Source organism: Aphelocoma coerulescens, chromosome 3, assembly GCF_041296385.1.
Source record: "Aphelocoma coerulescens isolate FSJ_1873_10779 chromosome 3, UR_Acoe_1.0, whole genome shotgun sequence".
Classification (NCBI taxonomy): Eukaryota; Metazoa; Chordata; class Aves; order Passeriformes; family Corvidae; genus Aphelocoma; species Aphelocoma coerulescens.
Window position 1 is genome coordinate 71033777 of NC_091016.1, and position 218399 is coordinate 71252175.

The window sequence follows — 218399 nt, forward strand, 5'->3', positions numbered from 1 at the left end:
GCAAGCTTTTTGAAAATAAATGGTTGATTATCTTACTGTTTTGCCACAATGTCATGCTTTCTACTTTCCCTGACCCTTCAGGGAGCCAGGAGAGCAGTGCAAACAAACATGAAATCACAGTCACTTCTGTTTTCCTCATGATCTGAGTCTGCTGCTTATTTACTATGGCCTTGTTCTTCACAAGAGTCCTACTGAAACAACAGTGCTTGATCAAGCTCAGAATGGCAGAGCTGGGACCAGTGCTGGGGGTTTGTCTTCAGTGCAGTTTGATTTTCACCTGGTACTGGGCAGTAGTCTCTTAAAATTCCTTCCCAGTTGCAGTGTCTCAAAATCAAATTACCACAAATCATTGGGGCATTAAAAATGTTAGCCATTTTGCCTAGCAACATTGTGTTTAAATGTCCATTTACAGGATGAAGTAATTTGTATTCTATTTGTATGTCTTAAATCAAGATGAAATATTTAAGACAGCAAAGTGGTTAATTTCTTTTCTTCAAAGGGTATTTATGGTTTTGAAGCAAAAAACCACCAAACTATTTTGCTGTGTTCCAAGAGGAAAAATAAACCAACAAACCAACAAAACCCTACCCAGACATGGTGGGTTTTTTCCCCACTCTAGGCAGGGCTGATAGTCATTATCTTCTTTTCACAGGGTCAATAACCATCACTGACAAAATGGAGTTTTGTAGCAGATCCCCCTTCCCCCTCTGGAGCTCAGTACCCACAGCAACCTCCCACATCTCCCAGCCTGGCACAGACCCTTGGTGGGTGTGGGTACCGGAGCCAGCCAACGGGGTCACAAGTTGCCTTACTCCACTCCAGCTGCACCCAGGGGAGGAAGCAGCCAAAGAGAGAAGGAAGCAGAAGCACCTCCCTATGCCACTCCTCCCCTCTGCTGCGGCACTCCCAAGCACAGCCTGCACCAGGTTGAGAGTGTTGCTGCCTCCAGAGCTTTTCACTGGTCTTTACATGCCAAACCCACATGCTACAGTGCTTCGGACCATGGCCATTTCCCTGGAGAAGTTCATTCATTCTCTGGACCTCAGAGCCCTTCCCAGGGTCCTCCAAATCCAGTCAGGCATCTATTGTCAAGGTGAGCATCAAGTGCTTTCTGGCAGGGTTTGCAAGCCTGTGTTTGACATCAGGCCCCCCTTTGGACTGGAATGTGGGGGAGGCAGAGGGGAGGATGCTCATGGAGTTGTCTCCTAGCAGTTTCCTCCCAGGTGAAGAATGTTTTATCAATGGCTTTGGAAATGTCTTTGCTGCAGCGTGCATTCGGTCTTCTCACTGGCAGTGAAAATGAAAATGCAGTTAGTACTCATCATATCCTGAAAAGAGTACTGGAATAAGACATGAATTTGCTTTGCACTTACACAGAGCCATCAATCCAGCAACTGCAAATCACTTCACAGAGGTTAATTGATTAAATCCAGCTTGCACTTCTGGGGCTGCCATGGGGAGGTACCTTCTGACTCAGAAATAAAGAGACAGGGAGTCTGGAAAGTGACCATGAGGGTCCATAAGGTTTTCCTGAAATTCTGTCCTGTATTTGGGGACACTTCAGGTGTTCAACAATGCAAAGGAGTCAGTATGAGCTGTACAGGAGCAACACAGGGGTAATATTTTACTGGATTTTCCTGCTGCAGATCTATTTTTATGATGCTTTTAGTGCTCTGCTTGTGCACGAAATACACTCAGAAGGTGTTAAAGAGGCTTGCATTGGAAGGAAAAATCTGCTCTTGGTTTGGGCATGGACTTTGTTCAATGATAGTGAAGATATCATGTCAAGCCCATGTATCAGCCTAGAAAAAGAAAGTTACCTCCATGCCACCGAAAGGGAAAAATTGGGGTCCAACTGATAAAACAGAGAGGGCTTCATGAAATGAGCTGAAGTCTGCTTCAGCTTCAGCCAAGCACCCTCTTCAGGATCCACAACATCTATCTTTACATCAATCTAAATATTTCCATGCTGCTCCATAGTAGAAGGAGAGAGGAGGTACCCATGGAAATTCTGACTGGCAATCAGTAGCTGTGGCCAGAGTGGGTGATTTTTCTTTCCATGTCAACAGTCTCTTTGGGCAGAAAGGAAATGGGAAAGGGCACACTGAATCTGTGATGATAGTGTACTGTCCATATACTCCAGTTTGCCCATCCTAGCTGTTCTGGAAACTACCTATGAATAATACTGGTACATAGAAAAGTGTTCTGGGAAATAAACTTAGCTAAAATTACCAGAAACCTTTGAAAATACTCTTTTTCTGAACTTTGCTATTGGCCTGTTTAAGTTTTGTCTTCTAAACTGGTCCAACAGCTGTGGCTGAAATAGGTTCTTGGTAAGAAAGCTACCACCTAAGTGATGAAGAGTAGAATTAAAACTAAAGAATGGAAGATCTCCTCCTTAAGCTGTAGTAGCCACTGCATATGTCTCTTTTCACACAGCTAGGAAGCAGGAGATATGACAACAAGTTGTATGCATACGTACATGTAGGCATCCATAAGTATACATATGTATATGTATATATGTATGTATATGTGTACACAAAATACTGTGAGGTGTATATATATATATATATATATATACACACACAAAATTCTATGATAAAGTGATGGTAGCCCAGCTGTCTGCAGGTTTCTGAGTACCTACATTCTGCATCCTGTTGCTCATGGATGGTAAAACTTATACCAGTACATTTTTGTAGCCAATTTCAGTTTGTGCTTCCGTTTACTGTCTAAACCCTTCCACATGAGGAGGAAAACAGTGGTGAGTTAGCCCACAGACCATTCTGCAGCAATTCCTCACATGTGAAAGGAAAAGGCTATTAACTGATGACTACCCTTGGGAGGGGACGGTATGTGCTCTAGAGACCTGAGAATAATAGCATTAAAAAGTGACAGCCCTTGTGCTGCTCTCATGCTTTTTTGGTCTTCAGCAGCACCACCTCTTCCTGTCCTCTGCTCCTGGTGGCTTCTCAGCTGTTGTCATCTGTGTTCCACCAGCACAGCAGCTGCAGAACTGACAGCTGTGTATGAGTCTCTGGTTTATACAACAAGCAAGACTGATACATTCTACTTGGCTCCTTGCCCTTCACAGCTAGCATATCCCAAGAATATTTGCAAGTACCTAGAGAAACCAATGTCCTATAGTAGGCTTCTGTGGGTTCCTCTTCTTCCTTGCTTCAGAGGAAGCTTGAGATTCTTGAGACACTCGGTTCCTGATAGGCTTGCAGGGTCTAGGGCTACAAAAGGTCTTCTCAGGCCAGGCCCTACCTTCCTTTCTCTCCCTCCTTCCCTGAGCTCTCTGTCTGTGTCAGATCTCTCCTGAATATTTTGCTCCCTTCTGTACCTAGCAGCTGGGGTGAACACATTTTTCTGTGATTGCATTATGATTTATATTACATTTTCTGTTGCAAGACTAGTGCTTCAAAGAGAGTCTGAAGTAACTCCTGTTATATTGCTAAACAGGAGAATGGGCCACTTTGAGCACTTCAAGTTTCCATTAGGACAACTACTCTTTAGTCCTTCCTCAGGCAGATCCCTCTGCCCATGCAACAACCTTTTTGATCTCTCTTACCCCATGCAGCACACCAGCAATCACAGTGTGGGTAATGGCAAGTGTATCGGCAGGGAACATGGGTTTATTGCTGTGGCTGCGGGGACCAAATCTGAGCATTTGTGCACTGATTGTAATAGCTCCCAAATGGCTACAGCTAAATGATCAGCTAAGTGGTTTTGTGGAATGGGATTTCATAGGAATCTGTAACCATTCTCAGCACAATATGCAGATAGTGAGGGAGAAGATCGATTGGTAAAGTGTTACATGTGATTGTTTGTAACTGATCCATCACCAGGGAGAATGAATTTTCCTCTGTAAGAATTTAAAATAGGAAGAATTTTCATATATGTAAATGCTAATGTATATTCCCCTCTCCACAACCTCCCCCAAAAAGGGCAAAGTTTCTTAATATCAACTTAGCCAGGTACATAGAATGGCTAAAGGAGTAAGTCATGGTCTACTGCACCCATTAGAGCTGCCACATCAAAGCTGTAGCAGCCAACCAAAGATTACAGCAAGCCCCGTGATAAGATGACAGCACAGTGTAATTGATTCACTGCTCTTCTCCGGTGATCTGTGGGGATAAAACTCTCCATTTACTCTATCTAGAAGTAACATTTTTTCACACACTGCACTTAGGTCTAATGATTTTGCAAATATAGGACTTGCAAACTAACCTTACAGTTCTTGACAGATTTTCAGCACCTCTGGAAGCATAAGGAAAGTGTAATGCTTTGTGAGGATGGATGTTTTCCATGTGGTGAGGTATTTTTATTAGAAGCTGCATAGTCAAGCTCCAGGGAGAGAGTGGGAATTTACTTGCCTTTGGCAAGGTAACATCTCTGAAAGAATCCATTCTATATCCATGTTACACCAAATACAATCTAGGTCTCTCTTTGCAGACCCAAGCCTGCCTGCTACTGTTCCCAGTGGAGAGCAAGTAGAAAACATATGCTGTGTGCACTCATTCTACCATTAGTCTCTCTACTGGCCTATAAAAAATTATGTTCCTGCTGATATTAATGGAATATGATATATTTAACTGTAGTTCCCCAAACTGCAAATGGACACAACTTTATAGACCCTGCTTCCATGTGGAATACTTTCAGCTAGAAAAGCTATGGGCAGTTGAATTTTTGCTGTTGGTAGTGAATACTATGATCTAGGAACCTTTCTGAGGAAGTTTATGTCTCTGTTCTTGGCATGAAGAAGAGGAAAGCATATCCTTGAATGATATCAGTGATTTTCATGCTACGCCTGGACTTCAGGGTTGGTTGAAGCCTTACCAGTTTGCCTCTAGGCAGGATACTTAAGGTTAGAGGAGCTTGTTCACACTCCCATGTTCCTATTCCCTTTGTTCCTCCAGCTGTGTGTGGCTTCACTGTCAGAGACCCAACCTGCAGCCATCACCTACCACTGTCTGATGCTTTGCAGAGTCAGAAACGTGGGGTGTTAGTAACAGCCCTGAGTTTTTCTGAAATGCTTCTCATCATCATATTCGAAAGACCATACAGAAGTAGAGAAATTATTGTCATCCCTGGTTTGAAAATAGAAACACGGACGAAAGGAGATGGTAATTCTCCAAATGCCAGGGATACCTCTCAGGGCAGCTGCTTTGGACTCTGCAGACATAATGTCCTTGCTACAGAAGCTAGACTGTACTGTTGAATCTCTGAAGGGAATAGGAAGGATGATTATAAAATGAAAGCAAGTCTGCCAGATACAAATAACTTGGTAATCAGCACTGATTAGAAAGGAACTACAGTGCAGACTGAAGTACACGACAATTTAATAGCTCATTAGAATAAGTTATTAAAAAATTAAATTGCTGAATCTCCATTGGGAACCAATTTGATTGATCAAATATCTTTCTTTGAACATTTTAGTAAATATTGATACTTAGTGAGGTAAGTACTGTCTGACCACTGATTTTTACAGATAGCATGCAAGTGTGGGCTTTCATCTTTATTCTTTATGTTGCAAAAATTATGTCTTTTTTAATACTGATATAATTACTTTATGGGTATTTGAATTTAATATTTTGCAGGCTTAATTTAACCAGTGGCAGAACAGTAAAAAGTGCCAACTTTAATTGTGAAAAATGAAGAACCGCTCAAGGCACCTATTCTGTTGCTGTTTCTTGTCATTGGGCTACCCACAGTCTTCCCATTCTTGCTCCACCTAAACACCTACATCAGTAGTGGTATTCCCCATTTCTTCACGGGTTGGGACTTGCCAGAGTGCACGGAGAGTTTGTAGCTCTGCTGTGCAGTTCAGTTGTTTGCAAACAGCATGTGTGTTGTGTAAATTGCAATTCCAGGACATCCCCTCTTTTACAACAGACCTGTGAAACATATTAGGAAATTCTGCACTCCCCTGAGGAGAAGGGAATGCTAAGCCAGCAGCCTCCACATCTTTGGGCTGGGTGTGCAGTGAAGCAGCATTCTGTAGCTGTGGTACTCCTGTCTCTGGGGTTCAGGAAAAGTGCCAGGTCTGTGCAGGGGGAAAATATTGGGAAGAGGCAACTCTGGGGTCACATGTACGTCCTTGGTTAATGTCCTTCCAGACCTAAGGGATCTAAAGATTCTTAGAATTGACAAGTGGGGATTCCTCCTCTGGGCAATGTTTGGTGCTCTCTGACAGCTGCATGAGAAGCAATGCCAAACAAAACCATTTGGGTGAATAGTTCCATTTCAAAACTCACTTTGGTGAACTAAAACCAACATGACTCATAGTTCCTCTTGCTGGCTGTATACCGTCACTTGCTGTCTCTGCAGTTTTCAGTTTCACTCTCTCTGCTTCTGTGACTGGGAAACGGCATCTTTCCAGCGTGCATTTCTACAAGCATTTCAGGGAAGTGGTGGGCTCTGCTGGCCATCAACAGAGTTCAAAAAGTCTTCTTAACCCTGTTACTGTAGCTAGGCAAACTGAACACAAAAGGAATTCTTATCTACCCAATCTCAGCTGCCCCAAGTCCTAATTTAGACAAGAAATATCTCTCAACACTAAGGGTTAGAAAATGATCACATAGGGTCGATTTTTTTTTACTGTTTCTAAGCCAACCTAGAGAGAACAAATCCTGCTCCCTTATCAAGTGTGATAAGCCAATGAGTTGATGAAGGCTAGGATATGCAGTCTTTAATATGTACAAATAGAACAAGCAAACTGCCTCTTCAGGATTAATAAAGCTACTTTTTCTTACAAAAAGTAACAAGTAATTTAAACAGAGGCCTAGCATAGACAGCTTTGATGAATATAGTTAGGGCTGTATTTCTCAGAGGTGAAATATCATTAAAAATGGTCTCTGCATTTACTGGGTGGACTTTCCATAGAGTGCATGACAAGGGAGAACTGCACACAAAATGGGTGAAACTTGTGGTACAGTTCTTTCACTTACTAATTTGTGTCCTTTTTTTAAAGATAGAGAAGCCAAACCTATCAAAAAATGGAAGGGTGTTTTCCTTTGAATACAGTTGTTTCTGTTCCTCTTGATTGAGCAAGTAGGAGCAAGAGCCTTAAGTACAGCCAGAATAACAGATAGCTTGGATTCTCTTTTGTGATCAGTAGTTGGATCATGTTGGTAAATTTTCTCTATTAATACAAACCACTGAAACTCTCCTGCACTTGTTCAAGATGCTTCAAAAGCCTGTTTTATTCTAAACAAGAAAGAAAGTGTTCTTCAGTGAATGCAACATGAGAAAAAACCCTGACTTTTATGGGTCAAATATTGCTCATTTTATTCATACTGCTGCCCTCAATGGAATGAGTCCTCCAGACACAGTGAGAAAAATCTGACCCTGGGTAGCTGGCACTCAGGATGAAACTGATTTGAGGATCTCCTTTGAGGGGATTTTCTTTCTGTGACATTCAGTTTTGGGCCTCCCTATGGATGGCTCAGGAGGTAGGCAGAATACCCAAATTGCCTGGTTTGTCTCAATGCAGGGGTCAACTGCTTATCTTGGCTTGCTGAAGCTCCTTGATGTGATGGCTTCCTCTAGCAGAGAGCTCCCCTGCTGTCATTGCACTTGGGCTCCAGGGATGTGAGGAGGAGGTCTGCAGCAGGAGAGGCCCTGTTTTCCTTCCCATGAACCTATAAAAAACCTATAAAAGAACCAAGACAATTTTCACAAACTCAGGCTCTGGAAAGATGAAGGGACAACTATGTTAAATTGCATAGGAGAGAAGGTCCTGGGATAAACATCCCAGGACACACAAGTCCATGACCACACACTGGTTTTGAGTTACAGGGCTTTTGTGGAAAAACTTGTTATTCAAGAACCTGGTAATCTGTTCATGAAGGAACGTGACATTTGTCCAGGTCCACTGTTTCTGGTTAGCTCCCTTGGACACACATTAGTGGCACAAGGGGCATCATGCTCTGATCTCAGCAGGAGAAGATGCTTAAACATGTTTCCGGTTCTGGACTGCACCTGTGAAGTGCTCTGCACTCTGACCTGATCCTACAACTCAATTTGAGCAGCCTTCCTAAGCCTAGTCCAACAAAATATAGTTTTTCTGTTGAACATAGATGTGAAAAAACATACTTTAATTCAAAGTAATTAACACTGTAAAGAAAATTAATAAGACTAAATAAATCATGAACAGCTATAACAGTGACTAATGCTGTTCAAAATCAGGTTTGGGCATTGTCTTCACTGCTGTAGTAATTCTGACTCATTTGTGTAAACCCAAATAAAAGGCCAGAGGTGTTTCATTGGGAGCTGTGGTTTCACTTGCTCTTTCCGTTATAGTGGGTGCTGCATGCAGAAAGCTCTGCTGCCACATGCAGTGCGTGAGACTCTGGATAGATGAGAATCAGAAGAATGCATTTATAAAGAAAAAAGGTCCATAAACCTATCAGGAAAGGAATAAATCAGAAACTGCAGAAGTAATTTTTTTTAAAAGTCCATTGTGATTGAAATGGCTTAAAGTGCTTGACATTTAAAGTTTGACTTTATATGGCAAAAGATAAATCTTAATGGCTTTTGTTTTTTGATGGTTTTGTGCTGGCAAAAATCAGATCCTTTGCAGCCTAAGTAGGTATGATCTAGATAAGATGCATCTTTGCATAGAATCTTTTGGAAGACTTGTGTCCCAAACTGATCAAAGTTAAAGATTTTTGTTGCTTGAGACTTGTTGAAGAGAGAAGAGTTTTTAGAAAGCCCAATGAGTTGCTCTGTCACAGGACAAAGGATCTTCCACTCAAATTCACGCTGCCTTCATGACCACTGCTATCCTCAGGCATCTGGAGCACCATCTATGCACCAGGGAGCTGGGCTCTGCCATTCTCAATGGGGGCACCTTCTTCTGTTGGAAGAGAGGAGTGGATAAAAGCCATACAGGTGTTTTATCCTGTTTGCAGCCTGTCTCACAGCCTGGGGTTAGAGAGAGAAGCTGGGGCATGCTTCTTCCTTTGCCTGTCATTGTGCATGATTTCCAGCCTCTTACCTACAAGATGTTAGATTATTTGAGTTTAGTGGGGGAAATCCATCAGGCTGCTGAGCATCTTTGGTTCTCAGGAGGTATGTGACTGGGAAGAAAAGCCACCTAACGTCTCCACATCAGAAATTGTTTGCTTTTCCTTCTGCTTAATCAGAGTATAAAATGATTAAAATGATTAAGCAAAACTCTCCTCCCTAAAACTTTAAAATAGATCTCTCTTCTTGCCAAAGAGCATAAACTCTGAACAATTGGCTAACCCCAAATAATGCCCATAAAGAATGATATCTTTTTTATTGACACTAATTATAGATCCATTATGCCCTTCATATTACTTTGAGAGCCTGCAGAAGCCTTAAAAAACCTGTGATTTCAGCTGAGCTATGTTGCAGGGGAAAATGGGCTATTGTGAGCCTTTATGTGAAAGCAGAACCATTCCACCCGCCCCTGAAACAAGAGTCACCTCTGATAGTGAAGACAGCACCCATATGGGCAACCGATGACAACTTAATAGTGGAGAAAGGAGCACTGGGAAAAGGACATGGGGACAAAGTTCTACTCTTTCAGGAGATGTAGGGAGATCTTTCATCTCCCTGCTAAGCAGCCAGGTTCACGGTTCTTTGGATCTCCTTTCAAAGACTGCTCAGTCTGCCAGCTGCAATGAATTCAGTGAGTGTTACTGAGACATGAAAGGGAGAATATTTTCCTTCAAGGATTCAAACTCATGGGACTAGGGAGTCAATGCCTAGTGTTTGGCCTCCAAAGTAATTTGGTTTTGTTAGGAAAAAAGCTTGGTCTTTGTCAAAAGAAATAAAAAGAGAAAGAAAAAGGAGAAAAAGAATGGGGGATACTTGGAAGTGCTTAGCAGCACCCTGTAGCAGACAGGCTGTGAGACTGGGAGTCAGCCAGCCTGGGCCTGAGCTTCACCCCTGCTGAATAATCCTCTGTGCCACCATAGTCAAGTCTTTCGTCTCGTTGGAATCTCTCTCCCTGGCCCTCCACGCTAAGCTGCCCGGAGGCATTAGGCAAAAGGGAGTTCCACCCCAGTGATGTACTGCTGCTGTTTACTCACGGGCCTGATGGTGAGCCGTGCTTCCTGTCAGCATCAGTGAAGCGTTCACTCTGAGACTAGTCACCCAATGCAGCTCCAAGCTGCTGGGAAGAAAAAGGAATGTATTACTGAGATATTTTATTGTTCCACCTTGTGTTATAAAATATTTATCTCAGTGGTACTGTCACGTGCCCTGACATGAAGAATGACATCCTCCATCTCAGGCATTCACTGTATTTATAGTTCATATTGCTGTTTTTAATACGAAAATGCTCTTATTGTACCTATAATGAGAAATAAATCAAATAAAGGGCTTACGTTAGGGAGGATGGTGGTGTGGCTGTTTAACATTTTAGGAAAGGTGGAGGGAAAAGATATTGAACCAGTTGTGGTGCTTGCTTTGATCTGATCATGGCGGTTACTAACACAGATTGTCAAACTGGAGATGAGCTTATGAAAGGATATAAATGTGCTTTTTATTGAACAAAGTAGCATTCCAGAAAAGGTGGTTTCAAAGACAACAAGCTCTTTAATTACAGCCTTCAGGGGCATTGTTTGATCACTGTAAATAAGCTGCTTTATTCTGGGCTCTGCTAAAATGTTGGTTTGGGGTATTTTTGCATTATATTGCATACATCTTTCTCAAATCAAAAGATTCTGTTCTCAAGGTTACTTGATTTACATTTACAAAGAGTTACATTTTCTTTGTGACTTGAGTGGGAAAAACAAAGTTATTGTTGTGCAACAACAAATAAATGTTTAAAAAGTGCATTTTAATTTTAATTTTAATTTTATTTTTCAATATAGGTGTGAGGGAGTGCACATTACACAGCTGAAGTAAAATCTCTCAGGGTCACATTGTCAAAAAGTGGGAACATTCAAAATGTTTTAAGATTAATTATCATGGCTTTTAAAGGAAAAAGAACTTTTATTTTCCTTTTTGAAAGCTATGCAGTTTCTTCAGCTCCCTTTTATCAGCACAAATATTTGCAGCAAATGCCTCGGTAACATTTTTCTCGTCTGAATGTAATCTTCGTTGTATTATTCCAGGCAAACTGCCAAGCAAGGGCTAAAATCAGGACCAAAGCAATCTAGTTGCAGACAAATATGTAATTAAAATCAATACTTTATGTGCAATTGCACCCCCAAAAACGTGGCTGGCAGATTTTAATTTTTTTTAATATATATATATATTTTTAATACTAGTACCAATAAAAATGAGGTTTCTGCAATCATGGTTTCAGTCTGTGAGCCATCATCCACCCAACTACTCACCCTCATAATCTTTCAACCTCTTGGCCTATTTCAAATACATCTGGTAATATACATTTTACTACTGATAAGCTGTTGAAGTTTGGTCTCTGATGTCTCTACCTGGATGGAAAATGTGGTGGCATACCTCCATAACTTCATGGTTATATGATCTATCTATCCAACTTCTACAAATGAAAAGTACCATCCTATGGTCTTCACTGGTAGTATTACAAAGCATTTTGTTTGCCAGTGGATTATGTACCCATGTTTATTTCTTTGATGGTAAGACAATGAGCTCCCTTGATTTTAATTTTTGTGGGGGCTTTTGTGGTATCACTCTGTTGCAGATATAGATTGAAATAGGGTTAAATATTCTTCAATAACCATTTTTTAAAGAACTTTAGCCCCTTAACTGCTCCATTTAGTGGATGAGGGAAAGGCTGTGGATGTTGTCTACTCAGATTTCATTAAGCCTTTGGCACTGTCTCCCACAGCATTCTCTTGGAAAAGTTGGCAGCCCACAGCTTGGACAGGTGTACTGGTTGCATGGCCGAGCCCTGAGAGAGGCGGTGAAAGAACGACAAGAAAGACATTGAGGTGCTGCAGTGTGCCCAGCGAAGTAAAATGGAGCTGGTGAAGGGGATTGAACATAAATCCTATGAGGAGCAGCTGAGGGAGCTGGGGAAATTTAGCCTGGAAAAGAAGGCTAAGGGAAGACCTCATCACTCTCTAAAACTTATCTGAAAGAAGGTTGTGGTGAGGTGAGGGTTGTTCTCTTCCTCCAGGCAACCAACTGACATAACAAGGGAAAATGGCCTCAAGTTGTGCCAGGGTAGGCTCATCTTGAATATTGGGAACAAAAATTCTTCACTGAAAGAGTGGTTAAGCATTGGAACAGGGAAGTGGTGGAGTCACTATCCCTAGAGGCATTAAAAAAGTGAATGGACATGGCACTTCATGATCTGTACTAGCAGCAGCCAGCCTCCTGATGGGAGCTGTAGCAATATCCAGAGGCAACTGAGTTAGTCTGTGTTGGATTGCTCAGGGACTGAAGAGAGCAAACAACTATGCACTATTACAATAAGAAAACTGGATTGTTCTTTTTTTGTTAAAGGGCAGCAGCTCTCTTGGTCTTCTGCTCAGTACCAGAATTGTCGAAATTGTGCTTAAACAGCATGTTTCTTCACCTGGCACTGGCTGATATATGTGTGGCACTATAATCCAGAATGTCTCTGAATTAGTCATCCTCCTGGTGTGCAGCAGAAAGCCTGCTGTGTGTTTGGAACCTAAGTACAGCAGAGCCCTTAAGGCTGTATATGGCCCTCAGCAAGAGAAACCAGGGGATGTTGCCCCATCCAGCCTGCAAAAAGCATCTTCCAGTTGGTTTTTTACTTTTTTTTTTTTTTTTTAATCAAAATTCCTTCTCCAGAGGGTTAAAACACTGTATCTTCTTCAGGGAAGCTGAGGATTTTCTGGTGTCCATCTCAATTGTTGAAAACATTGCACAGGTTTGTCTGGACATGTATCCACAACAGAGCACACTTAACCAGTTGCTCAGCATTACTCCCAATCATTCTCCTGTTGGTTTTGGTGCTCTTTTGAGGCTTTGGGTAGGTTTAGGCTAAAACAAGAGTAAGTTATGCTCAGACTGAGCTCCCAGTGACTTCAGCTGAGGTCAGGATGATAGTCAAGTGCTTGTCATTTGCAAGTGCTTCAGCAGAGTTAATAAATAGATCCCAGACTCAGTAAGAGATGCTTATCAGCCCAGGCTATGTTCAGGACTGGAATTGTTCTTGAATGATCACTAGGAAGATCAGTCAGCTAATAGTTGGGGTTTTTTGGTGTGACACCTGGGTGGAAAAAAAAAAAGCGCTAAGCATTTTTTTTTCTTTTCTCCGCACCATCCCCACCAACTACAAGAACTGTGGAGTAAAAAGTGTTGCTCCTAGGGAAGGGAGTTCTGCTGGCAATGATGTTATTTCATTACAGGCATCTCAATTATTGATTGCAACTATGTAGCCAAAGGTCAGGTTTTTTTATCTCATTGCCTGATACCATTCTGCTCACCCAGGTTAAAATAAAAAAAAAGACAAGACTTTAAACTGAACAAGATGCAAGTGAGGGCTTAGAGCAATTGTGTGCAGGAAACTCTGTCTTCTCAGAGGAGATAAAGCAAAGGGCAAAATTAACCCTGAGAACCCTTTGGGGAAGGGAAAAATGGAAATGAGAAAAAAAGTATTTTAAGTAGCTGAACAGTATTAGTAGGAGAGCAAATTAATACACTCAGCAATGCATTGGGAGTTGAAATTAGAACGTTTCTCACCACAAGGGAAATGAAACTTTGAGATGAGACTTCAGAAGGGGCTCATCCACATCACTTCAGGACAGATCTTGGTGAGTTCTTGGGAGGAAATGCACAGAAGAATGGAAGCTAGTATTAAAGTTGACATTTCTGATGTTCTGTGTTCAATGCAATTCTATCTACAAATGGAACACCGTCTCTTCACTGCATTGCCTTTATATATAGTTAATTGATCCCATGACCCAAAGCTTCTGCTAATCCCCTGCAGAGACCAAGAGGAATTTTCCTTCTTCTGCAAAGCTTGGGTTTTGAGTTTTTTGGCTTTATTCTTCTCCCTGTGCACCTGCTTCTGAAACAGTAAAGGTTGACCACAACTAGAATGGAGAAGTGGGAGATGATTTTCTCAGGACAAGATACAGGTCCAGGTTTTGTTGAGGAAGTGCTGAAATGCTTGGCTGGATTGCCTTGTTCCTGTTCTCAATGTTCTGAACATCACAGATAAAAAAGGAATTTTCTGCTGCCAGGTCAGAATCAGTATGTTCATTTCAACATGAGACAGGGATTGCTGTTGTTAATTTGCCAGTTTCCCAATTTCTTGTACTTTCTTCAGGTCTTGTGTTACTACGGGAAGCTCAAATGGTGGTTGCACTTTGACGTCTCCTGTCCTCTCCCTGGGCACCTTCCAGGGTCTGTGGGTTTTTGTCTCCTGCTGTAGTCTGTTGTTTCCTGTGGGATATGCTAGGCCCTGTGCTGTGCAGAGGCACCCTTAGTGCCTGAGCTCCACTGCCTGCTGGTTTCAGGAGACACCTTCTGACAACCCAGGTAATCCTATGCTCTACCTTGCTCCATTTTGGTCTAATAATTTGGAAATGTAGGTTCTTCAGACCTTGTCCTCTTTGCATGCATTTAAGAACAGTGTACACAAAGAGCTGATAGAGAGTTCACTGAAGCCACGAGATGGTTTTTCTCATGACCCTGAGAAAGTAAATGAAAATTAGGTTATCACAAGATAAGTATTATTTCACATAGTTTAAGTATTATTTTTTTCACTCAAAGATGTAAGGACACTTGACAAAGTGAGAAAAAGCTAAATAATGCTTTTCTTTCCTTTTGTGGTTTTTTTCAGGCTCTGTCTATGAGATGTTTGGAAATGAATGCTCCCTCTCAACAGGAGAAGTCATTAAAGTTATTGGCTTCAAAATTAATAAGCTCGTAGCAAGTACCTGTGAGAACAATGAAGGCAGCCAGTTTTCAGCCAAAGTGGAATTACCACTAAATTTTCCTGGTATAGTATTTCATGCATACATGTTTTTGAGGAATTATAACCCTGTGTAATCACCTTTGTTCATTTTATTGATTTGCTGTCTTGATTGATATTTGAGGTTACAGCTCAGCTGTCAAGAATACAGTTTTATCAGATGATACAAGACACAGTCAACTAATTTTTAAATTTCAACTCTTACAGTCCTTTCTCAAACCTGGATAGAAATGATTAATATTATAAAATTTTGTAGTAATGCTTTCTACACTTGGGATCCCTTGGTGAAAGAAGTACAAAAAAAGTATTCTTCATTTACTTATGACTGTGCCAAAACCTGTCTGAGCTGAAATCTTCCTTGTTGTGTTATTAAACTATAATTTATTTACCATTACTACATCTGTATTTTATTATTTTGGGCACAAAATATTTTCAATACTTTGTTATATTCTGTTTCTATTTTAATTATTTATTTTATCTATGGTGGCCAGAGTGGCTGCTCCATGCCTGGAAACAGGAGTAGAGGGTAATGGATGTATTTTTCTGCTTAAGAAAACACTTTAACTGTTCTACAGAGAAATCCAAATATATCCATATTTTGGAGGATAGACTTGAAATTTGGCATGTGGTGACTTGTTATTTGAACTATATCTTCCTCTCTTCACATTGTCATGTTAAGGAGAGCTGGCCAAGTACTGAACCCAGCACTAGTTCATCACATGTCATATTTATTAATTTTTGAGTGCTGCTCTCATCTCAGTTCCTGTACTGTTAGCGTCTGGCAGTGTTGAATAGGGAAGTGAATGGAGAACAGAGGGAGAAGTGTGTATCCCACGTGAGTGTCCCACATGTGGGAGTTGGAGGAGGCAAACTATACTAGGAAAAAAGTAGAAAATTTTGGACCTCAGAGCAGGACAGAAGAATGGAGACTTTCCATGCAAAGATCAAAGACTGGAGACAGGTGCAGGTGGTTTCAGCAGCAGAGGAAGACCCCACCCAAAAGTTTTTAAGTAGGGCATTTCCTATGCTCGAGTCTTGCAGGCAGCAGGGGTAATGGGAGCCCCTCGGGGAGAGGAGATGAGCAAGCTGGAAAACTGCATGAGGAGGGCAGTGGGAGTGGGAGGGAGGAGAAGTTATGGGACACCTGCAGATAGAAGCACTGGTACAGAGGACACAGGACACAGCAGAACTGAAGAGTCTGAGATCATGCCCAGGACTCGCTCTGGCCATCAGTTTAGCTAATGCACTGAATGACACTACAGTTTTGTAGGAAAAAATAGCAAATATTTAATTAGTGTTGTATTGTACTGCAAGCACATGGGAAATTAAATTGATGCTTCATGGGAAACGTAATATGAGTGTTTTCGAGTGTTTGAGTGCTTGACTTAATAACCTTATTGATGCTCTTCTGAAGTCTTGCTGAGTATGACAGAATGTGTGCACGTGCATGTATAGGGTTTAGGTTATGCCAGTGTCTAGACTGGGATGTGCTTTTTTTGCAGAGGGCGACAAGACACACTTCTTGAAGCAAATAAATTGTAAACGTCCGTGGGAACACACTGTTTCATCTGAATTCTATGAAAAATATCTTCCACCATGCTTTTATTTGCCATCTCTAAAATACAGATTTCTCTCTGAAATAGTTGTGCATATATAACTCTCCCTTCCCCCACCAGTAGATCCTCAATTTAATTTCACATTTTTTTACCCCGTGAATCAGAAGCATTTGTATGACCACTTATTAAAAGACTTCTTTTGGAATGTCATTTTCAAGCACTAGTAGGGCCCAGATATAGTGATCAAAGACCTTTTAATCATCTGTGGCTATCTAGAGATACTGAAATATGACTCTCCTATGAACTCTCAAGATACTTGGTATTTTTCTTGTAATCCAAGTTTCTCTGATATTATTAAAATTTCTTCTATCTCTAAAATGCACATACCAATAGAAAGTCACATTCTAAATCTTGATTGGCATATGAGGTTGAACATTTGAATCCTAAAATATCCAACACAACAGAGTGATAAAAGTAATCCTAAATTTATTAATATCAAAACTCCTGATTTTTAGAACAGAATGACTTGTAATTTCAAATGCTTGAACCTGGTGAATCGGGATTTATTTGCATTCAAGTGATCAGTTTTACATCTTGACATTTGGATGCTGTTGCCCTACTGAGCACATTTTCAAATTCTATCTAATCACTACAATTTTCATGCATAGTTATGAACTCTCCCAACCAGTGTTCTAGAAAACTGGGTTATTTCACTTGAAAAATAAATTCAGAGTTCATTTTGCTGAAATTTATCATTATTATCCTCCACATGACGGGTATTACTGAACAGCAGCACTGAAGAGGGGCATAATGACACTTTTTATTAGCCCAACAGGGAGCACCTCTTTTCTGTTTTTCTCTGTATATGTACTCTTATGCATTCAAGAGCTATTTGGTAAGATGTAAATTTGTCATTTCTCTAATTTAGTTCTTAGCTGAAGAATGATTCTGCTCTGCAGAGTCAAGATTTCCCAGTCTCTTGCTCTTTCTTGACCTTTTTCCTTTTCACTTTATTACATACACGTGCTAAGCACTAGCTGAAACACTGTACATGAAACATGGCTTGCCCCCATCTCCTGAATGAAGCACAGAACTGAATTGCAGATGTTCTTTTCCACGCTGCCTTTGACTTAATTCAGTAAAAATATCGGCAGGTCTCCAGGAGGCTGACCCTATATTTACATTGTACGTATGGTGCTCTCTTACCAGTGTTGATGCAAAGAAATCTTTTGCTTTGATGCTCTTTTCCATTTCCTTTGCCATGAGTTCTTTTGCGTGCCAGGGTCTCACGTATCCTTTTACTGTCTGCATGCTGGCACAAATGAGCAATGCTCCTATTTAGGTTACTCTGGGGATAGCGGCTCTGAGAGTGAAGAACTGGGCTCATTGGCTTTAAACGAGCCTTACTCTTTGTCTTACTGAGCGTATTTGCAGTCTTCAGAACTCCTTTTTTTCTGCTCTGGCAAATCAGATCCTTGATAAAGGCCTAATCTGCCCTTTGCATTAGAGAAACCGCTGCAACCGCAAGTTCACTATCTGTGTTATTCGTTTTATCCTTATTCTAATTTGTTCTTTTTCATGCCTCAGAGGGCCAGGCTATTCTTTCTGTGCTCATATATTGGGTAAAAAAATAGAAGTCTGCTGTTACTCTAGACACTTCAATGGCTACATCTAACCACATTTTGGACTACAATTTTCACTTCTAGCAAATTAGCAGACAGGTAATTTGCACAACAGCTGAACTGTGTGCTGGCACAAATGACTACATTTCATTCTGTCGTATTCCTTCTGCAAAAACTATTACCGGACTTCCCCCGTTCTCATGAGGTCCCTAGCTGTTGCTGCTGCTCATTCCTACATGGTCTAACAGACACGTAGCTGAGCATGACTGCCCCTTTAAGTGGTCATCTTCTGCAAGTCAAAAGACAGGAGACTTGTCAGTGACCACACAGCACACCCATGGAAGAACAGGCATTAGCCATTAGAAGGCTCATCTCAAGAGGAGGTGAGGGAGAGGTGGCCTTTGGAATAGGATGGGGAGAGGAGGATGCTGAAGCAGAAGAGGAAGAGAGTAGGTGTTGGAGGTGGGGGAAAAGAGGAATAGCAATTAAGTCAGCTCTAGAGAAGTTAGAAACTGTGCTCTTCCCAATCTTTTGCCTTACTTGGGGAACAGAAATTGCTAGTCTGGGAGAGATGATTTTTCTGCTCTTCTTTTTTCTTGGAGGCTGCCTGCTACTCTACTAGGCAAGCCTAACTACTGGTTTTCTCAGCTTTCCATGGGGGAAAGAGAGTAAAAAGGATACTCCTTTCCTTCAGGACTCTAATTAAGACTGAAAATAAGAAGTCTATAAAGCTCCAGGGTGGTACATTTTACACTACAGCCAGTAAAAGAGAGCTGCATATACTGTTCTGCAAAAAGGTAGTAAAAATATCCATCTATCAAAACATGCTTTCCCATAGCACATTCATTCTTGTGATCCTCTGGCTATGTTTTCTCTCTCATACCAGTGAAAATAATTTTCTCAGATTCTCAAACTCACTCTCTATCAACCTGTGCACCAATTAGTAAAATTTCTTGAAAAGATGGGCCAATGATATTTGGGGCATACTAATCATCATATTATGTCTAGGCAGGCACTTTAGCTAGTGAAATGTCACTAGGTACAGAAGCTTCCTGGAGTGGAATGGTTATACTTTCCTGTAGTGTTATTCCTATGTGTAGTTTTCTTGTCTGATTGTTTTATTTTCCCCCAAACCATTGGGCATCAGTGCACTTTGGTTGTAGACCAGATTGCATTTAGAAAGTATATCTATAGGAGCAATAATGCCTGATCTTGATAAACCAGATGGACTTTTTTCCAAATTTGTTATTTCCATCTGTCTTTCCCCCTAACGGTCCACCCAGATCTCTTGGGAAAGTCTAATTGAATTTGATTCAGTCATTTTATGGTTTATGGAAAAGTAAAAAAATATTTTTGCTTGACCTCAAAATGTCCAAATTTTAGCGTCTGAAACTTGCCATATGTCTCCTCCTCCTAGAGATTTCCTTGTTATCTTAGATTTGGAAAAGATTTGTTTTTGCAGTTTGATTCAAAGTGATTTCAATAAGGTTCTGAATGGTTCCAGCTAATATTGTTTCTGGGTTTTTGTGGTTTTGTTTTTTACATATGTGTAGTATCAAGGAGAGCACTTATGAGAGGACACCATGGCAGATCATGGCAGTTAGATAGGAACTACAGTGACTTCCACCCAACATATCAAAAGAGCCTTTTATATATTTACCTATTTTCTATACAGAGAGAAACATACGGAACTTTGCATGTTCATAGCCGCTCAGAAGCGGCTGTTAGCTGCCTTCACTTCAGGATTCTCATCACTACAGAAACTAAGTATTCAAGGCCATGTGGCTCTTCACTTGCCTAAGCAAGCATTCTCTCGCCAAAATTAAGAAAACCAGCAGAACAGAAGGCAAACATTTTTCTGTTCCCATCCTTGACAAAGCCAGTCTGCAAGGGGATAATCAGGTGTCTACTTTTGTATGAAATCTGGTAATTATCCTTCCATATGAAACCCACTTTCCAACCTAGTTTGTTACTGAAATAGTTGCCTTCCAAATAACTTTGTAGTCCCAGCAAAACTATTGTCAAACTCATAAAAGAGCAGAATGTTTCTCATACCTGTATGTTGCTAAATGTTTTCAACTGGAAGTGCTTTTTGGCACAGTTTATGGAGGCTTTTCAATGCAGTTCTGGGGGGTTTGTAGGAGGCATACACTTGCTCCTGTATCACAGATGGGTAAGCATATTTACTGCCTTTGGGACACATTGTAAGTATTTTGAATATACTTTTTAATGAAAACTATTCCTATTTGCTTTCTCCCAGCACTGCCAGGAGATAATACCCATCTTGTGCTTGTAAAGCATGATACTAGAACACTGTTTGTCTTTTCCACAGTTTCAGTTTGTCACTGGTGACCTGACACAGCGATACTTTCTAAATGCTGATGAACCTGTTTGTGTTGATCTGCACTGACAGCTCCAGTAGTGATCAGGACTGTGATAGATAACTTCCTTGTTAATAATTGTGTTAAAAATGGCTTTGAGAAACATTACAAATATCAGTGGGAAAGAAAAGTGTGTTGAAGTTGTACTTTGTACATTCATGCATGTGGTTTCCTTCCAGCCCAGGAAAAAGCCTGCAGGTTTTCCTTCAGTGAGGACATTTATATAGAGGATATATTGACGCAAGAGTACTGATTTCACACAGGAAAAGCTGGCTGTCATACAGAAAACTGTGAAGGCACAGAACTGCAGAAAGAAGTGACATTGGCACAACTGATGACTTTTTCTGCAGCACATCAAATAGGCTATTACTGCTTAGGCTGCTGACAGGCCCTCAGAGATGTTAGTTCCCAGAGTTACTAGTGGCCACACTGGACACCCAGAGCCAAACACGGCCAATCTGGTGATGAATTCAGTTAAAAGGTACTCAACAGACAGAATCTTAATTATGTCTCCTTTAACAAGAGTGGTGCTAAAGTTACAAAGTGAAAGTATGGCATCTTGTTACAGTGAAGCCAGAATCACAGCAATCCTGTAGGCATAAAGAAACCCAAAAAAATTTTTAAAAGTCTGTTGTGATGGAAGTAATTGTTTGATACATCCTTTTAAAGAAATACAGTCTCAGGGACACCCTGCTACCATGAAGGGCCTTCAGTTGAGTTTATTATGGTCAGCAGTGAAAGTCAGTAAGGGAAAAGATGTGGAAGAAAATAAGCACATTGCTTATTTTTAACAGAAGCAATACCCCCTGATCTAATTTGTTAAATTATCCCACAATGAGGGGAGGTCTAGAGAAGGAAATGGGTGTCTTCCCAAGATCCAACTGCAACTGTGTGTTCTGGCATCATCCCACCTTGCTAAAGTCTAGGTATCTGCTGGGATATCCTGCACTTTTCTCACATTCTGGTTCCCACAAGAAGGAAGTCATGATCAGTGTGGATGCAGTTCCCACACTAAATGGCTGGGGACAGCTGGATAGGACATTTAAAACCTTGCAGACATGGCTCAAACTACTCACGGGCCTTGAAGCTGCCATGAAAATGTCCTTAGTGCTACCAACCGGCTCCTTGGTCCCCATCCCATGCTTCCTCCTTAACAGCCAAAATGAGAGTATACCTTTACCACAAAGTGCCCTCTCTGTGGTCCAGAGGAATCAAAAGTGTGGAGGAGCGAGACCATAGGATTTTTGCTGATTGGCTTGGCAGATAAAGGGAGAAAAGGCACAGTATTTGCCAGGGAGCTTGGCTTCTTTGTCACTGTAGCTGTAGCTATTGGTTAATTTGTGGCTAGCAAACTTGGCCTGGAAATAACCTCTATTCTCAGTTATATTCACTTGAAAGCAAGTCTTTGTCAATGCCTGTCTCAGGAAGCTGCACTGCAATTCCATAAGACAGCATTCGCAATGCTGCCACACCTTGTGAAGAAGACAGCTGAATCACACTGTTCAGCTAAGCCCTGCTTTTTAGCCCTCTCAACCCTCCAGTTCGTCTTCCTTTATAAAAACCCCCACACAAATATAGAAATGTACACATTTTTCTTGCAACGCAAACTCCTAATGAGACAGATCCAAAGGGCATGATTAACATGAAGTAATAATGTCCCTAGGGGTTAGGGAAGCTCAGATACAGCTTCTGCCTTGCAGAACTTCAGCATTTTAATTGCCTCGTGATGGCTGGAGTGCTACAACACCCAGACTTTGAATTGATCCAGCTGGTGGACTGGGCTATCAGATACGCTAAAATCTATTTGCTCTTTCTTATCTGTAGGTTCTACTCTTTCATTTGTGATGTATCTTTAAACACACCTGGTCTAGGAATTCCCAGTCTTTGTTTGGAAGGTTACATAGTGTTGATGTTTAGACAGAAACTTATCCTGCATGAACTGATTACATTAATGTTGTGTTTCCTCATACCACATCTGCATTTAGCTCTTAAAGGTTGGTTTGCTGATGTTCCGGTTTGGCCAAATTTAGAAATACATCCTCTGACAGAAGGCAGGCTACAACCATCCCTCCCCCACCAGGTTCGGGAAAAAATAAATTTCTTTTGAAGGAAAGTGAAAGAGATAAAAAATATTTATTAAACAAACAAATAGGAAAAGGATGATAATGCTAAATAATAAAACCTTCTGCTCTGCTTAGAGAAACTTGGGGGAAAAATCAGAGTCCTTTTGTAGATCTCTCTCTCCCTCCTTGGAGCTGGGACGGGGTGGTGGGCCCACCTCCAGGGCCAAGGCCTTGGTGGAAAGTCCTCCCAATGTATTCTGATGTTGGAACAGTCCAGCAGAGAGAAAAGGAAAAAAAAAGGAAGTCCCAGGAAAACAAAAGTTCAAATCTCCAAAGTAAAAGGAGCTGAGAAAATAAAACTGCTGAAAGCCGACTGGAAAGAAAAGCCGGGTGTTCCCTTCCCTCTCGCTCTCCTGCCACAGCTGAAAAAAACCTCTCTGTCTCTGTGTGTCCTTGGAACATGAAAACAAACTGCTCTGAAAAAGTTTTGCTCAGTTTTTCCTTCCCCCTCTCAGGCTCAGTTTAAAGGCATAGAATGGCAAAAAAATTAGTTTCTGGGCATGGGGCAGCGATAGGGGATACACATCATAAAGTCACCCCAAGAGAGCTGAGAAGACAGATAGGAATTTAGGATGATTTTTCTTTTTTCTGTGGCAAAGAAGAATTTCATTGTGGACTAAGAATGCCGGATGTCAGAAATTAGATACACACTAGAAAGGGTTAATTGCAGCTACCCATACACTGTACTATGCAGATGATATTATCTCTGTAGAGTCTTATTTCTAGCAATCAAACTACCATCTATGAATTATTTGATGTGCTTTACTCCCCATTTTTATAACATTCACAGTTTAAAATTTGGCATGACTTGCTTTGTATATTTCCCCTTTCATAATGTAAGTTTTCTGTTCTTAGGTCTTTATAAGGTTGTGGCAGATAAGACTCCATATGTCAGCATTGAAGAAATTGCAAGAAAAGTCTCTATAGGGCCAACAAGGTTTGGCCATCCTTGTTTCTACAGCGCCGAGGATATAAAATTGGCAAACTTCACTATCAAACATGGTGAGCAGATCACCTTCAACTCAGTGGAAGAGGTCAATGGAACGATGGCTGTGAACTGTGTGGTGGTCAGAAATAACCAGACTCATTCCTTTACTTTGCCCCTTTCGCACGAAGGAGAATTCTACGAGTGTGAAGATGACCAGATATACACCCTAAAAGAGATTGCAGAATGGAAAATCCCTAAGTGCAGAAACCGGATTGTTAAACTTTCCAATACTTTACATATGTGGGACTCCTCTAGTCCATTTCCCAAGAATTTTGATGGCCATTTGATTCTCATGCCTGTCTATGAAGTTCAGGCAGTAATGAAATGTAAGTAGGAATTAAAATCAATGTTCTGTTAAACTTGGTGTAGCAAAGTAAAAAAGCACCCTTAAATACACAGCATTTGCTTAAAACAACCATGAAAGAGTCAGTTTGTCAAGAATTCCTTATCCACATTTGCCACAAATGTTAGTTTCAAGAGGAAAACAGATAAAAATAATACTTGCTTAGTATTTCTTTATCATCCTTTAATTCAGATTATTACCTTGCATTTCTTTCTGTTGCCGTTTTGTTGATCACTACAATTAAATCCTCACTGAAAATATATTGCTTAGTGAAAAGGTTGAGCTAAGGAATTCTGTTCAGTTTCCAGATTCTCTTTCTTTGTGTCTTAGACTTTGGCCATGGAGAAGCCACTTGATCAATTGTGGCTGTGGCTAGGAGGTAGAAAAAGAATAAAGACATACATGTTGCAATACACTTATTTATCATTTATTTTTCAGAATGAGTGTGTCACAGAAAGAAAAATCATATTATTTTATTCTATTGCAGAAACAAATATCAACTGAACATAAACACGAAAAACTCATGGATGGTTTCTGAAACCAGTAGGTTGACAAAGCAGAAAAATTAGAAAACCAGTATCTTTAAAAGTTTGTGTCCTGAGTTTTTATTTAAAAACCCCAAAATATTTATGGCACTAGTTGTTCTAGTTGTTCCACCCAAACATTGAAACAGCTGGGTTCTGATTGCAGGATAGTAGCTTAGCTTTTGGGAAGGTTTTGCTGCTTATTGCATTTACTAGAGGCAAACCAATGAGCTCCATAGAAATTTAATCCTAAGAGAAATATGCCATTCATGAGGATATTAAGCGGGAATCTTTTCACAATTGCGCATTTCTCTGTTGAATGATAATGATGTAAAAAAATGGATAAAAGAGACAGAAATAAAAGTGGGCAGAGACTGTTAACACAATATATATATGCTTATCATAAGACATTGCTGTGCTTGCTATGTGATTTAATGTGTGAGTTTGGAAAATACAACTTCACAAGATAACTTCACTCTGTCTGCTATAACTCCATCTAGATTCAGGAATGCAGCTCATGTCCTGAAGCTGGATTGACTCAGGTGTATTGCTATATCCACTTAGATATATGTGCAGAATCAATAGGAATTTGATGTCCCTAAAAACATTCAGAAGATTCAGAAATATTTTGTATTCACTTGTCTTCCAATCAGTTATTCCAGTGAGGATTGAATTTGTTGTTTTTATTTTAAGTTTCATGGTGTTCTCAACATTTAAGGAGCATTACATATGTCCTAAACTATTTAACTATTTAATACAAACTTGAAAAGTAGGCTTCATGGTACTACTTTTTTGTGAACCATGAAAAATAGATTTTCACCATTTTTAGGAGAACTATAAATAGAGACAAGATAAAGTATGAGAAATACTATCCACTATTAAAAAAATATTCCTGATAACTGGGGTAACTGATTACATTTTTACAGGCTGTGAGCAGGAATCCTCTATACTTCTCATTATTAATAATGAACAAGTTATGTGTGTGGTACTCTCCCAAATGCTCATAGAAAGTTTCATTTTCATTAGTAATTTTCCTTTGTTGTCTTTCCCTTGTGGTGCTTAGGATGTTTATCACCTCAAGGTGTCCATGTGACAAAAGCAGAGTTGAAACAAGCAGATCCTGAATCACTGTCATAGAACTGTGTCATATAAAGTAAATCTGATACCAACTTTGCAGTATAAAATATTGGTATGTCCTGCTACAAGGAAGTGTTAATCTGGAATATACTATCCCTTTGTGCAGGTCTATGCAGAATAAGTCTTATTGGAGAGAGTCATGAAATATTATTTGCTTGTTAAATGTTACTGCCTTGGTCAGCGATCTGTGGTGTCACTGACTTGGAGCCAAATTCTTAAGCAAGCCTTAATTACACAGTCAGCTTTGTTCTTGGAAGTTTTGCATTCAAAATTTTGCAAGTTCAGTTGTGGTAAAAGAACTGTTGTTCCCTCTCAGGTTGTTAAATTCAATGGCTCAATTCTGATAGTGAATAAAACCAGGTGATGCAGAAAAAGATGCAACAGTTCCAGAGAGGGACATTATAGTAAAATATCTTAATTCATAAACAATAACCTTAGACTTAGTTATATAAAGGCTTTGCCATTTTGTTAACTGATACTATTTCCTAATAAGTACAGATGTTTTAATTATTATAAATATCAAAATACCTTCTTTCTCCCAGTCTGCCCATAGCAGCAACATGTTGTTAATGGACTCAAATGCTATTTATTTGTTAAAAATGTTTTCCCACTTATTTCTTTAGAGAAGCCTTAAGTCCCTATGAAATCAAAGAATAAAAATAGGGCTCACACCCAAGAGTTTGAGAAGATAAACAACTGATTAAACTTGGAGGTGCTGTGGGGAAAATAGTGAACTACACTTTTCTTAAACTTTTTGTTCACTTGCAGACCTTATTCTCTCTCTTCGTGTGGTCTCATGCATATCTGATAACCATATCTCTCAAATTACAACAGTTCAGCTTTGGCTGGCCCTATTAATGGTGCACATTTGCACATGGATGCGTACGGGGAAGGTACTTTTAGTATCTTGCCAACAAGACGTGTATTTTATTTCAATGTCAGTGAAAACAAAACCCAATATATTTCTTTTTCTTTTCAGTTCGAAAGGACATAGTTCATATCCTCTCAGATCTGGATGTTGAGGTCAAGGATATAACAGACTGTTATGATATTGGCTCTTTCCTTCAGCCACTTTCTTTGGAAGATATATTTGAGAGAACAAGCAAAGAATTTCCTATGGTTGCTGAGATAATGGAAGGGCCTTCAGCAAGCCAAAAACCTTATAACTTATTGTCTACAGGGAAAGAGATTGTCATCTATAAAAAGTACCAGGCAGCAAGAGTCCTAGCCTCTGAGATGAGAAGTGATTCCTCCAAAAGACATTTTTTAATCCCTATGAGCTACAAAGGAAAGTTCAAGAGAAGACCTCGGGAGTTTCCAACTGCCTATGACTTAGAGATAGCAAGAAGTGAAAAAGAACAGCTTCATGTGGTAGCAACCAAAGCTTTTGTTTCCCTTCATAAAGAACTTTTTTCTGTTTCAGTTGGAGATCAGTTTCTAGTTCAGCAATGCCAGACTAGCGAAGTTCTGTATGAGGGAAGAAAGAAACTCATAGATGTTTTAGCTTGTGAGCAAATACTAAGTGATTCATATAAAAAAGTGCTCCTTCCCATGTACATGGAAGGTGGCTTTGTGGAAGTGATTCACGACAAGAAACAGTACCACCTTTCTGAGATTTGCAAAGAATTCCATTTGCCTTTTAATGTCAAAGTGTCCGTGAGGGACCTTTCCATTGAGAAAGATGTCTTGGCTGCTGCACCTGGTCTGCAGTTTGAAGAAGAAATCACAGACTCTTACTTGCTGATCAGTAGTGTCAGCAGTCCGGTGGAGAGCTGGGAGATTCCAGTGTATCGCTTAAACATGTTGGTCCATTTGCTGAGCAAAGATGTCCAGACAGTTGCACCACCTGTGACTAGGACAATGGTGGAAGAGGTCAGCAAAGAGGAATACTATATGTTACGAAGATATGAAAACCTAACCCTACATCCACCACCCAGGCCTCCCAAAAAGCCAACAACAGCAGCACCACCCGCTTCTGCAGTGCCTAAGCAAGGTGTGTCTGATGTACTACAGGCTCCAAAGGTAAGGCATCATGTCTTATCTTTGTCTTGCAATCACAGGTCATGTTCTGTGGGTTTAAAGTCTTCATTTCACTGTTGTATCCTTATGGCGTGTACACAGATGGCTCTCACCTCCCTGTAATAGGCAAATTAGCCATTACAGGCAAGAATGTCTAGAATCTCCAGTGTGTGTTAATTGATCCATGAAAAACAACGGAACCATGCTGACTCACAGCAGAAATCTTGGCTGTATAATTTTGCATGGATGATCCTTTACTGCACCATTCTAAAAGTGAAGGGAGAGACTTGAAGTGCCTCTATTTAAGTCTTTATTAAGGGGAAGCATATGTTTTCATGGAGTAAAGATAATTTTGCTCAGCTGGAAATGGCAGAATTAAGTTCACAGAGAAACAAGTTGTATAGAAATTTTTGAATTTTGAATTGTTTTGCACTTACCCAAGTGGGAAATAGGTTTGCAATGAAATTTTTTAAAAAGGCATTTCTTTTAGAATAGCACTTGATGTTAAGAAAGAAGTGCCCCTTCTAGGCTGATTTTCTTCATATTTAACCTAAGACAGTGCATTTGTTCATTAATGTTTGTGTTGGGTCTGGTTAAAGTGGAGTTGATTTTCTTCACATCAGCCTGTAAGGTATTTTTTTTATTTTTTGCTTAATCAGGGTTCATAACAGACCTGTCTTTTGGCTATTTCACAGCCAGGCACTCACAGTGTCAAGGCCATCTTGATTTCCCAGGCTTCCCCAAGGAAGTTGGCTGGGGTTGGGTAAGAGATTGGGAGGGGGCACAGATGGGGGAGCTGACCCCAGCTGACCAAAGGGATATTCCATGACACAATACCATGCAATAAAAACTGAGGGAGTGATTTTCCTAGGAAGGCAGCCATAACTCAGAGACTGGACGGATATCAGACTGCTTGTGGGAGATGGTGAGCGAGCACCTTTGCATCACTGTTTTGGGTTTTTTTCCCTCTTTCCTTCATTTTTTAAACTGTCTTTATCTGAACCCATGAGGTTTCTGGCTTTTGCTCTTACTATTCTCTTTCTGGCTTTTGCTCTTACTATTCTCTCTCCTGATGAGATCATCATCCTGATGTCAGGATGGAGTGAGCAAGTACCTGGATGGGTGCTCAGCTTCTGGCTGGGGTCAACCCACCACTATTTTCTTGCACATATTGAAAGAATTGAAGGTCCATTGATGGACTTTAATGAGAGAGACAGTTTAGGAGACTTTTAACTTAGGTTGCAGTTGTCCTCACATGCAAATACAAATTCTCTGCAGGTGAAGAGGGAAAATACCAGAAATACTTCCAGATCTCTGTGTTGTGGTTGCTATGCTATGTGCTATGCTTTAAATGCAACGTAACTCATGTAATTGTATCTTGGGGGATTCAGAGGAAGTCCTCTTTTTTGTGCATTGGTATGAGACTAAAGTTGAATTGTAGTCACTCTGAAAGGGCAGCATTTGTGAGTACCTCTCTTTGCCTGCTGGAGCTGTTCCTCCTCTCATTCTCCAATTCTAAGACCACATGCAGGTCCAAAGCTCCATATAGATCCTGGGAGATAGTTACAACAGACTATAGGAGAAGTGAATAGATAAGGTTGTTCACTCAGATAAAGGTACTACAACAAAATATGTGTCATTTTCTCTTGTCCTTACTACAGAAATGTCTTTTCTTCTAATTTTTACGATGAACATTGTTGCAGCTTAAACAAGACATCCTGTTGTGCAAGGCAGGATACATGAGAAACTTGTCCATGGAGCTACCAGGCAAGCAATCACCCTCGTACTGTCCAGGGCTACAGACCTAGGGGAAAATTCGCTAAAGCTGTGTTTCTGGTCAACCTGTACCCTTGACAGGAGGACTCAGACCTCCTGCAGTTACTGATGGCTGTGTATGAAGAAAAGCAGATGGATGCTGATGCCAGATCAGGTTCATGCAGAAGCTAATGTTTTCCTAAAGTGAGGTGAGAGCAGTAAAGGCACAAGTGGGATGAGCTGAGGTTCTTTTGCACATTCATGAGGGAGAGCTACCTTAGACTGCAGCTGTCCAGACAAAAGAGATCATTTAAACACTGTTCCAGAAGATCCTTTTAATTTATTTTTCTTTTTTGCGGGGTGGCGGGGGGGGAAGGTAGGTGCTGGTTATAAATAAGTAATAAACTGCAGTCAGAATGCTTGGAGTTATGCATATTTGTAAATCTCCCCTGGGAAGGTGAAAAAAGTAGAGATCCCTTATTCACTAGATTAAACATCCTGAGGTGTAACATATTGTGTTTAAAGTCACACAGAATGCATTATCTTTTCTATCCTGAGCACCACAAGTCCTCTGAGCAGACGTGGATGGTAGCAGTGCCTTGGCCCCTCTGCAGTGCTAGGGGAGATTGTGTTTCCTTTTACATGTATCAGGAGCATCTGAGGGTTCAGGAAATCGGAAGCTATGCCAAACTGATAAATAGCCATCTTTGCATATTTTCTGACTATGCATAGGCTTATTTGCATAAATAACAGATGAGCATCCTAATGAGCTGAACTTAAGCCTGACAAGGTGGCAGCCTGGGATAAGCTTTAGTGCTGCATGAGTTGCCACGCTCCTCCTGCATGCAGCTCCCTGCCTGGTGCTTAGAGAGCTCTGGCTGCTTGCTGGAGGGTGGTGAATGGCTTCCATGCACAGCAGTTGGGAAACTCCTCCAGGTTTGGAGCCCCAGGATAAAATGCTGCTGCTGCATAAGATCTGTCTGGCTTTTGCCAGTACCTGAGGATTATCTACAAGGGTGGGTCACCTTTAGCTACAACTTGTGCTTTGATCGCCTCAGCTCGCAGCAAGGCTGTGATGGCAGAGAGGCTCCAGCTGTCTCTTCCTGCTGTTCTCTGACCTTGGTAAGGGAGCACTGGGCCCAGGAGCAGGACTGCATGCTTCACTGCGTGCTTTTGGTCATGTGAGTCACTGGATTGTATGAGATTGGCATTCAGCATGAACTGGAACCTCAGATGAGTGTGAGAACTGCCTCTACTTGTGTGCAAGGTGTAATGTTGCAGAGACATGGATGTTTGCACAGTTCAGCAAAGTCCAGAGACAGCAGATGAATTCTCAAACATGGTACAGCTGCATTAACCAAGCACTCTGCCCAGTCTCTTCACGGGGATAATTAAGTTGGCTTGACTTCTGCTGATACAGCTTTCACTTCCAGAACCTGGGGATTGCTCCTTTCCCCTCCACAGTGCAGCCTAGACTTTCCCTTTCCCTCTCATATGAGCATTTTGTTTGGGTAAGAAACATGCAGACCCCATATGTTTGCAATTTTGTATTACTTGCTAATTCAATTTAAAAAGACAAACCCCAAGACAGTAAGTGTGAACTAAACAAATTTTAAAAATAGCTTGTATTGAATAATGAAATTAATCTGATACTTCATACAGCAGGTATCTATCTAATATTAATAGCAGATAGCAGATATTTATTTAATAGCCAATACCTCTACCCACAAGAACCCTAGCTGAGGACAGGAATGACATAACAACTTGTACTGTTTGTCTGATGGTAAAATGTATCATAAAATTCACCAGAAATCTAGATTTTCTTTGCTAGAATAATTGGAATGAATTTCAGAAGGGGTTCTAACTGATATGTAGAATTAAATGGTCACGCAGTTTCTGATTTGTGAGCTTATCTAGAAAGTGAGAATGACCTAATAAAACCCTAGAAGTTAATGCTACTGATTTGAGAATGGAGCATCTCACCCTCTTACTTAGCTGTTCCTGGAGAGAAGTTCCTGTGGGAGTACTCAGTCACAACCTCACCTTCTTGAAATGAAATTTCATTTAAAGGGAACAACCCAGATGTGTCTGTTCTTTCCATGCCTTAGAAACACCACTGCAAATATAACAAACCAAAATTTAACTTAGTAACTCCCTTGAAAATAGTTTCCTAAAATTTCCTTTTTTACCTGCTAGGAAACCTTCTGTTTCCTCCCCTTCAAGAGGATTCAGGAAGCAAAAGTTTTCCAGCTTTCTTTTTGTCTATCAGTTCAAGGAGTAAATATCCTACATATTTAAGAACGTGCTAATCTATGTCCCTCAATTTTCAATTGCATTCAATTGAAACAAACAAAGAGTCCACACCAAATATTGCTAAATGCAATCTTAATCAATGGATGGAAAGCCACCATTTTTTCCTCATACTCCTAACACCGTAAGGGCACTAGAGGCACAGCTTAAGGGACAAAAAAGGCAGTGTTTCACTCCTGATAAGGAGTAAGAGAGGTTAGCTCCATCCAATGCTATTTTCAGTGGTCTGTTTAGTCGTGTATCTAACCTGAACAGTAGAATCAGCAAAATACTCACAAGCTGGATTGATGCTAAATACCATTATGACTGTGGAACTGGAAAGGTAGTCACAGGCTCATCTCACATCTCACATCTGCTCATCTCTGGCAAGAAAGCTGAGAGAATTCCAGCCAGGGAAACTGGAATTTAATAAAGTGGGAGCATCGGGGCATGATAGTTTAACGTCATTTTGTGCTAAGGTCCATTATCCTTTCAAAAGTCATTACAGTGTTAAGATATCAGGAACTTTCTTGCTTTCTTGCTTTTTATTTCAAAATTAAAATGAGAGAAAAATTATCACTTCCATCTGGCTTTGCAGTTCTACAAACTGAGCTATCAAAATCTGCCATTAACATATTTATCGCATCTGTCTTCACAGCAAAATGAAGACTTATCTGGAATTAAGTTGATAAGACATAAGCTGCATTTCTCAGCAAATGAGTTTTCCTGTATTGTCTCCTTTCCTTCTCATAACTATTTCTTTTCTGCTTCCAGAGCATTTTTCACATTTTTGGGTCCATTATAGAGTAGATTTAACACAAATATTTCTGCTGTGTAGCAAGAAACTAACCTTCCTAAACAAAAGCATATTAGAAAATGCACACTAGGCAGCCAGGAAGGAATAGGTAAGAACAGACTTCAGGAATTAACAATCTTTTGGCTCTGGAAATGAGGAAGAAAAAAGAGGTTCATTAGCAGATGCAGAAATGTGCATATGCAAACGTAAGGAGGAGGGTTTCTCTCTGACAGGTGTGGCATTGTGGCTGCTGATGCTGCACCTGTGCTTCCTCTTCCTCTCTTTTTTCTCTGTCCCTGCTGAAGAGGATGTTTCCCACTCCCTGGAATCTCATTTTTCATCATCTATTTCCCCTTCCTTCCCCGCATTTTATCTATTGTTTCTCCCTGTCATTTTCCAGTAGCTCTGTAAGTCCCCAATAAATAACATGTGAAGGCTGAAAGTACAGCTCTACAAACTGAGGACCACCCCACACTGTCATTGTGGCCAATTTCATAAAGTGTCTCAAAATCCCATCCCCACCACAGCCTCACCTGGTGAATCAGGCCCCAATTCCCTCCAAGTCCTTGTGCTGCAGCTTCTTGCTTCTCTGAGCATCTTGTATGCACTGTGCCATGGGTTCCTTTTCCTCCTAAAACCCATCCTGTGACACACATGCCTGATTTCCCCCAGACCCATGTGTTTGGGTCCCCCCAAGCCACATTTTTCTTGTGCCCTTCACCCCCCCAACCTATATGACATTTGTTCCCCAGTCCCCTGTACTGCTTCCAACAAGCTTGCCTTTTCCTATTCCTTGTTTCTTCCCAACATGTCTCCACTGCTTGCTCTTTTCTCACGCAGTGAGCTGAAGCCAAGGTCACAGGCATTAAGGAGTGGGAGCTGCAGGGACATATAAAGCTACACACAGGCTTTTGTTGCCTTTCCCAGCAGCACGTATTCCAAACCTCAGCACAGCATCAGTCTCCAGCTAGGATCTTAGGGGAAGACTGGAGCAGGGTGTAGATGCTGACAAGAGTCAAGGAGTTTAATTTTCTTGTTGTCTGGACAATCCAAGCTGAAGGATTTTGTATTGATGCTCTGTTGCAGAGATCCTTATAGCTGTGTTCAGATCTGGGGGCCTGTGACCATTTTCTGGAAAGCCTATCCTCATCCTGATACCATGCTGGGGTGAAGTCTACACCTGTGCCATCCCACTTCACACCCTGGGTTTCTCCGCAGAAGAAACCAAGCCATGCTGGCTGGGGACCAGGACTGCTCAGTACCCTATGGACTCTGCATGAGCCAATAGGAAGGAGTTAGAGGAAATGGAAACCCTAAAGTCCCAGCTAATAAATGGCTGGAGTTTTCCTGATATTCTCTGTATCCTCTTTTTCTTTTAAACAATACTAAAAGCTTAAAATTTCCACAGAGAATCATCAAGTCAGCAGTAGGCACTTACTGTGGTTTGATGTTAGTCTCAAAACCAAAAGACTGTAGGGAAGATAGCAGTGTGCCTGCCAGAAGGACAGGCAGTACATAATTGCCTGCAGAAACAGCAGGGCAATCTGAGGTCTAAGTCTCATTGCAGAAAGGCATTAGTGCTACAGGAAATGCTGATATAGCACGTGGAATTAAGGAAGGTACAGGTGAACATTTGGATATGCTGACTGATGAAAATGCCAAGTGGTTAAAAGCAAATTGCTTAATTTAGAGCTATAAGTGAATTACTTGGAGAACAAAGGGAAACGAAATATAAAAATAAAGAGGATGCCCAGAAGAAATAAAAAATTGAACCACATGAATATAGAACCCTTGATAAGAAGGAAAATCCTGAACGGAGTGTGTGACCAAAAGCCATTGATGTCAGTGAGGCAAGAATTGGCTGGCACATTTTTTTCCTGTCTCACAAAAAGTACATAACATGATAAAACACGTAGCATAACAAAATCATATAATTATGTATAATTATGAAGCAGGACAAACAAAGTAGAATAAATCTAAAATTCAAGGAACAACTGCAGCAGAATAACTCTCCAAAAATAGAATTTGGGGAGTGGGGGCACAGAAATGTCTTTTTTCCTCAACTGCAGCTCCAAGAAGCCTGACTTCCCACAAAGCTGTTCTGCAGGCTGAATTTTACTATTTGCCCTTCTCCTCACAGCAAGAAAATTGGAAAATTAAGTTTGTGGATAGGTAGCTGTTGAAGCACTACCTGTTACGGACTGTATTTTGATCTGTTTGGAAGTCACTAAAGAGTTTTCCAGTTTAAAATGGCCAGAGATAATCTATACCACAGCGAATTTCCAGCAGGAAGCACAGTCCTCATACTCCTGCAATGCCCGTCTGCAGCAGGGGCAGTGACCTGCCAGGCAGCTCCCAAGGATCCCACAGAACCAGCTGCCCGAGCTCAGGGCAGCTCCCAGGCTCTCTGACTCCACCCCTGCCCAAACACCTTCAGGAGCTTTTCTGGGCTCTGAAGGCCACCTGGCATGGGGTGGCTGGTGTCCCTGCTAGTAACCCTTCCAGTCTCCTTATTTGTGGGAGTGGATCTTGGTGTGCTCTGACCCCCAGATCATGCCAGGGAACTGTGTGGGAAAGAGATAATTGGCACAGGTTGAAATCAAAGTCCAGAGATGTTTTCCAGGCACTGTGTAATCAACTAGTGTTGATATAGTCACTGCTAAAAAAAGATGGGAAAAAAAAGAAAAATAAGGAGCTTTGCCAAAATCACGTAAGTGTTATATGTGGTCAGTGTAAGAGACAGCACTGACATTGCCCATTCACATTATGCATTCTTTCATATAATTCAAGCTTTGGCAGTCCTGTCAGCTGAGCGTTCTGGAAGTGAAAACATCCCAGAAGGTTGGGATTATGCTTTGAAATATATGCCCCACGAAAAGAAATGAGAAAGTTGCTGTCAGTGTGACAGCCAGGTCACATCCTTACAGACCTGTAGCCATGGTTCATGGTTTCCAGAGAGTCCTTGCAGTGAGGAATTGAGTGATTATCAAGAAACAGAGTGCTGTGGAGAGACTCATCAAATCTATTAAAATTTGTGATGACCATCCAAGCCCTGGGCTTTCCCTCTTTACTTTTTGAATATGACAGTCCATAGACATGGCATAAAAAACCATGATGAGGGAGCTTTTAAGAGCTAAAAAACAATGTACTTATTGTCTCTATCACAAAAAATTAATTTTTCTTCTTTATGCATAGAGGTGTATAACTGATGAGTTTTTCAAGGTATTTAAAACATTATGGTCTTGTTTTGCCTCAGAACATGAAAGAATTTTACTAGTAAATGTCATGGCAGTACGTTTTGATGCAGTGGTTCAGATTTTCTTTTCTTTTTTCTCTTTTTAATACAGAATAACAAGGGGATTGAAGAGCCACAGGGTATCCAAGCCTGTTGTTATTCCTGTAGTGCCACTGAAAAAACAGAGCAGTGATCCCAGGCTTGCAATGACTGTAGGCAGTGGCTTGTACCAATGATCCACCTGAACTAGTGTGATGGAGTCTAAGTAGAGGGTCACTTAATAAGAGTCACTAAGAAAAAAAAAGGAAAATAAAGAATGCTCTTGGCTAGTTTGTGGCATGCCGTGGACCACACTGATGGACAACTTTGGTGACAAACTCTGCTTAGACTCTGCTCTAGTTTGGATTCTCAATTACCTAGAATTGAAATCTGGTTAATAAACCAGGATAAAGCTTTTCCCAATGCATCACTTTTAAACTTTAAATTTAAGAGTCTTTGAAAAAGTAAATAATATTTTATGTGTGGAATGAAGAAACTCTATCTGGAAGCTACTTTTAGGGGCCCATCCATCTCTTTTGCATAAGTGGTGAATGCATGTTCTGGAGAATTAATGAGGAAAAAGTGGTTGAGTTTGCTTGTGAATTACCATCATTTGAAGGGAAATGTGCCAAGCGATTGAACAGTAGCTCTACAAGAAAATTCTGGCCATGAGGAGTGGGGTTCACAGGAGCTCAGGAGGTTTGGTTTACACTGCCACTTCTGTCAAATGCTGCTTCAGTGACTACAGGCAAATCACATAAATATCATTGCTTCCAGATACATGAAGAAACTGCAAGGTGTGAAGAGGGAGTGTGGATTTACAGCTCATTAGTTACTTTATATGGATGCTTAAAGCTCAGGTAAATGCAAGATACATTGCCTCACTTTCAATAAGGGTCAGAGCTAGCTCACATTTACTCTGGAGCAATAACCACACAGACAGTTGCCATGGAGTGTTAAATGAGCTGTAAATCCATGCTCATTTACTAGGTGGCAACTTGTTCACGTAGCTGTCTCCTCTGTCTGTGAAATGGGGCACGATGCTTCATTTTCCCATCTTGGATATTTGTACACACAAGCATGATTTTTCTATGTATGCAGCATTTTGTGCATTGGCTACAGTAACAACATAAAAATAGTATCAGCAATGTGATTACTGGCATTAGTACACTTTAGCCTTGTTTAAAAGTTTTTAGATAGAAGTTAATCTACAAAAGAGGTGAAAAAAGCAAGCGACAGTTGTCTAGGATAGATGGATTCTGAAGTGTGTGTATTTGAAAGAGGAAGAAACAAGGAAGAGTAAGTTATTTAAGAACTTATACCATAGCAAGGTGTTAACCCTGAGGCTCACTAACACCTTTGAGAGATCAGTATTTTGTTAACCACTTCACAGTTTATTCTAACAGTAGACATTGGTCTTAGTGCTTGTCTTCTGCATCCGCTGTGGTATATCTGGTGTCTTTACCCTTGTCTTCACCTGTTGGCTTACAGAAGACAGCAGTTAGTTTTAAGACATAAAGCATTATGGATGGAAAGTCAGACATTTCTTATAATGCCTGCATAAATTTCCCCAGCTTGTGGGACTTTGACAGATGATAACATTAAACTAAGAGCTGCATATTAAAGGTTAGTTTGTGCAAGTACAAATGGTGTCAGCAAGGGAAGAAAATTAGGAAAGAGACCACTACAATACAGGTTACATATATCTATATATCTATATCTTATATCGATACATCATACTTGTATAAAAAGTAGTGGGACATAACTGATGATGTACAAATAAATGCTGGACTAAAAAGTAATTTTTTGAAGTCAACCTGACACATCATTTATACTACTTGCAATGATGGAGCAGCACCTCCATTTGGGTGGAAGAGCGGATTAAGGAGCTAAGCTAGGAAGGTGAAATTGAGAGCTAGTGAAACAGAAAACCAGAATATCCAGCTACATTCTATCAGCCTGTGAAATGGGATGGGAAAGCAGAATTTATGTAGGATGGAGGGAACTGCATTTTTGTTACAAAAGGCTTTTTTGAGGGTGAGGACTTTTCTTTCTAAATATGTTCTTTCCCCCTTGTGAATATCTTAATTCGTAACTGTCCTGCCCTTGTTGTCTCTCATATAAAAATGAAAAGCAGTGTAATGGAAAAAATTCTGCTCTGTTTGAGCCAGCCACACGCATACATACATGGAGGCTAACACGAAATATCTGCTCTTTATCTGTTCTTTGCACCTCGCTGAATACACAGACCAGAGAGGTCTTGGCTTGCCTCCTACTTTTGTTCCATATCATCAACATTTTGTGGTGTGAACACCCAGGCTATCAACCTCCTACACTACTCCCTCTCTGTTCTCATGGTTCCAGCAATAGGAATATGGATGCGAAAACATGGGAGCTAGAAGCAAAACAGAAACCAAATCCTCAGACAGCAGGCTTAGATTTTGCATAAGGCTTTTCATTAGTTTGCATCTTCAGAAAAGACAGAGATAAAATCATCTCATGAAATATTGAAACCACTTCTGCCCATATGAATAGCTGAATGTGAAACATCTTGGTCTACCCTCTGAAACGGAAAATAAACCTTCTTATGAATGTTATGAGTTATTGAATAATAATATGGCAGTAGTCTAATGCTGCTATTGTTGAACCTAAATGAAAAACCTTATTAATCATGGATTTGACAGCTCATTCAGTTATAATAATGTTTCCTGTCAATCCAAGCTCTCATTATAATTGGATCTTACTTAGAAAGGAAGATGCTCCATTGACTGCTCAGATGGAGAAAAATACAGATTTGGAAATGAAAATATCAGCCTGAATTCTGTTTCCAGGGAGCCTGCTTATGCATTTACAAGTTGGATAACACTTTAATCCTTGCTGTGTGTCACATTTGGATGTTACTATAATAAGATTCTCTCACTGACTAGACACCAGCTCTACAGTCATGACAGTGAAAGTGAAAGCAGGAAGAGCAAATGAAACTTCTTCTCGGGGATGCTGGTGTATTATCACCACGACCTAGTTGCAAAGAATTAACTGAAATAGATGGCTTTTCTACATAAAGTAGTGTGTTCAGCTGTGAATTTACAGCTAATTTGGTTTCCTGCATGCCCTCTTTTGTGGTTACACAGTTTGCAGAAAGTATTAGATATTTCATGTGGAATTGAGAGGAGATTAAGTTGCTTCAAACCAAGGCAATTTAGTGTGCTGTAGGGGTGTTTACAGAGAGAGTTAGTGGCAAGGAGCTGTAAATTCATTCCCTAACTTACTGCACAATATCTTTACAAACAAGGCCAGAGACAGAACACGCAAAAGTAGATGAGATGGCTATCAAAGCAGATGAATAGTCAGGCTGAGACTGAAAGCACTTGGAAAAGCATTTCAGATAAATGTCAGTTGGAAGACACTCCGTCTTCTAAAAATCTATAAATTGCATATTGGAAGTCCCAATTTTGTGGGTGCAACAGAGAGAGGTGCTGCATTCTGAGCAGGTCACAACTCGTTGAGGACACAGAAGCCACAGGGTAAGTAAAACTTAGACTCAAATTTAAAAAATAAAGGCTTTATAGAAATCCCTTTTCTAGGGCAGCTGAAACATTAACTCCCAGAAGGTGTTCTTGTTCACTGGTAAACTGGTATGGTTACAATAAATGGGGACTTAGAGTAGCTTTCTAATGATGAATATAGTGTTAACCAGCATAGAGACACCAGACTCTTTTCACTGCTTTGGAGGGCAAGGAGTAAAAAATCTGGTAACATCAGGAATTCCTTGCATGAGTGTAAGGGCTTGCTGGTTGTGTGCTTGATCCTACAGCAGACATGCACACTGAAAAACAATTAAGTAATATTTTAGCCCTGCACGGCTCAACCAGATAAGGCACAGATGGGAGAATAGGTTGTAACCCACACCAGAATTTAGTAGCTGTATTGGGACTACATGCTTTCTTCTATTATTTGTCTTTGATCATTTCAACTTAGCACTATCTTTTATTTTGCTTTGTGCCAAGTGGAGACAACTCAAGTCTTCACTGAGATTGCAGTTCCTGAGAGAAATAAGGGCAAGACATGAAAGTGTTACAAATGTGAACAAGAATAAAAATCCAAGGAAAAGTTGAAACTGCTTGTTTTGGTTTTGCTGTTGTGCATTCCTTTTCTATTCACAATAACTGACTGATTTCTCTTCTCTGAATGAATAAATAGAAGTCAAGATTTGTTTCAGGTGAAGAGTTGATGTCAGAGAAGATTTCTTGTATTGTTATAAAGCAAAGATCACCCAGTTACAAACAAGCATATGTCTCTACAACTCATGTAGTGTGAGTTTGTGGAGGTTATGCAAAGGTATGTAAAGTGCCTATTAACATAAAAAGCCCATAAAATTTATCCTGGAACTACATCATTTGAATGGTGGAATAATAATTCAAAGAATACTTTTCAAAATATATAACTTGATCAGCAGCTGTTAAATCCATAAAATAAATATTTATATTCATGGGATAGTTCTGAAAAGGTCAAGTAGGAGACATTTTAATCCATGTTTTCAATTTGTTGCTATATGTTTAGAGTAATAAATCATAGCAGCTTTCAAAAATAACAAAGGCAACAGTAACATATGGCTCTCAAATGTCTGTGGACTGTAGATTAAATTAATTTGTTTTTCCTGAGCACCTAAACACAATTTCTTTATTTGTTGGTTGTGATCTCTTACGTAATTACAAAAAGAGATTTGATACCTAATGGCATAAACCATTGTGCTAACAACTTCAAATTAATGGGACCTTCCAGCTTATTTCAAAAGACACATTGCCAAGTGCTGCCGTCATATTTTTCATAACTTTATCAAATGTAAATACATTTTCAGATGCACGAATGTAATTTGTATTTGCAATTTTCAGATGCAAATGCAACTTCTCACCCTGTTTGCAGGTGTTTGCAGGTACAGCACAATTGTAATAACATGACAGTCTGAGACACTAATTTGTTGGCTTAAATAATACTTTACAAATGTTTTATGTGCTTATACATTGTATGCACCCCTAACCAAAATGTTGTGCCTGGGTTTCTCTCAACGTGTTGTGTCACTCAGATGTAACCACAAAACCTCCTCTCTGGTATGAGGACTCCTGACAGAACATTTGGATTTTCTAGCTGACGTCAGTCATTAGGCAGTGCTAAACAGTTTCCTTTCCAAAACCCATCCTATGAGCACACTTTTGACTGCTCTTCTGTTTGCCCAGGTCCTCCGCTGCGTCTATATTTTGATGCCTGTGTCCTGTCTTAAAATGTCTGGACTGGGATAGATGGACCTCATGGGACATGTGCGGGTGTGGTTTAAGGAAATAGGGCTCCATTTGCTTTGACGGAATTGAAATGTCTTCCAAGAAGTATGAATTTGGAATATTTGTTTGGGAAGAGCAAAACGGCATGCATGTCTCTCTGGAGCTGGGCCAGCATGCTGCAGTGATGGATGGCCACAGCTACCGAGAGAGGTGCCTTTGCTTAGGTAGCCACATGTTAGAAATGTGAGCTACGCCTTTGTGTATAACTTTCCACTCTGGTCTCTACTCTCAGTGGTGCCTAGAGAGCCAAATAGACACTTTGTGGTTAGCTGAACCACTTTAACTGCATTGTGGAGGTTTCCTGACTGTAATCAGAGCAAGAACATGTGGAGCATGTAGATAGGTACACATAGTAATGTACATTTTTGTGCCTTGATCTGGAGCTGAATTCCACCGGTGGCATAGCAATTAACCCAAAATGAATGATAGACATTTTTCACAAAAGGCCTGTGATTAGTTCATTGTGTAAGGAAAGGCTCACTGCATTATGGCTACTCTTACACACAGTGCCCATCAGCAGTTCCAGTGAAACCCTGGGGCCATGGATGTGTTGACTTGGTCTCTGCAAATTGTGCAGGTACAAGGTCTGAGGGATGAGGTGCAGCCCTGGTCCAGAAGGAGTGCTTTGGCAAGGAAGGCTGAGGCTTAGGTGTCATCCAGAAACCTACAGCCTAGAGGAAAACCAATATTCTCAGACAATTGTTTCAGCCCCAGCCTACAAGCTGCTCTAATGTTGGCTTTTTTGGGGTCTCCCAGGTATGCAGCATGTGCCAGTCTCTCAGCCTTGTTCAGGAATCTCATAGGGTCTGGAAGTTTGGCTATATGCATATCAAGGATGAAGTTCATTCCTTCATAGGAACAGGCATAAACATAATTTAATATATGAGTCAATCCCCAAGACAGAGGTCTGGGAATCCATGCTTTTCTGTTGTGCACATTTCATTCCTACTGAAGTAGAAATACGTTCAGGAAAAAATGTGTAAGTAAACAGGTAATGGAATTACTTATTATGGCTGGGAAAATTTTGTTTTTCTCCAATGTGCTTTTCTTCGTAAAACTAAATAGTTATGCAAAATCCTTCTGAACAAAGAGACAAAGTAAGAATTCAAATGCAAGCTAGTCCTCCTGTTTCCACAGGTCTTGCAATGCCAGTAATTGAAGGGTGCACTCGATTCTGGGATCTGTAATAGAGCCCTGTTTTCATCCACCGCTTTGCTTTTGTAGCATTTTTTTGTAACAGAAACTAGAGGCACAGGTGAGAAGATCCATACATGCTTCAAAGACATAAGAAACACTGACCCCCAAAGGCAACAGTCGCAGCTTTTTTTCTCCTAACCCTTATTTAAAACAGGTTGTGGTTGTTTAGTGGTCGATTCTTTGTTTGATGTCTTGAAATTGTGGAAGACTGTCTTTTGTCCTCTGTAAACGCGCATACGCACAATAAGTCACAAAGATGAAAACTGCTTATTTTGACTGTCTAATCCCACAGCATGCCCCATGCCTTTCTTACAAAAAGATGAATAATGGGGATTTCTGAAGACTTCATCTTTACTGTTGATGAAGATGTGAAGTACCAGCTTGAGTTTTAGAAAAATAAAAAATTTCAGTAAGTTTTTAACACCTTTGTTGTGACAAAGAAAAGTTTAATTACATTTGCATATGGAAAATCCATACACATTTTCAGAAAAGTGTATGATTCGTAGTCCTGCCATAAATTTCGATTCCTATATACTGAAACACTGCAAACATTAATGTGTCTGTTCAGCTTCCATTTCAGGTAAAAAACATATGCATGTGTTGTGGTTTTCCTTTCCTTCGTGGTACATAAACCATAAAAATGTGCTAAATTCCTACCCCCCCCCCCCCCCAAAGTTGTTTAATCAAATATGTGCTCTCCCTCTGCCTCTGCCTCTCCCTTTCCCTCCTTACTGTATGTTGCTAATGTAGCATGACAGAACGACATTTTTTAGATTTCCTCCTCTTTTTGAATTTTATGAATCCATTTCACTCACGCTTATTACACAAGCATCTCACTATATTAAACTTCTGTTCTAGACAATTTTCAATGGCAGATAAATGAAATCATCCACATAACAATTTTGTACTGAAATTCTTTTTATTTCATTGGTATTTAATAAATGTGTCCCCACCTACTTATTTCACAGGGTTTATATTTTCATTAATAGGTGCAATAAAGTAAATTTATTTCTCTTTCATGTTACCTTTTGATTTTTTAGTTCGCTAACATTTCTCTTTCATCTGGCAGATATATGTGAATAGATTGAGTTTATAGAGAATTATGTTTTAAAATACACCATACCAATATTGGGAGCCCTTGACTAAAACATAGTAAATGGTTTTTCTATTAATATACCTGATATAGTCATAGCTTAAAGACAGATAATCTTGGACAAGAAATTTTTTTTGAAATCTAAGAAAACTATCAACTGATATACAACCACTAAGAGCATTTTTGTGCAGGTATGTTCATTACATTTAGGAGCTTGTTCAGTTAAGGAAAGAAACCATTTCTATGCTTTCAAAGAAAGAAACCAAAACCATAAAAGGCACAGTTTTTCACATTAGAATTTTATTTACTACACCTAGTCTAATAATAAATGCCTTATTCATCTGTAAATTTTTTTTTGGCTCCTTAGGTTATGTTCTACTCTTTATAATGAAAGGGATGATGTAAAATCCCCATTTAATAAATTGATCATTCTGGATAAACATGACTGTCCTTCTACTTGCAGAACGTAGCTGATGAGTAAAATGTTCCTAGAAAAGCATATCCAGTAGAAGTTCAGATGACAAAGCCCTTGCTAATACCTCTGTTCAGAGCCTAGACTCCTACTATCACAAATCTTTTTCTCTTTAAATAGTGTGTATTTTTAACATCACCTTCTGTAGCGGGTTCAGTTTGTAACCAGGCAGAAACACGTATTAAAGTGTAGTGGTTTGGTCCAAAGTACTCATTACTTACTTATTTACCTTCTGTGAGATAAGAATTAGGAGAAAGCAAAGCAGGCACGAAACTTAAAATATAAAGAAGTTTATTAACAGACCTAAAAGAAGGAAAAAAAAAAAAATCAGACCACACCTTCAGAACTCTTCTCCTCCCCCCACCTTTCTCCCTTCTCCCACTGACAGTGTAAAAAGACAACCTTTGAGATGTCCAGTCTGTTTACCACTTCCATAATAACCTTGTTCAGTTCACTTAGGGAGAGGAGTCTCTCTTGCTCATGCTATGGAGACATCTCCACAAGAAGTTCTCTCATGGTTTCAGTATCACAACGAGACAGCTGCCCGGGTTGGTTCTCTGCTCACATGTGAGAGTCCCTTCCCCCAACTTGCAGCTTTCCCCACAACTGCTTTTGAGGGTCCAATCTTGAGCTATGGGGGTACCATTTTAAGGTTGAGCTGTTCAGAAACAAAGGTTCTCTTCACCCATCTCTGGGAGCATCTTCATCTCTAGAAATAGAGGCCCTCCGCCTTCCCTGGGAGCAAATGGGTCCTCATCATCTTCATCTCTAGGACTATTTCTGGGAGTATCTCTAGGAACTCAATCTCAAATCTCAAATCTCCTTCTGATTTGGAGCAAGAGTCCTCATCACTTCCATCTCTCCCTGTTCAAACTTGTCATCAAATTACAGCTGCTTCAGCATTTGCTTATTTCAGCACAGGTGCTTTTGCTCACAAGTACAGTTTGAACGCTCCACCCCCCATGCTTTCATGAAATTACAACGGGTACTCTGATGTATCATAGTCCATCACCACCATAGCCTTACAACAGAATTTCAGCTTTTAAGCATCTCCTCTTTCTCCTCCCTCAGGGTTTCAGCTATTCTTTCTTTACTTAATGTCTGCAGGCTTCATCTGTTCTGGAGGAAACTTACAGCACTGATAGGATTAATCTCACCCGGCCCTGCAGCTGGAATTCGCTTATCGCTGTTGGTCACATGATCTTTGCCGGACAGTGGGGCAGCTTCGGCTGAATCTTCGGCCGCACTGGAGCAGGGGGCAGAGCCGGGCTGCACCCTCTGCACGTAACAGGGCTGTGGGGGGCCGTGGGTGGGACAGGGCCGCACGGCTCCAGGGTGGATGTGACCCGGCCCGGCCCGGCCCGGAAGAGCGGGGCCTGGCCTGGGCCCACTGGGCCCCGCCTGGGTCTCCCCCCAGTTACCTGTCCTGAGGCCAGAAGCAAGAGAGAGCTTTCCTGGGGTTTGTCCATTCTTAAATGTGGACCACAGAGGCAGTCAAAATTTTAAGTTGCTTAAAAAGTTGCCAGTATTCAAACTAGCCAGTTGATAGGTTCTGTTAGGTCATAGAGGAAGCTGTAAGCACCTCTTTGCAAGAAAATCCCTTCTGGAGCTATGCTAACCTATGACACCTTCTTGTTTGTTTTATTTGCTTTTGGGGGGTCCATTTGGATAAAGTCTTTGAGAAGAGAGAATGCATCAACACTACTTTGAAATAAATGGAATTAGAGGTGCGAAAATAGGAGCACAGTTGTTGGCTTTCCAACATTCCCAAGAACATTTCACAAGAGTGCTGTCTTGATACACATCAGCAGGTAAAAGTACCATTACCTAATGTCTCCTGAGAAGAAAAAGAAAAGAAAAAAATCCCAAACCTACAAACCAGTATTGTATCATTTTTGAAGCACCATCAATGTACCACAGAAAGCTGAATAACCCAGTTGTAATCCCTCTGTTTGAAGGGATCATAGACAATCACAATAAGGTACAAATGCTGTGGCTCCAAGGCAATGCTGAAAGTAGCCATGTGATTGAGACCAGTGATCTTGATGTGTAGCGTCTTGGCATCTCTTCTCTGAGAGTTCAGAGGCATGATTCCTTCTACGTGCAACTTGCACTGTTGTTGGTTTGGGGTTTTTTTTGGATTTAAATCCTATTATAAAAAGAAGTTGAATTTTTGCTACTGTTCTGTGACTGATATGCATTCAGGCAGAAGATTACATCCTGTCTGTAGATACTAACAGCCCATACCAGTGGTGTGAGGAACATGCTACACTGTTTGTCACTTGTCTTTAGAAAGGTTTAAGTTCTCCACCAAGGGAACAGAAAGCTCAGAGAATACACTGGCTCTGACAATAGTAAAGGAATTTTTTTTAATAGTAAAGGAATTTTTTTTCACTAAATGTGAAGGTATCTATTTTTTATGACCCTTTTCCCTTGAAATTGTGGAATTTAAGGCCAAAATTGCAGGAGTTTTGCATAAGCAGCCTAGAAACCTTGGTTATAGAATTCCCTTGTCCTACACGGTTCAGCCCTGTGCTTCATCTTTTTGAGAGTTAAAAGGCTTGTCCTATCAATTCATGAATCTATGTATGCATTCTCCAGATCTACAAGTGTTGTAAAATCTATTCACTAGAGATGCCCAGAGGATTAATAATTTAAATAAAAACAATCAAGACTGAGCTACTGTTTTATAGTCAAAAAATGTCTTTTCCCTATACTATTTCCCCTTCTGGTGCATAAATAATTCCTCTAGCATTAGTGGAGCTATGCTAATTTATACCCACAGAGGACTTGGTCTCAAAAGTCTAATTTAGATGACAACACTGAAGTGCAAGGACTTGCCATTTTTATTTGTATGTAAAGTACCAGCACTCAAGTAGTTGTGTGTCATTAAATTATTTCTAGAAAATAAATTGCCATTTGGAAGGTTTGCTCTTGGGTGAAATTATATCTTTTTGTATGACTTTAGACAGATGCAATGAGTTAATTTGAACAGCTGCTCTTCAGTTCCCTAATCTTGTTCTCTCTTCTATCTCTCATCTCTCCTCTACTGAGCATGCCTTCTTCACTCCATCTGACTGAAATAAATACATCCTTGGACAGTAGGTCTTGTACATCATTGCAATGTTCCCTCTGTTCTGAAGGGCCTTGGTAAAAAATGAGGTGGTAGGGCATAAAACAGGTCGATGCCAGCTATAGCATCTGGGACAGCTAAAGCTTGGATGATAAGAAGGCTGTTTTAAGCCCTCAAAGCTCCCTCTTCCTCAGCTGTAATTTTTTTGTTGTGCAGCACAAAATTTCACCCTGGGGTTTTTGACCGAATAGTGATGGATTTGATAACAGTCTCACCTGCACACTGGACATGTAACCATTAATGGGGCACTTAATTTCAGAGGAACCATGCGATTAAGACAGCTCATATGCTTCTACTTTTCAAGTCTCCTGTTAGTACTTTAATAAAGTCTGTGTTCTGTATTCAGCAGTCAGTTTTCTCTGCATTAATTGCTGGAGTATTTGCCTTAGTGGTATCTGAGGCATGCTTCCATGTAACTCTGCTCCAGCTCTGATGCCACATTAACATTTCCTTGTGACAAAATTAATTTGAAGTCAGCAAGACAGCCATGAACATACATAAATGTTGCTAAACATGAGAGGGCTGCCTTGTTTGCAAACAGTGAAGAAGAGATGAACCTTGCTGAACAAGCTTGCCATCTGGGAAGGAAAAAATAAACCTGCAAAAATAGCCTGTATCAAGGTTAAGGCTGGTGTTATAGTTGATGTAACTGAAACAGAAAGCTTATGTGGCCTGAAAAGACATTATGGGCAGTGAGGCAAGCTATGAACTGATCCTATTGCTTACTAGCATTTGTTTCAGTGCCTGTCATTTAATCTCAATATTCATGGATGCTCTCTGCCTTATGGCCCTGTGGAATACTCTTGACTGCATTCTGCTTCCTATTTCATGCAAGTCCCCTTGGTGCCTCAGATAACGCTGTGAGCAGGTTGGTAATTATTGTCGTGGTGACCAGAATGCAGGGTGAACCTTCACAAAAGGCAGCTCTTTGTTATGAGGAATCAGGTTTTCCATTCTTTCAGTGGGTTTAAGATACTGGGGTTCTGATGAGCACATTTATGTAAGGATAACATTTTTTAAGATAAACAAGTCGGTAGTTGGAGATGATTTTCTTTATTGGCCGACTATATGCAAATCAACTCAACTTCTCACCCTTAATCATAATTTGAGGGAAGTTTTCTGACCTCAGACCTCTGCTTCATTTAGAAGTTCTACATCATTCTATGTTCAAAATACATATTTTATAAATATATCAATATTTGTGATGTGTCCATGTGCCTGTTTTGTCAAGACTAAAGCAAACTTGATTTTTTTCCAAATTTTTCATGTTGCTATCAGCAGTACAAGAGAACTATATAAGGGTAATATGAAAAGAGATGGGAACAAAAGGCTACTGCTAGCTATAAGGATCCTGGGGAGGTATTTAATACTTGCAGCTCTCCACAGCTTCAATTTTTAGGCAGCTGGAGAGCTTCTCGCACCTGGGGACTTGCCTTGGCTGATCGCTGGAAAATAAGAGTAGGATATTTGGATGAGATAAAATTCCACTAGGAAATGGCATGATGGTAAAAATCCATTGCACAGATATTTACAGTCATCATATCACCTACAGGCCCATGTGGAGTGAGGGTCTTGAGGTCTCTGAGCCCTGCAGAAACACGCAGTGAGTGGCAATCCCAGCAGATATCCTTACGTTCTAAATAGATGGAGAACGCATGTCAGAGGGAATAGAGAGCAGATGACTTGCCTGCAGTCACTCAGCAGGTTAGTGGCAAGGTTTCTTGGCAAGCAGGCCTGTTTTTTTGTCCTGAACTAAATCTCTGGGCAGAACTTTTTCTCTGTAGTTTTTGATGAAAAAAATAGACTGAGATCCCAGATACAAAGTTTGTCAAACTGTCAGCCTACAAAACAAGTTCACAGCAACCACAGTATTTTTTAAGGATTTAGCCATCATGAATTTGTAATGTGCCCCTCTACATCTCCACCAAGCCTTAGGAAGAAGTTCTGTGTTAAAATAGCCTTGTGAAATAATATTAGGTATGAATTTTTCAGAATAATTCTGAAGTAATTGGAGATCATCACCAGGCAGCTCTTTCTTGAATCATGTCCACTTTTGTTGTGACAACCAGAATAAATTTGCCACCTTACTCTCCTGGAAGTCCCTCTTCTTCCTCCCTTTATGAGAAATGAAATTTATGCAGGTAAGAAGAAATGCTATGTCAGTTGACTACTGTACTTAGCTCTCCTCTGGAGCAAAATCCTTGGCATTCTTTAGTGCCAATATGTGTTACTGTTTCCCTGGCCCAAAACACTGAATGCTACTGTGGCCATGAGAGAGCTGAAGTCAGGGAACTGCCTGAAGGGAAGAATTTTGGCCAGGTATGAAAGAAATGCTTTTAAACAGGTAATTTTGAAAGGAAAAATTTGAGATGGGCAAAAGAAGATATTTTAACAAAGAGTAAAGCCTACTCTTCTGTACTACTTCTTTGAATGTTTACATTACTTTGCAGCCATTGATAAATTGATTTTCATTGATAAAGCCATGTTCACAGCAGTGACAAAGCGTGTGGCTCCACTCTTGCCTCTACGCATTCGTTAACTGTTAAAATCCGATCAATTGTTGAAGACTGGGATTTGACTGGGCTCTTGATTTTATGCCTCTGTAAAGCTACCATGCTCAGTAGAGAAACACCTGCCTACATTGGAAATCTGCTACAGACCTTCAGTTTAGCTTTGTCTTCCACTTAGGGCTGTGACCTAATAATTACCAAACAAAAGAAAGATACATCTTGATTTTATTAAGTGTCCCTGTGGTGCATTTCTAGCAAATAACAAATAACTAAATAAGCCTTTTGGTCCATAAGGGGAAAAGCAATATTGACCCTGATGTATTCACTTGAACCTGGGCTGACTTCCCTACTTTTATCACAAGCAAGACAAAAGTAGCCATTGGGAGTAAGGGATGTGCAAGACTGTAAGAAAACAGAGTATATTAATGAAAAGTACTCAGCAGAGAGCCTACTTCAGTATCTGTCCTCTCCCCTGTGCCACTGCAGAGCTAAAAGTGATTGATAAAACCTTGTAGTTACTGTACAATTTTCCTACAATTTTATCGTTGCAGTCATGGCATTGATCTACAGTTAAATGTGATAATTCCTGTGTGCTGTCTTGCCAGTCTGCCAGGAGCAATGTACCAATTGTACCTGTACAGTCACAAAAAAAAATGAATACCTGCTTGAATCCAGGGCTTAATATAGAAGTTTTAGATAGCTACATTATGAAATTGCTATAAAGAATATTCTTAAGTTTGTAAGAGAAATGTGATGAGGACTATTTTAACCTGGAAATTTCAGTAATACTGCTTTTATCAGAAGAATATTTAATAGTCTCTGCTTTTCTCCTTTCATTTTTTGAATGTTGCAAAGCCTTTTTTGGGGGAAAAAATGTACTAAACTTTGTAACTGCAATCTTACCTATATTAAGTTCTATGACATCAGAAAATATTTATGCAACAAACGTTAATCTGCAAAAGTTAAACTACTAAAAATAGTGAAATAAGGTGGTTCAAAATACAAGATCTTTTATTTCTGCTTTATTTCTGATGGATCAAAATTCAAGCTCTTAGAAATTTTACTGGAAAATTCCAGTGAAATCCTACTTTGAACTAGAAACCATGCAGTTCAGTGAAAACTTTTTGAAGCTTTCAAAGATATGTGTAAATCTTTCACCCAGTTTCTTTCCAAATGTCTTCTTTCACCCCACCCCCTAAACCTAAAATGAAACTTTTGGGTCACAAAACCACACAGACCACCTCCTGCAAAGGTTTGCTAAAACCAGAACACAGTAAAACTCACTGACTTCAAAAAGATCTGCACTGTAAGTGTAGCTTCCTACTCCTCCCTGGGTCTAACTCTCACTTGCATTAAAGCTTCTTTTCAGTTTCCCAGTGCAAAATGGGGCCTCAAAAGGGAGCCAGTTACTGTCACACGAGGTATGTTTCCCTGTTGCTAACATGCTGGCTGTAGAGGTGGCCAAATGGGCTAGGAGGAGTCAGAATTTGCTGACCCAATAAATTCTGTCTTGAAAGGATGCATCGGGGGTGCCCTCAGGTTGCCTATGACACAGGTTTTTAATTCACAGTCAGGATTGAATAATTTGGGAGTTTATGTCTTAGGAAATGAGTAGTGCTGAAGGGAAGGCTTCTGCTGGCAAGCAGGGTTGTGCCATCCACAGACTGTTGCTACCTCGCAGATGCTCTTTGATAATCCATGTGAAATTAATGAGATATTTCTGTCCAGCTCCAGGTAGATTTGAGAATTTTCTCCCTAGAGCCATTGTCACATGCAGTGTCACCTGCTGTTGATCTTATTAGCTATCTAAGAAGCTGAAGTAAGTGAAGAAGGGTGAGATTAACCTGAGATCTGCATTACTTTTATAAGCTTTCAGATGTCACCAGGCACCCAGAAAACATAGATGAATTGGTTGGTTTGAAGTTTTGTACACCTAAGTAAATAAAAGACTATTAAGCCAGAGACTTAATGACAACAAACTGTACATTCTTTTATTCTTGTCAGTCTTCTTATATATTTGCAAAGAAGCAAATAAATAAATGATGTCAAGTTATTTTCTCTGTTTTTTATTTGAATTTTGGTAGCACCCACAATATGTTAAACACTGTCCTCATCTGTGAGAAAATACAGTTTCTTCCCTGAATATCTTTTGGTCTAAGACATGCAAGATTTATATACATTATTCTGATACATTATTCAGCTTCTTTCGTGCCAGAAAACACACACTGCTGTAGAAAACATTGTTTCCAAGGTCCTGACTTTGCCAGCTGTTAGGCTTGTACAAGACTACGGTGAGATTTTCCTCTTGCCAGAGGGGATTGTTCACCATAATAAACTTAAGTATGTGTGAATGTGTTGGCCTCTGAGGCTCTGCTTCCGTAAACAATGAAAATGTGCATAGCTGTACTCACACAAGGATGCACACTCATTTTAACAGACTAATATCTTCAGCCGGGTAGATATTTTTCTTTAATCTGTTTCACTCTGGGTCAAGAAGAAAACAGCCAAAACCAGCCAAATGATTTCGAGAATTTGTATTGCTTTCACTAAACTCTCAACAAGCCATTTTTTAACCATCTTGAAACAAGCACCAGCCACCTCATCTTTCTGCAACTTGGTCAGGCTGACTTCAGGTTTGCCATTTTATTTCAGTTGGGACAACCTCACTTCTGCCACTTGCCTCTTTACTTGCATGATCCACAGCAGTCCTGATGTGCTCGTGGTAGCTGGCTAAAGGCACAGCCTTGTTTTCCTGAAGCTGGAACACTTTACACCTGCTCTTACTGTGCCACTACACAGCACTGTACTGCCACAAGCTGAGATTTTGGTAAAATCACAGAAAAGAACAGCTCTGGAGAGAGAAATATCTTCTCACATCGGGCTTGGTGAGTCTTTCTTCCCAAAGCTCTTTGTTTCTGGTTGGCAGTGCCAGGCAGTTTCTGGAGGCAACAATGACCAACTCCTGCCACTGCAACCAAGAGCCCAGCTTCTTCCTCTCCTGCCTGCCCCCATTTCACAAACCAGATGAAGGAAATGATAGGAGGTTGGAGGTCAGCAGTCATTTCATCTGAGGAAAAAAGTCCTGCTGTTGCTAACCCTCCCAGTTTGATTTGACACGTTTGCTTTTTTGCTCCTGGAGCCAGAGCACGAGAACCAAGTTGGCAGATCTGGGAGAGCAGCCTGCAACATCGCTTGCAAACTTTTCTGCAATGAGGGGCATAATTATCTGTTGATAATCTGACACGTAACACATGTTGTTGAGGGGAGGCCTTGCCTGCATGTTTGGACTATTTACTTTTAGTTAGAGTGAGAAAATTGTCCTTCTTGTGCAGTTAATAGAACTGCAAATATTACCTCTCAAGAGTGGCATAAGATTGAGGTAACAACAATCTCTTTTAAAACCTTCTTTGAACTCATTTAGAGGCATCTCAATTTCTACCTCCTGAGAAGAAAATATTCACATCAGAAAAGAAGACCCAGCTGACCATCTGAATGTTGAGCACTAAACCTCAGGAGAAGAAAACATTATATTTTTAAAGGCTGGCTGCTGAACTGAAAAGCAAATGAAGAATTAAGCTTGGCTCAAAGACTGACTGAGATGAAATTTTAGGCTGCAGAAATAAAATATTTTCTAAATCCCCAAGGTAATTCAGTGGACTGAGGAAACCAAAGCGGTCTTATTGATTAAACTCATGAGAGATACACAGCTCTTTGCCCTGTGTTAATAGTTTAAAGAGTTGTCCACCAAGCAAGTATTTATTTGCTCAAGGAATCTTCTGTCTGGTGTATATATGTGGCCATTGTGGAAAAGCCCCCTGAAAATTATTTGTGGATGCCCTGACAGGTCAGAATTTAACAGCAGAACTATCCATGTCAATAGCTGTTTAATGTTCCAGTCATCTGCAATGGTGCTTAAAACCCCACCAACCTGGATGTCTTCTTGTGTTCTGTAAATGTGTAAATGTAGTATGGAATTATTTACTTCATTCTTTTGGTTAAGAAATGCAGATACTTACCATTTCGAATGTCTTCTGCACATAGAGTCTTTCAGAAAGGTTTTAAACCTTTAAACCACCTTTAAAGGTGGTGTAAAAGGACTGGTTCAGTACATTAGACTACCTGCCAAGTTCAGACACTATTTCATGAAGCTGGACATGTACTGAACATGAATGAACATGAACTGGGGATGAGCAACATCTACTTTTAAGGTTGTGCAATCCTTAGAGTCATCTACAAAATGGCAGAAATAACAACCAAGATTTTATCAGGGTATCTTTGGTGTGAAGTAAAATGACTGAATATGAACCTTCTTCTGCTATTTGGCATTTCTCAGTGTATGAGTGAAGTACCACCACCAGTGTTTTCCATGCTGCTTATTAGGATGACTTTTCAGTTGGGTTTTTTTTCTGTAAGTCCGGAAATAATGGGTTGAGATTTATACAGATCCTCGTTTCTCAGCTGTCTCTTTTTGAATGGGCTTAAAAGGCCTTATAAACACCTCTGAGGCATATCTGTGAACACTGTTGAAGTGCCAGGCCTGTCCTACAACCCAGCTCTCTGGAGAGAACCTAGAAAGGGAGTGGATGTAACAAAAGCAATGGAAAACAGTTATGAGCAAAGGAGGCTATTTAATTCTCATTCTCACCTCTTGGTATTGGGGTAGATCAGGCTACAGCCTCCCTCTGGGAGAGAATTCCAACCTCCAGTGGAGTCAGTGCCTAGGAGAAAGGGTGGTTCAGGCCAGGGTGGGGGCAGGAGGCAGAAGTGGGCACATGGTATCACAAAGTTTCATTTTGATACCCTGGGAGTAAATGGTCTTGAAACCCTTTCCTTCCCTTCATTTTTTCTCCCTGTAATGAATTGAGGAAATTCAAAATCTAAAGTTCTAACAGCCAGAAACAGACCAAAAAGTTTTCTTTTAATAGTTTCGGTAAGTATGTGTAATCAGAAGTGAAATTTTTTTCTGGTGGGTGGGCACTTCCCAATTTGCCAAAAATATCAGGATGTGAACATCCTTTCTGATAAGGAAAAATTCAGATCCTTTACAGGACATGGTTCAATGTTGCCAACAAACCAAAGGCCCCTGTGACTTGACAGGGTTTGCTAATCACCGGTGTGCAGTTCAGCACAACTGCAAGGGAATTAATTGTCAGAACTTTGAAATCATGTCGGAGAACAAAGAATAGAAAGGGAAGCGAAAAATGGGGCAGAATACTTTCTTTCTGACAAAACAGGCTGGCTTCTAGTGGGCAAGCCGAAATACTTATATATTCATATCTCTGTGTATGTTTATATGTGTATATGTATGTGAGAAGGCAAAATTCTTGAAGGAATTGAAACGTTGCAGAAATACCTTTAGAATAGGAATGCATTTTGTTAATAAAATAACCCATTTTCCTGTCACTCCTGCTGTTACATTCCCTGCTACAGGCTGGAAACCAGATGATTTTGAAAAACAAGAAGCCTGATGCTGAATTCAGCCATGACTGAATAAATCCAGAATAACACTTTCAAATTACAGGGAGTGACTGCAGATTTAGACCCAGTATCAGAGGACTGAATCCTGTCTGAAGTATTTAATTCCTACCAATTCAGTGTCCTGCTGCTTTCCCAAGGCTGCTGTCTGCTGTGCACAGTGTTTTCAGTCATGCAGTAGGAGGAAGTAGAGGGTGAGCTCTGCAGCTGGACTTGCAGACTCATGCTAGGAAGGCCAGCAAAGCAATAAGAGCCTGAAAACAATTTATTTTTAAAATCTCACTCCCCCCTCCCTCCCCTCCCCACTCTCTGCAGGACCACAATTAGAGGAAATAGGGCAGGATACATCCAGACTAAGGGGAGTCAGAACAAGGCTGGAAGCAGATCAGGAGTTCAAGGGGAGACTGGACAAGTATGTGGAAGAGAGACCCTTTGAGGGTTACTAATAGACAAACCACGACAAGCCCAGGAAATTCCCTGAGCTGGAAATAGTAAGAGGCTGAGAGTGTACTTGGATGTAACAGATCCTGACTTGCTCTGTTCTTACTCTCCCTTGGTGTCTGCTTAAGACAAGGGTGAAATAAAAATACTCTGTGAGATGCATTTTGACCTGAACCAGTGTGGATGTTATTTAATTTTTTGTGGGCAGAGAAGATCTGAGGACTGAGGTAGAGACAGATGGGACAATGGCACAGTGAGAGCTGCCTCCTTTGGAGTCCTGTGTCAAGAGTTACAGGAAATTTCATTCTTCTTTTCATTTAGTTTCAATTCAAATTTTCCACACACTAAACTGCACTTGCATTCACATCAGTTCCAGCATTCAGATTTCACTCTGTTGAGTAGATTCCATCTGCAGTTTGGCAAACCTGCAGGTAATTAGCTCTGCCTTGTAATTATATTTCCAGTTAATGTTCCATTAAAGACAAATGAAAAGAATTCTCATCTTCTGCTTAAGTGGTGATAGCACAAAATACAACATTCCATAGCCTTTGAACAAACAAGCAGTTCCATTTGCCAAGGTGAGGTGCATTTGTAATACAGAAGTAGACCTCAATAATTTAGGTCTTCCAGGTGTATCCTTTTTTCCTTCCAAGAACTTCAGTGCTTAGTGGGTGGGGAGCCCAGGAGAAGAGCAAAGCCAGCCTTGGGATTAAGGCATCAGACTCACTATGCAACTGTGGGGTCCTCTTCTTGCTTCCTTTCACGGCTGTTGTGAGTGTCATGGAAACCAGGATTTCCACAGTTCCCTTGCCCAATCTGAAACTTTTACTGAGTTTCTTTGCCCAATCTGAAACAGCCCGGGCCTAATTTCTTTAGCTGAGAGCTCGCAAGTGTGGCTGCAATTGCTGTGCCTGCTGGCAGGGAAGGCAGGCCAGTGAAGAGCCAGGGTGTGTAGAAAGGTGACAGCTGGTGGCACCTCACCTGTTCCTGCTCACTTTTTGAAGCAATGTGGAAAAGAGCACATTTCAATTTGCCAGTGTGTAAAATGCAGGAAACAGTACTTTTCTTTCACTGCATGGTGTGTTGAAGAGAGAAAGTGATGTTTAAGGTTAAGCACTTAGAAAAAAAGCCAAGCTCTAACATAAAGACATCACTGCAAAAATAAACGTAATATTATCATCACACTGCAGCAAAGATGAAAAAAACTGTTCTCTGCTCTGAGGCATGGGGGATCAAGCACTTCCCCCTTTATGTATTTAGCAGGGAAAGAAGAGGGAAGAAATGGAGCTGGGAGGGCATTATGCAGCTCTGTATTTTGCATTTGAACTATTGCTAAAAGATTTTTAAATACCCCTTCTGATTTTTAACACAAAGCTGAAGGTGTAAGCCTGGTGATTTTGTGCTGGCTAATACAGCATCGTTTCATCCCAGGCTGCTCAAGGGTGCCCAACAACATTTTCTGTTCTCTTTTGCTTGTACACACACAGAGCAGGGGAAAGAATATCTGGGAAAAAGAGGCTGACAGCTTCAGTTACCCAGATATAAAAGATCTTTGGTAGCAAAACTTCATTCTAAAGACTCTTGAGACATAATCAGTACTATTCTGGGAACTTTTTTGAGGGAGAAAAAGATTCGTTCAACAAATGATTAAACAAATCTGTGAACAGTGAATGAGTACATGAAAGTCATTGGATTAAGAATTAAAATCTCGGGGCTCTGAATTTCTGAACTAAGCAAAGAGTTTCAGTAGAATGCAATAGCAGTACACTCTTGTGTGTTTTTTTAATTGATGACAACTTATTTTGTTTCCATCAGCTGCAGAAAATTTACCTGAACTGTGGGACCTGTCAGTGAAGAGTGGCAGTATTTCATTACCTCTTTAAAGCCCTCGCAAAATTTCCTAAGAAAGCATGTACTGTTCACAGCCCTTTTTAAAGGTCATCCTATCAGCTGGATCCCTTTTTTCACTCTGTTTGCTACTCACCCTGCAATTATTAAGCCTCAGCCTGTTAAATTACAAGATCTTAACGTTTCACCACATTTCATCTGAAAAATTCATCAAATCTGTTCAAGCGTATTTTCTTTCTCCGTAGTCCCAGACACAACCAGGAAATTTGTTGTGCGCAGTTTCAAACGGGCGGAGAGGGGTAGCCCAGAAGGAAAAGTCTGTGGGAGGAGAGTTGGGATGGCAGGTTTTTGGTTTCACAGCTAAGCAGCGGTCCCGGCAGCCCGTTCCGGGGGGAGAGCTCGGCGGAGCGCCGGGATGCGGGGGGATGAGGCAGGATGCGGTGGGATGAGGCGGGACGAGGGAGGATGAGGCGGGATGCGGCGGGATGAGGCGGGATGCGGGGGGGACGAGGAGGGATGAGGCGGGATGAGGCAGGACGAGGGAGGATGAGGCGGGATGCGGCGGGATGCGGGGGGACGAAGGAGGATGCGGCGGGATGAGGCGGGATGCGGCGGGACGAGGGAGGATGAGGCGGGATGCGGAGGGACGAAGGAGGATGCGGCGGGATGAGGCGGGATGCGGCGGGATGCGGAGCCCCCTAGCGGTGCCCGTCTCCCTCTTCCACGCTTATTCTTTTTGCCTGGATGTCGTTCACTGTCCCAGCTCACAAACTGCGCGTCGGGCAGGGTGAGGTGCCGGTGGTTTCTCCAAGACCATTTGTCTTGGTACATTATTTTATTTTATTTTGGTCGAAATGGATCTGGCTGGAACATGGCTTTCTGCTCTGGTTTGTTTTGGTTTTAAATCCAAATGTTCTTATTCAAACTCTGGAGAGGGCATAACTGATCTTGTCCCTACTATTAGGAAAACGTAAGAGTTTAAGTACAGTGTTAGAACCCTTAGAATGTGCCTACAGTAGCATTAGCCTACAATAGAGAATGATTTTATTTATTATTTCCCCCTTTTTAACCTCTGGGAAAAGAACCAGGAGCAACCTGGTCTCGTGGAAGGTGTCCCTGCCCATGACAGTGGGGGTGGAACTAGATGATCTTTAAGGTCTTTTCCATCCCAAACCATTCTATGATTCTATGATAAAACCCAGACTACTGACAATGAAAATCAAATTAATTGTGATATTTTTTGTATGTACAGAAAGTACCTTGTGAGGAAGAAAATTATTGAGCACTTGAATCTGGATCACAAAATTTAATTTGGTCTTGTGTTTTTTTCTCTTTTAAGCAGAGAATAACTCATAAATGAATACAATTTGTTTCTGTCTTTGAAACCGTATAACCTTGACCTCTTCTTTGTCAAAATAGTTAATCTTCAGTTTATAGTATCTTATGAGTCCTGCAGGCAAATAATAATTCTCCAGAGAACTCTCGTTCTGTATATTAATAAGGCTAAATGAGGATCCTCCTTATTGACCATGGCCTTTCTGAAGTATCTTCTAACAAGCTCTTCTCCTTTTCCACACTCCAGTGGACCGTGGAAAATTAAGACTTGATATCATGTACTGGAATCAGTGCAATGGGGAAGACGGTTAAAATTCTTAGCTACAAGATCATAGACCCTTGTCAGTACCCTTTGCTATGGGTACACTGTGTCCTTGTAAAAATTACCTTGATATGCAAGGTAAGTTGGCTTGCCAATAGATCATGCAAAAAGGCTACCTTGGGACACAAGTGAATAATAATCCAAAGGTAATTGTTTCTTTTCAAGTGGAATAAATCAATCCTAATTGTCTGCCATAATAATACAGATTTTGAGACATGTCAGCAGTTCCCATATGTGTGTTCCCATTATTCAAATTTGTGTTTCCCACCTGTTAGGTAAGAGCATGCATTCAGATTTCTAGTCATACAGTAGGTGAAATATATTCTCATAGAATCACAGAATGCTTTGGAAGTAGCTTTAAAGATCATCTAGTTCCAACCCCCTGCCATGGGCAGGGACACCTACCCTTGAACAATCTGCTCAAACCCCATTCCAACCTGGCCTTGAACACTTCCAGGGATGGGGCACCCACAACTTTCCTGGGTAACCTGTTCCAGTGCCTCACCACCCTCATAGGAAATAATTTCTTCCTAATATCTAATCTAAACCTACTCACTGTCAGTTTAAAACCATTCCCCCTGTCCTATCACTTCACTACCTGATAAAGAGCCCCTCCTCATCTTTACTGTAAGCTCCCTTTGAGTACTGGAAGGCTGCCAGAAGGTCTCCCCAGAGCCTTCTCTTTTCCAAGCTGAACAACCCCAGTTCTCTCAGTCTGTTTTCATAGGAAAGGTGATCCAGATCTTGTTTGCGGTCTTCCTCTGGACCTGCTCCAGCAGATCCATGTTCTTCTTATGTTGGGGGCCCCAGAGCTAGATGCAGTACTCTGGGTGGGGTTCTGCCAGATGGGAATAGAAGGGGGATCACCTGATGATGAGCATTGGTGCAAATCTCACCAATGTAGTTACTCCAGAATGTACTCCAGTGTATGCTCTTGCAATCCAGAAAGTAATTCACATCTGTGTCTGAGGATGGTCTAAAGCTCTGAATGTGATAGCGTTTACTCTGGCTGATACTACATGGGAAACAAGATCTGACATTCTTTTCTGATCCGCTGTAGTTCCAAACTGTCCCTGCAGAAAGTCATGCAAAATGAATGTGGTAGCAAAATTATATAGGTAGTTTGTAATGCTGTAGGTGCTGAAGCTCATTAAGTCTTCTCTATAAATCAGCAACTATGAATACTGATATGTCTCTCTCTACCACCCTCTCTCACAATTTCCTTAAAATATTCTGCAAAATATTTTAAACTTCATCCAGCCTGGTTTAAGCTTCCCAGTGAATACAGTGCTGTGTGATGCTCTTGCAGAACTGTCGTATGCAGCTTGTGGGGATAAATTGTCATTTTTGTCTGTGTTTGGACAGTGAAATCATTCATCACACTTTCAATCTATGTATACACCTTTTTCTTCTGGTGGAAAGGTGCATGCAGCAATTAAGCATTTTAGAGATAAATATATCCATGCAATATATGCCAAAGCAAAAAATGTGTATCCGGAGCTTTGGCTTGATTTCCTGATGGTTGTAAAGACTGCCACTCCAAGCTGTCTTTAAAAACTGCAGTAAAAGGTTTATGATCTGTATCTACTAGCATGGGTGACTTGTAATAATGTACTCCAAAGGTGTCGTGCCATGTCCGGCACTGATTGCTCCAGCAAATGAGTACTCCTCTTCACTAGAGTCATTTGTAATCACATAACAGCTTGACTTTCAGTCTGGAAAAGCAGCATTTTGTCAGATTGGTTTATGCCACTACATCTCTCACCGCATTTTCAGAGACTATGACAACTGTTGGTTTCATATTTACTCCCACATCTTTCTGTACTTTAAACAAATGTTGTTTCCTTCTTTATTCTGAATGTTCTAGATGCTGTTGAGGCGTTCTTTCCTTTAAAAAAATGCAACCAAACAATAATGTGTATTATAAACACACATATTATTTTCTTTTTTTGCAACCAGATTTAAAAGCCTTTCTTCTTACTTGCGCTGCGCTTCTCTTTCTTCTCTTCTATCTCAGTGGCTACAACAATTTTGCTGGGCACCTCCAGAGTTGGTGGGGGGTTTATGTTGTTTGTTTGTTTGTTTTGTGGTTTTGTTGTTGGTGGGTTTTGTGGGAGTTTTTTTGTGGGTTTTTTGGTTGGTTGGTTGGGGTTTTTGGGGTTTTAATTTATATGGTTTTTTGTAAGAACTTCCCTGTTATTTTATGGGCTTATTGAGTAGTTGTGACCAACTACTTCTGTCTGAAGCATGTGTGGAATAGGGATTGCCTTCAGTATTTTTGGCTTCTATCTTGCGAAGGAGTAGGAATTTCCAGAGTCAGTATATCATGAGTTATAATTTGACTCATGTAAGGGGAAAGATTAAAGACCAGAAACTCTTCTACCTAAAGAAAAGGAGACTCAAGAAAAGGAGTAAAAATCTGAATGATGGAAGAAAATTAATGGAGAGGGATTAGAGCAGCAGCATGAAATTATGAGTTAGGGCAGTAAAAAGAAACCTCACAACCCAAAGTAAATTTCAGTGCAGAAATAAACTCTGGAACTCCTTGCCACATGATATGGATAACAGAAATGTAAATGAGTTTTTAAAAAAATTAGACACAGTAATGAAAAAAATATTCACATGGATACAATTGTTCATAGCCCAAATTTTTTGAGTCAGAGGAGAACACAGATTGGAACTGTGAGAGGAGGATAAGAGCAGACATTTATATTGCAGGGGAAACTGGCATTTTGGGAAGAGGTTTTGTGCAACTGTGGCTGTAGATAGGAAAAGCATTACTGTTTGTCCATTGCCACTCATAAGAATGAGAACTATTGTCAGATTTCACTATTCCTGAAGCAGACAAGCAGAGGGAAGCCTTGCTTGCAGAAGAGAGCTCACATACACACACAGAGATGCAGTGCATTAAACTCCTCAGATACTCAAGGAAAACAAATTCAAACTGCTTACTCTGATCCTCAGTTTGCTACTGCAATGTTTTCAGTACCTGTACCTTCGTCAAACACTGCACTCATTTACAGCTTCTGCTGAATTCTGAAACTTCTGTTCTTACTAAAGTGATGCATCTCCAGCCCTTTAGTTCTCACCTTACCTCTCACACTTTTTTGTATTTATCCTGTTTGACATTACACCTCCTATTTCCTGAGAGGGACTGTGCACACTTGGACTAATTTACCTTTACGGCTTTGTGATCTGACTCCTGAGTTGTTCCTGGACCACAAGCAAACCTGAAGATGTAATGGGCAATTCTTAGCCACTGCTGTAAAATTTTTAGGTCATGCGCCTGTAGCTGTCGGTTTTATTTTCCACATGCTGAGATTTGGGGTTTCCCCTGAGTAGTCTGTTATAACAAATGACTGCAGCCCAGATTATGAGGTTTTAATTGAATTAGTGTTTTTTCTGGCAGTAACTATTGAAAATCATGGCTGATATCCTGACTTCTTTAAATTAGTGGAATAATGACTCTGCCTAGATAGAAATTCTGTGCTGCCAAGTATTTGAAAGACAACTGTAAGACTTCACTGTTATAGTTTTAAAAAAGCAACTTCTCTTTGTTGGTCTCTAGTATAATTGTTACCTATAGTGCTATTAAGGATGTTAAAACACTATCAGATTTCAGCATAAAGTGATGTGACATTAATTTTCTGTAATCCTATTTGTTTTTCAATGTTTGCATTTTGCATATTTTAATTTGTTTGCAAGGTGCCCCAGGTAACTATTTTTCACAGTGTGTGATTTTGCTGATGAATTATAAGATTAGCACAAAATCCAACTACATTTTTCTTAATGAGGGGATCTTTCTATTTTGATACCAAGCCCTGTTTTTAATTAGTTAAGGCAATGCAAAATAAATAAACTCAACATACTCATACATGATATTGATTGCTAGTATTAATAGGGTAAATAAGGAGCTGACTAGAAAATAAGAGATTTAATGTTTTATTAAAAAAAACCCCAACTTTTTTTAATGTCTACTATTTAAATTAAAGTTCCATTCTTCCCTGAAAGTTGACCATTAAGTGAAAGCTTTCTGTGTGCTAAGTATGCCAAACAACTGGAACACAGGTATAATCTGCCTGTGAATAATAAATCTACCCTACCCTTCCCAAGACCTTTAATTTGTGATAAACAGGTATGAGTGATACCAAGGATGGGACTAATTTAGTGACAGCTCTGAAACATGGTTATTTAGCCATTTATTTTCCCCAAGCCGGAAGTGGACATTTCCCAATAACTGCCTAAAAAGTGAGTGTTCATATAATTGGGGCAGTCTGGCAACAAAGAGGTGGGGTATACATGCATGTTTAGGTGCAGAGGATCAAGAAAAGGAGATGAAAGAAAGGCCATGATGTGCTTGTGAAAGAAAGTTAAAGATCCTGCAGCCTCAGTGAACCTATTCCTCAACACACTGAGCCTAGTCCTAGTTTGAACAGTGCCTTTTCCATTGGGTTAACTCCCTGCTGTGAAGAATTCCTTCTGACTTTTCTGTCCTCTTTGCAAAATATTTCTTAGCTGTATTTCTTTTTTACAGGTCCCTGAGTTTTTTGTGAATTACATCACTGCTTAAAACTTTGCTGGGGCTCAGAGGCTCTCTTTCAACCAAGGAAAGAATTACCCAGCATTGCATGACCTGTAGACCACAAACATGCTTTGAATACTATAACTCAACTGACCCCTGTATCTTGAGCTTGCACAGGGTTTTTTTAGAAAAAGGAGAAAAATACCACAGATTCCTCTAATTGGAAAATGAGGGTATTCCACTTGTGTAATACTGTGACCCACACACTGGGGAAAATCATCCCTAAGTTTTATAGATTTCATCCTCTTTTTTTTCCTTAATATACTCTTCCAAATTTTCTATTTCAATTACCAGTGACTTCTTTTGTTGCTGGCTGATATATTTTTTCAAAAAGGGCAAATTGTCATAAAATGTGGGCTCATGTTGCGCTTTCGCAAATTGTGGGTTGATTCTGAAAAGATCAGATTCTATTACTGTGTAGCTACTGTCAGATTTACCAACATGACCTTATCTCTTTGAATAGGGTGGGCTTTGTCATTGCTAAGGAAAAAATCTGCATTTGATTTTGAATGGAAAATCTATACTGATTATTTCTTAAAATATATAACCTGGTATAATGATTGAAATTGGTCTGTACCTACACTGCAGCTACTGTAGAGCTTCACCAGAGATATATTTTTGACACTTTTAATTGACTGTTACTTACACAGCTAAAAATATATATTTGACTGAAAGTATTTGTGACATAAATACCTCAGAATTAAAAATAAAACAACATAATTATGAAAAGGTGTTTATGAAGCTTGAGTTTCAAGGGATGCAAGTATTGCAGCCATATAACATACTTTTTCCAATGTAATAAAATTATAATTAATAACTCCATAATTGTCAGTTCCCATCATCTAACTATACTATGCTATGAATGTTACTGGGTAAGTGTAATTGAAATGTCAGACTTTATATGAATTTGTGATGTAATATATAACAAAACACATTAAATGAAGAATCGATACAATAAAAATAGTTAATCAGAAAGTAATCTGAATCAACCAAAAGGGATTCATAAATCTCCTTTGCTTGTGTGACTCCATATAGCCAAATATAAAAAGGAAAAGAAAGACTGGAAATGTGTTTTAGAGGTAATCTCTTCACCTAGAGTGCCTCCTGGTCATGTTATTTTGTGATGTACATGCCTGAAAGACAAGCTCTGTGGTAAATGTCACTGTTGATTTTGACATACAGAAAGATCTGTAGTTAAAACTCACAGAAATGAGCCAAAGAATGTTGCTCTTGCATGTCACATCAGTTTGGAATAAGAATTTACATGGAAAGTTAATGTGCTGTTCTATGTAATTTCAGAATTTCTGCATAGACACCACCAAGAAATTGTGCTCAGACCAAGCTGCTGATGTTTTGGAATTGCAAGTTAGTTGTCAAAATGATTTGGTGCATCGTGAGAATCAGAAGGACATGACTAGGAAAGCTACACTGGTGGAAACCTCTGTGATTAAAGGTCAGTTAAGCTTTATGGTTTGAGCTATTAACATAACAAAGCTTAACCCCAGCCCTGATGAAAACTTGACATACAGGAGTATCTTGTGTGATTTCACTTGGAATCTGTGGCTTAGTCAAAAAGGAATGAAAAGTGAACCTTTCTGTTCTTCCTCTCTAAATGCCGTAAGGCAAATTCATCCAAGCTCTCAGCAGCAGCATGGTTATTAAACTCTGTTTGACACTGCAGCATGAATATTCAGTGTTTTTTAGGAACAGACGATAGGGAAACATGTGCCTTCCTTTTGCTTTAGAGTGATGCTTACACATAATCTCTTATTAAAAAAATACCAATCCCAAAATGTTTTAAGATGAGAAAGCCATTTACATTAAAGATATGGACATGTCTTCGACTCATATTTTTGTATTTTGAAGAAAAAAATAGTTCTGAGCAGATTACTTGACTTAATTGTTTTTAAAGTCTCCATTTGTTTGTGTTTCCCTTAATTTTGATAATGGGTAGTTTTTCTACTTATCTTCCAAGTTTTTCCTTTTTTAGAAATGAACTGTACTGAAGTTGAAAAGCTAGATGATAAGAGGACAAATCCAAACTCCATTTATGCTATATATTTCAACTTTGCAATTAATATATTAAAAATTATTTCATTAATCTCTCAGTCACAGGTTATATTTGAAATATGAACACATCACATTAATTACAACACTGAAACATTTGGAAGACTAAACCACAAATATTCATCCTCACATCATTTGTTAACTTATAGTTGATACCAATAGAAGAACTTCCTACAAAGTTTCTTTTTTTTTATCTTGTCATTCAGTGTGTAAGACACTTTAAAAGGATTGTCTATTTGAAACTATGTGTATTGAAACTTCTAAAAGCAACATAAACCACTTTTATGGAGAAGAATTACAGTGTCATGTTGAATACTCATTAATCCTTATTGCTGTGGAAATTGATTATTTGGGGGCTGATTATTGAAAGTGATGTGGTTTAACCCCAGTCAGCAACCAAGCCTCAGACAGCTGCTTGCTCATTCCCTCACCAACAGGATTAGGGAGAGAATTGGAAGGGCAAAAGCCAGAAACATTGTGGGTTAAGACAGGGAAAACAAAATCCACTCCTACAAGCAAAGCAAAACAAGGAATTAATTCACTGCTTCCCATGGGCAGGCGGGTGTTCAGCCATCTCCAGGACAGCAGAGCCCTATCACGTGTAATGGTGATTTGGGAAGACAAATTCCATCAATCCAAATGGCCCTCTTTTCCTCCTTCTATGCTTTTGGTCAGTTGGGGTCACCTGTCCTGGCTGTGTCTCCTCCCAACCTCCAGTGCACCTCCAGCTTCCTTTGCCAGCCATGGCAGTATGAGAAGCAGAAGAGGCTTTGGCTCTGTGCAAGCCCTGCTCAGCAATAACAAAAATATCTCTATATCACCCCTGTCTTCAGCACAAATCCAAACCAGCCCTGTACTAGTCACTGTGAATACAATTAATTCTGCCCCAGCAAAAACCAGCATGGTATTTTCGTATTAGGAAGCTTTGAAATAAAATCCTAAATTTGTCATTTTGTGGCTTTGAAAAATCTCTTTTCAGGCTCTGTTTTGTCACTTTAATGATTTGATTAGATTTTGTAGGGGTAAATAGTGAAGCTTACATGCTGGCAGCTACAAAGGACAGTATCAGTTTAAACCCCACAAAAAAAAAAAAAAAAAAGAAGTACCAACATAGGTTAATGGGGTACTAGTTTTTTGTCAAGGGCACTTCCTGTAAATCACTGAGGCTTGACTTTGAAAACCATTGTCCATGCTACAGGGATTAACTGGATCACTTGCATGGGTTAGTCTCTGTGGCATGAGGCAGACATGGGAAGCAGGGGGAACACACTTGAAGAAAACATGACCAGAGCTTCTTTGATGGACAAGGCAGACCTAAAGCTAATGCTGAGCACTGGCTTATTCACAAGCACAGAAGTCCATGCTTGAGGAGGTGCTTAACTTTGTTGGCCTATACTACTCATAGACAGGCAAAGTCATCCAGGCTAAAGTCTCATAATGCCTTTATGGTGAAGAATCTTCAAATATTTTTCTGAACACAGCTGCTCAGTTTGTGTAGCAAGAAGTGAAGCCATACAGTCACTTCCTGTGCCTTTTACGGGAACTGTACAGTAGTTTCTAAACTGAGATCCGTTGGCTGAGAAAAGAAATATGGAGCCACTGTTACTGAGGCTTCATCTCAATAATAGGACTGGGAGGTCTTTCCATTTAGTCTTTCCATTTTCCTGTTGTGAGAGTATTTGTTACTGCTCGTGTTTCTTTTGAACCTGGGCACCACTGAGAAATGTCTGTCTCCATCTTCTTCATATCTTCCCATCAGGTATTGATACCCAGTGATAAGATCCTCCCTGACCTGTCTCTTGACCAGGTTGAAGAGTCACAGCCCTCTCAGCCTCCCCTTCTATTTCAGATGCTGTTTCAGGCACTTGATCACCTTCATGACCGTTTTCTGGACTTGCTCCAGAACATCCATGTCTCTCTTGTACAGGGAGCCAGCACTCCAGGTGTGCTCTCTCCAGTACTGATCAGGGGCACAAGGACCTCTGCTGGCACCACTATGCCTAATGGAGCCCAGAATGTTGTTGGACTATCCTGCCACAAGGACACATTACCGGTGCATGGTCAGCTTGTCTTCCAGGACCCCAGTGTCTTTCTCAGAAAAGCTGCTTTCCAGCTGCTTCACAGCCTCAGCCTGTGTTGGTGCATGGGGTTATTCTTTCCCAGGTGCAGGGCCTTGCATTTTCCTTCACTGAACTTCATGGAAGTTCTCTCTGCCCAGTTCTCCAGCCTGTTCAGGTCCCTTTGATGGCAGCACAACCATCTCAGCTGCTTCTCCCAATGCAAACTTACTGTGGGAAGCTCGTTCCCATCGACTGTTCCATTAATGAACCACCATGTCTGTTGCAGACACCCAAACATCGCTCATGTTGGTCTCTCCATTAAATCCTGACCCAGAAAACTCTCAGAGGGCTCTTCAGCTGTCCCTAGGCAAAGGGCTGCCTCTGTTACCATGGTACCAGCAAAATTTCTTCCTTCTCTTTCACTCTGCTTGCTAGCTCATGCAGTTTGTGGTTCTGGACACCAGAAAACAGACTTGGACTTTTTGCAACAGTTCCTGATTTGGACCTTCTTCTGAATATGTTTCAACACCATGGTGAAATGATGCAATATTGCTGACTGTCTCATCTGCTCTGCTGGAAGTCTGTCTGCCTTCTCTCTCTTTATTCACTCAGAGATAGTAGCATCAGTCTTTTGTCCACCGCATTAAGCCTTATTTATACGTCATTGATAAACCTTTTTCAGAATCTCGAGAAGTGCTTGATTTTTATTGCAATTTCTCAGTTTCTAGCACAACTCTTGTTTTTCTTAGCCAATTCTTCATTTGTTTTTAATTCCGAAACAATCTAACTTTTTCTAGGGACTTATTCAATTTTGAAAATATCTTTTCTTAATTCTTCTTACTCTATTTCCTTTGGCCCTCATTGCATCAAGATCCGACTGTTTGCTGTAACAACCGTTCTGAGAAAGCAGAGTTTATTTTTCTCCTAGTTGAGACTCACGTGTCAGTAGTCAGTGTAGGTTGATGACTTAACTCCTCCTGCTTCCAGTAGACATACTTTTTTTAAACTTTAGCTCTCAATTAGGCTTATTTTCTTCCTATCTATTTCCATGAGTTTATGGCTGGAGACCTGTGCTCTGCAGGTAGCTTTGGGTGTATGACCAAGAGTATTAGAGGAAAGAAAATGGTGTTAGGACTTCTGAAGGCTTGCATGACCCTGGTACTGCAAGGATTCACAGCACTAACTCTTCCCACCTAGCTCAGTTCTTAGCCTGTATCTGATTCAAAAGCTCATCAATCACGTGTCTCCTGCCTCATTTCTCATGAAAATTGCAATTAGTTAATTTGAAGTTTATCCTATTAACTATATTGGTTTAGACTACTCACAGAACACCAGATAAAGAATAGATTTTGTTACTGAGGATTCCAAACAAACTCCTCGTACTTCTCTTTAGTATGCACATAGAAAATCACAGACTAGTATCACAATGATCGTTCTTTTGCAAGACTAGGGAATTGCTTCTTGTTTAATTGCCTTGGAGTATATCCCTTTACCAACTCTGTCCAAATTGGAGTGTAGTGTGAGTTTGAGCTAGGCAGATGTAACTTAGTCCAAAGAACAGTGATGGATTGTACCCTGACATACCCTAATGAAAGTTAAAGGTTTTTCTGAAAGTTCTGTGTTAGTATAGTCCAAAATTATTTGGCTTGATTAAAAGATAACTGCAGAATTTTACAGGAGATTGGATTAGATTACATAACAGATCTTCCTGGCCAGCCAGGGAATCCCCATGAGTCCACTGCTGCGTGCAGCAAGCTTGCCTGTTCCAGAGGGTGTACTCTGCTCTGCTAATTCACAAGATAATGGATTAGAAAATATGTCAAGACTAATAACACAGACACACTCCTGTGGGTTTTGAGTGGGAGGAAATGCACCATTCACTGACTAATCTTTAAACTTCAACTGATGAATGTTAAGGCACCCTCCAAAACACCAACCTGTTTCAAATTCCTAATAAGGATGTTGAATCTGTACTCTCAAAAACCCCCCTACTTACAGAGAAAATTGCTATTTCTTACCAAAGGCCAGATAGTTCAGAAAAGAAAAGCAATGTTTTTCTCTCCATTTTAGAGCCTCTATTGTCTTTCCTTACGGAGCTCATGTTAATAAAGATAGGATTTATTATCCTTGTTTCTAAGAAATGGAACCTTTTTCATCTGTTGTAATTAAACCTGAAGAGGCCACTAAAGATATTCTCTTATTTTCTTATATTTGACTGAGTTTGAATTAATTAAAATGGTAGCAATATCTGCAGGATAATAACTCCCAACAGAAATCTGCTGTATCAGTTTTCATTTATCCTTGAAATTTGTTCTAAGAGGAGGTTCTATAACATTGTGTAATCTTCTTCTTCATGGCATAGGTTTCTGGAATAGTTACAATCTGCAGCAAAACAGTGTTTATGCTGATTTTGTTTATTGATGTCAGTATATTTTAGGGAAGGTATTTATATATTCTGTCTTTAGGCACTTGATTTAGGAGGCTAGTGGGCTGGAGAAAGAAAAAGAGGAATGGGCCTTCTGTTTGTACTTTAGGATGTGCATATGTCTACCAAATTTTCAAAGATGGTTTAAGAAATTTCTGCCCCTGTAGCTTGTTAGTAAAGACAATACATTTGACCATGGCACTGTGCTCTAAAACAAATATTAAAATGAATGAGACGTAATAACCAAAAAAACTTAAAGCAAAACCTAGAATTTTGAATTATTTTGAAAAAAGAGAAAAGCTGCTCTTTTTTTGATGACATCACAGGGATTTTGTATTAGTGTTCTGAACTAGGTGCACAGGAATAAGTAGTATGAATTAGGAATCCTTTCCTGTAGGCATGAGACAACTCCCTCCAGCTTCCCCACTCAGTTCAGTCTTTGACTAGGGCAAAACTGGTATTAGATTCTTTGGCTCCCATGGTCTTGTAATTTTCTTAAAAAAAGAAAACAAAAAACTCTTTGTGTTTTTGGCTATAAAAACAAAACTTACCCTTGGTTGACACATCTTCTGAGGTAAGTTTAAAAAAAGGCAAGAAAATTACTTAAAATATATGGAGATCATACCATTTCATAGGATGTGAGTACACTCTAGTAAATGATATTGAAATATTTTTAATCACCTTTGCCCTCAACCAAACTCTAACCTGTTTAACAGCAGGGGGAAGAAAGCATAGGCTCTGAATCCTTCTGATTTCACTGGTGTATTAGATATGACTGATTTAAATTGCAGTAATATTCAGAGGTTTCAGGCAGGAGCTTAGGTGGCTGCAAGGAGGAGGTATGACAGTGTTATGTATAGTTAAACTGAAGGGTACTTCATGTCAGTGCCCTCTCCCACTCTAGCAGTGCTGCCTGGCTCTGCTCCCCCAGTCCTGTGCAGAGCAACGCTTGAACATTTCTGATGGTGCCCTGAGCCCTGCTCTGCATCCTCTTGCAGGAATTTATGATGAGGTAAGAAATATGAGATTGTTTAAAACTTGTGGCAACCATTTCTGATCTGCAAGAGCTGCTGTTACACTGGGGATTTATTTTATATGAGGCAGTAGTGAAACAGTGGAAACTAGGTCTCAAAAAGTTCAATAAAACCAGCAAGATAGACTAGAAGAAAATATGATGAAGAAAAAAATTTAAAAGGACAGTGAAAGAGGTCAACAGTTGTCTCTTTCAAGAAATCTATGATTTTTTTTAAAACATTAAGATTAATCTTTTCCAAACAATAGGTTAGTAGATTCCAGAAGGAGATAAATATTACCCTTACATTAAATGCAACCCTACAGTTTACGTAAAATATTTTGATTGTGGCACTTAACAGTTTTTAAAGATATGCTACATCATGAAATAGTGGTTGATGGATATCAGCTCAAGGAATAGTCCATTAGTTTTATGGGCTCTGATTCTTCTATCACTGATCAGCTTTCAGCAGCACTCCCTAAGGAATTAGTTCTCATTAGCACTGGGGAGCATCAAAACCAGTCTCACAGCTAATAAAATGCTGCTGTTCATAAAAATGTTTTTGTTTATGCATATACCTTCAGTTCTGTGCATTTTCACTAAGTGATGTGCAGAAATAAGGATGTGGCTCTACCATGTTGAGCTCATAATATTGTTATGCAGAATATTTCACAGCTACTTTTTTTTAGTTAGGCATAAATAAACAAAAAATGCTGTGTGGTTGAGTGTTAATTTATGCAGCATTAAAACTGATCTGAAATATTTACCAAAGCTATAAACCTGTGTTATGTTCACACAGCCAGAGGTATTTAGGTGTGTAGCCTTGCATGTACATGAGCTGGGCCCTCCAGCAGTTGTTTCATTCAAGCAAGGGTCTTGATGGGTTGGGTCTCTTCTGTTGCCTACCTTTTGAAGAAGGGCAAAATGAAGAGTTATGACAAACATTTCTGACCTTGAAATTTGCGAAAAACAGCAAGTATATTCCGAGAAAAAGCCAACATATCCTACTCACTCAAGGATACTAGTGAAATTAATGGAAATTTTTAGTCTGTAGAGCACTATCCTTCCACTATAAAGGCAAATATAATTATACAAATTGTTCCAGGAAGAGCAGAATTAATGAAATTTGGTTTAATAAGTATTCAGGCCTGTTGTCCCCTACTGCTCCTCTCTGCCTTTCCTGATAATAACCAAATCTCTCCTTGTGATGTTCCTATCAAAAGAAAAAGAGCAGGTCTGGAGCTATGTGTGTGTTGAGTGGCCAACAAATATGCACACACTGATTCATGCTGCTGTCTGCTGCCAAATGGAGTGGATAACAGCTGTGTTCTGCATGCTTCTCTTTCAATAGAGGAACTAATTCAACTCCAGCTTTTGTAACCACGGTCAGACTTCTGTCCCCTTTTCAAATCTGACTGAAATTGGCAGAAATAAACTTGTAAAAGTACTGAAGAGGTTGATGGATGGATGGACAGCACGATGACATAAGCATTATTTTCTTGGCAGGCTGAGATGGCCTATCCTATTCGGGAATTCAATGTTGAGGCTAATAGATTTTTTTCAAATAAGGAAGAAAATTGCATTGATTTCAATGTTCAGAATTCCCCCAGGATTTTTCAGCTTGTCTCATTCATTACTTAATGCTTTATTGAAGTGTAAAAATATACATTTCAAAAGGCACCCTGAACAGGTTTGGGACTGGGAACAGCTGTGATTTAGTCGGGCCTGATGACATCAACATTCTTTCTCCTTGAGCTGTCTTGCTTAGAAGCGTATCATTTTGTTTACATGTGTTTGGGAAAGAAGAAAACCTGGCTATGCCATCCATGAGCAATCTGTACCTTATATCCCTATTAGCAAGTCTAAAGTGCACAAACAATATTTCCCTTGCTGAATCACAGGGATTAGCTTATTCTTGCAGTGCCTGTTTTATTCATTAGTTTACTTTTACTGATATCAAGCACAGCCAAATTGCAAATGAACTACAAACCAGGAAATGTTTATTAACAAGATAGTGGCCACATGTGCGAGTAAGACCTTCAATGCCTTTCTAATCATATCCTTGGGGTTTTGGTTTTGCTTTTTTTATTCCTTTTGATGCTCAGATCTGGAAATACTTTGCTAATTCAGTAGTGGGGGACTTGTGGGTATGTGGGTTTATGATAGACTCTGCGCTGGTGTGATCAGACAGATACTTGATTACCTTAATATTTATTTCCAGCCTTAGAAAACCTATAAAGGAAAGGATCACACCCTCACAAAGAAATTACTACTACCCAGTTTTCAGGGAGAGACACCTCAGTCATGGAGAGCCTTAGGAGGAACACAAGTGGGATTTGGAGACTGCAGAGAAATGATAGAATTGTTCTCTTGGTGAAGGGGCACGTGGTGGTTGCAATAGTAAGTCTGGGAGGATTCTTTTTTGAGAAGTTTGGCCTCATAAAGAAGAACCTGTTTGACAAACATGGCTTGCTGGGAGGTCAGAGAGTACACTGTAGTAGGTTGTTTCAAGTTGTGTCCTAGAAAATTAATCAACCAGGAACAGCTGTACCCACAACAGTGTTTCACACTGGTTTGCAATTTCAGGTGAAAGTTTTGGCTTTAAAAATACAGTATCTTCTCAGCTCCATTACCTATGAGCCTTCCTGATAAACTCTAAGGGTGATTTGCTCTTGGCAGGGAACCTGTGCTGATATCACTACCATCATCTCAGCTCTAGCTGGTCCTGTTGTGACCTGGCTCTTGCCCACCACAGGCTGAGCTAAGGGATGGGGTGGCTCTGAAGCGGTGAAACGGGGCGCTCACTGAACAATCCTTATGGGGTTCAGTTCCATGAGACCAATGGTCCCATGTGTCTTGCAGAGCTTCCTCTAACCTCAGGGAAGTGGTGAGCCACCCAAGGAGGGGAGGAGACCCTGGGGCCTCTTGGCAGCAGCCTGAGTCACCGTGAGATCTAAAGTGCAGCTGTTACTGTGCCTAGATGCAGAGCAGAGCCTGCCCCAGCTCTTGAGCTGCTGAGAGGCCTCCAGTGAGGGTCTCTGCTCTTGTAGGAAAACACTGCTGCTTTCTGAAAGGTTTGTCCTCAGTGCTGCTTCAGGCTAGTCTAGGTGGATGTAAAGAAATGCACTTCAAAAATTTTTCATTTTAACCTCATACCATTCTCAAGTCTGTGTCTCTCTTATATCACCTTTTAAATTAGAAGCAACTGGAGGTTCTGGGTCTAGGAAATCCCAAGGTAACACCATGGCTTCCTAACTGCAGGGGCTTCTCTTGTCAGGCAATGGAACACAAAAGCATGGGAGCACATCTGTAATAAGGATGGTACGCGCAACTCATGACAGGTGGATTGCTCTTCTCTTGATATGGTCAGATAATTTTATCTGCCTGCTTTTATGCTGTTAGTGATTGCACTATTTAAACCTTTTAACAAACTCTGAAGTTATTCATGCATAGACAGCAAGGAGTGGTCAACTTAGAGGTACAAGCCTGTGCAAAAACTGAAATAGGAATTCTTGAGTGAAGACTCTCTTGCAAAATGCTCAGCTCATTTTCATTCCATCACAGATACTGTTCAGGAACTTAAGTCATTTAAGATCTCTGAAAAACATAAAAGTGAGGAGAACATTGGGTTTTTTTGATTTATGGTTGTCTTTTTGAATTGTACCATTTTATCTTTTCCAGGACAAGGGCAGAATCTTCCATTTCCTTAGAGTTAATTTTTGCAATTTTTCAGATCTAGCAAGAAACTATGAGGCAGAAGAGGAAGAAGAGCATGACTACAGCTATATTGATGAAAAGATAATTGAAAACATAAGAGAAGTATTTCATGACACCAGCATTAGAAATAAGCCTGCCCTCTCCAGAGGAAGAAGGTGAGTGTAAACTATGATCACTTGTGGATGCAAACAAGTGCAGGCAGAGTGATTTTTCAGACTGGCTGGTGACCTTCACTTCCCAAAACAAGAGAGGTTTTCCCCTGGGAGCTGCTGCTGTTGCTGCAAATGTCCTGTGAGTAAGGCAGGAAAGGTTCCCCTGAGCTGCCACCCATGACCCCCAGTCACTCTTAGCTGTGTCACCTTTGTTAAAGGAGTACCTGTCATTGTTCTGGGGATAGAAGTGCACGTGCATTTTCCCAGTTTGTGGCAGTTTGCTCTAAAATTATAGTACTCTGAATGCAGCCCTTTTCCTCTTTTTGGGAGTGGATGCCTTGTTGTGCATGACTGAGTTTTGTTGCTTTAAAAGCTTTCAGGCATTATCTGTGTTTTCATTAAATCTGCAAGGTTCTGCTCTGGCAGTCTGCAGTGACTTTAAGTGCCAGTGAAGACGGCTTTTGCTTCTAAAAATCTCTAGGTCTCATTTCCAGCTAAAAACAGATGAGAATTTTTCTAGATATGAGTGAAACTGTGGTCGCAGTTCTTTTCGCTCATAGCTGAACCTTCTACAGATTTCACTTGATTCGGTTAAATGGCTTCTTTTGTGAAAGTTTTGTGAAAACACTAAAAAAAGGTGAAATATTGTGTTTCAGAGATTTAAAAAAAAATTTATTATGAAACATTTTATTTTAAAATGTACTTTGTGTTTATTTTTAAATTATGTGCAGCGTTCATACTGTATTTGAGTTCAGCAGCATAGTGAATCTGAAATAAGCTGTTATTTTTTCTGAAATTCTCAAACCCCTCAGAAAAATGATATCCAGGGCAGTGTGTGGATGGATGAGGCCATCTCTTCTCCTGCTCACAGACACAGAGACTCCAAAGTTACAGAAAAGACTAAAAATGAAACTATGTAGGACATTTCACATAACAGATTGCTTCCTCAGTCCACATGCTTTTGAGGGTGGGGTCTTGATCTATCATGTCAAGAAGATGGGAAAGAGAGAACTGAGCTCTCTTCTGACTAAAATATCCCCTCTGACCACAGGCATTAAGGGAAAAGTGTGCTTTCAAGAAACAACACCAGCTTAGAGGATCAGCATCTGTTTATACTACTTACTGTTGTAGCATTGGTTCCTCTGAGTCTTTATCCACTTGCCCTTTAAATTCCCTGTCAATGGAGGCAACGTTTCACTTTATTAGTGTCCTCTTGGAGGGTTCTAGCAAAATGTGAAAGAAAAGAACCATTGCTACCTTGAGGGAGATCACTCTCTTTGGATAATCTTGGTTTATAAGCAATGACATAAATTTTCATCCTTAATGGCTGACAAATGTATCCGCTCTCTGCAATCATTAGCTAGCCAAGGAGCATGTGTCTCCTCCAGCCTGCTGGTCTCCCCCAGCTATCAGAAATCTCCATTGTGGCTTTTTTCTAGCACGTAAAGTTTCTATCAAGATTCCACAGTTGCACTTGTGAGCATTTTGAGAAATATGGATTTGACGTGGGCATATGCAATTAACTTTTAATACAGGCAAAAGTCTTATAAAATACGTAGCCAGATAAAATAACCAAATTAGCTGGTTTAGGCTTCTATATAGGATAATATTGCACCAAAATATGTTGTCTATTTCACCTGTGTCAAATACCTAACATCTGATCATTATTGTTCTTGAAGAATTCATCAGTTAACCATTTCCTGCCCACAGTCTCTCCTTTCCTCAGGACATTTATGCCGTTTATCAATATCTACTTTTAATTATTTGGTATATATGATTTATCAAAATTAAGTCTATTGATCCAAATTACTATAAAATAGAATTTTTAGGAGGAAAAGTAGTTTTAATGAAATACAGAAGTAAGCCTCAGCAGTCAGGCCTACCTTAAAAAAACAATATTTATTATTTACAGTGTTTCAGCAGTGTCCCCCTCAAAATCTTTCCACAATCAGGGCTGAAGCATGCCAGGATGACACTAGTAAAGAGCTAGTCCTCACCCTAAGCAGGAGGCAGAAAGAAAGAACAGAGAGTTGTCTCCGGTCATTGCTATGTTAATTTTGATAGAATAACTGTGCCCAGAGGGTCAATGATGTTAACATGACCTCATCACTCCAGAACAATAAGCAACTAAGCAAGGGACTTCACTACAGATGCCTGAGCTTGCTGTAGCAACAATCATTATTAACATATTTTGACCTTCCATTAAATATTCAAGAGAAAGTTAGAAAAAAACCCCACACCACCCTCGAAGCATTTAAAATGTGTGGCTTTCTTTTCAGAAAGACGAGTTTCTCTCCTTTTACTGCCATGAGTTGTTTCTGCTTTTTCAATGATGAAAGCCCTCAGTTTGACAGTCTTTTGGATGATATTGCAAATGTCAACAGTGGCTTTTCTTGGTGTGAGAAAATGGGAAAATAGAAGGTCTATTGCAACCACTGAATTGGAATAACTCTGGCTCTGCTGTAATGTCTCCTCCTACATCCCTGCAAACAAAAATGAGATGGAGGCATGCAGGAACAGGAACAGCAACAACAACAAAACTTCAGCAAAACCAGAGAAGGCAGATTCTGTCTCCAGTGCTGATAGCTGCGTGTAACTCATGGATGGAAAAGGACAGAAACAACATGGTCCAGCCACCTGGAGAGCTGAAAATGAGTACTGCTGTCAGACTGTTCCAGGAGGTTACTTTCTGGACTTGAACTGCACACAAGTGCCTGAAAAGGAATGGTCTCAGCTGACTAAGCTTCTGTGCTTATTAAATAGGACACAAAAAAAGGGAAAAGTAGAAAAGAGAGCGAAATGCAGTAATGAATGAAAAAGCTACACAGCTATGTTTTCCTCTTCTCATGAACTCAACGGTTGAGGCAGTTATGTTTGGACAAAGTAGTTTTCTTTATTTTCAATTTGTATCAGGTTTTTTTTGAGTAATTGTATGAAACAGATTAAGCCGCAAGTTTTTTCTTTATTTTTACCTTGGTTATGCTGAGGTGCAGGTTCCCTCATATTCAAAACACAGAGACAGTGCTTCAAATGAAAATCACCCTTTCTGACCCCAGCACATCTTCATTAATCCTTTTGTACCGTTTTTCTAGGACATTTCTCTGGCACTGTCATGCCACTGACCCTCTGAGCGAGCGTTTCTTTCATAGAAAAGCCTCTGGGTGAAAGGCTGAGGCAAACTTTGTAACCTTGGGTATACTGGAGTGAGGAACCCAAATCCATGACTGTAGCTGTGTGTTCTCAGCAGTTCTGAAAGTCCTCTTCCTAAGTGACTTCCAATGCCCCCTTTGGGGGGCATCATCTACCTTGCTAATTTTCATGGTTAGATAATTTTTCAGCTGCCTGCTTTTTTCACTTTTCTCTGATATGAGAAGTGAAGCTTTTTTCCAGGTTGCAATCAATGGTGATTACAGAAAGAAGAAAGAGTCGAGAGGGGACAAATAAATAGTGTGCTGCTCTAAGAGCTGCAAACCTTGGCTTTGACTCAGACAGGGCTTCAAAGAACCTGTCTCAAAGCACTGGTAGGTTCAGAGACCCTAAGGGCAGGGAGGACTACCGTGATTATCTAGATGTTCTAGATGTTCCTCTTACTCAAACAAGCCCTACCATTCCCCCACAGGACAGATTCAAACATGTTTTTATAGTTGGCAGAGCTGGGAACACAGCCCACTGGTGATGTCTGTACACTGGCATATTGCCATTAAATATTAATTAAATTATTAATTAACTTCCCTTCAGGCCAGCAGCTCTGTTACATCAGTTACAGGTCACATCCCTTGGAAAACCTCTCCCCAAGAGGAAGGCATCTCTTCTCCTATATCTGCCAGACCAGAATATGACGCAGGAGGCATGATGGTTGTAATCCCACTGGAGATACACTGGGAAAACTTTTTGCCAGAGTCACAGTTTATACTGACTAAATGTGCTCTTTTGCCTGGTGTAGGTTAAATATTTCCCTAAACTGCATAAGCTATACCAGTAAAAGAAAAATTTACTGGTATGAGTTTCCCATACCTAAGCAAAGTTGCTGGCATAGCTGTGTTGGAGTCATATATTAGCTTTATTTTTGTTGTAGTCTTTGGATTGCTGGTGTAATTGTACTGACAAACCATTTTATGGTACAGACAAGCCCTAACTCGCAGCCATTAATTTGACTCAAGATCTCATTCACCTGTACTCACTGTGCAATTTTTAAATCCAAATGTAAATTTTCCCATTTCACCCTGTCATTTTGTTTTGTTTGTTTTCAGAGACATCTGAAGGAAAAAATTCTGAGATTAACTGGATACAAGTAGGAAGCTGTGTCCTTCACACTTCAAGATTGACCGCAACTGTATGAAAAAGCTGCTCATGAAAGTGTCCTTCTTGTCTCATGAAGAGCATACAAGGCTGTAATTTAGCTATAATAATCCCCTGTGAAACTAAACTGCTTACTTGTCCTAAATAAGAAGTCAAAGCAGCTAATGTCTCATGACCCTTTGAAGGGACAAATTTCTTCTGTACATATTTATTAATGAATTCAGAGAACAATGCCAAGTCCAGTCCTTCATTCTTATTGCACCTGAAATTCTGGTTATTTCCTGAACCTCTGTAGGGCATATGCAAAAGGAACATCCCTAACTGAAACAGCTGCGTGGTTGTTTCCTTTAGGTTTTGGTTGTGGGGGTTTTCTTTGAGAAGGAAATGGTAATTTCCTTCTCAAAGAAATCCTTCAAAATCAAAGGATTGTCTAAGGTGAACATTCATTTCTTTTAGCCAGTCTTACCTGCTTCAGTTTAAGGCTCAAAACTGGAAATGAGCAGATTCTGCCACTTTTTCACATGATGAAAAAAGACAAGTAGTATGGTTGCACAACATGTAATTTGCCCTGGAAAGCAATGCCACTCCTCTCACAAGGCCCAGGAGTGCCTAAATTAGAAAGCATTGCCATCTCCATAACCCCTTGCACAGCTAATATCTAGAATCACTCTAAAGCTATTATATTCAGCAACTTGCTGAAAATGCAGCCAGGAAGGGTAGACAGAAGCTGGATCTGAAAGATTGGTGTCCATGCCAGCCCTCCAAACTGAGAAAAAGGCACATGCTGCCGTCTTTAAGAGGTCTGAGAAAAGCAGTGCTGAAGAACTTCACCTACACCTTGTGGTAACTTGTGTTCTCACACAAGATTTGGGGAAGATGCAGAGGCCTCTCTGTACCACCAGTGGATGGCCAATGCCACCCCACCAAAAAGAGGGCACAGAAAGGGTAGCACGATCTCTTCTCCTGTCTTAAACTAAAAAAGTCCTTGTTTTGAGTAATTTTCTTTTACTTTATACTTTGGAAAATGAAAAATGAGAGCCAAAAGTTTACATGGTATCTGAAAGGATCCAAGACCTTCTTGGACCAGATGGAGAGAACTCCTTCTGTATCCTGCCCCTGGCCTGTGAGGGCAGAGCAGGGACAGGGAGAGCCTCTGTTTACATGGATGAGCATCTCACTGGCTTGGCAGTGAGCAGGTAATTGATGCTGACATTAGACCTCCTGTATTTCTGTCTAGGATTGATGTGTGCAAACATGTAAGTTGCACAGTTAGAGTGTGCTTAACATCTTTGGGTGGTGCTGGACCTAGTCCTTGTGTTCTGGCAAAGTGAGTCTGATATCCATAACTTGTGGCATTTAAGAACTGGGCAGCTCATGCATAGTGAGTGCTGTGTAACCAAAAGTGTTAGATCTAGGACAGGTACACTACCCTCTGGCAGTGATTTGACTTTCAGGGAAAACTGTCAAGAACTGATGTGTAAACACACAGTTGATGTGCCAAGAGTTTCCAGACTCAACAGCAGCTTGATCAGAGTGGCATATCCAGAATTCAGCAGGGTGGAGGAAGGGAATGTGTTTAGAAAGCCTGGACATACCCTGATTTTAGTTCTATTGAGGAGTTAAAAAGCAAAAACTCCAAAAATGCCTTAGTATACTTCAAAGCAAAACTCTTTTCAAGCAGACAGTAGAGTGTCTTCAGTTTTGTCTATTAAAATTCTACTGAATGATTAATTTTCACTAATGCAAATTAATTTAGGATTTCTTAATATTGTCTCACATCAATTTATTCAAGATAAATGTTCATCCTCATTAAAATCAGTTACAATTTAAGTATTAAGAATACAGCTCAGAGTACTTTGATTCCATGCATATGTAGCATACAATATTTTGCATATCACTGGTTAATATGGCTTGCAGGTGTGTACAAAAATGGCTGGCACATCACTTGTGGGTATTTTAAATACATATTGAGCATTTTTTTTAAAAATCAACTCTATATTTCTCTTTTGGCAGCTCAAAAGAGCCCCATTTGTTTTGGCACAATTGTAGCCTGGTATTTGAATAAAATAAATTTGTTGTGTATTTTACTGGGGTTTTTTCTTTTTTTTTTTACTTTACTACTGAATGTGATGTTGTGATCTGCTGGATTTCTGAAGGGTATGATATGTTACTACCATGATTTCCTTCACTGAAGTACCAGGTTTCTACAGAAGAAAGGAGGAGAGGAAAGCCAACAGCCTTCTGGGCTGCAGTGGCAGACTGTGCCAGCAGGTTGAGGGAGGTGACTCCTCTCTCTGCTCAACATTGGTGAGGCCACATCTGGCCTACTGTGTCAGCTCTGGGCTTCCTGGTGCAAGAAAGGTGTGGACATACTGCAGTGAGTCCAACAAAGGCCCATGAGGATGATTGAGGACAGGAAATGTCTGACATACAAGGAGAAGCTGAGACAGCCTAGAAAAAACAAGGTGCTCTCTAGTTTCTCTAAGTGCTAGAATGGGTGTGAACAAAGTGAGATGCAGTAATTTTCCCAACAAACCTAAGATTCTTTCAGACATTCTACATCAGCATTTGGGATCTAGTGAAAAAAACCAAAGGCTTATCAGCCCTTTTTGAAAATTCTTCCATTTAAAATGCTTCCAAAGAAGCAATTCCTCTTCTTTGCATAGATCCTGTCACATAAGGAGTCTGGTTCTGACACCCTTGTCATGTGCTGCAATCCTGTCTTGTATATTCAGCCTCACTGAGTTGATTGAGTTAGTTTCATTCTTCTGAGTAAAGGTGGCAGTTTATGAACTCTGTAAATATATTAGTAGCAGAGATGTCTCCCACATCTTTTCCTCAGGCACACGAGCCAACATCATGTCCTATGACAGAAATGGGAACTATCCTGTCTGTTCAGTTTTCACGACACAGCAGGACAGTGCCATTTGCATTCAGTTCTGGATGGAAGAGAGGATGCGGTGCTGTCTTGTGCTGTGATGAAAGGACATCCAGCCTTGCTCTGGAAAGCAGAGGGGAGGGAGGAAGCATGAAGTAAGATCCTAATAAAAGGTTTGTGTTCAATATTAAAGACTTAATAAGTATTCTGATTCCCTTATGGCATACAGATGACCACAGTGATTTCATACTGTTTGCTAATACATGTTTGACAAAGCTATAATGTCATGGCAATCCTTGAGGGACATGGTTATCACCCCCAGACATTAATGCTCAAGAAGACTGCATTCAGGAAGGAAAAGCCATTTTTAGCTGAACACAGACCACAATCGCTATGCCTGAAGAGAATACAAGTGTATTTAAATAATAAGATATTTGCTTTGCAAAAGATTGGCATAAGCTTTTGCACAGACTTGTTAGCTTAAAGGCTTATCTCTTTTAATGCTAAGAAGTATTTCCAGTGTGTTCTCACTGAGGGCCTGATCAGAAGCAGCTGCTTCCACAGCACTCCATGTGTGCATAAGCCCTTAGTGAGACAGCATTTTCAGTTTGGATGATCAACATGCACATTTTTTTATATAGCCAGCCTTTGTGCCTGGGAAGATAGGAAGAATCTTCTCCCTGCATTCTTCTTTAAATGCCAAAAGCTCTTTTGTTTAAATGACAGGTATCACAGGAACTCTTATCTACCACAATGCTCCCAATAAAAAGCCACTTGCTGTCTCTTCACTTAACACATATATCTTTCCTAGTTCTTCTAAGACTGTCCAAGTGTTTTCCTTACATTTTTACACTTTGATGCACCTTTACCTTGTTAACTTTCATCTTCCTGACACCATGTTAAAACTGATAGTCTACGAAGAGAAGGTTCTCTTGCTTCTACTTCATGTATTAGTCACAGGTTTTGCTGTTTGTTTTATTAATTTTCCTCCCTTGTTTTCTTAATGTATCAGTGTGCTGGGAGTGTTCTTGTGCTTTGCAGTAATAGATCTCTTTGATAAACTTAATCTGTATTTTTTCTTCTGTTTTTGTACTTTCCAAGACAACCTTTCACAACTCTTTCTCTGGGACTGATAAACCGTGTGGGCTTGATGTAAGTGCAGACTGCCAGCTGCTGGCAGGCTGAGTAGGAAGAGAGATTACCCTGCCTTTGCCTTGCTTTTGCTGCTCTTGCCCCAACCCATTGCTCCCAGCTCTGTCCAGAGTGGTGGTACCAGGATGGATAGCTCAGTCTGACCATTTTAATTTTCTCATGTAACTTGAAATTCCTCATATTTGTTAATATTTGTGCATATGTGGAAACGGTTACATGGTGTCTCAAGGGGCTGATGCCACCAGGATCTAAGAAATGCCTGTACATCCATGTGCCTTATCCTCATGTCCTCTGTGACACTGTCTGCAGCAGTGCTGGCAGACAGAGGCTCAGGCAAGCCTCAGAAAACAGTAAGTCTTCCCAGGGCAGCCTCAGATGTTATAATCTTCCTTTCTTCCAAATACACCACTCCTTTGTAATTCCTCTGGTCCTCATGGTGCAGAGGAAGGGTCTGAGTGGGGCTCAGGATTGCCCCGCTTGGGGCACTGCAGCTACTTTGCCAGCAAAAAGACGGTTTTCCTTTTTCCCTCTTATTTCAGTTGCCTGCTCTCCTAGGTTCAGTGATCACATCTGTTAGCATTCTGGGACTTAATGTCACACAAAAGGAGAGGTAGAAAGAGCCTTTCTTTCTGAAGTTACTTTACTAGTCCAGAAGACTGGTTTATACTGCCACTATCTGTCCACCATACCTGCTGCAGCCATTTCCTGCAAACACACACACAAACAGTCCATGCAAATTTTCCCACAGCTACAAACAATTTGCAGAAGGAAGTGAGAGACATTAAGGATTTTATTTTATTGCTCTTTCTGTCCTGGAGAGTTAGGCATGAATCAATTAAAAACTATTTGTAAATTATCATGTTTTTCTAGTCATATTTTAAGTGGGTATAAATGCCTTTTAACAAACCTTTGTGTGATTCTACCTCCATTCCTCATCCTCTGAACCCCATTTTGAGTGACTGTCAATGCTTCCCAACAGAGCAGCCCTTTCTAGCTGGTGCAGTTAGGCAGGTCTGCAGCCCCAGGCTCTCCTACACCCTCCTAGGGATCCTTGGCAGCCCCTGCTTGGGGCAGCACAGCAATTCATGCCACACACGTTGTTCTTAAAAAACCTCATGGCCCATTGTGTCTCATTGTAGAAAAGAGAATTAAATCCAAACTGAGCTTAAGACTCAGATCTACAAGCATATTCGTTTTCTTAAATTATATCAAAACCAGAGAGGCAAGGTGTTCCTCCTGGAGTCGCTGAGGTTAGGGTGAGGGAAATGTTATAACAGGTCTCAATCATCTTGAATCTCACTGCATTTGGTACCAGGAACTGAAGGTCCACAGCTTCTAACACCCTGCAGAGAGAGGCAGGCAAAATGCCTTGGACAGGAAAAGTAACTGAAGAGTTTATGTTTGGGAAATGCAGGGTGTTTTTAATGTTGTACACGACATTTAGAGAACTTACATTAGGTTAGTTTTGTTCTCTATCTGTCAGAGTCCAAATCTACATCTTCTGCTTCCCAACAAAACCTCCTATCTGCCACATTAGAGGCTGCCCTGGGCAAGAAGGTTTTTGCTCTTCCCTCCACACCTGGCAGGTGCGCTTTTTCCCACCAGAAAAAAACCCACTTTGTTATTCATTAGAGAGCATAGGTTGGAAAAGAATGCCTAATTCTGCACAGATTAGGGATTATAGGGAAGGGAAAACCTAGAAGTCCAATTCCTGCTTGAAAGAAAAAAGAGCTTTCTGGCATCTTTGCTAATTACTTCTTTGGGTGTTGGCCCCATAATCTCCATGTCTTGATGTCTAAGAAAGCTAAAGAAGTCCCTGCTGACATCTGTTAGCAGTTCTGTGAAGACACAGGTACCTTTCCTAGAGAAGGACAAGGTTGCCATTCCACTTAGGGAAGAAAAGGTGGAGAGGTCAGCCCTTACATATTTCTGTGATGTAAGTTTAGGACAGTATTTGGTAAGGCACAGGTCCATTTTGCAAGAGCAGCTGTATGCCCAGTTGCAAACATGTAGACAAGGACAAGAACCTCACTTCTGACCATTCCTCAGAAATGTGATCACTCCCATAGCAAAGGCACTGAAAACTGCACAGCTCTCAGAAACAAGGAACTGACCTGCCTAAAATGAGCTGTGGAGGGGGGACTGCACAGTATTCGGTACTATTGTCCAATTTTGAGGATGGACAGGCTCTTTTCTGGTGGGTTTTTATTCTCCCAAGTTCTTCCTTTTTCATGTATTACATTTCATTTCTAAACTTCCCTTCTTCACTCCCAAATGTTGTTTGTTCCAATCCCCTCAGGCTTGCTATTTGCAAGTGTGTACATAAGTTTAACTCCCTGGCTTTCCAGAGCCAGCTGTGGCTTTGTTTTTTTTTTAAAGCACCTCTGTCAAACTGGGGCTAGCCCTGTTTAATGCCAGGCATTCCTCAGTAAAGACACCATATGTGTAAAAGCCATGAGAACAGAGCAGCAAACACCAGACTAATGCCGAATAGGAAGAAGCCTTATGCTTCGGGAGTCCTTCTTGCTGGGCAAATCCCTGCTTAGGTAGCTGTCAGCTTTTGCTAGCTCTTACCAGCAAGCAGGCTCCTTCAATGCTCTGCCATTCCTCTCCAGAGACATCCTACCACACCTCTACAGCTTTCTCTTGATGTTTTTCTCTCTGTTTAGTTTCTGATACTCTGATGTTTTCCTGCAAGAATGCATCTATTCTATTTAAAGATAACTGGCTCTGCTCTACTTGTAAGAATCCCCCATCCCATTTTTTGTCTAAACTTTTATACATTCTTCAGCTTTGAAAGGACAATCACTGGCCAATTTCTAAAGTCTTTACCTGACTGGTTGTCCTGTTGGATTAGGACGAAGTGTATGAAATACATACATGTTTGATTCTGTATTAAGAAAGATAACTCTTCTATAAAATTCTGAAGTATTTCCTAATGTTGTTATAAATTCAGGTAAGGAGTTTGCTTTTAAAAAATGTATTTTACAAATATTCCCTCAAGTGCAGCAGTTTTCAGTTTATAAGTTTGTATTAACGGCACTTTTCATTTTCTCAGAGCAAACCTTAAGTTAAATCTAAGTTAACCACAGAAAAGGTCAAAAATTTTTTTCAAACTTTTCTGGAGCACAAGGAATTTAATATTTTAGCAGCTGGCAGCTGTGGTGATTACTTTTGGATTATATCTAAAGTCTACTGGAATCTAATTACTCTGATCTATGAACCAGGTAATTAAGGTAAAAACTCCCACATTTTCTCATACCTCATTAATGTATTTCCTTTGAAAATTGTTAGCTAATGATGGTACATTAAGAGTTTATCCATTAAATGACAATGAATAATTAACACCTTTGTCCTGGGACATTAAAGGACAGAATGGCTGCTCAATGTGATGATAATTATTTATTAATTTACAGTGCAAATATTGTGCAAGTTTGGGGAGAAAGGACAAATCAAACTGGGAAAGTGGAATGGAAAGAAATAATTTTCTTTTCATAGAATTGAAGAGGAATGGACCTTAAAGGTCATCTAGTTCCAAGCCCACTGCTGTGGGCAAGGAAATATTTCATTCATTTCCTTCTTTCCCAAGAAACTTCAAGCCCTGTCTGCATGCAGGACCCCTGTCCCACTTCCCCACAACTTCAGTTGCCAAGTTATAAATAGGTGTTATCACCCCAAGGACTGGGATCAACACTTGGGTCTGAGTGTGCCAGGCACTGTGAGTACAAACACCGGAAATAAATCTCTTCCTCAGTAATCAAATCCAACATGTGACACAGTGCAGCAAGTAAATTAGACATGGGGGAATGGAAAAGCAACCTGTGGTTGGAACATTATCACTTAAATCGATATATAGATCAAATACAGGGAACATTTTCACATAAATCGATATATAGATCAAATTTTTCTTGAAGGTAGTGAAGTGAATGAAATACGAGAAATCTCTGTTGTCGTGTAAAAGCTGGTACAAAGTAAGTTAATTTGCCTCAGGACTGCTGTGGACTGGCTCCGCTCTACACATGAGGCATTTACTTGTGGCAAAGCAGCATAGCAAGGGAATCTATCTATGCTCAAGTGTTTCACCTGAAAAGCCTAAAAGGTTCCAATTTGATTGCAGCTGCTCTGCAAAATAACACCTTCGGTGGGAAACACTCGAGGCATTACTTTTGAATCAGAACTTCAAAGAAAAGTTTCTCATGATCATTTTTTAGACCATCAAGGACCTGAGTAATTACATATCTAGTGGAATCCCCACCTACAGGGGAAAAAAACCCAGTCTGAAACAGAATATATTTTGCCTGTATTTAATTTTGTCTCCAATAACGGTACATTATTTATAAAGTCACAAAAAGTAGTAAAGTAAGATTTTTCTGTGTGGCTTTTTATTTATAAGGAATTGAGTTAAACAAATGAGATAATTAGGAAAATTAAGGATAAAAATATTGATTCGATATGAGAGGGAGACACACATGGCTACTCAGGAAATCCTGCTGTAAGAAATTACCAAAGCCAGATTACCAGACACATGTCTGCTACAAGATTAAATGAATCCAAGTTGGAACTGCTCTTTCTCAAGAAACTGGGAGCTTTCAAACCACCTCCTTCCAAATAATTCTAAATTCCAGCTAGGTCAAGTAGTTCGAGCTTCTGGCTCGAAGTCAAGCCTTCAATCAGTTTTCGGCCCATTTCTCTTCCTGCTTCGGTAGACATAGCGTTTTGCCAGAGCTTCAGCAACAATCCTCCTTGGAAAGAAACACAACATGACAGTGTCAAATTAGCATGGAGCGCATGCAGCTCGCGGCATACCAGGGATGAAGTCCGCGTCTGGCAACAAGCACTCGCCGCTCCTCCTGGGGACAGTGGAATGGAGACAAAGCTGGAGCTTGCCGATGGGGTGATAATTGCCTACAAATGTGTAGGGAGACAGAGACCATTCATTCAGATCAGGGTCCTTTGTACTGACAGACAACGGGGCTTGTTCCCTTGTCACCATGTTGCAGGTCGAAATGATTGAAGACTTAGGGAAAGGTCTTGGTCTGCCCTCGCAGACCCTTCGTGGTTTATGGAGCAGTAGCCTGGGAGTTATAATCAGCACTGTCTCCATTTTCACTCTGAAACAAAGAATTTTCACTTTCTGCCAGCTAAGACCTCAAGCTAAAGAAGCAAATTACCCTAATACTTTTGTCCAGGCGGTAAGCAGTGGCTCTCTAGGAAGTGTGCCTGGCCAACCCAGCCTAGCATTAGCACCGGTTCGCAGGATAATCATTGCTTGCTCCTCACTCCACCCAGTGCTCATCTTCATAGTGGGTAGAGGGGAAATCTGAGGATAAAAAAGTCTAGTGGAAAACCAAGAAGAGTTTATTCTCCTCCTGTTCTGCCTTTGGGTATCACTGAGCGGCAGAGCATAAAAAGTGGATCTGACAGTCCATGAGCAGAGAAACTTTAGAAGCAGCACAGCACTCTCTCGATACAGTTCCTGCTGGAGTAGCAGGGGCAACTACACAAAAATAAGGAGTGATCAAACACTGAATCAGGAAATCAAGCCTCACTCTGGGTGGGACAGGGTCCTGTACTAGGAGGTACTAAGACCCTCCATCTGCTGTTGAAGTCTGCAGTACCAGTAGAGAACCCTGTATCTCACAGGATGTATCTAAAAGTTTGAGGAAGCTGACTCTGCAGAAACTACATTTTGTCACCTGTGTTTTGTAGCACTAAGGTAGGGTCTTCCAGGTCCCTGCTGAGGCTGTGGATCCAGATGCAGTCAAATTTATTTTAAAGCTCCTTTTTCTGATCTGCAAATCAGTTACCAGGCTGAATTAACTGGCATTTAATTCTCAGTTGAATTCAAAGCTCATCCCTTACAGCAAAGTCAGAGAAATCTCTCCCCTGCAAAGCAAGGGATTTCAGCTATGGAATTCATTATGGCTGCACCTGCATGAAATTTAATCTCTCCCTTTTCTCCCATCTATGGTGTTCAGCATCCATCCTTTCCTCTCTCCCTGCAGTGCTGTCCTCACCTGATGTGCTACCCTGGTGCTCTCCCCCCTCCTTGCTGTCCTTCTGGCCATGCTTTTCCTTGCTGTGCCTCTCTCCCTTCCTGGGGGTATGTCAAGAAACCCTGAATTGTGCCATAGACTGCCAGGCACAGGAGACAGATCTGTTAAGACCCTTATTCAGATTCCAAAGAATAATGCCATGTGAAAAATGTGAGGGAAGCGCTCTGTGATAGGAGGATGCTCTTTTGTAGCTCTGAATAACTTTATTTCACGTCTCTTTCAGCTTTAAATACAACTGGTGAGAGAATTTTCAGTGAAAGGTACAGATAGAAGAAGAGGATCAGAAATGCCATGACTAGGCATGTTAGTTTTTTCAGTGTCTTTTTGCATTCTATTTTCATTTAAAGATTCAAAATAACTTTGCTTCATGAAGGTCAAACAAAAATAGCCAACCCAGCAGTATCTATGAAAGAACCGAATCCTCAGGAGCATGTAATTCTGTGTTGGACCACTGGATGGTGATGCACGACTTATTTTGATGAGTACAATGAAGGCAGCATTATTGGAGGATGCAGTTTTACTGGGACATATCTATGTTAAATCAAAGACTGAGACAAAACCAAAAACTGAAACCAGAACACTTGTGGACACAAAAATTGTTGATCATGAAAATTTACCTCTTTTTTTTGTTCAACTGGTCTAATAATTTCATTTACAGCTTTAATGGTTTCAGATTCAACTGGTGAAATACAAAACGTCTGTGTTTTTAAAGTTCCTGTGAAAACTGGGAAAAAAAGAATAAGGTCATCTGCTCCAAAAATGCTTTTTTCTCACTGAAATTCCTCATATTGTCGGTGTTATCACACCAGCATTTGCTGTCTGGTGTGTTGTTTGCTTATGGTTGTATTTTTAACTGATTTACTGTTAGTCTCTAAGATGTGTTTATACTACTTTATATCACAAATTCACTGTATTGGTGTGGAGAAAGATATGTAGAGAGAACAAGATATAAAATATCTATGGACTACAGACATTGTTAGGTCGGGCTCATACCTGTTAATTTATTTACTTTGTAAAGAGCTCTCAGTGATACCAGGACCTTATTTTGCTGTGGACTGAAGTCACTAATGGAGGGCAGGACATCGCTTTCAACAAGCATCCTCTGGGGCAGGAAAGCCTGGAAGTTGTTTGTGGTCGGTAAATCTGTACAGAAGTGTGTGGCACCAATGAAATCTACAGCATTAGCCCAGTCTCTGCCAAATTTTGCTTCTGGATCAGAGAGATATTTTAAGCTGAAAGAGAGAAAAAATAAAAAATGTGTCAGATAATTGAACTCCCCTGTAGAACACACTACTCAATCATTTATCCCAAAAGTTTTTGTTCAGTATAAAACCCTGAGGGGTCTCAGTGCCACAGTGACTTAAAACCTCCTTCAGTACTTTGCACCTAATTTCTCCTGGCAACACTGCCTCTGCCCAGACTAAACACAGCTCCTGAATCAGGCCCTGGCTCCCAGAGGGGAACCAGCATCTCACTTTAAGCCCAGTCAGACTGGTCATTGTAGTTTGGGCAGCCATCTCTCCCCGGTCATCCCACACTCTGAGAGAGAAGAAGGAAGAGCAGAGCCTAAAGAGTAGACACCTGAAGTACAAAACCTCATGCAGACTTTGTTGGGTTACTATCTGTGGCATTTAAGTAAAACCTCGTAAAATGAAGGCCTTGTTGCCTTTGTAAAATTATGGTTCACGCATGTTACTTCAGCTAGAGGATGACTGTGAGAAAGGTCCATGAGAAGAAATGCAATTAGTTTTTACCTGTGGGAATGTAGTATCAACAGAAGCATGAAAGTTAAACAGTAGAAGGAGAAAACAGCAACATAGCTACGCTTGTTATTTTTCTGAGTGCTTGAATGCTTATGCTATAGGTAGCCAATGGTAGTATAATAACAGCCGATGAGTCTACTGTAGTAGTCAGCAGCCAGTGAGTCTGTAACACGTATGATAACACACAAAAGGTGTATAAAAGAGGCTGCTTTGTTTAATAAATGGCTTTTTGGCCCTTTGTCTGAGGCACTGTCCGTGTGTGACCACCCCCACAGCGACAACTATCCTTCCCAAGAGGCATGGAGATGGAAAGATCCTCCTTAGCCACCTCTCTCATCCTCTTACCTGTCCTGGAATTTGGGGAGTCCATAAGCAATGGAGGTTGTGTGTGCCTTCCACATGAGACCAAGGGCATCATCCAGTTTGAAGGAGGAGAAGGTTGCAGAGCTCACAGCATTTTCTTCTGTAGATAACAGATACTGCAGCAATAGGAACAGAAAGGGCAGAGAATAAGAGGGGAGGTTTAAACCTTTTTTTTTTTAATTTAAGCACATACTTCACAAAATAATAAGTTTGATAGCTAAAGGAAATTGCATTTGAACAGTTAATGGTAGTTGCTGTTCTTTGACTTCAACATAAGCAGGGTTTTACCTACATAATTTTGTTATTTTGTTCAATGGACTCTTGTATCTGAGTGCTGTGGAAGATTCAGCACTGAAATACTGGATTCCTTGAAAACTTGTCTATATTCTTTTGGCCACAACTTTCTAAAGATTTTCAGAAAAATAAGAAAATTATCCTTAATTGTTATCATTATGGTTATTTGAGGAGTAGATATTTTACAATAATTTCTAAAACATGCTGCGGAGGAAAAATGATTTTATGAAGACAAATCCAGTCTTGCTCTTAAACTATCTACCTTCACTCACAAGAGGGACTTACAGTTTAAGCTTTCTGATCATTATCAATTATTTGACTACAAATAAAAAATGTTGACTGCAATAGTCTAGCTATAAAAAATTGTTATTAAATCCATGCACTAAGAAATGTTGTCATCTTTGGGATTAGAGAATAGCTGAGTGAAGAGAATATCTACTTGCATAAATAGGTGTCCTTCTGAATGATGTTTCAGCGTTTTCAAGTTTTTAGATGTTTAAAGGAATAAATGAACCCTATAAAACCAACCCAAGGCCACTTCTTAAGGGCAGTGTTCCATCTCACAGGCTTATTTTTCATTACCAACATAAGCAGTATTGGAAGAATACAAATAAAATTGTATGCAAAGCAATGTCTTGGGACAGAGGCCAAAATACAGAACTATCTCAAAGGAAGAAAAAAAATGCTATAACTTGTAAAAAATCCTGTCCTACTTATCTCTGACTCACTATATAGTATGCTTTTCATTTTTTCTCCTTGTTGTTTTCGTATGAAGTTGTTATTGAAAGCAAAATAAGCTCTCTGAATCTTAAAAATTACAGTAGTGATAGTTTTTAAAGCTAATATTTTGGCATAATTTCTAAAAATATTAAAAAAACTTATTTACTTCAAAAAAGGCCTTCCAGTCATCCATGAGGTTGGGCATGCGAGACCAGCAGTCTTTAACACTGTAACAGAAATCATCTTTTTGCTCCTCTGGTGGCAATATTTCTATCTCATACGGCAGCTGCCCAAAGAGGCCAGCCTCCACTGCCCCCAGAAAGGGTATGATAGCCAGGTAGTAATTCATACCTGTAACAATAATTAAAAGGCAGGAGGTATTAATCACAAGTGAATGAAAAATTCCCACATAAGAAAATGAACTCTCTCCCACACCAAATGAAATTGTTTCAAATTGCAAACTAATACAACTGTGTTCAGTAGTGGAATGTAGTAATGATGACACTTGTATTGATTTAGATATGATTCGTAGTGCTCATTTATGTATCATCCTTTCAGAACCTTGCAAGCTTACACTGTGCTTTACTTTGCAGGAAAGGAAAAAACTAATAGAAAAAAGTTGGATCTTTGTAGGCTGTCATGGACAGGACATGAAAAGTCTCTCATATATTACTTGTAAACTAAGTATAGAAAGACTAAGGGGTATTCCACAGGTATTGTTTTCATTAAAAACCCCTCTTCTATGTATCCTAGACCTATGAGGAAAGGCGATATTTGATTGGAAAATAATAATTTTGCTTCTAAAAAATTTTTCACTTACTGAAAATTGCTTCGAAATTACCTCAGTTTATCTGTTCAGATCTATTTTATGATGATGGCTTGCTTTTGTCTGATCCATAAGTTGGAGCAGTCAGATCCAGGCTGTAGGAAACTCAGTCTCAGTTCTCACCTGTGCCAAATCTTGTCCCCAGTGAGAGTGCCCATAAGGCTATTTGATATTCTTCTCTTGAAAGGAGGATTTTAAGTTCTCCCTCTTCATTGTGTCTCCTTTGTAGATATGAAGTTTAATAGCTTTCAGTGAAGAAAGCCTGAGGACCAGTTGCTCTCCTGCTTGGGTGGGTGCCTCTGAGCTGTTATGCTGTGAAGTCATTTGCTCCTACTTGGTCTCAGGCCACAGACTGTACTGATATTTTGTATGAAATCCCAGCAGTGAGGACCAAAATCATCCAAACCAGAACATCTACCATGTATCCCTGTCCTCCTAACAGGAAGCTTTTGCTTCATCTTGTGGGGAGAAGACCAAAGAACAAAGTTCAGCAAGAAGGAGTGTGTGTGTTGGCTATAGCTCATCAGGGACTGTGTCTGCACACCTTAGGAGCAGGACTACTGAAGGAGCTCGGTGTATTGCTCTAAGGGTGAGATAAAAAAAAGGATGGAGCAGAATGGAGGTGCTGTGGTCATGCTCTGTCAAAATCGATGCAGATATGAAGCAAAGGATGGAGCAACACAGTGGTGCTGTGGTTGTGCTCCACTGAAAACATGCAGCTAGCAGGAACTAAACCAAAGGAATGAACCAGATGGTAACAAAAAGCTTCATTAGCTAGAAAATATATCTTGCTTTTCACACTCTACAGATGCTAATGACTCAAGCAGAGCATCAACATGATATGTCACCAGCTGTAACTTTACCTTTTCTCTTCCCTCAAAGGAAGTAATATAAACATAGCTTAAGTGGGGAGGGAGGTCAGAGAAGACTCTGCCATAACTTCTGGGACCTGTCAACAGGCTGAACCTGTCTTCTCCCCCAGGGGGATGACTATTGGGTAAGAACCTCATTCTATGTAATCTAAATTGTTATCCCTAGCTAGAGATTTGAAGCAATATACTGATTAGAATTAATCAGTATATTGCTTCAAATTCATTTTTGCAATCAGTTACTATCAACAGCAATCTCTGAAATTTAACCCCTCACAGTGTTTGACTATCAGCATGTTTGCTAATAAAGTGTGTTATTCTGTAGCGAGTTTAGTGTGAGTCCTTCAAGGGCACTGGGAGAGGAGTGGCCAGCAGTGGATAACATACTTGACAAAACTGGAAATATCAACCAACTCCAAGTGGGAACATGGTTGGTGTGTGACCCTAAACAGGTTGGTCAAACCACACTCTGACAGAATGAGCTGTTCAGTGGGGTCCCTGACGGGCACTGACGGGCTGGTTAGGCACAAGAGTCTCAACTTCCCTTGGGGTGCTGACTGAATGCATATAAAGGGTTCAAGGAAACCCCTCTTCTCATGTGACACATGTCCTGAGTGTGAACCTGTTGGGAATTCAGATGGAAATGTATGGCCAGTCAGAAGAGAAAAGAAAAGCTCTCAAGTGATGAGAAGAGAGTGTCTCACTGAGACTCATTGCTAAACTGGGTAATTCTTCTTGTTCACAGTTTTCATGAGAAGTGTTGAAACCTTGATCTCACAAACTGCTTATAATCTTTTAAGTGTGCTTGCCTATATTATATATTTACACCTGCTTGAGTGACTTAGAGGGCAGAAAACAATGCAGGAGAGGACTATACTGAATATTATTCTAGTCAAAAAAGACTGATGTTCTTAAGCAGGTAGTACTTTAAACACCTAGGGTATATTAAATGTGAGTTTCTGGTTTAAACTCATTCCTGGTTTCATGTGACTACTTGTGCCAGAGGGGGCTGCTCTGAAGGCCAGCTAAAAGCATTCATACCCTCAGAACACTGAAAGACACTTTGCTGCAATAGGGTAAATCAAGGATGAGTTTATACATTTTCTGGAGGCAACAGAATGGATATCAAGCAAACATGCAATATTTAGAAGTAAATGAAGAGCAGGAATTTAAACACTGAGAAAGTAAAGGTGGTGGTTTCTATTCCAGAAAAGTCCCCTGCTGGCACAGGGCTGTGCAGTGACCCTTGTTACTCGTCATTGCATGGGACACCATCCCACAGAGCACCTAGTGCTATCCAAACACAGAGATGGAAAACCAAAGCTGAAGTGAACATCACAGTCAGCTTTTACCCTAGATTTACACTTTAAACTTTATCTATGCTTATGTCTTTGTTCACTTGAAGATATACATATTTAACCACTAACTCACAGCCAGAAGTTTCATCCAAAGGGCCACTGCAGGAAAAAAGTTCCTGTGGCAGGGAAGGGACAGAGCTGCTTGCTGAAACCTGCCGACAGGTCTGGAGGAAAGGGGAACTTACAACAGGACATCAGGGAAGCTGCGGGAGCAAGGGACAGAAGTGATGGAGGGAAAATACGCTATAGGAAAAAGAACCAAGGGTGGTACAAGAACCACAACGATTCCTGCTTGACATTCTCTCACAAAGTTTGAGTTTTAATGTGAGCATCAAAACTGAACAAATCTGCTCTGGAGTAATCGAAAACTGCAAATATCTACAAATACAGATACCTGTCATGGTCTTTACCACATATTTTTTCATAAATTTTTATAATGTAAACATTTTTAGGGCTGCAAATTTGAATTTTTTTCCTCCTTCCTCAAATAAGTATTCAAAATCAATTAACTTTCATTTACTCACACTTAGGTGTCTTGATGCAAGTCTGTGACGGAGAATTATTGAAATTATGTTGTAATAGAGAAGTCTAAGGGAAAGAAGTATTTTGAAATTACCTTCTAGGACACTAATTTATTTTGGAGAAGAACAGTGTAATAGCATATACTTACAGGACCACCAGCTTCTTACAGATTGACACAGGTGTTCTCCATTTTCATAGCCACAGGAAGTCACACCAGAAGGATCTGCTAACCTACCTGAATGAATCAAATGAAATAATAAAACAAATACTTTTCAAACTTTCACACAAGAAATCCAAATGAGATTAAAAAAATATATAGGAGTAAAGCATGTGTGACTTTTGGTCAAAGAAGCAAAACAATTACTGTTGTTTTGCTTCATAAACTACTGTTCCTAGGGTAGTTGAGTTTCTCAGTACATAGTATTTTGATTGTGTTTTACAGTTTGCATTATCCCTCACAGTAAATGCATTCTGTGAATTTATGGAACTGTTTGAAATTGGGACATTGGCGTATTTTTACAGAGATGTAAATATACATTCACATACAGACATAAACACGTGCATAGGTGAGGCATCATTTCTAATAGATGTAGGGCTGCTAGTTCAGGAGAGCTGCCTAATGAGCAGAACAGCACAAACTAAATGTGCTACCAATTGTCTCACCTAATTGGGTCGTGTGATACAGAATCACTTCCAGTTTAATCATGCAGACAAATGTGGCCTTACTGTGAAGCTAAGCATGCAAACGTTGTTGTAACTAATTAGGAAGGTTTGCAAGCATCTGTGCTGTATGTAGAAAACATGCAAGACATTTCACAATTATTCATGACAGAATATTCTACTTTAAATATTCTACTTTAAGCACGTGGCATGAAGAAATAGCCTAAGTCCTAAGAGAATACCATGCATGTACATTAAGTGTTGTCATGCAGAGTGTCAGGAAGTCTGCTTTAAGTGCATGACATGCAATTACCGTGGCCTTGTGCAATGACTTGAGAAAAAAATTGCTCCCAAACTCTGCCCTGCAGTGCTCTTGCTCTCTGACGAGTCAGCTGAATAATGACAGTGCCATTTCTGTCAGATTAGCCCTAAACCTCATTACCAAACCAAATTTTCTGATCCTTTTACTGAAGAAAAAGAGACGATCATGAACAATGTGCATACAAATTATCCTAATTATTCTCCCTAGCTGACTGGGCAGAGCTTGTGCTTTGGGGCATGCTAGCTACTCAAACCTGTATCTTTCAGTAGCCAAGCACTGAGCATGAACTTGCAGTGATAAGGATTGCAGTTCAACCCCCCCCCCTTTTTTTTTTAATGATGAGCATCTTTTTTAATATTTACAGAAAGATTCCATTTTTCAAGATTTTACTTCAACAGAGACTGCAAAAAAATAATGAGCAATAGATCACTGGTGTGCAAAGGGGATGAATAGGAAGGATAAAGGCTAAGAAGTAAAAGAAGACAAAATGTTGCAAAAAATAGTACATGAGGTTTATCAAGTATTGTTAGCCTGGGTGTTTTGGGAAAATGAAGGGTTCCCAGGCAATATCAGTGATAATTATAAGATATGTAGAAGTTAGAGCTGGAAGCCTTAACTGCACTTACAGGTCTCCACAACATTTTTGTTGTTTCTGCTCCCTCCTATTTCCTGTGCTTAACATGATTTTTATTTCAGTCTTCAGGTCTACCCAAGCTAATCTGTATTGACAGTGCCTCCCAGCTGTGTTTTTGGTAATTATGTGCAACCTCATCAGCAAGATTTCTCCACCATTTTTTGTGGAAAGGTTGTTACTGAGAATGCTAAATGTAGTTATTCTCATGTTGTTGATGAAGAACTCTGAGCACATTCTCCACTTAGCTTTAGACTTCTTTTAGCAACAGTTATCACTAAATTCTCCTTCAAATGTTCCTTCACCAGATTTGCAGTTCCCTTATCTTGTAATGTAACATTAAAAATTTTCATTCTAAGCTTTGCTTTTACAAAGGGACTAAATGCATTTCTGGACTTTGATAAAACAACAGTTACATCATGAAGAAAGATATCAAGTTAGCCTGACACAATCTACCTTTGATTCACATAAGCTGTGCTTTATCCCTTTTCTATCTTGTTCCATGTAATTAAATATTCTTCCATCTGTACTTATTCTAATATCTTGTCTACTGCGGGTATAAGACAAATAAATATATTTGTGTTCTCATCTCGTTTTTACTTCTTCTTAAATATAGGCATAAACTTTCCTACTTTTCAGATATACAATACCACATGAATCTTTCTTAAAGTTCTTGCTCCTGGATTTGTACTTCTGTACATGAAGTGGGGGTAGAGACTATCCTGTTTCCTCAGTTTCTGTAGGTAGAACTCTCAGTTTAGCTTCACCTTCCAAAGGACAGTTTCTGCCTCCACAATCTCTTTCCTAACAGCCATGCTGTCTCAAGATCCTTGTCTCTGCTGTAAATTTAGGCGAATAACTGATTTCATTTTATGTCCTTGAATGGATTATCTCAAATCTTTGTACCACTCTTATTAACAGCTTCACTTGCTCTTTATGGTTTATACAGAACCACACCCATAAAAGTATTCTCTCAGTAACACAATTTCAAGACCAGACAGAACTGTTAATTCAATAATTTTTGTAATATTTTCAAAGTTCTGTTGTCTTGCACCATGAACTCAAATCCTGCTTTTGTTTGCACAAGCTTCTTATGTCGATATACAAGTGCTTCAGTCATTCCTCACTGATCCATCCCACCGCCTATCCGGGTTAGGTTTAGCCCTTTGCTAACCTCACTAGTGTACGTAGCAGAATCATGTCGTTCTTTGCCCCTTATCCATTTATTCTTCAACTTCTCATATTTTTTTTACTGTAAAACTCTTTCCAGCTATGTGATATTTCTCCTTTTAGTATTTTTTTAACCTTCTGGTCATGTAAATGCAAAAATATATCTCTTTTGTCTAAGTGCCAGTCCTATGACTCTTTAGCAGTGACACTACATCTTTACCTGTCTATGCAACCAGGGGGAAATCTTCCCTTCACAATCTATGTTCCTCATCTCTGCTTGGAAATTGTCACTGCAACAAGGCACATCCTCACTTTGTGGATGAGGCCATACTTCATAGCTCCTCCTTTCCAGCAGGTCCTCACCCAACTGTAGCTGCTGTATACAGTCATCTTTGCCTCTGCCACACATAGGGTCAGTTCTCCTGCTGTACCAGCCATCCTCTTCATCTTCTCTTCTTTTTGTATAAATAAAAAAGGGAAAGAGGAAAAAGCTTGCCTAAACTCCAGCCAAATTCTTCTTTTTGTTATCTGTTTGCCAGCTAGTTTCCTTCTTGGATTTTGCTTATTATCTTGTTTTCCTTATTTTGACTTGGGGTAAGTTTTCCATTAGGCGTGACTAAATGCTGGCAGCCTTCCTTCACCACCAGCTGTAGGACCTCTGTCTTCTCTCAAGCCTACAGTGTCACCCAAACCACCACCACCCCATGTAATTACAGGTTACATCCAAAATAACAGGCAGACAGATGCATTTGCTAACACCTTGTAATGACCAGGCACAAGTTCCTGAAAACATCATTGTCTCTTATTTCCTTCTTCCCCCCTTTTCTGGTTGTTAGAACAAAGCAAGTCAACTCTGGCTTTGAATGGAAAACTTCACAGACTGCTGTATGTGAAGTAGTCTGTGAGTGAATGCGTTCTCTGATAAAGCCCCTGGTAAGATATTGCAGCTTTAGCCTTAAAGAACCTTTCACATGTGTTTCTGTGTCTGCTCCCCTGGCAGGGACAACAAGCAAACCAGAATGACTGCCCTAGACAACAACCAGCTTTTAGGGGATAAACCCTTAGAATCTGGACACAATTTAAAACAAAACAAAATCAAGCAACCAAACAAAACCCACAAACAAGCACAGAAAAACCCCAAAACCCCAACAAACAGAAAAAACTTTGATTTTTGTAAAGAACATGTTTAGAAAATAAGGAGGCTACTTCTAAACTGAGCATGAAGAATAAATGGAAATAAGTTCTCAGAGGGAAACATGGACTTTCAAATGTCTATCTTAGAAATGAAACTCAAACCACCTATAGAAGATTGTAACATTAACAAAAATAAAAGCCTATTAGTTAACAATTTAAGAACAGCACTGTAGAATGCATGCCCTGAAATCTATCTGTATAAACTGAAGCAAATGGGAATGCCTTTTCAAAGATTTTCAGTTAGCTGAAATATTGCCTATCTACACCACAAATCTTGATTCTGACCTCTTCCTATTAGGAATTTCAATAGCTATTGCTCAGCAAGGTAAGGGTGTTCCCTTCACTCAGCATTTCTTTTTCAAATTGATGGCTCTGTCAAAGTTTACAGGCTAAAAGGCTGTACGGAGTCTGAGGCTATACTGGGCTTATGAGGCAGAAACTGTGGAAAGGAAGCCTCTAAGCAGGTCTGGTAAACACTTTGCTAATCCATAAGGAAATATCCCATACCTGTACGAAATTGCCACCCATGCTGCAGTGGTAATCCCCAGAGAATATTTCCACTGTTTTGGGGTCCAAAGGCACCAAAATATTTGGCTGAAGCATTTAGCAAGCTCTTATACACTCCCAGGCGCTCTTGATAGTTCCAAGCATTGATGACAATTTTGTTGTCCTTTACTGGGAAATCCAGGAGGTTTTCAGGGGCCAGGTCCCACAGAGGGGGATAGGCATCTTCTCCAGTGACATGGTTTTCACTCGGTGCCACGGCAGTCACAGGACTCAGGGTGACAGTCAATACAAGAAGAGCAAGTATGCCAAAGCAGGGCCACATTGTGAAGGTTTGTGACCCAGGTGATTGTGGCTGCAGGGCTTTTATCGGGAAAGGTGAGGGCTGGGCAAAAAGGGTGACTCAGACAGAGAAATCTTTGTCTCCCTTCCGTCTTCTCAGTAGTGACCCTGATGTGGAGTTGCCAGATTAACAACTGTGAGCAGTGGTCTGTCCTCTTTGTGGGATCTAGAGAGCACCAGCAGACCTTTAAGAGGAATCAATCTAATCAGAAAGTGTCCAAATCCATGCTGCCCATGACACATACACACACTTCCAAATAGCTGAGGTGCTAAAATCCTGACTGTACGGTTGCGCTATCAAACTTTCTGTTTTTCACTTGCTGTCAGCTTCCCTTTCCCAGCCCAATTCCTTCTGGTAAAGAAGGGACAGCAGTGCTATAGATCTCATCTCAGCACATACACAGTCAGGGTTAGGCTCTGGCTGAGGTATTCTGAGGAGGGCTCCAGGAGCTGACCAAAAAGCAGCAGTGACATATTGCTGATGCTGCCATTGTCACCTTTGTCTTTTGGCCTTGGGACAACTGCCGGCAGCCTTCAGGTCATGAGTGTTGGAAGCAGCCAGATCAGCCTGTCTTCAGGCCATGTAGCACCTGGATACCTGTACTTTTAGTACTGGTTTGTCTTGCATGGAGATGGTCATCATTATGAAGTCCTAAGGTCTCCTATTAAACCTCCACAATCCTGTAGACTCCAAAGGGAACACAGAGGCCATGCCTCCAGTGATAAAATTGGTGTCCAAGTTACACTTCAACAAAAGTGAAACTGTACAGCTGCCTTCATCTCACTTCCAGGAATTCTAGGACTTTATAATCTTCAGCTGCTTTTTCTCAGATAAGCAATGGTTGCAAAAGAACACTCAGCAAACAAACACGTGGTTTGTTATCTCTGTAGTCTTTTGTTTGCATGAGAAAAATTGCAAATGCTGCTTTTCTTTGAAGTAATTCTGTGAGTTTCAGTTGGGCTTTTTGTGCCTAAAGTACCTTAAACTGTGGATGGGAGCAAGTCAAAACTGGCTGCAAACTTCTGATAGTAAATTCAAAAGAAATGTATCACTTTGATTCAAAATTTTTCCATTTACTCTCTTTATTAATAAGACTTTCTAGTAAATAGAATTTTTCAATGATCACATATAATTTTTTGGCATTATGAGTGATTTCTCTTAAAGTACCTAAGGTAAAGAGAGGTTTAAACTTTTTTTTTTTAAGAGATACCTTATATTTACATCTTCATGACAGATTATTTGGTAGTGAACTACTGGTTCCATGTTTGTGTGGAACTTTATTGTGCATGAAAAACTGTTCTCCTGCTCTGTCATCTAGAAAGGCAAATCCTACTAACACTGATCTGGGCAGGTGTGAAAATATTAATCGCTAGTGTAAATGCAAAACCACACTTTTTCAAAAGACTTACAATACAGAATTGAGATAAATTAATGAATAATGCTTGCCTTATATCAATTTTTGAGCAATTTGATAGAAAGAAATTTGTGTTATATACTAAATGGCAAATTACAAAACAAGAGTACATCTACTTAGACCACTTAGTTCCTTCAGTTTTAGAAGTTTCAGCCTCTTGCCTTATTATGGTAATAAGAGGACTTCAATAGTCCAATTAATCTTTAAAGAGTCAACAATATTTTTTATTAATAATAAAAAAATTCATACTGAAAAATATTATAATAGAGTTTATAGATCTTACTGCATTTTTGCACTTATCTGTGTGTGCAAACAAGTTGCTGAAGTTTCTGTAAGACTTTATGGACTGGAGTTCTCCTTTGAGAAATATCTGAGCTGGTATTTCCAGTTTGGAATCCAGTCCAGTTGGTTGTGCTGTCCTGAGGGGGGGAGAGGGGAGGATACATGCGATGGCAATTGGACTTGAGTGGTGTTTATGTTGGGTGTTGAGTCATAGCACTCCATGCTCCATGGATGCCAGCATTTTAAGCAAGGGGAAGATTAAGGAACTGTTAGTAACGTCAACACTGCTATTCACCACTCTGTTAGCAAGTACCCTACCAGTACTCAGTAAGGATGTGCTCATACGGACATTGCAGCAGAATCACGTGCTGGAAAAGACTGTAGAATATAATAGGTGGTAATTTCAGGTCTGATATGTAATTGTTGTCAAGTATCAAGGGAGAATGCTGTAGTTTTCACGTGGGCTACAGATTTTACTTCAAGGTAAATGCAGGAAAGCTGATAAGCATCAATTAGATTAGCTGAGGTGACTACAAGAAGAAATGGCAGGCCTGAGCCCCCAAACTATCAAAACATGAAGTTCATTAGTCCTGATGGGATACACTGAGGGAGGAACTGGAAAGCCAGTGAGGAAAGCGCAGCAGTACTCCCAGTGGAATTAATTCAGAACTGACATAGAGTTTTGCAGGTGAGAAACCTTTAGGTAAACTGGGGATGTCACTGTCTTTCAGTCACATAAAATAGCACTGAGAGGAAGGGTTCACGCACTTCATTTTAGGGTAGCAGTCCTAAGAGGAAGAACAATGAGTTTTCATTTCAATGGGATATTGGTACAAGCCTCCCTATCACATGGCATCTGTTTTCATGCCCTGACGCTTCCAACAGTAATTGGGGGGCCCCTTGATGGTGATCTATTTCAGGGAAAAAAAGACTACAGTGTAGATAAAATTATTCTTCATGTATTTCACTGAATAAACTTAAAGCAGTGGATGTATTTAGGTTTCTTACTAATCTCTGTTGTTACTGTCCACAGGTATTGTCTTGAACAGACTTTCTATTTGCCACAGGCCTTTAATATTTGGCAGAGATGATCTCTCCAGTTTCAGTACCCTCCAGTAAAACCCCTTAACAGGGCTATAAAAAGGTTTATAAATTGCTACTGGTGTTGCTGTGAGTAAAGGTCATCAGACAAACCCTGTGGTCACATGAGTGGACCCAACCACTAATGCAGCAAGACACGTTGTGGTAGGAGCATCAGACATCTGAGAGGAAATTATACTGTGTGTGTAGTGGATCTAGCAGGAGGTGCTGCATCATCCTATCCTGGCTCCTTCATACATCCTTGGACCTAACATTTCTCCTTCTTTGGAAGACATCATTCTCATGTTGTCTATTAATCCCTTTCTCCCCTCTGCAAAAGCCTTCCAGTGTTCCCTTCTGATCTTGCCTCACCAAAAAGAGTAACCTGTGCTGCAGATCCTGACAATTCAGACTAAATTGGGCTGATTAATCCTGTTGGTGAAGGATGCTTATAATAATACATTCACTTTGTCTCTCTCTTCTTTTTTTTTAGTTGAAGCAATCTACTGAACAGGGCACACACAGTAGAACCAACCCCCCCAACCAAACAAAGAAACAAACAAAAACAAATGTTAGGAAATACCAGATTCGTGTATGTGGTGGGATTTTACCATATACAGTTTTTGTTTCCCAGATGAAGCAGCGTTCTTTCCATGAGGCTGGCTGGGTGGAAGTCTGGCTGGACAAGTGGTTACAAAGGCAAGTGTAAATCCAACATTTCCAGAGTTCCAGTTCATAATAGTAAAAGAAGATTACTTACCAACAAGATAAAAATATGGATTGAGGAGCAAGCTACACACAAGATGTGTAATGAGTACCTGGTGGTGTCCTAGGTGTACTTTCCAGAACACAGTGCTTCAGAGGAGTCGAGACCATACTCAAATTTCCTGAACAGGCCTGCTTGCAAGACCAATGTTAAGATGTGCATTTATAGATATATGTATACACACACATATGAAAGCAACCAACCAGCCAATAAAAAAAACGCTTATCAGACCCAAACCAAGAAATTTGAATTAACCTTTAATTTTCATTTTTATAATGGTATTATGGAAATATATTTACCTTAGAGGTTTGTTCAGATGATACCATAACCTTCACATCTTTTTGTTATCTTAAGCTTTGAAGGTGAAGGTGAGGCTGATCAGGGAGTCAGGTACCTGTAGAATTTAGCACCTACAGATCTATGGTCTTCAGCATCACCTCTTCAACATCTACCACAAAAGACTTCAGCCTTATTTTCATAACGTGACGGAATTCATTCCACTGAGTCAGAACACAAAAATCCTCCACTCACTGAAACACGTATTTGAAAAGTTGATATAATCAAAATAGAGAGATATATTCCTGAGAGCATCTAAGTTGTAAACACCTGTCAAATGGAGAAAGATGATAGTAAATTTTTAATATCATACCTCTATTTTTTCTCAGAAATTGTTAATCAAATACAGCCAGAGACTGCTTATGAAGCCAAGGAAGTCTTTTGGCTGCTTGTTTATACATCACCAGGGAAAGACTAAACTGCAGCAAAAATTAGTAATATCACATTGTGAGTTGGGTTTATTTTTCAATCTGTCATTAATTATGCATTCATTTATAAGAAAAATAAATTGAATCTTCACTTATATTTTTAGCATGACATTTTAATTAGATGAAAATGAGAATAAGTGGGGATAACTAATTAGAAAAAATCAGCATAATGGAAAAGAGTCATTAAAAGAAAGGCACAAATATCCAAAACAGTAAATCTGTAGCTAGATGTTAGTGCCCAGATTACTGATGTGAAGTATGCAAAATGACTGCATCAATTAGAAACTTGGACCAAAACAGATTTTTTTTTGCCATTTGGAAGGAGTAAACAATTAATTCAGGAATTAAAATCAGCTCTTGAAACTCAGAGACTGCAGAAAAAATTTTCAGAAGACTGTGAACCATCTTCTTCCAGCTGCAGCCATTTTCTTTAGGCTGAAAAATAAAAGGGAGGGGGAGGGGAGAAGCTTTCTTGCAAGAAAGGAAAGGAGAGCTAACAAAAATATTTCTCAAAGAAAAAAATTAGTGTTCAGCAGGAAAAATAAATTTTAGTACAAGACAACTGGAAAGAAATGTTATAAAATAAAACATGAGGTATAAATTAGCCTCACATTTCTTGCCTAATTTTGCTTCTGTCATGGAAAAGAATAACACTCTTGTTGTTCCTAATTGATATTCTGTGTTGGTATACAACACAGTATTTTGGTTCTGCTGTTTCATTTGCAATGAGAGAGGAAATAAGAGTGATTTTTCAAGAAAAACAGATTTCAGTCTCATTTAGAGAAGTCTGAATAACTCATGAAAAACAAATTCCAGACCTATTTGATTAAACTAAAATGTATATTCAACATATAATTCCAAAACCAAATCAGTCATTTCTGAAACATAATTATGGTACTATAAACCTAGAAAAGGTGTGTAAGGAACAAACATGTGCATGGATAGGTATTAAAAGATGAAAATGACTGATGTTTGCACAACAAAGCTAACATTGAAATGAGACCTAATGATAGTATATGGAGAGTTGTCACATCACCAAGTTGAGACCTGGCAGAAAACAAACATTTTTTCTAGCAGAACATTTTTTCTGGGAAACATGATAAATATTTCATTGATCAGTTTCTCATGCTTTTCTTTCTCTTAACTTTTATTTCTTTTCAGACCACACCCCAAACTCCAATACCTGGGTGCTCCTGAGGACTCTGCTTCTGAGATTTTGCACATGACATGATTTCATACATATAAATTCCATAATGCAAGTGTCCAATGCATAAAGATTCATGTGAAATATATTTCCTGTATCTGACAGCCACCTGCTGATATTATACAGCAAACATAAATATGACTAAGTGTCGCAAAGGCCACCAAATTTGGGACCATAAAAAAATCCCCAAGGCACACAACTGGGCAGCAATTTCAAGATAAGGATTTCTAGTCCATTGTCCCAAGTCATCAAAAAATTGTGCCTTGGATTATCAAAAGGGTGCAAGAGAAATACATGTTTAGTTTTAAATAGGTTTGAAAGGAATTCATTTAGCTCCTAGGTATTCCTATCAAACAAGAACCTCTGAGGACTCATGATTTTCCATAAAAAAAGTCCAGCTTCCCAAATATTCCTGGCCTGCTCTGAAGTGCTGTTTCCTCAAATGAGTGTCACATGACGTTACTCATCTTGAGTCTTATTTAATTGTCCCACTTGACTCTCATCAAGAGGACAAGAATAGTTTTTATCGATAAAAAGGTATGCGTCCCTCAGCCTCCCATCTGGTTGTCTGTCCTGCTCTCACGCTGTTTTCCAGTATAACCTGTCTTTGTCTCCTCCCTGCCTGCACTGTCACTTGGGTCATGCTCTGTGGTCTTTGCAGGGAGCCACAATATGATCCTTACTTATGGGGGATGGCATACCATGGGAAACCATCCAGCAGAAGAGCCCGGGGAAACGTGATCCGCCTTTTTTCTGCTGTTTGGGTGATGAAGAGAGCTGCTGTGCTCCCTAGGAACAGAGGTTGCCCTTTCCAAAGTGATGAGATCTGTTTGAGATGCTTAGGAGTGTCATCAACATAGATACCAGAAAGTCTTACACTGTAGCTTAGATTTAAATGAAAGACCAGGGGTAGGTTTTTTTCTCCTCTTTTTTTTGCAGTAGCACAAACCTCTCCGCTGGCTATTCTACACACACAAACACAGCCCACAGTTAAGCAAAACCAATCTTAAAATCTTGAAATCTTAAGCTTTTAAGAAGGAGAAGACAAATCCCCTCTAGAACAGTGAACATAAGCAGACATGGTTTATAGAAGGCAGGTTTCTGAACTCTGTGATGTCCTCCTGGATTTCTATTGCATTTCCTTCCATGGAATTTAATTTAAAATGCTTAGCCTTGGAGACGGAAAATTTGGATTCCTGTTGTGATTCTCTTTCTTTGAACAAGTACTTAAAAGTACTATAGTACTATAGCACTATATGTACTATAGTACTATAGCACTATAATTTATTTTGTCAAACCAGAGTGAGTACAGCAGGCTCTGATCCTGGGCTTTTACCATGCTTATACTTAAATCACACACCAAAATTCTTTGGCTTAGCCTTATCTGCAAAAATACTTACAAAAAAATATTTAATATTCTTGTTCCACTCCTGCGAATGCTAACAGCATGGGTATAACACAGCTCTTTCCCTTTTTTTTCCTCCTTAGAGTCCAGAGGCCAACAGCTGGAAATAAGGAATTTACCTCACATTTTCCTCTGGAGTCAACGCTGGTGCTGGCTAATCTGAATAAGTGAGGGTGGTGAAACTGCAGGCTCCTGTAGATTTGTAGATGAACACTAGATGATGCTATATAACTTTTCAATCTCCCTGTTACTTTCACATATAACTGAAATAGAAATTAAATAAAATCAGAAGACTGGACTAGAACATGTTTTCAATACACTGGCAAGTATGCACATATGCCAAATCATATCACTGAAGTAATAAATCTACATTTCTCTCCCAGTCAGCTGTCTCCATCTCAACTGACAGATGCAAAGAGAGGGTACATCTGATTTTAGGGCTCCTTGTGCCAGACATTGTGGCAATGTGCTACAGAATGGTTTTAAACAAATGCTTAATAGCAATGACTCTTTCCAAATGCTTTGCCAAAAAAATGGCAAAAGAAAAGCTTTGCCCAGCAGTTTTTACTCTGAACCTCTTTTGCTGCAGTCAGGATCATTCCTTAAACTGGCATAAACATCACATGCTGTACTTGGACTAAGTTAGCTTGGTTTTGGTCCAGATGAAACTTGTGCTACCAGGTAATGTGGTAGTGTACAAAAAAAGCCTTTGGCTCAGAGAAAAAGCTTTGGAGTAATTCTGACTTCTGCTTTTCCTGTAAGAAATATCTCCTCTGATCTCGGTGACCCTTGTGTGTATGATGTCCTTACGACACAGTTCAAGCACTAACCAAGTGGTGAATCCATGTCTCAGGGTGGATATAGTTACAGATACAAACAAGTTCCTGTTCAGAGATATGGTGAGTCTTTCATAATTTGCAGAAATATTGAAGGGAAGAATCTCAAGTGTTGCTGTCTGGGAAGTGGACTAGCAGCTGCTCTTGGCCCAAGAAGGTATTGATCTATGCAGGTTCCAGAACTCCTTGATCAGGGCACAGCACCCATGCTCACCAGGCAGCCTTGGAAATAACTGTGCCATGGTCATTTCACATCAGTGGTGCAGGTCACCATTATCTCAGTGCCTTGAATCAGACTGTTTGAAAGGGTAGCTGATGAGAGCACATGAGCTTGAGTTACACTTTAAACCTGCTTCAAGAAATAATTTGATCCTTTGCCAAAGCTTTGATAGTAATTACAAGATGCACTCAGGCTCCCAATGGCTCACATCCTGCAATGAGAGTGTCACCACAGCAGTCCTTGAAGAAGACACTTATTCTTAAAAGAGGGGTCAAGAACAGCTGTCACATGAGTCTTTTTGTGGGCTTTAATGGTAGTGAAGCCTTTGGAACTGGAGTTTTTGGTATTCAAGCTATTAAAAGTATGGTAAACAAAATGAAAGCTGAAATTTTGCTTCACCTCAGTTAAGCATCTTTAAAATTATGATGGATTAATGGAAAGTACATGGAAATTAAAAGTGGGTAAAAATATTTTAGGATTTTTTCCTTAAAAAAATTAACCCAGTCATCTTTGAGAGAAAGGACTTAACCTCCCTGAGTCAGTCTGTTACTCATATCTAATTCCAGAACTAGATCTGAAGGGTAGGAGAGGAAGACATGGCAGCAAATATTGTCATGACTTTAGAAGACTGTAACTGGAAGTCATAAGGTACATGGCCAGCATCAAACAGGAGATGGTATGCACTGCTTGGCTCTGTGCCTGAGCATCAGCAGCTCCACCTCAGCAGAGAAAGCCTTTCCAGTAACTATGGATTTCCTCTTGAAAGAAAGGCTTCATTGTAAAACTGGGAACATCTACTTTGCTGCATTAAATGATTTTTATTTTCCTTATATTTTTTAAGTAATACAAAAATTTTGTAAATGCAAAGACAATTGATGTTTTAATATACTCCATTACTACAATTCATTATTATGATTCACAGAAGTTCTCAGGTTATATGAAGTATTTTAAGTGAACAGAACACTGTTTTTTTCTAGTCATGGCAGAAATAATCAGTGATTTGAAAATATATGTTTACTTTATAGCAGTTGGTTTAGTAAAGCTTCTATATTAAATCTGTCAGTTCTCAAATCAGTGTGAAGAATCCTGTTCCAGCTTAGAGGAGACAATGAGCAAAATGTCCAAGGATTCCTAACATTTGGGGATGCTCATTTTGATGACAATGTGAAATTAGCTATTGACCTTACTGGAGCCAAGATTTAGTCCCAGAAGATTTAAAGGAATAGCTCTGTATAATGAGGATTTGTTGCTTCCTACACATGCCTCTTCTACAACTAGAAGACAACTTAGATTGTGGGAAAAAAGGCTGAGTTTGGAAAGAATGGATCACAGCTCTTTTGAGCAAGTATGGCTATATGACAGGGTAAGTTTATGTGCCTTCCTTGGACTTCCTCCCTCAATAATGAATGAAACCTGTGGGGCTTCCTGTCCTGTATATATGTCTCGTTAATAACTGGTTAACTAGGCCAAACAGAAACATTTGGATCTATTGCTGACTTTGCTGGGATAGATACCAAGTTAACCTCACATGCAGACTCAGAACAGAGGGAGAAGAAAGACTCACTCTGCAGCACCCTTTTCAACACAAAGCCATTACCTTAAGCTTAAGGGTCAATTTTGCTTCAATTATGATCTCTTGCACCTCAGATCAATGAAGGATTATCTCAGATCTGTCTTGAAACATCCTGATTCTCTGTGGGCAGCAGCATCAGCTGTCCAGGGTTTACGTATTGCTATGGCAATGTGACCCAAAGCCTTGTTGCAGGACTCCAGTGTCACTGGCCCTGTCCTTTCTCCACAAAGCTTGATTGTTGTTTTTCTCATAATAGAATTACACCAGGGTAGATGTGCTGTGCTGAAAAACAGTACTCTGTGGGGACTCCAAGCAAGATCAGGCTACCATCACTTTGTCTCTGCCGTGCTTTCTGTGAGATGCAAGGAGTGCAGGAAGGGGCAAGGGTGGAGGAGCCCAGCATCTCCCTGGAGCTTGCCCTCCAGGATTGAGGTCTCTCCTCTGTCCATTCCCCAACAGTCTGACACTACAGCACACCAATACTGATTTCCCAGGCTCCTCCTTGGAAATACTCCTTCCTTGCCTCCACGCCCTCTCCCTCCCCTGCACCAGCTCCATGGAATTGAAGAGGGGCTGCTTGATGGGGTAACTGCAGGTAAAGTCACCATAGAAACAGGGACTCTGGCCTCATTCTCACAGCAAGTGGCTCTCCCGCAGCCCGGAGAGAGCACAGAAGCTGCTGCAGGTTCAGTCACAGCTGATCGGCGCTGTCTGTCGTTTAAAACCGTGTAAAGCAATGTCAGTGTACACAAGGGAGGAGGTTTGGAGAAAATAATTTTCTCGCTTGCTCTTTAAATCTGAATCAAAATTTGGTCCCTGAGTCAAAAGCCTTGCAACAAACTTGTCATGTGTACTTCTCAATACACCTACAGAGATTTTTCTGTGCACATGCACCAGCTGGAAAACATGATATCCCAATTTTATTGTTTTGATGTGTGCCGGAGTCCTCTAATTTCTCCAAAAGTACCAGGGCATTATGTAAGAAGATTGGATATGATCCAGGGTGTAGATAACAGCATAACAGGCCTGATAAGAAGCCCAGCAAATTGTTGAAGAAAGGATCTGATTCACTGTTGATTTTTTAATTTGCGACTTGCCTAAATACAGTGATTTTTCCGTAGGATTTGTAAGTGTAAATTAACAAATAAAATGTCCAGTCATCATACACAAAATCCATTAAGACACAGAAATGAAAAAACTTATTTTCAGAATTACTTATGTTGTCTCACACGTGTTTAAGAGAAAAAAGGAACAAGATAAATTTGGCAACATTTTCAAAAGTTCCTAGTCCAAGAGTATCTCTGAAAATTGCATTAAGCTCACAAATGATATGTACAAAAATCCACTGATCCTGAAATGCAAGTTAGAGTGAAAAATTAACAGAGAAACTAAAGGCAAAATAAAAAGAGAGATTATCCATAAGAAGAGGACAAAAAGGCAGAGAGCAATTCAGGAGGTATCACATGTGGAGAAGCAACTAATTATCTAACATCAGATCTTGGAAAATCTAGGTTGAATTTTGCATCTGGAAGCTTATGTGTATGGTAATGTGAGGCCACCTGGAAGTCAGAGAAGGAAGATACAGTCCCAGCCTAAACAATTATACACATCCATAAGTTATCAAAACAAGCATCCCAAATTAACAGGGAGGAAATAAAATTTAATTAACATTAAATGAGGAATGAATAAAAACATAAAACACTCTCAAGCCTCTCAGCTAACAAAATGCAGACTGTTTATTCACCTGGTTCCTCCCTGCCTTTCCACAATAAGAACCTAAGTCCCCTAGCATTCAAAAGGAATTGGGCATTCTAATGCCACAGATAAATGAAGAAAAATCACCTACTGTGGAGACCCCTAAAAAGTACTGCATTTTGTTAGTCACCAGATGCATGAGACTGGGATGAGCCTGCTTCTCCCAGACTCTCTTTAGACACAGAAGAAGGTATCTGCAAGTTCCCTAGGATGCTAGAACCACTGTTTTCACTAGCTTTAAGCTGTCGTGGAGCACGATGGGGTAAGCAGCTCTGAAGTCTGCTCAAGAAAGTCACAATGAGGACTTTAAAGATTAAGATAGACAATAAGACCTTCATCTTGGTTGTGGGCCACCTCTTGGTAGGATGCACAGGTTGTGGCACAGCCTCCCTGTCAGGAGGAAGCAGGCAGACCCCGGAGTACAGCCTGCTCATGACTGACTTCTTTTAAGACCATCCATTTTAACTCTGAGATCACCTGCAATAAAAATATTTTATATTTGAAATCTCTTCCTGGAAAAGGTTGTTTGAATGTACTGGTACTGTATTAGTGTCCAAAGAAATATTGTTTACCTTCAGCAGCCAGTGAGCATGCTATATAAACTGCAATGAGACAGGGTACAAGATTGATTAATCTAGAGGAATTCCATATTTTGGCTTTCATTCACACAGTCTTAGCAATAAAATTTTCTCTACTGTTCCTCTACCATTAGCCTCATTAAGTAATCAATGAGGTTTAGTTACTAATGCAATATATAGACTATGCAGATATATGCATGCATGATAGGATTTATGCAAGTTTGGTGTAATCGTCTCCTCTGAAGAGAGTATGAGAAAGTAGAGTGGCAGCAAACACAGCAATACAGAGACCTTTTTCAGTGTCTTAAGTTCAAAATTGATATACATTATTTTTACTCATTCTAGCAACATAAGGTATAGCAATTACAGGAGAGACAGAGACAGATAGAAAATTTTTTATCATTAGAAATGGTTGAGCAGCACTGGTCTGTTTCAAGGCATGTTCAATTCTGTCATTATCTCTGAACAATAAGTACAATTCATTGCTGTAGGAATAAAAACCAGGATTATGAAACTTCCTGAAGCCTTTGTAAAGGCTGAATGAAATTTGTGATAACAAAATTAGAACTAAGCCTTTATTTGAAAAGAATTTAGTTATTAAAAGCAACAGACCTAATTTAATCTAGTTTTATTTTCCACTGGCGGAACCAAAGATCCCTCTAATTTTCATTACAATTTCAATTTTTTTGTGCCTTCTTACAATCTTGTGAGTCTGAGAATCCAGTGATGTGTTTGAACCTAAGGGTTAAACCAAGAGAGGTATGACACAGCGAATGAGATCCAGGCTTCCTGAACAGGGATATAGGTGATCCCTTGGATAAGAAAGCTGAAGCTGCTTCCTTTACATAGCAGCAAAAGCAACATGACCTACTTCTCCCATTGAGATGAACTGCCAGGAAGGGTGCAGATGGCATTGCTGTACCTTTGGTGGGGCATCCTGTCCCCTTGGTAGTTAGGGTCTGTTGATGAACAGAAGGTGCAGCCTCAATGTGCCGTGCTATAGCTGTCTCTGGCTGAGAAGCAGCTGTTAAGGAGGAAGAAAAAGGAGGCAAAAAATGGCAACCAGACCACCAAGATTTTATATAATGGTCTGGCTAAACGTGTATGCCAAACTATGCCTCTTTTAACAAATAATTTGGTGCTGTTATTTCTGTTCTATTGAATTGTATGAACTTGAAATATTTGGGATTTAGCTTTGTTCTTTCAGCCAAGTTTTATTCCTACGTAACATCAAGGTTTCTTCTTTTTGAAATATGATGATTTGGAGCTGTACAATTCTGCTATGCAGTACATCTGGAAAGCTTTTCCATTTCCAAGTAAATAAGAAAAGAGAACTGTTGTAATGTATTCATTGTTTGTTCTCAAATTACCTTATGGGGTGCTTACTTAACATATTAGAAATTCGTAAATTAAAGTCTCAAACTTACCTGGTTTTTTATGGACAGAGAAAACGGGCCCTGGACTGGGGTATAATTAGTTGTGTCCAGCACATCCTCCTGGGTGGGGAGATAAACTGCAGCCTCTGCCAGCTGGGGCAGTGCCAGCACCATGAATTAGCACAGCATGCTCCAGAAGCTTCTCTTTCTGCACCAGCATAACCCAGCATATTCCCAAGAGGGCAGAGGAGGTGAGTAAGCAAGAGGTGAAAGTACAGCAATTGCGAGCCACCCAGGCATTCTCCTGGAAAAGCATCCTCTCCAAGCCACTTCTGAAATCTGTTATTAAAGTATTCTCTGCTGAAAGCTAGGAGGTCATGCTTCGGTCACACTTTTAAAGTGTTATGTAAAGGGATTCTCTTCTTAACTTAGGAAAAGAAACTTACATGACTTAAACTGAAACTCTGCTTGGAGGAGAAATTCTTCCTCTCCTTTCTCTTCCTCTACTTTCATCTCTTGCATAACTTCATACAACTTAATGCAGTTGTAGGCTGAACACAAAAATGTGTCTCCACATGAGCAAGCAATAATGGGGACTAGAAAATAAGGTATTCACAGCTCTAATTTGAGTCAAAACACTTATATCTATTGAAGGCAAAAAAGTCATGAAAAAGTCATAGGTATGCTCTACCAGGGTGCAGCAGGTTGCCAATGCTCTGCACAAAAATAAATCTAAGGCTGAAGAATGAAATAGAAATGAAGAAAACAAAAGAAGATGGAAAAGAGAGAGACAAAGCTAGAGGGTGATACGAACAGGATAAGAATTGTCATACAGAGCCAGATCAAAGATATTTTAGCTTACTGATAGGTGTCTGACTGTGGTCAATAGTAGATGATGGAAGAGAATGCAAAAACACATACTAATACCTCTCCCAGACCATCTCCCATATCAAAAAAATAGTCAGAGGAGAGGTGGGTTTTGAGCACATTTTCCTCTTTTATCTCAAATTATTTTTTTTCCCATTACTTTCTACAATCACTTAAACTCACATAGACCCTTATACTTACAACACTCTGTGTCAGGGAGTTGAATAGCTTAAGCGCAAGGACAGTTTTCTGGGTTTTTGGAATCCATCACCTGCTTGTTTCTTTCCTTCATGTTTGCATCTCTGCACTACTTGAGTGGGAAGAGACTGTGAGAAACAGTGAACCTTTTACACTTGTTTACCTTCCTTACTAACAACTGTAGGGACTTGCATTACATTCTCCTCGGTCACCCTGTTTCCTGTCTGAAGACTCCTACCATATCTCATCATTCCTTAAGCAGAGACACTTCAGGCCCTGGCCACCTTTCTCTGAACCTTACCCCTTTCCCCCATGCCTGGTTTGAGATGGGAAACCAAAACTGCTCTCGATAATCAAAATCCCTCTGCACCATGAAATTATATGGAACCAGTAATTATATTTTCTGGTTTGTTCTTTACTTCTTACTAAGTAATTTCTTGTATTTTATTTCCATTGTTTTCCCTGACATTTGAGCCAGTGTACTTATACAACTTTTCTGCACGTCAATGGTTCATTTTGGAATGGCAATAGTCAGCTGAGAGCTCCCTGTTTTCTGTGTGAAGTTAAGACATTTCTTTCTGTGTATTATTTCAATCCACAGGTTTTTAGAGACTCTATAATAAAACCTGCTCATAAATTGAATTTTTGCTGTATTAACTTAGATATATGGGTATCTTCATACTGCACTTATTCAAGGGTAGATATAATTATTGTATATTTTATACCATGATCTCTTAGTAACAGAAAATGCCCACAGAGATCTGGCAGAAAATTTCGTAATGGAAATATAGCTTATATTAGAAAAAGGGTACTTTTTGTGTAGATTATACCCATTACCCCCAGAAAAGTAAATAATATGAGTAGAATACTTTTGTGCCCATGTCAATTTTTATAACTCTATCAGCACTTAAGTTTAGCCAGAGTGGAAATTTTGAGAATCAAGTCAACCATCTCAAACCACACTGAGAGACTGGAAATTTTTACTGCCATAAAATTGATCTTTACTATCAGACATATGGCCTGACAATGTAGGTAAAGATAATCTGATCACCTGGTTTTCATTTGGACACTACTATGAGAAAATAAGAATCAGTATCTTGCAAAAGCATGATAAAACTTGTTGTAGGTGGTACAAGATGCCATCACATCCCATAATTGTTTTCTGCGGAAAGTTCCTCCAGGCAACTCACCCAGCAAGGGAGCAGAAAGGATGGTAAATAATGTCCAGTGCTTAAAAGTAGGGACTGTTGTGCTTGTCCCTCTGAATGATATTGTGTAAACAAAATGCTATGTTGTTGTAATGACCATAATATTTCTATTCTGTATATTCACTGAGATTAGGACCTAGATGTTCTAGCAGAGTCTATGTAGTGCTTTCATAGGAAATTTTCTCAACTCCAACTCCAAAAATATTTCATATTTTTGTTCCTCATGTTTTCAACCAATTATTCTGCTTACTTGGTATGATTGTAGTTTTTTTGAGTTTCAAAGGCCTAAAAAAATCATTAAATATTAATAATTTAAAAAGTAGCTTTTCATCATCCCAGTGATTTTCTTATTCAGCATTAATGTTCCATTTCCTATTTTCTGATTGTCCTCAGCTCATCACATCTATATATATCCCGTTCATGCAGTCCCTGGGCTCCAGTCTGGAGGACATGCACTTGCATGGGGGGAGTACCTTTCTACATGCCAGGACACGCTGGTTTAGATGTGTTGAGTCCTGCTCGGCATATCAGGAGAGGTGGAGAGGACCGTAGGGGGAGGGGTAGCTGGAAAGGGGACAGCTGGTCTCCCCTGAGCTTGCCCTCCCCCAAGGACTGCACAAGAACCCCAGAGATAAGTACATATGTACATACAATGTACAAATCCATGCATATGTATGTATATTTTATAGGTGTGCTCGCACCTGTGTATGCGCACACGTTTATGTATACGTGTATGCACAGTGCATATGTGTACATACAGTTTGTACATAGATGTATGCATGTATGTATATGCTGGTGTACCTATGGGCACGAAAGCATCACTTAATTATCCGTCGGGAGGGAAGTGCCCCCCGCCCCTCGCGCTGCGAAAGGCGCTGCCGGGGCTGAGGCAGAGCCCAGGAGCTCCCCTGGACCCGTCAGCTGCTGCAGGAGGACGGAGAGGGACCCCAAATGGAGCACTGCTCTCCGGAGACTATTCCTGCTGGGTGTTCACACAGACACAGGTGGGTCCGGGACACTCCCACACACAGCCGTCACACGGCGAGAGTCCCTCCTCAGGGGGAAGGGAGGGGAAAGAAAGCGAGCCTTTCCCCCGTTTTCCTTTGTTTGTAATTGGGAAAGACTTCAAGCGCAAAGTCTTAAGAGCCTTCTGAGGTGCTTCAGAGCAAAGGTAAATTCACCTCACTATTGAACAGAGAGGTAAAACAGATTTGCCCTCCACACAAATAAAGAAAGGGTCAGTGGCCCGTTAGTGCCTGTGTTGAGGCGGGTAAATAACCCTAGGGAATGATCTCCAGCAGCCCAGAGCCGGGGCTGCCTTTGTCTCTACCCCTCCCGGCGGCAGCGGGCTCTTGCCGAAGGGGCGCGGGCAGGGCGGCGAACAAAGGAAAGAAAGCCCTGTCACCGCAGCCCTGCCCGTACAGAAGGTGCCCGGCAGCCCTGCCCGGCCCGAGCAGGCTCCCCTGAAGGGGACGCTAAATAATTGATCAGAATCGATTGCCTGGATGCATTGGGAAGAGAAAGTGGGCGCATCCCTCGCTTGCAGCCTGCTCCTTCCCCCATTTGCGCTGTAATCCTATTCCACCATGTGCAGATAGATGAAGGGACGTAATTCAGCCTTCAGGCCTGGGCGGGGTTCTCGCCGTTTAATCTTTTCCTTTCTCTTCCCTTCTCTGCTTTCTTCCCTCCCCCCCCTTTCCGTCTCCCAGGCCCAGTGAGGTCAGCTCATGAATATTGCTTCATTTTCCTGAGAGGCTCTGGCAGCGGCGGGTACCTCGTGTGCGGTGCCCGGCTCTCCGTGCATGCATTTCGCCAGCCGGGCAGCGGACAAAGTGGTGGTGAGTAATGCGGATGCTTTAGATCCTTAGATCCTAGCCTTTTTTCTTCTTCTTCTTTTCTTTCTTTTTTTTTTTTTTTTTTTTCCCAAAAAGGAAATGTTACTCCGGATCTAGATGCAACAGAACCACCAGGTATGGGGGGGGAACCTTCGAAAATCCCCTCCTTTCCTTTAAACCAGGACAAAAGGCAGAAACGCTCCCAAATCTTAAGCCGCGTTTGCGAATTCTTGCAGGGGCAGAGGCGGGCTCCCGGTGGGGAGAAAGGGCCAGGGCCGGGGGGATGCCCTGCCCGAAGTCCCGGGCATGGGAGAGCCCCGCGCCGGCGCGTGGAGCCACCGGACTCCTCCCTTTTGTTGCTTCCATTTATTTACCCGTTTTTCCGCCTGGACAGCAGTTCCCGACAGGAAAACCTGCGGAGACGCCGCGTCCCGGCGCCACGTGGGTTTGCCTCTGGGGAGAAGGTCGAGCCGCGGAGTTTTGTGAGGACAGAGATTTCGGACTTGGTCTCAAACGGGGCTTTCGTTGTGCCAGTTAAAAATGTATATAAATACATGTGTGTGCACATATATATATATATAATCAGCCAACTTTACTGTAGGCGGTAGCCGATCCTGGATTTTGAAGCGTGCAGGGTACGGGTTGGGTTCTGGCAGGTCCCGGTTGAGTCTGGTGACTTACTTGCAGTGAAAGTTCTCGAAAAGATTCAGGTACAGCATAGGGTTCCCGATTATTAATTTGAATTCTATTTCTTATATTTCATACCTGTATAGCTCTAAACAACGGTAGGGTGGGAATTCTGTTTGTAGTGGCTAATAGAAATGCAAAGCGAATTTTTATAAAGTGTTGTCATACAAGTTTTATAGCTCTACACTCCCATGCTTTCTTTTTACTAATTAATGTTTGGAAAGCGCCTGCCAAATTGTGTCATGTTGAGCATTAATTTCCAGAATATTAGTTTAAAGCAGGTTATTAATGGCAGTGCATTTGAGAGGAAATATTGTGGTCCTGCCAGTAAGAGCAGAGCAAACACAGCCTCATTGTCTAGTATGTTCCAGGGAGTAAACCAATTGTCAGGGCACGATATAGCCTCTGCATTGATTTAGCCCAGTCGTGCTTCTTTCTTTATTCCCTGTTCTAGCAGGGAACCGTTAAGCCGCATTCTAGGAGGGAATGGGCAGGCCGTGTTAGGAATGCTGTCATTTCTGTCGTTGCCCATGTTTTCCCTCTAAGGATAGTTGAATAAAGGCAGTGTGGAAACAGTTTGTGGGTCATAGCCATTATTTTCAGAATATTTTGAGGGGCATTAGCAGCATGATATGGCTTTTAACAGCCCTTTTTCATAATCTGTTGTGGTCATGAAAACTCTGATTGTATCATTATAGGGGCAAATTGCTGAGTGAGCATCCTTCAGAGAATGCCACATAACATTTTGTTCTGGGTGAGGGTGCATTCTTTGCTTCCTCTGTTTTGAAAATCTGCTGGAGTGATTATGTCTGAGTCCTATATAACCTTTTGATCTGCATAACTGGTAACAAACATGAATCGGTCTTAAATCCTGACAGCACCTCTGGATAACGAACTAGGGCAAATGTATGTTTAGCAGCTGATTGCAGAACCCCTTTCCTTTATGACCCTCGATTCCCAAGTCACCTTGCCCCGGAAGAGTGGCTGTCAAAGCTGAAGGGAAATTTGTAGCTCTTTCCACGTGTGCAGCCCTTTGTACAGCAGCTTTCCTCCACTCGGCTGTGACAGACGCTGGGAAGAGGCCTTTTAGTGGACAGAGATTAGCAACCCAGGCTTCGTGGTGAGCATAAGGGAGAGGGAAGTTTGTGTGTGGAAGGAAATTCATCCCTGGTGTGGCGGCCCGGCGGGGGAAGGTTCGGCATCAGGGCTGGGGAAACGCCCGTAGGTGCAGGCGGAGTGGGAACGGGTCTCAGTCTCAGCCGAGCCCTTCGGGCCCTTCCATGAGCCGCTCCGGTTGGCTCTGGGCTGCAGCCTTCGCCGGATTCTCCCCGGCCGCTCCGGGGGACCGCTCCGCCCGCAGGTGGGCGCGGGTCAGGACTGGGGGCCGGCGGAGCGCCGCGGCGACGGGGAGCGGGCAGGCTGGCCGCCGCCGTGGCCGGAAAGCCCGTCTCCCCGTCCTCCCCGTGCCCACCCCGACCGCTTGTCCGGTTCTCCTCCCCCAGCTCTCGGCGCGGCGGCGGCGGAGGAGGCGGAGGACACCGCCGGTGATGGACGCGTCCCCGAGATAGCCGCCGCCATGAGCCAGCCGCCTGCAGGGGGCGCCGCCGCCGAGCCGCGCCTGCATCCCGAGGGCAGCAGCGGCAGGAAGCAGCCGCGAGCATCCTCGCCGGCCCGGGCCCGCGACGCCGCCCCGCGCCCGCCGCCCTCCGCCGCCAAAGCCGCGCCCGCCGCCGCCAAAGCCGCCTCGGCGCGGCCGCCGCCGGGCCAGGCCCCGCGAGCCGCCCGCGGCCGCGCCGCCGAGAAGCCGCCGCGGGGAGCTGTCCAGCCCGGCGCCGGTGCTGAAGCTCCGCCGGCCGCCGCCGCCGCCGGGAGAGGAGGAGCCGCCGCCGCCGCCGAGGAGCCGCTGCCGCCACCGGGCGCCGCCGAGGAGGCGCCCCCTGCAGGGGGCGGCGGGGGCGAGCGGGAGGGGGCGGCGGCGCCGCCGCCCAAGCAGTGGCGGGGGAAAGCGGGGCGGTCCCCGCTGAAGGGCGCGGGGGAGGCGGCCCCGGCGCCTCCATCTTCCTCGGGCGCGGGGAAGGGCCGCTGTGCGGCGGCGGGCGGCGGCGGGTACTGGAAGGAGGGATGCCTGCAAAGTGAGCTCATCCAGTTCCACCTCAGGAAAGGGCTGGCGGCGGCCGCCCAGATGCAAACCAAGGGCAGCAACCACAGCAGCAGCAGCGGCAGCGCTTCCTCCGCTGCCTCCGCCGCCTCCGCGGCCGCCGCCCCGGCCGAGCCTTCGCCGGCCGCCTCCGCCTCCTCGCCCGCTGCCATGGAAGCGGCCGGGGCGGAGGGGCTGCGGCAGGGCGAGGCGGGAGGCGACGGCAGGAGCTGCGGCCCCGAAGGCGCCCTGAGCCTGCACCTGCAGGAGGAGATGCAGGAAGAGATGGAGAAGCTGCGGGAGGAGAACGAGAGCCTCAAGGTGAGGGGCCGGGGCGGCGGTGGGTGTGGGGGAGAACCGGGACCGGGCGGGGGCGGGCTGCCTTCCCACGCCCGAGCCGGGAGGGATCTTCCCAGCCTCCCTCTCTCGCGGCAGGAGCGCTGGAGGCAGCGCTAAGATGGCTCTGTCGTGGGGCGTGCGGGCAGTGCCGCTTGCTTCCCTGCTTCGTTGCGGCGCTTATAATGAGCTGGGTTGTATTTACCTGCCGTCCCTGTGGGGCGGAGCTCCATTTTGGCTGCCTTTCCCTATACGTGTTGACATTTGTGCTTTTGACCCACCTGTTGCATCCCTGTCCCCTTGTCGCCCTGGTGACAGAACGAGATAGATGAGCTGAGGACAGAGATGGACGAGATGAGGGACAGCTTCTTTGAGGAGGATGCTTGTCAGCTTCAAGAAATGCGCCATGAACTGGAGCGAGCCAACAAGAACTGCCGGATCCTTCAGTACCGGCTGCGCAAGGCTGAGCGCAAGAGGCTCCGCTACGCCCAGACCGGTGAGATTGACAACGAGCTCATACGCAGCATGGAGCAGGACCTCAAGGTACAGACGTGAGCAGGTGTCAAGGGGAAGGGAGCATCTCACAGGGAGACACAACCATGCTCTTGGTCCTCATGACTCGGGCGTTTCCATCCATTCCACTGTGCACCCAGTACAGCTCATAGAATAGCAATGGCCAAGCCATTCTTGGTAATAGAAGCCCTTCTTGTATGTCAATAGGCTATTTTCAGCTTCAGTCCTATCATTTTTCATAAAGGTAATATGCAAGGAGTGACTCAAATGGAAATTAAGAGCTAAGGGATTTGGACCCTTTATGATGAACGCAAAACGTATCCTTCCACTGCAAAATTAAACCAACCTCACCAAACAGCCCCATTGACTTTGAGGGGATTGATTATGTCACTCTTTAGTGAAAGATTTTAGTGGGCAAGCAGATTGAATACTTGCAGTCACAACACTAAATCCTTACTCTGTTGCTGTCAGTAAAAAACCTGCTGTTATGTTCAATTAATCCAGGGTTTTTCACATCCATCTGAAACCTTAGACAAAACCCATCAAATTTCAGTGTGTCATCAACTGCATTTCATCCACAGGATCTGAATGAGACACAACCCATTGCTGAGGGAAAGTTTCAGTCCTTGTTTAAAGATTGTCATTGGTGACAACCCATCATCTCCATTCTGGGTTGGTCCAATTGCAGAGAAAAAATGCTTCTTTACATAGCTGGAAGTTTAATTTCTGCTTCCGTTTGCTAGACATTGAAAGACTCCTGCTCAACCAGGACACCTAAACATTTTTCAGTTGACTGGTCTCCCAGTCAACTGACCTTTTCTCATGGAAGTGCAGACCTCTGTATAGCAAATGTGAGTTTATTTGCCACACTTCTGCCTAGGGCTCTAGTTACTCATGGCACATGGACTCTGTGGGCTGCAGTTTAAATTGTGAATTTAATACATGGTTACTAACAAGGTAATTTTTTAACTTCTTTCTGATAAGTGTGATGGATTGAGAGTATGTTATTCCCAGGCCTGGTTTGGATCATTTTTTCTGAAAGTTTTCCAGCTTGTCATCATTATTATTAAAATTTCTATTTGATAATCCTTTTCTGTGCATATTCAAAACCCATGTTTTCTGTTGTGGCTGTGACAGTTCTATAAATCCATCTGCCCATGTGGTTCTTGGCAAAATAAGAGTCTTCCTGGTCAGAAGAAAAATCACTCCCCTTTTCATGGGGATTTCTGTTCAAAACAAGGGATATTTTGCATACTTAGAATGCTACTTAGATGATCAGTTGAGATACACACATTTGCAGGCAGACTTTGAGCATGGGCCTTCATGTCCCAAGTGAATATTGTGATTCCAGTTTGTAGAGTTGTGTTCTTTGTTGGCTCAATGTTACTTTTATTAGCAAGTCATACATATGCAGGCTGGGGAGGGACTTGTTGAGGGCACCTCTGCTGAGGTACTTGTCTGCCAATACAGGAGATAGAAGTTAAGGCCTTGGATTGAGCTGGACAAAGAGCTCGCATTAATTAGCATTTCTCCCATGTGTTTCCCAATATGACTGACTCTTTGGAAAGGAACAGTGTTCTTGCAGAGTGTTCTCACTGCTCATGAATATGTTCTGCTTTGGAGTAGGGATGAATGCCTAATGCCAAATTTCTGCCTAATAGAATTCTGGGTGCTGGCTAACCATAATTGTAACTCGTGCAGTTTTCTGTAGTGCTTCCATGTCCTCTCCTGAAGAATAACTATACAAATTGACACTGTTCATTTTGCATTGTTCATTTTGCAATGTATTAGGGAACTTGATCCCTCAGAGATACAGTCTTGCAGATAGCTGTATTAAAATGTATATTGCATAAGTGAGTCCCATTTCCTATGTGCTCTAGAATGCTCTGTATTTTTTCCTGCATTAGTAGCTATTCCACCAGATTTTGTGTCGAAAAATCAGCTACCAGTAATGATATTACAATTTGGTTTTATTTACTGATCCAGACTGTATCTATAGACTGAAGACAGGTTCTGTAAGGGTGCTGTTTTATATATCCCCCATGATTTTCCATTTACTTTGGTTGGACAACCAGATGAGCAGTTTATTACTAAGTGTAAGAAAAGACATCAAGCTAAAGCCCTGTGGTGTGTTTCTCAGCTCATTCTGCAGTCTCTTTGGAGTATGGTTATAATTGAAATTCCCCTCCACTCGCTCTTTCTGTTGGGCATTATGTGCCTTGAGTGCGTGTGCAGTGGGGGAGGTTATTGAATGATCTTGTGCTACACTGCAGTGTTGTATCTGTAATTCACACACACACTGGGTTTCTTGTCAAGGGAGGCTGAGTCACTAGCTGCTGCTGATTTCTGATAGATTGGATCTTTCTAGATGCTTGCTTACAGTTATTATTTTTTCTCTAGTGTTTTAGTATGTCAAAGAACTCTCTGACATACTAACATAAGATGGTTTGAGTAAAAGCCATGAAGGACAGCTCGCTGAACTCCCCCAGCTAATGCTAAGTAGGATTAATTATGCTTTCAGAGTTCTAAAAAAAGCAGGAAATGAGGCTTTTCAAACTGTGTCTGTCTGTGTGTCTAAATCACCATCAACACAGTGATTAGTGTATATTTAAATATTTTTGATGTGTGATTATAGTTTCTGGTGGTTTCACAAAATATAGTGCAAGTGGCTTGCAGGGCAAGATTCTCATTGCTTTTCCTGTGGAAGAGGAATTAGATCTTGTCATATGCCTTTTAACTCTATTCCTGTGAAAATGCATTAAAAAAACTTCAAACAACCAAAAACCTTAGTGTTCATTTTCATTGAAAATTAATTTGGGTGAACACAACGTCAGTAAAAATGTTGTTTGTTCGTATTTTAATCTTAAAATGAGACAATAGTAGTAAATATTTTCACTAATTGTCCACCAAGGAGAGGGAAACTAGCAAAGTCAAAATAAACGTATGTCCATTTGTAGTCACAGGTAGACACAGGTAGGGCAGGGCTGGAGGAGATGGACCCTGCTTTTAGATGCTGTTGCATGTCAAGTATTTGAAGGGAATGTGCTTTAGTGCATTGAAAAGCATCAGCTAGCTGTGGTTGGGAGAAGATAGATGATGCACTGTCTCCAGGAGTAGTGAAGGTCCTGTTTAACTGTTGATGTGACAGAACCTAAGAAGGAGTTGGGGTTTAACGTCTTATGTGGTTTCCAGTGAAGTCCATAGGAATAATGTACCATTTTTTGGAAGGAATAATTTAGAATTCTGTCTGTGGATGTCCTTGTCTACCTGTTTCCTTACATACCTGTTCCAGCAAAACATCCAGAATTAACTCTAAGTGGTTGCTTAGGCAGTAAGCCCTGCAACAGTAATTTTTTTTAACCTTAATTTTGATATACTGTTTCATTTAGGTTGCAAAAGATGTATCAGTGAGACTTCATCACGAGTTAGAAAATGTGGAAGAAAAACGTACCATAACAGAAGATGAAAATGAAAAATTAAGACAGCAGCTTATAGAAGTTGAAATTGCCAAACAAGCACTACAGAATGAACTGGAAAAAATGAAAGAGGTTAGTGTTGCTATTTACTTCTACACCAATTATTTTCAGATCTCAAATTCTTACTGCTGAACTGTTTTTTTTCTATAACTTGTTTTGGGGGAAAGCAATACGGCAGCCAAAAGTTGAAAGTTGCAAGGAGTGCTGAAGTACAACTTGATGATTGCGAAGCTGAGGAGAAACTGAAATGTTTGATGTTTTCTAGGCAAAACAGGAACCAAATTGTGGGGTTTTTTTCTTTTTTTCTCTGCTAGGAGGGAAATGTGGAACTAATGGTAACCAGAGTTCAGAGGCTTTGATACACTGTACCTACATAAATATTCTTACCGGAAGTGTGCTCAAGTGTGGCAGAGGCATCTAACTTTACACATGATGTTTCCCACATGTTTTTACAAAGACCAGTAGTTTTTCCCTTGCTAACTACTACTAGGGACTAGCAGGCTCACTGATACTGGGGATCTAGCCACCTCCCCATCTTGTTCAGTCATGCTCTTTGGAGTACTGGGAAGTGAGAGACTCTACCTGGCCTTTCAATCTAAGCATAGATTTATATTGTATCTAATTAATCTTCAAAATTACTCCATCTGCCGTTATATAGATGCAAGATATCGTGCCATTAAGTAAGCAGAAAATTGCATTACAGCAGTCATAGTCAGGCTGACAGAGATAACAAAGCAGGCAGTAAAAGGAGAAACTGTTGACTAAGAATGACTTCTCAGAAGAGATTTTAGAAACAGCTCTCCTGTTCAATGTTTAAAACTCAATGAATGCCCCCAATTTTCACTTCCAAGAATATATCCTAGTAGGAACGCCTGTGTCTTCTTTGATCTTGTATGAAGCAGAAGAGATGTATTTCAGTTGTCAAGAAAGGCAAGAAATTTTCAGTTATATGATGTTAAGGCATTTTTAGGAACTGCAAATGAGTCCTTTAAGTGATGTAGTATTAAAAATATTCAAATGTTTTCTTTAGAGGAACTGAATTTCAAGCATGTTAGTAGAGGTTAAACAGGTGGTTTGTTCCACCTTCTGCTGCTTTCCCAGATAACTGCAGATTTCAAAAGGGCATGCAAAAAAATATGAGCCTTATTCAGCTTTCCTCTCATCTCCCTGAGATTTTCATCTTCTGTTTTCTCTCTGGTTGCTGCCATTAAGTACAGCTTGATTTTCTGGACTAGCCTCTTGATGAGAGCATGATCTTTCTGTAATTATTGTTATAACTTGTGTTTAAGATTGGCTTTACCCCAATTTTTTTGTTATTCTTGTCCATTCAGACCCTATTTTCTTTTAGGTTCTCATCTCTGGTTCCTCTTTCTCTCCAATATGTTATACCGCTGTAAAATTCTTTTGCCTTGTTTTTTTCTGAAGCACCTTCAGATTACAGTGATATTTAGTGGCAGTTTAATAGTTTATGTTCTTTGATATTAAGCCAGTAAATGGGCTTCTCGGTCCCTGTCATCACTAGTCACTTTCTCCTTATTGTGCTTCTTCCCTCTGGCCCACTATGCGGAATTACGGTTCTGTTGCTCCCACACTGCTCTCCACTTCTTTCTTTGGCTTAAGTGTTCAGCCCTTTCTGTTTTTGCTGTTGGTGTCAATGAAAGGGTACTGGGGACTCCAGAATAAATGGTGTCATGTTTAGGGTCTCTGTTATACAATAATGGTTTTCATGAAGCTGAAGCAGATGGATGATTCCCAGTGGCACAGAATGGGGGCACTGAGCCAGAAGGAAAACATGAAGTAAGACTTGATACCATAGTAGGGGTGGAGTGGACAAGGAGTCAGAAATACATCCTTATACTGAACTAGGGAGAACTGCCATGCACAGTCATTATGTGTCATCATAATTAGGCAGGATTTATGTATTTCAAATAGCCTGCTGTGTCCCTTTCAGCAGGTGAATGCTGCCTTTTTAGACTAGGACTTTCAGCACAGGAGGGTAGTTGAGGAGGTGCAAGTCAGAGAAAAGCAGGTTTAAAACAAAGCCAAATTTTTATGCACTTTGCAAATATGCCATGATTTGGGGGATCCATGGAAATGTGCTGGTAACGAATACTAAATCTTACAGAGTTGAAATTTAGAATCTATGAAGAAGCTATGAAAATGTCTATATGGAAAAACCATGAAAACAACCCAAAGCAGTCTGCATTAGAATTTTTCCATGACAAATAATATTTCTTCTTCTGTGGCAGTTGAAGGTTTCATGCATTTTAAATGTCATTGTCAGATAGTCATAATGTTAATTTTCTGTTTGCTTGTGAATTATTTGCTCTAATTTCATGGATTTACAATCCTTTCTCATTTCAAGACAGCCATTATAACCAATGGAACCTCCTGCTTAAGGGAGTTCTACTCAGCTTAAATTGAAATACAGGGAAGACCTTTTGGTCCGGATTGTGGTCATTGCTTTATTGAGCTTAGAATTAATGGGAAAGTGCCTCTCTAAAGACAAAGAAACATTTTTGTTTCACTGCACAGTAAAAATGCTCGGAGATGTAATGATTGATTTCTGTACTTTTGTCATCAAATGTACTGCAGAAATCCAAGCCTTTCCATTCTTAAAATGTATTTATGTACAACTGCCATGTGAAATTTCTTATCCTTTTATAATGAACAGTGTGAGATAGCAGAGAATTAAAATACGACTTAATAGAAAATGCAAGAAAGAAGGCATAGTTTTTTGGTAGGTAGTCTCTAGGGCAGGACCAAAGCCAAAGTTCTCTCTGTGTGGATTCTCTGGTGTTTCAAAAAAAGCAGAAAATCGACTGAAAACATGTAGAAAAGATAAATGCTAGCAGATGTGTTGGTTTAGAGTCAAATCTGGAGTTCTCCAGTGAACATTTGGGTGAATATAGACATGTGAATGTATTTGTCGTTAATATAAAGAGGTAATTGCTGTTTGCCTTCTTGATTTGGAGCTTTTGGAAAAAAAATAATTATGATAAATTCCACAACAAGTTAGAAATTGTTGTTCATAGCAACAGAAGCTTGCAAGCATCCAGGATTTGGAAGGTGTTCCAGCAATGCATACGTTTTCTATCAGTTGCTTTTACTTTCAGTCCCCCAAACTGCAGCTATTTGATTTAAAGTTATTCCTGCATATGTCCACACAGGCACACAAGATTTTTAATGTGTTGGTTTTATTTGTAGCAACTGCTGCTGATTTCTTCTTTAATATTGGTTGCTATCAATTGTAATGCTTTTTGGGAAGCTGACAACAAAGTAGAGGAATTGTTTCTTAGCAGTAGCTAGATGTAATTTTTCAGATATTAAAAAAATTAACATGTTAATAATGATGAACATGTTGTTCATTGATTAATTAATTAATTAACTTTTATTAATTTGTTGTTAACTGGTAAAGCCCAGCTAACACTTGTAGACCTTTTTGTTATCATGAACTAAATATTCATTTGTTTGCTGCAGCTACGTCGCAAACACCCAGTTAGCTGTGCTTTAGTGGTTTGTTATGAGACAAATGAAATAGGGGGAAAATATGACAGATGTACTGGACTCTGAGCTTTACAAACCCTCGTTGCAATGCAGACATGCAGTTGCAAGAAGCACAGTGTTTTTTGGGGACATGTGTCTTTCTGGATGGATATAGATTGCTCTGCTAGTGCTCCAAGCTGGGCAGATGCAAGGCAGCTCGGTTCTTTCAGCCACTTTAGGGTGATGTTGTCAAGCCACCATTTTCTTCTTCTAAGCACAGATTTTTAGTTCAGATCCAGGACTTGATAACCATGGCACATGAACCAGAGATGTCTTCTGCCCATTCGGGTCAGACTGCAGGCAGGGGAGTCTATGCCTCCCTACATGGGTCTATGTTTTGCTCTAGTGGTGCCTGTCTTGTCAGTCTGGTCTGTACACTGCATGGAAATGGAAGAAGGCAACAGGATCTGGAGAACTGGGCACTGGAGCTGGGAGGAAGAATCTGAATTCTGTTTCTTATTTTGACACTGAACTGCTGTGGGGCCACACGAAAGTAATTACAATTTTCTGCTTACTCTTGCAACCTTTGCCTGCCCTGTTTAAGCACAGATTAGCTCTCTATACATCTCTGAGTTCAGGTTGCACAGACATCAAAAGCATAGCTGGAAATTTCACTACAAAAGCTGCTGTAGAAGAATCCCAAGCAACTCCAAATTCCTCCCCCTCCAAAAAAAAACCCAAAAAACAACCCAACCAAAAAACACCTCAAACCAGCAAACTCACACTGCAGAAGATCTGATAAGATCCTGTCCCAGTCCCCTTGATCACCAATACCAGCTTGCCTAGCTTTTCTTGAATAAAAATCCAGTATCTCTTCTTTCTCATAACCCTTTCTCTCTTTAAGCCCCTTCTACTGCCATTTAACCACAACCACTTATTTCAAGTCTTCTATAACTCACTGTCTCACATTCTCCAGATTCTTTCACTCAGTCTTGATCCTGTGTCTGGTTTTCCCCTTTCCCTTTCCCTTTCCCTCTCCTTTTTTTTTCTTTTTTCTTTTTTCTCTTTTTTCTTTTTCCTTTTTCCTTTTTTTCTTTTTCCTTTTTCCTTTTCTTTTTCTTTTTCTTCTTCTTTTTCTTCTTCTTTTTCTCTGCCATCTTCTTCGTCTTCTTCGTCTTCTTCTTTGTCTTCTTCTTTATGTCTGATAGTAATGGTTGCTTAGCTGTCTTCTGGTTTTTAAGTCCCAATCTTTTTCTTCTCTACCACAATTCCTTCCTTCCTTGCATCCTTCCAACTCTTAAGGAGTGTCCAATCTCCTCTCTGGTTTCCAAGAATTTTCTAGTTCATTTTGCTCTTATCCTGCTTCAAATATATTATCCCCATTTGACAGCTACAGCTCCTATCTGCTGTGAAATTTTTACTTTTCCCCTGGTTCCTCCACCCCCTTGCACAAATCTGTCAGCTTCCTTGGTTTGTTCCTTTCCTTGTTTCTAAGCCGTAGCTCTTCATTTTTGCATTGGACTGAGAGCAGTGGAGGATCACTCCCTGTGCTAGGAAACAACAACTGTATCACTCTGAGCACCTGAGGGAACATTTCTGGTTCTAATGCCTGGCTTCAGCTTTATCCAGACCCTCATGGAACAGCAGTTGCAGGACTAGTTAGGCTTTGCCTCCTGGCCCTGGAGTTGGAACATAACCTGGCAGGTGAAGAAAATGCGCAGATTGATAGCTGGTGGTGGGAGAGGGTGAGGTAATTTATATATACTGAATATTCAGCAATTCAAACTGGTAAACTCCAATAAATAGTTACCTGGTAATGTATGGGAATGGGAAATTTCTAAAAGGTTGTGTCATCCTTTTGATGAATTAGGAAAGTATGAAGTATACATTGTATATAAACACAAAAATGTTCTGGAACACAGACACACTGGAACTTCTCAAGAGAACAGTTGCTAGAAAAACTTACTATGAGCAAACAAGAATATTGTCATCTTAAAAAGAGATGAATAATTTGCTGAAATTTCCCAAAATATCAACAGTGCTGATAACTTATCCCAGGACAGATGCTTGGCATGGAAAATCTGCAATGTTTAAAATGTAATGAGGTTGCAAGAAACTGGAAACGAGTCTCATAAAGAGTGGTGGTTTGCAGCACTTCCAACAGGCAAGACAGCTGTATCCAACAGTAGTATGACATTTTTGGTTGCTTTCAGAACTTTCTCACCTGGTACTTGTCTTGGTCCCTTCTCTCAGGACCTTAAACTTCACCATCTCATTGTCAGTGCTGCCAGGGCTACCATTGATCATCAAACCTCTGACCAGTGATTCCTTGTTTGCAAGAGGTCCATCAAAGTAATTGCCACAGCTGACTTATTAATCAGCTGTGGCAAAAATTGTCTTCAATCCATTGCAGAAATCATGTGACTAGTTGTCTAAAAAATGCTTCATCTATTTCCCCTTGTGCATCAGATGAGCAGTAGAAGACACTCAGAGGATGCTTCTCTGTTCTGATTCTTGCCCATAGCTCACAGCTGGCCCATCACCTGTCACAGGACAACACCAAATGCAATTGAACTGCTCTTTTGTGTAGGGCACAACCCTTCTTCTTCACCTTTAGCATTTCCATCAATCCATTGCTGCACTACAGTCATGTGAGCTATCCTGACAGGTCTCTGTGATTCCAGTGAGGTCATAACTGTGCAGATGTTCATGGATTTCTAGCTTCTGTTTGTTGCCCATGCATATGAATCACTGGAGATGGATACTTGGTTGTTCTGGTTTGAAAGGGAAAATTTAAGTCCCTCTGTCTCCCAAGCACACCATAATTGCACCTCATATTTTCAGTTTTCCTCAGAGTTAGAGCCTCATTTCAAACAGCTGGTAATGGAGGGAGCAAGGTCAAGCAGAGTGAGATGAGAGGCTGCTGTAGCTGCTCATCCTCACAGGCTCAGTGCAGTAAGTGGAACTCTTTGGACAGTTACAGTAATTTACTTGCTCCTGGCACCAGATGGCAGCAGGGGAGGATTTAATAGGGCTCTTACAAGACCGGTTTCTTCCTATGTTTTTTGGAGTACCCAATGCTAAGTCAATCAACAACTCTTTTACCAACACTCCCTTTAAGCAGAGGGTTTCCGTGATCTGGAATTTCAGTTTGTTGGCTCACGAAAATTCCATTTACTCTGACGAAGAGAGCAACAGGATAATTAGAAGACTTTTAAAAAAGAGATGAGAAACAAGTGTCTGCCTGAGTTTGTACAGGAAAAAGAAAAAAAGTCCTCTACCTCCAAGCACAGCTCAGTGATTTCTAAGCACCACATCCCAGCAGATGTATAACCCCCAGTCAGACTTGCTTGTGTTGTATTCTGTTACCCTTGGTATCCTGCCCAAATATTTTGTTCCTTTAAAAACAGTACTCAGCAGGGATGCTATTCATAACCTGTGAGGGTGTGATTCTGACATACTTGCTCAGAGCACACTGTGATTTCACAGGGAGTGGGATATGCAGAGTTTGCTTTGGTTTGGTTCTTTGAATATGAGTAAAGAATCATAATGGAGAAAGAAATTAATCTCTGTTGCAGAATCTGTCCTAGTAATTCTCTGAAAATATGACACCATAAACAGGGAAAAACACTTGAGAAGCAGCTTACACTTAAACTTCATAAAACTGGATTTTAATTATGTATCACCATCAACAATTCACATGAGCCATTTGCTTCAAGAGAGTTACTCAAAACTGAGTATAAACAGCCTGATGGTCAATAATAATATATTCCAAAACATATGTAAAAAATAAGGAATGATTTCAAAAGACTAAAGCTCCATAAATATCTTACTGTGAAGAGATTTTGTGAGTAAAGATGCCTGGAAGGGATATTTTTCAGTCATTGAAGTTGGTGTGCTGCTTTGTGAATTCCTATTGAATGGTCTGAAAATTCCCAAGGATGTGTAAAAGGAGTGGCTAATTGGGAAGTAATAATGAAAGAGTGGCAGCTGTAGTGAAAAAGAGTATATCTGGAATAGGTTTAAAACAGAAATTAATTTAGCAACTGCAAAATAAGGCTTGATCAATTCTTTCAAATCTGTAAACATAATGCTGCTGCTCTGATTTCATGGGGACATGGGAGTTCCTTCCTTGTGTCAGAATCTTCTTTTATTTTTTTCATCTCTGTGATAGATAGCAGCAGCTTTAGATTGGAAAGTTCTCTTGTCCAAGGAGTAATTGATAATCCATATAGTCTTCAGGTAAAACTAGAGTCTCTTCGCAGTAAGGTGTATTTTAAAGAAAAAAAAAAATTAATGACCATCTTAAGAAAAACCTAACTAGAACAGAAGCATAGAATAAAACCTGAGCTTCCAAGCACATAGAAACTATGTTTTAGTGAAAGGACATGAGTCCCAGCATTCTGGTCTCAGGCACCTGAAACCTTCTCTTTTTTTCCTTGAATCATTCTTTTCAAGGTTGTTCTTTGCTACAGAATCACTTCCAGCAGTCAAAAAAGATATATGTAGAGTAAATCAGGCTAAGGAAGGGCCCACACACTGACAAGCAGTTGCTAGAATGTGCCTTAGATGGTTTTGACCTGGGTCAGCTACCACTGCTTCAGTGCTTGGGCATGATTTGGGGGCTCGCCTGGGTCAGAGCTTGTTACTGATTGACAATTGGATGTGATCCTGCTTGTTTGAAAGGAAGCTGTAGGGAAGTTTAGCTGTATTGTCATCGTAGCTGAAAGGAGACTGAATTGTGAAGTGCCAGTTGGCATCAGGTCCCGAGAACAGTCTCTGACCATTTTACTTACTAGTGTAAAAGCTAGGCAAAGGTTCTCTGACTTGGTATTGAGCCAGATTAGATGGCAAACAAGGTGCAGAACAGCAAGTCCAGTCTGTTGCTGCCATGTGATTTCCCACGGCTGGGAATTTCTTGGCAAGGGACAATCACCAGCAGTGACAAGGCCAATGCAGCTGCCATGCCCAGTTGTCTGTGGAGGTAATGGACAGGGTGGGAACTGTGGATCAGGTGGTAGATGGTAACTGGTTATCAGAGAAAATGGTTTGTGAGCATGAACTCACCATAGGGCAGGCTGTAAAAGATGTATTTCTCCTGCTAGAGGCTTTAGGGTATGACTTCCTGGATATATGAAGGAGAAAGCCTTTTAGATCTCTGCTGAAGTAGGCAATCTCACTTCTGACTTTACTAAGGCTGCCAAAACATTATAACACATTAACAAATGGAGGAAAGTCTCGGAAATACAGCATTAGAGGGCTCCTTAATGGTCCCCAGTCACAGAAAAAAGTTTTTATTTTTGTGCTTCCCAATTTCAGTATTGCTTTATTCAAGTGGACATTCAAATATCTATATATGTAATTTAGACAAAGGGGTACCAACCTGACTGCTCTATTGAAAGAAAAAGTTGCAAGGTCACTTAAAAGTGTAAAAATGAGCTCCCTGGTTTAGGTGAATCTTAAATAGTTCTATTATGTTACTTTTCACAGTATCCATAGACAGAATATAATCCACCCTGGTTCTTTTGTTGTTGTTTTGACTAAGGGGTTTTTTTTGTTTTGTTTTGTTCTGTTCTTTTGTTTGGTTTGGGTTTTTTTTTTTTTTTGTTTGGTTTGGTTTTGTTGTTTGTTTTTTTTTTTTTTTAATAATACACTGTGCTTTTCAAATTCCAGCTCCCATTTTATTTTTGCTCATTTTGTCATTTTTGGCAGGTCTCTGGAATTTTTTTTTTTTTTGTAAGACTTTATGTATGACTTCTTTAGACCTTAAAGAAAGAGATTGCATGATAGAGAGGACAAATTCGATATCTTTCTACTGGCACAAAAACATGAATGGGAAAACAGATGTAGGCCAGGATTCTCTAGATTTAGAGGAAATCCATATGACTTTGCAAAATTGCCTTCTATCACTTGGAAGGCTTTATAGAGGCAAAACAGAGACATTTTCTAAGTGCTGAACCAGAGGTCTAGATACATGTTTTTTGTATGGAATCAATGTATACCAAATGTCATCATATTACTGGAAGTCCCACCAAGGCTTTGATGAATGATAGTTATACATGCTTTCTGTCCCTTATGCCACTGTATTTAGTCCTGCTTAAGTGCACCTGTCCCTTCAAAGAAACACCTGAAATAACAGAGTATTTGCAATGTGCTGATACAGGTCAAAGATGAGCAGGTTATAAATTGAAAGAAAAATTACCATAGCTCTGTTATTGTTCAGCGTATGTGGTCATTGCTGGTTTCAGGGCTATCTTTCTCATAGTGTTAAACTGAGCTTTTCAGAAATCCCACATGAAACAATTTTCTGTCTTTACATTCTCTGGATGTTCTAGTGAACCTACAGTTTAAAAATGCAGCAGAGAACTCTGTAGCCTGGTAAATTTTTCAGTTAATCTGCACATGGAATTTCCCAATGCGTCCTTCAGGTACCTGTGTTCCTGACAGGAATTTGGCAGAGCCTCACAGCTGTAGGTAGTTTGTCCTAGCTTTAGGAGAATAAATAGGAAGTAGCACCAGGGAGGTACGTGCTGTGCTGCATTTTGCCTGAACTCAGCTGTCAGTGTAAGGAAGGGGAACCTTGTCATGTCATAGTACAGATGGCTGTTCTGAAACATGTCACGGGCCCTCAGGGAGTAACCTCAGTGCGGTTTCCAGTGTAAAAACAGGTGAAACAAATTGACAAGACCTCAAATGGAACATGGACAGCAGAGATATATACAATAAAGTTATCACAGGAGTTTCCAAATTTACTATTCAATAGTAATTGCTCATTATTTTTTCAGAATGACGGTTTTGGGAATTTAGGTGGCTGGCATAAATCACCCAGTACTTCCAGAATCAGAAAAGCTGAGTGAAGCAAGCATAGCTTCTGTATGTGCTGCTATGATTAGTATGTCGTTCCTAAGGCGAGGTGATACTGTTTGTTAACTAGTATCCCAATGGCACACGGTAGGATACAAAAGATGTAGTATGATTCTCTGGGTTTTTGGTAGGGCTTGGTCCTTCTCCTTCAAAGCCATCTTCCCACGTCCTCCTCCCTGCCCTCACCCTCACTCAACCCCCCAAAAATCAACCCAACTTAATGTTTTGTTGCCAGTGCTTTATAATGTCACTTGTGTTTGACTGCAGTGCATTTAAAAATAAAAGATTATGCAGTCCAGATTATCAGCTGGGTTCAATGTGATGAATCAGATCTAAGGTTCAGCTGGAGCACTAATCCACATGTGTATCACTGAAGTCTATGACTGGTGACAGGAGCAACTGTGGTGAGCTAAAGGCAGACTCACTGCATGTCACAGAGGACCTGAAGCCTGGGCTGACCTAAAATGGGGTTCCTGGGCCTGTGGGTAGCGTGTCTGGGGAGGCCCCAAATCTATGTTTCTGTGAAATATCTGATAGGATGTAAAGAAGAAGGAATGAAGACTCTTTTCAGTGGCATTCAGTAACAGGACAAGAACTAACTTTTTTGTGAAGGTGCTCAAACACTGAACTCACTGCCTGTAGAGGAAAGAGATTCCATCTCTGGAGAAATTGAAGACTGCACAGGACGTGGCCCTCAGAAGCCTTGCTTCCATTGTCTCTGCTCTGAGCAGGGGGAACTGGACTAGGTCTTCAGAGGTTGTGAGAGACTGGACTATTGATGATTAATGACTCAAAACATTTGCCCATTTGTGGAGGCGCCAGGGCACTTTGCTGAGGCCAGTTGTGGGGGCCAGTCATAACAGAGGTCTCTTTCAGCCTCAAGTGTTCTGATCTGTTCTTGTTAATAACAAGCAGAATCTATTTTCCCATTATGCAGTGGAGCATACAAGGGTTAGAAAAGGTCACTTCTAGATAGGGAGAAAGGAAATGGTTTCCAGGTTACTTTTGCTGAACAGGAGAGCTCAGGGTTTGTCCAAGCAGACTTTTTTTGAGGCAAAACACAGTGAGTGGAGATCTGAGGCAGCTACATGCTACCAAGCAGGGCATTTTCCCTGCGGCACTGATATTGCACAGTGGTTTGTGCCTCTACTTGTGTTCTGTGCCATACCACTGTACCTGTGTGTGTCTGTGTGCAAAGCACTCAACTCTGCATCAGACACACACCTCACATGCACTACGGGAGCGATGCATGGTGAGCTAAGTGTAACAAGGGAAGTATTGTACACAGTACAGTGGTGGGGAACACTGCCCAACAAATGGCTTCTGTGTGTCATTGTTCAAGGCAGCCAGCTGACTCTACATCAACTGGCAGTGTGCTGGTTGTGCTTTACCTCTGAGCTGCCCTGGAAGAATATGACATTCCAGAGAGCAGAATGATGTGCTCTGACCCTCTTCTTTTAGACCCTGTCCTCTCTTAGACCCTCTCATTTGCACACATTTATAGCTATTTGCTATATTGTATGTCACTTGACAGGGACAATACCAAGCTATAGGGTGTGCTGGGTTCTGGGATCGCCTCAGCAGCTCTTCTGAATCATGTGGAATCAATGGTAACCAGGAGCAAGAGCATCAGGCTTTTGATGTTTTGGGGTTTTTTTCACTTACTTCAGTGTTCGTAACATCAAGAAATGCAAGCTTCTGGCATTTGAGAAGTTCAGATTTTGATAATGTTCCATAGCTAAGAGTTCCAAGCACTGCATTTCTTATTTTGAAGTAAAGGGCAATGGATTGACCTCTTAAATGTGCAGGTGTGATTTTCTGAAGTGTTTGTTTCTGCTGAGAATTTTTGATATGATTTCCCCCCTTTCGCCCCATTGCTAGTATTAACAGCTGCATATATCAAGATGTGTAGAATAAAACCTGCAGGTATCAAGTCTGTTTTGCTTTGCCTGATCCTGGTTGCATGATTGTTTTAATTTGCTTTGGCTAGCTTAGCAATGAATCCAGGTTAGGATAACAGCAAAGCCCTTTGCTTAGGTCACAGATGAGTACTTGCACTTAGAAGGTATTTGCCACGCATCTGTTTCCATCAGTGCTGTCCGTAATGAGAGGATTCTACATCCCTGCAAAGCATGACTGATCATGACATCCAACTGCCCTGATTACCAGCAGTCTTTTATATTACAGGCTGGTGTCAATTATTTTAAGTTTACAGATGCTAACAGTTTAAATATTTGATTAAATGGTTAATTAGAAGCACCAGTAACAGTCCTCCAGAAAGACTTTTGAACTGGAATATTGCCTTGCTGATATGCAGATACAATCAAAGGTTTCTTTTTCTTGTGATGTGCTTCTAGGAGTATTGTTGCTCAGCTCCCCAGTTTTGGTCAAGTTTCATGTGTTCAAAAATTAAGAGGACAGAGCTATCTTATATAATAAACCAGTCTGATCTTCTGAATAATGCAGGTCATAAAATACCCTAGCTATTTTATTCAAACTGGTGCCTACTTTTCAGAAAAGGGTACTGGTCTGTGTTAAAAATTGACAGTTTAGAACAGCCTCCCACAGCTCTTCCTAAACTGTCCCAGTAACAGGTAAAAATTTGCACCTCCCTTCTCATCTGAAAGTTAGTTACCAGGCAAGAAACATACTTTCTTTCTGCCTTGCTAAATTCAAGAGTCCAGCATCAATGCTTTGGTGTTTGTTTTCCTTTTTTAAAATCTTCATGCTTAGGGTTGCTCTCATTTAGCCATGTAAAAATTAAGCATTTAACCTACGTAAGGAATTTGACCTCCCTCAAAGGAGAAGGGTAGTCACAACTTGGAACTGAATCTTCCCACTTGCCTGAGGCTGGTTTGATTCTGTGGAGAGTTATTGCACAGTGAACCTCAGTTTTAATACCTACAGCCTATGTTAATAAACCCTTTGGTCACAAAATTACACCTCGATATTATTTGAGCTGATTATTGTCTATGACCCTGCAGGTTTTTTTCAGAGATGTGGCTTTTCAAGAGATCTTCTCTTCTCTCTAGGCAGTGCTCCTATTGTCGTAGCATAGTTTTCACTCCTTGTTCTTACATCTGTATCTTCATATTTAGTCATATTAAAACATATATTATTTGATTGCACAAAGGTTTGTGTCAGTGACCATCCTTTTCAATACTTAGTGTTTCTCCAACCTTTATCCTATCTGCAGTCTTTATCCAATGTTATTTTATGGGTCTTCTTTCCAGTTAGCAAGAAAAAAAGTTAATTAGAGTAGGACCTAGAATTGATTCTTGCATAACCCCATTACAGCTGCTGTGGTATTAATTTGCAGGTGATTTGCTGGTTCAATGGCATTTATAATAAATGCTGAAGAGTCAAATATTTGTTCATGATAGCTAATTAAAAATACATTCCAGTGATCAAATATTTATAATGAGCTGAAGACTGTTAAGCTTCTTTTCAGAATGAAATTTTCACATTTCTAGCAAAGGGAACATTTAAATAATAGTATTAAGTCAACCTCTAAGTTAAGGTTTTAAGTCAGCCTAAGAACCACAGCCCTTTCCCTTCCTGGGAATAAGCATTTCCCATATAAACATGAGCAAGTTTCAGTTAGGGGGAAGAGTCATCATTTAGGAGGACAGGACATGGGGCTCAAGTCACTGGTCTCACAAGCTTCTTGAAGTTAGTGAAGCAGCTGGACACTCTGCTCTAGCCAGGGCTGCAATATCCTCCCTCCCCTCATCTTCATCTTTGCATTGTTAAAATAGCAGGAAAAGTATTGGATGCAGGCTTAGCTACTGTCAGATCAGACTGGTACCAGAGTGAGAAAAGTAGGTGTGGGGAGGTCCAAACTGCTAAAACATCTTCCCTCCATTTCAGCTTCTAGCCTCCATGGTCTATTTTTTTGGGGCACCTTCTTTACTTGAGCTGCTCATCAAAAAGTATCTAAATAGTGGCGGGATCACACTGGTATAACTTCAGAGCACTCCATTGAAACGGCTTCATTTTCATTAACCAAACTTTCCAAGTACCTTTGAAACTTCCCCATATGTTGTATTACAGAAAATATTTTTCAGCCAGTTTACAAAGAGCAAGCTTTACAGAAGAACTTCCCCAAGTAAACAGAGGCAAAAGAAGATATCAAGAGTAACAGGAGATCCTTTCTTATAGCCAAAGGACACAGTAGTGATTGCTGACATGTGATAGCTGAATTTCTTTCCCCTGTTAACAGAAAATCTTCTGGTCACTGCTCAGGCTTCAAGACCAGATGCTGATTTCAGAATTTTTCCTATCTGAGTTCATCTCCAATTTTTGCATCTTTTCAAATGAACCAAAAAGTCTGATTTTTTGGTGAGATGTTCCCATAACTGGAAGTTGTCAGAAGTGCACAGTCTCAGAGGGTGAGCTTCAAAGCCTACAGATGCACGTGGATGTGCCTGTGTTTGATGCTGTCCCACCCTGTGAATCCAGGTGAGGGACTCTTAAGTGTGTCTGTGCATCTAATGCAACTCTTTAGTATCAAATGAGCATGAACACAAATAGACACGTGTGATCAGCCCACAGCTTTGCAGAACTGGCTTCTCTATACATTTCCAATGAGCAGTATAGAGGTGTGCACTATGTGCAGAATCATTCTTACCTTCCTTCTCATTACTTTTCATTTTGACACAAACCTTTTTTGTTGGGATATTGTAACTACACTTTGGTTAATATATATGCATTTGTGTAACCAAGGCAATGAACCTAATCTGGTTGTTGGCACTTTCCCATTCTCATGAAAATCTATTTGGAATGTCTTCTGAGATATCCTTCTAATAAGACTGAAAAACTCTACATGTGGTACTAGGTGTGAGAAAAAGCACTTTACATTTGATGAAATCTCATATGTATTTAATTCATAATTGCCATATGCATGTCCGTGCCTGTGATTATTGCTACTGTTATATGGTAGTGGTTTTAACTATATTGACGTGCTGTCTGTCATGCTGTCAGTCCCAGATAAAGGTTGGAGCAGTACATTGTACTAGGCATTGTGCAAACCCTGACAGAAAGACTGAATCTCTTCTCTCAGACCAGACAAGTAGCTGAGCTGGCAAATAAACACCAACTTAGGAAGCCCTAGGAGAAATTTAACTAGCATCACTATGCAGTAAAATACCTTATTCCTGCACTTGCACTTCAAAATATTCATGGTGTTCTGAGATTTTCTTTTGCATTTCAAGATTAGGGAGCCAAGTGTGATTGTGATTTCTGCTTCTATAACAAAGCCTAGTTGGATAGCATTAGGGAACTAATCATGTCTAGGTCTTCCGTGTTTTGAAAGGTTCAAATGGCAGAAGACCTCTTCCTCATCAGGGAAATTGCTTTCACTATTTCATGGTATCCTGGTGGATGAAGGAGTGTGTAATCACAGAAAGCAAGGTATCAGTTTGGCCAGCTATTTGACCAGGACATAATGAGAGCTTTGGAAAGGCATCTTTCATCTTCTGTCACTGTTTTGAATATGGAAAAAAAGGAAGCAAATGTAATGGAAGCATAAATATGCTGTTTCATTTATGCACTGCAAAGAATGCTTTTGCCTAGTTACACCATGGAGTTACTATAATATGCTCTAGCAATGCGGTTTTGATTCAAATTGCAAAAGGTTTCTCTAGGTAAAGTGCAAATGTTGCATATATTTTTCCCTTCTTTTATATTTTTTTCCTCATTTAATTGGCAAATGAATAATTGTAAAAGATCTGAAAGTGATAACTGAAATAACTCCTAAATAAATGCAAATGAAATAATACAAATATTGGAGGGCATCTCCTCTTTTCTATTCTACAATATGAAGTCATTAAACTACATGAGAACAATTTTTCTCTCTCTAGTGGAGTAGTAAAGATTGTTTTCATTTTGTATTGCTCTTCAGCAGTGTTTTGAAATATACCAGTTTTAATAGGAAGAGAGTATTGGAACAGCTAATAGGGACATGCTTAGTGTTTGCTTTGTGTACAGGTAGGTTCTGACTTTTGCATCTCAGTTATCCTCTGCTTTTTCATTCCTGACTTAATTTTGCAAGCAAGTAGAATACAGAAATACTCAAGACTCCTCCTGCTCTTGAGTGGTGGTGGAAGGAGTAAAGTATTGTACCATTCTATGTACGTGTGCCAATGACAGACAAAGCCAGGGTCTTGAGCTAGTTGCTGGCAAATTGCACTTATAAGAGTTGCAGAATAAGGAATAATTTTTTTAAAACTGATTTTTTTTTTTTTGTGGGAGAATATACATTTTCAATTTGCCAATATGGATAGTGTCAATTTAGTTTTTACTACATTAGACCCGGTGGCAGGAAACTAAAAAAACTGTCTTGTGTCTGAATTGATCCAACTCCATGGTTTACCCAGCCATATTGATTAAAGGGAAAATGCAGAGAGAAGCTTATGGCAAATTTTCATTTGCCTAGTTATAGTCCCTCTGTGCCACACAGAGTCAAGTTTTTGCAGCCCAAAAATTGTTCAATATTCATTGACTTTTCAAGACTGTAAAGACGGTGTTAGGTTTACTCTGATTTTTGAAAGCTCTGCAGATTTGTCACAGCAGTTGGGAGTCAGCTAACTATAGCCAATTACAGCACAGTTTTGTGCAGATGAGAAGGTTCCTGGTAGCTGTGGAGCTTCAAGGAGCTGCACACCCTTTGCCCTGTTCTGTGAGGAGGCATAAAGGCTGTTACAGGGCCTCTGTGCATGCATAAATCCCTTGATATGTCAGGAATTCCTCCCATGGCTGCCTACAGTGATGTTTAGATAACACTCCCAGATCAGACTTGCAATAATCAAACCTAAGAATCTTGAAAAATCTTGGTAGGTTTTACTTAAGGATTCCTTATTAATTGCTGAGATATTTATTGTAGCTCAGAATAAGGTAGGAAGAACTTGAGTTCATTTTATAGCTTTCCTCCTCAGTAGAGTGTGATGCAATTATTTCTGTATTGTGTTATTCTCAGACTAGATTTCAGGTCTCTTTCCACCTGAGAAGCACTGGGCATGACAGGCAATGTTAGGAGTGCACATTTGGCTTACAATTTAGGGCTGGCAAGGGAATGATTATGCCATCTTGAGAAGTGCTTAGCATCTCCAGCAAGACATTGGATGAACTCCAGTGAAGGTCACTGGAGAACTGATGGTGCTGAGCACCACAACAGAATTGCCCTTTGCATGGGATCTGGTTTGCATCTAATACAAACATTATCTGCAGGCTTATGTAGGCTGTGGACACTTCTGAATAGGATTTTTTAAATTATATGGAAAGAAAATTATCTGAGCCCACAAACTGCCCTTCACAACAAACTCTCAAAACCAATTCTAGCATGTGAGGGGCAGATTTTTTGCTACAGTTGAGAAAACAGCAGAGGTGGCTTTTAATGACAAGCAGTGTGCTGACAATTTTAGTAGTGTCCAGTCTCAGGGTTAGAATGAAGATTTGCATGCAAGAGTTTGAGTTGCTATTTTTTGGTTCTGCCATATGTTAGTTTGAACATTTTTTTCCTTTTTCCATTTTGCTGTGATGAATTTCATCACTTATTTCATTAGCAGCAATAAATTTTTTCATGTTGAAAATTGAACTGGAAGAGTGCAGTGGTACAAGGCTTGAGAGAAAGGATAGAAAGAGTAGCCACTGTAAATTGTGAAATGCACACCTGGAAGAAACGCTCAAAAATTAAGTATTTTATAGCAAAAATTAAATATTTATAGCAGAATATACTTCTTGATATGTGTCATTCTTTGTTTGGTGATATTGCCTCAGCATCCTGACATGATGTTGTGGGACACTGTGACTGTGAAGATATTGTCTGTCAGCTGAGAGGTGTGAGGTCTTAACCTCTAGTGATCAGAAATTGTCTCATGGTGTTTTTCATATGAAAAGAGATCATACTAATTCCAGCTGGGCCTAATCTACTTACCCAAATCATCCTGCTAATTGAATTGTGCATGTTCTTCATTGCTTTCTGCTATAAATTTTTTGCTAAATGCTGAGATTTTGTTGGTGAATAATACAAGCTCTGGAGGGTTGGTTGTAATTCAAGTAGAGTAGAATAGAAAGCAGTGCCTAATCATTACATAGCCACAACTACTGTTGTAATTAGAATGTCGCTATCCTGACTACTAAAAGAAACACCAAAAAAAATAGAGTAAGAAAGGAGAAAAACAGGGTTTTTTTGTTTCACATCAAACGTAGAAAAGTACTTTGTCTTATGTCTCTTATCTTCTGAAAAGTACAAGAGGTTTCAGCTCAGCATTCCAGAACTTCATTATTTCTGGAGGATGCTGAGCTCAGCAGGGTGAACAAAAGGCATTTAGGTGATAAAGAGAAATATAGTTTAACTATAGCTATTATTAAATAAATAAGTTTATTTATTTAATATTATTATTATCAGTGGGTGGTATTTGCATGAATATGGGGCAAGGAAAAGTTTGTAGTGCAAACTGATTTGAAAAGAGTTTTTTCAAAATGGTGATGCATAGTGGTATAATTAAGGGTAATACAGAGGAAGAACCTACTCCTTTGAAAGTTTAAGGCTTTATAAACTTGCCTATTCTAAAAGAAAAACAAACAAACAACCCTTCCAAAAATAAATGTACCATTTCTACAACAGGGTAACTGGTGGGTGACTCTGGAAAAGAACCATTTTGTTTATAGACTGGATCCCAAAGTTTTTGGGTTTATACTTAAAGGGAAAACTGAGTTAATTATTTTCATGTCTTTTCTGGATTCCATTAGAAGCCTGTGTTTTACAGCTATCCAGCTATCATCTTTGATTTGTTTTATTGTTTGGTGTACTGAGAGCATTCAATATATCTGAAGGAAACATAAAAATTTGAATTCTGATTCTTGGTGTACACGTCATTGAATTTTAGTTCTGATTCTGAATCTGACATAATATTTTTAAATTCTTGCTTAATTCAGTGGTAAATTTAAGCAGAAAACCTCATGAAAAGTCATCTCTTGTGGTTGCTCACATTTACATGTGAGTGTTTCTATGGCATTAACTTTTTCTTTTAAATGAGCAGTCCATGAGTATAGGAATTTTTAATGGAGTTGATCTGCAGGAGAAAGAATTATTCATACCAGCAGGCGAATGGTGCACAGGATTGTTATGTACAGCATGCCCACCCTCTGTACTCTGTTTCTTGAGGATTATGAGCTTATTTTAGTTCCCAGTCTGTGGAACTGGATGGCTTTGAGATAGAGCTGAATTCTCCCCCAGCTGGTGCAGGGAAATGTGTGTTTCTGGAAGGATCTTTCTACTAGAGCGCAGTGTTGGAGGGAGATGGTGTTGGTTATATCACTGTCCTGCCTTGGGGCCTACAGTTTACCTGGGGAACATAAAAACTGGGAACAGCTGCAAGTGGGCTGTTATGTATTAACATATTCTCTCATTCACTTACCTCTCTCTGGCTGTTTTCTTGGTGATCAGTGTTGAGTGCTGCCAGTGGGATGGCAGCGGTTGTTTTCCACTGCTGCTGCTTTTCCACTAACAAAGTTTCTGCTGTCAGCAGCTACAAGATCTTTGCTGGATACACTAGCAGGCTTCATTCCCAGTGCATTCTGCTCTGAAAGCAGGAGTTTCCTTCCTACTCTCTTGGGCTACAGAGCAGATGAGAGGACACCAAAGAATCACACTCATATGGTGGTGCAGACCTGTGTCTGTGTTTTGTGTGTTTCTGTTCTTGAGCTGATATGATTTGTTTCTCACTAGAACTTTGTAGTCCAAGCAGTTTTAAATGGTATTTACTTGAATTATGTTCTGAAAACAGAACAAACCTAGAGACTATGTGTGTTTGTCTACAGTGTACTCTTAGGGAGGTGTGACCACAGTACACTGCAAGCTTGAAGCCTGAGGGTGGGACACAGAAAAAGGTGTGCTTGTACATGTACACTGGACTCAGCTGACAGATCTCACTGGCACTGTTTTGTGTAGCTGTCCTACCACAAAGTCTAAGACTAAGGCTTTGTGCCTTGGCCCCACCAGGGTTAATAACAAATGGGCAAGCTGAGTTTCACTGGTTGTCTCAGTTTTCCTATCTGTAAATTACTACTTGGGATGCCTGCTTTCCTACCGCTCTCATCATGTGTTAAACATTCATAATGCACTAGTCTTAAAATGTGTTGAGTAAAAAAGGTAACAGACTGATTAAACTAAAATCTTGTTTGTGTGCCACTGCTGTTTTATTTTTGGGCAATGGCATCTTCCCTATGTATTTGGTTTCTCAAAAATTCCTTTGTAGTTGCATTTGATTTGCTATATTTTGAAATTAATGATATACAAATTATATATATCTTTAGTATACCTATAGAAAAATTCAGTGCATGTCCTGTTGTTGTAATTGCAGCAATCACTGAAAAGGAGAGGAAGCAAAGACCTACCAAAATCAGAAAAAAAGTCACAGCAGACACCAACAGAGGTATGTTGCAGTAACTGTAGCTTCGATTCTTATGTGGAGACTTCAGGGAACTATGGAAATGGGGTACATGGTTTACATATTTTGCACTTGGCTTGCTTTTTGCTTTGCCCTTTGTTTTTCTGTATGCTGTGAAATGGAAGAGCTCTTACCCCACATCTACAGTCAGACACCATTAATCTCAAGGACCACCTAAAACAACTTGGTGCTGCAACAGAACACAGCAGCTTTCATCTACTCTGTCTTTTAGGCAAAGTAAATGGCAGCACCAGTGAAACAAGATTTATAGGCTCTATGTGTGCTGACTTCAGGATTTTTGAACACTGTAAAGTCTGATAATGCTGCAAGTGTAGAAAATATAAGGGTTTTCACAAGTCCCCCTTGTACCTGACTCCCCCAGTTGTTTCTGGGGACTGTGCAAATTTTAGTCACAAGTAAAATAGTATTTTCCTCTCTTTTTAATTTATTGATCAGTGAAAAAGTATTTCAGGAAAATATCTTTGTATCTAAAGCCATGTACCTGTGGTTGTTAATCTTGTAAGTTAAGGCAATTCCCTGGAGGTCTCCTGTTTAAGTTTCTTCAAATGATGCTTTTTTTTCCTAAGGATGACAATGAAGACCTGAAATGCCAGCTACAGTTTGTCAAAGAAGAAGCAGCCTTGATGAGGAAGAAAATGGCTAAAATTGATAAAGAGAAAGACAGATTTGAACACGAGCTGCAGAAATACAGATCATTTTATGGGGATTTGGACAGTCCCTTGCCAAAAGGTGAAGCGGGTGGGCCACCTACCACAAGAGAAGCTGAACTCAAGCTTCGATTGAGGCTTGTGGAGGAGGAAGCTAACATTCTAGGGAGGAAAATAGTGGAACTAGAAGTAGAAAATAGAGGACTGAAAGCAGAGCTTGATGATTTAAGAGGAGATGATTTCTCTGGGACCACTAACCCACTCCTGGGAGAGCAGAGTGAATCCCTGTCAGAATTACGACAGCATTTGCAGCTAGTAGAAGATGAAACAGAATTGCTGAGGAGAAATGTAGCTGATTTAGAAGAACAAAACAAACGCATAACAGCTGAGCTCAACAAATACAAGTACAAGTCTGGGGCTCATGAGAGCTCTAGGCACCATGACAGTGCCAAGACAGAAGCGTTACAGGAGGAGCTAAAAGCTGCACGAATGCAGATCAATGAGCTGAGTGGCAAAGTCATGCAGCTCCAGTATGAGAACAGAGTCTTGATGTCCAACATGCAGCGCTACGACTTGGCCTCTCATCTTGGTATCCGTGGCAGCCCTAGGGACAGTGATGCAGAAAGCGATGCAGGAAAAAAGGAGAGCGATGATGATTCCCGCCCCCCTCACCGCAAAAGGGAAGGTCCCATTGGTGGGGAAAGTGACTCCGAAGAGGTGCGCAACATTCGGTGCCTGACACCCACAAGGTCTTTTTATCCAACGCCATCGGGGTGGCAGAAAAGCTTCACCGACAGGCAGCAGATGAAGGACATTCGCTCTGAAGCGGAGCGGCTGGGCAAGACAATAGATCGCTTAATTTCTGACACGAGCACCATCATCACAGAGGCGAGGATTTATGTAGCTAATGGGGACCTCTTTGGACTGATGGACGAGGAAGACGATGGCAGCAGAATACGCGAGCACGAGCTTCTGTACCGGATCAATGCGCAGATGAAGGCCTTCAGGAAAGAGCTCCAGGCTTTCATCGACAGACTCGAAGTTCCAAAGTCTTCGGACGATCGAAGTGCAGATGAACCTTTGTCAGTGAGTCAGGTAGACTTTTACTTATTACGGCCTACAGGTAAAAAGGCTCTGCCAAGCAAATTAAACCTCAAATTCGATATATGGCACAAAAAGAAAATTCTTTATTCTAGGCAGTGGACAAAAGTCACTGTTTCTTATATTACTTAAAATCCTCATTTGGCCATATGAAAACATATTCTACCAATAGGGTTGTTTGTTAACAGTGAATAAGTCTGGTGTCCTGGAAATTAAAATTATGCTCTAGGAGGTAGAACACTCCTTTCTGGCTTTGCAATTGCAATTGAAAGAGTTGGGCCTTCGTTGCCACAAAAGGCAGTGCAGACAGTATTTCTGGCACATATGAACATGATTCTTAAATGGACATGATTGTTTTCTTAGTGGTTGGGTTCCTATTAAATGAATAAAAGGAAAATTTTATTAATTTTAAACAGGAGGAAATATTTAATTTCAAAAATCATAGAGAATGTGGCAAACCACATAAAAAGAAACCATACAAATCTACTTTATGGAGTCCCAGAGCCACACAGTAATGTGAATATTGTAATTGCTATAACAGATTGCATCTTGTTGAAGGCCTGTTAGTCACTGCGTGCATGCAGCAGTAACAAGCATCTTTGTTGTGGTTTGTTTCCGTGCAGAATTATTTCAGAGAGGTTTTGGGGAGCAAACTCCTTGCTGACTCAAGATCTTTTGCCATGAAAAATGAAAATTACCTACCCTTATCTTATCATGCAATCCTATAGTTGGCGTATCTTGTTATTGCTAATGAAGTTATCCAATGTTTTGTAAGTCTCTTGCTGTGTTAATTTACTTTGTGCTATCTTGCTAGTTTACAGTCGAAGTAGTTGCCAGGTGAAGCTGAAAGCTATTCTTATTCCTATGCTGACTAATTAGTCTTTTGTTTCCTTGTATCAGAAAGTCACAGACGCAGTGAGTTTAAAGCTAATCAATTACTATACACGTATTGCATGAAATCAAACAGAGACGGCATTTAGCATGCACACTTTCTGATCTAGCAGTAGTTCTGAGCTTGTAGAGCTCCCATTAGCTTAAAGGCAGGGTACTGCATGGACTTACACAAATGTAAAACAAACTAATTAGTATTTTCTCTAAACAAATGACAACAACTGAACATTTAACAATTGGACGTTTCAGGGCTTGACCATGCAGAACTCCTACTGAAATAAATGGGAGATGGGCACTTGGTCCCTCCACAAGCATAGTCTGATTCACTATTTATTTTGTTGAAACTTTGGACTTGCTATTCCATTAATTGACTGTTCTCTTTGTCTTTGTATTTACTTTCCCAGATGTTCCAGCCTATCATTTTACTTATTCTCATCCTTGTATTATTTTCATCCCTTTCATACACAACAATATTTAAACTTGTCTTCCTTTTTACACTGTTTTTTGTATTGTAAGTCATTCATCATTTACTGTTCATTGTAGTGTTATTTTCAGTTTGTTTATTTTGTCCACCCTCCAAGATAAGAAGTGCAAGAGACATAGTTTCTGTAATAGCCACTGCTGTAAAAACACTGAAGACTACTTGTTTGCTGAAACCAAAGCCAAACCAAAAAACCTGCAAAAAAACATACCAAAAAGTCACCCAGTTGAATAGGAAACCTGCTCACCACGGTATTCCAGGTAAGCAAACAGAAAATGGAATTTTTCACTTTGTCTGGTTTTATAATTTTTGACTAAAAATTTCCTGAGGACTGGAGCCAATTTAATATTCATTAATTTGCACCAAATCAGAAACAAAACGGAAATATGAAGAGTGGGTGTGAGGACTTTGTTACTTTCCTCTTCCCACTCCTAGAAAAATAATTTGTATTCCAGCCATATATGAATAGTAAAGCCACATTCTGTGTGTATTCTGCAGTTTGGTGTCAGAGCTTGTACATATATTTTGCATAATTGTGACGTTAATGTTTTTCAGCACTGTATTATGTGGATTAGGCACCACAAAGGGGGCAAAATCAAACTAGTTGGTATATAGAGCACTATATCTGGATCTGTGGCTAGGAGCTGGAGCCTCTGAGAATGAGATGCCTGAGGAGAAGCTATGAGAGTAGTTGAGGAGTCTGCTGAGAGATATAGGCTGGCTGCATTCTCTCTGTGCTCTAGAAAAGTGGCCATGCTACAGTCTGGCTTGAACTGACGGGAGCGGTGTAAGTCACCTTGGCTGACATCGAGTTTGTCAGGTAACATTTCCCAGCCACCATGGCTCTCCATTCTCTCCCCCAGCTTCAGCACGAGTTTTGAAAGGACATGGTAACTCTTGGTTTGCTGAGTGACTCCTGTCTAATCATGCCATCACTAGCCAGTGACCATAGTGAGGGAAGCTTGTGTCCATAGGTGTGCATCAATAGTCACGGAATGCTTCTTTCTTGGCTATGAGAGGCAGAAGTAAGAGTACAGGAGACTCATTTCTTTCTTTCACACTGACATAGGCAGTTCCTACAAGCAGTAGATCTCCCACTATGAAAATCTCATCTGAAATGCCCGATGGAGCTCACTTTTCTCTTTTATTCAACCCATGTTGAAACCACTGAGTCCCACAAATATGAATTCTCCAAAGGTGAACAAGTATGTGTACTAATGACACTTTTTTTCCCTGCAGTTGCCATGTTGAATAATAAGAGTGGTAATAAATAAAGCAGCTGTTTTTCTAGCTGGCAGTAAGGATTCCCTTTGATTTATCATGCTAGCTCTCTGTTCACTTAATTCATTCCCCAGTGAGAACAGTTCATTTCCATGCCTGTGTTGTGCTCTGCTATCTGCAATAGTTGAGACACCATTTTGAGGGAAAATCCTCAGAGAGCAGCAAGAGATGGGGCAATAAGATTTTTTTAAATGAGAATGAAAAAATAGTAAAAATATTCATTATTTAAAAATCTATTTTTCTCCTTGTTTGTCTAGCTTTCCCTGAACATACTCTGCAAGTGCAGTAACCTTGATCAGCTAAATCACCCAACTCCTTGATTTAATCCAAATACTTATTCCTACCAGGGGATGTTGTCATCATTATCTATTTTATAGTTACTGAGATGTTTAAAGGAAATTATAACCAATATATATGAGATTAATAGATAGCTTTGACTGGTTTCCCAGTTAAGGATAAAGTCAGGCCCAAGGTAATTCTGAAGCATTTCTAAGATGCTTTAATTTATGCAGTTACCTAAAAGTTAAGTTCCACAAATTAGAAAGTATTATGGCAAGATATGATCAAGCCATAATTCACAGTGAATTTCTGTAAGTGGAAAAGGCCTTTTGTTTTTCAGCAACTGCTGCAAATACTGGGTTTTTTTCCCGTGTGGATTTGCAATTTGGACATTAAAAATACGATAATTTGAGGCTTAAACTTGTCATACCAAATCTTAGCACAAGACTGACTTTTTCAGTTTCTTTCTGCTTTAGTATCTCCTGTGGAGGAAAAAACAAGCATTTGGATTTTCTTAAATGTTACTGACTCAGTTCCTATAAGAGAGAAAAAGCCATACTTAAATCTAAGATCTAAAGTTCTGGGCTTCTAGATTTTAACCCACACTTGTTTATACCTTTCTTGGTATTGTGTGTAATAAAAATGAGTAGAGAAGGTTTGATTTACAGAGAGTGTATCAGTAACAGTAATACTCTAAAGTAGTAATACACTGAATTCATACATTGAATAAATCTTGGAAAGTAGTTGGGAAAGATTTGTTTCTTTCTCAGAAATCAGAAAAGGTAAGAATGAACTACTGAGATGAGAGGTGGAGATTATCTCTGCACAGCGCTGGCAATTACAACCCCATTGATTTCTCACAGTGTTTTTTCTTGCACAAAAGCTGGAGCTTTCCATCAAGCATCAACAAAGCAAAATCAAAGCTGAGACGTTTTGGGACATTTAGGAAGCTATTGCATAGGCTACAATCTGAAATTAAAGCACACCAAAGTGTACAAAGTCATTTTAGAAGCTCCCCACAATCTTTGAATCTCTCATGGGCAAGGAGAATGGTGAGGAACCCCACAAACAGAGAAATCTCAGTGAGAAATGAGAAGTATTTTTCTCGTCCTTTTGCATTCAGCTTGAAGAGAGTGATTGGAGTTGCTGATGTGTTTCACACCAGATATTGCACAAGTCGAAAAGATGCTGAGAAAGCTAATAGAGTGAGTATGGACATTTATCCATAGCCAGAAGATAAGATCTAGCCAAAGAAATAAGTGTTCTATGTCTTGCTAAATTGAAATGACTTGGTGTTATGAAATGCAGTAATTGTACTTGCCAAGAAAGGGAGCAGATTCTCCCCACTCAGTTACTGGCCTGGTGGGCAAAGACCATTTCACAGGTGAGTGAGCAAATGCAGCTGAATATATCAGCATCCTCTAGCAGGACTGCATTGGAGTCAGGCAGGGCACAGACAGACAGAACACTGCTGATTCACTGATTCTGCCTGCTGCGTGGCTTGGGGTTCTGAAGAGAAATAGGTGAGAGGAATATAGATTTTGCTTGCATTTGGCAAGGAGCTGGATATGCCAGGTTGCCTATCAGTTCAAATCTCAGCAGGTTCACAGTTCCCATTTTGGAGTATTCTGGTGAAATATTAAATGTTCCAGGGAAAAAAAGTCATTGACTTTGAAACATGAGATTGCCTTAATTTAGCACTTCCCTGAAATGTTAAATTTTGTTTCCTGTGTTCCCAGGGGACTTATTCCATATTCTTTCAAAAGAAAAAGATCTTGCTTCTGTAGATCTAACTATGATATCTTTATACTTGTGGAAATTGGCACTATCTCCAATGAATTTTTATGTAATTTAGGGAATAGGTGAAATTTTTTTGTTTTAATACAACCAGAAAAATTCAATTAAATTTGTTTCCTATTTAGAGCTGGCTCTGAATGCCCTGAAAAAATCCCTTTACAAATATTTTCTTTTACTGCTAATGAAAAATTCCCATTATGTTAAAATGACCATTTTCTTCAGGCTCAGAGATATTTCTTTCAACTAAAAATATCCATGCCTGAAGCTCCAGTTTAGAGATAGAATAAGTGTCTGCTGACACATGTCACCAGTGCTTCAGAATCAAAACTAGAAGAGAGCAGGTGCTATGGTGCAGAAATATGCCTGGCAGTTGGAAAATAGAAAATTGCCAAAAACATGGCTGTCTAGATATGTGTTATAAAAAGAGATGAACTGCACATGAACTTTGGGAGTTGTTTATGAAAACAAGCAGAGCTTCAGGGTATTACATGCCCTTCTCCTTAATCACCCCAGAATCTGATAGGTGAGTAGGAGACTTCTAAAGGCATCAGTATCAGGGATGAAGTTCCCATTGGCTTACATTTCTGTCTCTGATTTAATGCCAGGGGAAGTGATATTCAAACCCAACTTTTGCCATTACACATGCAGTTGCCTATGGGGAAAATTACGGTGGCTCTATTTAAAGTAAACATCTAAAGTATCTGCCACCGATTTCCAATGTAACCTTGGAGCAGCGACATGACATAACAATTTGTTGGCTCTGTTTCTCCACTGAGTTCTATCCTGTTGCAGAAGCACACAACAGTAAGACGAGACAGAGTTTGTATTCCCTTCTTCCCGTTTCCCGTTGTATATATCCCCTCCCAAGGTATGTATACCAGGATTATCAAGGTGTACATCATTCAGGAATCTAATGTTGAGGTTGGGTTGACTGAAGGGGCAACAGTGCTCTTCTTCCTTCTTGTCTCTAGCTTTTGTGGCCATAGCAAAATGGGTGTGCCATAACCAAGCTGATGCAGCAGACCTGAAGATGCCCTGAAGTGGTCTTGAGTACATTTTGTTAGCCACTGCCCTGAGTATATGATCAGATTATGATCAGCCCATGCTGAAACTCATGCTGCATTGTCTCCAGTCTTGCATAATGAAGAGAAATTTAGCAGAGGTTTTGTTTAAAATGCCCTTGCACCTTTTTTTGATAAAGCAGTGCTGGTACCAGATATGGACAAATTTTGCTTTTCCTGTGGAAGCAATATGTTGGATGTAATAAGCCTGCAGTAGCCTTCCTGCTTATTTTACCTGTGCCAGAGGCCAGAAAGCCACATTTTCTGCTTTGTCTGCTGATGCTGGAGGACAGACAGTAGGGACACTCTCTGTTGAATAATTTCTTATCCTCAAAAGCAGAAGTCTCTACTGCTACCCTTAAGGGTATATAGGACAATGATCCCATGTTTTTACAACTTACTTCTTGTTTTCTTTGTCTCACCTTTTCCATATCAGGATGAATTTAACATGCCACTTTGACCTATGAGGTGGGTCCAGTGCCTGTCTCCTAATGAGCCCCTCAGTCTCATGCATTTCTAATTCCTCACACTGACAGAAATGTAGGCTTTTGCCTGACTGAGAACTTAAGCCTGGGATTTAGTCCATTGTTTTATTTATTTTTACTGATTTTACTTCAAAGAGTCCATGTAGCAAGATGAGAGGCATGGAGTTAGCAATATTAAAGACACAAGAATAATAGCCTATGTTGATGCATAAGAATAAAAAAACATGTCTTAGGAATCTGCCTTCATGTGCAGTAGTGCAGCTGTGCTGGCTTCAGGGAGGAGGCAGTGCTGTGATGCCTGGCCCCCAGCTGTGGGCTCAGTTTTGCTCCCAGGCACTCCGGCTTCACTCCCAGCCATGTCAGCTGGCACTTGAGACCTAACCTCACCAAAGAAAGTCATACTGTCTCTTTAGATTTAAATCCTCAGACTTTTAAGTCTGGGGATTTTCTTCGGGAACATTCAGTTGTGTACTTGGGGCATATTTGTTCAATTTTTTGATCATCTTTACAATTTTCACAAATAGTCCCATTATTTAGGTTACATGGGAGCAGAATAAGCACCCAATTAATGTATTCGCTGAGACTTACAGCTAGACCATATAAGGAGAAAAAATGTGTTTTTCTTGAAACCTGGTTTGGTATTTACGATAAAATGCACCCAGAGTTAAAATCTTTATACTGTGCATGGATTTTATAATGGATTTTACCAGATAAAAACTTACACTTCCAAAGAGGAGAGTGCTGACTAAGCAAAGGATGTGTGAATCTTCATATCGTGCCCTTTGTCTCACTGATCCTCTTGTCATCAGCTGCACTGCCTACAAAAATATATTCCTGCTTAGGGCATTCCAAGACATCTGTCTGACAGCAGGATTTGGTCAGTTTTGTGCTGCCCAAATCAAGTATTCTGTGGCCCTCCTCCAGGCGCATGTGGGGCAAAATGTTCCCTGAGAGATGCACTTGCTGCCAGTCTCAGTCGCTGTCTGCAGACACACCCAAGCACCAGTACCCGGCAGGGCAGTGTGTGTGAAGCTTCTCCCCAGGGCTCTCTCTCCGGGGGCCAAATGAGAGCAGTTTATCCCGGGTAACAGGAGAGTTACCGTGGTGGGCAGGGACCTGAGGAGCGAGCTGGGCTCTTCCTCCCTGCGGCTCAGCAGGGGGAGCAGCTAAATTTTGCTGCTCTGGCTTCAGGTTCTCCTGTGGACTTTCACTTGCTGGATTGCTTTTGTCACACTCCCCTCGTCCCATGCCAACACTTGCTATGGACACTCCCAGGGATTTATATCCAGCCCAAGGTGTTTCTGGACCTTCTTCACCAGCCTTGTGCCAGAGATGAGTTTCCCTGCTCAAGGGAGATTCTTCATTCAGTTTCAAGTGCTTTGCTTTGCTGAGACACAAAGTGTCTTAGCAGACTGTAGAATCTGATCCAGAAATATTATAAAGTATCAGGAATATTTGGGTATATCCCAAAGAAACCGTTACTGCCATTCCCAGAATGCAAGACAGTAGGATTACACAGTACTCAATAATTCTGCATTTCATAAGTGAGAGCATATTTAGAATACAAAAAAAGATTTTAGGGAGCAGTGCTTTGCTTTTAGCTCTTTAAGATATCTGTTAACCAACAAAACCACTGCTTTAAACAAAACTCCCTTTACAAAGCAGTTAAGGAGGATCAAGTTGCAAAGCTGAAAATGATTGTACTAAAAAATGTAACCCTGAAAACTGGGTCTGGAAGACAGCAAAAAATCTTCCTTTACAGCATGGACAACAGTAAAAGAAATCTAAAATCGCCTATTGTCATAGCTTTAATATTAACACTAGATGCTTTGGCAAGCTTTAAAGACTGGACTGCACTATAAAACCTAAAAATGTCCTGGACTTGGAGTTGTTTACACAAAATATGAGGAGATATAAAGTTACAAAGCTGGGGGTTGGAAGAGATGGCTTTAAAACCATCCTCCGTGCACTGACGTCACGTGGAAGCCAGCTGCGGGGATGATGCTGAACGGAACTGTTTTCCAGTTTGCAAAAGTTGAGGAGTTATTCAAAGAGAGTTGCAAATGCTGCCCCAGTTGAAAGATTGTGTCTTGCTTAGCTCTCTTGTTTCTTTTAAAGATCAAGATTCACAGAACAGGATCCCTGCTAGCTGTGTGTTTCATTGCTTTCGCTGCTGCCTAGAAATGGACTGAAAAACTCCAAAAGGATTTCTTATTCCATGAAAGGTATGGTTGCAGTTTATTTTAAGTCAGTGTTTTTGAACAGTTAAGATTAAAAAAGAAGGCAAATTTCTGATGTGGGAAACAGTTATTTAGACATCCCTCCAATGTTATTTATATGTAATGTCAGGTTCATATATGTTATATATGGTCTTTATTCTTAAAGTTCAGTTAGTTTTTTCAGTGCAGGCAGGGATATATTAACAAAACAGGGATGACAGATAGCATTGTGTGCACTTGAGTCCTCTCTTCTTTTCTCTGTTCTTTCTTTCTTTCTTTTTCTTTTTCTTTCTTTTCTTTTCTTTTCTTTTCTTTTCTTTTCTTTTCTTTTCTTTTCTTTTCTTTTCTTTTCTTTTCTTTTCTTTTCTTTTCTTTTCTTTTCTTTTCTTTTCTTTCTCTTCTCTTCTCTTCTCTTCTCTTCTCTTCTCTTCTCTTCTCTTCTCTTCTCTTCTCTTCTCTTCTCTTTTCTCTTCTCTTCTCTTCTCTTCTCTTCTCTTTCTCTTCTCTTTTCTTTCTCTTTTCTTTCTCTTTTCTTTCTTTGTCTCTCTTTCTCTCTTTCTCTTTCTTCTTTCTTTCTTCTTTCACTGTCTCTCATTTCTCCCTCTCTCTTTTCTTTCCCTTCCCTCACTCAAATGTACTTTCTTTTTATGTCTAAAGTGCGTGTTATCATGACACATGGCACACATTTATAATTGAACAAATACATATGTTTACAATTTTCCTAGTCATCCAAAGTACAGCACTTATTTGGAAATATAATTTGATTGCATTTTTTTCTGTAAAAACAAGGGAAGATTTTTGTATCTGAATGATTATGCACATCCAATCTGATTAAACTCTGTTGAAAAATATCATCTCAGCTGATGTCAAGCAGATTATTTTCAGAAGTTGCTAGAGGTTGTTTGCAAGCTATCTTGCATTTTTAATATGTGGCTAGAAAGGGTAAGATATGGGGGAATGATGACTAACATCAAATAGTTGCTTAAAATATTTTTTGCTTGAGAGGAGAAAGGGCTAAAAGAAAAGTTAAGGGAAAATGCAGCTGATGCAGACAAAATTGATTATTTGCTTAATTTGATTGCTGTAATGAGCTTCTGACCTTGTCTAGGACATGCAGAAATTGCCAATACTGCAAGAGCACAGATATTGTTCTGATCCACAGAGCAAATGATAATGTGGCATTTTACATGCCTTTGGGTTGCCTAAGCCACGTGAAATGCTCATGGGGAAATCTCGGTGCACTGTACACACAGAGGGTGTATTACCAAAACTGCACTATGTACTCCACCAAAATAACCCCAAACAGACCCAAAGGAAACACCAAGAAAAAAGAAAGGGGTGGGGACAAGAGAAGTAGAAATAGGAGTCAAAGTCTTTGAGGAACTGATCTACTGTACGACAGCAGTGAAGCTGTATAGTCATCCAGCTGCTAACATCAATAAACATGAGTTTTCTTCTCAGAATTTGTCAAGAGGAAATCCGAGAAGCCTAAGAAACAATACAAGCTTTTTGTGGATCTTAGAGCTACAAGTGACCATCTGTAACTTCTGTAACTATCCTTTTTCAAGACTTGATTTCCTTCTGACTGTCTTCAGTCTCTTTTTATAATCAGAGTTCCATATGAAACAATTTGAAAATTGTTAAGATGAATGCCAACATGGCAATAGTAGTTTCCAGCACTAAGGAAACACCAGAGGCCTTTTCAATGCTATATTCATGCTTGAAAGGAGTACATATTATATCTATTCTTGCATGTGTAAAAACAAATATGCTATACAGTATTGACCTTTCTAATAATGTGTGGCTGATTAAAGCATGGTCATTATTACTAAGTGCACTAGCAAAATCACCATTTGTGCAAGTTGTTGACAGATTATGTCTGCCTGTCTTGTTCATGACTTTATGGCATTTACATATGGGGGTCTTTAAATGTTTTTTTCTGGCATATATTTGTATAAGTATTATAGTGGAGCAGAGAGTTGACTTTTGTTTATTTCTCAGAGGTATCCTGAAAGGTTATAAAGACATAAATGTAGCCAAAACCAAAATCAAACGACAGTGCTAAAAATTGCAACCTTTCAATTAGCAAAGTGAGAAAGTACAGCAATATTCTTAAAATTCATTAGCAATAGATGCTTCAATTGCAATAGATCTTAACTGTAATAGAATTTTTTTGCAAATGTTTTTTGGTCAATGCTTACTGGAGTCTGGAACAAAGCCAAAATGCTGGCCTGGAGAAGTGCAGTCTCTGTAGCCTGGCTGCATTCCCCAAGAGGCCGTGAGCAAACCAGTACTTGGCTTCTTTTTTGACGGGAATTCTGTGCTGTCTTTCAGCAGCTCCTAGTTTCAAGGAATTTTATGGTTTTATGAAGTTGCTCTGTGTGTTTTTAGGCAGGGCAAAGAAGAAGGGTTTGAAATCTGTTTGTTGGTAGTTGAGGGACAGATTGTCATTTCAGAGACAAGTTTTTTACTCCAAGACAGGTGCTTGGGTAAACTGTTCTGCAAGCCCTGAGTTAAGGCTGGGCCCATGATGGCTTGGGAGATCCTGTGGGAGGGCTTCCTATGACCCAAAGTCCTGAGTAACGTGTTGGGTTTCATCTGAGCTTACTTGTACATGAAAGAAGCTGACTCCAAGTTTGGCATCATCTTCCCAGTCAGCTGAAATAATGCAGACACTGGTACGTGGTGATTACATGGTAGCCACAGCTGAATCAACAAGACTTGCCAGTAATGTACAGGATGGGGAAGAACTTTGCTCAGGAGTGAATTTTTATTATATCATAGAAAATGTGGGAAGTAAAATCAGCAGTTCCTGTGAATTGACAATCACTGATCATCAGTCAGGAAAAGGAACAAATTGCAGGAAGGTAAACTGGGATTACCCCTAGTTAACTCTCTGATAATTCATTTGCCTACCTATTTGGTTTCTGCCAGGAGACGAAAGAAGTGCAAAGGTATTTTACTACTAGAACTAGATTCCATGTCCACCTAGGTAACCCAACAACTGGCTTTGAGAGCTGAAGTTAACAAACTCAATTATCAATGCCTGTGCACCTGGCATTATATCACAGGAGCCATCATAACTGAATTAATGAGTGTTATTTCAGCCTTGCTGGCATAGTAAATGCTCTGATGGTAGTGGATTTTCTAGTGTAAAGCCTAAGAAAGCAAGAGGAACACCAGGCCTGTAAAACCTGTAATTGCTTTGCTCCAAAGTCAAAAGAGTAGATCTTAAATATTTCCCTTAAAACATGCCTGTTTAGTGGTTCAATTAATAGTTTTTTCATTTACAGACACTAAGATGCTAAAGACTTCTGAAGGGAAGAAACTGAAGCACAAATTAGTCTAATATTCTGAGAAAGGTTTTGAACAAAACTGGAGTTAGTGCTATTAGAGAATATTTTCTAGTTTTCCCTATGCTGGTCCTGAAACTAACATTTATAGATTTAGATTCCTAAAACCAAAATTCTTGAACTCTTTTTAGTGACCCACTGTCCTTTATATATAAATGATTTCTACTGTATATGTCTGTACTTGTTGTTAGCTTTCCTGTCCTGTCTTCCTTCATGAATTCCAAAGCATTCATGTAGCCATGAGAATTCCCTGCATATATCAAGTTTACAGTCTTCAATTGCCAAAAGAATGTATCAGTCTCTGTCGTGCTCCTTGCATGTGTGCAAGGAGTGCATGAGCAAACATGATGCCTTTACATTGGCAGTTGTCTTTTGAACAAACACAAAAATAGCTTTCACCCTCAAGGGCAGATCTTGCAGGATCCCAAGATCCTGAAGTGCCATTCAGTATTATACGGACTCAAATTCATTGAAAACACATTTACAGTGAAGAGTAATGGCAAAGATGCAAAGTGATCATGGTACAGATCCTGCTGTGGCAGATGTTACTGAATTCTGTGATGCTGAACGTGGGGTGTTCCACCTCTCCTTTCCAGACTGGGCATCTCTGCCTTTGGGTTTATGTCCTATACTGCTTAGTTCATCCATAGTTCAGACACGGTCCAGATAAATATCAAGCAATTGTGTAATTCTGTCTCCTGCAAGTACATTTGAGTTATTAATTTTGGGAATTTTCTTGGTTGTCTTTGTTCCCTGAAAGCTAGAATAAAACATAAGTAAGACTTACTCTCATAAACTTCCAGGAAACATTCAGGGAAGAAAGAAAAAAAGCAGAGCTGTCTTTGCTGTTGCACAGACTGTAGCCATGGACCTGCGTGAACAACTGGAGAATACCGAGAGGAACTGGAATAAAGAAAAAATGGAATTGCTGGAGAGATTTGACAATGAAAGGAAAGAATGGGAATGTCAATGGAAGGTCATGCAGAAGAAAATAGAAGAGGTACTTTTAAACAAAAATCTGAGCACTCATTTTCACTTGGTGTGAAGTGACATGGAGTCACTTCAATTTTTTTTTTTTCTGTATTATATCCTATTTCTTATGTGTCACTGTAAGTTTCTAATAGCTGATGAAGATCCTGAGATTAAGCAGTATTTCCAACTGCTCATTTAATAGTCATGCATACAAAGTAGGAGGTGAAATGTGGCTTTGTGTGCTATGAGATTATCGGTGCACATACTGCGGTGCACGTACTGGGCATGAGCCATGCTGCCTACATTATACATGCTTTTTTCAAGTACATACTGAACAATATGGGGATTAGAGAAGTGCATATCTAGAAACAAAAATTTAGGTATCATAATTGTCTAGCCAAAAGGATTTAGATGGCACAGGCCTGCTGGGGCAAATGGTAATATTAAAAATAATATATATATATGAAATACTGTGTGATACAGAATTATTCTGGCTAGAACCTGCTCCTTTTATGGATAACTTTTGGGACAGAAAACAGATACAGTAAATAGCATGAAAGTTCTGAAACCACTTGTGTTTACACATACTAGCAAACAGTCCCTGCCATTTGCAATGCATTTCCTTCCAGAAATAGAGCAATTATTTATTATTCTTTTATCCTCAAATTGTCCCTTCAGCCAAACCCTCTGACACTCTCTAATGCATTAGCTGAGTCTGCTGGGCAGCCTACAGAGGCAAGTTTTTTCATTAGTGAGCTTTCCACATTTTCCATCTAATATACACATGGGGTGGTTTCGCTTGCTCTCTGCCAGCACTGTCCTGTGGCTGAGCAACACAGGAATGTATGGCAGAGATGGCTCACATGAAAGTGCGAAGAAAAACAGTCAGAGCTAAAGGAATTGCAGCCATACACTGCACATTAAACCAGCCTGCAGGTGAGCTCCATAATGTCAGGTCTCTTATATTTTACCCACAGTTCTTGCAGACTTTGGTATGATGGTCTTTGCCACATTTTGTTTTTAGTGTTAGGACTTTTCTGTGCATCTTCCCTAATTTCACTGCCAGGCTGAGAATGCTCCAAAAGTTAGTAATGTGATCTGTGTATGTAGTTGAATTTCATTCTCTTAGGTATAAGAACTGTTTTGGAATGATGCTAATGAAAAGGTATTCTGGCTATTAGTAGATCTGACAATGTCAGCAAGGACTGTTTTCATCATATTCTTTATTAGCACAGAGATTAGGAAAGCATGACAGAGGCAGAAAAAGAGATAAAGAATGGAATGGGGCTGAGGGGAAGTGAATGAAGCAATTTGCTGGCTACTGCAGGGCCCAACAAAACTGCAGATGATATCCCAAGATCACTGGAATCCTAAGGTCCCCTCTTAAGCTGTGTCTATAGATGCTGCTGATTTCAGATGCCTGGCATTTCTTCTCCAAAAGCCACATGGCTGGAGAAAAGGAGAGATAGATACCTTTCAAATGCCATTATCTGTAGAAGGATTTCCTCAATAATACTTGTGTTCCCTTAGCTTGAATTTTACTTTGGTAGTTTTCTCTAGCCCACCAAACGTAACTTAATTCCTTCAGGAAGAATTGTGGGGTTTAGGAGTTGATATTAGAGTTATGGGGTGGTATCCTTCCTTCTTACTGGTAAGCTGAATCTGTATGAGGCTCTTATTTCTTGGAAATGGCAAAGTTCAGCCCTTAGTTTCCATGAGCAGCTGGTCTTTGGGAGTGAAATTTGAAAACCCAGGATGAGGTCAAGTGTTAAGTCTCTGAACGTGAGAATACTTCTAAGCCACAGCACTACCCATGAAATGGCCATATGTCCTTCATGTTGTTATTCTTTTCCACTGTCCTTCCAAAAGCTGTTGTGATGGCCTTGTGCACTCTGAGAGGGCAGGCAGATGGCTGTTCAGAGGTGCCTGTGTGCTTTCTTCGTGAGAGCAAGTTAAGAATGAATGTTTATAAAGAGCAGTGGGATTCTTGGCACTGGAAATTACACTGTAAGCAGAAGAGATTTTTATGATGTTGCTATTGTTTCTAATTTATAATTTACCACAGTTCCTAGTTTGAATGTGCTGGGTGACCAGAATTAACACCTCTTCATTTACTAATGAAGCCACTGGACCTCAGCAGACAGCATGAAAGAAGAGGGTCACAGGACATTGCCAAATAATACCATTCTGCAGTACTGACCTATCACTCCAGTCATAGGGAAGAATTCCACTTATCTGAGAACTGAGTCTGCTCTACTGCAGATGGTACTGTATTTGATGAGAATTCACTTCCCCTCCTTCAAATAACATACTTTAATAGGCTGTAACATAGCCAGAACACTCTCTCTCCCTCACATTCCCCCACATTCCCAATCCATCACATCACAGTTGTGTCCACCACAGTGTGTTGATATTACTTGTAAAACAACCATCCAGCTTTCAGCTCAAGGCAGGGCCAGTTATCTCATGAGATCGCTTCCAGTCCCAGCCATGGGTGGAAGCCATACATTAAAGCTATGGCAGAGAGTTTGAGAATGGTAGCAGCCCTTTCCTTATCCTGTGGCAATCATGGTGTGAGTTATCACACTAGGCGACTCAGCATTTTTCTACTAACATGTGTATAGAATCTTTCTAATCAGTGCTACTGAGAGAAGCATCATTCAAAACAGAAGATAAATATGGGGGCTTTGCCATACAGTTTGTTACAATACCATGATTTAATAGAATTTCTATTGTCTTTTCAGCTTTACCAGGAGGTGAAACTTAGAAGGGAGAGCAATATGACCGTCCATGATAGCAAGGCCATTCAGAGCAAGATGCTGCAGCTGTCCATGCATTCCCCTACTTTGCAAGAGAATGACACAGTGGAGCTGAACCATCAACACAATGTGGCAAATGACAGAATGGAGAAAGGGAGTTTGCTTGGTGTAACAGGACACGAATGGAAAGAACCCAGAGACAAGAGCAGAAACAATACCCTGTTAATGGACAATCTGGCCTTTGAGAGCCACAAGGAACCTGAAAACAGCCTCAGCATTAAAACTTCCGAGAAAAATACCAAGAATTATATTGGTGATCTCAATGTAGTAAGTGAAGTATGATCATGTTTCAGTTACAAGGGGGAGGAAAACACTGAGGACTTTGGCCTGCCAGCTTAAGCTAAAGAACTGATCTCCCTGATTTTGGCTTTTCACAAGTCACTGTCTCTACTTCCTCCTAGGTTTTTTCACAAGTCACTGTCTCTACTTCCTCCTAGGTTTGCTATCAGTGAGTGCCTTCTCACTGTTTAAATGTGTTAACAGTATGCTCTTTACCTCTGTTCACAAGGTGGGGGCATTTTTGTATCTTTTCTTGAACTACTTCCCTCTGCTGTGAATCTTAAATGCAAATGACCACAAGTTTCAAACTAATTCTGGAGATACCATTTAAAATGTATATATTAAAAGACTGTTTTTTATATTTATAAAGGCTCTTAAAGAACTTGCCAGAGTCAGTGAAGAATTATGCAGCTATCAAGAGGAAATTCGAAAGAAGTCCAATCACAGAAGGTAAAAACATGTTCGGACTTCTCATTTTAGAGGAAGAAAATGAATAATGCTTCTTATGCTTTTCCCTTTGAAGGCATGTTTGCTGATGGATTTATTAGTAGTTGGGCAGTTCCTACCCTCCTAGGGTTTCAGTGCTCAGCATAAAACATTCAAATAAAATATGCTGAAATATGATACAAAGGCATGTTTTACTAGTAAAATGGATTTTATCTACAGATATCTACAGATTTTATCTACAAATTCAGATTATTATTTATATGAGATGAAATTGTATTTTTTCTAATGGCTGTACAGAGGATTGGGAAAGTGAACAGATATTTCTGTCTGCTCTAGCCCCATTTCCATGTCGTTTTATACAACATATGTATGGGTTTGTACAACCACTGTATGGGTTTGTCATGCTGGGAAGTTTCTTACTTAAAGCCCAAATCTAGCCTTAAGCATGGGGGATGTGTCAGGAGCTGATGATCCAAGAGTACAAAGAAGGCAAGAGAGGGAAGGACAACCATACATTTGTACTAATGGAAAGATGGCAAGTCAGACCCTGAAAAATATGTCCAGTGAACATTCCATCGTGTTAAAAATTCAATGTTCAGAGTCTTCTCTAGCAAAAAACAGACTGTCTCTTGAGTTGTGCAGAAATTCTCAGATCTTCTCAGATGCTCCCAAAGATCAGAGGGATTTCTCACACTCTGCCATGTGATCAGTTGAACGTCTGTCACTAATTTATTATTTTAGCTGGGCTGCTGTTTGTATCTTTAAAGCAAATAGATTGATAGCTGATGCATAACTTCTAAAGGTGCTTTTTTAACAGATCTCAAAAGACAGATCTCATGTGCAGGGTTATGAAACCTACACAAGGGATACACTGTGTCCTACAGCTTTCTTCATTCAGCTCATAGTCAGGCAGACTCAGGAGTCATTAGAACAAGATCCTACTGTCCTTACTGTAGCATAGATAAGAAAACAGCCATCTAAAAAACTCAGAAGAAGAATTTTAGTGGCAAAGGAAAGGATTTGTTGACCTTTGTTGACCTTTCCTCAAATATTTCACGTGTGTTTTGATTATTCTGGGTGTAACAGCTGCAACAAAACTGCTCCCAAACCTTTTTAAGTAGCCAGTGTTAAAACACCTGCTCCTGGGGAGAATTAAGCCATGCTGAGGTTCTCTGGACGGTTCCTTATTGCTCATCCCTAAAACACCTCTTCTGTTATTTCCAGAATGAAGTCACTTCCTTTCCTGGGGGAATTTGAGGAAACCCAAAACACAGTTATTCTGCCTGAGATGAACCATGTGTCCAGCAATGAATCACAGACTTCAGCTGCTTTTGAAACAGAGGAACATAATAATAGGAAGAATCTGATGAGGTCCACCAAGGCTTTGAAAGATATTTCTTATGGTGGTCTTACTGGTGACATAGGAAAAGATTTCAGACCTTGGCAAAAGAAAGAAGCTCCACCAGTTCCTCCACGGAGCACTTCTCGGCACCTAACAAACTCACTTTCTGCAGTTGTACAGCTTACAGAAGCACCAGTAAGAGATCCAGGCATCAAAAGCAATTGCAAGGCTCCGGATTGTTGGAATGGAGGGAAACTGAGGAATCCTTCACCTGCAAACAAGAAAATATCTGCAGCAGCCTGTGCAAATGAAGGGCAGGCTGTGAAAGTCCCTGTGATGGTAACTGCTGCAATACCTGTAACCAAAAATGACTGCAATGTTCCAACAAGTTTCTGCCACAACACATGGGCATTTGATATGGGCAAGCTTGGAAAAGACAATAAAAATGAGCCTTCCCCACTGTCAGCCCAAAAGAGTTGTTCAGATGGAAATATGGCCCAAAGCAACAAGATGCACCAGAAACAAAATACCAAGTCTCACAGCAGCCCTTTTTACAGCAATGACTTTTATGGCCCTGCTACCCTGCACAATGATCTTTTGGAAGACACCAGGTATACTTTGGGAAAGAACCAAAGAAATGAAATGCTAGCAGCAAAGATTGATGAGTTTAATCGGACTGTCTTTCACACAGATAAAGGTAACAGTGCTCTGCAACAAACTCAGGTGCCTCAAACAGCATCAGAAGATCACAAACCCTGTGGTCCACTGTGTGACTCTGCTACTAGCAGGGCAGAAACTGTAAATACATCTTGTGTTTCAAATCCCAACCTCTCTCCAGCAAAGGAGCAAGAAACTAGCAACCCCAGCAAAGCTGTCAGGACAGCAGGGCAGCAAAAACACTTGAATGGACTTCCAAATACTAGTGGTTATAGGCACATGCTACAGGAGCATGACTGGAGACCAAGTAATTTATCCGGTCGCCCGCGTTCAGCTGACTCAAGGTCGAACTACGGTGTTGTGGAAAAGCTTTTGAAAACCTATGAAAAATCAACAGCGACTTCTCCGTGTAGTGCAAAATGCTGCAAAGATAAGTGGGCACAGGCAAATTCTGAAATCACCAATGGGGGTTGTGAGACACTGAGTCAGTATTTAGAAATGCTCCAGATTGAGCAAGAAAAGCAAGACTTTCCAAGGAATTCAGCCAGGCATATTGGGCAGCAACTCAAGCAAGGAAAAGAGAGACAGAAGTTACCAGAGGTAAGGTTCATAAGAATGGCAAAAACAAAACAATTTTGTTTCATAACAAGCCTCAGACTCTAAAATGGGGCAGACTAACATTACATTGTAAATAGTTATGTAAAAATAGATACGTTAGGCCAGGATCTGGATGAATCAGGAGCATTGCCTCTGCAGATTACAGAGTTGTGGGAAGGCAGGAGCATGTAAGTAAGAATGAGCAGTGAAGGCATATGCCAGATTCTGATCCCTGCTGCTGTTCTGTAAAGCTAGTTCTTTACTGCAGAGCAGTTATGCTAGGATTGAACTAGTGAGAGCTTCCAATCAGGTTTTAACACCCTCTCTCCTTCCTTTAGCTGATGTGTTATGTCATAAGACTTCCCATAGGGCTTAAGCAAACTTGGCCATGCCCCAAACCCTAGACGTCCTAGGTAACATTCTTCAGTATCCAGGGTGCTCTTTGGTTCAGGATTTCCTTGGAACTGCCTATGACAAGGGGTATTGTGGCTCCATAAAGTTTCCATTAATAAAGTAACCTTCTCTTACTCATGTCTCAGTTCCAGATTCTCCTATATATTCAAGCATAGACTCACAGAAACAGAAGAGCATGGCATGACTAATTAATTTATATTTGGCTGAAGTTTATTTTCAGAAGTTTAGAAATACTGCCTTTGCCAACATTCTTTCTTAATAAAAAAGCAAACAGATGGTTTGAAAAACACGCTGTAAGTTGCAGGTTCTGTAAAAGTCCACAAAAAGCACAGAGATATGCCTCTGGGAATCTCAAAAAAGATAAGGCAGGTGTGTTTTGAGCTGAGAAACTTAAATGGGTTCAGGCTGCCATCTGGTATGCCTTAAACTGTCACAAATTCACAGACTTCAGTGGAGCTATATGGATTGAAGCAGCTGAGAATCTGACCATGCAGATTTTCTTCTGCATGTCTTTCCGACAGCCTTGCAGTGATGCAATGTCTTGCTTAACAGGCACATCTTTACTTCAGCACAGAAAGAAAAACGCCATGAAGCTTCTGATTTCTTTTTCATCCAATAAACTTTCGACAGGCAAACAAATTTTCATCAATGAATATGGAGGAAAGGAATAATGACTTTTTCCACAGGCTCACATTTTATGTTGTCATTTCTATCTGTAGAAACTAGGTGTAGAATACTGCCTGATCAGGATCTACCATTTAAGTCCAGCAGAATTAATGTCACAGAGATGTAAAGTACTACATGTGGCATGAGGTACTGGGTTTATTTTCATTTTTTCCAATTTACATCAATATAGCTATAGTCAAAATCAGTTTGGTTTCCTCTGTGTTTATATCTCTGCAGGTAGACATGACACTGTATTAACACATAACCATTCTGAATTAGTTACCAAGTTAAACAGCTTCACACTGAACTAATGGAAACAGAGTTTCCTGAAATAGGATCTACCAAAAAATGCCTGAAAAGTATGTAAATCATACTCCAGTAATATCAGATGATATTCTGAGTTCTACACTTGGAATAGTTCACAGCATTCACTGACAGAAAAACTTCCAGAAACTAAGAGATAAGAGGCGAATGTCAGTTTTGTCTTGCACTATCATTTTATACCTTTCCTTGTGTCTGACACTTGTCTTCATGTATTTTAAACCACAACTGATGTGAGAATCCCTGTCCATAGAAATAGCTGTTCTTTTGCATTCTGTGCATTGCTGTACTCCTTTTAATAGCTTCCAACCACCTGTTCTGAGGTCATCACAAATGTCTTCCTGCATTCCCGCTGCATTCCACAAAAGCTGTGACTTGTTAAAGCAAGGAATTGCCTTTGTGTTCTAGATATGTGTGCCAGCTAAATGTTCAAGTGAGAAGGGCTTCTCCCGTCCCGCTCGGCCAGCAAATCGACGCCTACCTTCCAGATGGGCATCCAGATCCCCGTCAGCACCTCCCGCTGTGAGAAGAACGGTATACAACTCTGTCTCCTTTCGGTCAGAGACCTCAGTAGTCTGAACCCAGAGCTGGGTTGGATGGTGGTGTGAAAGCTCTATGCCTCACTACAACTGTGTTTGGTATGTGTCATAGCAACCAGTTCCACACTGTTGTGTTTTGTCCAAGAGTGACCCCCACCACATGCCGGACAAAACGTTCTGAATCTTAGGTCATCATCACCATGGTCTTCAGTGTTTTTATTGAAACAAAATAGCTATATCCCTGGTTTTCTCTGGGTCTTTTTGTTTTTTATCAAATAGCTCACAAGGAATTTCTTTTGAACAGCATCTTTCTTAATTTGCCAATCAATTTTGAGTTGAAACAATGTATAGTGCTGTATATTCTGACTCTTCTGCAAACAGCAGAACGTAAAGCTGTATGCATGATCATGTGTTTGTAGGTGCATGTGTTGGACTAGGAAGTATACAGGCCTGTATTTAGAAGAGACAAACTGTGCTAGTGTTGACATTGAAATTACAACCTATATGCCTACATATATATATATACTTTGTGTTTATTTTAAGAAGTTTGAAATATACAGTCCTGATGACATTTATATTTTGTATATCTTTTACATAGGTTCACAGGTGTAGTATTTAATGTAAAAAAACTAAATATGCATTTTTTGTGACTGATCGCAGTGATAATGCCTTGCACAATATGTATCTGAAGCAGACTAGCTTGACTGATTTGTCAGTCATGCTTCATAGCATCCTTGTTCAGTTTCCCAACCCTTATGCTAGGTTAAAATACCCAAACATATTTTTTCTGAATTAAAATATTATATTATTTGTAATACATTAGCCTTTTTCAGCACCAGAGACATTTCTGAAATATTCCAAACCCTTTACAAAGCTTAAATGTGCCATTATATATATAGCATACTGTAAACACTTGGGTAAATTCAACTACTGTAACATACAATTTATGAAGGGAAGAAAAGGGTTGTATATGCTCAATTCTGTAAAACTTATTTTTCCTTCTAGCATTATACTTTGAGGTTTGGCAAAGTCAGGTAACAGTGGACTTGTTTACTTTCACTCAAGGCAGGAGAACAAGCGCCGTTGTTCCCAGTGCTGCAGCCACACTCCTTTTTTACTCTTCTCCTAGACTAGAGTGCCTGAGCCACTTGAAAATTCCCTGCTCCTGGACTGACTTGTGGCAGTCAGTTATGAAGTTTACTTGCACTCTGGCAAAAAGCTGCATCTAGTACGGAAATATTGCATTGAGGTATGATCACAATGGTGCCCGAAATTCTGACACATGGCGTTGCAACTCTGGTGTTGCAATCACTTGACTTGGTATTATTTGCCATCTGAATGACATGCACAGAGCCTGGCTTGTTCCTTCCCCACAGTGTGAAAGAAGTATGGATGCTATCCAGGCTCTGAACTTTCAGAAAGACAGTGTCCTTCATCCTGGAATTTTTGCACCTTTTGTTAGGCTGTTGCTGGATGCACAGTGCAGTAATGATGATAAATGTTACCTTTAAACAGCATGTCTAGGTCAAAAGGAGTAAAGAGGCACTTCTTCAACATCAGCCTGATCTTGTCTGGCAACTTTTCTTCTTCTGGAGAAACATAGTGTGTTGAAAGGAATTTCAAAAATCATCCCGGGATCCATTAATGTGCACATCTTCTTTTGTGAATGTAAAAAGGATTTCAGAGAGAGTGTAGGCTTTCGTCCTAGTGAATTGTATATGTGGCAATATAGGGAAAATTTAATGTGCTTAATTTGGTAGTGATCTGTTGTTCTACTCCAGTCTTGTTGAGAATTCACACCTTTTTCCTTCCTTTTAGGACCTTATTCTTCTTTCTTCTGCACAACTTTGATTTTGAAGAGAAAGAAAACAGGAGGCCATGTGTTCTGAGCAATAGCCTGTATGGTAGTATTGGTAACAGTTCAGGCTTGCCAATATTGGAGTAAGGAGGCATTAGAGCCATAAATCCCAATTTATCATGCAATTATGGCTGTCTGCTTGGCAAAAAACACTCAGAGTAATTTGCTCTATCTAGATTTCTGGTCCTTTCTAGGTCTATCCCACAGTACATGAACACTCCAAGCAAATCAACAATTCATCAAAACTTACTCAGATATTATTGCAAAATTATTGCTGGAAAAGATACAAGGACAGAAAATCTTGAAGAAAAGTTATACATTTCAGATAGAGACAAAAATCTGTGGGCTCAAGTGAAAAATCAAGAGTTCTATAAATTTGACTGTTTGCCCTAATTTAGAGATTATACTCCATTAGCTTCCTCAGAACTAGAAAATTAGACATGATTTATGGTAAATTTGGAACATGGCTTAATATTCTATCTAACTGTGGAAATTAGCAAACCAAAATACTTTGCAAATTGACCTTTTAAATGCCTAAGTAGCTGACCAGCTTTGAATGCCTAATGCTGAGGGAAGGGTAATAGGTGAGAATTGTAAAAAATATGGTTCTTAACTTCAGTCACTGTTGACTGCAAAAACACTTCTTTAAATTACCTTTATGGTGAAGTTAAGCAGTTTTGTTCTGAAAAATTGTGGTGCACTTTTGTTTGAAGTATGTAACTACAAAAGCATTTCCCTTGATTAGTCAGTGAAGGTGTTTCTTTAGTTCCCTTCAGTTTCTTTGGTTGCCTTTAACATAGACCACATTGTTGAATCACAGAGAAAGGATCAAATACCAACAACATTCCCTGATGTATGTAAGTCAAATGAACAGAAGGTTTTTGAAATAAACTAATAGGTCAAGGATGAGTCCATTTTGTCAAGATTTTCTGTGTCCGTCTACAGACATTGGTTCTGACGTCAGTATCAAAAAGTATCAAAAGTGGTGTCTTTGGTCTGCAGGTGGCTAGTTGGAAATACTAACTTTAGAAAATTGCCACTGTCACTGTTTACATATTCTCTTCAACTGCACTTGTAACAGGGCCAATGGACTGTGGTGATTTTTCTAGTTCCCATAACTGTGTTTATTGAACCATAATATTCACTTATCTGCTGTACAGAAAAAAGCTCTGCTGGACTTTCAGGTTCCCCTGTGTTGTTTCTGACAAGGAAATCTATACATATACACACACCTGTGCAAGAAGCACAAATGATCTAAGCATAATTTGACCTTCCTATTAATCCTAATGTCACTTATGGAAGCAGTGAATTTTGTAAACCTGTTTCTAAAATAGGTTTTAATAATTTTACTCCTCCATACTCTGTCTCAAGTCTTAATGCAGATACACGTTGTTCTTACTTGCACTCTGAATTAGTCTGTATTTCATGTTTATGGGACTTCGTAATTCCCTGGAGAGACAGAGCCAGCTGCCCATTGAAATGGGGATGCCACTAGGAATCAGCTGGCTGGTACTTAGTTGACAGAAAGCATCATTCTCCCTCACGCTGGGAGATGGAGCCATAATCTTACCACACCCTTTTAAGGAGGAGTGGGGCAGGGTAGACACATATAGAAAAGAATCACTTAGATCTTACCTGCATATGCAACAGAGCTGGCCACCTGGAGGCTAGAAAACTGGCCTGACTCAGACCCTCTGCTGGAGGCAGGAGTAGAGGAAAAAAATTCCCTTTAAAACCTCTGGGTATCATTCCTCAAACTCAGAGTACATTTCCATTAGGTCTTTTGCCTTTACAGTGTAAGTGACAAACTTAGGAATCTTTAAAATGTTGCTGAAGGAATGAATTTTTTTGTTCTCCAGCAACAACAGAATTGCCTTTCACTATTACACACACTGTAAGAGAGTTGGCTGTTATATATAGGAAAGGATTGGCAATCAGTGTAATAGGATTCTCCAGAGCATTCAGAATACCAACTTATTTCTCCAGATGTCTATTTAAAAAATTGTTTTTTTAAATAGGGATTTTGTATCCAAATGTCTTCAACAGCATTTTAGCAAAGATCTACAGCAATCCAGAAGGCAGGCCCAAGAACTTATGCAATTCTCACAGTGCTTCTATGCAAAGAATTTAATTGGCTTTGAAATCTGTAATATACAACTCTAGCCATTATACTGCTGATATTCTCTACTGGACTCATTTGTAATGATGTCTTTAGTTGTGTACATGCTCTTTAAACTGGGATGTGCTCTAAATGCACTAAATCAAAGCCCCTTGTTGCCTCTGGCCTTTCCACCCCTCTTTGATTTGCAGTGTGTACTTTTATGCAGTTTATTGCTGTTGGTCTATATGTATATGTCATACCATAGGACTTTCTCTCTGTACTGCAGCCAAAATATTTTTTGGACAGGCTGTTCTAAAATGTACTGGTATTACTATTGCCATTCACAAATATATTAGATCTTTATCTATTGTTTTGCATCACTGAAAATGCACTTTCTTCATCCATTGTTAATGGCATACATTACACAAAACTTGTGCTTTTGTTTTTTGAAGTGACAATTCATCTGCTTTTGCAGTTTGGTTCTACCCCTCTCCCTTGGACCTTTTCTGTTGGCAAAGTTCTTGCATCAGCAGAGACGAGTTTCTGATGTGTCCAGTTGATCCAGTTGCTGTGTGGCCATGGCAGCTCATACCTAAGGGTGCCTTGCTAACTGTGTTACTGTACAAAGAATTGTACCAGAATTTCCATGGGATAAGAGAGATTGAACCATCAACATGATCAAAGTGAACATGTTGTTAATGCCTTTTCTCTAGTACCTGCTGTCAGCTCTATTTCTGTTAAAGGGTCTGGAGTTTGATTCCTCCTAGTGGTGCATGTTTGTGTGTGTATGGCCAAGATTCACTGAAAAATGACACTGTAGGGGAGTCCATATATGTTATATTTTAAAATCAGATTATCTAATATGTGACCCCAAAATATACTGCTCTAGTGCATGAGATAATTTTTCCCTTTACTACGGAGTAGATGCAATCTCAAAATGAATGGTGGGAAGAGAGCAGGCCCTGCACAAGTGTGTTTAATGTATGTAATACAAGTAAGCAAGCTATGCTGGCTGATATCACTGGGTGAATTAAATCCCTTGACTAGTCAACTCATTAAAGCCAGAGGTTCTTTACTATTAGGTCTCAGTGGATGTATAGACTTCTACTAACCTGCTAATGTGTCACAGGGATTGTAATGCTGAGGAGGCTGATTTTGGTTGCTCCTCCACCTGGAGGGGGGCCACTGCCTGCGGCAGATGTGCCTGCATAATCTTTTGCCAGTACCCTGAAATTTCCCTAAATGAGTTTACTGCAGCTAGAATAATTTCTAAATCATATTCACAGTAGGAAAGGACTGTCATTGAAGAAAATTGCACTCATATGTGAACTCTGCAAACATGACACTGCCAGCTGGCATGGTGGCACAGAAAATCATTCTGAATTTTACTTCTGTATCACAAGATATCTGCAGCAGGTCAGCTGTTCTGTACCATATATGATGTAGAGCTGCTTAAGATGTTGTTGGAAGAACACCACAGCCAGATATGTGTGTACCTATGTCCTGCTTGTTTCTTTGCAGGATCTTTCTAGTTTCCACAAAGATATTCTGATTGTTTTGGGAGTTTGGGATTTTTTTTCTTCCAAATTCAGCTGAAGACTGTTGACCTACCCATGCTGTTGCTGGTAAGAAGTCTCATAGGAGTTCCTCTGAAGCCAAAATATCTACTTAGAGAAGTAGCTGCCTACCAAAGGAGGTAAGATGGTGAGATGTGAGTTGAACAAGCCAGTTCACAAACTGGTTCATACACTCTTACATCTTTGTGTACACACACACACATACCCATATCTTAGGAACTTTTCCTCCAAGAAGTCTCACAGTGTCCAGTGCAGCTGGTTTTTGCTGTAAGACACTATTCACTGCACATATGAACACCACAGTCAGACACAATAGTACATACAGAAAAATGATGTCTAATATTGTATATAAACAGACTCCTTCCAAAGAATGGTACTGAAATTTTTACATAAAAATATCATGGGACTTAATGGGATCCAGCAGTTTCTGAAAGCCCAATTTCATGTAAGTAAATGCAATCAAATCTTTTAATGAAAGAAATGTGCTTACCCATGTCATCTTTTCCTTCAAACTATTACAAGCCTACCTTACAGCTCTGATCCTGACTTTGCCTCTTGTACTGAGGGGGAAAAAAAGAAAGAAAAGAAGTGAAAATAGCCATAATAAGAAAAATTCTCAAGCTTAGGCACTGAAAAATGGTTGTACTGATCTCCCTGTACATGGATGAGACTTTGACATTTTAAGATTAAACAGTATTTTCCATACAAAGATCTTCCATTTCTCCTCTCTGTAGTTTTACTCTTTCCTTCCCTCTCCTTCCATCAGAATGTGACCATTCAACCACCTAAAGAGAAGATAAATAGGCCTGGTAAAAATAGCTGTGTGAAGGCTTCTTTTCACTTTCCAGCTTCTCTTCTGCAGCCCTCCAGACCTGCAAAACACATGATGTTTCTACAGATCAGATGTGAGGAAACAGAGAAAGATGCCTTTTGTCATCTTTCTGCAACAGGAACTGCATCAGCCACTTTGGGGCTGAATAATTTTGTGGGTCTTTTTTCCTACTGTAGTGTGGAAAAAGCTTTTTCCTTTTCTGTGCAGGAGTCTGTATTCCTTTTAACCACCTCTTGGATGGATTTCTGCAATTTTAATTCATTTTACAGCAAAATTTCACAGCAGTTGGGACAGAAAGTGAAGAATTCCTCATTTACTATTGGAAGTTGGCCAAAAGCTGAACTAGATGTACAGAGGGCCAAGACAAATTTAAAACTGTTTAAAAATCTCCTGCCAAAGTGATCTGCAGTCAGCCTACCAAGGTTTTTAGAAGTGAACTGTCACTTTAAGCTTGGCTCCAACTTCTTTCTCCTGTAGTGAGTGGAAAGTGGATGATGAAAGTAATTTGCAACATTCAGAAATGAAGATAACAGTGGTCTGATGATTTAAGTAGCATTACACTGCTTGCACAGCAGTGTTATGAGTGAGTTATGAGTTAGATCCTCTGTTTTTCCTAGAATGCTGTTTAGTGCCAGCCTGCATGTATTTTGATGTAGACTGCTGTCTCATAGGATGGATACATTTAGATATGTCTAGGAGAACCAGGCTCATGTAATGCTGGAACCATCATCTCTGTCATCATGCAGGAAACATTAGAGAAAATCAAAGCTCACTAATTGAGAATGCCTGCTTTCCTTTTATGTCTCTATACACACAATATGTACACATCACATGGATATATGCACAGATCAATTTTTTTTTATGCTTCCTTTTTGGTTTTGCTCTGTATGGAAACAAGAGTGGGGCCTGTACAGGGTTACAGTCAGTCTTATCTAAAATGGAACAAGCAGGGGTGTTATGCTGGGCTTGGGATCCCAACCAAAATCCTAATGAAAGGAGGTGTTGAGACATTTTACGGTAGGAACTTGAACCAAGTAATTTATCATTCCTTTCAGCTAAAGCAGTCCTAATCCTTTCTCATGCTATTTTGCTCAAACATTGTAGGTTTACATCTGTCTTTACAGGACCAGTGTGAGTATATTCAAATTTTTCCCTACCTACATTGTCCTGTGATTTGGAGAGAGGCTGTAGAAAAAAGGACTTTGATTAACAGTGAAGATTCCCCCCAGTTCGGGAAGACTGGATTCAGTTCATTCACTTGACACACAGGAGTCAAATATAAACTGTGTCTAACAGGAATATATTGAAAGTCAGAGAGGAACTGAGTCTTCAGATTCAGACTTTTGGTTTAGTTTAGTTGTTATTCGGACCTCCCTAAAATCCAAAATCAAATCTCAGATTAATCTGCCAGTCCCAATGCCTCCCCCAGAGTCTGACATTGAAATGCCTGAAGAGAGAAACTTCAAACTTTACATGCATGTATAAGTATTATCCGTGTACAGAGACTGTAATGATTCTCACAGCACTTCATGCAACTCAAAATTTCCTGCTAATATTTCATATTGGTGATCATTAGCCTGTAAGACCAACTGTGTAAAAGCTATGAACCCACAGGGGAAACTACAACAAAAACACAAAAAATAAAACCCACAGAAAAAAAGTCCAAGTTCCAGCCATGTGGGAGACCTTCACTAAAACAAGGAATCAGATACCAGCTTTGCTGCACAGGCTTCAACGCTGATGACTTATTGCCCTAGATGGATATAAAAAAGGAGTGGTCTCTTCTTCCCATACAGATGAACTTCTCTGTGTTCATAGCTGGATTCCCAGGTTTGCACTGACTTTCCTGTAAGAGCAACAAGTTGAATTGAAATAAGCTCTTGTGCCATAAGTGGATACTGATGTCATTAGCTGTCATCTTTGCTCCAGAACTGCTTGCTGCTGCTACTAACCAAGAAATGTAGGAGGAAGAAGGGTCTTCTTGGCACCCCCAGCAAGTTTAGGGTCGTTGAAGGGTGAGGTTCACAATGTTTCTTGTCCTAAACACTGTGCAAAGCCCAACAGCCACACTTCTCTTTCTGAAATCCTTTGTGTACTCACCCACTCACTGCTGACTAAAATTGTTTTTCATGACAATGAGATTATCCACCACTGACTTTCCATATTACAGGAAAGGCCAGCCGCCGCAGGCCCGGAGTAAGGAAATGCCACTCTTGGTTTTCTTATTTCTTTGGCAGAGACACAGACAATTTGGTTTTCATTACACACACAGCTTTTATTTTTGAGTTGGATCTAGACGAGGGGCTATTCACCATCTCCATCACTTCAGACAGGCTTTGATCTGCAACATTCTTCAATGCTATCACATTAGTACTTCTGATCACTACACTTTGTTGGGAGGTAGAATAAGCAGTTGTGATCCAGCTAATAAATCTGGGGGTTGGGAAGATCACTCTTCTCTCCACAAGCAGCTTACAGCACGAGAGCATGCTAGATAGGAGGTGTTTAAGCATTGCACTGGTACTTGTTTATCTTCTAGTGTTTTCTGCAGTCCTGTGGAGCAAGCATTAACAATCCCAGTTTTGAAGTGCAGGAAAAGGAAGCAGAAAAAGAAACAGCAGGGAACTCTTGACTTTCTGGGGGTAAGTGGGAGGCAGGAAGTGAAGCAGAAGATTGGAGCAGACACAGCTGTAGCAATGTAAGATGTGCCATGCTCTTTTTCTACTACCCTTTGAAGAAGGAAAGGGTGAAACTTGCACTAACCTTACAAGCCAAACACTCAGACTGATGTCAGCCCACCGCAGTGCCCCAGTCCAAAGATGTTACTGTGCCATTAATGTGCCCTTGTTGTGGTGTAGAAGACTTTCTGTCACCACTGCCCAAGCAAAGTTGGTCAAAACTGATAATGCATCAGTCTGGCCTGACACAGCATATGCGGTGTTCCTGGGTGCCCACTGCAGCAGGTTGGTTTGTAACAGCCAAGTGAGGTCAGAAACCAGTCCCCAGTGATCTGTACCAGGCTACCCAAGGGCCAGTGGCAGGTCTTTGGCTCAGGTGCTGAGAAGACGAGACCTGAGCTTTGCATCCTGCTTCTCCATGTGGGACCTCAGACTCTTAGGCCTCTCTCTCCTCCCTCCCCAACACGAAATGTTAGGACTACATTGTATTAACCACAGATGTCCTTGAAGACTGAGGAGGTACCTTTTGTTCTGCCCAGGCTCATTTCACAGGGAGTAACTTACTGGTTGGGAACAGTCGGTATTTGCTTTCATAGATTAGAGAGGAAAGAATTTTTTTGAGATTTGGTCATTATCTCAAGTACTTTGGTAACTCTGTCAAGCTTATTCTACATTTCAAACTGTGTAGCAATTGGGCAAATAGTTCTATAATTCTGTATTTGCAATCTTAAGAGTTTTTTTTCAAAATGGATGTATTCCCTCCTGAGGTACATCCTTGTACATAAATGTCTGGTCTAACCACTGCATGTTACAGTAAATTTTCTGGCTTAATCCAGAGAACAGAAACAGTATCAAGATGGATCATGGGACTGTGACTCTGGGGACCCGTAGTCAATTTCTTGATCTACCAGGACCTGCCTTAGCTGATCTTCCTCAAACCACTGGGTGATATTCTCGAATAGGGACCTAGTCCTTGCTTATTTCTGCTGGAGTGAGTGAGGTGCTTGCATGGTTCTGCAGCCTTCAGCTTGTGTTCCTCTTGTGCAAAATAATGGTTATAAGATTGCCTTCTTTGGCTGACTGTTCTTTTTAGGTTATGTTAGTCACTCTGCAGACACAGCAGAGAGACAACAGCAACTTCTTTTTGTCCCAGAAGGAATAGTAACAAATCCAAAATCCACTGAGATCATTAGAAGTCTTTCTCTCTTGGATCATGCCCTGTGTGTTTAAGATCAATTTTTTAGCTAGCTTCACTAAATTTGTGAGAGTCGAGCCATGAAAGAAGGACCTGAACAGATGCAAAGAGAATTCTTTTCTTTGATTAACAAATATCATCCAATTACATTTTGGCAAAATTTCCTGAGTGTTAGTCCTAGTTCTGGGGAAAAGGAGAGTGTCCCAAAGGCCGGCTGTAACAGCACATGAAAAGAACTGCAGTGCACTATCATGAAAAGAACTTACTATCAGGCTAGTGCATAGTTATTAAAATATTGCTGAATTTACCATATAAGGCCTATTGGATTCCAAGCTGGACCAGTCTGTGACTGTCAGTATGATTTAACAGATTCCATGCATCAGGTTCCAAATCTGCAATACTTTATTCTCCTGCCCCTGATTAAGGTCTTGGATCCATACAACTCTCACATTTAATTGCACTGTTCTTGGTTAAGAACACATCTTTAACCAAGTGCTGGGCAGCCCCTGTTAGCGCAATCAGATGTTCTAATGAAAGAAAGGAATTGTAGGTGTTGCCAGCAGAGCTCACACAGAGAACAGTTAGAAAGGCAGGCAAGTAGAGGGCTGGAAAATTTTCTCTCTTCTCTTTAATCACCCCCCCCTCTCCTGCTGATATTTTCTGACTCAGTAGAAGCTGCCAAATTGCAGATGGTTGTGGGGCCTGCATGAATCAGAATAAAACAAGGAAGCTAGTATTTGTAGAAGAGATTGGAACAGTAACAAATAAGACTGACCTGATTATTCAAGCATGGTCGGACATAGTGCCAAACTGCATCTTCTGATATTTGTTGTGTGATTTATATATCAGTATATACTACAGGACACAGTCAAAAAGTGCTGCATCCCTTTTGTGTCTCCTCTGCTGTGAATCTAGTAGTTTTTTGTGCTCTGAACCTCCTGACTTCTGAATTTTTCTGTATTGGTTATATCAAACACTATTTAGAGTGGGCAGCAATACCAGATCAGATAATGTTTGCTTCTATAGCCATAAGTATAGATATTTTGTTGCTAATGTTTTTAATTGCTAGGCAACCAATATTGCATTTTGATAAAGTTGTGCTATTGCACACTGGGACTTATCATTTCAGAGCTGTATCAGTGTATGGAAGTAAAAGAATCACACATTGTTGACAATAGTTGGTTCTTATATTCACTCTAAGGTCACTTTTGCTACTCTGTCTGATGCTTTGCCAGTGAAGGCCTGTGTTGGAGAAAAAGAACAGGTTCAATCACTGAAGTTTAAAGAATACAGGCAAAAGAGAAGAATGCTGAGCTGCAGGCAAAAGTCATCAAGCACTGCTTCTGCCCTCCTGACACTCTGGCATCTGACTAAACTCCTCCAGGAGTAGGGCTGCAGCTGCAGTACAATCCCAGCTAGACCTTGGCAGCACTCAGCAGCTTCATGTACTTTGTGGGAGGGAGGGGAAAAAACCAAAGGAAAACAACACAACTAAATAACAAAAATAACCCCTAGAAGTAGGAACATGAGATAATTCATTCTGAGATAATATTTCCCTGATTCTCAGTCACACGAGTATGTATCTGTGCACATTGATGGGTTGTCTCTTTCACATGCTCTGTTTGGAGTGCAGTGACATTGTTCCCACTTTGTAGCTGGAGAGCAGAGGCACAGAGAGACCGACGTTTTAAAGGCATTGAACTGTGTAATTCCAGAGAATTTGTGTGGGATTCTGGTCTCCAAACCAAGTTTCAGCATCTGAAACTATGCCCAGCTATTGTCTTTCATCCCTCCCTGGCCAAACTCAGATTACATGGTAGAGAAGGAAATTGAACCTACACCTCTCACACTCTCCATTATAGCTACAACCCCACCAAGACTGGGGTTTGAGCCCTGCATACTTGTTCTGTTACAACTCTGGGCAGGACTCTGCTTTAAGCTGTAAATACATTTAACTTGCCTTTCTGCATTGAGGGGAGTCTTCTTTAATGGCAAAATAGGTTAGCTGTGTATGTGGTGAAAATATACATTTTGTTAACCTGCTTTTCTTTCATTTGGGAAAAAAAAAACGGTTAAAAAAAAAAGGTTAAAAACTTCCTTTCAGGAAGCTGCCTTCATCGTCTTCCTGATTGACTTCTGTCTGCATAATTTTATATGTTCTTAGTCTTGTTTCTTTTTATTCAAAATTTTTTATTCCCAGACTTTTCAAGTATCCATTAAGGGGAATTTTGCTTTGCCTCTAAATATGCTTTGGATTTTTCTCCAATTCTGTTCTCTCAAAATCGGATTAAAAATGTGTTTTGCATAAGAAATTCTCCCTGAATTATGAAATGACACAGAGCATATTTGATACTGTTCTCCATCACCTTCTTTTTGTATTCTAACATAAATCAGCTGTTTTCATCACTGCTGCAGACTGGACAGAGGGGTTTTTTATGGTACCCTATGCCAACATCAAGTTAATTCCTAACATGAATTACAGATGCCCTGGGGCACATCCACACAACGAAGTGGAATTGGGGCACTCGCTGACCTGAGAGATGGTAAGACATCCAATGTCACTTTGCAGTTGTCTTTGCATCACTTCAACACAGCTTAGTCATGGAATTAACACCTGGGTCTCAGTGAGCCCTGCAGGTTAACGTGGTCCCTCTGAAAGATGATTTTCAAGAAGCTCCAGACATTCACGTGTAGGCAGTGAAATTGCCATGTTTGCTTGTTACTTATGTGGTTAGAAAACACACATGCAAAAGAATAAACTTTCCTTTTAGAAACTTGTTATTTTGTTTTGCATAGCAGTGGGCAGCACATGCTAATATGAGACCAAACCACAGACTAAATGACATGTTTCTTTCTGCAGACAAATTTAACTTGCATTGAAGTCTATGGGAGTTTTGCCAATGACTAGTGGAAATACTAGCAGTTCCTTAGGGTCAAACAAAGAGCACAGCACTATCAGGAAAAAAATAGCTGAAAGCTGCACTTGAAACGTATATGTAAAAGTCCTGCTTGTAAGAACTTCACTGGCTGGACTTGCAGAGATGCTCAGGAGCAGTCTCCAAACTGTTAGGAAATTAGTATGATACAGTTTCATCAAGGTTTCCAGCTCTTCTAGTAAAATATGACCCTCTCTCCCTTTAAAGACGATGATAATTAAAGAATGCAAGTGCAGTACACAGAATCTGATTGCTTAGACCTTTATCCTGTTTAGTGCTCCTGATCCCTGGATTTATTTAAGAAGTGTTTAAGTGGATAAAATTGTTTCAGGAAGTGAACTGTTCTCTTAGATTACCAGAGTGTATTTCATATTCTGCCAAGGTAGGGTTCCAAAAAAGATGCCCTCTAAAATAGGGTAGATGAAATAAAGTAGGAGTGTAATCATATGCTGGGTAATTGTTTAAAAACATCAAAATATTAAGAGACATGCATTTTAATGTGAGAAATAAATGTAGTTGAGTACTTTTTGGAGGCATCAGGGGAGATTTGGACTGCATTGTGTCAGACACATAAACATGCATTAATCAGAACTTGTGGTCATGAAAAGTATGCAGCATTAAAGCTATGAGATAGAGCCTATCCATAAGAATGGATGAGAAAGGGTTTATCCTTGTGCTGAAAGTTTCTCTTGCAGTCTGAGTCAGATAGAAACTATCATTGGGATTGTTATAATCAAAATAAGTGTAACTACTGAAGATTCAAATGCTCTAGTGCAATTTATCACACCAAGAGGCATCCTAACACCTTACATTTCTTGTGACTGTGCAAATATTAAGAAACTTTTAACTGCTACCTGTGAGCTCATAGGTTCACCAAGTTCAAGGTCAGCAATGACTCATTTCTGCATGCCTAGGTCATAGCAGAGGTACTAAGTATGGTCTGGTGTTGGAAGTATCAGGTCTAACCACCTCCTAACATTGCATGTTTACATATTTACCCTGGTGATTCTATTTCCACAGCAGCGGTCATTCTGTCTCTGTGGGTCTCAGTATGGCCTGTGAAACTGGATAGCTTTGTCATAAATGGAGGAGGAAGATGTGACCAACTGAGCATGAGAATCAAGTACATCTGATGCTATGTAAAATGTTACATCTGCAAAGCTTTGGGCAAGCAGTGATTTGGTAATGTGAATTCACATTTTGTGTCAGAATAACCACTGGGCAATCCACACATAAGTGTAACTTAGTACCTGGTGCTTGCTTGGACTACTTGAGTAATACAAATCCATTACAAAAGGGAAAAAACCCCAACTTTTGGCAAAATGTGCATCCCCATAATGCACAGTTTCCGTGGAAATCAGATTTCAGATATTAGCAACTTCCCAGCACACAGTCAGAGTCCATAATCTCAACAGCCAAGAGGCACAGACAAGAGCAAGCCAAACTCACCTTTCTCAAAGGCAAAGCTATTTTGGGATCCACCCTGACTGGGTCAGGCTAATGGGTATTTCCAGATCCTGGTTTCTGATGTCTGTAACTCACTAAGTGCAGTGTGTTTCCCCTCACCAAAGAATAACCGTGTCCAAGAGATAAATGGGGCTACCTTATATTTTGCTATTGACTGCTACCTATTTCTCTCACTGAATCTCAGTCTATCTCTTGTCATATTTCTCTGGCAGTTTTTTAAAAAAAAGCAAGCAAGCACAAGCAAATTTCTTAAAATTTTTGCTTTCGTGAGACAAAAGGAACTTGATACTATTAGTTGCTGTAGGCAGCCTCCACACAGATGTGAATGCTCTCCTGGAGCACCAAAGGTGTTCTGCCTCCTGGCTTTTTACCTTTCAAGAAGTCATCCTCACTGGCTGTCAGAAAGCATTAAGTGCTCTGGAGAAACCAGGGATGTAAATGCATTATGAAAAATAGATGCATCAAATTATAATAATTACCACTTTACTTACCATATTGCAGCACAAAATTGAATATTTTTGTTTTGGTTTGGTTTTTTGTAAAACTTTAGTTATGTTTTTATATCTATTAGGAAACAGAGATAAAACATCTTTTCTCAGTGTTTCTCATTTCTGAAGAGGAAAAACGGCTGAAAGTTGAAAATCTGTGCTTCTCCCAGGTCCAGTTCTCATTAAGTACACGGTATTTGGATTTTATTTCTTCATGTTCTGAGTATCTGAAGTCTGCTGATTGATTTGTGAAGGTTTTCCTCAAGCTCACATGGACATGAGATCTCTGCCACACTACTGAATTGCTGGTTAATTCCCATGTGTCACACAAGACCTGGGTGTCTCTAGTAATTCTCTATGTACCAGTTGCTAGTATTCTATAGACACAAAGTAATGCAAAACAGCTCAGACCATGGAGAAAACAAACAATGAAATCCAAGGCCTACAGCCAGACCTAACAATACAGGGCTTAGGGATTTTGGGTTGTTCTCCCCTCTCTACCATTCATCTGCTCTGCAACTTTGGACAAGTCACTTTGTCATCTTTCTTTCTTTTTTCACTTTTATTCTCTCTCTCATTTACTTAGGTTAAAAGAACTTGAAGGATCATATATACTTGGGATCTTTACACTTTCTCCATACAAAGAATTCATAAGCTTGTTGGGGTTTGCATCCAGCTAGGATATGAACCTTTTTGTTCCTACCGCCTTAGAGAGCACTCTTGTGATGGACACTTACAGGTAGGTGGTGCAAGTTCAGTGAAGGGATTAAATATTAACTGAAGCAAGAGCAGTCAGTGGTGCAGTGCCTGAGGGCAGAAAACAATAGCCATTAGCCTCAAATAATTCTAAGTGAATCTGACTCCTAACAAAACCACTGCTGTGACTCACAGCTGTTATGCCATGTAAATACTTTTCTCAGAGACAATAAAATATAATTGGAGTCAGCTTGTTTTTATTGATTAGAACATAATGCATTAGAGAGCATCCTTTTGCTTGCACTCTATTTATAGGCCCCGCATCATGGAACAGTCGTTACAGCTTTTCCATCCTCACTGCATAATCGTGAACAAAGCATTAAACATGCATTCCAGTTAGCCCCCTAACTCGAGCCTGTCAAAAGTGACAGGGGGTAAAGTCAGCCAGACAATATAATATTTAGCATTTCTCTAAGAATCTACGCAGATAGAGTGAAATCCAGGGGGAAATGGGTGTGATTTAGCAAGGGATGTTAGCTTTCTCTCTATGGGGTGTGCTACATGTTGAAGACGTGGTACGTATGTTTACACTGCCAAAAACTTTACAGGGCAGATGGCACTGTGTCAGTATTTTATCCCTGCAAAAGTGGCTCTGTGCCCAGCTCTGCAGCTTTTCTTCCACTCCCTCCAGGAATCTGCAGTCCCAGGAGAGCCTTTCTTAAGGAGGCTTGCAGTGGAAAGCAAGGCTTGTGCTCTGCCAGACCCAATTCACTTTAAATTGTAGCCAACTGAATGAGGTGCAAGCTAACAGGCACATAAGCAGGAAAGTACCTTTAGGCTAACGCAGTGCAGCTGCACGCACAGCTAGAGAGAAACTACTTTGCTAACAAAGTACTCTTCCTACCCCTTGCTTTGAGTGCCATGGAGGGTTCAACTTTGAGACTGCTGCCTTCAGAGCTGTTTCTGCAGGGTGGTAATAGTGCAGGACCACAGGAAGCCTCTGATTTAAAGTCTGCTTTCTGCAGGGGTGCAGAAAGTGGCCATCTCAAGAATGAGGTTTATATAGGCCAAGACTGATAACTGTGACAGCATGATGCATTCCCTGGAAAAATAGCAATTGTAGTGCTCTGGAACAAGTCCCTCTGGTCTAAAGTTTGGAGTAACTTCCCACAGCCCCAAGGGTGAGGTTACTGTCATACAAAGCCCTCCTTCCTGACAGGAAGCAGGTAGTTAACCAAGGTCCCACCTGGGCAAAGCACATGAGCATATGATTAACTGCGTGAAGTTAAATTCGTGCCCAACTAGTTCACTGAACTGGAGCCAAAGGATGGAAAAGGTGATAGCAAAGGCAACATGCCATCGAAAATGTGGAAAACAAAAAAAAAGAAGCATGTTACCGGAAACACAACAATCCTTAGGAATTCCTATACTCCAATGTAGTCCTTCTTTTGTCCCTGCTTGCAGCCTAGCACATGCATGGTGTGTTGGAGCAATTCACCCTGGAGGGGTCTCTATTTCAGTGGAAATTATTTTAGGAGTGTCACTTATTCTGATTGCTAGTAGTGATTGCTGATAGTAATTGTGTAGCTTTCTGGCAGAGAAAGTGAGTAGCACTTAAAAGTGAGTAGCAAACAGCAGTGGAAGACCTACAATAAATGCTGCTGTTTACTAGCTATGAACAAATACAGTTTGCTCCAGACTGTGCATCCTTCTGCTAGAGCAGACCCCAGACCTCTGAGCACCACAAAGCAATGAGGACCTGCTATGAATAGACACTGAAGGCTGTTTTGAGAGTCTTCTGACGGTATTAAATGTTTTTTTCAAGACTAGATCTTTCATTTGTCCTTCACGGTATGACACAACAGGAAATTCTATTGCTATGATATATTAACTTGGATATTTTAGTCTTGGCTGTCATTTTGAGCAATACAGACAGTAAAAGCACCAATCAAGTTGAAACAGAATTTATGTCTACTTCAAGGTATTTCACATTTGCTGCTTTGGATAAAATGTGCCAAAGGCAGATGCATTTCTCAGTGACATGTTTGTCTGCCTGAGTCCCCTGCAGCCTCAGTGGTGTCTGGGAGCAGACCATGGAGCAGTGCAGCAGTGCTCCTGCGTCTTCCCTGCAAAACTTTCATCCCACACTTTCAGTGGCAGTGGTCCCCCATGAGCATCTAGTTGTTAAGGTGTCTCACATATCTCCAGAGTGTAAGTAAGCAAATTAAATATCTACAGGAAAGAATGCATATTATTCCCAATGTACAGGGTAAAGTGAAGAAACGGGCAGAGAATGATGGATTATCTCATATCAGATTCCTGTGGGCCTCAGGAGAATATGTGGGTCCCACTCCTCACCACTACATGTGGTCCTTGAAGTTAAGTTGAGCAGCCAGCAGACCCATCTGAAAGATTAGCATACTCTGTGTCTGCAGGGAATGGTTTGATGCTAGAAGTATCTTGTGAAAATGTAGGCACTGTCCTTTGGACCATGTGGTGTGCGATATGAGTTTGATCTTACACACTATATTGTATCCATAGGGGGTCTATAGCAGCACAAGATTGTGATGGATAGAACACCTAAATTGCTGTACAGCAAGGGCAGGATCTGTGCAAACCCACAAGCTTTGACAGGGCCACTGGCCAAAGGACATACATTATCTCCAAGGCATGATGAGAGATGCCATTGTGTTTTTATGGGCCAGGGCTGGGTTGTCTTCATGGCTGTTACCTCAGACCAACCAAAGCTGTCAAACCCAGTAGAACCTGCTGCCCCAGTGCTTGACACAGAGGACATTGTCCAACAAAAGCTGAATTTCTTGCTCCCCAAGAACCTCCTTGTTGTGCCTGAATTCATGTGGAAAGGGAGAACAAAAATCCCTGGGGGATTTCTGTCCTGCTGCTGCTTCCCTGGCACATGACAGGCTGATGGGCATCAGAGCACGCAGGCATTGAACGAAAGAGGAGATCACCACAAAAGGAAGCCAAAAGATCAGGCGCTGCTCCAGGCACGGCTGCTGATATATAAAATATAATCCAGCTGGCATGCAAGACTGGTAACTGCCAAACATATCCCATGAAGAGCTCAGGGTGGTCTCCAGAGCTGGACCATTGAAAGGAAAAAAATGCACTAACGGCAGCAAGATGGGGAAATGTTGCCAAGTCAGGACAAAAGTCATGTGTGTGCCAGTTTCCATGCTTGTGAGGACAGCTCTGCTGTGCCTGCGAGAAAGGACCTACCCATGGGCATGGGCACACATACACAGGCACATGCTCAGCTCTGGCACACACATCCCAAGGTGCCTTGGACTCACACTGCCCTGCGATTCCACCAGTATCAGATGGTGCTGCTGACTCAGAGTGCAGCCTGTGCTGCTGCCAAAGGGGACTTTACTCCCAGCCGTGCATTCCTAGGGCTAGTGCTTGTGTTCCCTCCTGGCAGGCAGGATCCAGGAAAAGGTGCAGCTGAAAACTGACCCAGAGGAAAAATAATGACTCATGTTCAGCCTGACTCAGTTTGCCATGGTCTCTACTTCTGCTGGTGACAGTGCAAGGGAGGCTTTGGACAAGTGCAGCAGGGCCAGTCTTGTCCCTTTTGGTGACAGTGTGAAATCAGATCTGTGCACATGAAATCCCAGACTGGTTCACACAGGTCAGACTTAGACCAGCATTCAAGGGTTTGTTTCAAGGAGACTGTTTTTCTGGACTGTTCTTTTAGACTGAAATAGAAATAAGCATTAGTCTTGTGGCCTGCCACGCCAGCAAGCTCTTTGCCCAGTTTCTGTGCCTCCCAAGAAGACCCATGATCCTTTCTCTTTTGTTTTTGCTATAACGTACATTTGTCTTTAGCTCATATGCTCATCCAAAGCTTGTGCCTCGGCAGACTTCAGCACCACAACATGTTGTCCAGCCTTCACTGGTTGCTCCTCTTGTTTTCATGAGGTTTTGCTAATGGCAGCTGGTATCTGCTGCCGTTGAGTCAGGGGAAGTGCCCACCACATCTCTGTTTTGCAGTCATGTCTCTCATGCAGTCTTGTAGAGACAGTCAAAACTGTCAGGACTTGTGCACTCTTGAAGATAGATCTTCCAGAGGTTGATTTCCTGATGTCTAACCCCTGCATAAGAACCTTGTGGTGGGAGGGGGAGCAGACCTCTCTCCCTCTTATATAAAAGGCCGCAATTCGTTCTGACACAACAAGCATGTTCGTGATCTACACGAGGCTCAGTCCTGCAAGTCTGCTCTGGGCATCCCTGTGGTTAGTACTTGTATTTGTATTTGTGTATTTTTCTGCTCTTCAAGTTTTTATATTCTGGTTTTCTTTTTCATTTGTACATGCCTGGTCAAATAATTTTCTCTTTATGCTATGCTTTCTTTCTTTCCATTCTGCTTTTGTCTCCCAGGGATGTGTCATTTCCTGTTGCTCCCTTCACTGTTTCCATGTGCAGCCCTGCATACCCCTCTCCCTGCATGCCCATTCATTTGCTACTGCCTTGGCCCTGACTGGTTGCCCAGTCTCTTGAAGCTGTTTTGAACTGGAGCAAAACTGTGTGCACACTTGGAACGTCAGTACGTGCACAGACTTGAGATTGCCAGTAATGGTCAGTCAGAGGCCAGAGAACTTCCCAAAAATTCAAACCAGCTTGAGCCAATAGTTTTTGATAATAAACTATGTCAATAAAGAAAATATCGGAAATTTAGAAGCATGTATGTTTACTCTTCCAATATTTTCCATTTACTTTCAATTTTTCCTACTCTCTTCCAGAAAGACATAAATGTATGAATTAAGGATCAGCTCTGGCCCTCCAAATACTAGAAATTAACTTCATGGAGTGCACTGACTGCATTATCTGAGCAGAGCACTCTGACAGTGTGTGTACACGTGGCTACTCATGTGACAGCCATGTGACAGTGTGGTTTCACCAAAGGTGATAGATACAAGCCTTGCATTTTATCAGATCAGATTTCCCCTAAAAAATGGTTGAGTTCTTGAACACAGAAATATCCTAAATGCAGACATTTGCATTTTCAGGATTTTTCAGTCTTCATGCATCCAAAAATAATAATTAAAAAAGTAATCCCCAAATCGCTGAACCAAAAATACTGCTACAAAAAATGCATTTTTATTTTCTGTGTTTTCCAGTGCCTGCCCAGTGTTCCCCTCTCCTAGACTATCAAGCCTCATGCCAACCTGCTAGACTATCTTTCTTGTAAAAAAGTGATATGGGAATGAAGGTGGTGAGTGGCACTGGAAATACACACTATGCCTGATTGGAATCCTTGTGTGTGACAGAATAATGAAAACATATATCTGTCCTCAGTGTTCTGATAACTCATCAGTTATTTGCATTGCACTCCAAGATTCTGTGGTAGCAGGCAGGGCTCTGTGGTTACCCCTAGCAGGAGTAGCAGGAGTGGTTTTAGCCATGCAAGAGGGACTGCTTTGGTGGCTGAATGCAACACCGTGCCCACTGCCATTGGGCCAAAACCTCAAAAGTTCAAAGGTATTTCGTGGGTCATGTTACTTTGGCCACTTCTCCCCATATAATATTGAAATCTTGTGTGTTTTTTGGAAGAGGCAGCTTCCCTTAATCCATCAGGATTATTTCCATTACAAACAAACCTCTCATGGTAGATCTGGAGCCTGTGCTGCCTTGTGCCTGTTGCCTCTGACAGCAATTCCCCATGTCAGGGTGGGGGTGGAAAGTGAGTGTCAACACTCCAGCACAGCGACAGCCCCCCTGGAAGCCACTCAGATCTCACAGATCTCACATCCTGCACCACATTGGTGCCAGCCCCATCAAAGCCTGAGCTAATGCAGAGGGAGAGTGATGGAGCACTGCTGGATGGGGACCCCAGCTCTGGCAGCAACCAAAGAAGGCACAAGAGAGGGCTGAAGGTGGTGGATGGAGGCAATGGGGAGTGAGAGGGGGAGCTCCACAAGGAAAGGACCCAGGAAGATAGAATGGGATGTTGGAGGGCAGCTGAGCAGAGGGATCGAGAGCTGGGGGACGCGTAAGGAAGAGGGTAGGAAGGGGAAAAGATGGTTACATGGGAAACCACGGAAAGGGGGACAGAAGAGGGGAAATAAAGAAAGAGGACTATTTCAGACACCCAGAAGGGAAATCAGGTGCTGGGAAAGGTAAGGAATTATCCAAGGTGACAGAGGTACCTGGGGAGCAGACCAGCAGGAGGGACAGCATGAGGACTGGCAGGAAAGTTGTGGGCAAAAGAGAAAAGGTAATGGGGAGAAGGTGGAGGGAGGCTGGACTTTGTGTAAGAAGAATCAGAAGAAGAAAAAGGGAAAGGATACATGCAGGACATTAGAGTAATAGGATAAATAAAGAAGGAAAGTGGAGAAGCAAGGAACTGCCCAGGATTTCTAGAAACTTCGGTTTATGTAGATCTGTTCCAGCCCAGCCTTTGAGGGTGACTCTCAGGACAGACTCAGGAACCTGTGTTAAACAAACTCTGATTTTTGGAAACGTCCTTCCAATAGTAATGAAGCAGAATGCTTGAAAACTGGCACATTTCCTATTTCACAGAGATGGAAGGAAAGAAAAAGAGTAGTCTTGTCCATAAAGGCAGTAATTACAACCACATGCTCTTAAGGCAGAACTATTTTTAAAAGATCATTCTAATATTTTTTGTTTATTAACTGTCTCTGGGGAGGATAAGTGTAGTAAGTGTAATATGGAATTAAGCAAGCTGTGTTTGCAGTACTGCCTGCTGATGGATGGAGTAGTGCTTGGATGCTGTACATACATGCCTGTGCTGTGCATCTCTGGGTAGCAGGTAGGGAGCCAAGATGCAGTTTCTCCAGTGGATTTAGCCAGCCTGGTATTGCAGTGCTGCTGGATGGGCTGCACTCCCAGAGTGAGAGCTGAGGGGAGGAGGAGACTCTCCTGGCATGGGAGCAATATCTCCCCACCCTGCCTGGGTGACCAGAGGCCCCTGCCAGGCACGGGCCAGCTGGAAAGGAGCTGGTTTCCAGCCACTTCCAACTGGCTTGGCTTCTCCTACCTCACGGGCTGAACCAAGGCAAGGGAATTCAGCCCCTAAAGCATCCAATTCTGCATCCACCAATACTGCCAAATTCACGGAGCAGAGGCTTTATTGCGTGCAAGCAGTGCTGTGAGAGCAAGGCTGAGACCAGGGAGAGAAGTTTTTCCATCAGCTGTCTTGCTGTCGTCTGTTACCTGACAGTGTGATGCTGCTTTTAATCTCTCATATGCTCCTTAAACTGTGTTTGAATTCCATCTATTCAGTTCACAGCTTGCCCATTCCTCACACAGGGAAGGAAAGGCTGCACACAAAAAGAGATGCACGTGGCAATGCTGGTGGGTTTTTTTGGCTCATTCCTGCAGCTTCTGTCCCTGCAGGCTCTCAGCTGAAGTCCAGAGGGGAGAAGGAGGGTGGCAGGAGGGTGCAGCCATGGCTGCAGTGCAGAGGCAAGTCAGCCTGATGGACTGTAGGAGCTCTGCCACTGGCATCAGTCCGTGCCACGTGTGCTTCCACCCCATACCTTGCAACCCGCCCTCTCCGTGCCCCCAGCCCACCGCTGGGGTGTACCAAGGACAGACAGTGAGTGCGGCTGATCACAGGTTGGACAAACCCTTCCCTGTCTGGTAGTGCCGCCTGTAGGGAAAGCCACGTGCCAGCTGTGCCAGTGCCTTTCTGCAGCTGCCCATGGGGATGTACATCCCTAACAAAAGCTACTGTGTTTTAGCACCCCAGAGCAGAGGCTGCTGCTGAAGGAGTTCAGCAGATGGCACAGGCTGACACCAGGCACTGGAGCTCTCCCCCTAAGGAATTTCTCTGTGCTAAAGTGTGTTTAAAACTTTGAAAAGCATTAGGAAACGCAGCGGCTAAGTACACTCTCCCTGCGTTTTAAATATCTTGTTTACTGCATGTGGCATTGAAAAGCCACATTTTGATGTCATGTTCAAAGAGGTGTGTATGTCGGTGAGTAGCGAGGGTGTGGCCGCCCTGCAGACATACTAGAGGGCTGGTGAAAACCTGCCTGTGGTGCTGCATGAGGAGGCATTTGCCCACAGCAGCGACTTAAAGACAGCAGGAAAGTAAAATTCTGTAAAAATCAGATGACCCAAGCAGCAAGCTCCTTGGGATATCCAGTGGGAAGAAATGGCATTTGTTCCATGAAAATGTCATGAAAATCACTGAACAATGTTTAAACAGAGCATGGATCTTATGAGCAAGAGAACAAGAGAAACATTAGTTTCTCTTGGAACAAGAGAAAAATTAGTATGAATACCAAGAATAAAAATTCTCAGCATCTTTAGCTCTTGAAAATCTCTGCTTACAGATGTGAAAACAGCTTTGTTCATAACTGTCAAGGTTATAATGTCACAAAACAAACTTCCTGAGATATTAATCTGGTTTTATAGGTCTTTCCTTACTGATATAAGTGCTCTTGGAAAATGGTCTGGGCTCTGGCATCTCATTAGAAATGGAGATATAGTGACTGAAACAGACTGTAAACAACCCTGTGTACGACCAGGCTGTGTCTTTGCCACGGCCCATGTTGTGATACTCTGTTCATGCCCATGCTGGTTAGGACCTTGTTTTTCAGAGATGCTGATAACAAGCAATTCCTGCTCATGTCAGGAACGTTTCTGGATGCAGAAAGATTTCAAGAACTAAAAATCAGGTCAAATGCAGTTTTCTGTTTTGCTGTTTCCATTTCAGTATCTCAAGAACACCCCGTTGGTATAATGTGGAACAGCATGAACCCACTCCCTGCTTCCCTGCTCTGTGCTAACATGTTGCTACTCGTTACTATAGTTATATTGATTATTTTTAATAGACTAGGGAATTGCCGTGGAAACTGCCAGTCCATTTCTTCTCCTTCTGCATCCCAGTATCTTCAATTAGCTCATAAATGTAGTCTGAACTAGGTGTCTCTCATGGCAGCATCTGGGTTCAGCTGTGTGCATCATTCTTGAGGGGTTCACAGAAGGAAAAGCAGGCTAAGGGAAGTGAGAAAAAAAAGGTCTCCTACCAGTGGGAAATGCCTGGTGCCCTGAACACAAAGTAAGTTGGAAAGCACTGGGCTAGCTCAGCTTCTCTTCAGCAAGGAGTGCCTGTGAGTTTACATGCTTCAGCTTTGCCAGAGTGTGCTATAGAGCTGTCATTGTTTCTCTTATTAGCTTAATAGCTTGTATGAGCTATATGGCCATATATAGCTGACATGGACCTTAGCTGTACTTTCTGTGGACTTCTGCTTGTTGGTTAATGCATGACTACCTGCCAAGCCAGGAACTCCCTGGGAAGTACAGGCATAAGCAAATGACAACAGAACTATTTGCACATGGAACAGCCTGGGAAATTCCCAGATACTCAGGGGTTTAATAAAAGAAAAATACTATTTGTATGGCATAAGGCCTGAAGCAGAGGACAGCTTCACTCTTCAGGCTAGTTTAATACCAGGAAAAGCTATCTTCATTCTGCAATAGATCATAAAATGATAGGAAATAGAGATGGAAGCTTCAGGAAGAATCTCAAATATCAAGGCAAGATCAGCCAGATTTGAACTGCCTCAGAGAGCTCCCTTCCCATGCTTCCTTATCACTGATATTGGGAGACTTTTCTCCAAAAGCTAAACAGGATATCTGACAGTACACTTGTTTTAAAACACTCCCTTCTTGTCTTACCTGTTATTTCCATGGAAAATTGTTTTTTCCTTTCTCCCCACAGCTTTTGCTTTCATGTCTCCCTGGCCTTTGCACCAAAGATCCCACTCCAGGGCAGTCCTGCCCATGTTGGTTATGCAGAAAATGATGGTCAGAAGGGTCCCTGCTGTAGAAAGGTCCTGCACGAACTTCAGACAAGACCTTTGTTCAGACCTATTTACTGCATTTACGCCATCAATGCTGTCAGAGCCAGAAGGACATAAAAAACTGCCTGCTCAGGATATTCTCTGTGCAAGCACACACACCCCCACACACTGCAGAGCCTCTACCAAGGCAACCCATATTTTTGCTGGCTTTTGGATTCTTTGCATAAAAATTGCAAAGTAACTTTCAAGGTCAGGGAAATGGGAAGAAAGCATACAGGACCAGGTAAAGTGGTGGCTTGTTCTCTTGGGTTATCATAGAAGGGTGATCTGCAGTATTCTCACTGTGGTAAGTGTATCAGAACATTCAAAACACATGGGAATAGCTAAAAAATTAATTCAGTGTCAGCCAGACCAGCTTGCAACACAAATATTTTTTCCTACTGTCAAAATGTGATTGGATGCTTTATTTTATTTGTGAGAAAGGGCTGAGTGGGCATCTTGAATGGATTAATTTCCCTTCTTACATAAGCTTAAAAAATTGCCCACAGAGATAATCTATATGAAAATTTTCATGTGGTAACAACTCTTTCCCTTAAATTTTATCTTTTTTTTTTTTTTTAATTCTAAAAATCCATCTTTACAATAAATTAGAGCTGTGGGGTTGTGTAATTTTGGTTTTCCTTCTAATTACAAAAGCAGTGCCCCAGGGTTGGCAAAGACTTTTATTCACTCACCTCCATGAACTAGTACAGTGCCTGCTTTGACCAGTGCTATTGTATTCAATGTCCTGATCTTTTTTATTTATTTCTTATAGAGGGCACAACAGCTAAATAAAATTTCAGATGTTGCATTGTCAGTGAAAGCCTTTCCATCTCTCTCTGCCCTGCATTGCTTTTCTTCATCACCCATTCTCACCCCCACACCGGCATTGCCAGGCAGGGATGTGGGAAAGGGTGCAGCCCACCACTGGAGAGAGGCAAGAAGAGAAGGAAGGAACTGGTGTGTTTACATGGATAAGGCTGTAGAAAACGTGTAAGACTAGGAAAGTCTGGGATTCTAGTACTGTATCAAAAGCTTTTCGGCTTCCTGAAACCAATCTGACAGTAATAAACTCTCCATTTCACATTTATTCAAAGGACATTGACAGGTTCAGCTTTTATCAGTGTTTTAACTTCACACCACATCAGGTACTTCCTGTTCTCCCTCACATGAAGCTCATGTGAAAGCTTCAGGCTGCCAGAAACCACTGCAATGGGCTTGGGCTAATTTGGCAGGAATGTGATTGTTTGATCTCATTTGTCCTCTTTGGACAGGTTGTCCTCAGGTCTGGTACTATCATGAAACCACAGTCTTGAGAGAAGGCACATGCTGTGACTGGGGAGTTAGAGCACAAGATCAGTGAAAGGGAGAATGAAGGAATGAAAAAAAAGAAGAACAGAAGAGGTAAAGACGCTCAACATTCCCAGGGAATAAGTAAAGCAGTGGACCACTAAATTCTAGATAAAATTCTTTGGGGATAAGTACCCAAAACAGGCACGGGGAGGGGAAAGGATAAGGTCTATTATTTGGATGAACCCTTAAGCTAAAGTACTTCCTACACAAGGATGACTTCAAAAGAGGCAGCATATGAGGTGGGCAAACACTCCTCATCCCATTTTATGGGTGAGGAGGTGAAGATTGGCATAGGTGGGCGGTGGGGTTTTCCAGCACCTTGCAGGAAACCCTGGAAAATTCTAGGCATCTCTCAAGTCCTTGCAGGTGTCCCCTTTCCAGATGGAAGATGAGGAGTCATGGTGACCAGTTTCTGCTTCCTGCAGGAAGATGTCCAGCTTGCTGGCATGGCCAGAGGTGGCACAGCTGAGGGCAAAGGGCTGAGGAACCAAAGAATCCACATTTCCATCTCCCTCATGAGCACGACTTCTGGCAAGCTTTCAATATATGCTAGCAAAGGCAAAAACCGTGTCAAAGGGTAAACAGCTTCATGGGTAAACAAGCCATGAACTTTCCAAGATATGATAACCTCATCCAAAATGTGTTCTGACAGGTGGTCTTTTGTCTTTCTTCACATACTTCTGCTCCTGAGGACCTCCTATGGCAGAATCAGAAACAGAAGTGAAAACAAGCTCTTCAATCTCCAAGTACATCACATTGTTCCTTAAAGGAGTTTGTCCCATAGCAACACTTGGCTTAAATTCACATGAAACTACTTTTCAATTTAGCACATTTCTCTCTCAGTGTTTTCTGTCTGAGTTTTGTAGGCAGGACTCAGAAGCTGAGATCCCAGCATGGCATGGGCTAAGGGGAAAAAGAACAGCTGAGCCCACCAATACATTAAAAATAGACATGGTAGCTATGCCTGAAAGGGACAGGGCTCTGCAACCATGCTGTCTGGCTCAGCATTCCCCTCAGATCAAAACACCAGAAGCAGAAAGGAGGAACTCACTCTTTCTACATGGTTTCACTCATATCCTGCTGGGGACAGATCCCATTTCTTTAACAATGCGGATCTGGCTAAAGAGGAGCCGGAACAGTAAATATTGATGTGTACAGAGATCATAAAGCACTGCTCATTTTTGTTTTCTTGAAGTATTATGTAGAAGCAATAGTAAGTGGGTCTCTTGTCTCTTTTAAATGTCTCCAGGGAAATGTGAGGGTTCCCTGATTTTTTGTTTTAATTGGATGAAGATGAAGAACAGAAGATGGAATTATTAGTCTGGAACTCAGCATGCTCAAAAAAGAGCATTTCTGGGCTGGGATGTTCTTGAGAGAGTACTTATGGATACCTAGGAGTTTTTCATGGCATTCATCTGGAATTTGCCTTTCCTCCCTTAATCTTATCCCCTTTGGGGAGATTTTCACAGAACTGCATGAGCAATTCTTATAGGAGAGCTAAAGTAATTTCTTCCTGCTTCTTTTATGTAACTGGCAGAACATTTAACTGTTTGATTGCTATTGATATCCTTGACTTGGGAATTAGAAACCTAAGTATTTTTGGGATTTGAGCCAAACCTTTGTGAAGAGATCTCCTTTTTGTGTTTATAAAGTTTGTGGTCAGTCTCTCTACAGCTAGGTGCCAAAATCTGCCTTGAATCTGAGTGTTCTCAGTCATACACCCCATATTCCTTTGCCAAGCTTGCAAGGACAAAATCTACCCCTCACTGTTAAAGCTGTAGGCTGTACATCCTGATCTTCCTCTGTTCCCATCCAGGTCATAGGGTGAGAGCCAATCCATGTCCTGGCAGCTCAGGCAGGATGTGAAATGGGGATATGTGGGGATGTTCATCAGAGGAAGAAATTTGCTCACATGTAAGTTAGATCAAAGAGAAGCCTAAGAAATGCAATTCCCAAAGCAAACAAAATGCAGCTGGATGCAATTACTGGAGTGAGCTCTGTCCATTCTCTGGCTGCCTTGGGTTCTTGCACCACCAGTAGTCACTAATGGAGCTTTTTGACATCAGAAAAAGAAACCAGTCACTTCAGCCCTACTTTGGCTGGCTTTAAAGCATGTGCTTTCTTGCACTGTTTCTACAGAATGGATCTTGAAAGATGTTTTGGCTTTGACAGACCTTTTTGAAAAGCTCAGCTGACCTTTCCTGAGAGCTAAGACAGAAGTGAGCTGCCTGCATCATTTCCCCCTCACTCCTTGACAGCTCCATAAAAATAATAATACTTACAACTGGCATCTGACATTTACATTGCCTGAATAAAATGACCTCAAAGGAGAGAAGCTTTCTGACATACAAAGTTTGTAAAATGACAGTGAACTTGTGTATTCTGCAAAATAAAATATAAAAATAAGTGGGACACAGTGAAGGGGGAATAGCTCAAGTGAAGTTTGACAGTTTTACTCTGTACCTGTGCTGCATCACAACCCAAATTACTCTTTTCTGCCTTGAATGTCTGGATCAGTTTCCTCACTAGCATTTCTATTATAGCCAGCAGTCAGGATAACAGGGGCAGGTGGAAACAGGTTCTGAACTTGCTCCATCTCCTGGCTGCTGGGTTTTACTATCTGCCTGTGAAATCCAGCTTCAGACCCTGGGCTTTCATTAACTTCCTACCCTGTGAAAGCCTTCTTTAAAACAATGATATCATACTCTGGGTACTCTCATCAAACCAGAGCCAAACCCCTCTACCACTGCCAAACCTAAAGCAATGCTGAGACAATATTTGAAGACACAAGCAGGTATCAGAGTGCATGGTAGCCTGTATTTCTAGAGAATGCCAGCTGCTGCACTGGCAATCATGTTGCCTACATGAAGAAAGACTGGTCTCTTTCTGCACCTGCGATTTCCTAGTACTTACATTTCAGCCTTTTTAGGTCCATCATCTCTGTCAGTCCTTTAGTATATATAACAAAGATTTATATTCTTAAGGATTACTATTGGTATTGCAAGATATTAAGGTAATAGGGAGAAAGAACCCTGACAAGATTGTTTAGTAACACACTGAGGATAATGCAGTTTATAGGTTATCTCCCTTATTTTTTCATCTTTTGCCTTTCTCCACATGTCTCTGCTCCTTGGCCATTTAAATGGAAAACCTGTTTAGATTCAACAAATTGCATTTGTGATTTTCACATGTAACATTTTTTTATTGAATCAATATGTGCAAATAAAATCTATAAAAAATTAACTGTTGTGCAGCCTTCTGCCATGCAGAAGTCCCTGACTCACTCAGTCCACAGTGCCTATCTAAGCTATTTCATCAGCCACAGGGAAAAAGACACACCAACAAAAAAGAGTGGTAGATCCATGAGCTAGTCTCTCACTGGGCACAGAGGAACTGAGGGTCTCTAAACATGTGACCACAATTTCCAATATCATGGTGTTTCCAGAGAATAATTTTGGGGCATTGTTGGAAAACACAGGCATTTATGCTGACTGAATATTTAGATTGGGATGGGCTTTTTGAATAATGGTTACTGATACTCCTGCTTACAAGGCTTATTTGTTACTTCGGTGATTCAAAGGAACAATTAGATTTTCAAATCTGCCTTCCTGTAAAACAGTAGGCCATTATGCCTCATCCACTATTCCTGTCCTGAGTGCAATAATTCACTTCTGATGCAAAAATAATGTGTTTACATCAGGCTTATGGAAGAAAGTAAAGAACACATAGATGGCGAATTTGTCTTGTCATTCAGTGTGTTCTTGATTGTTGGGTTTATATAAGTGTACGCACATACACATACACATGCACATACTTGAAGGCAGGTTATGGGAATATATCTGATTTCTCACATTAATTAGTTTGGCTTCATTTTCCAGCCACTGTTACTGTAGCACTATATCTACATAATTAGAGATAATTCAAACCTTATGTATTTTCTCATGAAGTGTCACCATGAAACCATGCCAACGTTTTTGTCATAATTGAACTCCTCAGGTAATTTTGTTTGCTAGCTTTTTTGTTTGTTTGTTACCTAGCATAGTACCTAGCTTGTACTTCCTCCTTAATGAGGAACTTTGCAGGTTTGTGTTGAAGCTATTTTCAGTGAATAGTTCCAGTTTACCAAGAGGTCAAGATCATTATGGTCACCAGTCTCAGCCTGTGTTGTAAAGTATTTGAACCTTGATAGTGTACCCCAGCCAAACCATTTTTAGTTATTTTTACCAGAGCCCTCAGAGTGGGACCAGGCTGAAATTGCCCTCACCGGCTTCACCTGGCTTTTCCACCTTCAGCTGCAGCACAGCAGCCCCAAGAGGGTTTCTAAGCTCCAGGCTGAAGGTTTGAGGGGAGAAGAGGTGGGACAGGCTTATATCTGCTTTCTGTCCTTTGCTGTCTTGCTGTTTGGATTTCCTGGACTAACTTGGCTGCTGATCACTGGGTGAGTTTTGTTGCTGTCATCATCTCGATGCTGCTTGCCTGGGTCAGGAGCCCCACCTGTTAGAGCCCTTAGGAGTTCATCAAGGACTGAAAGGTAAACTGTGCTAAATTGGGAAAGAAGAAGCTGAAAACCTAAATACCAAGACAGCAAGGAATAGATGAAAAAGGACTGTGCTGCACTAGATTAAAACCAACCATATTATCAGAAAAGCGTGTGTGGAGCTCATGGGCAAAATAGAGAGACCAATCAAGCAATGTGTGATGTCCTGCACAGCAGTTGCAAAATGTATATGTACTGTATTATGGATAAGGTGTAAAATGTATTGGTAGAGTAGTATGTACACGTAAGTAAAATGCATAAGTACTGTGTTATGTAGAAGTTGTAAAAAGTGTAAGTAAGAAAATGTATAAGTAGAGTGTTACGTATATGTATAAGTAGTATAAGATAAGCAAGTGAAATGTGCAAGTAGGTAGAATGTATAAGTAAGGTATTATGTCAAAGTTGTGAGATGTGTGAACACAGGGGTATTTTAAACAATAAGATGCTTCTGCATAATCAGATTGATTTGTAGGTCAGAAGGCATGAGTTGCTGCAAGCCTGATCTTCTGTATTTCTTTCATCTTATCTCCTCAAAAGCAGTGTGGCCAGCAGGTCAAGGGAGGTGATTCTCTCCCTCTGCTCAACCCTTGTGAGACTCCACCTGGAGTACTGCATGCAGTTCTGGGGCCTCCAACATAAGAAGGAGGAAGACCTGTTGGAACAAGCCCAGAAGAGGGCCACAAAGATAACCAGAGGGCTGGAGCAGTTTGGGTTATTCAGCTTGGAGAAGAGAAGGCTCTGGGGAGACCTTATAGCAGCCTTTCAGTACCTAAAGGGGGCCTACAAGAGAGGTGGAGAGAGACTATTTACAAGGACTATCCCCTGGTGATAGGACAAGAAGGGATGGCTTCAAACTGAGACTAGAGTTAGATTAGATATTAGGAAGAAATTCTTTACTTGAAGGGTAGTGAGGCACTAGCACTGGTTGCCCAGAGAAGTTGTGGATGCCTGATCCTTGGAGGTGTTCAATGCCAGGTTGGATGGGGCTCGGAGCAACCTTGTCTAGTGGGTGGCATCCCTGCTCGTAGCAGGGGGATTGGAACTAGATGATCTTTAAGGTCCCTTCCAACCCAAACCATTCCATCATTCTATGTGACACTTAGGGACATAGTTTTGTGGTGGATTAGGCAGTGCTGGCTTAACAGCTGGACTTGATAAACTTAAAGGCTGTTTCTGACCTAATGAATCCATGGTTCTAAGATTTTGTACATGCAAGCTACTTTTAGTAACTAAACACTTCAGTGGGTGAAATCAGGGCTGTCTTACAGTAAATATTTTTCATGACTTGGCACCACATGATCTTGACACCAGCCACACATACCACATTGAATATGGTATCAGGGTAGATGGCCTATGGTTATTTGCATCTTCTTCTGTGTTCTGTTTAAATACTTCCGGGCTCGGGATTTTCTCAAGTATATCAGGACTTATCAGAGATACTAACAGAAGGCCATTGGTGTTTTGTGGCTTATTTTTTTCTATGACTCCTGGAGGAAAGCCATCAAGATCCAGGCTGTAATGCATATTTGGATGTTTTAAAATCCTACTTGAACCTTTTTAAGAAAAATACATTATGCAGAAAATGATCCAGAAAATAAAAAAAATATGTTGATTGCAAAATTGTTGTGCTTTGTTTACAGAGCACTGGTTGCAGTATAAAAATAGTCCTTTTAATTAGTTTCCTAAATTGAATTCAGTTATAGTAACATATTCCAAAGCAGGATTACTAAATCCAAATCCATGAGATCAGAAAAACGTATTTGTGGGCAAATGATGCTTATTACTGCAACTTGTGACAAGGATTAGCTTTACAAGAAAGCTGCAGCCTAAGGAAACAGTGGGGAAAAAACCCTCTCCCATTTTTAGTAGCTTTGCTGTGCACATCAATGCACTTAAGTTACACTTACCCTTTAATACAGATAATGCAGTACCTAAATTCAGCACTGTAGGTGAAAACATGTAATCCTTTGGTTGCACCGCCATTAGAAGATAAGACTTGTGAAACATTGCATTCTAATTTGTTACAAGACTTGCACTGCTGGGAAGTCATGGCTCAAATTTGCAGTTGTGGGTTCTTTGAATAAATGCTAGATAGAGGGAAATCTCAGGAATATTTCAGGAATATTCCTTAAGAAATTATTCTGGTTTTGTATTTCTTAAAAGAAGAATGTGAAAATGAGATTTAACTGTAACTTCCCTTGCCATCTTTCTTGTTGACACAATTATTTACTCACAATGTGTGAATAGCTGCTAGTGACCAAACTGCTCTGCAAATTGATTTTTTATTTGCTGTAGTACAGGTGAGTTTCTACCACTGTGTTTATTTGCTAAATTTGCCCTTGTGCTGGCCTTATTAGAGCTAGGTACAGAAGCCATTCTGCCTCACACTTCTTGCTGTGCTTGCTTTCAGGAGTGACATGATTGTTTCTGATGGCTGTCTGGCTCCAACTTCATCCTAAAAATCCCACCAGAATTTTATTTTTTTTTTCTTGGGAGACATTGACATAAATAGGGATGAAGAACTCCAGAAACTATGAAATCTTTTTTTTTTCACTCAAGCAGGCTGTATGTGGGACATTTTTCCAACAGTAAATAGAACTCTGTCAGATTGATTGCTTGGGTGTACAGTTTGTATTTAATTTTCTGTCTTCACCATCACACAGATTTATTGCAATGTCCATATGGAATAAACAGCAGAACTGGAGACCCAGATCCCTAATGTGCCTTCTACTGATAAGGCAACTCCTCCTGTTCAAAGGGGACTCAAGGCATCTTTAATGCCTGTGTGGAGACAAGACACTCAACCAGAAGACTTTCTTGAATGATAAAGAGGAAGCAGATCCAGACTGGAAGATGGAGAAGCCAAATTCTGTAATGTTCCATCTGTTCTGGTTAGTGAGATACTTTCGTGGTTAGATAAGTAAAAATTTTACTTGATAGACACCCTAAGGTTGGTCTGGTTCATGCCAGAGGTTGATTTGTCTTCTGCATATTTCAGTATGATGCATTGGTAAGAGAAAGTGCTCTTTGGCAAACCAGAAGACAGCTTCTGAAAAAAAGGCTAAACCTCTGTTGAAAAGGAGAGGAAAGTCTCATCTGCTAATTTTCTAATTGCAAAAATTAGGCTAAATTCTCATTTAGCAATTTATTTTAAGGGCTCATCAGAAAGCCTGTCTACTAGCTTGGAAAGTTATGCTCCATCCAATTTGACTTTCCACAATTGTCACTGAGGATGAAGTCTATTTTCTGGAATGTTCCTGCAAGAAAAAATATTTCTTCCTTGAAAAATGAAGCTGCCAGGACCAGAGGAACAGCTGGAGTTCATTGATTTTTAACTTATGACAAACACCCCTCGTTATATTTTGCAGTTTGAAGTCAGCTTTCGTTACTTCCTGAGGAGAGAAAATGCTATGTTTGCCTTCCTGATTGGGCTGCAACAGTTTATTCATTTCCTAGGAATGCTAGTTCAGTGCTTCCCTTTTTTTAAAACCACTCAGGCAGAAGTTTGGGAACATCCAAGGTTATTTTAAAGCAATTTGCACTCTGTATTTCATTATGCTGTCTCCCTGAACTGCTCAGATATCCAAGAGCATCCAAATGACACTGTCACAGAAGCATGTCTTCATTCTGGCAGCCCATAAGCACAACAGTGCTCACATACCCACACATACATTACTCGCACTTAAGGCTTTGTGGGTGTAAAGCTGATGTGCTAATGTGAAGCAGGTTGTTTTGGCCTCTGCTTCTTTTCTGTAAAACCCCAGCACCACATTGTGATATGGATGTACTCTGGAGCACAGTGTTAGCACAAGGCACAGCTCTGCTGTCAAAGCAAGTGCTGCTGCCTTGAAGTGAACCTGTTATGGGTGACTGGGATTTCCATTTTCCACCAAGGTGCTTAGATGCCATTAGAGTGATGAGGGGGAAAAAACTTTTTAAATAAGAATTAAACCCAATGAACCTGAAGGCACTTCAACTAGCTGTGCTGCCATGGCACAATCTTACTGTGGTTGGTTTCAGTGATTTATTATTAAAGTCACAGGAAGTACTGTCAGGTGTAGAGCTGGGCAGTTTGTTAAACCTATTGCTGAACAGATTAGCGGAAAGCTTAGAGAAAGAGTTTGCTTAAGAGACCTTTTGAAAGTGATTGATTTGGCATGGGCCAGATTTTTTTTTTTTTTTTTTAACCAATATAGTGCAAAACTTCAGTATGCCCCATCTAGATACAAAACTAGAGTTGCTTGACTGAGTTTTCCTCGGATTTTAGGAATTACTTTCACCCTATCCTTTCTTCTCTTTCTTTCCCTGACTCTCCCAACAAAGGATTTGAAGAGCAATCTCAGTCTTAATTTGACTGAACAAACCAAGTGTTTTAAGTAAATGCTGCCCTGTAAATAACCCAATTCTTCCCCCTTGTGGCATTTCTAGCAAGAATCACAATTTGAGTTGTTTATGGTAAACGTTTCTCAAAGCTGACAGGTGCAAGTCCTTGTGCTACATTTGTAGCTACAGGCAGGGAGAGAGAGGAGGACAGCAGAGGAATGAAGCAGAATTAGAAGATGGCTTGTGTCACTTTTGACGTGAGCTCAGGGCACAGCAGTGCTGCACCTCCAGGTACGGCGGTGCCTGGCGTGTGCCAGCTGCCCTGCAGGGCACGGCCTGGAGGACAGTGTCTGGCTCTGCTGAGAGGCTATTCTGTTTCCAAGGGACTCGTGCTCTGCCAGAGACACCATTTAACTCCATGCTACCCCAGTGATCGCTGGAGTCAGCTGAGGGAGCATGTCCCTGCAGAGAAGAGTCACTCCCCAGCAGTGCCTGATAAACAACCTGCTCTTCTTACCCTTGTCCCTCGACATTCATTTAAACAGAACCCACCGAGGACTTCTGGCATTTGATGTGCTGTCAATGCAATGAAGATTTTTTTTTTTTCTCACAGGTCATTCATTCCTGTGACTTGGGACAGCAGTGGCAGAGGATAATGCTTTCAATGTGCCATTACAGAGCAGAGAGCAAGTTTCAGAGAAACTGCAAATGAATTTCAGGATATAATACCATTCATTCATTTTATGAAGTTATCAAAATATAACTTAGGGAAGGGTTTTGCTTGCCACTGCTTTTCCTGTAGGGACTTGGAGCAATAAATCTGTACAGCAAATAGCTCTGCTTCTCCACATTTATCCTCATTGTTTAATGCCAGATCCCTGCCTCAATATACACTTAAGCTTTTTTAGGTTTGCAATGAAAAAGAAACCAGACTTCCTGGAGAGAAGGGAGGGAATGCTCTTGGTTCGTGTCACAGAAATTCCTGTTTGAAGCTCTGGTTCTTCAGCCCCAGAACATCTTTGAGCTCTGTGAGCTGCTGTGAGTAACTACCAGGTGTTACAAGTGGGGCATCGAGTAATTTAACAGCAGAAAAGTACTCCTGTCATTTAACTGTCTTTAACTAAGGCAGAGCTCAGTAGCATCTGCACATTTTTTTCTTTTACTACATACTGCAGACAAGGTAGGGGGGCACACATTTCCACTACAATTTTTCCTCCTTGGAAAATCAGAGCCTAAGTCTACTTTTGACATGAAAAATAAAAAAAAAAACCAAAACCAAACCCACACACTTTTCAGTCTGTTTCAAAAGCCTGGCCTGGAGAGACCCTATAAATTTGTGCTGCAGTAAACCAGCACTTTTATTTTTCATTCTGAGTCTTGAAATAGCAACAACCTCCTATTTAATTTCCCTGGTAACTGTATGGAAGAGAGTAGAGTATTCATTGGCATAGATCTACAGAGCAATAACTGAATTTCATGATGAGCAATTTCAAAATATCCTGTGTCTATGCCCCTGCAGGATATTTTTTTCTTAATTCTCCTGAAAAACCTGCCCGTAATCAACTCTTTTTACACTGTCCTGTTTGTTCCCACACAGGTTCCCGTGTCTTTGATTACCAACCACATTGGTCAGATCCATCAGTCTGCTGTTCTGCAGCACCACAGATACACAGTGTCCATAACCCTGAAATGCATTTTGTAGCTGCTGTGAGTTGATGGAAGTCTCAGGTCATCAACTGAATACAGCTGAGGACACAAAGGAACTGGGAACTAGCCCCAGCATTGCAGCTTAAAATGGCAGATCCATGTGTTCTGCACAAAAATGTTAGAAAACTGGTTTTTTTGGTCACCTTCTCTGGTTGAATCACTCAGACATAATGAGGAGGTGGGTCACTAAGGGGAGAGCCAAGGCTGGGCTGAGGTAGTGCAGTTCAGGGTGGTGGAAGCAGCTGCTCAAACCACGGTTATTTTGGAGATCCTTCATAAAAGTCAACTTTGTCAGGTTTATACACAACCAGTTTCCCTGTGCTATTGATTAAAGTTGGTCACCTTGACTACATCTTACCTTGCAAAAGCAGTTCATGGACAGCAGGCAGCTGATTCCTTCCCACAACTAGACTGGGAAACAGTCTCCTGTGAGACAGCTGAAAACACACTTTCTGGAACATGTGTTGGAATATCTCCAGTAAGATGGACACATATCTGCTTCTGTCTGATGACTGTATCCAGGCCTTTTCATAATTATGGTGATATAGCTTCTGTTGCCTGTCTGCGATGGTGTGAGCGGAGGCAGGCCAGTTGAGGGGGTGATACTGGATTATTGGATTACAGAGATACAGCTGTCAAGTCCTGTTCTGGCAGCTACATGTCTACATAGGCTTTGTAGGGCAGTCACAGCTTGCAGTTTGGGACAGCATTAACTGAAATTTAGGATATAAAATCACACATCCCTTGCCCACAATGATATGCTTTAAAATGCTTGGTTTTATCCTTCTGTAACACAGTGTACTAAAGAAGGTGTTTGGTATTGGATACTGATTTATAAACTCTGAGCCCAGGATAGAGAGAACTACCTCATCTGACCACCTGAAAAAACAGAGCATTGCATTTCACCCACTTATCCCTACACTGTGTAGTTATTTGAGAACTTGATTGGAAGATGTTTGAGTTGAATGTACATGAAGGGATAAAAACCCCACTGGTTCCCTTGTCATTTATTCCCATGGTTTATTCCCCACTCCACCCCTGTGCTTAAAAAACACGTGTCTATATTCTCACCTAAAAACATGAAGGATTTCTCACATGGTATTAACTGGTTTATATTAGTTCACATCACGACTTTTTCTCTGCTGGTACAAAGGGCCGTGTAGGAGCTGGTACCTCCTCCTGGTGCAGGCAGGAGGATGACAGAACTGAGCCAAGGCATAGGTGATGCACAAGCCTCAGCCTGGCTTCCGTGTGACTCCCCTGGTGCAGACAACTGCTACTGGCATGGGCTGCCTGCCTCACCTGCTCAGCATCACCTCTCTCTCGGGACCTGCCTGTCAGTGTAACTGCTCCCGCACCTCTGTTGCAGAAAGGATGGCCGCCTCTCACAGAGAGGTGAAGGCAGCAGTAAATGAGGAGCTGAGGTATCTTCCTATCAAGAAGCTGCAACTCCAGAATCTCCACTCTAAGGCAAGCCTCGGGTACAAGGCTTCATGTTATTTGCTTCATGAAGTAAAGCCTGTCCTGGGAACACCAAGCCAAACTAAAATGTATATTGATTGATGTGTTGTCTTCCCTGAAGCTGTACCACAAACATCAACACAGTGGCAGCTATGATGTCCTATTGTTGTAAAGTATTTAAACCTTGATAGTGTACCCCAGCCAAACCATTTTTAGTTATTTTTACCAGAGCCCTCAGAGTGGGACCAGGCTGAAATTGCCCTCACCGGCTTCACCTGGCTTTTCCACCTTCAGCTGCAGCACAGCAGCCCCAAGAGGGTTTCTAAGCTCCAGGCTGAAGGTTTGAGGGGAGAAGAGGTGGGACAGGCTTATATCTGCTTTCTGTTCTTTGCTGTCTTGCTGTTTGGATTTCCTGGACTAACTTGGCTGCTGATCACTGGGTGGGTTTTGTTGCTGTCATCATCTCGATGCTGCTTGCCTGGGTCAGGAGCCCCACCTGTTAGAGCCCTCAGGACTTCATCAAGGACTGAAAGGTAAACTGTGCTAAATTGGGAAAGAAGAAGCTGAAAACCTAAATACCAAGACAGCAAGGAATAGATGAAAAAGGACTGTGCTGCACTAGATTAAAACCAATCATATTATCAGAAAAGCGTGTGTGGAGCTCATGGGCAAAATAGAGAGACCAATCAAGCAATGTGTGATCTCCTGCACAGCAGTTGCAAAATGTATATGTACTGTATTATGGATAAGTTGTAAAATGTATACGTAGAGTAACATGTGTAAGTAAGATGTATAAGTAGTGTGGTATGTGGAAGTTGTAAGTTATAAAATTTATGAGTAAGTGAACTGTGTAAGTTATGTATAAGTAGAGTATGTCAAAGTTGTGAGATGTGAGTGGAGTGTATTTTAAACAATAAGAAGCCTCTGTGTAATCATATTGATTCGCTGATCAGAAGGCATGAGTTCCTGCATCCTCTGTTCCTCCGCCCTACTGCAAAAATTTGCTTTCCCCATTCATCTGACTCTACAGGGAATTTGAATTGGCTTATTATTAGTAGAAACACTGTTTTTACACTTTGTTTTTCTGATGTATTTATTGCTCAGTTACCTTGCGACTGCATAGAACTACTACTAATGACTAATAACTTTGTTTAATCTGAAAGAAATGCTGAGATGACCAGAAGCTCCTCCATTATTTCTTTGAAAGCAAAAATTGTCCTAGACCCATGTCGTGGTAGTCCTAGATAACAGCAGGAGCACCAGAGCTTGCAGCTTCTGTTTCTGGCCCTCATGAGCTGTGGGTAGTCAGGCTGGAAGCTCGCAGCCAGTCTGCCATGGCTGCAGTGGCTCCTGCTGGGAAAGAAATGGTAATTTCACCTCTGTGCTGGGGCAAATGTAGGATGAGCTACATGGTACACGTTCCTGCAAATCACACTGTTTCTATGACTTCCAAATTCCTGGGACTAAGAACAGCCCCTCATTGCATTTTCTTGTAGAAAATCAGTGTGGCACCTGAATGTGAGGCTAAAGGATGTGCCTGAACAGTAATTCTGTGACTACTCTCAGCACCCACCCTCAACTCAAGAGAGTCTCAAGCTAAGGTGGTCCTGCTGCTAAAGATATCATTCTTGTTTTATGCTGAGGCAAGGCTATATAGAGTAGATACCTCAAGGTTATGAAATATATCAATATTTCAAACCATGGTGAGGTCAAACTGGGCCAATATAATTTGTTAGCACACACATTCTCTCTATATATACATCTATTTATCTATCTATGTTTCTTCTCCAGCTGGGTCACCATGGAATGTTACATGCTAGAGAAATTAATCTTGGTTTTCTCATCCAAGCCCCAGTAAATGGATTACAACCTCTGTCATACAGCTGTCACGGACAGGATGACACTTGGGCATTGATATATGACACAGACAGTGTTTACCTATCAGCACAAGTCCTGCAGCTGAGAGCCCAAAAAGCATGGCTGCAGCAAGGGATCCTTCTGTTTTGTGCCAAAAGTGTTGACCAGACAATATCATCCTTGCAAATAGATGTGATTGTCTCCAGTCTTGGTAAGACCAAGGAAGCAATCTGTGCACAACACCTCACCCATCCTCTTCCCCTCATCTTTTTTTTTTTTGTTTCTCTCCTGACACTTCCCTTCTGCCTTCACTGTATAAACTTGCCATTGTTATTAATGCCTTGCTCCTTGTTCCTTCCTGCTTTGACTTAATAAGGCAAGAAGAGAGGAGCAGCCCCCATGAAAGAAATAAATATTATTACTACAAGGGGATGAAAACTACACTGTTCCTGGGTTGTAGGCTACCACATTGTGTTTCTGGGAGAGCCAGAAAAGGCAGGTAAAGTCCTTAAACTACCCATATCACATAAGCTATAATATCCTGGAAAGTGTGCCAAGGAGTCCTGAATGTCTTGGGCAGATGAACCTGTTTCAGCATAAATTTCTTTTGTGAGCTCATCCTGCTTGCAAGGTGACAGGGTTGTGTGCAGTCCTTTGATGCAGCACAGGCCTTATGTGTGTAAGTATGGTGTCAGAGGACAGCTATATTTACCACAAATGCTGCCTGTGTAGGAAAAAGTGGAGGCTTTCCCTGATGTGAACTGCTGTGAGCTACAAGTCTCCATGTATCAGACTGAGTGCATCTGGAAAGGGATCTCAGAGCACACGACAGTGCAAATAAAATGTCAAAAAGACTTTGATACACTGGAGAACAGTGAAAGCAGGAAATTTTTTATATACAAGCAACTTTGTCAGTTTAAATTTCCAAACATAAGTCAAATAATTGTGTGAGAGTATCCATTTTTAATTTAAAAGTTCAATTTACTCCTTCAGCACTCTTAAAAATGTGATCCAAATTCTTCAGATTTGAAGAATCCAAATAAAGAAATACAACGTATGTGTGAACATCCCATTTTTTGCTATGATTTTTATCCTGAAAATTGTGCTGTCTGCACATCAGTCACTTCCCTGACAGTTTCTGAAGCCTTTGTTTTATGTCAGCCAAGTCTGTCAGGGGTCTCCAGGTCTCAAAGCTATTCAGATTCCTGATAGTTTCAGATAAATCAGCTGAGTCGACTCAAATGAATTCCCCTTCCACGGAAATTTAAGCAAAATAACTATTGCTCTCTTTCCAGAAGTGGTCACCCACTGCACCAGGAGCCAGCCAGCATGTATGTTGGGGTTTGCTGCCTCTGCCTTGGGGTGCCCTATGGGGAATGTTGTGTTGTTACAAAGGAGTTAGATGAGCCACCAGGCTCAAATCCATAGGAAATTACTTCTCCTTTCTTTTCTTGCTCACAGGAAAAAATGTCCAGTCAGTCCCAGCAGCGAGTCTCCTGGGCTTGGATGGGGTAATGAATGTTGGTCTTGCTCTAGTCCATCATCCTCTCCCTCCATACAGCTCTGAGTATACACTATGATTTAGTAAATAATGGAATTTTTTGTGCTCTTTGAACTAGTATTGATTCCACTCCAAATGCAATATGAGGCACAGTAGTATGTCAGGGACCTGAAAAGTCCAAGGTTGTTATGTGTTGGCAGGGCACAGTAGGAAGAGGAATAAGCTCACATGGCAGCTAATACAGAAAAAATTTTGGAGAATCACTTCTAGTGTTTTCTACTTCTTATTTTTCATGTTTGACAAAAGAAGAGTCCTGAAAAAAGTCTCTTGAAATAAATGTTCCAAGGCTGTTCTATTTTCTAGTGTGGAGGAGCTTATTCACATTACCTTGTATTGACAAAGGCTTTACAAGTTACAACAGGACAGATTTTTAGTCACAGCATAGAAAAAGCCTTTATCTCTTCTGAGAAACCTTTGTGAGAAGCAGTGGCTCAGCCAGAAGTCAGTCCTGGTTCTGACTGAGTCAGGGCAGTAGCTGGAGTCAGGGGCTGCTGCAGGGACCCACGAGTCACCTGCACTGGAGTCCACCAAGAGATGAGATCAGCCAGCCACCACTGCATTTTTGGTGGAATTTTTTTTTCCACCTTCCTCTCAAAGACCTGTACCATGTGCATTTCCGGTGGTATTTCAGCCTCTCTTCTACTTGGTAAGGATTTTTTGTTATAGCTGTTTGACAAACAGCTGAGATGCACCAAGAGAGCAATACAGAAAGAGAGTGGAGTGGCATAAATACATGTGAGTGCTAATGCTACTTATGGGGTACTCTGACCTTGCTGTGATCCAGCAGGTGACAGACAGAGCATGTCTTGTGCACTGTATTCAGGCAAATCTCTTGGTTCATGTTGCAGTTGAGACGGACACAACACTCACAAATCACACACACCAACTCCATTCAGAAGGCAGAAAACTTATCTTTAACACCACACAGTGTCTTTTATAGTTTCTTAGCTGTTTACACAGTTTTAAAGCACAACAAGCTTAATTCAACCAATCACCAAACACCACTGAGTGAACACACGATAATCATGCAGCATGTTTTTCTACCTCTAATTCAGCTACGCCTCTTTCCCACGGTCCTTCTCTAGCAGAAGTAACAGGCCTGAGCCATGATTTTACAAAGGCAACAGGGCCTTCATTTAATAAGGTTTTACCTGTATGCAACAGGTTCACTTTTGCTCTGGTTGCCTAATCCTTCCGTAATGACACTTGCAGCATGGTAGCTGTCCTGGGACTCTGAAACAGTTGCAGACAGGTTGGGTGCCAAGGGCCCAGGCAGGATTTTAACCACCGAGGGCTTGAAGTGAGGTTACTACACCATGCAACACCTTTGCGTCAAGTCTGTAGAAAGATTAATTTCTTCTATTTTTGCTTGCAGTGCTTTTGTTTGTTTTGGGTTTTGTTTGTTTGTTTGTTGGTTTGTTGTTGTTGTTGTTTTTTAATATGTGATTATGCTGCTATCGATCACTTCCTGCTTGGATGAGAAACAGCAAATGGAATACTACACAGCACACCATATGGCCACAAATGTCTGATCACTTTTGACAAACAATAATACCAGTACCTAGTCTTAGAAAACACACTATAGAGAATGTCTGTCTAGTCATCCATCCCTCATTCTGCAAAGGGGAAGGGCAGGTAAAGGGAAAGGCAGGAGACTCCCCTTTAACATGCACACACACGGGCCAGCTGCCCTCTGAGCTGATTTACACATCCTGGCTAACAAGTGTAAAGAGAAGACCAACAGAAATCCTAAGCACCTCTGGAAATGATGACATGGTACCCCATCACCAGCTTTATAGGAATAGAAAAATAAATTTGTGTGCATTAAATAAATTATTAACTGTGATTTATTGACTTGATTCAGCAATTAAAAGCTTGTACCCTTTGTTTTCTTGTGTATTGCTGGGAAGTACATGTTGAAGCACCAGAAAGCAGAAAGGAATTTTGTAGAGATTCAGGCTTTTTTAATATTCCAAATTCTATTTTATTCACATGTATCTGAAAGGTAGTAAGAGATATGATAAAATTGGCAAAGTGTTCATTTCTTTATGCTACTCCTTGTCAGGGTAGGCTGGCCATATTTTCAGATGTGCTCCGCAGCAGTCCTGAAATAAAGCTGTCTGACTGTACAACCAGATTATGCACAGCCAATGCAAGCAGGAGCAGTCCTGCTTCAGGGACACAGATCCTATAAATTTACACTTATGCTGACTCCAGACTGCCGTCCCCTGGTTACCTTTGATAGTCCAGGGATTTTGCACCCCTGTTTCTTCAGGCCAGCTGGCAACATACACCGATCTAGATCAAGTTAAATAAAATAAGATTTGACTGCACTGCTAATGAAAACATAGTGTGAACAATAAGGTAACTCAGAGACATCAATAGTCCAGTGTTATTTATGTTAGGTGTTACTTCAGGCTGGATTTATTAATTTTAAAAAACCCCAAACACTTAACTGAGGGGTTTTGTATGCTGTTTGTCCTGTTGCCTTCTGTTGACAGAGGTAAATGGGGCAGGACAGGAAGCATCAGTACATAACAAAAATCCCTAGAGGTTTATTTTGCTTCCAAACTTCTCTGCATTTGCTTTTAGCTTTGAACTAAACCACAAAAGCAGTAAATTTTCAAACTGTTAAAAAGAGAAGTGAGTTAGAACATTACATCTGTACAGGATTATGTTTTCAATGAGGAAAAGCGCAGGGCCTCATTAATGTTTAAAGGTTTTAAGAATAGTAGATATTCTTTTTTTTTTTTCTGTAAAAACAGAGAAATATATACAAACCCAGCTTTTTGCAACAGTTAAAAAACACTAACATGTAGCTATAAATTAATTTAGTCTAAATTAACTACTTCAGAGACATTATCAGAGCCATCAAACCTTCTTTAATATTATCAAAATATCCAGATTTAATACCATGAAATCTCCAGTGACAGTCAGAAGCTTCTCTTTTTAATTACCCCTTTTACCATTACAGTATTTTCACATGCTTTGTGCTTCTATTTAATGTTGGCTACTACAAGATAAGCTCTAAGCTGGTCAACTTTCCCATATAAAGTCCAGTAGCTGTGGTGAACCTGGAGTCACAGGATTCAGCAGGCAGCTCTCCCCAGCCCAGCTGACAACCTCATTATCCATCTTCTGAAATATTTCAGCTGTGGAAGTGATACACTTATGTAACATGTACTTGAGAAAAATAAAACCATCTCTGTTTTTAAAAAGGAATGATCTGCACCTCCTTCCACCACTTAATTCTCACAATTTCTTCCTTCTCTATAAAGTGTGAACTAGAAAAATATCATGAGTGAAAAATAGTGATGACCAGGAAAGATCAAATAGGAACAAAATGGCAGATGAGAGCAGGGGATAGTTCTACCTTGAAAAGGAGGTACCTGAAAATATTCCAGTTCTTCTCATTTAGCAACAATCATCACAACACAGCATTTTCCATTTTACCTGGAACCACTCTCTTCACGTGAAAAGGGGAACTAGAACAATGTGTTAAACAAAAACAATATCAATTTTGTGTTTCTTTGACCAGTAACCATAGGAACTGGAGCTGGGAATCTGGTGGTCAGTGTGTCACTCACCCATGCCCCAGTGCCCAAAACGGCTGCAGGACTTGTGCCCCCACCGCCTCATGGTCTCCATGCACAACAGTAGCTTCTCTGGCATGGCAGATACAGGGGTTTCTTTCCAATGGCCAGACTTCAAGAGGTCACTCCTGTATCAAGGGTTTGTCTGCTGGCTGGCTGCCCCCTCAAAACAGGGGGACCCACTCATGCGCCTCTCAGCTTTGCCCTGGGCCATGTATTTCTAACCCACTTCCTCCCCCCAAATCGGCAAAGCCCCAAGTGCCATTGGGAGAGTCAGAACTAATAATACAACTGAGCCTATTTGACAACTCAGTGCTGCTAAAACAGGATGATCTTCCTCTAGTTTCCTCCATCTTCTTTCCCCTGCGTTGTGTCCCTCAGGCTCCACCAGCAACTCTGCTATAGCTGCAGAGATGTAGCTACTGTGTTGATGAAGATCTTCCAATGGATGGTGTCTGCAGCAGTGTGCTCAACCACGTTTTGTGGAAGTGTGGCAATGCTGCCACGAAAGACTGAAATCTTCAGCCAGATCTCTGCACAGTTTCTCATACATGGACCTCCTGCAGAGGTATCTAGGCACAGAAATGCCAATGTAGACCATGATTTCATGTTACAGCTACTGATAATAACTGGAACTGCTCTTCCAAAATCTCTAATACACTGGGAGGGAAGAAGGAATGCTCTTTGGCAGGCAGAGTGGACCTGATTCAACCAACTGCTTATGTGTCACAGAAATCAATGGTGCTATTTAAGGGCTTAATTGCTTTGCTGAATCCAGGCCAAAGTGACAAAAAGCAAGATGGTTAAGCTGCAAGGCTTGGATATATATGTCTTAACTCTTGAACACTTAGATCCTTTATCAATACTATGATTCTCCGCAATAATTCACAGTTGTTCAGAAAAGTTTCAAAGGAAACACATGCCTTACTTTTTGGCCCTGACTTAGCAAACATTTTGGTGTACCATTATTCATGCAGATGGTGCCATTTTCTTAAGAACGGAAAGACACAAGTGAAGTGCCACAACAGGCTGTTTTTGCAGGTCAGAGCTGTATTTAATATCTACAACATTTAAGCATTCCTACCAAGGTTATACAAGTGCTAGAGACATCTGGACCTAATACTGAAATGTTCCTATTGCAATCTGTGTATGCGTGAATATTCTTGTGCCAAAATATTTATGTAAAACTGTCTTTAAAAGAAAGAACAATAAGTTCAAGGAGTTATAATTTTTTTCACTTGTTTTTCTTTCAATAACAAACATACCTCAGACAAATAAAAATTAACAATTTCAATACCAGTGTTGAAATAATGCTTTTACTCACAGATTAGTTAGAATCCATAAAGAATGGCTGCATTTGCCCTAATTAATGACCCATTTTCAGGAAAGGCTTTAATTAACATCTGACATTTAAGCAGCACTACAATGTGGTGTGCAATTATCACCTGGCCTACTTTGGTGTGATTCAAATGCTCTTGGAGAAAAGGATGCGTTTTTTTCCTGAAAGTTTTATGGAACAGAGTAGCAAAAGAGACCTAAGGAAGTGAAGGAAAGAAAGGCAGATCTTCAAAGAGATTTAGGGTGGAGTTTTCCAGTACAATTAGCCTGTCCCGTGGCTGGCTGCCCCCTCAAAACAGGGGGACCCACTCATGCGCCTCTCAGCTTTGCCCTGGGCCATGTATTTCTAACCCACTTCCTCCCCCCGCCCCCCCCCAATCGGCAAAGCCCCGAGTGCCATTGGGAGAGTCAGAACTAATAATACAACTGAGCCCATTTGACAACTCAGTGCTGCTAAAACAGGATGGTCTTCCTCCTCTAGTTTCCTCCATCTTCTTTCCCCTGCGTTGTGTCCCTCAGGCTCCACCAGCAGCAAGCCAAGCTGGTCCTTAGCCCTGGAATCAAAAGAGAAACGAAAAGTTTCCTGCCAGTTTGTGAGCTCAGCTGGCTCACCCTTGGTTCTCACACCCAGGAAGGAGAAGGAAGAAATGTGGGACCACCAACTCCCAGTGGAAATGGGCTAGTATTTTGTCTTGTGAAATCAGATCTTATCCTGTGTAGGATGGTACACCACACACAAGCATATTTTTGTACTGTATATATTTTCTATCAGAAAATTAGGGTCTAATCAAATTACAGTGTTGGTGAAGTGAAAGGTGAGAGCACGTGGCAGGGGCCTGATGGCCCTTTTTGGTTGGACCGAGCCCACTCTTCCCATGGTGAGCTGCAACCAGACAGGACTTTGCAGAGCAAGAACGCACTTCACCCTACCTGTTCAAGGTGCCCTATATGGCACAGAAACATGGAACAGTTTAGGTTGGAAAAGACCTTCGAGACCATAGAGTCATACACTAACTTAAGTAGCTATTAATGTTTAAATACATCAGTATTTGCTGAGTCACTGAGAGTGTGAGCAAGCACCAAGCTGTGGCCATGCTGAACCTCTTTCCTGCTCTCTGGCCTGATGAATATTTCATTATGCTATATCAAGAGAAACAGCTTTTGGCACAGGGGCCAGGGCTCCTTTCCCTCAGCTTCCCAAGAATACACTACAGCCTCCTGATGAGAGCACCTCCCCCAGAGAAATGAGCTGGTTTGCTTTGGCAGAAGAGGGCAGGGGTGACACTTCCCATGCTGTGCTACAGAGGCAGGTGTTTCTTTTACCTCATCTTCCAGACATGCCTTGCTGGAGCTCGGATTCAGCTCTGCAGGAGGAGATTCTTAAATAACATGGACAGAGAACATAAAATCACACACGGTGATAGGATGGGTATGGAGCTACCTGGGAAGAGCTGAGCCCTTTGCAGACGCATCCAGTGACTGAATATGGTGTGAGAAATAACCCCAGTCTCGCACACTGGCTTTGGTGCATGAAGTGGAGGACAAGCTGACATACAAGTACTGATAAGGCTACAGTTCTGAGGTACTCACGGTGACTGCCCTGTCCCCAGCCAGTCCCTGCCTAACAAATTCAAACCAAATGTAACTTGGCATGCGAGGCTACATTTAGAAAGCTGCAGCAGCTCTGGGGTATTTCAGATATCTGCAGTGAGGACAGGAGAGACAGCTGGGGTGGTGGTCTTGTTAGCTAACCTGATATAAATTGTCTCTTCCCATGAATCACAGCTGTCAGGCACCCATGGGATTTGGGAGCCTCTAGGGTTAGGTTGTAAGGAGAAACTAAATATCATTATTTTGGGGCCAGAAATCGAAATTTTAGAAAGATTTCAGAAATTCAGGAATAGAATGCATGTGTCCACATTTTTCTGTGGGTCTAGTCTTTGGAGTATATGTTACACCATCCTTTAGCCTGCCACACTTCCACACAGAGTTGATGATATTTGCCTCCTAAAAATTACAGTCAAGTGACCCTTTATGAACTGACTGTGGGGTTATGTGTTGGTTAGTATCCAATAATTCCTGAGATCTAAGCCCAGATCTGTCATCTATTTGTTCCATTGCACTGAAAGGAGTTTGTAAAAATAGCACCCAGAAGCTCTGTATCTATTGGAATTCAATATTTCAGTCTGGCAGCCTTGAATTTGAAAGTGAAGCATTGCTCTTTTAGCCAGTACATTGTTGGCAGCTTCTGGGTCAGCGA

The 218399-nt window shown here is 40.8% G+C and overlaps 4 protein-coding genes and 1 long non-coding RNA gene across 9 annotated transcripts; 4 read left to right on the forward strand and 1 right to left on the reverse strand.

Annotated features, from left to right (window-relative positions):
* The first annotated feature begins 671 nt into the window (after positions 1-671).
* THEMIS (thymocyte selection associated) lies at positions 672-81188 on the forward strand. Of its 5 annotated transcripts, XM_069010815.1 has the most exons (8): positions 672-1093; positions 14210-14421; positions 14726-14884; positions 23395-23853; positions 26511-27553; positions 64708-64861; positions 74706-74844; positions 79092-81188. In XM_069010815.1, exons 3-8 carry the CDS (start codon positions 14740-14742, stop codon positions 79099-79101), a joined length of 1950 nt encoding a protein of 649 aa, XP_068866916.1. In that variant the 5' UTR covers positions 672-1093; positions 14210-14421; positions 14726-14739; the 3' UTR covers positions 79102-81188. The 5 variants fall into 5 exon arrangements, with proteins under 5 accessions (XP_068866916.1, XP_068866911.1, XP_068866913.1 ...); XM_069010810.1 differs by lacking the exon at positions 14210-14421; XM_069010812.1 differs by lacking the exons at positions 14210-14421; positions 79092-81188 and having other exon boundaries at positions 74706-74848.
* Positions 81189-87521: 6333 nt separating this feature from the next.
* Positions 87522-100747, reverse strand: C3H6orf58 (chromosome 3 C6orf58 homolog). The gene is made up of 6 exons (XM_069010817.1): positions 100426-100747; positions 96090-96176; positions 92533-92717; positions 91335-91468; positions 90220-90458; positions 87522-87912 (listed from the first exon to the last, which is right to left on the reverse strand). Exons 1-6 carry the CDS (start codon positions 100745-100747, stop codon positions 87785-87787), a joined length of 1095 nt encoding a protein of 364 aa, XP_068866918.1. The 3' UTR covers positions 87522-87784.
* A 19642-nt stretch (positions 100748-120389) lies between these two features.
* Positions 120390-148753, forward strand: MTCL3 (MTCL family member 3). The gene is made up of 6 exons (XM_069010809.1): positions 120390-121271; positions 121605-121829; positions 125189-125347; positions 145990-146061; positions 146664-147839; positions 148469-148753. The coding sequence occupies exons 1-6, from the start codon at positions 120390-120392 to the stop codon at positions 148571-148573; spliced, it is 2619 nt and encodes an 872-aa protein (XP_068866910.1). The 3' UTR covers positions 148574-148753.
* Positions 148754-156204: 7451 nt separating this feature from the next.
* On the forward strand, positions 156205-173032 carry KIAA0408 (KIAA0408 ortholog). Its single transcript, XM_069010816.1, has 6 exons — positions 156205-156345; positions 160496-160692; positions 163409-163750; positions 164133-164212; positions 165434-166808; positions 168615-173032. The coding sequence occupies exons 1-6, from the start codon at positions 156339-156341 to the stop codon at positions 168783-168785; spliced, it is 2172 nt and encodes a 723-aa protein (XP_068866917.1). The 5' UTR covers positions 156205-156338; the 3' UTR covers positions 168786-173032.
* A 26997-nt stretch (positions 173033-200029) lies between these two features.
* On the forward strand, positions 200030-205509 carry LOC138108323 (uncharacterized). Its single transcript, XR_011149926.1, has 3 exons — positions 200030-200200; positions 202963-203190; positions 205236-205509. It is a non-coding gene; the product is annotated as an uncharacterized lncRNA (long non-coding RNA).
* The last annotated feature ends 12890 nt before the right edge of the window (positions 205510-218399 follow it).

Bases quoted from the DNA above. Each gene is read 5' to 3' on its own strand.
- THEMIS (XM_069010810.1), top strand. From the start codon at position 676: ATGGAGTTTTGTAGCAGATCCCCCTTCCCCCTCTGGAGCTCAGTACCC. The intron at 27,554-64,707 runs GTAAGGCATCAT...ATGTAATTTCAG, and splicing joins ATGTACTACAGGCTCCAAAG to AATTTCTGCATAGACACCAC. The intron at 64,862-74,705 runs GTCAGTTAAGCT...GCAATTTTTCAG, and splicing joins GGAAACCTCTGTGATTAAAG to ATCTAGCAAGAAACTATGAG.
- C3H6orf58 (XM_069010817.1), bottom strand. From the start codon at position 100,747: ATGTGGCCCTGCTTTGGCATACTTGCTCTTCTTGTATTGACTGTCACC. The intron at 92,718-96,089 runs GTAAGTATATGC...TTATTGTTACAG, and splicing joins TGTAAGAAGCTGGTGGTCCT to GTATGAATTACTACCTGGCT. The intron at 87,913-90,219 runs GTATGAGCCCGA...TTTCTTTCCAAG, and splicing joins CAAAGTAAATAAATTAACAG to GAGGATTGTTGCTGAAGCTC.
- MTCL3 (XM_069010809.1), top strand. From the start codon at position 120,390: ATGAGCCAGCCGCCTGCAGGGGGCGCCGCCGCCGAGCCGCGCCTGCAT. The intron at 121,830-125,188 runs GTACAGACGTGA...TGTTTCATTTAG, and splicing joins GCATGGAGCAGGACCTCAAG to GTTGCAAAAGATGTATCAGT. The intron at 147,840-148,468 runs GTAGACTTTTAC...GTTTCCGTGCAG, and splicing joins AACCTTTGTCAGTGAGTCAG to AATTATTTCAGAGAGGTTTT.
- KIAA0408 (XM_069010816.1), top strand. The intron at 160,693-163,408 runs GTACTTTTAAAC...TTGTCTTTTCAG, and splicing joins TGCAGAAGAAAATAGAAGAG to CTTTACCAGGAGGTGAAACT. The intron at 163,751-164,132 runs GTAAGTGAAGTA...ATATTTATAAAG, and splicing joins ATATTGGTGATCTCAATGTA to GCTCTTAAAGAACTTGCCAG.